General features: G+C 39.5%; 10 protein-coding genes across 15 annotated transcripts; 4 read left to right on the forward strand and 6 right to left on the reverse strand.

Moving 5' to 3' along the window:
• The first annotated feature begins 1148 nt into the window (after positions 1 to 1148).
• On the forward strand, positions 1149 to 30057 carry map3k20a (mitogen-activated protein kinase kinase kinase 20a). The gene is made up of 20 exons (XM_084361480.1): positions 1149 to 1329; positions 3677 to 3866; positions 5591 to 5678; positions 8806 to 8907; positions 10706 to 10771; positions 10863 to 10891; positions 11407 to 11544; positions 13104 to 13190; positions 14538 to 14612; positions 14711 to 14817; positions 18686 to 18821; positions 23965 to 24009; positions 24094 to 24124; positions 24220 to 24359; positions 24477 to 24539; positions 24626 to 24715; positions 27168 to 27284; positions 27404 to 27478; positions 27611 to 27761; positions 28140 to 30057. The coding sequence occupies exons 2-20, from the start codon at positions 3708 to 3710 to the stop codon at positions 28850 to 28852; spliced, it is 2412 nt and encodes an 803-aa protein (XP_084217606.1). The 5' UTR covers positions 1149 to 1329; positions 3677 to 3707; the 3' UTR covers positions 28853 to 30057.
• A 1074-nt stretch (positions 30058 to 31131) lies between these two features.
• On the forward strand, positions 31132 to 35342 carry cdca7a (cell division cycle associated 7a). Its single transcript, XM_084361481.1, has 10 exons — positions 31132 to 31240; positions 32090 to 32230; positions 32392 to 32514; positions 32610 to 32804; positions 32910 to 32987; positions 33082 to 33273; positions 33379 to 33507; positions 33602 to 33751; positions 33838 to 33974; positions 34066 to 35342. The coding sequence occupies exons 1-10, from the start codon at positions 31220 to 31222 to the stop codon at positions 34097 to 34099; spliced, it is 1200 nt and encodes a 399-aa protein (XP_084217607.1). The 5' UTR covers positions 31132 to 31219; the 3' UTR covers positions 34100 to 35342.
• A 44220-nt stretch (positions 35343 to 79562) lies between these two features.
• sp3a (sp3a transcription factor) lies at positions 79563 to 89179 on the reverse strand. 5 transcript variants are annotated; one of them, XM_084361177.1, is made up of 7 exons: positions 89022 to 89179; positions 88511 to 88608; positions 88080 to 88166; positions 85247 to 86492; positions 83188 to 83374; positions 82893 to 83089; positions 79563 to 81486 (listed from the first exon to the last, which is right to left on the reverse strand). In XM_084361177.1, exons 1-7 carry the CDS (start codon positions 89026 to 89028, stop codon positions 81194 to 81196), a joined length of 2115 nt encoding a protein of 704 aa, XP_084217303.1. In that variant the 5' UTR covers positions 89029 to 89179; the 3' UTR covers positions 79563 to 81193. The 5 variants fall into 5 exon arrangements, with proteins under 5 accessions (XP_084217303.1, XP_084217302.1, XP_084217304.1 ...); XM_084361176.1 differs by having other exon boundaries at positions 88080 to 88175; XM_084361178.1 differs by having other exon boundaries at positions 88080 to 88175; positions 88511 to 88630.
• A 7836-nt stretch (positions 89180 to 97015) lies between these two features.
• Positions 97016 to 149126, reverse strand: LOC311262420 (obg-like ATPase 1). Of its 2 annotated transcripts, none has more exons than XM_084361777.1 (11): positions 148980 to 149126; positions 148777 to 148868; positions 142504 to 142647; positions 140908 to 141035; positions 122371 to 122546; positions 118795 to 118875; positions 118318 to 118415; positions 105661 to 105801; positions 105016 to 105112; positions 99681 to 99803; positions 97016 to 97256 (listed from the first exon to the last, which is right to left on the reverse strand). In XM_084361777.1, exons 1-11 carry the CDS (start codon positions 148992 to 148994, stop codon positions 97155 to 97157), a joined length of 1197 nt encoding a protein of 398 aa, XP_084217903.1. In that variant the 5' UTR covers positions 148995 to 149126; the 3' UTR covers positions 97016 to 97154. The 2 variants fall into 2 exon arrangements, 1 of the variants encoding a protein (XP_084217903.1); XR_014623250.1 differs by lacking the exon at positions 97016 to 97256 and adding an exon at positions 103866 to 103997.
• Positions 149127 to 152300: 3174 nt separating this feature from the next.
• sp9 (sp9 transcription factor) lies at positions 152301 to 154996 on the forward strand. Its single transcript, XM_084361776.1, has 2 exons — positions 152301 to 152459; positions 152918 to 154996. Exons 1-2 carry the CDS (start codon positions 152439 to 152441, stop codon positions 154214 to 154216), a joined length of 1320 nt encoding a protein of 439 aa, XP_084217902.1. The 5' UTR covers positions 152301 to 152438; the 3' UTR covers positions 154217 to 154996.
• A 1447-nt stretch (positions 154997 to 156443) lies between these two features.
• On the reverse strand, positions 156444 to 162499 carry cirsr (corepressor of RBPJ and splicing regulator). Its single transcript, XM_084362516.1, has 10 exons — positions 162326 to 162499; positions 161058 to 161152; positions 160770 to 160843; positions 160627 to 160640; positions 160467 to 160519; positions 160324 to 160372; positions 159869 to 159989; positions 158567 to 158673; positions 158218 to 158303; positions 156444 to 157597 (listed from the first exon to the last, which is right to left on the reverse strand). Exons 1-10 carry the CDS (start codon positions 162395 to 162397, stop codon positions 156892 to 156894), a joined length of 1377 nt encoding a protein of 458 aa, XP_084218642.1. The 5' UTR covers positions 162398 to 162499; the 3' UTR covers positions 156444 to 156891.
• Positions 162500 to 163435: 936 nt separating this feature from the next.
• On the forward strand, positions 163436 to 165896 carry scrn3 (secernin 3). Its single transcript, XM_084361975.1, has 8 exons — positions 163436 to 163522; positions 163720 to 163882; positions 164010 to 164191; positions 164276 to 164475; positions 164653 to 164865; positions 164954 to 165116; positions 165193 to 165373; positions 165458 to 165896. The coding sequence occupies exons 2-8, from the start codon at positions 163727 to 163729 to the stop codon at positions 165617 to 165619; spliced, it is 1257 nt and encodes a 418-aa protein (XP_084218101.1). The 5' UTR covers positions 163436 to 163522; positions 163720 to 163726; the 3' UTR covers positions 165620 to 165896.
• A 112-nt stretch (positions 165897 to 166008) lies between these two features.
• Positions 166009 to 175534, reverse strand: gpr155a (G protein-coupled receptor 155a). Its single transcript, XM_084361974.1, has 16 exons — positions 175274 to 175534; positions 174587 to 175073; positions 172877 to 173276; positions 172384 to 172552; positions 172136 to 172291; positions 171487 to 171570; positions 171249 to 171369; positions 171060 to 171144; positions 170654 to 170744; positions 170361 to 170556; positions 168887 to 168976; positions 168604 to 168734; positions 168274 to 168369; positions 168121 to 168185; positions 167840 to 167977; positions 166009 to 167602 (listed from the first exon to the last, which is right to left on the reverse strand). Exons 2-16 carry the CDS (start codon positions 175011 to 175013, stop codon positions 167407 to 167409), a joined length of 2445 nt encoding a protein of 814 aa, XP_084218100.1. The 5' UTR covers positions 175014 to 175073; positions 175274 to 175534; the 3' UTR covers positions 166009 to 167406.
• A 1531-nt stretch (positions 175535 to 177065) lies between these two features.
• Positions 177066 to 186638, reverse strand: LOC311262700 (acetylcholine receptor subunit alpha-like). Its single transcript, XM_084362298.1, has 9 exons — positions 186461 to 186638; positions 184740 to 184882; positions 184606 to 184650; positions 183008 to 183117; positions 182384 to 182579; positions 181368 to 181605; positions 178168 to 178391; positions 177750 to 177986; positions 177066 to 177605 (listed from the first exon to the last, which is right to left on the reverse strand). Exons 1-9 carry the CDS (start codon positions 186501 to 186503, stop codon positions 177477 to 177479), a joined length of 1365 nt encoding a protein of 454 aa, XP_084218424.1. The 5' UTR covers positions 186504 to 186638; the 3' UTR covers positions 177066 to 177476.
• A 7342-nt stretch (positions 186639 to 193980) lies between these two features.
• On the reverse strand, positions 193981 to 205329 carry chn1 (chimerin 1). Its single transcript, XM_084361803.1, has 7 exons — positions 204637 to 205329; positions 202454 to 202538; positions 198776 to 198949; positions 197304 to 197381; positions 196454 to 196591; positions 195055 to 195160; positions 193981 to 194786 (listed from the first exon to the last, which is right to left on the reverse strand). Exons 1-7 carry the CDS (start codon positions 204886 to 204888, stop codon positions 194615 to 194617), a joined length of 1005 nt encoding a protein of 334 aa, XP_084217929.1. The 5' UTR covers positions 204889 to 205329; the 3' UTR covers positions 193981 to 194614.
• Between the last annotated feature and the right edge of the window lie 27951 nt (positions 205330 to 233280).

A 233280-nucleotide genomic window follows, 5' to 3' on the forward strand; every position in this document is an offset into this window, starting at 1 on the left:
TATTTGTCAGCCCATTTTGTACCAATAATTTACAGGAACACATGGGATCATTTGTATTGTTGACTTAGTCATAGTACCTTCTGTTAGAGTGAAACAGAAGCTCAGTTTATACAGTTCATTCTCCGTAACCTGATCAACAACTTTTAAACTGTTGTAAATGTTTTATATTTCCAATATTAAATCTGCATGACACAAGTTTGGTATCCAAAAAATGTAAAAATACAAGTATTCAGGTTATAAAAAAGTAGAACATATATAACTAAACAACTACAACTAAACTAAAATTGTGAAATTACTTACGTGGAGGCAGAATGGTGCAGGGTTAAATTTACATATTGTACTATTGCATTACTACTGATGTATATTATAAGATATTAGAACCAACTACAACACAATAATAAACATTTTGGTCAATTAACACTTGACTGTGTCAAAAGAACAAAAACTACTGAACATTATGATTTTCAATGTAGATTTAGTTGCACATCTGTTGCATTGGGTTACATCAATTGTACTGGTGTATCTAATAAAATGGCCAAGCAGCGAGTTGCAAGTCTTAAGCTACAAAATATGCATTCACAATGTGCTGTCAAATGATATGAAATGGAGTCAAAAGTACAATTCTTACCTTATCTTTGAGTATAAGTATACAGTAGAATAATGCCTCAAAATTACACTTGAGTACAGTATTTGAGCAAATGTAATTGATTACTTTCTACATCTGTACGGGTCGAGTGATGACTGAGCGAGATGTATTTGTGCATCACCTAAAACAGAGGCACGTGTGTGCAAAAAATGCTTTATACAACGCATATAAAAATGAATTCAACACATTTAAAGAAACATTTCATTTAAAACAAAAAGTTGACAAAAGAATATTTGCGAAAAGAATAAAAGCTACAGTGTTGTTGTTTTAGTGATACAGGAAGTATTTGTTTGTCTTTGTTTGTCTGGTGTGGTCCGAGGGTCACACATGGGGCCCCACCGTCCCAGGGGACGTGAAGAGGAAAGAAAAGGCCACCAGAACATCCAGAGGACCACAGAGCCCGTCCCTGTTTGCTCCAGCAGGGGGAGCTGTTGTTGTCAGGATGCTGCCTGTGTGTGAGCAGCTCAGTCCGGCTTACTGCTCTCTGCTCTCTGCTGCGGGAAGAAGTTGTGCAACCAGTGAAACAGCCGCGGAGTGAGTGGAGAAATCCTCAAACGTCACATGAGATTTCCCGGAACTCTGACTTCTCTAGAAATCATACTCCCCTTATTTCTTATCTTCTACCTGAAACCTGTGACCGACGACGAGCTGCTCTGAAGCCTCAAACTTCACACTAAATGCTGGTACGTAGCTGCTGCGGCGATATATGTCTGAAACTGAGAGTGAAAGTTAGATGTTCACATGGCAGCTGAGTGGCATCATGGAGATATGAAGAGTGTTTGCAGGCCGGAGAGTGCGAGTGTGTGTGTAGTACACAGGGTATTAGTACACGCTTACTGCTGTTTCAGAGGCAGTTTATAGGAAGGACTAATGTAGCAGTGTACAACTTTGCCCTTTGCTTTCTCAGCTTGAATACTGTTGAATGTTTTCAGTGCATCATGTCTTAATAAACAGCAGTGGTGGCCTCAGGATGTTTGAGGGGTAGGGGCGCAAAAACATATAGAGGGCACCACATGTAGGAGGGGGGCGGGGTGGGCATCCAAAATGAGACTTTAGTCCTTTTCAGACAGAGAATCCACAATAGCGCTGCAACGAAGGCGCGCCTTCACGCCGCCTTTGTTTGTTAACACTGAACCACTAAAGCCGCTCCAGTGTGTCATTTCATACAGCATGCCGGCATTGTGTGACCAGAATGGGCATCATAACGTTGTTGTTTTTTTAAAAGTGTTTCTGCCGTTTTCCACCTGTATATTTAAACATGTATCCGCCGACTGTTTGTGATCATGTGGAAGTGTCGTGACTTAGATCCTGACCCACCATGCATCATGGAAAGTGACAAAAATGTGATTTTGTGCTCTAAATTACATCACATAATCGCCATCAGTAAATAGCGGACCCTGTCTGGCTCTCAGTCCCGGAGAGGGATGCTGTTTTCCTGGGGGAAGTTCACTGAAGACTCCGTAGGGAGGGTGGCCATAGTCATGGTGACTGTTCCTCATTGAATCACTGCCAGTAAACAACAGATGAAGCATGGCTCTCGCTGTCGGCAAAAGACGCTGATTTTCGGGCGTAAGTGTGACAAAGAGCGGTGACAGCGACTTTTCAGTGTATAAATTCTGCATTTGTTTTCCCTCATATAAGTTGCGGAAGACACTACCTCCTACCACATTACTGTTGTTAGTCTGGAAAGTTGCACACAGAGGTCAGTTCGCCTCTTTTGTGGCTCTGTTCCTACCTCCACTGGAGGATCAGAGGCAGAACGAAACTGTCCCTGCATTTCACCTCTGTAACTTTCATGCAGACAGCGATGCGATCTTATATTAATAAGATTCCCACCTTGTGAAAAGGCAGTATGAATGGGGCTTTTGTTATGTTATATCTACCATAGGAGCATCCTGTGTTCTTTCGAACATGGGGGCACCAGTGCCATGCAGTCATGCAGATCTCCCCAAAAATCTCAGCCACACAGAGCATGATCAATATCTAGTCATGCACTGTCAGATCATTGATTATAGAACTGTGATATCAACATCTGGATGAGTAAATATCTCCATGCTGCTGACTGTTAGGATGTGAAATAGAAGCTATCTTATTTATCTTCCATTTAGTTTGATTACAGTAACTACCTGTGGTTTGATGTATGGCCACCAGACTGTTATTGTTTGCAATGAAGAGAGAGCTGGCAGGAGGCGAGAGCAAGAGTGCTGCCATATCCCAGTAACCCTGGCCTCTTGAGTGGCTGGACAATACTGTGGGCTGATCCGCTGAGCAGATTGCTGTGAGGCTAAGTATAGCATGAATACAAGTAAATCAGCAGAAAGCAATGGCTCCCCTTTGTGACAATGGAGGCATTTCCCGCTGGGACGGATAGCAATCCCAATGAAGACCCAGGTAACAGCCTTTTAAAAGCCGTAATTGCTCGGCTGTAAATGGGAAACCTACGAACAATAACAGAGCTACAATTTCCTGTAATGATGGGATTATTTCTTTACAAGATGCTTTTATGCTGTTACGGACAAACAAAAGGATATGATAATCAATCTGTGTGCACTCCAGCTTGGAAGCATTACATTTTTAACCCTGACTACAGGCAGGAAGAGCTTGTTTTTTATTTGTAAAGATGAAGAAAGTACGAGGGTTTCTCCATTTACAGACATGTTTATCATCACATTTATTTTTACTCTCCCTGCTTGTGGCCTTACTTGTACTGAAGACAGTGAACCAGGCTGGAAAAAGTCTGTGACTTTGGCTGCATGATCACAGCATACCAGGCATGCCATCGTCCTTATACAAGCAGAATCTGAGCTCATTGCTTACCGGTGCTGATGATGAGGACAGGAGCAGAGACAGAGGCTAAAACCAGGGATATCACACTGACACCACAATCAGCCAATGGCTCAGTGGCCTCTTTCGGGTCATGTGGGAGTCTCATCTAACCTCTCTCAAAGCAGGAGTCTGAAGTTTGTTTTACCATTAGAGGACTTTGTTGAGTGAACCAGACTTCCTTCCTTCCCCTGTGATCCTCCTCAGAAGCCGAGTTGTTGCTGAGTGTCATTATGAGATGTTGTCTCCAAGCGCCTCCTTCGTGCAAATCAAGTTTGATGACATCCACTTCTACGAGAACTGCGGCGGCGGCAGCTTCGGAAGTGTGTACCGAGCCAGGTGGATCTCCCAGGACAAAGAGGTGGCAGTGAAAAAGCTGCTCAAGATTGAAAACGAGGTAGGAGTCATAATTGCTCGGGCTTTTCATATACTTTTTAATTGTCAGTGTAGTAATCATTTTAATTGCTACCCCATTTAGGGGAGATGTGGTGACTTCTGTACCCATCACTCATGGTCATTATACTCCCCCTCTCTTAGAAAATGTGCAGCAAAAGAAAAACATTATTGCCAAGTGAAAGAATGTATTTGGCTCTTGAGATCTCTTTGAAAGCTCGGGCTCATTGTCTCAAAGACAAAAAAGAATTATCTTTGAAATCGTTTCAGGGAAATTGTATAACATTGGTTGGCCTGTGATAAGATGTTCAGAAAATTATTCATCATGTTTCTTTTATGAAATTGTAAAAGATCACAGATATCCATTCAACTTCACTCAAGTGTTGGAGAGGAGATTGTTCAGTGAAAATAATAATGTAATCCTTTCACACTGAAGCAATTGTTCATTTAATTATAGTGTTTGGCTACAATTAAATGGTTTTGTCAGGTTTTACAATTGTCTTCCTGAGCTGTATGTTATATTAAAATATATATTTATATATATACTCTTACACCTTAACAATGTATATGTAGCTAAGCCAGCTGCTGTGTCTGCCTGTCTGTCCAGACTGAATACATTAATCAAAATTAGTTAGGGATATTTTAGTGCTTCACTTGATTGTTTATTCTGATGAGATATTTGCATTTTTATTTTGTGTTTTGTGAATATTTTTGGTCCCCCCAAAAGGATGCGACACATTGCGTTTTACTTTTATTGCATATCCATGTACATGGATATATGCACCCATATCCCTTTATCCCTAACTAATTTCGAGTAGTATATGTCAGCAGCTGCTTCTTGGATTGCTATTAATATTTGATCACGTATACATGGGCCTGAGAGGATGAATACTGCTGACTTTGGTGATTACATGACATTTCTAGCACCATCGTGAGGTTGAAATTTTTGTTTTTTAGTGAAACGTGTAAATGGCAGAAGAGCCACACTGATACTTGATTGAACTCCATTGGCAAATTAATAATTATAATGACCCTGAGCACTGTTTTCTCTATTATATTCATTCACAACAGACAAAATATACACCGAAAATATAGCAATGTATCTGTGATAGGCCAATATATTGGTCCGGCTCTAAATGACTGTGGCAGTTTGCCATGGAATTTGATATAGATATTCCTGGTTCCCAGAGGATGAATCCTAAAGACTTTGATGAACATAATGACTTACTCTCTACCACCACCAGCAGGTCGAAGTTCCCACTTATCCTAAAATATTTCAGCATCTGGTGGTGGCACAAAATATTGCATGGCCATTCATGGTCCCCAGAAGATTGATGCAGACCTTGTTCATCTCTTGAGTTTTCCTCTGGTGCTGTCACAAGATGTGTGTGACAGTGTTTGGATGCATTACCTTGAAATTTGGCACAAACATTCACATCTGGTCCTTTACCTTTTCATCTAGTGCCATCTCCAGGTCTGAATTTCAATGTGTCCAACACTTGCTTGACATTCCCATCAGCCTCAGCTGTACTTCATGTAGAGCTCTGTGCTCGTTATCAAATGCTAACACGCTAAGCTTAGAGAGTGAACATGGTAAACTTTCTACCAGAGCCTGATCAATATATTGGTGGTCTATAAGTGGCCTATGACATCATATTATTTTTATTATATAACAAACACCATTATCAAGAAAAAGTCACGTTTTCTCTCTGTGTGTTCATTGCCTAGGCTGAAATCCTTAGTGTCCTCAGCCACCGAAACATCATCCAGTTTTATGGTGCGATTGTTGAAGCTCCCAACTATGGAATCGTCACTGGTAAGATTTTTCAAATAAATACCGACCGTACATACAATACGTTTAAATAATAATCAGTGTGCATCAGAGCCACCAGGCTACACCCTAATAGAAAGCGCAGCAGCTGAATCTGCTTGCACCAGTTGCATTTTGCTCAACACTGAATGGTGCAGAGGTTTCTATGGAAGCATTCGTGAATGCCAGAGGGTTCAGGAAGTGCACACATTGGTACAGTAGTTGTGTGCCCTGTTTGTTTTTGTGTCTAGGTTAGAGGCTGAGAAGAATAAAGCACATGTATTCAAGGGGCCCACGATGCCTCTGCACAAACTTTCATCAGGCAGGAATCTAGAGGTCGTCCTGTGGAGACGTCATTTCAGTTCTACTGTAGTTCAACTGTCTTGCTTTTACAATTACAGTTGATCTGTTAATTATTTTTTCACAATTAACGAGTTGTTTAGTCTGTAAGATGTCATAAATTAGTGGACAAATGGCCATCACATTTCCCAGAACCCAAGGTAACAAACTCAATTAATGTATATTTTTTCCAAAATCGCTGGCAATAATTTTCTAGTTATTTCACCACTAGTGACTTAATTTGCAGTTGCACAAATGAAGACCGTTCCCTCTTTCGGATAAGCAAAACAAAATACTCTTTTCGTTAAAGAACAGAGGACCAACGGGCAGCCTTAGAGTACAAACAGCTCAGTGTACACGGTGTAGATAGGAGGCTGTATTACAGGCTCTTAACATGTTTACTGACCCTACATCAAAGGCTGAACTGGACTAAGAATATAATTTATGTTTGACAGCGCTGTTATTGAAAGGTCTGTGACTTTGTTTGAGGTGACTCCCCACAGCTTATATACAGTAGATTTAACATCTTGTTCTTACTGCCACAGAGTTCGCTCCCCTTCTAGGAAAAACTACTAAAGACGCAGAAGCAGAAGCAGAAACTCACATCCTGAAGCGTGAGAATCACTTCCTTCTATCATGTGGACAATGCCCAACATCCCACAGTGTGACTTAAACACAAACAAGATGTTCTTTGTTCTGTTGGTCAGTGAAACTGATAAATACAAGCCCATAGTTCACATCTGTCCTCTCTGAATCTAATGTGTTTTGGACCGTGTTGTCCAATACAATACACTGACTTGTTTCTTTCCCACGAGCAGGGGTGCTGTTACATAACATTATAATCATTGATCAAAATAAGATAATTAAATTGGCCTCACTTACAAATAATTCAACAAGCCTAAAAGGGGCAATGACTTGAGGCTTTAATACAATAATAAACAATTGAACAATAAAACAGCTAAAACACTTTAAATGACAGTAAGAAGCATAAAAACTGGGATCGAATCAGAATTTCTGATGTGAAAGCAGCAGAATTGAATTTTGTAATGCAAGTGCATGCTTTAAATGTGTCGTGTTGTCAATATCAAACAAAATTAACAAAACTGTACGGACACTTAAGATCAGAAGAAACAAAATATTCTTTAACAGAAGCTCCAAAAAAGCATAATAGGTCTCCTTTAAAGGTTTTGTTTGTCAACATATTGTCACAGTGTCAATTAGCCAACACAACTGAAAGAGGTTTTTTCCTCACTAGGAAGAAGATTGAGATCATTGTGACCAGAAGACACTGATGTAAAATCTGTACTTGGTGTCTGCACTTATGTTTAACATTATACAAACATAATTTCTATGTAACAGCTGCGTGAAAGGTTTAAAAAGCTGTGGAAAAAGAAACAGAAATCATTAACAGTTAGGATGTTGCAGTTTTAGAGCATGTCCCGCAGAATTGGAGCTGAACAATAGAGGAAAAGTCACGGCACATGGCACCTTATCAGCCCCTGTAGTATTTTACAGCTGTGAAAGAGAAAGGTTTTGTTGTCAAGGTGCTGGTCTGTGTCCCTATTTATCAAAGTAGAATCTAATTAACACCAGATACAGGAAAAAGGTTTATTGCCAACCTGAGCATGCCGTGTCCACATTCATCAGCTCTGTTATAAATTTCCTCTTGTGTGTTGACACACCGTACAGCTTCAGGCTGGGGAGTTCCCTCTTTCTGACAGCCAGTATCTACACCTGTTAGTCTCATGGGTTTAACAATATCTGCTGTCAGTCAGCAGCATTATAAACCCAGCTAATTGAGCTTTGTTATTGTTTGGGGGTAAAGAAAGGTACATTTATGTGTGGGATACAAAAACTCATCTACATTAGACTAATTCTCTCTGATGAGGTGGATGGCACTCAAATGAAAGTAAAGTTTACAACAGGATCACATCCCGCCTTATTATCTATGGAATGTGGTTGGTGCAAAGTACAGAAGCAGACGAGTCTTCACTTGCACACACAGGTGAAGTAAGTTGAGCTTATTTGTAGCTGCGATTCATTTAAGACATGAGTTTATATGTTTGCTGTCAGCCAGTGATGCTACAAAAAAGGCACTCAAAATTCAGGCTCATACTAACAAAAAAAACATCGGTGTATTTTATGATTGTTAATTAGACTCCTGTCTTGGTGCCGGTGCATGTTTACATTGCTGTGTTGGAACATAATTGGGTTATTATGCACAAACAGAGGTTTCCTGCTGTCTTAGCTGGTATGATAGCGCTTGTTTATCTTTATTCATGCCCTTTATCTCACAAGTTAGCAGATAGAAAAATGTTGTTTTGCCTGTTCTACATGCTTTATCAAAGCTTTCTTTCCATGTTTTGGCCTGTTGTTTGAGGTGGACTTCCATAGAAACCTCTGCACCAAACGGCAACATGGTTAAGAAGTGTATGAAACTTTTGAAAGCAAAGCAAAAGGACTATTGGTTTCTGTTTTTGATAGATTTGATAAGATGTGGGCTCCTGAGGGAACAGGCAGGCTCATAATGTTCGGTTACACTGTGATAAATGGAGCTCGCCCACGGCCACAGTGACAGGAGCAATCTGTAAACAAGACGCTGTCAGTTGGCTTCCAGCAGTCCACTGGCAGAATTTCAATTTTCAATTGTTTTCACGTAATGCTCTCACATACTGCACTCATATGGACAATGTAACGCCTTGAGAGAACAGTTTTGTCACTGTAAGACATTTTACCATCACAACCTGTCAGTCAGCTCCCAATGATGCAAACTCAGACTCACTTTCCTCCACAGAGTATGCCAGCGGTGGATCGTTGTATGATTACCTGTCCAGTGATGAGAGTGAGGAAATGGACATGGGACAGATCATGACGTGGGCTGTAGAGATCGCCAGAGGTAAACGTGAAATGATTTATCTCTTTCATAATGTTATTGAATAACAGCGTCTCTATATTAATTAATTAGTTGAACCTTTATTTTTTGCTGGGGTAAGTCATTGAGAGGAAGTGATTTTTTGTCCTGTTTTGAGGAAGCCCAAATGCAAGACACAACGAGGCAGGCAGGTAAACAAACAAAAAGTGATCTTTATTAAATAAAGCCGGTAACCAAAGTCCACAAATTAAAAAAAAATCTTAAATACAAAGTCAAAGCACAAAAGCTGGCAACAAAAGGCAACAAAAGGGATGGAGCGGGCAGGGGCAAAACCGAGAACAGAGAAATATAAAAATGCTAAATTTCAATGAAAGCTCAAACCAAAGAAGCGCTGGATTAACAGACAGGAACACGAGGAACAACGGAGACACAAGACACAGACGAAGTGGCAAAATGTGGGGAACAATACAGGCCTAAATACAAACTAAACTAATGAGGGGATGCAGTGCTAACGAGAATGGTGTGAAACAGGGAGGGAAACAGAAACCTGAAAAAGGTAAGCAGGAAGTGACAAAAAGACACAAGATGATATATAACAACAAAATAAAACAGGAAATAACTAACCAATCAGCAAGCCATGACAAATACTTTTCAATTTTATAAACATTTTCCCCTCTGGGATCAATAAAGTAATTCTGATACAGATTCTAATTTCTAATTTGAAATAATATCAATAAAATGCCACCCTGGTGTGAGAACACAAAACTTGATAAAGAGTAAAAAGATCTTTATTTCAAATAACATTAATACATATTAGAATTCAGTACTGTAGATAAAGTTCACAGTGTGACAACCTTCTGTTTTCATTCCACTGTATACCTTTAAAATGGTATATAGCTGCAGCCCAATGAGAAATTTCAGTTTTGCAGGTCATATCTTAACTAGCCACAAGTAGTCCTATTAAAGCCAGTTTATCTTGAGAATCTCAACATATCATGATGAATCATATCAAAGGCCTAAGAGGGACGATTAATCAGCAGAACCACACTGATGTTGCTGTGCTGAGGTCTGAAAGCCAGATTGACAGCAGGTTAAATCAGAAATATTGGTACAGCAAACAGTCTTTGCTTTGGAAGTATAAACAGTTTTACAAAGGAAGACTGCCAGCCTGACTGCTGGTTTTGAGTCCTCATTTGTTGCTGTCTAAACACCCAAGCGCAGGTAGGTTGCAAAACAAAAAGCAAGCTTTAATAGGCTGATGTCCAAAATCTGATGTCCAAATGGCCAAAATGCAAACACAAAGGGCAGTCAACAAAAAGCAGCAAAAATAAAAGGAGCAGACAGGGGCAAATCTGAGAATAAAAGTACAAAAAAAACTAAAGAAGCACAGAGAGCAGAGACAGGAACACAAGGAACATATGAGACGTTTATATGACGTGAGGAAACAGAACAGGACTGACACCAGGACAGGAACAGACGAACCGACAAAGAGTGAGGGGACAGCACAGGCTTAAATACACAGGGAGTGATTAACTAATGAGACACAGGGTACAGGAAAAAAGGACAAAGGACAAAGAGAGGAAGTGAAAAGCAAAACATGACACTTGGAGAGAACTACAAAATAAAACACAAAACTAAAAATAATATAATTAATTAATAATATAATTCCTTATATTAACATGCAGTATTTCAAACATTATGGGGTTTCTCTTCACATTATCAGTTGGAAGATGCATTATTTTCTCATATTATAAATCAGAGCCGCCAGTTTATGTAGTAGTTTCCAGTGATCTCCCTCTAAAAATGTCTATTTCTGCTTCAGGAATGCACTATTTACACTCAGAGGCCCCCGTCAAGGTGATCCACAGAGACTTAAAGTCCAGGAATGGTAACAGATTTGATTTCTAGCATCATTTTTATGTGTCTAAAACATGATCATGAATATATTCTTAAAAGCGAATACTTATTTTCTCTTTCAGTTGTTTTGACAGCAGACAAGGTTCTCAAGGTAGGTTTTCATTATGACTTGTACCTCGTCGAGGTTTATCTCTTTACATGTTGCCGCACAGTGAGACTGCTCTGATGAGGTGATGCTGTCCGGTCACCTGAAAGTTTCAGCTTTTATTGCAGAATTTGAGAAGAATATGAGCACATACTGGTATCATATTTACCTACAGTTTGTGGACACAAGAGGGCAGTGACTAACTTAGCTTGTACAAGAAACCACCGACTGCATCACCGGTGTGCCTCACTGTAGGTGCTCTTGTAGATGAGGCTAGTCGAAAGAACAAGATTTAACACAAACTCATGAGAATATATTAATCTTTTAATTTCAAGAGATGAATATTGAATAACTCCAAATACATTTTAACACATTGTCTACATGTACCTGCTTTGATTAGTGCATTTTAAGTATTACATACATGTCAAGTACATTGTTTTATGGATGGTGGCCATGGGTACCAAAATAAACATTTTGATTGAGTTGCAGCACTTATCTCGGATCTCTTTTCATCACGTCAGATCTGTGATTTTGGAGCATCCAAGTTCCTGACCCACACAACACACATGTCCTTGGTGGGCACGTTTCCGTGGATGGCTCCGGAGGTGATCCAGAGCCTGCCTGTGTCTGAGACTTGTGACACTTTCTCATATGGTGTGGTGAGTAATGAGAAGGAATCTAATTTTGTCAATACAACATCATGAGGAAATATCTTACATAAAATCCTATATGTTTTAATATACTGAAGTATATAAAAAAAAATATACTTTTATTTTACAAGCGTTAATATAATATTGGGATATGGTACACATTTGCCAACACTCTTTCCTGAAAGACATTGTGCACTTCAGGTTGTACACTAAAAAGTGACCAGGAATAGTTTTGGTTTGAATGAAAAAAGAGATCCAGGCAGAGAAGTTCAATCCCTGGCTCCTTTCTCACCTCTGCACAGCAGGCCAATCACCGCAGGAAGTGGGTGTGAATGTCAGATCACCAGTTTCGTAAAGGTACAGAAATGGTCGGACACAGACCCCCCAAATCTGACATCAGAAAACGGGTTGGGGCTTGGAAGCTATTTCACCACCTGACAAGCAGCTCTGCTGGAGCATACAGGCCCTTGAGACTGCAAAAAGTTTGAACTTTCAGCTTCTTTATACAAAGTTTGACTCATTTGACTCATAAGTCAAAGTTTAGGGTTGTTCTTAAGACTATTTCTTAGTAGTTCTGTACATACTGGTTGATTTTAACAATTTATTTTTTCAATTATTCGACAAATACCGAACACTGAAGTCCCTTATGGCTTAACTGTTGGTCAGCCAGTCCCATTGATATTATTATTTCTACATTTCTTTCCCTGATTAAGTTTACAATATCAGTGATTTTGAACTTAGCAGAGGTACAGAATCAAGACACTTAAAGGGTCTTTCTTATTCTGTTGTTGAATGATCTTTGGAACCAGTTTTTAAATGGAAACTGTATCCAGTTACCCTTAATTGGCCAACTCAGTTTCAGTTCCTGGTATACATGGGTAAATTACTGATGACTTAACAAAGAATATGTAAAAATGATGTTTCCTCAGATATATGTAGGATATCATAAGATAAACAGACAATGTTTGTGATTGCAATGAGTGCTTTTCATGCCAGGTACTGCAAAATGATTGCAAATTTTAGTATGCAGTTTCCCCCTCAAACACTTTTCCATAGTAAAACACATACATGTAATGAGAGGCAGCTGGCAAGTGAGAAGTACGGTGCACACATGATATACAGTAGAGCCCTTGGGTGTATGAAAAATGGCTCTCCTCCACCTTTTCATGATCTAATTTTTTAAGATGTCGACGCAGGTTGTTATTTCTGACACTGCTGAATACGGCTGAAAAGAACCTAAATTATCAAGGGAGTACTGTTATAGTACTTCAGAAATAATAGCAGCCTTTAATCGTTGTATGAAATCCAAAATGAATCTTTTTGCCTATTTTATATGTTGCGTTTTGTCTCTGAGGCAGACAGAAAAGTGTTTTTAATGTTGATTTGTATATGAATGATGCTCAGCAGTGTTTTGTTTGTCAAAGCCACCTGGTGGGGCAAAACAAAAGATTCATAGATATTTTGTGGTGTATGTTGACAGAGCATGCACATACATGTATTGCATGTGTATCATTTAACAGCGTTATGAATATTTGTTTACTGACCTTGGCTCTTGACTTCTGTGACAGGTGCTTTGGGAAATGATCACCCGAGAGATACCCTTCAAAGGCCTGGAAGGTTTACAAGTGGCCTGGCTCGTGGTGGAGAAAAACGAGGTACTCTAGTGTGTGATTACATGTATTACAATCATTATTGTCCAGATAAATAAACCATCCTTATTTTAAATCTCATGCTGTTGCTTGGTGTCATAGGTGTGAAATTTGTTAAGGAAATAGCTTGATATTTTGGTAAATTAGGTTTAGGAGTTAGGTGAAAATATCAATACCACTTTCATGTCTGTACAGTAAATATAAAACTACAGCCAGCAGATGGCAATCTTAGCTTAACATAAAAACTGAAAAAAGCGAAACAGTGGTAGCGCAATTGTATTAAAGTCAAAGTAAAAGCCTTCATTAAATGCCAGGTTTCCTGTGTGCATTAACCCACATTGAAAAACGAGAGTCACAGGAGGAAAATAACACAAAGAACTGGAGTTCCTGGTGAGTTCTGAGTATAGTCAGAGGCTTAGCTGCCACACAAATACACAGGCACACAGCTAGGGATAGACCCAGAGGGGTTTTTTTTGGACAGATACTGATACCAATCATCAGTAATCAAGGAGACCAATAACAGAATTTTGGAAATGACACACAAAGTAAACATAAATAGTAAAAACAAAGATCTTAGCATCAGAATTTAGTCTAAACATTGTACTTTTTTTTTCATTTGATATATTTGATAACTTTAGTTTCTAGTTACTTTACAGATTCAGATTATTGATTTATTTTAATGGCATTCAGACAAATAAAACACTGATTTAGATGATTATAAAAATTTGTCGCATCCGATAGGCCAGTAATCGGTTGATTCCTAGTCTGAACACCTTTAATCTCACTAAATAACATGTTAGATCTCATTTCGTTAATCTGTACAAAAGTGTAAAAATGTAAAGTGGTACATTGTAACTGTGAATTTATGACAGCGGTATCGATCGTCTCATTTAGGGGCTTTGCAAGAAAGTGAACAAGTGTATATTTAGAAAATTTCACACTACTCCTTTAAAGGTACGATATGAAAATTAATGAATGAAAATATAGCGAAAACATAATGTGAAGAAATATCAATTTTGATGCCTTGTCAGTTGGAGGCTCCTGAGCCTGGATTTGTTGCCGACACATTGCTCCAAGGTCCCGGTCTGTGCAGACTTGAGTCAGGTTAGGGACACAAGTCACAAGACATGGTCAGGGGCACGGCTAACTAAGCTACAGTAACTAGCTAACAGCAGCTAGTAGCTACAGACATAGTCAGCAACAGAAAAATATTAAGAGAGCAGGAGTTAGTGATTCCTCTGGTGATGTGCTGCTCCCTATTTGTTTGGAGAGACCTCAATGAGTGGTCACCTTTAAGTAAGCACTCCTTCAGTTTAGATCACTCACTAACCTAACTAACTGTCTGTGTTTCAGAGGTTAACCATCCCTAGTGGCTGTCCTGCCAGTTTTGCTGAGCTCTTGAGGAACTGCTGGTCAACAGAGCCAAAAGTGAGCACTACGCCGAGTTACATTAGCATGCAAATTAACAACATACGTATGTTTTCATTTGAATCTCATACAGAGCAAATGTTTGTATGCTGATTCAGGAAAGGCCACAGTTCAAGCAGATTCTTTCAACTTTGGAGTCCATGTCGAACGACAGCCAACTTCCTCAACAGTGCAACTCTTTCCTTCACAACAAGGCTGAATGGAGGTAATGAGATCAGCCAAGCTCCAATGTATTTATAACTCTCCTTTTTTTTCACCAACATACTGCCTCAGCCTAAGGAAATGTGCAACTGTTTGCAAAGAATGATGTGGAAATGTAGCTGATGGGGGCCGTGAAACACAAAAAAAGACTTGAGATTGTGCATATAGATCTTTAATAATTACACTGATAGCTACATAAAGGCATGAAAACCTCCAAAGAATCATCCATCTGGATATACTTCCTCTCTTTACCCATAAGGCCCTAAAAATAATCACCATCTTTTTCAAGTAGAAGTGTTTAATTGGGTTGTATGAGCAGCTGGAGGTTTGGTGATGTTCAGCACAGCCTGAGTCTCAGCTGTTACTTTATTCTCTGTCTGCCTCTCTGCGGGGCTTGTCTGTGCTCTGAGGTTTTTCCTCAGAAGTTGTGCTGGTGGCATCATGTCCAGGCAGCCATCTGCAGGTGGAGCAGGTTGGAGCGAATCTCACTGCTGGAAAACAGAAACTGAGAATGTGTGACACAGCGAGACGCATTTGTTGTTGGTCAAGAGGTTTGATACTGTGAACTCAGCTGACTGAAAATCTAAAGAGAGGCTCTTCACCAGAAAGGGCTGAGAGATGTTTTGAGACCTGTTGGGCTTAATACTGTTTTTCTCTGTTAGCTGATTTGCATTATTCAGAAATTACAAAGGAATAAATACAGAGTACAGTGCAGACTGATGTTTTGGTGCAGAGGCTCTGTGTGATGCTGTAGTTCACTAGGTTTTCAAATAAAACACTTTCTGAATTAATGTGCAAAATGTAACATCTGGGTTGTGTGGATAGTGTAAGAATACAACCCTTTTTACCCTTTGGGGTATGAACAGTGTAACAAGACTTAGGCTGCGTTCCAAGTCATATGCTTTTTCTTTTAGTACGTTCTGCAGTGCCCCCCTACAAAGTATGTACTATGCCATGCAGTACTGTATGTATACAGTCTTGATAACATTGCAGTTTGAACTTTGACCCTCTTGCTCATAAATCCAGTCCATGGGACTTCCTATAAACTTGGTATTTTGCCCGGGGGCATAGAGAGTTGTGTGCCTGATGCATGTACTAGCTGGCTCACAGTGGGTTTTTCGTCACTTGTAACTTCAAACAGCGATGATTTAATTTTTTTGTGATCATTGCTGGTCTTGTCCCATGTGAAACCAAAAATGAACATTGACTTTTTATTTTAATGCAAACCATGATCTTTTCCCAAACTTAAACTGAAAATATTCTTTTGAATACCTTGAAACAATAAATTCACCAAGTAAAAGTTCATAAACCAAAATTCTGCTTAAATACAGGACGCAAACTCTTTCATTCATCCAGCACAATTTATGGAGAAACAAGTACTTTGCCATCTTTAACTAGATCACCTAAAAGCCTACTTATCCAAAAGGTTTTCTGGCAGAAAAACTTCTAATGCAAACCACCCAAATGGTCTAACAAGGCAGAGTTTCACTTAAAAACACAAATTATTGAAATTTGCGTTGCACTGCTGCGTCTCGCAAAACTACGCCCATCTGGGTGAAATACCAAGTTTTTAGTGAGACCCTCCAGTCCACAATGCGAAAGTTGAAGTTAAATGAAAAAGGACGTGATTTGCTCTCATTTGTTTGTGCTCTCTCGGTGGCTCAGTCGATTTGAAGAACCTACTGCTGCTCAGAGTATTGTGGGTCAGAAAAGCATGCTGGCTTGCATACTGTAAAATGTGACCAGTTGCAGAAGGACCTGGTATCTTTTTTAGCATACTGCATTTGACATACTATGTATTGGGACACACTAACGCTTGTTCTGGCATACAAAATAGCATAGCAGTGCGACAGACAGCCGCAGCTCAGTCCTCTCTTGCTCTCCCCCATCACTGCATTTTTTGTAAAAACTCAAAGTTTAGCTGCACATATTGAATCATTATTCTGTTGATGACAAAATGAGCATAAACAGTGAGTTTGGCTCAGAAATACAAAGTAAAGTTTACGTTTGTTCAAAATTGAGAACACAAATGCAGACAAAAGGACAGGCGGGTAGAAAAACAAAAGGCGAGCTTTAATAATGTGAAGCAGAAAAAGCAGAGGCAGGCAACAAAACAGACAAATAGCAGGCTGATGGGAATCAAAGACAAACTAAACAGAAATACAAAAACAAATACAAACCGAAAGTGACACAAGGACTAAATCAGACGAACTGACAAGTGAGAGAACACAAATTGACTAAATACACAAGGACTAATTAACTAACAAATTACAGGTGAATGGGAAAAAGGTGGGAAAAAGACAGACAGGAAGTGAAACCCAAAGCCATGACAAAAATAAGCAACCATAATTAATGTACTGTCAAGATGCTGGTTAAATGATGTTTTTTTTCCTAAGACATCTTTTCTTGTCTTATCAATCTGTTAATTAACACAAAAAGATGACATGAACATGGTTATTAAGGCACATTTGTGAACATGCTGACAAACTTCATGGTGAGATGATGTCATATTCTCCCTGATGGTTACAAGGATGTAGCCAAAGAAGACACACTTAACCAAAAACAAACATTTTTCTACACACGCCTGCTCTGTTAAAGTCCAGGTGCTTTCTGGCACCTTCAGCCTCCTCTGTGATCTCACAATACAGGTGTCAGCTGACTGTGTTGAAAACACTCATTTTTTCATGTCACATCCACAGTAGTGCCTCCAGCCTGCACTGTACATTTTGGATCAAATGTCAAGCACCAGCTGTGGTGGTGGTAAGACACAGGAACCACCGCAGCCAGTACTTGACATTGTATTGTGTCCAGTAATTATGTAGCTAAAAAGTCAATATAAACTGAGTCACTGGTTAAATATCAAACATGTAAAACTTAACAGATGTCTCCTGTTACCCTCTGTATCAGACCAGTTTGGATATAAGCTTGAAGAATAAAGAGAGACTTGTTTCACTGCTCGTGTTGCAACTGTAGAAAATTTGCCAATGTACGGGGGGAGAGAAGAAAGCAAATTATTAGGAAAGTTGAGCATGAGTAGAAACTGAGGTGGAGGCGTCAGGGTGGAGGAAGTGGAGGACTGGGAGCAGTGAGGATGGGCTTTCCTGCCTTGGCTACATGTGCTTTTGCGTGAGAACAGAGTTCTTTCAGGCTGAAGCTCAGCATGGATTTCCACGACACACTGTGCAGCCCCACCCGCTGGGCAAAACAAACTTCCCCAGTATGAGGTAAACATGAGACGTTGTCCTGTCCTTCGCATTCAAAGCCTCACACGCAGACTAATCACCTTGTGACTGCAGGGCATCATGGGTTGTTTACAGCGGAGTTTTTTGTTTTTGTTTTATTTTAATATGTGTCACTGCTTACTGTCCAAGCACTGAGATTAATTTCACTTCTCCTTGCACTGTGTTGTTTACATTATAAGGCTGGTGACATTTAATGTTTTGTTACTGTCAACACATTCAATGAAAAGAAACATGTGTGGGTTAGATATTACAAACAGATGCTGTGCAGCCAAACATTGTTCAAACCAACATAACTGCTTTTCAGTTTCTAGTGGAAATCCCAAAGTTTCTAAAACATTTACATTTAATGCAATGATGCAGCCATAAACAAACCTGGAATATTTAATTGATGTCTGTACAGAATATGATACATATGTGATGGGTTAGTAAGTCATACCCGTTTCTCCCCACATTTTCTGGCTGCCTCGTAACTGTCATACTGTCCAATAAAGGGGAAAAGGCAACCTCACAAATGTTTTTAAATCTTAAAGCTTATTAAATCTGCTTCAAGGGACTTTATATATGTATAATAAATCATACCATACTTTACTGTATCTATACCTCACATTGTTCTGTCGCTGTGTCCTGTAGGTGTGAGATTGAAGCCACACTTGAGAGACTTAAGAAGCTGGAGAGAGATCTGAGCACCAAGGAACAGGAGCTGAAGGAGCGAGAGCGGCGTCTAAAGATGTGGGAGCGCAAACTCATCGAACAGTCCAACACCCCGGTGAGTTCCTCATTATCCCTTCCACCACCTTGGTCCACCTTTGCCCTCAGGACAGACGCCACCTACTGTTGAGTGGTCACAGCACCTCGTGTTTACACTGCTGTTCACATGCGTGTTTCCTCAGTCCCATTACGAGAGGGATAGAATTCCTGTGATCTTCCTGTGGGGTGAAGTGGAAATGGGGAAGCAGTGAAATGAAAATAAACAGTGTGGAATGAGAAGTAAAGTAAAAGCACATTATGAGAACATTATGGGCTGTGTATATTATTGGCAGTGCTGCATTTATGTGCAGTGTAGTGCATGGGTGCCCAGCAAGTACATTTGCATCATGATGCACAGAGTGAAGGCTGCATTCCTCGTTAGAGTTCATGTTGAATTGTGAGTGTCCAGCATCTGACCTGCTGTTCATGGCTTTCTTTTGTTTGCCTGCATTATATGTTTTGCATGCAAAAGACACAACAGATTGTATGTTGGTATTTACTTGTTTTCGCTTGTGTTTCTGTACACAAAAAGCGGTTGTTATCTTAAAACTGTGTGTGGCTTGAGTGGCTGCAGTAGTCTACAGTATAGATATCTTGGAGGCTGTCACGCCACAAAACACACTTCCTATAATTGGAGCTGGAAACATTGACATAAATAAAGATGGACGACCAGTCTCCTCTTCCTGCCAATATACAAAAATGAAGCCAATGAGCGCTGCCATCCTTGCTGGTGACATAATTTGGAGCCGGAGTAGTGATCGGGCGATGGAGACGAGGTATTGAGTTCCTGTCAAACCTCCAGGAATAGACATTGGCATAGTGGCCAAACTGTGTAATTACAACATTGTGTGATGCGCTGTCGTCCAAAAATACTTTTTCTCATAAGCCTACATTGTGAAAGAGCGCTGGATGCATTTTTTTGAGCGTCACAACCCCCGCAAAATTTGGAAACTCTAGAGGAGCCACACCATTAAATTGTCTCATCTCCATTCAAGAAAGCGCAGGGCTAAGCTGAAAGTTAGCTGCTCGACTGGCGTAAGTCTCTAGTTGGCACCCGTGACTTCCATTTTACACCCAGGAAGTTGAACTTTTTTGGCCTCATGCACCACTGAGCAGCTTTCATTATAATGAACAATACTCCGCCTCTGACGTTATATCCAGATTTCCCTTATTAGATCCATGGTTCCCACCCATACACCAGCCTACTCAATCATGAGCATGGCTCTGATGTCAACCATGACATTTTACCCCCCTTTTTATAGCATCAAATAAGTAACTAGAATGGCACTCAGTAGAACGAAACCTCTGCCAAGGCACAACAGTACCGTTTAATTCAGTCAAGCCTAATCCAATATCAAACCTGAGTATCACCCAGTATCACTCTAAATTTCAAACCACCCATAACTGCTTAACCATAATTTAAGCTGATCAGCATCAAATTGTACTTATTTATACATACAAGCCATCTAAATACATCTGATGTACATCTTTTTTCGTCAACATCAATGCATTACTAAGAAATTAACAAAATTGTTGAAAAACGCCCTGTCTCACAATGTTAAAGAAAGTGAGAAAAAAGTTCCTGGCTCCCTATCTTTATCCGGATCTGCACCAGAAGTTAATGGGGTCTGTTCTGTGCCGACATAGATCATCCATCCAAGTTTTGTGGAAATCCGTTCCATGGTTTATGTGTAATCCTGGCCACAAACCAACCATCAAACTAACAAACACCAGCGTAAACATTACCTCACTGGCTGAGGTAATTAAAACAAAACCAATCACTAAGCAACACTTGAACATACATTAGTGTGATAAAAACTACCTAGAAATTATAGAAACCATATTCGGGAAAAATGTATTTGACTTTGAGTTTTTAACTTGGCCCATGTCTCATCTGCTAACGTGGTTTATGACCTATACTGCAGCCGGCCACCAGGGGGTGATCAAGATGTTTGGCCTCACTCTTGAAGAGCTGTCATGTCGTCCATCTTTGTATATGTCAATAGTAAAAAACAAAAGTTTAAATCAAGTAAAAGGATTTCTTGTGTTTCCTTTCTTTTCCTATCTGTCTCCATTGTTCTGCTCTGTTAACTTTCCTTCACAATCCAGTTTTCTAAATCACACCTTGGGTTTAAAATTGACAACCTTTCTTATTTACACTTATTTGGTGGTTTACTTGATTACTCACTTCCTTTTCTTTTCTATCCTCTCCTCTTTTCTTTTACCCCCTCCACCCTGCCCTCCACCTGTCTCTGCCTCTCAGCTCTTCTTACCTGTGGCACAAAAGATAAGTGCTAAGTCGTTCTATCAGTGTAAGACGGAGGAATCAAACAGTTCGCAGATGTCGTGTCAGATCACGACCTCTGGTAACGAGGAGGTGGATCTGCAGTCCATGATGAGAGGCTTTGAGGACGTGTTTTCCTTGGACTTTGGCCGGCCTGTCCTGCACTCGGGCATGCAGGTCAACATGCAGGCCAGGCAGGACTCCTCGGTGTCGAGCTGTGTCAGAGAAGGACACAAAATCAACATGACTGTTGGGATGGGACGCCTCGCTTGGTCTGATGACAGTGAATAAAGCTCTCCGGTGTTTGTGTCGCCACAGCAGCATCTGTTGAACACTGTGATCTCACTCAATGGAAGTGCTATTTCTTAATTAATTGCTTGTTAAGTCATGTTTCAATCATCTTTACTTTATCCCTGGAAACCACGTCTTAGTATACTATTTCCTCTCTTTCGTTCAAGTTACATGAATTGATTTGCTTTCAGAATTTACTCAATATAGCGCAGAAACATATTATAGAATATATTTGTAACCCTCCACCTATGGATATTATGGATGTCATTTACTGTATGCCTAATGTACCAGATGTATAGTGCCATGCTGTGAAGAAAAGAGCCACGTGAGCCACTTGCTTAGAGAAGGCCAGGCTTTTATGATGAAGTGACATTTTGCTGACATTAAGATTGGCCAATTTGTTCTGGATGTGGTGGAGTGCAGTTGTTGAGACGCAGTCTCTTACCAGGATGAGAAAGTACATGTTTTTTCCTCTGACTGACCCAGGTTCAAAACAGCAGGAGAGGGACTTTGGTGTGTGACTGTCGGCTTCATTCTGTCATTTTACCTTTTTTACTTTTCAAGGAGTCTGCGGCCCAGAAAGATGAGACAAAATCAGGAAATAATTAATAACAATAACAATGTTTCTGCACCAGAGGCTTTTCAGTTTTTAACAAAGATTTTAATAGAATGATTTCCCTCTGCAGACACATTTTACATACAGTATCACGCCATATGGTCTAACTGAGCCTCGAGTCCTGCACTTTACAGTGGAGAAAATCGTATTAGCATTAGTGTTCAGTTGGGTATTATGCTTCATCTGGGGGAAGGACATGCTTCCTTGAGCATAGCCCATTCAATTGTCCCCTTCGCTTGTTATCATCAGTCAGTCTCATGAGGATGTAATCCTCTGTATTCCTCTGTTGTTGCTTGTTAGCTTCCTGCCACAAGCTAATATTGCTATTCAGCGATGCCTTGTACTCCTGCGTCATCAAGCCGCTACACATGCTAGAGTGGACATAACAATTAACACAGACTCTCACTAATATTTACATTTTTCTTTGTGTGAAATACAGACACCGAAACATTCAGCTTCCACACTTGTTAGTCATCTCAAATCAGACGCCTTGCAGCTTCTTGATGTGACGTATTTTCTTCATCTTTCACTGTTCTGTCAATAAATCTTTCAACTCTCTGCCAATCTGCCTGTCTTAGATTGATTTTATTACTTCCATATGTAAACAAATAGTAGGAAAAGGACAATTGTTTTATTATGTTTTATTACTGCTATTATTACTAAAATGTTTGTCATATAACACAGGAAAGATAACAGGTTTAATAAGGTTATAAAATATCTTGCCTCAGGTGTTTTTGTGGAGCTGCTTCTTGTGATTTTAAAGGAGCACTATGTATTTTTTGGGGAAGAGATTTTAATCAGAAGAGAAAATCTTCATTGATTGATTTTACATGCTTTAACAAACTATAAAAGATTAACAAACTCTTTTTGAAGAAACACAATTTCATGTTGTTAGACTTTGTTTATATGTGGCGGACCCTGCCACCTTTCTAGCTTCAAACAGTGTTCTGGGGACCTTATTTTCCTCTGAGAACAGCTTGTTTATTCAGTGATGGAAAAAAAACAAGTCTGGGTTTGTTGTATTAGCTTGAAAATATTGTAAATATTACCTTTCTGAGTTTCTGAATTTCTTTTTCAAAACAACATCGTGCACCTTTAACTTTGCAACTGCCTGTGTTCATGCTTTAGTTGCCCATCATCCACTTCAGTCCACATGGGGGCAGAATTGTGTGAACTAAACCAAACTCAAAGTCTTTTCCTTTCTGCAGATTCCACACATAAACACAAAAACTCTGCCCCGCATTTTGAATTTCAGATTTAGGTATCTTTGTCAACAGCCGCTGTGGATCTTAATAAAAGAAGCATTTGTGAAACACAATACGCTGCTTGAAAAGTGATGCTAAGTCACTCCAGTGAGACTTTGGCAGTGTGGCAGAGTGTTTCTGAATCTGTTTACTTCCGAACGGCAGCGCTGCAGGAGGAGGCGGAAAAAGCTGCAGGGTTGAGTGGCTTTATGAGGCTGCACTGAAACGTATGGCAGCGACTGTCTATTGAGACCGGCATTCAGTTCATAATCTGAGCTGTTATCAGACGTCGTGGGAAGAAGACAGTGAATGGGGGGGGATTACTCATTCATTTAGTCATCTTTCCTCCAATTTTCCATTGCATTATTTCTGTCATTACACACCAGTCTCATGAGCACAATGATGAAATCTTTATTTTGGCTGGCAAGTTTCTGCCTGATTACATTTAATGAGCAATAAATGATTTATCATTCAAACAGATCACGTTAGATCAGTCAGATGGACATTTCGGTTTGATATAGACCATTAGAGGCAAGTCATATTAATCGCACAGCACAATAACCGGAAAAGTAATGGCTTTGGAAGACATGGAAAACATGCCTATTTTCCATTTTAATAACATTTACTTAAGTCTTGTGATTTTCTGTCTATCATGAATACACACATGTTAAATTCCCATCCAGATTCTGTTGCTGTTACTTCTATTTGTCTTTTGTTTTTCACACAGTTGCTGCCCACCCTTGACATCTATACATGGACAGAGGAGCATGTGGTCAGTGTCATTGTATTAACATCATAACTTCATGTATTCATTTAGATTTTCACAAACTAATTTATCACCATTTTATTCCCTCAGTATTTCTGGATGCAGCAGATATTTGGCGCAGGTTTGTTCATACCGCTCTCTGGATCATCTTCAGTCCGACTCTTTAGTTGTTGTTTGTGTGTTTTTACAAACTGGGTGTGTCCTCTTCTATCTCAGGGGAGGGGACATGTGGCATGCAGCTGTATGCTGACTTGTTTAAAGAAAATCACATCACAGGAAAGAGGTTACTGTTGCTCACAGAAACTGACATGCGGGACATGGGGGTCAAATCCAAAGGTCACGTCATGCACCTGAAGGCAAGGCACAGTTAACCATTGTCCACAACTGTTTTTGGTTTTTTTCTATACACACATAATTGACAGGATGAGATCTCTTTGATATTTGGAATTACAGTTTCTTTTTCCTTTTGGCAGGCTGGGATTGAAAAGCTAACAAATGATTACCTCGGGCACGTCCACTTCCCACCTTTGTTGAAGGTATAAAGTTTCTTCTTCATCTTCAGAAAGCGTTGTGTTTTTTGGTTTTCTGTGTATATTTGAGTCTATACTCTTTCTGTTCCCAGGATGAGCTGGAAAAGGAGGTGGAGAGGTGTAAAACTGTTAATTTGGAGCTGGTGTTTGGGTACCATTGGAAACCAGGAACTGGGAACTCTGTAAGTTTGTAGGGAACCACACACACATTTTTATTGTTGTTCATTTTGTTATTGTTGTTATTTAGTCCCCCTTTTTGTGCCATTGAAACAGAGATCTTTATTAAAAAAACAAAAAACTGTTTTAAAGTCATTCAGCCCTTCATTGGCATTACTAGAGCACAAATCTGATCATACAAATTAATGAAACAACCTTTAATAGAAGCTTTCACATGAAAAATATGCTTTTTTTGAAAATTCACAGCTTTAAATGTACAATATGTAAGAATTTTAAGTTAAAAAGTTCCATAATTTACAAAAATTATGTCAAAGATGTCAGATTGTGTTGAAGAGTAAACAAATAAACACCAACCTTTCCCTGGTAGTCCGGCTAGCTGCAGGGCTAACTGAGCTAACAAGCTAACAGTCACTACAGTCATAGATGTATAAAGAAAATACAGTTAGCAGTTACTCTGCCCCGTGATTACATTTTTTCAGTAGTTTTAACACAGCCTTACAAACTGATGGCAGGGATGTCACGAGCCAGTATGTCATGAATGCGCCAGTGCAAAAGTGATGTGACACATCAGGAAAGAAATCCACCGCTGCCATCAATGAATGTCATCTTATTTGCGTATCAGTAACACACACACTGAATGCATCAACAGCATCATTCGATCTGTGGGGACAATCGCAAATAAATGTTGTATCCACTTTGATCAGGGTTGTTATAAATTGTTCACATCTTTAATATGTTTGGTAATAATTGTAAATAGATGCACAGAATCATGTTTTTGCCATGACTGAATCAGCCTCCTTGTGCTGAAGCTGTTTGTTCTGAGGAAATCATGATGATGGCTGTTACTCTGACCATTGAAGGCATCACTAGACATGCATAAAACCAGACAAATAAACATTTCATTCTCCGCCATGTACCGCATCCACCTCGACTCGCTCTCAGCCCTTTGTTAGGGTCTCAAACTGTGGAGAAAGGGTGGCTCTTAACTTGCTGTTTGAATTTAATCAAAAATAGCCCATTTAGCCAGAAGTCATTTTCTTTTTAAAAGGCAAACGTTATTTAATCTTTCAGCTGTTCATTGTCCCATCATAAATAGTCCTCTTTCAGTGTGTTCGGCAGGGCTGAAACGAGCCTGCTAATTGCCTCCCATTTCTTCTGACATGTGGTGGTTTAGTGGGTAGAAAACACAGCAGGGAGAAGGAAACAGGAGGCTGAGAAAATGAGAGCTAATTATTTTCCCCTGCCTGGTGTCAGGTTCCGTGTCAGCCTTGTTTTTACAAACTGGAAGGTTTTTTTGCACTAAATAAAACAAACCCGCACTGCATTTTTTTTTTCTTCGCCCCTCTTTGCTGGCGATGTCATGGAAGCAGCTGCACTTCTCAAAGACAAAATGAGGGCCTGCGATTGTGCGGCCACCATCTGACAGCCACTGAGGGTCCCCTACTAATGAGGATATCACCGTGCAGCCAAGTGAAAGGTGCTGAATTATGTATGAGTTGTCATTAGACGCACTCGGGTCCTAGGCATCATTACCAGACATTGTTTCTGCTGGGGTGATTAGACTAGCATGGACCTGGGAGCCCCGGTGCGACCGTCCAGTGCCGACACCAGGCCAGCGCGGGGCCACTGGTGTGTTTCTGAGCCAGAGGCTTGCTGAAGCTTCCCCTTTGAGCCGTTTCCAGCCCCCGGGGACGATGCAGGAGAGGGCGAAGGCTCCTCAGACGAGTGTGTTAGTGCCACTCCTCTGATGTCTTTCTCTGTGATCACTACACAATGGATTGGCCCGTGCCATGAACCCTGTGTGGTTAAGCAGTGACCTGCGGTTTTGCGGCCGGCTTTTGGGGATCGGCAGAATCATTACTGCTTCGTCAGCATTCAGTATGCAAGAGAAGAGGGCTGGGGGATTGTTCAGATTTGTGCCTCCCAGAGAGGAATTAATGCAGCAACTCAAGAGGAAAAACCTTCACCCTTATCACCTAATATCAATCGTTTCAAGAATTTAATCCTGGATCCCGCAGAGAAATATAATACCAAATGTGTAACAGAGAGTCTCCTTAAAAATATTTGCTTTTACTGACATTTCTTTCCTTTTTGAAACGCGACAATTCTCACCGCAATGTTGAGGCATTCTTATAGTGTGTCCATTAAGATTTGTTATCTAAATGAGTTGTTTTAGATATTTTATACACAATACATTCAATATATTATCCCCTTTTCATCCCCTTGCAATTTATTTACAATATTTTCATGTTATAATCTCTGTCCTCCCCCACAATGTGAGGCTTTGTGGCCACTGCCGTTAAACCACCTCTAGGTTGTGCTGTTGGTTTATATACAACAGTCACCAAGTTCTCCACACAGAATATTGCAATTATAAACTTTTCCCTACAATCAGGTGCTCTTTCTGAGAGTATAGCAGACCTACATTATCTCACCATTAGCTCTTTTCTTTTCAAGGACTGCAAATGGAAAATGTACATTGAGCTAGATGGAGATGACGTCGCGGTAACCTACATCAAAGACGTCGTCTTCAACACCAACCGTCAGGATTTGGAAGTGCTGCGTATGACGAAGGTGTGGTCCGAAGCACATTTGTTTTAATCAGTGCTAAATGTTGCCTATAATATGCGTCTGGCCTTGTGTTGTGGTTGCCATAGTGTGATTGTTTATGAGCTAATGTCATTGCAATGCAGCCTCCTTTTGTGATGGACAAATGGATCGTTGGGATACAGCAGAACCAGCGAGTGGACTACACGGTCAATTATGAAGTGAGTCATTTCAGCAGCTGTGGGAGGCGCCCTCACAAAACAATGCAAATCTACACTGAAAATGAATCAAAGAAGTATAAATATTTTTTTAACGCCAAATATCCTGATATTGTCCTTATTTTCTCACTTCAGAATGATGTCAAATCACCAAGGTCGACCAGACACAGCTGTCCAGTGATGTGGAGTCTCAGTGGCGGACAAGATGAGATCAAGACTGTGGAGTTAGTCATCGAAACAACACCAAGCGACGTCGACTGGAACCCCAGAGACAAGTGTGACTATGGTAATTGTTTTATTCATAGTTTGTGCCAAAGTAAGAGTTTCACTGCTGGACAACACAGATTGTTATTGATATATTTCTATAATTATAAGATATCATAAATATATTTAACAGTATAAGAGGTGCACTATGTAGTTTTGGGAAATATATATATATATATATATATTTTTTCTTTATGCCTAAACAAACTAAATAAACAAACTCTTTGTTTTCATGATAACATTCAAACTGACCTTAAAGGACAACACAGTTTCATACTGTTCTACTTTGTTTATATTTGGCGGACCCTGCCACCTGTCTCTGTCATCTCCAAAACTACATAGTGCCTCTTTAAATACTGATTTTGCTCCTATTTTTATCAATGCATATCTCCTTTTTTAGATATTGATCCCACGTGGATGTACAACGTAAGACAGAAGCAGATGATGACCCAGAAATCCCTTCATTCGACTGCTGCCTTCACCAGCTCTGATGCCCGCACTCTGCCTCAGTTCCTGTCTGCACATGAAAGCCAGGAGTTTTCTTATGCTGCAGCTGTGCGTCGCTCTCCAAACCGCAGCCATGTATCTTCTTGGATCGACTCGCGCAGCTCCTCGCCAACTACCAGCCTGTCGGCCAAACTCTCCCCTCTCCATCTTGGGTCAAAGGGCAGCAGCCCCTCTAGCACTACGTCAGAGAGCGCCTCAGAGAGGGATAGAGAGCGCCCACTCAGTGCCGGAGCAGTGCTCGACCACCGCAGGAACAACTACTTTGGCAACACGTTAACTGTGGGAGGTAGGCAGGGTAGGGAGCACGCATGGACCAATACTAGAGGTAACTATATTCATAATAAAAGCAGCAAAACCTGGAGACAGCCAGGGAGGCCACGGTCCAACAGTTACAGCGTCACACCACAGAACCGCCCCCCTATGATACCAGGTATATTGTCTGTGACAGAAAACCCCAATGAGGAAAAAGAGGGGGCCAAAGCCAGCGATGGAGGGTGGATCAAAGTGGAGCGACAGAAGAGATTACCACGTCAGGACAATAAACAAGTCAGAGGTCGACAGAGGAGAGGGGGCAGGGGAGGGCGCGGCGCTGCTGGAAGAACTTAATGTGGGCCACACATGAACTGACAGCTTCATGCGCTGTAAAGGTTTTACATATCAATTATGTCTGCATACATGCTCGTTGTAAGAGAATCACACTGATGTATTTAAAATACACGTGAAGCTTATATTTTTTAAAAACAGGCTAATAAAGGGTTAATAAAATGAGCTGAAAATGAGCTGAGCATCTATTTATTATTATTATTATAAAAATGGACAATTCAGACTTTGTTATTCATCCATTACAGTTTTTTTAAAACCATTTCTAACTCACATTTCTCTGTAGTAAGTTCACTTTTTAAAAACTCTTCACACCGTCAGCACAACAGTGGATCACTTTGAATTACTTTGACGCAAAATGCATTCAATGACCACGTCATTAACTTTTCTCACATTTACATCCTGTTGTAAAAACGTTACATGACACATATTATATTTATGTTGAAAGCCCCTAATCAAACACAATATTACAGTAAATTACTCTGCAATTTTCTAAATTCTACTACATGTTATGAAAAATAGAAATGCATATATTCATAATTGGGACCTACAACACTGAGCGTTTTCATTCCTTGATGACCTCTATGAAGCATATACTAGAAGGTTTCGAAACTGTGTGAGACAATGTGGCGTTTCTTTCTCTCTGTTCCTGCATCTATCGAGGTTGAAAGCTTATGACCACTAGCCATATGATCAGATTCCCCTTTGGGAAGCAGTGAACGCTGGATGGTTGTATTGCAAGAGAGGACATTAGTGTCATTGAGAGCAAATGTAGGACGACAAGGCTGACTAGCACTTTTGTATTTTTATATCGGTATTTTGTGCGTTACTCATTGCAAAAATGGCAAAAACAAACAACCAAAAAAAAAAAAAAAACCCTATTGCTGCAAGTTTGAGCATTTCTGTGACATGGGCCTACTTAGGTTGTGCAATGCATGCAATAAAGGAATCTTGTTTTTGGTTAAAAAAAATGCACAAAAAATACTTCAAGACAACAGAAATATATATTTTACTGCATTGACATCAGATGTGTGTGACTTGGATAAATAAATGCATTTTGGATATGAGATTAACTGTTGTGCTGAGCTGTATGTTGGTAAAGATAACTGTGTGAAGAGTTTTGAAAAAAGCAAGATTAATTAGAGCAATAGCAAAAAAAGCTGTAAATGGTAGATGGCAACCAGCATTGTGGTTGCATAAAAGAAGAGATTGTATTTATTATCTCTGTTTCTCTCAAGTAACCGAATAAACTGTTTTAATGCCCTGAGATAAAATGTTCAGGGTCATTTCTTTAACTCCTTACTTCCTTAACTGCCTCTTTGGTGTGTTTCTCTCAGTAAAGTATTGTTCTCACTTCAAGATAACATGAGCTACTTATTCCATTGTTTTACAATGGCCATATACACCCACCAGTGCAAAGTTTGATTTGCTCTGGTGTGCCCCACCCTAACCCTCTTTGATGCTTCAATCACATCAGCTTCCTGTTGTTTACACAAAAGTGTCACCCTATTTTTGACTTCTCTCAGTTTTACTGCCAGCCTTATCTTTCCTCTATCTTTTCTCATCATTCCCCTTTATTCAGACTGTTAAATTAAAAGTTCTATCTCTTCCTTTTCATTTTGCCAGTAAATCTTAATCCTTTAAAGGTCCTGTTTGTAAGAAAAAATTATATTTGAGTCTCACTCCCAACTGTCAAAAACTGGCACTTTGGGATAGCGGCCAACCCGTCCTACACTCCTAAAGCTCCATGCTATTGTGTACTCGTCATTATTTGTTGAGGTGCGAATGAAATCAACTCAAAATCAAACTCGATGATCAACTTTTCTAACAAGTAGGACCTTTAATGCTTTTATCAGTTGTAACCCATATAAAGTGTGAGTGAAGTATTCACATTATGAAGTCTGAACAGACTTGCACAAATATGCATAACTTGAGTCTGAACACATAATTACCCTTTAAAACTTGACCTCTTTTCACTGTTGGAAAGAGTTCAACATTTTACCCGCGTTACATGCAAATCGTCAAATAAAAAATTCGCGCCACGCTGCAGTTCCTGGAAGAAACACCGCTCTAATTTCCTAAACGCCTCGTAAAGTCATGAGTTACATACGTTTAGTTATTCAAAGAAATACAGAACACATTTCAAAATGTTAACAACGAGCTGTGGCTTTATATTTAGCCTCTCATGTTGTCAGAAAGCTTAGTATTTATATACCTACCTGACTACATTTTATACAGCTTCCAGGACCTTCCAGTGGCGCGGGAAATGAACGAGTTTGGGCTCGTGCAGCTGCAGCAGCAGCTTTGTTCACCACAGATCTGCAGCACGGTGCGTTTGTGTCTCTCTGTTTGTCTGGACAGAAAGAAAGAAAAATGCCGGCCACACGTTCAATGGTAAGAAAAACAGCTTTACATGTTTCAAAAGTCAATCTCTTGTCATTAATAATGTATTTTCTAAAATCATGTTGATGTTAAAACATCCTGTTATGAGGACTTTGTTACAGTTAAGTAAGCTACCCTTTAAATGCCAACTTCCTGTAACGGTTAAACATGTTAATTTAACATTTAAGAGTTTACTAGCTAAACAACTTTGCATGAAAAGCTATTATTATGTATCAACTAGCAAAACGAATGATTCAAAGGATTTAAGTCATAATGCCACACCAAGTTAGTGTTACCAAAGTTAAGAGGGAGATGATATTAAAGTTAGCTTGTTCATTTACAGTAACTGAAACATCTGTCAGTTATATTGACATATTCGAGTATTTGTATTGAAATGTGCAGGACTCGGTTACCTCATCTGGCTGACTTTGCCAACAGGGGAGTGTCCCTGAGGCTCAGGTTAAACATGTGAGACATTAGCATGAAACATTAGCAGAAACACTTTGACTGATTATTTAATCATTTATCAAAAACTGATTTAAGGTTTTTAAACTATATACTTGCTGGTTTTAAGCCTCTATGAAAGAAGCTATAAACTAAATTGTTACTGGCTTTTAGACAAACCATGCAGTTAAAGTATTCCAGTTTGAGCTTCAGGTATAATTTGATGTTTGCAGACATTTTACTGCCTAAACAATTTATTGAAAGCAGGTGTAATCTGTAACCCTACTGTAAGCCTAGTAAGTAAGGTCGCTTAAATAAAACCATGTGTTTGTGATATGGAAATAGTAATTTTGTTTTGACTGTATTTGAAATGCAACCCTAAATTGATTGATTTAAATGAACATTTATCATTTACAGAAACTGGCAGCCCAGCCTCAACCCACCAAGATGAGTTTGAGGAGCTTCCGCAGCTCCCCGCTAGTTCCCATGGAGACCTCCTCTTCCTCTTCTGATGACAGCTGCGATAGCTTTGGCTCCGATGGAGGCTTTGCAAATACGGTAAAAATCTAATACTAAAAACTTACTATTCTTGTCAAATGGTGTTAAAAGTATAAGGAGACGTTGCAACTACGACAATGATAAAATACCAAGTCTTAGCATTCCCGTAAATTCCTATGTGTAGGGTATTTGCTGCAACTAATGATTCTGTCTGTGTTTAGAGGAGCAGCTTGAGATTGAGAAGGACGATGGCAGAGAAACCAAAGGTGTTTGAGGCTACATCAGAGGAGGATACTTGCAGCGGGTTTGAGGAGAACGTGATCAACAGTCAGATGCAAGCCATGGTAAGTTATAAGGAAAAATGCAATCGTAACATAGTTCAGAACTTCATCAGATGCCTTGGAAGTTTCTTCTAACCACAAGTTGTGTATTCTTTCAGAAAGTGGACTCTCCGAGACGAGGCCGCAGGTCCAACGGCCTCAAGGTTGCCATGACCTTCCCCACCAAGAAGACGGGCAAGAAAAGACCTGCGTCGGAGCCTCTCGCTCAGACTAAAGTAATGGACTCCGACGCTGAGGAAGAGGAGAACTTCATGGACAAGAGAGCCCTGAATATCAAGGAGAACAAAGCAATGGTACAATTTGCTGTATTTGGTTCAGATTGTTTGGTACTATGAACTGAACAGAACAGCCTCCACTGACATTGTGCAAAATCTCATTCATGTTTTTTCTAATTTTAGCTTGCAAAGCTCATGGCAGAGCTGAACAAAGTACCTGGACTCTTGCCAAGACGGAGGGCAAGGTCGGCATCCACCACGGTAATTTCACCTAAAAATAAATATTTCATTTCACCACATCACATTGTCCTTTTTCAGTTCTCTGCATTAACCGGTACCATTTGAACTTCTTCAGCCTCGACAGACAGCTTGGTGCCCCATGGGAAGTCCAAGAGCTCTTAGAAGAAACCAGCAGCGTTCGTCCCGTCCCCATACACGGTCCCGCACACTGGTGGACGGACCCCCCAGCCCGCCTCCAGAGGAGGATCCCGAGGACAAGTTCAGCCTGGTTCGCAAAAGCCGCTGCTATGAGGAATATGATGAGCCAGTAAGTCACATCATAAACAGTCTGCATGTTATGTCACCTTTTACATTCCATCAAATTCTGCTAATATGTAGTACAGTACATTAACTCACTTTATTTCATGTGCAGCCCCGTCGTCGTTCCTTCAACGGTACCAAGGCCCTCCCTCATGTAGTGCGGCCTGTGGATGAAATCACAGAATGCGAGCTGGAGAACATCTGCACCAACGTGCGGGAGAAAGTGTACAACAGCTCCACCGTAGGTTCCACAGTCACTGGAATGCTGAAAAGGTTTACTCCTTTTGATTGTCAGGCTCCTTTAGTTGAAGACACTAATTTTCCCTTGTTTTCAGGGATCCACTTGCCACCAGTGCCGCCAGAAAACCATCGACACCAAAACCAGCTGCCGCAACCCAGAGTGTGTCGGGGTGAGGGGTCAGTTCTGCGGCCCCTGTCTCCGTAACCGCTATGGAGAGGAGGTCAGAGATGCCCTGCTGAATCCGGTGAGTATCTAAACATACATGACCGTATTTGTATTTGATCACGTGTGTGCTGGGCAAGTCTGACTGATTTCATTGTCCCTGGTTAGGAGTGGCAGTGTCCGCCATGCAGAGGCATCTGTAACTGCAGCTTCTGTCGGGCCCGAGATGGTCGCTGCGCTACAGGAGTGTTGGTTTACCTGGCTAAATTTCATGGCTATGATAATGTGCACGCCTACCTGAAAAGGTGAGTGGAGAAATGAAGTGAATTTCGAAGTTTATGATTTTATTTATTAATTTAAATATCTGATGTTAACACACGTTTCTCTTAACTGCAGCCTGAAAAAGGAGTTGGAAGAAAACTCAGGCTGAAATTGGGAAAGCTGATCCAGGACCACACCGACACGTTTTATGACCGTTTCTACATGCACACAAAGTCCAAATGTTGTTCTTAGCATTTAAAGCATTATAACAGAATGCTATTTGTTTGTGTTTTTGTGAAAGCGCACATATTTGTTGAGCATTGACTGACATCTGGAGGTAGGCCAGTTCTGTGTTTTTGTTCTCCCATGTATTTTCCTGCCTGTTGTCATGAGCTGAGCCCTTGCATGATTTGTAAACAAAGGAAAAATGTTCCTTAAATTCTCAACAGCCCTCTGTGATCTTAAATATTTTAAGATGATTTTAAGATGTACATAGTCCCGTAACATGTAAAAAATCCCCTTTTTTATAGCTGAATATGCAAAGAAAAATTCATGCTTGTTTAGATGATTTACTGTTTACATTGTTTTAAATGTATATTTTTTTTTACACAGCCCATGTGGACCATCTTTGTGCCTTTTTTTTGTAGTTGCAAATGTATGCTTGTGTTTTTTACAAGTTCTGTCGCATTTTTGAATCTGCTGAAAAGTTAAAATGTTGAAAACAAACCACTAAACAGAATGTTTGCGTTAGTCAGGGTGTCCCGTAGAGCTGGCCGAATGATCTGCATGCTACTGAGGTGGTGCAGGTGGAAAGGGCAAAGACTGGGGTCCACTGCCTCTCACTTCTAAACCGAGAGGAGCTGTGTGATATACTACAGCGCCTGGTTAAATATCCTTCATTAGATAACTGTCACTAATGGTGTGGAAACAATTAGCACACTCTAATGGGAATCTCATACCTGTAAATCATTTTATCCTGTTAAAGCACATTCTCGCTCTGCTCCAGTCTCTTTGGCTCATTTTCTGCCTTACACTGTTAAGTAGGAATGGTTGAAGGTGCCACTGAAGTGGCTATAGAGTTATGGCCTGCATTTTCTGTTCAGAAGTGTAATACTCCACACGAAATGACATGGAATTAACCTTTGTGTCGTTCATCTTTGAAATGTACTTCATTCGACCTGCACCAGGACATGCTCTGATTATATGATACTGTTTCAAAATAATCAACGGTTGAGATTTCTTCTTCAAGGTAATGGCAGGTGGAGGTTATCTCACCGCTGCTTGTATTTATCAGCCGCTGCACTCCTAACAAGAGGAGTGATCCTGAACTGTTTATGTCTGTTATGGTGATGGTTGCTTTGCGCTCATTGAGTTAACTGTACATTTTCATTAAAGCGTTAATCACTGCAGAATCGTGTGATGAGTTTTCTCTGACTTGACCATCACTCTGTCCAGAACAGTGGCAGCTGTAATTACTGTTATTGAAACATGGAGGAGAAGTCCTGAATGCTGCTGGTGATTGAAGATCTGATTGAGTGTGAAGGCTGGAAGTTTATTAATGTTTCCATCACTATTAGCTAGCTGTGCTCAGTGTTTATTGTGTGTTTGCATTACTTTGGAGTAAGAATCTGACGATTGTTAATTGGCTAAAAGTTGACTTGGCTGGCCTAAGCTTGAATGTGACATACTGTTACAGCAGCGCTAACCTGCATATGAAAAATGTCAGCACAATTTTGATGTCAATTCAATAAATCCAAAATGATGACAAAATCAAGTTGTGCTGCAAATAACAACTCAACAAAAATGGATAAACACCATTGTTAAACTGAATAAATCAACACCAGTTTGATTTGTTTTCCATTGTATGCACCAAAAAGCCAACAAATAAAAAAACAACACCATGATTTAGGGAAATAAAATAAGGGAGAAGGGAGATATCTGTCATTGCAAATGAATCCTTGTTTCAAGATTTATTCATTTGTCCCTTAATGATATAACTTATAAAATATTAGGACTATAATTTTGAAAATTGCCCATTGCAATAGTCCAGAGGCCGAGGTGACGTCTGACCAACTGTCCAAAATCAATTTAAAGTGCTCTAAACTACAAACGGCATAAAATCCTCACATTTGAGAGTGTTTGGCATTTTTGCATGACAAAATACTAAAACAGTTATCAAATTCAACTTACTTGCTGCCATCAGTGCAGGACAGAGAGCACAGAGGCTGATATATGGATATCAGGGTCCTTTACAATCAGTAGAGAATGTCAAATGAGTGTCGACTTTGTGACCCTATGATCTTGGTGTCACAGTAATTTGCTCTGTTGTCACGCTAATAATGAGTAAAAGCACTGAAGTTCCTGTTTCTGATTTGGGGGACAGTCCTCGATCCATCTGGCCCCCCAAAAATGAAGGAACCTTCCATTTCAGCACACAGCCGCACTGCTGTGCATCCTGCCATTTGTTTAATAGAAATGTACTGAAGAGGGTTGAACTGAAGATGCCTAACATTAACCATAATCTTGTCTAATAGGATGTGATGATCCTTCATAGTCCAGTACTGTGGTGACTGAGGAAGATCTTATAACATCTGCTTTGCTCGAGACAGTAACTAGAAAAGGAAGAAAGCCACCCAGCGACACCAGCAACAACTGCTGCTGACAGATAGAGATTACCAGTCAGGATGTCCCACTGGAACACATGATTCAGCAATATACAACATGTAAATGGTAATTAATAATAATGCTTTTTTTTTCAAATGCATGATAACCTGTACAAATTCTCTCTTAAGTATGGCTTTTAATACCTGTGTTATAGATAAAAAGGTTACTAAAAACTTTCTCAGCTGTGGTGTCAGGGAGAAACAATAGGCCTACACTTATTCTCTTTCTTGTGGAGTGTTAGATGATTGATACCACACTCATGTATGTAATATGTATCTAGGGGAGTGTTTTCTATGTTCCCCAGACATTAACCCTATTGGGTTCAGGTCAAATAACCCTATTCCTAACCCAGGAGCTGGGGAACATAGGACAAACTCCAGCTAGAGTTTGCAAGTGGTTAGCTTAGCTTAGCATAAAGGCATGAAACAGGGGGAAACCATGGCTGTATTAACAGGGAAACAGCTCGTCTGTGTATTTCCATAGTTAACAAAATGCGCCTCACACTGATTTCCTGAAGTCTTCTGCGGTTGCTTGGCAACCTGTACCAGCACGTATATTTAGGCTCATAACGGTGCCCCATAAAGCGGTGAGTTGTCGTTTTCACATTTCATTTAAATCATGGATTTAACCAATGAATAATGTGTTTTAGAGGAGGCTGTAGGTGGATTTTGTTTCTTTTGACGTAGCCTGTTTCCAGTGCTAAGCTAAGCTAACTGTTTTTACCTCACATGTGAGTGGTATCAGTCTTCTCATCCAACTCTGTCAATGGACTAGTCAGGTTAAGTCTTTAATCGTTGCCTGGTTTACTAGTCAGGTCAAGAACAAAGTAACAGTGATTGAACTGTAATCCAACTAGAAACTCATTATGCATTTTGAGTAATGACATCAAAACCAAAAAATGTTAGTTGCCCCCGGTCTCCCCCAGCTCATAATATTTGCAGTCAAATAACTGCTTTGACTAACAAATCACACAAGTCGTCTATAGTCCTAATTAAATGTGTAAATCTAGTATTAATTGATCACAACAATGAAACAGAACAACAAAAACATTATTACTGACAGCAATATTGCAACCATGAATAACAATAAAATGAATCAGTTTATTGGATACGTATGTTGTATGTGTGAAACAGTGTTATATTCTGTCCAGTCCCAGTTAGATATGCATGAGCAGAACATTATAATTGGAACGTAATGTAATATGATTCATTAGAACACTAATATGGTAAATGGTTTAAAAAAAATTACCATGCAGTCGAATTGACACATCTCCGATGCAATTCTTGATTTTTTGCAGTTTTTTCTATTGTACTCTTTTATTAAAATGGTATATGAATAAAATCATCATCATATGCGTCTATAATACAACTTACAATAAGCTACTCCTCGTTTTTCCTTCTTTTTTTCTGACAAAAGGAACATTTCAAAAACTATTATTAGTATAATAAAGATGCACTTGAAAATACTAGTCCTGTATTAAATACCAATGATCACCCACTTTGGGGTGATGAATATTTAGGGAAGTAATTGTTTACAACGCTCAAGCATTGAGCTGATCTGGTAATCAGGCTATGAAATACAATATTTATTCATTAGAGCAGATTTAATGAGGCCTTGCGGCGCTAATTATGAAAACCAGTGTAGCAGTAAATGAGTAGCGCACGGTGGCGGGCTGCGGGGTACCTGTAAGGAGGGACTGGGGGTTGAAGTGCCCTGAATGCCATGGCACAGTGAGCAGCAACACACAGCCCCGATTGTGGCCGTCCAGCCCACAGCTATACATCACCGGACCTGCAGACAGGTCGCAGATGGGCCCCACTTCCTTGCATGCCCTGCTCTCTTACCTCTTGGATTTTGCCCAAAGCATCTTCATATAGAGATGATCTGTTTTATTGCACGCCAGACAGCATAGTAGAAAATCTCAGTGCTTCAGGTGGACGTGATCAGCGCAGAAATACCTTTTAAATATCATCTCACGGCCATAAAGCTGAAACAGCTTCGAGCGCTTATTCTGCAGTTTCTATTTGTATGCAGGTCTGGAGATATGTGGTAGGATTTCACAGCATAATATGGGTTTTGATTGACTGATATTTTCATTATGGCTGCAGGGTAGCGTGAAGACTGTTAATTTGCTTGGGAGTCCTGCAGGTCTACGGTGATTGTAGTAGAGCCAGAAGAAAAGCTGAATAAATGAAACTCACAGGGCACAATCACAATCTGTGGGTCAAAATCAACTGATTAATTATAATTTAGAATCAATCTGTCAGGCCTCTGTAATAAACACCCTTTCAGGCTTGCTGCTTAATAACCAGCTTTACATGGAACAATGTAACATGGTGGTAAAGTACAGCTTGTGAATGTAAGTTAGCACAGTGAACACAAAGAAGATAAATCTGATAATAAAATTAGATAAAACAATTGAAAAAAAGGAGCTGTTGTATCGACTGTTACTACTTTTTTTGATGCAGCTCAGCAAGACAACTTTCCACACAAGCATCTCCCTCCGGCTCTGACCTCTACATCCCGCAAAAGTGTAGTGAGGAGAGTGCTGTTAAATGCACAGTGAGTGACTCTGGGTGGCAGGAGGCTTATGACATGTTCCTTTCCCTCCTGTTCCTGCCTGCAAAGTGATGGAAACAGCAGTTTGGTCCAGGTGTCAGGGACATTATCAAAGAAAAGGGCTGCCTGCAGTTGCTCCATCTCGCAGGAAATTGCCAACTCACCCTAACAAAGAAAGGCATAAGTGCACTCGCCGCTGCCTTCAAGGGGAGCGTGATAAGATGACATTATAAATACAGAATTGTTCACGGAGGTGGAGGGGTAGGTACATCAGGCAGCTTAACTTGACAATTTTGTTTTTCGTGTGCACGTCCAAAGCCTGTATGGGTTTATCTAAAAACAAAATCAGCTCCTTATCCGCTTGGGATTCATATGATACTCACTTAAACTGTAAATGTGGATGTTTATGCCTTAAACTACCTGAAACGGCAGCTTTGTGTAGTTTACAACTTCAGTTCCAGAAGTTGATCGACAACTGATGACACAGCGCATATGGAAATTATACAAACACTGAAAAAACTAACAAAATGTTTTTTGCCTATTTTCCTGTCAAAATGTCGCTTACACTTAAAGGTGCACTGTATAGTTTTTGGGAAGACATTTGAATCTTTCATTGATTGAATTTCTTATGCTTAAACAAACTAAATCAACAAACTTTATTCATTTTCATGACTAAATAAACTAAATAAACAAACAGAGCTATTTCATACTGTTTCGCTTTGTTTACATTTGGCGGACCCTGCCACCTTTCTAGCTTCAAACAGTGTTCTGGGGACCTTATTTTCCTCTGATGAAGAGAGATGGAAATAATAAACAATTCTGAGTGTGTATTATTACCTTATCAATAGCAACATTTCAGTGAGATATAAGGGCTTGTTTTCAGACATCACATCTTGTTTCAAGAAATCTTATTTCAGTAAATGTACTGTCATCTTTTAAAATACAAGGGTTTGAAAAAATTAAACGATGTTTGAGTCCTTTGTGCTTCATCTATTTTATAAAATGGAGTGTAGATGACGAATTGAGGAGTCTCACAGCTATTTTTAAAATGCATTAACTCAAGTGGCACTTTTTGCAGTATGTCATGACCCGGCCCAGGAGGTCACGACAAAAAGGAAGATAAGACCATGTAAATGTTTAAAGAATGCTTTATCATACCAAAGTAGTTGATCAAATGCATATTTACGACATGGGATGTGGAAATCAGTAAAGTCGAGTGTGATGCAGGTGTTGTCAAATGCAATAATCAAAAATGCAACAATCTCTTGCACACTTTATATACAGAGTGTGTAGTATATACGGCAGTAGTAAGTTACAGTGAGCTGTGAATAATAAAGATGACTCAACATAAGAAGAATTTTTGTAAAGAGCTGAGGAGGGCTGCTCCACAAACACAGGTTTCAAAAAAGACATGACCTTTGCATCCAAGGGCATTTCATGACTCCAGTAAACAGAGGTTAAACTTGTACTTTGCTTTGTGATCAATAAATCACGGACAAAAAACAAACTAAAGTACAAGTTTAACTTCTGTTTTTTGGTTTAAGGAAGAATTTGTATGGGGACTTTATTTGCATTTTTATTGGACACAGTCTTTTCAGAATCAGAATCGGCTTTATTGGCCGAGTATGTGTACACATACAATGAATCTGACTCCGGTTTACATTGCTCTCAGTGTACTACACAGAAATAGACATACGGCTAGGAATGAACAATAAACTGACCAAATATGAAGAATGATAAAACAATGTGAATGAGGACTGTACTATACAAGAGCATGTGAAGAGAAAGGAGTGACGCTATGTGTGTATACAAGTCAACTGTAAACAGTACAAATAGTGCAAAGAAGCAGTAGAGGTACTGCGAAGAAACAAGAGAATAAACACTGGATAAATATGTGTACATAGTGTGAAAGTATTACGTACATTATAAGCATGTACACATGTCTATATACATCTACTGTATATATACGTCAACAAAAAATTTAAATGATACGGATGATAAATGTCCAAAATGGACGCTCCTGATCTACGAATGCTGATGACAATAATCTGTGCATTCAATCATGTAATGCTGCTGCTGCTGCTGCTCATAATGTGGACAGTTCGGTCTCTGTGACACCTGAAGGGGGAGCTCTAATACAGGCAACTTGCTGCACTTTTATCTTCCTTCAACTTTCAACAAGTCTTCAGGAGTGGAGGAGAAAGTTAGAGTGCTGCCAGAGCTTTTACCTCACTTGTCACATACATTTAATCTAATAAAAATGTACTATAAGAGCACAAATATGCGGCTCTGCAAACCAGGAGACACTCAAATATTCAGTAGATTTTGGTGTCTAGAAGAGTTGATGGTTTTGTAGCTGCAGCGTCAGAGCTGAATGTGACAGGAGGACGATGACATTGTCTGTGCACGGTGTTGTGAAACTTCACATTAAATCCTCTAAAGGAGTCCGGCAGCACACTCTGACTGTGGGAGGGGGGAGGGGAAGGTGAGGGGGTAATTATGACCAGGGGAACACAGGGCTGTAATCTGTAAATCTATTCTTACCCTAAGTGAGAACTGGTACATTGGATTGATTTTATTGAGATCATACATTATAAATGGGGCATGGAGGAGCTTACAGCCTTGAGATGGTGGTGCTCACGTGCTTCATTAATTTTTACTTCATTAACTCTCTCCTTCAGACCCTTCAACACACAATTCATTGCCGGCCATGAATCCGGGCTACAGGCAAATGGACAAGCCCGGGCAACGACTTTCAGCGGAGTGGATACACCGAGTAACGCTGTCAAAACAAATCAGTAACACATGAAATATACATAACCTCGGATCAAGTCGTATTCATGCGCGAGGTCACTTCTTTTTCGGACTCCTGGCTTTACATTCGTCCATAAAGGATGAAAGTGTTCATTCAAGTCACAATAAGATGAAGTGTTGCATCAATTTAGCTGTCAGAAAGTCATTACAGCCACAGAAATAAAAAGCATGGGAACAAAAACTCCTAGAAATCGTATACATACAGTGGTTCTTGTTAATTCTGCTGTTACAATATAAAATACTGCTATTAACAACAGGCCACTTTGGAACAATCTTGAGTGTCACTATCGTAGTTTTCAAAATCCATCAGTGATTAAAATCCAGCACGGTAATTACAGATTATAGACCTCCATCCTCAGATAGCTACTGTATTCCTGAAGTGTGTTTACTTACAAACGAATAGTTGCTGCAGCTTTGTGTCTCACAGCAAGGAATATCAAAAATTCCCATGTGGGCCCTTTGGATTGCACCGCTTGTTTAATATTATAGCCTTAACAATAGCCCAACAATATAAATCAGTCACTAATGCACCTATGCACGCCGTTCTGCCCTGCGTCACCACCAAGTGACGGCCCTCGCTGGTCTGCAAGGCGAAGGAAGGGAGGGGAAAAAGGGGAAAATGAATGGTGTGCTTTTGACTTCTGGTGATTGGCCTATTCACCAACGATGGGAGTGTGTGTGTAAACTGTAAAAATGCACAGAGGGTGCAGAACTCTTGAGAAAAGTTTGAGTGAGACTTGGTGAGAGTGGAGGTGAGAAACGAGCTACAACTGGACAGCTTCAGTCTGAAATGAAATATGCGCTTTGCTTCCAGACTTGTTTTAACACGTAAAAATACTCTTCTTGGAAAAGTAATTTGTGTCTGACTTTCTTAAACTTACGTCAAAGTCTACTCTTTTCAGAATTTATTAAGCAAACATGTTACATTTCAAAAGTTCGAAGGGCTTCCTTCTGCGCCGCAACACGGTTGACTGGTATAGTTTGGTAGAAAGAAAGTAGTTCATACATGACACTGCTCACAACAAGGCCTGTGGATTGTCTTGAATTACGGGGTAATGATTTCTGGAAAAAGGCACTGCTGTTGGTTACTGTTGAGTGCCACAAGCCCTGTGCCATTTTGTTCCATTATATTCAAGGGAAAGCCGATATCTTGAAAACTCGGCACCACACCAAAAAAATCTGGATGGATAAATAGTACAACAGGTAAGAGAGACAACGTGTATTTTGGATTTTGGGGTGGACTTTAAAAATACTCTTCTTCTCGGATTAATAATTCTAATATGTTTCCTCAGAATCTAAGAAGGAAATATGTTTAACTTCAGGAGAGATGTGTCAGGATGCAAGGGCGTCACTTTGTGTTGAAAAGTGGTGGGAAGATAAGGGACGTGATGGGGGATCGTTTGGGGTAGATAATTACTTCATAAGGGCACATCAAAATGCATAGCCTAGATTACTACAGAGTTAAATATCCAAACATTATCCAGGATAACGTGCACAACGACGACGACGACGACTGCATAAGTACTATTCATCAATATGCATCACATCCATACCTGCAACACCATGTCAGTTGAATAACGCCCCATATCACATCTACTGTGCATGTCGGGCAGCGCAGCACTCACAATATCCAATACCTCTGCCCTAAAATATGACAAAAAAGAAACATTGACAATGTTAGCTAAAGATAATAAATCAACCTTACCTTTAGGTGTTAAGATAAACTGCATCGTTGTTTCGTTGCTGCATACTTTTTTAACGCTAGAGTTCAAGTTTAAAGTTGCTTAGTAAGAAAAGTAGGAGGAGTTGATTTTTGAGTCTCATTGCCAACGTGTCAATTAATGATGCTTTGGGATTGTTGGACGGGTTGTCATTATTTGACAGCCTGGGAATGAGACTCAAAAATCCAGTTTTCTTACAAATAGCACCTTTAACCAGTCATGACACATTCTCAGCACAAGGTTTAAATATCTGCATGTGAGGAAATGAATGAGACTGGAGCAGGAATTAGATTTCTATCTATTTCCAGGGTTACAAGTTTGTTGCTGATGGCCCTTTAGCCACTAGGGGGCCCAGACAGAGGAGAAAAGAACAGCGTACTTTAAACAATGTTTAACATACATTTTAAAATATTTAAAAAATATATAAGAATCTAAAAGAATCTCCAGTCTAAAACCTTTTTTCAATGTTTATGTATTTATTTATTCATTTTTAAACACACACAACGTTAGCTATACTTTTTTAGGTACTTATTCCGTATGAATACAGAAATATAAAATGGTTTGGCTAAAATGATAAACCTACTTACTTAATGAGTGGAATGATAATCATGTGACATTTAAGTAATTTTTCTTTCCTCTTCCATGGCCTTGTCCGCCATTTTGCACACTGACCTTTTGAATTTTTCTGCATTTTTAGTGGCCTGGTTGAGTATTGGTCTTGATACTCAGAATTTTTTTTTGATGATCTGAATCAGTGTTTTTATTTATATGACTGCCCATCAAATACATTTAAAAAAAAAAACAAATGTGCTACTTAGGCTCTGATGCACCATGACCCAAAGTACCTAGTAACTAAAGTTCTCAAACAGTGTGTGTTTGTGAGTAAAAAGTACAGTATCTGCCTCCAAAATGTAGTGGACAGGAAGTATAAAGTATCAGAAAATGAAAATACTCAAGACCTCAAAATTGTACTGAAGTACAGTACTTGAGTAAATGTAATTAGTTACATTCCATCACTGCAAAAAATGCATGTTCCCAGCATCCCCAGGGTAAATAACACCTATGTTAAATGTTGCCTACTTCACTGAAAAGTCCTTTGTGTGCTTTAGGTTTCTGAACCATGATTAGCTGTCAAGCTAGTTGTGAAACATTAAAGTGAGGAAACAATAAGAAACACACATTATTGAGTGTTAATTTTATAGATAAAAGTGTCAAAATGCAGCGTTTGTATGTAGCTGAGTGCATCTGTGTTGAATCTGGCAGCTGTGAGTTTGTTCATGCTTCAGACCTGTTGTCAGACTCTTCCCTCACTGAGCATGAGAACAACACACACCAGTGAGCAGGCGCTAAGTGCTTTCCCTCTGAGGCAGCGTAAACTTCTTAACATTTCAAATTCTGTTATACAACAGCTGTCCCGGAGAACATTTGTAAGATCTGTTTCACCGCACATGTTGAAACGATGATTCCCTCATTACATTTGGCGTCAAACAATACCTCCAAAGCTAACAGTTGACAAAAATCCAGTTAAAACATTCGGGGGGGAAAAGCTCTTAAAAAGGAAGAATTAATGGGAGCAAAAGAAAAACAGCTCGGAGACAATTAGCACCAGAGACCACTCTATAATCTTAAGATTATTTTCACCACTTAAAAGCAGCACACATGGTTTGTATTGTGGCGGGGCGGAATGAACAACACTTGAGTGGATTTGATTTGGTCTCCCTAATCTGCATTTCCTTTAACATGTCTTTCTTCTGTTCCAAAATGTCAGCGTTGATCAAATCCAGCTGGAGTGAGAAAGTGTGTGTCATCGCAGTTGCAAAATCTTTCAGAAGATTTCCCCCAAGAGGATAGAAAAAAGGGTTTGGTGCGAGGCGTGCTTAGTTGTTGCCTGTTATATTATGCAGATTGAACATTTAGTTAATTTTCTTTGGTGTTTGTGTTTTTGTCATCAAGAAACATCTTATAATATCTAGTTTGTATAAATGTTGCAATGTTATTATTCTTCGTCTATCATTTGTATCGTGTAGTTTTTTGGGAAGAAATTTTAATCAGAAGAGAAAATCTTCATTGATTGATTTTCATGCTTAAACAAACTAAATAAACAAACTCTCTTTGTTTTCATGACTGAATAAACAAGTCGACCTTGAAGGACAAACTATTTTATACAGTTTTACTTTGTTTATATGTGGCGGACCCTGCCACGTCTCTAGCTTCAAACAGTGTTCTGGGGACCTTATTTTTTCTCTGATGAAGGCTTATTTATTCAGTTATGGAAATTATGAATATTTCTGAGATACAAAATATGACCGTTCTGAGTTTCTGAATTTCTTTTCCAAAACTACATCATGCACCTTTAAAGGACAACACAACTTCATTGAAAAAAAGCTGGCAGGGTCTGCCAAATATACACAAAGTAAAACATACTTTGTATATATTTGGTGGAGCCTGACAGCGTTCTAGCTTCAAACAGTGTTTGAAGAACAGCTTATTTGTACAGTTATGGAAATAATAAATATTTCGGAGTTCGTATTAATACCTTATCAATAATGTAAATATGACTTTTCTGAGTTTCTGAATTTCTTTTCCAAAATTACATAGTGCCCCTTTAAAATACTGTAGATTCTCAGTATATTCAGTAAAACATCTGTACAGTAAATATAGAGACGTCTCGTTGATGACCCAAAAACAGACGATCTATTCTCCCTGAGTTAAAATAGAGTGAAATTAATCTACAATTCATTTTTCTGGAGGAGCCCCAGGGCTCTCCACAGGGCCCACAGGGGTCCCCCACACCTCACTTTGAGAACCACTATATTGGATCTGGTTAACAGAAACATCCCAAAGCTATGTTCATTTAAATAACACGTTGTATTTTTGTGGATTAAAAAAAAAACTGTAATTGCTAAATGTGAAATTTAACCCTGGGGCTGGTTGCTTAACCAAACATGCTTTGGCTGGTTAGGCTTAGTCACAGAGGAAATGTCTGGCACACAGATTGAATTTGTTCTCTCTGAAGTCAAAGGCAGGAAAACAATTAAGTGTCTGCCTGCCGCACATTTCACTGTGTACCACTTGACACAGTTTTTCACATCACTGGGGCAATTGTCTGCAGAGAGCGACGACGAGACAAAGCCATTACTTCCAATGTCTCCGAAAGATGGCATTGTTATTTTCTGATTTTGAAACATTTCAATTAAGCCGCTGATGGAGATAATAAACATAATGGTGTGAGACTTGCTCTGTTGTCTTTTGTGCTGTCACGTCCATTTTCAGGACTGCTGTTAAACCTGAGGTGCATCAGAGGGAGCTTTGGTCCCAGAGGTAGATAGGTGTGTGTGTGTGTGTTCGTATATGTGTGTGTGACTATCCTCAGAGCCCCTTCCCCTCCTCAACCTTCGTCTTTCATTCAACGTCGAGTCCTTTCAAAACAAGGTGAAGTTCAGCAAAGTTTCTCTGCAGAGATGATCAAACAGTCACATCACTAATGGCGACGGGTGACAGGGCCAGTGAATACAGATCAGCTTTAATTGTGGTGGGTCTTACTGCCACTGTCTGTCAATCTGAGCCTTTGAATTGGCGAAAATTTGCTCTGTTCATTCTGTTAAATGACGTATCCAATTAAATGCTTTAGAATTCATGATCTTCAGTCAAGGTTAAATGAAAGCAGTTACTCCTGTCAGCGAGGTGATTAAAAGCTGACTACATCAGGCACATTTTGTGCAAAAAATTCAAATTTAGGAACTAAAGCATGAATCTTTATTCATTATGTGCAAGTCCTGCTACATAAATGTCCAGCACAGGCGCTCTTAATCACCTTGTTCATTTTAAATCTCACTTTAGTCCTTTTTTCATTAATAAAAGGCATCCCGGTATTCAAATTACAGTGTTTTACATATTCAGATTAAACTGAGGACAATTCAAAGAACTTTCTTCGCAGCAAATATGCCTTTTAAAAGCTGTTTGTTTTTGCTATTTTCTACACTGCAAATTAAAATTATGACAAACGTGAAAGTCTGATCCATTCCTTGATAGCCGGCCATTTTAATCGAATGCAAAATAATATTTTTGTCCCATTACCTTTTTAACCATGATTGAAGGGACACAGCAGCAAAACAAAGAAAAAAGCTTTCTGACAATTGCTTTCAATGGACAAGTGCACCACAGCAAGGAAATTAATTTTCTCTCCAGCAAGATGAATGTTGTACCAGGTTATTAATGAGCATATAATGTGCTTGTGCAAGTAAGTTTTCTGTGTCGTCGTGATAAATGTGACGATGGAGGTGAGGAGCACATTGACTAATGAGTGTTGTCCAGGGATCTGATCTCGGTGCCCGCCGGGGAGAAAGCCACCGTCTAGATTTCACACATCATATGATGTTAATACCCCGAGGTCCAGCAGTCAAGCTGCTTGTTAAAGAAAATCCTTTGTCATTTCTACTTTCCCTCTGACCCATCACAATCCAGGTTCAGTTTAAACTGTATGTAATTGAAAGTTGTGTAGCCTCTTATGATCTTATTTGCTTTGAACCAGCATTGACCAGTGACAACAGTCCTAACAACAGTGAACTGTTAACAAATAATGAGACAACTAATATTTGAACTTCTCAATGTTTTTTCATCAGTAATGATATTTAAAGATGCCATCGACACATGTATCAAGGCATATATAAAAAATCTCTTCTGTGACTGACATGTTTTTTGCTCAAAAATTGTCAAATTAAAATCCTTAAAATGTTCCTTTTCCCTCATTAAAAATGCCAGAATATGAATGAATACGCAAATATTTTTCATTTAACTACTGGACACAAGATGTCTCCTGCTTCGTTGTGAAGTCCTTATGTGCACCGAAGGGTCCAACTTTCCACATCACACTTGCGTGTGCTGAATATTGGACCAGGATTGGTTTCTAAACTATTTGTGATGTCACAAATCGTGCTCGTGGCCCCGCCTCTTAAAATCACATCTTCAATGAGCACAGAGACAATTTACGCTTTCAGCAGATGAATGTGAAAACAGCCTTGCAGTGTCAAACTGTGCACATACATCATTCTCCACAGTGAAGCTCAAACATTCAAACGTAGGAACAAGAAGAAAAACATGTTTTTAAATGTAGGGGAAGAGAAAAAACTGTATTTGGTGCACATAGAACAGATCTTAACATGTAAGTGAGAAGTTCTTTACATATATCCAAAGAAACAGGCCAAAGAAACAGAAAACAACTAAAACAAAAACTAAAATGTAAAAGTGAATATACAGCACAAATGTTTGTTTAAATATAAAAACCTGAATTTATTGTTTCCTGTGTGAAAATTCCATTTTTGCCTGGAGATGTCGCGATATACCGATATTGACGATAACTGTGATATCAAAAAAGTCAATAAGGTGTGAATAATCCAAAGCAGATGTTAAGCCTTGTGGATCTTTTCTTTATCAGTTCATTTCGTTGCCTTTGCACGATAATTAAAGCCACTACAAGGAGTTTTTAACTGATGATGACTCTATATGACCTATATGAGCAAACGAGACCATCAGAAGAGAAGATTAACTATTTCCATTTAGTTTTTCTAAACACCTGCCACCAGGTCTGCCTGCAGGAAAAGCAGCAGGAGATTTTTCTTTAGATAGGTTTATCTTTGACGCTTTATTTTGTGGTCTTGGCGTTGGAAACAATACCAATTTTGTCCACAGTGGTCTCCAAAATCCAGTAGCTTAAAGTGTGACTGTTCTTTTTGTATGCTTTTTTACAGTCATGGTTACAGACTCTCTCCCTACACTTGTATTTTGAATGTAATTTTTTCTTACAAAAAGGGATATTGCGATAAAATGGTTATCGTGAATTTGTTTCGACACAATGATCGCATCGTGAAGATCTGACATGGTGACAGCCCCATTTCAACCCATAGGTTGTTTCTTTGTCTAGTTAAGTTATTTAAGAGTAAGACAGTATTTAGGGTAGTAATGTGCAAATAAACAAAAACACAGAATCATGTCATGTAAAATGGCTGAAAATGAGCCACAGTTGCGAGATACCTTCATATGTCTTCAGTTGGTTTATAAATGAAAAGAGATCACATAAACAAGGTCAGTGCACTGCAGCTTGTCATAAAAGTTTCGAGGGAGAGCGACATTAAAAACATTAAAGGGAACAAAATGAGACCTTCGTAGGTTCCTGTGTATTGAGTCCTTTAGATACATAATGGGACACAGGCCTGAGGGCCAAGATGCACATTTGAATGGCTGCCAAATACATAAACTAGGCTCACTCAGGGGTTCATGGTGAATAAATAAGGCTGTGGATTACATCAAATCTCTTCTCAAACCACTACTCCTGCACACCACTCCCAGTGTAGAGACCATTTAAACTCTAGAAGGGGCCAAACATCAGCAGTTGGTCTCCTTTAAACAAGTCTGACTAAAGTAGAAAAATAAATAAAGCCTCCGGCGCTCTACTTTAATGTATTCAATTAACTGGGGTCCCTCTAGAGAACTCCAGCGCACACTTGGATAAAGAGAGAGCATATCGCCTGGAGATGAATACGCTGAATGCACTCATTCTGAAGACCATGATTGGAAATCTTCCTCAACAGGTTCTTACTTAATTAAACTTCCCTTCATCTGACTTTCTGTCGCTTTCGAGGGAAAATTGGGAGAGGCATATTGAAAGCCAGGGAAACTTTGTTCCCTATTGCATGTTGTTTACAGGGCAATTCGGGGGACTTGTAGGGCCCGTGATAACCTCCACCGTCACTGCTGTGGAAAGTCAACTCATGCCTGAAAGAACAGAGAAGTATATAAAATCTCCGATTCAATCATAGACAATTATGTGGTGAAATGAGAGAAATTCAGCAGCCGTCAAGTCTGAGTGGGAGGGATAATTATCTGGCAGTCATTACTGCTCCCATAATAGCATTTAACGACATTCATATACTGTATGAACATATTGCGCTCGCTGGAAACATGTAAGTCGAAAATAATCAGAGCAGCCGTTTCTTGGAAATATACGAAATCCTCTGTATGCTGAGAAATGTAACGTGTTCATAATAATGTCCTTGAGTGAGTGAGAGATGTATGTTAGTGTGAAATTTATCTAATTATCTCAAATATGTCTCGTGAGAATCCATTCAGCATCCCTTTGTACCTTCTTCTCCCCCCATTGTGCAGCAGAAGCCCCAACAGAGTCTCCTATCTATTAAAATCAATCTCTCGTCACGTCGTCGCCTACATCCACCGTTTGCTGCACTTTTTCCATAACAAATCAACTTAATCAAGCTCATTAAGTGTCATTATTAGCTATTTATTGTTATCTCCCTCAATGTAGCGCTGACAGGTCCACCCCGCCCACGCCTGTCCCCCCTGATACCGGGACCTTTTGCTTGTCACAGCGGCTCTGCACTCAGTTCTAATTGGCCTTTATTGTGTTGTTCGGGAAAGAGGAGACATGTGGCATCATTTTGCTGCACAAGTTTCACATCTCTTCACTGCAAAAACAACTCCCGTGAGGGGAAAATGTAGTGAAATGAAGTGATGTTCTCTTTAACAGGCAGGAATATGGTGGAAAATGAGCGTGGAGAAGGTGCCCCGGGTTCCTTTTGTGTTTAAGTGTGGTGTTAAACACTGTGGACGCTCCTTAATGCAGCATGGCGAATGTATTTCCACAGCTGTCAGGGTGATGGACAGAGGGGCGAGGCTCGCCACTGCAGCGGCATGCTTCTACCTGCACACAATAGACCTGACTGATGAGAGAGAGGGAGAAAGGAGGGAGGATATATATGTGTGTGTTGCAGCTGAGGAGGAGGAGGAGGAGGAGGAGGAGGAGGGGGTTGAAGGGTGCGGGGAAGTTTGTCCCATCGCAGGAGTTATTAAGTTTGTCTCTCGGACACACTTGGTTTCACCAGGGTGCTCGTCCCTCATTCATAATAGATGCTAATCTGTTCAGGGCTGACTGATGACAGAGCTTCCTGCCCTTCATAGAATTAGTCCTCAGCTTTATCAAAGGACCCAAACTGCCTGCTAATTAGACTCATTTCCTCCAGCATGAATTATTTATTTCCATTGTAACTGATCAGAGGCGATTGTGACGCATCATGCTGCCACCAGTTTTCACACAGATGCGCATGCCGCCACAAGTTCCCCAACTCTTTAGCGCTCTATATGAGTGCTGAATGGGATCAGGTTGAACTGCTTCCTCGCTGAAAGAAGGGTTTTCATTACAGGGCTGCAACTGACAGTCATTGTTGATTAATCTGTCGATTATTTTCTCTGTTAATTGATTAGTTGTTTGGTTATAAAATGTCAGAAAATGGTGAAAAATGTCCACAAATGTTTTGTTTTGTCCAAAACCCAAAGATGTTCAGTTCACTGTCACAGAGGAGGAAAGGAACCAGAAAATGTTCACATTTAAGAAGCTGGAATCAGAGAATTCAGAGAAAATCAAAATAGTTGGTGATTAGTTTAATAGTTAACAACTGATTAACTATTTGTTTATCGTTGCAGCTCTTTTTCACAATAGTTTAACTAACACAATAGAACGGGAGGACTTACTATAATAAGCAGTTCTAAGATACACTGTAGTATTTCAGATACTTCATTATGAAAACAATCCTCATACATCTTCATGCAAGGCTTGATCATTGTAATCACTGCTCCTGTTCATACTGACTGTGAAGAGATCTCTTACTTATGCCACTTCAGTGTAAGAAATGGAGGACAAAACCCAAAGTTTCATCTAAGTAAAAGAAAAAGGCTTCAGCAGCCACAATTTGTTCAAATCATGTGACTTTTAACCTCCACCAAGAAGGTTATGTTTTCACCTGTGTTTGTTGGTTGGTTTGTCAACAGGATTACACAAAAACTGCTAAACGGATTTCCACAAAACTCCATTAATTTTTGGGGTAGGATTTGGATGAAGGGACAGATACAGAAATTTCTTCATCACTTTTTTTTAACATTGCGAGATATGACATTTTTCAACATTTTTGTTAATTTCTTAAGGAATAATACATGAATCTTGCTGAAAAAAATTATGTTTAAGGTGTTATGGGTGGTGTAAAATTGAGAGTGATACAGGGCAGGAGTTTGATATTATGAATTATGCTTGACTGAATTGAAAGGGGACTGTGAGGCCTCTGTGGAGGTATGCGCTCTACTGAGCGCCATTGTAGTTTCCAAAGTTTCAGTCTTTTTAGTAGAAAAGTCACACTTACCTACATGTTAATGTGTCTTCCTGCAGCTCAGCAAGATAAGACTTGGTTAACACCAATGAGGAAACAAATCTACTTAACTAATGCTCTTGATGATTTAATGCTGTTTTCCAAAACCACCCTGCATGTTTTCAATGTCGTTGTCAGACTTCAGCAGAGCTTGATGACGAGTTGATCATTTGAACGACCAATTTGATTAAAAGAATATTTCTACGAGAACCGGTACTGAGAGGCTGAGCAAATAACCCAATCACCACAATAGATGTTGGCAATGTACATTTCTGCAAAACTACAGATAAGTTAGAACTTTACATTTCTTTTGGTTAATTTTCTATTTATCTCTTGTCAAAACGCTCGGCTTCAACTCTGGTTAGGTTCAGGCACAAAAAAACTCTTGGTTAGGGTTAGGGAAACATCATGGTTTGGGTTAAAATACCTGCTTTGGACACTGCAAACACGGCTGGAAAATATCCTTAACAGTATTTAGTGTTGTCACGCTTACAAATGTTGAAACGCCGTGGTCCCTCGTCAAAAATATCCAGTAGTTTCAATCTCACAAATGCGAAACGTAGACTCGAATTGTGGCCCTTGTGGCTTGTAACAATAGTAACTTGATCATTTGTTCATGGTGAGCAACAATCATGATACATCCGGCATTAATACAATCATTAAATAATACTGAGTCATGCATTAGTTAAGCATTACTTATATTTATAACCTTATTATAAAGACTTATCATGAATTTTGCACCAAAAGGACCAAAACTTTGCAACACACCTCTTTGAATTGATTGATCCTATTAGCTTCAGCTGATCTATAGTATGCAGTTTTCACACAGAACGAGGCTGTACAATTACAGCAACAATTAAGGTTTCTAATCTACCCGTGTGCATGTGAGTGCTGTATTAAAATAGTGTTTAAAAATGCAAACCTGGTCCTTTAAATGAGACACACAAAGTTACAAACACACACGTCCTTCCTATAGCTGCTGTCTGATGTTCCCGAGTGGAGGTTTATGGATGTATTCCATAAGTTCGGTTCTCCTCATCAAAACATTCGCTCCCTAATTACATCTACTTAAGCAATTTTGTCGAGGGAAAAAAAAAAATGTTGTGCTTAATTGCATTACTATCTGGAAGGCAGAAATATGCAGAGCGAAAAAACGTATAGCGACGTGAGGGAACTGCTAATTAGTAAGATATTTGGTTTTGCATTACCAAATAGCATATTACGCCCGGCGCTGATAGGAGGCTAAACAGAGTGAGGCTTCTGTTCTTGAAACTGTAATCAAACAAAGACAGATGTACGGATAAACACTAGAGGGAAAGTTTGGAATAATTGTTCATCTGCTCTCTCTGATGTCGCCTCTTCTGTGTGGGATCAGTTTATTACACGTACAGGCGCTTCCCCTCTGTGATTTCACATCTATAGGTGCCAGGTATCAGAGTAAAGTGCGTATGGCTGAGATGATGCATCTGCGACCACAATACCTGCTGATAAGGTTAATAAAAACAGTTCAAGTAATACAATAGCATTAAATGTGCAGCAGCAGAAATATTCATGATGGAGCATTGTGCTGCGTTTGAATAGCTTATATTTACAAATCAGCCCAATACAATGTGCACCAGACGCCTGCCATTTTCTCCCTCAGAGGGGTTCCGCAAACAATAAGGTTCAGTTTCATCTCACAATCTGAAAGTTTATTCAGACTTGGAAGCAGTCTTTAAAAGAAAGATGCCCTTCTCTCCACAGTAACACTTAAAACGCTCTCTTGGTTGCCATTTTCGCACGAACAATGGGAAATTATGTCGAGGCAAGGAAGAAAAAAAAATCTTTTATAATGAACACCACATTTAGTGATTGCAAATAATTGCGTTAAGTGGCTTATTTGCCTTAGGTCGGGGAGGGTGACTCCTGTATAACTAATATAAGGATCTGAACCCTCACCCTCACTGATGAGGCCTATTCACAGCTCAGCTGCCCTGTGGCCCCCTCCCAGCTCCTTATGCTCCAACGTGATGAGGAGTGTGTTGTTAAAGTTTCAAAGCAATGATTTCACACAATGATATTCATCCCTCTGTTGTGTAGCAGGGAGCAAAGGGCCGGTTCCGTTCCTCAGCCTTGGGGAGGACGGGAGACAGCATGAAACTGTACGAAAGCAAATTATGCATTTGAACGAAACATTTTAAGTTCTATAACGTCATTATCGGGTACAATAAACTAATGTGGACTCAAGGCGATGACATCAATTGAATGAGAGGTAATCTCAAATTTTAAAACACACTTCCTCCATTATCACATATCAATCATGCAATCACATATGTTCACATTTGTATGTGACATTTCTCCGAAACATGTTATATCACATGAAATGTTTATGACCAAACCTTCATGTCGTGAGCTGGAGGGGATGATGGTGGAGTTTCAGGCAAGAAAGCTGCCGAGCCAGTTCGAGACTGTGTTTTAACATGTATCTGGAAACCCTTTTCCAGATGTGTTTGTGGTGACAAAAACCCTAACCGGGTGCTTTTATTGCCTAAACTTAACCAGAACATAAGCACAGCATTTCCACAATAAAACTGAACCTAAAGAAATGTAAAGTACTGTACTTAAAGGTCTGGTGTGAAGGATTTAGTGGCACCCAGCGGTGAGGTTGCAGATTGCAACCAACTGAATACCTCTCAACTCATTGTCCCCTATGGTGGCAAAAGGCACTCTATAGAGCCAGGGTTTGGTTTGTCCTTTCTAGGCTACTGTAGAGACATGGTGGTGCAACATGGTGGACCTACTTCCTCTGTAGAAATAAAAGGCTAATTCTAAAGTACAGAAAACACAACATTTCTTAGTTTCAGGTGAGTATACACTAATGAAAACAAAATTATGGACACGATATTTCATTTCTGCCCCCTAAATCCTACACACTGGACCTTTATGTACAGACTGTACTTGTAGTAGTTGTATTCATTGGACGGGCAGAAGGTTGTTATTTAAAGTAAGAAATAGTTCTTAAATGCATATTACCACCGTTTTGTTCTTTATTTTGCATTACACATAATTCAGTCTCCCATTATGAATATGTATGACTGAAAATTAGACTTAAAATCTAAAAGTATTTCAGATTCTGAGAACTGAGAGAATAGTGAGCCATGTGGACAGGTCTGGCCTCCTACAGTTTTGAAGCAATTATACTTTTTTGATGCTACTTCATTACATTTCAGAAGGAAATCTTATCTTTTTTCTTTCTTTTAGCTGTAGTTACTTTGCAAATTATAGATATTACATACAAAACATATGACTAGCCTCTAAATATCATTATTTGTTATTCTCTCAAATTAAGGAAACCACCAGTATAAAAAATTTAGGTAGTTAAATTAGCTCCACCTAGACTGGCTTTATTATTAAAATGCTGCGGACATGTTGCATCTGTAATAATGATTTAATATAAAAAAAATAGTGTTTCTACAATAATATAGCACTTTGAAATGAGGCCAGTTTGCAGACTGAGTACTTCTTTTGATAATTTACCACGGAAACGTTCGGATTTGTACATATGATATCAACATTTCTACAATAGGCGCCATATCTCATTCACACTACATGTATATAAGCAAACTATCATGTTGGGAGGTAGACTGAATGGTGGTGGCCAGTGTTCGAGGCCGTGCTTCAACATGTGTAAACTTGAAACCACTGGATATTTTAGATGAGACATTTGGAAAGAGCCAGTCAAAAAGTGCTGACCCTAACCAAGTTTTTGTGCTTAAACCTAACCAGAGCATAAGCATAGTTATTGTTTTGTGCAGTTCATTCCATACCTCTTTCACTCTGGCCTGCAGCCCTCTTTAAAATATTGTGAGCTAATAAATTCCTCACTCCGACAGCCGGCGGATGCAGTTGTTTTCCAGCTTGTTGTACCTCTCACTGAGCTGTGTGCATCTCTTCACTAGTGAAAAGGAAACTTTGTAACCTAAACTTCAGAACATGAGGTAGTAAAAAAGACAAGGTTTTCCACATGTAGTAAACATCTGTTTATCTCATCCGAGCGCTTCAGCATGGTCTTGAAGCAATCTCTGGAAATAAATTGTGCTGTCTATTATTCATGGACACACGCCGCGCAACATGAAGCCCACTATAAACACAGTTTCAAAACAGAAAAACTTGATCTGTTTTGTTTCGGTGCTGACCCTTCCCATTTTGGCTGTGCTCGCTTACAGTTTACCTTCAGAAAAAAAAGCCTTCATGGATTATTAGCAGTATTCTGGCTGATGGTGGAAAACAAAAATATAGAAATGATTGCACACATTGTCCTCCATTTGAAAAGAGATACCCAGGGAAATCATCAAGAGAACAAAAAAACACAAAAATTCAGGATGCTGCAATAATTACTTTAGGGTATCCAGTACTCTCTCATGGAATATATCAGTGGCCACCATGTCTGGGCTTTGACCCACAGTTGCTGCAGAAATCTCAAGCAAGCAAGGGCCAAGAAATGAGCCTCCCATGATGGACGGCTAAAACAGTCCCAAGATGAAGTAAAAATAAAACCCTGCGCAAACTGACCACCTGGACAATGACCACAACGCTCACAGTCGACTGTATTCTGTGAAGTATTCAGTATTCATTGTTAAGAACGATTCTACATTTAACAAGGAACAGAAATAATGAATCAAAGTAAATCAAGTTTGGCTTCTTTTTCACAGAGACCAGACAACAGCAGCAATCTGGGGAAACCAGTATAAATCAATAAAATGTAAAATTTTGGTATTTGAGATAAATATCACATTTAGGTAGCACTGCAATCACATCACTAATAAACTGTACATTTAAAATTAATCAAACTTTAGTTCTTTTACTTTTAACAAACAGTTATAAACTATTTTTCAAGCTGACTGATGTTTATAATACTTTGTAAAAGGTTAATAAATGCTGTGCAGTTTGTCTTTAAACTTTATAAACTGATGTTTTTACATTTATAAATCATTTATTAAACATTTCATTGTTTGTTTACAGTGAAACACGTAACTAATAACAGTCGATATTAATTTACCATTTATTAATTATGTCTATTATAAAGTGTTTCCAGCTTGCAAAGGTTTTACTATTTTGCTGTCAAACACTAAATATCATTATCGACTGTTAGAGCAATGCAATGTAGTCTTTTTTTATATCTTTGCTAATAACAGTAACAGTTAAGCTGCTGTAAGCGTTGTGACAGCTAACTTTGTGTCCGTTTTGCAGTTAGCAATCCCCATCCTCCTCTCTACACCACCACACTTCCACGACTTCTTTCTTTCCTTTTCTTTTCTTTTCTTTTCTTTTCTTTTCTTTTCTTTTCTCTTCTTTTCTTTTCTTTTCTTTTCTCCAAGCGAGATTGTACATGAAAAAAAACTGTCATCTGTGACATATTCTACAGACACAGACTAAAACTGTAGAGAAATGCAGGTATGATGTCGATATGACTGTCTACAGGTCGTCTTCTTGTCTATTTTTGCGCACGTCGCAGTAAAAATAGGCGAGACTCCGAATCTCTAGATGATGAGCCGCTGCAGCCTCGCTTGACACACATGTGAGCAGCACTACTCACGCCAGCAATGTGTCTGCTCTAACCTGTTAACATTACCTCTCAATGCAGAACTTTTACATTTAATGGAGTATTTTTCCATTTATTACTTGTATTACTTGTTTTGTTAAAGTGAAAGGTCTGAATATTCCTTCCATCACTGCTCATGCATATATAATCAAGGTAACTCATTACCAAATTAATTCTTAATAAATCTTTTTATTAGTGTAAGAATAATCCTGAATAACCAAATTAAAATGCTTTTAAACTGACAGAATAAACTTGCCATATGTCTTTCACTCTGGCCTGCAGCCCACTTTAAAACACTGTGAGCAGTGACGCCGAAATGAAAAGCGAGACGTTTTGCCACACACGCCTGCCAATGTGTCCAGCCTGTACGTTTGCTGAAAGCTTTTCAGTTTGGACATGCTGATGCTTCCAGCACCTTAGGAAAGATTTAGCCTGGTGTAGCGGTGGTCATAATAAATACAGTAATTAAAAACAATTCAAAAGGTTCTTTAGGGTGATATGCCACCAGCTCTTCTATTTGATATCAGACTAACGTGCGGGAAGTGACTGCTAAGTATGGAAGTCTACCACATTGGATAGATGTTCTTAATTATCATAGAAAGGTAACAAACATCAAGGGCTGTAATGAGCAGCTGATCACTGGAAGTAGACTAGAAAGCAGAAAAAATGTCACACACTCTGGCTCCATATGGACTTTCCTTTTTAATTATATGATGTTTCGGCCTGATGCCTTTTTCAAGATCAACACATAGTGAAATACAACCACTGATATGTTATATGTGGTCTGCAGTCCAGTAACATATGTGAAAGTGATCAAACAATCATGGATGTTTCTAATTATAATTAGCTTTTTTTAATTTGAACAATGTTTTCATTGAACATCTGGATCATGTATGCATACAAGTGAAGGCCGTGACGTTTGTCCCAGTGTTGGAAAATCTGATTGTTCAGTATTTCCTGGCTAGCTATAACCTACTGTTTTATTTTGTCGTGACGGAGCTACTTTAGTCCTATAACCACCTTATTAACGGTTTGATAGAAAGAGTTCAACAGGATATACTTACAGTCGACATACTGCGCGTTGGGACAACTTTAAATGGTCTTTGTGAGTCTCCTTGATGAGTTCACTGGGATGTCTGACCTTTAAGGACATTTGGTGGAAACTTCAATCCAGAGCACAGTACATTACCACACGTCCTGTACATTTTAACACAAATGCACTCTGCAGGAAGTGAAGCACACATTTTGGCAGCAGAAGTGTCATACTGAGCTCACCAGGCCTGTAATCTACTGTAGAATATTTCTTTTTTATCGAGCAGTCGTCTTCAAATACACCTGAGTGCATTTCAGCTCGACGTGACAGCACTTTCAGTTCGAATACAGCTTGTTTCAAATTTCACAAATGCTAAACGTACCTGCCAATAGTTTCCCCAATGATTAGATTGTGCAGGAAGATTCTTTAATTTTAGATTGAACTGAAATTAAGTATTACTGATTTCTTGTGAACCATTAAAGGTGCACTATGTAGTTTTTGGCAAGAAATTTTAATTAGAAGAGAAAATCATCATTGATTTGAATGCATAAACAAACCTAATGTGCAAACTATCTTTGTCTTCTGAACTGAATATACAGTCTGACTTTAAAGGACAACACAATTTCATACTCTTTAACTTTGTTTATATTTGGTGGACCCCGCCACCTGTCTAGCTTCAAACAGTGTTCTGGGGACCTTATTTTCCTCTGAGAACAGATTGTTTATTCAGTAATAATAAATATTTCTGAGTTTGTATTATTACCTCATTGATATTGTAAATCTTACCTGACTTTCTGGATTTCTTTTCAGAACCACATAGTGCCCCTTTAAAGAACTCCTTATTTGAAATATTTCTGAATTGATCTAATGTGTATGTTCAGATCAGAAAATGTGATTTCTAAGATGATTAAAACAATGTGTTGTGGAGTAGAGTGGGGGATTGCAGGAAGGAGGAAAGTTTTGCAGTTCGCATACAGTGCATGTTGTCACCGTAGGAGCCAGCACTTAGCCTATTAGGACTAGTGCCTCAGCAGCACGCAATTAAATGTCTCCATGCAAAATGAGCACTCAGGTCATGTTTAATGGGCAGCGAGCTAATAAAGGTTGGGCTGAGTGGGGGGAGAGGTGACTCACCCTACAGCAGCAGCCCAAAAGTGTCGCCGTCACAAGAGCAGGGAGGGCCGCCGGTTGCCGCGTGGACTCCGGCAGGCACCCTATCGTCTCATCAGCAGCTAAAAGCCTGCGAGTGCACACGGACTGAAATATGAATCTCTTCTCACTGTGCAGGGATCACATCGACAAGCTGAGTGTTATGCAGAATAAACAGCACATAGAAGACATAAAAGACTTGCTTTTTCTTTTTTTTAGCTGTTCTGATGTTATGAATGTCATATTTGCTTTATAAGACACATATCATCATGTTGGATTTTCATAAGCTGCACACTCATGGATCTGTCGCTACATGGTGGTTAATATTTTCCCAGTAATAGTGTAGACAAAGAGACAACATGACACATAACATAAACCTTTGAGTCGATACTTTGCTTTTAATGGAGAAAGATGAAAATATCAATACCAGCTCATTTACAAACGTGTTTTGTTGCCCAGTTACTTATAGTTAATTGATTTTAACAACCGCATGGGAGACGTAGCGAGAAATCAATTGAAGGGCCAAGTTAAGTGACTGCGTGACAGCTCATATTGTGGCCAATTCCACATAGTCTAATCTGAAAAAAAGACAATAATCCAAAGGGGGACAGGCTGGAGGAGTGAATATTTCAGCTGAGCTTGACACCCCCACCTCCCTCCAATACCAAGCTGTCTGGCGAGAAAAACATGAGATGAAGTGGAATAAATTCTCCTGGTAAATGTTATTACAAACAATATGCCTTCATGAAAAAGAAAGAGGGGAAGAGCAATCTGCGCCGACTGACCATTTCTGCGAACCGTTTATCAGCTTGAAATGCTATTTCATGCATTAATACTCCACAAACTGCATTCCCCCCAACACTTTCAGTACAAAAGCCCTCCGATTTATGATTACCAGTCAACTAAGCAATAGCCTGTGGCCCCCGCCGACACACCACTTCCTTTTCCTTCGCTCACCGCAAGCTCGTCTCAGGGCCCCTGCAGGTTCAGAGACAAGGCTGTCAGGGTAATGTGATCAAGGTGGATGCAGGCTGAGAGAAGCTAAATCGTGGCTGGGGGATGACATTCTTTGATTTTTAACCATTACAGAGTTTTCATAGAGCTGCAGTCAATTTATTTTATTTATTCTAATGAAGAGCATTAGGAGTGCCATACTGTGCTGCACTGCACATTGATCGCCTCGTTAATCACACTTTGCAGACACTCGCAAATCAAGTTCTAACAGCAAGCACTGAATCAAGTGCAATGAAGCATAAGCTCCTTCACAATTTATGATCTTTCAAATTGCATCTTTTCAACCATTAAATTGCAAGATACCATAAATTTTTATCCTCTCTTCTTCAGTCCTGGTATTGATTCTGTCGTGTGAAAAATAGAAGAGTAGTAAATTCAAGGCAGTTAGACAAAATTTAAGGCTTGTCTTCAGAAGGGAAACTGAATGGCACGGGGAAGGCTGTTAATTTGCCATCGAGAACAAATATCAGGAGTGATAAAAATTTAAAAGTCCAACAGGGGGCTTCAAAGACGTGACTCAGATGGGTTTCAGTCCTCTGCAACCTTGAGCTCTTTTACTTCACTACCTCTGAAATGCCAGTGCACCTTCAGGGTCTTTTACCAACCATTTTTTAAGATTAGGTACCTGATGTGCTGCAGAATTAGAATTAAGTCCTCACCGTAGATGAAAATGACTGGATCCTCTATTCATGTGGCAGATTCTGCAGCTTATAAAGAAGAAGTAAGGACAAACCGCAAGAAGCGGTGAGGACACGAGTATCAGCAATCCGTATATTAAACTACATCTACGTATATAGATGTATATAATGCCAGTATTTCACTTTCTTTTCTCATCCTGAGCAAACGCAGTTACGAAAATAAATAGCCACAAACTCTTAAATGCAATGCTCAGAGTGGTCATTACACTTAACCTGTGGAAATCTAAAATGATTCTTACATGCCCCATACTGTTCTCAGAAAATGGCATAATTGTTCTCAAATTGCATCTTACTCACACCAAGCTGTAAGGAACACTTGTCAAACAATAGAGTCAAATTAGTTCTCCGTGATTGGGCATGTTGAGGATCTATCCAGTACATTATATACCTAGGAAAAGAAACAGAGGCGCCGTGAAAGAATTTCAATAACCGGGAAAAAGTAAAGGAGAGGTAACAAAACAGCTTCCAAAAGTGAGGGGTTAAAAACCTCTTCACATCTGTACAGGGACCAACTCTTAAGATATGATTGGAAAGAGGGCCTGCTGTTACATGTGGCATGAAAATAACAATGCCTGTGTTGCGACGCCTTGTCTCAGAAGTCAGACACATCTGTACGTCTTATGTCTGTGTGTTATTTTAAAAATGTGATTCATGTTAAAGGAGAAGAGCAGTTTGATGATTCAGGCACACAAATATCTTAATGTAAAGTGAGGGGAAACAGCAAAGGTTGATCCTTGCAAGTTTTAAAAAGCTAAGAGAATTCAAATGGTTTAGCAGATGTAAATGACATTTCCAAATGTCTAAATTAATTTTCCACTCTTTAGAACTGTGGAGAAGCGAGCCTTTACTAACCTCTGCACAGAGGAAAGCAGGGCAGCCTTAATCATATAGACACTCTGCCAGACAACCGCTCTGAAAAGGTGAACAGTAAAACTGCAGCGGCATGGCCGACAGGCGGGGAAGATAATGCTGCTCCAGTCATTTTCACGGGAGGTGCTGCCCAACTCAGACGGCGCACTTCACATCCTGAGAGAAGTAACGCTGGTCAGGCAGCTAAAGTGTTTTTGACACAGACCCTCCCCAAGGGAAGGCAAATCAGCAGAGGAAACAGCACGTAAGGAAAACAAACCATAATAAAAGGCATAAAAGCTCACAAACATTGGATTGATCAGACAATTACAACCCATCTGGCTTGTTAAACTCAATCTGCTATCACACACAGGCTGCCAGTTAGGCTTTTTGCAGTTGGTGGTGCAGTTAGATGGTTCCCGGATCTGCTAACAGCTGAAACTTAAAGGATAAAACTGGTGAGAAACCCATGTTTTTCTCATTATCAACAAATCCCATGAAAAGAGCAAAACAAACAATGACTTGATCGTGTTACAAAGACTGCCTTTTCTATGGAGGTTAAATGGTTTTAATGTTGACAGAGACGTTATTTTGTAGATTCATCAGTTGGCACATTCAGCAGACCGCTGTTTGTTTCCTGAGTGAAACCAAAAGTCGGCAGTGAGCTGTTTCAGCTTACAAATGTAGTCAAGTCACATTGAGTACATAACGGAACGTAAGTAGCTTAGTTAATGTAGGTATGTTTGTAATGGAACTTACAGAAGTAACTGTAATTGTTTTTAACCCCAACCACAATGTTTTCCTCAACCTAACCAAGTATATTTGGTGCCTAAACCTTAACAAGTATATTTGGTGTCTAAACTTAACCAAACTGCGGGTATAGGATAAAGGTAGTGTGCACTGGTATGCTCATCTTGTTGTTCTGGACATGGTGATATAGTATGTTGTTTTGGGAGACGCTGACGATCGACCTATTCAGTTGTTTAGGGAAAAGGATGTGTTGGCAAGTTATTCCTCTGTACCATAGACCTCCATTGATCTATACTTAGAACTTTTAAAAACACACCAGTGAGCAACACTGTTACACCGGTTGACATATTGCTTCATTACCATGAACATGGATCCTGTAGTTAGTTTTAAGTTTTACATACTCCATCCTGCAGGTGTACTGCATGTGTATTAATCCACAACTGAAAATAGTTCATCTAATATAAAGTAATTGCACCAGTTTGGGAAATAATTTAGCCTGTTTAAAAAATGAAACTATATATTTGTGACTCATCTTTAAATATTAATGTCATCAGTAGAGACAAGACACAAACAGTCTGCAGAAGTCAGAAAGTATTGCCACTAGAACTAACACCATGGTGGTTTTGGTCTGCTCCTATGATTTGTGGACAATAACAAAAATATATAGAATATCTCCAGCCTTATTGTTCGGATCATAATTTGATGATCCATGACTGAGGGATCTCCTGATGCTCTGTGCCGATCTGTAGTCGCAGCTGAACTCTGCACAACACAACATACCACGTTGCACACTCCTCTTGTGATGACTCAAATAGATAACTCGACCAAAACACAGTCTGACTCTATAGGCAAGCACATATCAACAAGCACACAATAGTGCACTCAAAAAGACACTTTCACCAGCCCAACAAAGGGAGATGCTACGGGGTATGACAACTTCTTGTGAACGACAAAATGCCGCCTGACAAGCTTTCAAGGGATGGTTGAGCTCTGGCAGATTACAGAGATCTTTATCTTTTCATAAAACGGAGTGCAGCATTTAAGTGCCAATGACTGAGAATACAATCTGAATTGTAAAGTGTGTCACAGCCATTACATGGAGATGTAGGGCCAGTAATGGTGAGAGTAATTGTGTGATGACAGTTTCACTGCACAGTGACATTCTCCAGGGCATTGTCATCATCCCTGACAGGTAATACGGGTCCACTGGGAATTGGGTATGTCTTACAGTTGGAGTTTCTTCTTCATAAACATGCACCAACCACCCCCACCCATCTTTACTTACAGCTTTGTCAAACCCCAGAACTCGCAGTGGCTTTTCAATATAGCTGCGGGTCTGAGTGAGGTAATTAGATGTTAATGTGAAATAATGGAATCATGGCGGGTTGTTACATAGGGAGAAATGCAGACCTTGGCGTGATCTCGGAGTGAAAAGCACAATTGCTTAAAAATCAAAACATGCTGTCAGCGGCTCACCTAAGCAGCAGAAAAATGCCCTGACTTTGGAATACATTACAATGGTAATTGCTCTGGCAAAATTACCTTGTCTAAGATGAGCTCGCACAGACATCTGAGACATGCATGTCGATTGGCTCAATTTCATGATCATTGGGAGGCTGAAATCAAGGCCTTTATGTGAGAGAAAATCAACGGGGAAATTGACATAAACATCTCATCGGAGACATTACACCGAATGGTAGAGAGAGCTTCATTTTATACACTGCATTGTTACAAATCCATTCAAAGTGAAGGTGCACTTTAAAGGAGCCATTCTTCAGGTGGAAACTGGTAAGCGTTTGACGCCAAAAGACACCAAGGCGGTGTACGGTACGTGAAAATGGAAATATGTTGCATAAATGATTAATTTGATACTCTTTTATATAAATCAGAGGTTGTTGCTCCCTCTAGTGGTTAATTCACCTTTAGATTGCTTATAACATTTCTTTAACGAAATGTTTACCTTGAACAGCTGGGTGTCTGTCGGGTGTAAGAGTCACAGCTCCGGCTCAGACAAGCTTCTCTTTTCACCACTGCCTTGGTTACCAAACCTGGGCTTTTGCATTTTTAAGAGTAACAAAGGGAACCGAACGACAGCCAAGACAGAGCGAAATGACTTATTAAACAAAAACATAGCATCATACACGGACTCCACCTTTGATTGTTAGTTGTGGCTCTTTCTGTCTGCGCTTCTCCTCACAAGTATCAGGACGGGGAGAGTTAAAATGCCTCTCGTGTCTGTGATCTGATGAGGATCACCTTCATCCATTTGAAAGGTGATTTCCGAGCAAAATTGTTTCTCCGAACACATGCTGCTTGAGCCGAGAGCACATTTTTCCAGCATGTTAACAAACATGTAATTTCCATAAACACGTCCAGTAATTGACAGCTTGATTTGGGCTCTGCCAGCAAGCTGACAGACAGTTCTTGGCTGCTTTAATGCAGGCAGCACAGGCTTAAGGCCTCACCAGGCTGTAATGAGCTTCTCAGGGCTTTGTCTGGATTAGACCAGCAAACACAGGCAAAATCTCACACAAATCCCATCCAGCATTCTTTATCTTGTTAGATTGTATACTACTGTAATTCAGAATTACATTCAAGTTAAAAGAACAGCACAGGTCAAATATCAGCAGTGACAATGTTTTATATTAAATCTAAATTAACTTTGATGGCAAGCCTTATACAAGGTGTATGGAGATATCGGAGAATGAAAACTTTTAAAATCCTTAAGACTAAATGTAAAGAACTTCAATGGTGATGAAAAAAGTCAAAATATGAACATGTGTAATTCACATGTGAAAATTCTTCTGTATTCATTTTTATTAATACATGACAAAGCCTATTCATGTGAACATGTGTAGTTCACATGTGACTTTATTCTATTTTTACATTTTACATGATTTCATATGATTTTGTAGCATGTTTTGTTTCCAGATGTGAAAAATTAAATGTGACATAAATAATTCATTTATACGGAAAATTTCATTCATATGTGAAAGAGCCAATCGCATGTGAGCATTGTGACATTAATTTCACGTTAAATGTTTAGTTCACAAGTGAGAACCAACAGTTAAATGTGAAAAGGTTTGACAATGTGAAATTCACATGTGAAGAAATGAGAAAAAAAGCTAATCACATACTGTATGAGCATATGAACATGTAAATTTCACATGGTGAAAATTTCATTCATTGGTGAAAAAGCCTACTTCACACTGGACATTATTTTCTTTTCACAAGTTAAAATTTTAGTTTACATGTGAGATAGCTAATCACATGCATTAATTGCATTAAAGGCAAATTTAACTTTTTGTAAGGGTAAAGAGAGTTTACAACAGAAGCATAGATGTAAAGCAGGTAAGAATATACAATGTTTATGTGAAGGTAGACACGTAAAGTTAAAAATGACTTGAATTAGCTCTATAAGATATAACCACTTCCAATTTTGAAGTGAAAATATCCAACATTTTTGACAAAAAGGAAATTACATGTATATAGTTTAAATATAAGAACATTTTTGATGCCTTTTTAGTCTGAAATTGGTATTTTTTTAAGGAACACCAATCATACAACCCATGGCCACACCATGATATGTTCCAATGTGGATACTACTGAGAAAAATATTGTAATATTACATAAAGCTAAAGATATATTGAATCAAAACATACTACATATATATTGTACTGCTCTCTCATAGTCCCATACATTACCTACTGTGTAGAGGTATGAGGAAAACACATACAAAACGAACACTAATCCAATTTAGCTGCTACAGAAGAAAGCTACAAGAATTGTAAATCTTTTCAAATATTATGAACCAACCAACACACTATTTATTAACTTACATGCTTTAAAATGTTGTGATCTAGTTGATCATAAAACTGCACAGATGATGTACAAAGCACAACACAACGTGCTTCATCACTGTATTCAGAGGTTGAAATAAGAGAGTCGGTATGAACAAATATAAAGAATAGATGTATATCTATCAAACTTGTGAAATAGTTGTGACAAGGAATCAAGGATTTTTTGTTCACTTAATTAAGAAAATGTTGTGTTAATGTATAGACTACTAAAATACGAACTCTTGAATGACCAAACCTTCAGCCTTCACCTCTTTGGTCAATATATTTTTTGTTGCCGTTGTTTTTTTGCTCATTATTTGTATTTGCATGCGTACAATGACGACCTAAATAAACTGAACTGAACTGAAAAATATTTTTAAAATGTGCACACGTGATTTAAATATATAAACTATAGTGGGTTTTGTCCCGTCAGTGTGCTGATGTTGCAGGAGAGTCTACATAGAAGCCTGCAGGATCTACAGGCAAAGGTTTGCTGCTTGAACATAAGCAGCACACTGAGGTCCATTCTCCAAATCAAAAGCTTGGGTTCAAGAGCAGCGGTGAGATGGTGCTGAGCACAAGGGGAAAAATCGAGTCTGATAAATCTGTATTGAACAGTGTGTGAGGGATGTTAATACATATTAATGGTGACAGGAATATTTGCAAGTGAATACGCTGGCAAAGGGGATTAAACATAACTCTCCATAGAAGGGGAGGTATCATCACTCCCATTCTGGCGTGGGACTCGGCCGTATCAGATTCATCCCCATGCACATTGCCAGCAAACACTAAGCCCTTATCTCTCCACTGGGCCTCTCCGGAGAGTTTACAATTTCTCGCTTCGTTGGAGCCTGAGCTGAGCTTGTTACTGGCACAAAGGCTGAGAGGTGGCCTGGTTGAGAGCACAAAGCCGCCCTCACCTCTGGACGGACACATTTCCCTCAGATAACGGACGACTTGTTGGACAGCGACACTAGAGTGTCCCTATACATTAGTATGACAGCCACACAGCCCCCCCGCACAGTGGGACTCAGAGCAAAGTTAAAGTTCAAAAAAATACATGACACACCGGCAGTAACAGATCCTCATTAATGAGCTGCGTTAGAGGTGGCGGAGGGCCGTGAACTCAGCAGATGTGTTCAGGTCCCTGGGAGACACTCTACCATCCCGCCATGGGTGCCACAGAGACAACGTCCCATTTGCTACGCCGCTGATCGCATTTACTCCCCAAGGGATTAATGGTAAAAACACAGTCATGATTTTAGGGTAAATGTGTTTTTAAAGGTGCATTATGTAGTACTGTTTTACTTTGTTTATATTTGGCGGACCCTGCCACCTTTCTAGCTTCAACCAGTGTTCTGGGGACCTTATTCCCCTCTGAGAACAGCTTGTTTATTCAATTACGGAAATAATAAATATTTCTGAGTTTGTGTTGTTACTTTGTCAGTGTTGTAAATATTATCTTTCTGAGTTTCTTTTCCAAAACTACGTAAACCCCATTTAACCACACCAAAATCTATATTAAATCATTTTTAAACTTATCCTATTGGAACATTTTAACCCACTCTTTATTCATCTGTGATATGAAAACCACATGCACTGCTATAATCACCCGTACTGAAACAAAGCACGAAAACAAGGTAATCATTTTCTGGGGTGACCCTTTTGGCAGTTCAGACACTGCATCTGAAAAATACTTCACGGATACTTCACAGTTATGAACCGTAAATTAATCAACTCTGGATTAAAACATAAAGTAGTAAATTACAATTTCACTTCATCAGCGGTAAAGACGCCACATAGCCTGATTTTTAGTGATGCAAATTGATGCAATTTAAAATAAAACAGGCCCCTGAGCTTAATCAGCGAACGATTTTACAAGAAAAAGCAACAAATCCTGGCATTAAGATGTGCTTTTGGTTTCTAAACGTGGCTTGTTTCTAATAAAATATGCTTGTATTCCTCTGAGAATAAGCTGTGTTTACATTAACTTCAATGGCAAATGTGAAAATAGTGAATTATTCATGTGTAGGTCACCCCCAGAACATAAAGGTGCACTTCACAGTTTGTGTCCGATTCATAATAAATAAATCTTTTATTCAGAAGTTGAGCTTTTGGGAGAGTTTCTTTATGTTTAGGATCACTCAGACCACAGATAACGTCTACATATGAGGGAGTTTTGTTGAATAAAGGCTTGCATGTGGCCTTGATTTGCTACAGAGAGGATGAATGACAACGAGAAAATTAAAGTTATTTCACCCAATTTTATAAAAGAGGAGAATGCCAATATGGCTTCAGCAGGTTTTAAGTTGACAAGTAATATTGGATTGCTGCTTGTCTTACAGTAGGTCTCCCAGTCACAGCAATTTGAGCAGACATGTTGCTGAGACAGCTCTGGCATTGTTTTCTGGGACACAGTGAAATTCTATTTTCAGTTTTACTTGGTGCAGTAATTATCTGCATTGTTGGTGAGAATAAAGAAAATAAAGTGCATGAATATGTGCCGGTCAATTGGATTCTGTCAGTTCAAGCAGAATTGGGTACACAAGCGAGCAGCTTGCCAGCTTGTAATAACGATGGTGTTTTGCGTGGAACAATTTCCCCTCTAAAACAGCTCATCAACAGCAGAGAGAGTCTGTCACCCAGGGTACGGAGTGACAAGTCTTCTGCATCTCCGTCTGTTATTAACATGTCTCTTACGACAAGCTCAATTATCTGACACTGCCCGTAATTTCCATTCCTTTTTCTGGCACAATGTAAAGTTCCTCTCCTTCATTTTCAAAGCTGGTCGTTTTGGATCCGGCAAATACTGATATAAGACATGTGTGGGAGGAGGAAGTGAAAAACTGAGGGAAAAACATCTGCAAGTCAGAGCGAAGTTGCTGCAGGCTGGCTACAGCTGAGGCCTTGATCATTTCTGGTGGTTTAAAAAGCCTGAAGGGTAAACATTTTTATCACAATAATGCTGTTTGTTTATTTCTATTTGAGACTGACTGACACATGTAGAGTGAAGGAGTACTTTCTAAATTAAATATATCATGTGTGAGAGCTACTACGGATTTCATTCTCCCTGTATTGCTTTTGACAACAGCTGATTTCAAATGTGATCACGTGCTCAGAGATAATGAACATTTGAAAACATACATTTCTATGACAACTAAGCAAACTCCATCTGCTGATGAAAATCATTTGACCTGATGGATAATAGGGCTGCAACTAATGATTATTTTAATTGCTGATTAATCGAGAAAAATTTGAAAAATGTTGATCAGTGTTTCCCAAAGCCCAAGATGACGTCCTTAAATGTCTTGTTTTGCCCACAACCCAAATAATATTCAGTTTACTGTCATAGAGGAGTAAAGAAACCAGAAAAAAGTTACATTTTAGAAGCTGGAATCAGAAATTTGTCTAAATAGTTGGCGATTAATGTAATAGTTGATGAAGCTACTAAACCTCCATGTGCATATCGCTCTTACTCTTTTTAACTATAGATCAAGATCTGATGTCTGAGATCTGATGTCTGTCGAAAATCACTGAATTAACACTGAGATTGGAAATGCTCCACAAATGTGGAACAACTTGCAGAGAGTACAAAATCAGACGAATAGATCAGTTTTGCTTAATTTAGGACCCTTCTGACTGTCTGTGCAGCGTGAATGTAGGTATTTTCTTTGACTGTTAGTTGTGTGGTTGGTTTGTATTGTATGTGTATTATGTATGTATGTATACAGTATATGTGCTGTAAATGTATTTTATTATATGTAATGTGCTGAGGTGACCTTGAAAAAATAACTCGCTCTCGAGGCCTTCCCCATTTTAAATAAAGCATGATCAGTGCTGGAAAAGCAACTCAGTACACTTTTACGTCACGTTTACTCCACTCTTACACTGTACTTAAGTTTGTGAGGTACAATTTTCAGGTACTTTTTACTTCTACTCCACCACAATTCAGAGGCAAATATTGTTGTTTAGTTACTAGTTACTTTGCAGATTTAGTTTAACAATACAAAATATAATCAACAGATAAATTATGATGCAATATTATAGATTATGATAAAACCTTTATGATCCCAAAGGGACATTTAGAAGCTGCCCAGTAGATAAACAAGATACAGTAAACTACATTTACTAGCATCAACAGTGTATTATAATCTCATGATGTTACATATTATTACTATAAAGTAACTCTTACTTTTGAACCTGTACATATATTTTGATGCTAATACTTTCATACTTTTACTTAAAGGGGCTCAATTTAACAATTTGTTGCAATCTACATGTATTTATCACTTTCTTATTGGCCATATGTGAGCAGATTGTAATTAAACCTTCTCCATCTCTCTCCGTTGAATATACCAGCCTGTGGATGATTTGTTTAAGTTGTTTAATGCTGCTGGACTGCGGATCTTTGAAGGACTTGGGTCGGATTTTCTGCGACAGTCCAAAGGATGTGACTTTATGCATGTTCTCAAGTGCCTCTCTCCGCTAACAGAGAGCAGCAGAATGCTTAAAAAATGAAGTCTGCTAACAAGTACTTCTTCCACCTCTGTGAATGATTCATATTTTTAATAACATTTCAAATATTTGTTGAAAATGTTCACCAGAGGAGATTTCGGATGGATTTGTAATCAGAGAGCTGTGTGTGTGTGTGTGTGTGTGTGACGTCCGTGACCTCCTGACCTGTATGTAATGTAGCTACACTCGTGGAAAAGAAAGAAAATAGAAAATGAAGTTGAAGGTGCCTCCTATCAGCAGGTCTCGATGAACTAATTAATGTCGAAGCTTGTTCTTTTTCTGATTCACTTTAATGAACCATTCAAACAGCTTCACAGAACGGCCTGATGATTATTTTCAGACTGTACAACCTTGCAATCATTTTGAATAACTCGACTAAAATAGAGGATAAATGCCATTCAAACGACTCACCTCATATTCTTCATACTTTGACACAGAGAGATTGTGGGTAGACACCTTTCACAACCTTTTATCTTCAAGATTTTTTTTCTTTCGGGCAGGTATGGTTCTCGATCTGAAAAGTTTAAGTCAGAATCATCACCGGCGATTGGGAGCTATTTTGGAAACATTATGTTTTAGTGTGCACCCCAAAGGCCCGTTGGAGGTTACCCGACTGCTTCAAATCTTAAAGCCAGACTGCCTCCACTCGTCTACAGAGGGACGTGTGATAAAAAAAAAGAAAAAAAGTGAAAATGTTCCACCAAAGTGAAATATCGCTCTAAGTGGGAGTGTCTGGGTTGCTGTGGGGGAACGTTAGAGGAAGTGGTAATGATGACAGCTCTAACTCAGTGCAGGTGCAGTAAAGCATGGCAGGTTGGTCAATTGCCCAGAACCCATTACTTCTCCCCCGAGACCAACCTTGTAATGTGCTAGGTAACTTCTGTAACGGATTGACCTATTGTCAACAGAGAAATCTCTTAGGTTTTTACATAAAGACACAAGTGTTCCTCACAAGGTTACACAGGCAGGTTGAGTGCGCTGTTTGCAATCATGACATTTTATGCATGAAATTTGCTTCATTATTAAACACCTTTGTGCGGAGAGAACAATAGAGTATCATAGCAGAGCAACATATTCTGTCCGCGGTTCATGGTTGGTGTTGTTGGACAGGTTTAGTTTCGGCCTGTTGAGCTGCAGGAGACACTTTGCATTTTGCTCACAATGTAAAATTCATGATATTGTTTCTCTCTTTGTGAGTGCCTTTACAGGAGCTGCTCTAAACATTTGTGACATTGCCGCAGATGGGAATAGGATGACCTTGGGTGCCAGATACATCTCTGTTCCCGTGTCATCTTCAGACAGGCACTGTTTGACCACTATCTACCAGATGCATTCTATCCGACACTTGTAACAATAGTGTAAATGGGACGAAAATTGAGCTCACCTTAAAGGCGGACTTCAGTCCTCTTGAAGGCTGAAAGCCCTGGATGAGTCCAGTGCCCAGTGGCAGCTCAGAGTCCTTGTTTTGCTCCCTGAGACGTGTGTAATCAGAGAGAAAGTCCAGCACAGATTACAGTCTTCAATCAGTCAGGGAGGAAAATGATATGTACATCATTGTCTCTGCCGCACATCCCAGGCACTGTCAGCCTGCATGCATATTACCTGTGTCAAAGCTGCCAGGGACATGACGAGAGAAACTGAGAGCCATCACGGAGCCGCCACTCAGGGGGGTGTCGAGTCTCTGAGCGCAGCAGCCAGATTCAGTCTCCATGGGGACTCCACTCTGACCTCCGGGATGTTGTTGACACCATTTAATGTACATTTTCAGATACAAAACGTCTCCTTTCTTATCTGAAATCGTTTTTCAATGGGCTGAATAACACCGAAGGCCGGCTCTTGTCAACAAAAGACAATATTGAGCGCACACTCGCAGTTTTTTCCCCGAGTCCGAGGAAGTTGAAGCCGTCATCACGTTTGACCTTGAGGTGCAGAATAAAGACAGAGTTATTTCGTACAAACTATGCGACTGCTGTGAGGAACGGCTAAAAAAATTATCCCACCTAATCTTCTCATAGATCCCATCATCATCTTATGCAATTGTCTCTTTGCTAAAAACAGACGCACACTGAGCACGAGCACAAAGAACAACACAATGTGCCAAATTTGATGGAGGTGTCATATTCAATTCAGATTCAATTTTCACAGTTGAGCTGGACAAAAAAAAACATACATACAGCAGGAGAGAGACATTTTACAATAAAGATGGCAAAGAGTGATCAAATCTGAATCTCCTGAAATTGAACATGGAGTCAGACCATAATTTCCCTGAAACAAGAGTGTTTAATTTGAAGCATCTCTGCATGTAAAAGGATGATGGAAGATGATTTTCAGCCACACCGATACTCGCACACACCATACTTTTCTACCCAGTGCACATCTTTAGATTCAAACATCCACCCTGACACCGTAAATAATTGCCAAAAATGCATGAAAAACTGAAGCCGTTGCTCTCAGGTTTGCATAATAGCCCCCCTGTTCCACACCAGGTATCTGTTCACCTTGAGAAGCCCACATCTAAACGCAATGTCAACACCAGCACTTTCAAGCTCAACCATTCTGTTTGTCTCTGCTGGTCCTGCTGGGGCTCCGGAGGGAGGTCACCAAATTGTCTCTGGAGTAAAAAAAAAAAGGCGCTGACCTTCTGCTAAATTGGCCACATTCAGTAGACAGGGAATATCAGGTTATTGAGTTGATCCATGCTGCGTTTCCCTGCCCGGGGAAAATGATCTGCAGCTATTGTCTGCCTTCTGCAGTTGATCAAGGGCACGAATGTGTCAGGAATGTAGAAACACGGGACACTTTTGTATGTCGTTTCAAATGTCCTAATGGCTCGTGTGAGAAAAACAGCATTAGTAGCGCGCTGTAAACAAAATATTAAAGCAGGATGGTGAGTGCTTTTCACTTATGAAGAGTTCATATCTAAGAGGAAATTAAATAAAGGCTTTAAATTCTGCGAGATGCTTCACAGAGGATTGTAAATACATGCAGCTGCACAACCCCAACAATTCATTTCACTGTACTTTTCAAGTTGTTGATTCCTTGAGAAAAGCAAATAATAGTCACTTTGCCAAATTGCAGGCCTCGCCTTCAACAAATCGGTGAAAACAGTTCAAATTGGGCAGAGATGGAGAAGAAGCAGCCCTCTCGCTGAAGCATTTTGTATATTTGGGACGGTATAATGAAATAAGTCATTTCTGCCAACAGTTCACATTACCTCCCAACAGTTAAGAACCATAATCCCAATAGCGTTTTGAATTCTATCACACATACAGTTGGAAACATTATTGCATGATTACAGTGTTTCTCTCCCTCTGCATGGTTATTGTATTTATGCATTTTGCACATGAATCGGAGGAGAAGTTGAGCACCGCGTACAATTACACAGCTATTCAAACTGAGCTGAGAAGAACCGAAAGCTATTCGCCGCGATAAAAACAGACAAACAACTTGTGGTGTAAGCACCGGTTGAAACCATACCTGTCTGTCACAAGAACACAATGTTGATTATTGAAAAAGCTTTTCCTTTAACTCTCCAAAATTGTCCTCTCATGCAAAATTTGCTTCACATAATTTTCAAACTACATCAGTAACAATGAGGAACTGAGTGTGTGCAGAAAATACATGTTTGCCTCAATAATCAAAGCCGCAAGAGGCTTCCTTTGCATCCTTTAATTTAAAGCAACCTTTTCAGATTAAATACACAATATGTAATTTCTGTCATTAGTCATCTCTTAATCATAACAAAAGATCTTAAGCAGCGTGGGATCATGGGCGTTGTTTTTAGTGTTGAACAACCACCGTTGTTGATGAAGATCTATCTGATGTGACTCAGGAACAAATTATTAGGTTATGTTTTAAATTTTAATTTACGTTACCTTTAACCTGTTCGCCCACTTCCTTCCACACTCTCTAAGTCTCCCGAAAGTTATATAGACAGGCGATCAAATGAAACACACCGTTACCTTGAACAAAATTATGGGATTGAACATTGTTGGGAACATTTGGGATAATGTCAGTACACAACTCAGCAAAATACATAACAAAGGTTTAGTCGTTTTGAGATATTTAAAAGCAGAAATGTTAGATATTTTACCTTTAACTGGCCAGAAAATGTTGAAAACTCTGAGGTGCCCATATATTAACTCAGTATCATGGGGAAAGTGACAAAATTTAATGGGCACCAATTACTCAGCACAAGTTTAAAATGGAAAATTGTGTCCATGTGAGGCTTGCAGTGATATATAGGTTTCAAGATACCATGCTATAAAAATTATAGCCATGTACCTTTGCCTATATACAGTACTGAATTCTAGAGTTATTAGAAAACATATATATTTCAAGTTTATATCAACTTTCATGTCTGTCAGGAGGTAATATTTTGTGAAATTGTGTTTAATCACATAAACCCTCGTCTGCTATCATTCCTTTAAAGAAACATTATGTAGAAATTGGCATTTTGTGCAATTTGGGGGCCCCCCACAGTTACTGAGTGCAACACCACTGTTGTAAATACAAATCCCAGGGCTGTCGTACGTAACGCAGGTAATAACTACAAACTAAACTCATTACATCATCACAATGTTATGTGTTGAAAAGTTGTATGTTGAAGTAAACATGTATGTAACGCTGTGATCCTACCCTCTCACTGAAGTTACATAGTGCAGAAACAAGTGATAGGGGGGTGAAGTGGCTGAGACAGAGACACCATTCACCCTGTTACAAGACACTGAACCATCAACATGATTTTGAAGCTGTTAATTTAAGGTAAATAAGTTACATAATGTTGCTTTAAAGGTGCACTATGTAGTTTTGGGGAAGACATTTTAATCAGAGGAAAAATATCTTCATTGACTGATTTTTTATGCCTAAACAAACTAAATAAACAAACTCTTCATTTTCATGACTGAATAAACAAAATGACCTTAAAGGACAACACAAATTCATACTGTTATACTTTGTTTACAAATAAACAATATTAATTAGTACAATAATAAGCAAATATTAAAATTACTACATAGTGCACCTTATAATTGAATCCTATAGATCAAATTTCGTAACAGTTTCAGGAACTGAAAATGTCTTTCCCTAATCCGAACCACAGACTTGATACGAACCCTGAATTCTGGTGTGACAGTCCAACACGACCACCTTTCTGCGACTCCAGCGTGGTTCATAAATGTTGTGATGCATTCAGCCAAAGAAACGTGCTGCATGCACAAAAGATAGTTGTGCTGAGAGTCACGAAAACAATCTAAAATTCCTGTCTATGTACACACATCCTGTAAATAATATTTCGAGACAATTTCACAAACTGTGATATCATGGTTTAAGTACAATAACAGAAGAGCTGGAACAGTTTGTTGACAAAGTTGGCCCCCAATCCAGGTGGTCAGCTGAAATGACAAGTGTGTGGACAGTGTCACGCTTAACTGCCCCGCGATCTCTTTTCTTCCCTTTAACCTGCCGGGAAAGATCGTCCCCACTGATGGCAGCTTTTATCTGCAGTGGCCGGGAGAGCCGCACCTCTTCCTGTTACAAGGCAATGGCACTTTGTCAAGCAAGACAAAGTTATCCGAGCTCTGTCACCGGACACTCCCTGTTCCTCCATATATTTCTATCAATGTGATTTGCATCGTAAAAGCTGATCGCAGACCATACATAAGTATGGTCCATACATACATACGAGCATATATCCCCCACAAAACGGAAAAATATTCCAGAATATCAGACCTAAAAAAAAATATTTCAGATGTGCCACAACGGGAAAATCCATGATTCTCTCCTCAGATTGTCCCAGAGGTCTGTGTATCATAGATTTCATTCCTGCAGGGGAGCAAAGATTATTACAATATTCAGATTACCGAGCAGGGGAAATTAATTGGACTAATTAACATACAAGTAAATGATGATACCGTTAACACATTTCATTAACTCAAACTGTCATTCTATGTTCCTGGTGCACTTGGTATTGCATTACAATGAATTGGATTCATTAAATTATGCAAATGAAAGGAACGACAAAACGGACGAGTCCCTTTTTAACGTTACCGACCACATCTTTCTGACTCGTTTTCAGCAAATTGACTAAGACTCAAAAAGCATGTGCTCTTCTCTGATTTACCAGATAAAGCTTTTCATAGACTACCGTTTTAATTATGTTCACAGGCACTAAAACCAGGTAGGCTATAATACATTTTTAACTCCCTTACGCCGCTGTCCTGAGCCTGAGATTAAAGAAAAAATAGCAACAGTACCTAATTAGTAAAATGTCCCATTTAGTGTGAGAAGTACAGGGTGATGCAGCATGTGTGGGCTGCTAATATCAGGTTGGTATGTCAAAATATTAAGAAATTATTATTATTTCTGGTAAATGATAGTGACAGGAAACTGTGTGCACACTTTACGGTCTGAAACAGGATAGAGCAGCTTTTTTAAAAGGCTTTTCGGATAATTTGCTAAAAAATACATGAATCCAGGTCATGAAGTCAGAAGTCGGGTTTGTTCAAAGTCATGAGACAGCAGCCGAATATGTTCCTGACATTTCTGTGTGACATTAACTTGTGGTTAATTGAGGGTCCACACCTCCCGTTGGCCTCTGCCTTCATGTTAGCGCCGCTACATGGGGAAGGTCAAGGGGTCAAACATACCTCTTGTCCTGCTCCCTTGGCTGTAGTGACATCTACTGGACTACTAACCCAGAGTGTGAGCATGAAGGGGGGAGAATGAACCTCCTGGCTGGATGTCAAGTCTTTGAAAAGACACAAAACAAAAGGTTTCAAGTGTAAGGAGAAATTCAAACTTGACTTTAGTATGAAATTTCACGCTGCCCACTGGAAGCAGATGTTGATACATTAGCGGTGCGCTATGTAGTTTTTGGGGAGAAATTTTAATCAGAAAAGAAAATCTGAACGGACTGATTTTTCATGTTATAACAAATTAAATAAACTTCCTTTCTTTTCATGAATAAACTGAATAAACAAACTGACCTTAAAGGACAACATAATTTAATACTGTTTAACTGTGTTTATATTTGCAAGACCCTGCCACCTTTTTAGCTTCAGTGTTCCTTTGAGGAAAGCTTATTTATTAAGTTACGGAAATAATAAATAATATAGTGTGTATTACTACCTTACTAATATTGTGCATATTACCTTTCTCAGTTTCGGAATTTCTTCTCCAAAACTACATAGTGCCCCTTTAAAACAATCAAATAAAATAAAGCAAAAATGAAAGGTAATTCAAGTGTAACAGAAAGGTTTATATTGATGTTATATTGACATATTTATACAGAAGATTTCTGAGTGAGAATAAACCTTTGTGTGTTTAGTACATAATATTAAGATGTTCTTCGAATGTTTCAACAGCATCTTGGTTTCTGACTCAGAGGTTAAAGCATAATCAAATCAAATATGCCACCATAATTCACTGTTCAGTGTGTATGTGTGTATTTATCAATTCAATTCAGATAAAATATAAAACACATTATAACGTGAAACAGGGAAATGCGACATACAGTAAAAGAAAAGGTATCGACACACAAAGACAGAAACATTGTACATTTACTGACAATGAATATAAAGGACAGTCTGTTGGGAAGTATACAAAACATTTTTATACAAAAGGATTAACAACAACGTGATGAGAACAGTGCTGTTAGAAAAGAGTACCGCTTTCAGTAATGCACTGATTTTTCAACTGCGTGAGGAATTCAGCCAAACTGTTTCTATAACATGAAGGGGGGCTGTCCTTATTGTATTAAAAAAAAAAAAAAACTGACACGGTAGGATTCAACAAGCATAGGTAACATGGTGACAGCTTAATTCACCTCAGCTTTTGGTCCATCAAACAACATTTCTTCACAACACCCCACCATGGCCCGAGAAGCTACAGGGGTGATTTTACTCTACCTATATCACACAGTCACAAGTCACCCTGAGTTTGTAGTCAAATTTGGCAATTACCTCCAAAAAATGGCTTTTTCTTCTCTTCATATCACAATGCATGTTTGTTTGTTTTGAAGTCCTCCAAAAAAGACTTTTAAAAAAACACACACTTTAATTACATATAATGAAGCCATTTGAAATATTTTGGACTTCTAATATCACAAATGCATTTTCTGTGTAAAGCCCAATATAAATAGCTGTTCAGTCAAAATATTTAATAAGCAAATAACGTGTATCATATCAACAGTACATGTTCAAGAGGATTTACAATACAAAAAATTTGATTGTTTTGATTTTCACCTGCAAAATGTAGTAGGTGTGAGCAAAGTTTTTAAAGAAAATGGAGGAAGGAGGACTTCCTAATTTGCAAGTAGACCGACTGCACTGAAAAAAAATGCATAATAATTAAAAGACACAAACACAAAACATGAATAAATTTGCATGGACGTAAGCAATAACATTACTTCAGCTGGATAAAATTAGCTCTGTTGTGAGATTTAGTCTCTGCTTAAAGGAATATGGAACAAACCTTGCTAACCAAGGACATCATAAGAATATACCATCAAAAGAAAAAGGCGAGGAGAAAATTGCTCAACTTACCAATAATGTTGTGTGAAAAACACATAGAAAAAATAAGTAGATTCAAAGCAAAATGGCATCCTACTTTTCCAATGACATAATATTGTACAAAATAAGGCATTTCCTTGTGTGTTTACTGCAATGTCTCTTTCCATCTTTATCTTGTTTTAGTCTCCACTACTAGTTTCTCCTCAGTAAAAACTGAGCACGGACATGGACTGACTACTTCTGTGTTAAAATATATATATATTTATAATTTCAGCTTTTCTTCAAAACTTGGAATAAAAATGCAGGTAGGAGTATACAGTATGAGAGAGGTTGTAGAAGTTCATAAGTGGAGTGTAAATCACTCCATGACTTCGCTGGCCGCTACCGTGGTGACGAGCTGCAGAGGGATCTCTGCGTTGGCCAGGATGTCCTGGGCGTTGCTGGAACCCTGCTGGATGTTGGTGAGGATGAGGGTGGTCCCGCCTGCCGTGGTGATGATACTGTCTGAGGACCCCGCGGATTCCATCGAGGCCACCACAGCGCCGCCCGAGTTCACGCCTTTTTTGTTCTGATGAGTTTTAATGTGCTTCGCCAGGTGGTCGCTCCGCATGAAGCGCTTGGAACATTCTGGGCAGACAAACTTCTTCTCTCCTGCCAGAGAGAAAATACAGTTTGTGAGATAAAGAGTTCGATGCTGAATACGTTTAGAGATGGTCGAACATGCCATCTATCTGGAGGATACGTTTCATACTGTGGGAGAGGAGATGAGTCGAGCTGCATTGACTAGTCAATTACTTTGATAATCAATTAATCGTTTCTTTTTTCAAGCAAAAATGTCAATTATTTGCTGGTTGCAGCTTCTTAAACGTAAGGATTTTCTGCTATTCTTTGTCATTCACGAAGGTAAACAAAGAGTTTTGGGGGTTTGGACTGTTATTTGGACAAATTAAGCAATCTGAAGACGTCACTTTGGGCTCTAAAAGCATTTTACACAGTTTCTTCAAGATTAACCCTGAAAATAATTAGATTAGATAAATCGATAATGAACATAATTGTTAGTTGCGGCTCTAATGATAAGTCTAAGAAAGTGGCACACAGGTCCAATTCTCATGCATCATGGATAAAATTAAAGCAAATTTTAAATGCAATAACAAAACAATTAACAGATTGTTAATAAAATTAAAAATCTCATCAAATAGATTTTTGTTGTGTTTTGTTGCTGAATGCCTCAAGGCCGCTGTTAAATCACTGAATTTCAACCTGTCACTGACACAAACGACAAATAAATCAATGACAAACTGATACTATATGACTGATTACAATTCTCACCAATTAGAAACAGAAAATTATTGAATATCAACTTGTAACTGTGAATACTAACCATCTATATTTGAGTTTGAAGCTGACAGCGTAATGGAACGTTACTTTAGCCCGTACTGTCAGAGGCCTCACTCAGCCAATGACAGGCTTTATAAATTCAACAACAGTACGAGCAAGTGGTCGTATATCTTTCAAAGGTCTATCCTGGTAGTAAATGTCATCACACACTGTATATCATTATGTTCTGCTGGTATATAGGACTGGATTTTTCATGAGCTGCTACTTCACGCATTTCTGCTCCCTTCCATATGCTCTTGAGCTGTGTTTCTCCCCATGACAACAGATGGGATATTCTACAAAATTAAAAACAGATTAGGTGAGCTGATACGAGAGTGTTCAGATTCAAAGGAGAATCTTGGGATAAAAATAAAAACAGCTCAAATCTCATCTCATGCTTTTGTTATATAATCAGATGTGAACAGGTCCTGGAAATTAGAGTGCAGAACTAACTGTTTCAAGCCCGTTCTAAACTGGAAAAATACCACCAAGATTGTGAAATCTTGATATGTTTATCACTTCAATTCCTAACCTGACATTTTACATGTAAATCCAGAGGGGTTGCAAACGCTGTCCTTTCTTATGTGACTCACGCTTTGCAGGGCACAAATTAACACATTTTACTGATTTTCCTGATGTTTTCCTGATGTGCAAACACTGAGGGAGCAGAAAAAGGGCACCTGTGTGTGTTCTCCTGTGTCTCTGCAGCTCGTCGCTGCGTGTGAACCTCTTCCCACAGAACATCCAGCTGCAAACAAAAGGTCGCTCCCCTGAATGCCAGCGCAGGTGTGCTCGCAGGTGCGATGTCTTTCCATATACTTTCCCACAGCCTGCGATGTGGCAGATGTGCTGCTTCTTCTTCCCCGTGCTGGATCCTCTGTGGAGTACAGGTAGGGTGAGTTAGGGCCCTGATATGTGTATTTCCTATGCAGAGCCGTACAGACATAGAGAAAAGCATCGGCCAGGCTTACTCACCTCCCACCTGACTCTTTACAGTTGGGGCAAGTACAGGCCACTCTGCGCAGCCTCTTGCCCTCCTGACCCAACTGTTCGTCCTCGTCCACCAGCCTGACGCGAAGGTGAGACAGATCGCTCGTGTTCAGGGTGGAGTCGGTGCTCAGCTGCCAGTCTCCGGAGTCTGGCTCTTCCTTTATCCGAACGTCTGGAAACAATGTGTATGTTAATATCAACACAAAGCTCTGCTACACTTCCCAAAAAAGCCCGCACAGTGAGAGCTGCTTTATTATTGCCTGTGATTGACAGCATGGCAGCAAATTTCACAAGTTAAACTTCATATTAGCACAGTGATAAAATAATTGTTTGATAGGCTCAAAATTTATCAATGACAATTTTGATAATTAATTAAATGTACCCTGTGGACTTTCTGGCCCACATGAGTGGCAGAAAATGGATGGAAGGACTTTGCTACAGCCGAAAACTTCATCACAATGTTTTGATGGCTGTAATTACAGTAAAAGTCAACACAAAGTGGCTACAAGGAAACACACAAGATGTTCTTTTGAAACACTGAATGTAAAGAAACTGTTTAGCAATAGCAAGCTTTTGCTGCATACAGCTTCTTAAATATGAGGGATTTTCCCTATGTCATATATTAAAAAATTCAGAAAATTTGTGTTTCTCTCCTGCTGGAAAGGCAAACTATGGTCTCCCGTAGCCAGACCACGGCGCTGTGTCAGTGCTGGAGAAAGGTCTGGCTGCACCTTTTATCATTCTGCTATAGAAGAAAAATCCTCTTGGGCAGTGCAAAGCCGAGGATCCAGTGAAGGTGCCCCAAAATAGTGTTGAGGGGTGGAACATTTGCATATAGGGAGGCGAGCCCTGGCATTCAAATAAATAGCCAAATTTCTGCTGAAGTAGAGTCAACAGCTGCTAGCTTGTTAAGGTTTGAACCATTAGCAAACAGGTTAGGGTTAGGGTAACTTGCAATTTTCAGTATGTAGGTTGCTAGCTCGGATGCTGTTTGTTTTGTTTCCTGTAGCAATAAGTTTTTTGAATACAGTAACACGTAGCCAGCAATTGGCCTCCTGAAATAGGCTTATACCCACAATCTACATCCAGGAGTCACGCGAGACAGAATAAAGTTTGCAACATTTTCGCAGCAGACATTTGATGACAGTAGGAGCAGTACAGGTGTTAACGTTTTTAAAGAGCCTTCAGCAAGTCTTTGACAGTGTTAGGGTGAGCAAGCATGCACAATAGCAGGACTCTGAAACTGGAGCAGCTAAATGGATTTCAGCCATCAATTCATTTGATGATTTACACAAGTGCTTTTCCTTCTGTAACATGTCAAAATGTCACCAGCGAATAAGTCAGTTACGTCCCTACAACACTACAGATGAGTTTACAAACTGCTTTGAGCACCACAAACAGACTTCCATTCACTTTTATTGCATTAGTGTAACAAATGTAATAAAAAAAATCAAAGTGAATTTGACTATAAACACTAATTTCACTCTGTTATGAGTTATTCTAGCTGACCAGTCCTCTGCCCAGGTAAAATGTAGGAGGTACTATGCTGAAATTAGTGAGATCACCAAAATCAATTTACTAGGTCTAATTAACCAACCTAACAGGAGAGTCATGGAGATATCCAACACTGTCTCTAGTTGCCCACAGAGTCCTGAGAAGAGGTTTAATCTGGCAACCAAGTGAAAACGCCTGTGTGGGTTTTACCATGGGTACATACAGTATTGCTTAAGGATATGCAAATCATAATGTGATTATTTTCACAGATTTTGCAATTGATATAAGAGTCAAAATTTTAGTAGGAATGATAATTTTAGTATTTAATTTTCACTGAAAAAAGATTATTTGATTTTTGCTGAGACCTCTACTGAAGAAGGATGTTCTCTTACATCTAGAGAATATGATTTGTAGGCTGGAGCAGCACTGTTGCACCATTATCCTTATACAAATTGGAGCTCCTGATTTGGATATTGCACTTGACAATATTGAGATTTTAATCAACTGCACAGCTCCCTACAGTATACTCCGTAAAAAAGAGTTACTCTACCTGCGGGGTTGTCTTCGTCTCCTTCATTTTGGGCCGAGTTGACCGTCACTGTCTGCAGGTTGGGGATGTGCCCCGTGCTGATGCTCACTGGATTGGAGCCCAGGGACAGGGTCTGGACTGGAGCCAGGGTTATCTGCTGGGGTGGTGTCGTGGGCAGCTGGAGGTTCTGCAGGTTCTGCACCCCCTGCACCTGAAAGGTCTGCCACTGTATCTGACCTGACGGCGTGACAGTCTGGGCTTGGATGATGAAGGTTCCCGGGTTGATCAGCTGCACGTTCTGCAGACCCTGGCCGCTGGTCGCCACTGACTGCACCACCTGCCCGTTGGTGGTCTGAATGGGCACCTGCTGCAGCTGGATGATGGACTGAGCTGAGGACACCTGGATGCTCTGCTCCTGATTCTGCTGGATGAAGCCCTCCTGCAGACCAGAACTCGAGTCGGCTTGCTCTGTAGCCACTGATGACAGTGAAGTGTCTTGTGTCAGCAGACCTGATTCACTTGCTGGAATGTGTAGCTGAGAGGAAGACGTTGGCACATATATCTCAGGATTTGCATGTGAGTCATTTATTGTTAGCGTCTGTGAGAGGTGATTATCTGTCTTCGCCAGACCCTCTGAGCCGTCCATGGGCTGACTCGCCATAATGAGCTGGCCATCAGCAGTGACCCCCGTTGCTATAGTCTGAGCACCAGACAGGCCGAGGGAATCCAAGTCCACGCTGTTAATGGGAACAAAAGTGATGTTCCCAGGCAAACCCACAGGCACATTAGTAACAACCTGACCCTGGTTATTGAAGGTGGAGCTGCCGATAGAAACCCCATGTATCTGCTGGACATTACCAGTCTGTGATATGAGGTTCTGGTTGTTATTAAGGATGTTTGCAGTTGATGTCACACTGAGACTCTGGCTACCATCAGGCAAGATTTGAATCTGCCCCGTGGCATCCTGAGCCAGAGTCGCTCCCTCCACGCCGGACGTGGAGAAGCTCAGCTGTCCATCTGCTGTCTGAATCTGAGGAATTACTTGGTACTGAATGTTAGGCACTGAATTGGCAGAGGAGGCGTCCGTTCCTGATGTCACAAAGATTGGCTGACTCTGTAAGTTTTGGAGAGGAAGAACATACTGTCCGTTCGACGTTAATATTCCTTGACTTTGGATCTGTATCATTCCGGATTCATCCTTCACTGAGGTGGGGGTTAACACCTCCCATTTATCAGTCCCAGTGAGCTGTGTAGATGGATCTGATGTCTGAGAAAGGAAATGATTGAGAATAAAAAAAAACTGATTAGCCACCTGTTGTTAATGAATTAGCTTAATTAGCACAATCAGCATCAAAAACATGGAGAGACAGAGAGCAAAATCAGCTAAATTCTTTGAGTTTGTAGAGGCGAGAATTTTTTTCGCAGGTTGTGTTCCCATTATTAGTTAGTGGTAATCTATGGCTGTGTTTACTCCTGTAATGTGGTTACCTTGGACCTGAACAAACACAATAACGATCATTGTTGCCTGTATGTTAGTTCTAATCTTTAACGTTGACACTGATTCATTACAAATCACGACAAAATGAGCTAAAAGGCAAACACACCAGAGTTTTGACCGACTGTATCAAACAGATGCTGTGTGTAGACACAGAAAGTTCACAGTTTTTTTATATCGTCTACTCTACGTTGCTACAACAGCTGTAATGGAGTGTTAATTTACTATAAATACAAACTTAGCTGTCCTTGCAGCTGCTTTAAAGTGAATGCCTTGGAGTGCTGTTCCTTGCGTCACGCCTTTTGTCAGATTCTCAGCAGTGTTTTGGTCTCATTTGATTAAGATGGAAAAATTGAGCAATATTTATGCCTAGAGTTTAAATACATTGATTAAATATAACAGAATGTCTCTTGAAAATGAAAAACAAAGCAGAATAAGTGGAACAATATATTTTTTCTTCCTCCAGAGTCTAAATGTCACCAGGCTGCAATCTTACTCTTCCAGAATGAAATACAAGTAACAAGAGGTACAATATGGGCTGTTTTATGATTTTCATCATTAAAAGCAAACACCTTATGTATTAAACTGTTATGATGCAAAATGGTACAAGGATCCCAAGGTCCCTTAATTGACTAACTTCCTGTGCGATGTGTCACTCTGCCTGTGCTGCTGTGCTCTGATTATGAAAAATAATAACTACAGATCTGACATATTTGAAAATAATTTTTACCTCACAAAGAAATCTCTAGAAACATCTGGCAGGCCTCATTTAACCTGATAGTGAGCCAGTTTGGGCCCATGGGCACCACTTTGGACAAACCTAAAACATAAACCCACCAGTCTTCTGTTAAATAATCTCACAAAAGAACCAGTCAAACTACTTCTTGACCTACATTAACTTATCTTGAGATGTTAACAAGCTTCATTTTCTTTGATGCGCTTGTGGTTTACGGTTGATATGGCTGTTTTATTAGAGCGCAAAACAGATTAAGCTTGAAGCATTGGATCGAGCTGCTAACTGCATAAACTACATCAAATATGGAAGGTCTTGTGACACTGCGATTCCAGTGATAACTGTATTCGCATTTAATTTTTCACATATAAAAACCGCTAAATTTATCGACAGTAAATGTAGATACTGACCAGACAGATATGGGTGCCCTTACTGATTCTGTAACTGATTAAAACATCCCAATTGTAGCAATGAGATATCCTCCTGTTTCGATGCCAAAATGCACCAGCTCTAATTTCATGAAACCAAGTGCAACCTTTGCTACACTGCCACCATTTTGCTCAGCTGTGACTGAAGGCTTCACTTCTGCTGTAGCTGTGTCGGATCTAGCAGAGGTGCTGACTTACCACATCAGCTGCAGCACCTCTGTCCACCTCTGACGACGGTGAGCCAACCTTAGTGCAGGTGGTCGCTAGCAGGTCGAGGGGGGATGGCTGAGTGTCCTACCCACAACAGGCCAGTTTAGAAGGAAGAAAGTGGGTGGCCATTAGTCTGGGCCACATAGAAAAAGTGTGACTCATTGCCAAGTTTGGAGGTTTAAGGACGTTTTGTCCTGTATTGAGCCCCCCAGGCAGCATCCAGGATAACTCCCAGGTAATATTTAAATCTAGCTTGAATTTACAGTCTGTCACTTCAATCCTAGTTAAGGAGGCGGGATTTGTAAGCAGCCTGAGAGGTTCAAATCAGGGTACATACCCCCCTCCAAGTTTGAAATATGTGAACTTCAGTAAGCACCACTCAACGCTGCAACGACGTATAATCAAAGTTAAACTCCTACCTGATTGCCACTGGTCTCCTCCTGCTGCAGGAAGCCGCTCTGACTGCTGTCCACGTCCAGTGCAGCCATATCCTCTGGTTTCATCGGCTGTTCAGGCGCTGTGCAGTAAAAAACGTATAGCTGAGAGAGGGAACAGCCGAAGCTAGCGTTAGCTAAACAAACCTGATATTCACACAGATGACTAACATCTGTAACGTTACTGTAACGTCTGTAGACTAGCTAACGATAAGATCACAAGCACCGCTACCAAGTGCATTAAACACCACAAAGACAAAAACGGCGTAGCGGTGATTATTTTAAGCAGAGCTGACTACTTTTAACTCCCCAGCAAGCTAACCTAGTTAGCTAAGCTAACGAGCGCAGCGTTAGCTACTAGCGCTAACTCAGCCTGCGCTGATTAGCAATATCACCATCAAGCATCCCTGCTAGCCTGCTAGCGAGCTAATTTAGCCAGAGGATGCCTGTGGTAGCCTGCTAGCTTACGTGGGGGGAAAAGACAGATATTACATACCAGTCATTGGCGTGACTTGTCGTGAAACGGAGAGTCCTGATGGTCACAAGCCACCGGACATGTTCAGCACATTAAATTGATTGTACACGCGTAGAAATGGATGATAACTGTCAGAATTTTTTTATATTTTGATTGACGGGCGGTAGGTAACACAAAGGGTGGGGCCTCCAGTGTTGACTGGGAGTGTTTGCGTCACATACAGGAAATCCCGCCGTCCTTCATAAAGCTGATTGGTTATTCATTCTGCACACCGTGTTCTTATTTGTCAGGCGGCATGTCAATCATCCTTTGTTGGACTCTTTTCCTGTTTATTATGCCTCTTCAGTTGTACTGTGTTGGGGTTGATGTGCAGTGAGGACTGTAGTTATATTATTCACTTTCTATTACATTGTTGTTACTGGTGAGACAGCTGCTTGTATAATCAAGCTTGTTGCTTTGTGCAAAATAGCAAGTATAGGCTATATAAATAATAATATTAATAATAATAAATAATAAATAAGATAGACACAGAAGTGCATTCACATTGTTTGCCAAATACATTAAATTCATCTTCATGCCTTTAACTCATGCTAACTCAAGTCAAAGAGCATTTTGTGATCAACACCAGTCACATACGGACTTTTTCCGGGAAAAACAACTTTACTGGTCCCACAGGTCACACTACCTCCGGCATCATCAATAAACCTTGAACCCGATTCTTTAAACATCATTCCCATTTATAAAACATATTGCAATTTATATATGTTGGTAAAATACTCTTTTGAAAAGTGTGAGATATTGATAAATAAAATGTTGCACACAGCGACAAATGGTCCCAAAATGCTTATGACTTATAAGACAGCATTAACAGCGATACTCATCCTTATATTACTCCTCTCTGCAGGTGGGATTGAGGTGTTGTGATTGGACATTAAAACAAAACAAACGTCCTAGTTCCAGGCAGATAAATTATTTCACATTTAATGTACTAATCCACCTTTTTTTCTCCCTGTTCAGATACTCAATGCTCACTTTTTCCATAAGTTAATATCTGTCACCCTCACTGCGTAGTGCTTATTGTGAGCTTGTGAGTGATCTTACATACTGTAAAAATGATAACAATTCTTTTTATTTATTTTAATAAAATTAAAATAGGATTGTGATGATTTTGACATAAGAAAAAAATATTTACAGTAATGCTATAGGTTGAGTCATGGCAGATCAGATCAGGTAAATGAATACCTACTTTAAAGTTTACAAAGCAGATTTACTCTGCTTATGGCTCTGAGACATAAAATTGTGACTCTACCGTGAATTTGAATTCTACCATGATTCAATTCATCATGAGCGGTTGGCTCTCATGGGGTTTGTGCAAACTAATAGTGACACTTTCTCACTCGTGAATAAGAAAATGATCAACAGTTGAGTTTTAAGATGTCGATTGTGTTGATTACTTGGCGGAGAAAAAGAAAGACACAATCTGAGATTGTATTTGAGCAGATTTCTTCCCCTCCATCTGATTGTGCACAGTACAACATTGTGAAAGTGCATTGAAATGAGAGCCTGCATGCTATTGTACCTGCTCTGTGCCTGTGATGCTATCAGGAGCCCACTTCTGAGTATTATTTGTGGTGTGTCAGTTCCTCACAGTGCGCGACCGCAGTGAGGCTATTTCTCTCAACCTTCAATTCAAACTTGGCCCATTACAGCCAGACTACAAAAGCACTTTCCGTGCACTCAGGAGCTCACGGCAGTGAATGGTGGATATTTCCAATCACTCTGCTGTCAATCCAAGTGTCAGGTAAACACAGGCCAATGGAAACAGCTTTAGAAAAACCTTGCAGCTATGTCTGTCTTACTCCAGGAGTCCTTGGAAACGTATCAACAATTTCTACAAAGACCTCCAAGTTAAAGGGAAAAGTCAAATATCCTAAAAGCAGCACAAATGCAACACCCTGGCGGCCTACATGAGACATATAACTGCCATGGTGTCTGTCTTCAGACTTTTGAGTGTCGTCTCCAGCTCGAGCTGCAAACAAAGGACATGAGAATGTATTGGCAGGCCTTGAGAGGAATCTGTGAAGTTTGTGGAGTAATTACCCAGTGGGAGTTTCAGTAGATCTATAATGATCCAGTGTGATATGTATAACTGTAAATATGGGCATTAATGATCTTCTCACAGCATGTGCACTGTCTTCTAACTGGGGCTGTAATTATAATGTATAATAGGGAAACACATGCTCCATATATTCAAGAATGCTGAACATGCCCCTCCCCCAACATTTTGATATAAAAAGTATTTAAATGTGTGTGGTTTGTCCAAGTGGTGTTGCTGTGTCCAAGTAGAAGCTGTGTAGGTGCAATCAACACCAAAAATGTTTCTCTATTTCATTAGTTTCAAACGTATTCAAAAGTGGATTATTAGAATGTAATATCAATGTTACGTCACTGTCGATTGTGAAAGCTTTTGTGCATTGTTCTGAAAATGTTATGACTTTCCCCCTGCATCCTGGGAAAAATACGATTTGTCCCCCTCCGAATGTATCACTGGAAACACAACTGTGTTACTTCAATAATACTAATAAAAAAACATGCAATAGAGTTTTATAATTATCACCGGTCTTTATTTTCTCTGCACCAAATTACAGCGCACTCTTTATGTCAGCCAGTGGTTAGATGATGTTTGCTAGTGTGCCATTGTAAGATTAGCCAGTGTTTGAAGTAGCAAATGTAGCAATGCAATGCTAAGTTAAAGCTGGCAGGGTGTCAGTTGCAGGGCGTTCGTTAGCAGAGTTACAGCTACAGGTACTTTTGCCGTCACCCCTCTGGAATTTCTTGAAAATTTCACGCAGTTGTCCTTTCATATTATATTTTCGCCCCTGTTGCAATGTTATGCTAAATTCCTGTAAGAGTGTTAGCTAGCTAGCATATGGATCATTCCACACTATCCCACCTAGATTTTTGAAGTTTTCCCAGCTCATGTGATGGATTTTATTGAAAAAAATAAAATAAATCATGTTAAAACTTCTGTTAAATTAATGGGAACTTGCAAAACCCTAAAGCTGTACTCCAAATACCATTTACATTATGAGTTTTTGAAGTTTGGCTGTCGGAGCTAAATTTCACCACTTTGCGATTCTTTAAATGTGTACTTTATGCCTCACCAATTGCTTCCTTGAAAATTATTTATGACTTTTTAATGCAACAGCTATTTAAATGAATATATGTTGCTCAGGATTTCTTGGACGTTCAGTACAAATTTCAACCCAATCCAGTATAAAATAAGCCCTAGGTGAGTTGATATGGCATGACTCATACATTGTCTGCTTTAGCTCGCAAATAAATTAAACATTTTTTTTTCCATGTGTTGAATTTTACAGTATTTTAGACCGGCATCAAATGAGTTTTAAAATGTCATTTTTTTTCACAGAGGTGCCCCCAGTATATTTGTCCCCTCCAGTGTTGACTCCATGACTATGGCCCTGCTTCTTTTAGCTCTGTTCTGAGTAAATATGATACAAATATTATTGCATCCATTTTTAAACAAATCTTCTTCCAAAAGCCGCCTCGCCGTCCTCAAGGAGTGGACATTGTTGTCGTGGCACAGTGCAGAACTGTGAAGGATAAGAGGAGTAACTGAGTGAGTCCACAATGGCCCTGAGTGTTTCATATTAACATATTGACAGTTGTTTTCATGAAAGGCCAGTCCAAGAGAGAGTGACCCCACAGAGAGAAACTGCCCTGCTGGAGGCACCTCATGGGACACTGTAAATGGGACCTGAGAGAGAGAATTGAAACTGGTGCAGCATGGAGACATGTGAATGGAATATCAAATATGTGTTATAGACAACTCTGAAGCATCTGAGATGGGAACAATCATCCTGTTCTTTGTTTCAGGAACTGAGAATTAACTCTCAAAAGGCAATTGTTTTACCGTGGAAGTTCAGCATTTTTTAAACATACTATATATAGATGCACTTCCCATGTGCATTTAGTATCAAAATCAGCTTTAGTGACACATACTAGAAGTATAACTAAATTTTTCAGTTGCTCAACAACAAGACAAGTTAAACAAAGATAAACAAACAGAGCTTTTATGAACAGGTAAGAGGTGTGAAAACAAAAGTATAAATGAGAGTTAGACAGTAAACATGAAGTATTTTTGAATATAGAATAATGTGTTAACAGGTGTTGAGGTCTGGTTGGTGGTGTGCTTTACAAAAACATGGAATAGATATGATATAGGTCTTTAGATTCTCTAAGCACGGATGTGGATAAAGGGTGTCTGAGACACCTGTACAATCCAGTGTAACTGTTCTGCCATAAAGTCGATGTGAATGATGTCTTTAATGTTTTTTTCCACCCTGTCATGAATGAGTTAATTCAATTATATGTGGTGTTGTACTGGGTGTTATATTCGAAAGTGTTTCTATTAAGTATATAAAAATGGTGGACAAAAGAAACACATCTCAACATAATGTAGTCTAGCACAACAACACCTTAACTATGACCGTAGTAATAAATGTATAATTGTATGAACACATTTCTAACAAAGTCAACAAAAACTGACCATTATAAACTTTGTAAAGTTACTATTCATGACAAAGCTGTTGTATCAAATTGCAGGAAGTCGCCAATGGACGTATAGTATATGTACTGATTTACAAGTGACAATTAAAATGTACTACTGTACATATACGTTCATATACATGTGCAGTATGTACAATACAATTAGTTGTTATCACAGAGTTGCTTTTTGCTTTTTTTTTTTTAGCAATTTGACACCAAAGAGAAATGTGAGAAATCCAAACCTTAAAATCTAAAGTAGTAACGACACAACTTCAGCGTTCTCATGATCTTCAAACAATCAGGGATGGAATTAACCTAAATACAGTTTTCTGTTCTCTCCATCGCATTTATTTGATTCATTTAGTTACCTTGCAGATTCAGATTATTTAGAGTTTATGGGGTATTAATTGTGACGTGTTACATCACATCAGATATTGTTGTTGTGGTCGGGACATTGTTTGAGAGCATGCTGCATTGAAGCCAAAGTAGCACATTTTTAAAGTAGTTTATTTTATCGGCAATCTGACTGAATCACAGATACCAATAAAATTGGAAAATGCTGAATATCGGCCCTGATAAGCGTCCAGAGCCAATAATCTGTCTACCTCTAGAGTGGTCATCAGGAGCCCCTTTCCCAAGCTTCTTTTGGGGGCCTCATACGTTTGCCTGGTTTGCCTCTCCTGTAGGTGCGCCTCTGGCCTCTGGCTGATTTAACTGTTCATGACTGTAATGGCATGTGGGAAGAAGCATTTTTGCCTAAATCATATTTTGCTACATTTGTTTGTGGAAAAAAATGTCTCTGGTAACCATTAAAAATAGTGTTTGTAGTTCAGACACATGCAATAATCACAGCAGATGCAAACTAAATTTGTCAGCCTCATGATTTAAACGCTCCTTTTTGAGACTGAGCTGTTTGTGACATTCTTTTCTCTCCACGCTTTATCACTCTGACAGAGCGAAAGTAATAAATCAAACCACCAAGTTGTGTCATGATAGCATAACATGAGTGAGAGGAAACTGTTGCATTAACTCTCATAAAAGAACATGAAATGTAATTTTAGTCAAATCCTGAATCTATATTGATTTCACGTCTGTTCTGTGATCAGTATATAATGCGTGTGCCAGACAGAGAAGTCACACAATAGCAATAATTACAACATGGCAACTCTTTTATTGTCGTCCAAAATAGAGATCATTTCCTCACTGTAATGACATGATACAATAGGTTCATAATGACCATTAAATTTACCAACACAATCCCTTGTGCATAGTAACTGCTCCAAAAAATGCCATAGTTATTTATATGTTTATTTGTTATAAGTCATACATTCCCTTTTTGAATTCTTCAAAGGTCTTTGGTGTGCATGTGATTTACAACAGCAGGCCGTGGTCTGTTTTCTTGGGTGTGTGTTTTAAAGCGAGCTCTCCGCTCCGTGCCCCTCCGTGGTTTGATCCCAGTGCGGTTCGCCTCGGGGCAGAGTGGCACCGCTTGATTGATGGTGCTGACAGAACATTTGTACCAACAGAGAATCTGTCACATTTCTGGACTTGTTTTTCTTTCTTCGAGGTTATACCAGTTAGACTGCTTTTACAAGCCGCCTCCATCACCTGAAAATGTTTATTAATAACTGGTGGTTATGCATGCATGAACACTTTGAAATCTGCTCTGTGGTGTCAGGAAAGAAAGTCCACCCAATGAGTTTATAATTCATTAATTCCTGCTTCTCCTGTGACAGCAAAATTGTTGGTATCAAACCCAGAAACAGCCCATTGGGGACGTACTTTCAGAACAAGAGACTTTGTTATGGTGTTTTGTTGCTATACAACATCTGCATGATTCTAAATAGCTTTATTACTCGCTCTGAAAAGATTTACTGTCACTTTATGAAAAACAAAATACTCCTCTACCCAGACCACTGGGAACAACTCATCAATCCCAGAGCCTCAAAACTACAGCAGATGAATTATCTTCTATGTGGGGTTTAGGTTGGCCAACACCACCACCACTCCGAGAGGAATGCAAAAACAGTTTTGTCTCAAGCCCCCATTGTGCTCTCCAGAGGATTTGTATGGTTTCACTTAGAAAACAGTGAGCCGAAAACAGCCTGTTGTTGTATGGAAGACAGTATATGAAAGCTGTAAATGCTGGTGGCTACGACTTGCTCTGCAGCGTGAAATATCTTGGAGTGATTAAAATCAGTGGTTATTGCTAAAGCTGCTAGCAAAGCTTAATGCTATTTTATACACATGTTGTCATCTGTCTTTCATCCCATCTAACCACAATAAACACTATCCTATATTTTGCCACTGATCTTAAACCTTAAAGACTATAATCCACCTTATTTCCATGACAAACACTGTGCTTTGTAGTGCTAGCGTTGGCTCGGCTCCGTCAAAAACATCCTATCCAAAACTTGGATATGCAATACTATCTCTTCAAAATGACCATTTTTATTCAATCTTTTTGTTCCCATCAAAAGGCCATTTTGTTCTCTGCAGTCTTAATGGTTACAAGATATTCAGCAAAGCACTGCTGATCTACAGCTCTTTGTTCGGACTCCCACGGAGAATACAATCTTACTTTGGAGCACTGCGGCTGCAGCCATACAATTCCATCAGCATAAACGCTTCACAAACACTTACACACAAAGTATAGGGGCGAGAAAAACACTACTTCAGACAAAAGGAATCGTTTTCTGGTTGTGCTTTGTGGATTGTGTCAACCTCTATTTTCATACTATACAGAATATCATAAAATGTGGACTTTTTGGTGAAAATATGGTTCAAATGAATATTTCTTTTATTTTGTAGGTGTATATTTGCCCTCATTGTCCTGGAAAAGGAGAGAGAAACTGTAAACATAACAAATATACTATTTTTTTTGTCAATAGTAAAGGAGGGACTCACATATTCATCAATCATAAATGAAATAAAAATTGTAAATGAAAGGTTAACTCAATCACTTTACAAATAATCCTTTAAACTGACCAGCTCTTTTTGGCCAGAACACCTGCATCCTGCCTGTGCCCTTCTAAAATCAGCATCACTTAACAGATTTAATTATAATTGTCGCCTCTCTGCTACAGTCAATGTCAGCTGTGTCTTTTAATTCTCTAATCAGTGGTCGGCAGGACCGCTATCACCATCCCCATGCAGCTTCCCACTCAATACAGACATCCCAAAACACACACAGACTGGTTTTTTGTCAAATGTTTTATTGAGTGTAGACATCTGGGCTACTGTAAAACATGCATTATCTGCTGAAGGGGGAGAGGAGCAGGTGGCATTGTCCCCGCTGTCAGCTGTGTCAGTGCTGGCACCCGTGATGGAGATTAATGAAGTATCTGGAGAGTAATATGCTCCTTCAAATGCTGCTACAATTTGGAGTGGGGGCCGATCCTGATCTTAAATAGCAAAGCTGTCAGAGTTTACTGAACCTGTGCTTTGGCACAGAGGGGGGATTCGATTCTACAGGACTGGGGAACAGAGAGTGAGAGTGCGGCAGTGGGTGTCAGGCCAAAGAGAGACAAAAAAAAAGGGGTAACAAGCACAGTCAGTAATGTAAACAAACAGATTGTTCTTGTGTCACTTTTTCTTTGGTGCATTCGGTGCGTTAAATTTGAAAAAGATGATGTCTCCGTCTTCAACGATGTAGTTTCTTCCCTGTTGTCTGTATTTCCCCGCTGCCTGTAAGATAACAAAAAGAAGAAAAAACAATATAACGTTAAAACAAATGAACAAAATACTGCATCATGTACAGGTTATAGACTGATATATAATTTAGCTATTAATTCATTGGTATAATGGACTATATAGAGCACATAATAACAAGGTGCACTGTAAATACAACTCAGTTTCCAAGCAGTTTGTGAAATAGAGAAGAAATGTAATGTATCTCAGTAAAAGTTTAAAACTGAAAATTCCTGTCTATGCCATGAATCCTAAGGGTTACATTTCGTAACTCAAGAATTGATTTTAACATATAACCAATATCACGACCTTTGCCTAGCTTAACCAAAGTGAATCTGACAGATTCAATGTCGTCGTCGTTAAAATGTTGTTGCCTAAACCTGACCAAAGAACAAAACCCTGGATTCTGAACAAGAACAGTCTGGTAGGTTGAGAAAATGACATCACTTTACTGTAATGCAGCCTTTAAAACCAGAAAAAAACACTAAGGCCATATCATGATATAATGATATCCACAGTCTAAGTCTATTTAGTCTCATATCACCATAGCGATATAATCTCGCTGTATTGACACATACAATAACTTTACTTCATTTCTAAGTGACATATTCTACCCCTCCCCCCTATCTCTTTAACAGGCACACACACAGGCACACACACTTGCATCCATGTTTTGTCCAGGGGGTGCCTGAATTCCCACTGAGTGAATAATCCTCTCTTCTGCCCATTTCAGTTTCATGTGCACAAGCACAAAATGTTAATAAGTCTTTGATTACAGCACTATCAAACTTCTCAAGGAAACAAAATAAGTTCTAACATTTCTTTTGTGTACAGTAAGTGTTTGTTCTCCTTCCCGGCAAACTCCAAAATAATTGACTTGAAGTGCTAATACGGACAGGTTTATGCATTCTGGTTCTGCACAGCGCACAATTAATTAGAAGAATCAATGTCCCTTTAAAGGCTCAGGAGACCATTTAATCCAAGCTCAATACCACCAGAAACACTGGATGGAGAGGGAGACAGGAAAAAAAAATCAATGGCTATTTGTGATTCCTGAGTATGTATTAAACCAGACACGTCTAACTGGTTCATTTGCACTTGAAAGCAGCCATCTGGAGCAGCAAGCTTGGCTTAAGCAGATATGATTACTAATAATGTGATATCCCCGTACACTGGCCCTATTCAGGCAGCCTATTCCCACAACTGGCATTAAATAGCATGGACCTTAATGCCACAGTCAGAAACGCTCCATGTTCTTATGAGGCCCGAAAAGGGATTAGTAAGAGAGCATGCAGTAAGGACCTGACACTCAGATCTCAACCCCGGATAACAATGGCGAAACTCCCCAGAGAGCCGCACATTTCACCCTCTGTTTGCAGCTTATGGAGGGTGTGGACAATACACTGGCGCTGCATTAAATACTTATTAAAAAAGGCTTGAATAGTAAAGAGATTTAAATGTTTTCATAGTGCTACCTTTCCACGCTGGTCCCCGCAGGTCCCTGTGTGTCAGCGTAATTACATTAGTTGAGTCTGTAAGTGGGCACATAGAGTTGATGGTGACGATGGTGGGATTGTAACAGCATGGCTTACAGCTGCGGCTCACAAATGTCACACACATGGCAAGGTTAGAATCACTTTAATTTAATTAGCCGAGAATTGAATTTAAAAATGTTCCCGTGCAGAAATTAAATTATGAAAAAAAAGAGCATCTTTGATATGAAAGGCATCCTACAGCTTTGATTAACTGATTATTAACTCTGTACCTTCAATTACTAAATTACAGTTTGCCCATATGAAAGTAAATGCCAAACCTTAAAAAACACTTGCGGCGAGCGCTCTGAGGCTTTTTGCTGCTTCACAAATTCACCATGAAATCAGTTATTACATCTGACAGGAGCGTGCACATGGACAACCCACATGCCAGTTAATAAAAGGTCAAAACAAACACTGGCCATCATAAAAACAAGATATGTAAGTCACATTTCTGCGCTACCCACCCATGAAACACTCCTTATTTGATGAATTTCACACTTTATTTAACTTGCCGCCTTATATCACTGTCACATGCCTGCTACAGAGGCTCGGGGATTTGGCAACAGAGAGCTCTAAGCTAACAGCGCACTCTATAGATCTGATAAATGCCTGGTGAGGTGAAGAAGTGCTACCTCTGAGCGACGGAGCAAGAGCTACCATCAGCCAGTTAAGACACATTGTGATAAAGATATGCACAGCTGGAGCAGAATGGCAGTGTTTAGAGCCAGAATCAGTTGGCTTGTCAGGAGTGGTGCTGGAGTGTGTGCAGTAATTTCTTCCCCTGAGTAAAGGTGAAGAGCAGTTTGCAGTTGGAGCTGTGTGGTGACTGTCAGCTCCACTGATCACAGGAGACTTCCCCTCATCCTCTGGCACCCTGACTGCTCACCTTGACAGCGGTCTCGCTGCCTTCCTCTTTAAAATCCTGGAATTTCATTACTTCCGCCATAATGAAGCCCTTCTCAAAGTCTGTGTGGATCTTCCCCGCAGCCTGTGGAGCCTTAGTTCCTTTCTGTCACAGGGAAGGAAAAAGAGAGGACAAATGAATTGTTTTGGAGAAGATGGATTACAGCATGCGAGCGACATGGTGTTTGATAGGGCGATAGCGTCGTGAGCATCACTCGGGGGTGTTTTCAGTCGGGGGTATTCTCGCCTCAGGCCTGATTTCTGGATAGCTTTCCACTCGGCTGTGCCCTGCTAGGGCAGCCTGGACACCGATAAGGACCCAGCACTGCTATCAATGCCTTCTGATTCCCATTCCGTGGTGGTATTGATTTCTGTCCAAGCAATCTTGCCTCATTGTGGGTCGCTGCTCGGCTCTCTGGTCATGACAGCAAGAAGACCCAGTGTTGCAGTGAGAGGCCATGGTGGTACAGACCTCACTGCATTAGGCCTTGCTATTTTGGCACAGCAGAGTCATTGAAATTCATTTTAAACAAGAGCTACAATGATTTATCTATTAATGGCCTACCATTTTAATAGTCCATTAATGGATCTGAGTCATTTTTCGAGAGAAAAAAAGGCAAGGTTCCCAATTCCAGCATCTTAAATGTGAATATTTTCTGTTTTTTTCCCTCTTTTATGACTCCTTTGTTTATATAACTGGAGCATTTCCTGATTATTTGTAAATTAATGTGGAAACTGAAGTAATTCACATTCAGGATACAACACCTTAATGATCTGCTTAGTCATAAGTTATTGGGCAAGATGTCATTGTCTAAAAATTTCAATCCTTTATGAAAATGGTCACTTAAGTTATGTTAAGGTGATTTAAAGCATCCTGCATTGTGGAAGTTGGAACTGAAATTTTAAACCCTTGAAATATCCGATGGGATGGATACAGGATACAAACGTTAATGAAAAAGTAGTTTTGCTGTATTTTGAAACCACCTCCATGAACTTATCATATGTAACTCCTGGCAGCTCTCTGGCCATGACAGCAAGAAGACCCAGTGTTGCAGTGAGAAAATAAATCTGAACTCAGAAAGGTCACATTTACAATATTAATTTGGATTATAATACAATATACAGTATTTCCTTAACTAAACGAACAAGCTGTCCTCAGATGGTAATTAGGTCCCCAGAAGGCTGCAGAATGTCTTTGGGTTAACCCTTTCCCTTTATTTGCATATGTTTGGTATTGAGATAATCCAAAAATAACAGAAAGTGACATTACTTTAATACTGTGATGCTTGGATTAGTTTACTGACATTTTTAACAGGTTATTAGCAACTGTAATGGAAGAGGGTGTATTCCAGTACAGTTGCTAAGAACCTGTTAAAACCCAACCCTGCTAACAGATTAATCGACAATGAAAATAATCATGATTTGCAGCCCTTTTTCAAACCTTTCAATAATATTTCCCTGTGGTAGATGCAGGGCTGCTAGAGTCTGTTATTGCTGTATTTAAATTGACTTTGACATTAATGATTGAATCTTCAAAACATACATTTAAATGCGACCTGAAAGTTATTTCAGATGCCAATTTGCAAAACACAAAATAGCAATTTCATAGTTTTATGAATTCTTTGTGCCTCGAATCCTCCATAAAACTCTAAGACACAACTGGTGACTGATAAAATGTGCAATTTATATGCGCTGAAATAATGCAGGGCGGAAATGACAAATGACCCAAATAAGTGACGTGGCTGCTGTGTATCATTATGACTCCTGCCTGTCGACCTGCTCTCTCTCTCTCTCTGCTCTGCAGCTCTGTGCTCAGGAACTGTTGAGCAGTTTTAATTATGTATATAATCAGGTTGGGGTCAACATATTTCATGCCAAAAGAATGATGCGTATTTAATGACTCTAATACATTACCATCTCTTTGCAATCTCATTGACGGAGTGCTTGTGAGTTTAACTACCATTAATCAGCATCAAGGTTTGTCTATCTGGAGAAAAATAGATTAAGGGAGGGATTTTTTTCATATGGAGCACTACAAGAGATCCACATTGTCCTAGTTAAGAGCTATGCAGAGCAGGCTGATAGATAATGGTCACCTCGAGGCTGCCTAATAAAGCATGTTAAAGGGCTTGGGAACACGACATTACTGAGTGTAGTTTTTACAATGCAAGATGTATTGGCTTAATATAGTTACTCACTGATGCTTACCTGACTAAATGCCCCTCACACACAATCAAGGCTGGCTGTAATCAGTTATGTCGAGGAGGACGAGCACGCTTTTGAGGATGCCTTTGAAGTGTTTTGGGAGTTTTTTTGTAAATAGAGCGGACATCAGTCATGCTGAGACGAGTGTGCGCTTAAACACGGTGATGTCATCTTACTGAAATGTTATGTGTCTCGTGTTTAAAAAAATAAGGAAGTGAGATCACCTAACCCTCTGGCCTGACTGAGAAGAAGCCATCATGGAAATATTTACAGAAAGTTCCTGTTTACAAACTGCTTGTGCGGACATCTTTTATATGATCAGCAACAATACATGCTTTATTAATATTAAATAATATCTCAACTAGTGGCTTTCTACTTTACAGTACTTCTGATTCAGTCAGTGTAAAAAAAAAAAATCAGGCTGATTATTTCTGATCATTTGCTGCATAGAAGTAAAATTTGCATTTCTGATCAAAACTGAATATTTGCCTCAAGTCAGCATGGGGGCGTCCTGTTGGCAGGCAGTCTGAGGATCATACTGTATAACTGTGGCATCCTGTGTTCATATCTGACCAGGGGGGTTTGTTGCATGTTACCCTCTCTACTTCTCTCGCTTTCTTAACTTCCTTTTTCTTTTCTTGGTGCAATTTAAATATGTACTTTTTGTGGTTGTTATGTTAATTCAGACTCCAGCAAGACTAGCAACCACTATGTGAAAGCTAATGGGGATCCTAATAAATAATTGGAATTACAATTACAATCCAATTAAAGCTAGCTGTTGTGACTTTAAAGGCACATTTGATGTGATATTTTTGCATTACAGGTTCAGCGTCCAACACAACAGGACTGTAGATGTCTTCCTATGAGGTAACTGGTTAAGATGGTTTTCCACATGGGTTTATAGGGAAAAATAACATTTTTGACTAGTGCTTTGTTTTTGGGAGAAATCCATAGATCTACAGTTGGTGTTCACACTCTGAGCTCATATTCCAGCTAGAGCTGCCACATTCACCTCAGCAGTGGGGTTACTTCATATACCAATTTATATTTATATTTATGAAATTTTCTAGCACAAGGGCGCCCAAACTTTTTCCATTGGGGGGCCAAAACTGAAACTTAATGGTGGGCCATGCAAAGCCATACCTGTATTGTATTCTTACGATGCAAAAATGCTTCTAAGATCAAAGTGTCACTTTGCCGGCTGGGCATGTAAATGGCATAAAAAGTTATTTATATTATACATCTTCAAAATCTAAACCTTATGGGAGGCCAAATTTGGCCCGCGGGCCCCACTTTGAAGAGCCCTGATTTAGCATGTTTGTTTTGGTGGTGGATTGTCAACTGTTTTTGGCTGCATACAAGATCTGATGCTGGATACTCACTATCCTAATGCCATTTTTATACACTGCAAAAACTCAAGATCACAATGAGTATTTGTGAAACTTCTAGTCAAAAGATCCCATTAAACTTATTATAAGGCACGGTCATCTTATTTCATTTAATCTTAACTAGCCGCCCATGTTTTACTTGTTCCATTGGTATATATTTTACTGATTACAAGAACAAAAACCCTTGTATCTATCCTTTTTAACTTATTTTTAGAGTGCCGTTCTTTCCAGTGTACTTAATTACCCCAGCTAAGCTCAGCATGTAAAGAACATCATGACAACATCATGAAATGTTTTGAAGATGTGATTACATTTGAACTTGACTGGCCATCTTGATTTTTCCTCGCATCTTAATGTTGTGCAGGAAGACTGATATGAAACACAGTCTCAGGTCAAATGTTATCGTTGATCTTTAGTTATTTGTTATAGAATATGATTTGAAATCTAGTCGTCATCTAGTTTGAAATATCAGCTGTAATGATGTTTAACCATAACGCACATTGATTAAGCAAACTAAGAACACTCAAATTCATACATCGGTCGATATTTTATAACATGCTTGCGTATTTCCTTACTTTTGAAGAGAACAACAAGAAAACAGGTTGAAACTTTTAAAAGATCTAAAAGCTTTTTCTTGAACTTCTAGAAGAACCTGTTCAGTCAAAGATATGTGATCCACAACACGAACACATCTCCTCATGTATGACCTGTAAATGAAAAGGTCAATGTCAATTTTGAAGAGTTTTAAAGAAGCATCTGCAATAATGGTCATAATTGTATTAATGCTTCCAAATAATCACAATTTATAACAGCCTATTCAACAAAGATAACTGGAGAATTTCCTGATTATTTGTGAATAAATGTGGAAAATGAAGACGTTCACATTCAGGGAACATCTCCTTAATCATCATCTCAGCTATATTTAGGGGATGTAAAGCATTCTGCATCTTGGAAGTTTGATTTTAAACCCCCCTTAAATTTTTTTTAAATGTCCCTTGAAATATTCTGATGAGATGGGAAAATATAGGTATGATTAAGTTTGACAGGATACAACAGTTTCTCAAAAAGTTCACAAAATCCACCTATGACCTTATAATATGTAACTCCTGACTCCTCAAATACTTTATTATATCTGCGCTCAATCCTTCTATTTGCTCAAGAAAAAAAACAAGAATTTCTACACAATACCAGCATGCAAAGCCAACATCTGTATTGATGTAAATCCTGCGATCCTGTTACACAAAGCTCTCAGCGGCCCGGGCTCAGTAAACTGAGACACACAGGGAGGAGGAGCCCCCAGCAAGGCCCACAAACAGTCGAATGAAAAGCGACATCAATTTTGGCACAGACAACCTCCGTCACACAGATTAGGCAGGCACAATGCACCGGCTCCTTATCTCCAGCGGCAGGAGGAGGGCAGGCAGATCTGCACAGGATGGAAACATTCTCATGGACGTAATGGGCAAAATCAATTGTTGCCCTCCTCAATCAATGTAGCCCCCACTTTCACTGTTCAGCAGCTCACCAGTAATTGAAGTTATCCTTGGCCTGTAATGACTGGCTAAAGCACAACCATGACAAAGTTGAAAGTGTTTGATATCAGTGAGGGTGCCAGCAGGGTGGAACGTGGGAGACTGCGTGTATTCGTTTGTGTATGTGTGTGTGTGTATGTGGCACACACCCTCACACTCGCATGCACTTGCGCAGCAGGAAGCTGGCTCTTACCCGAACGGTCCATGCGCGGACCTCGTCTGGTCCGGCAGTGAAGAAGTACTCCAGCTGCAGGGCTGCGTAGCCGAACTTGATGATCTTGCTCAAGGCACTGGCGGAGAGAAATTTCAGTTTGAATCGAGGGGTCTGAACTGTTTGAGTATCATTTATTGCCACTGATGCCCAGACAAAGTTCACTCCAGTGGCAAGGCCCCATTCATTCCAATATAAACTCATTTAGTGAATAAGATGGGTCACTTCGTTTCACACAAGACATTCAACTCTCCAATGGTTTCTTTGATTAATTGCAAAGCTTGTGGACTCATTTAGCATTTTTAAGAATTCAACCCGATGCCTCGCTCTGCACTGAGAGGGAAAAAAAAATCTGCTGTCACAATTTTTCTCTCCATAGAGGTTTTCACATGAGAACAATAAACCCAAAATGCCCAAGTTATAATTATACCTACAGATGACAGATGACAGTTAAAAACTTAATTTAGAGGAAAACCCTTTGACTGAGTTGTTCAGTAAGAAGAGGGATCCTTTGCTTTATAATGGTAATTACTCTGCCATTTATTATTCTATCAGCACATGCAATTAAAGGAGTGCATGGAGGACACAGCTGATAATAAAGTGTGGGGAGACTGAATGCTAATTAACCTCTGCGTCTTGTGCTCCGTGCAGTACGCCTGCCTCTCGTCTTCGCATATGTCCTGGAGCTGGCTCTCCAGGCCGCCGCTGAACGGGATGACCAAGGCTCCGGGGTCGTGACTGTCCACCCACTCCTTGATTTTCACCAACCTGGTAGAAAGCAGCATCCACAGAACTAGTTGGATGAATTGATTAACATGAGAGTGTTTGTTATCTGCCGGCGCATGCATATTCATGACAGCAGCTGAACGAACATATGAGTGTTTGCAGGAGACTACGCTCCAAAGGTGGCCGTTTGTCTCAGAGAGTCTGACTTTGTTTTCATTGAAAACTTTCAACTAAAGGTTTGACTCATACGAACATATAAGGCATAGATTCACAAAGATTTTAAAAGCAACAGCAGCAATACTGTAGCATACTGTAAAAATACTTGAATAGTTGAATGATATTTGATACCTATTTTAATACCACAGCAAAAAGAAAACACAACACATTTGCTATAATGTTAATGTGTGTGCAGCAATGAAAATTGGACTGTAGATCAGTTTTTTTCAGTTCTCTCTTTGATACTTCAATACATCAAAAGTGGATTTCAGATTGCTTTAAACACGCGGTATCCAAAAAGTATCCAAGTATCGACACACCTGATCACCTTATTCTAGACAAATGCTTCAAAGTTCGAAAGTAAAAGTACATAAGTATTACCAGCTACATATACTTGCAGAATGGACCATCTTAGTTCTATATATTCATTCATATTATAGGGTCATTATTACTGGTACATTGTGTTGTAGTAGCATTTTACTGTTGGACAGTTTAATCTACAAAATCCCCAAGACCAAGACCAAAACAGTTTCTGTCTATAAACGAGTCTTAAAAACCTTATTTCTTTCTTTCTGTGCACTAAGAATATATTTCAAATGTTTTTTAAAGGTACACTATGCAACTTTTTTACAGGCCTATACACAAAAAATAAAGACGGCTTTTGATACGTGGAGGAGCTAACGTGAGCTTTAGATGTAGGCCTTCCATTAAGCCATATGTTTACATTTGTATTTGTCAACATTAGAGTAATACAGGTCTTTGAGTTAGTTGAGAAGAAAGAAGTCCTACAGTGCAAAAATACAGGACTGTATATATAGTCTGTTCTCAGTGTTCGTGCACTGGAGGCTTCAAGTTTCCACATCACTCTTGTTGTATGCTGAATAGTGGACCAGGATTGGTCTTTAAACTATTTGTGATATCACAAATCATGCTCATAGGCTCATTAAGTCAGATTTTCAATGAGCACATTCTGAGCAGTGAATGTGAAAACTGCCTTTTAGTGTCAAACTCTGCACAAATCATTCTACATAGTGAAGCTCAAACATTCAACTGTAGGAACAAGAGGAAAGACACATTTTTGACCGGAGGTGGACTTTAAGCACTTAGCTACTTTCGATTGAGATCATAAAACACACAAGCTTTTGGTCTGTTGCCTATTTTTTACCACAATAAACAAGCTAAACATATGCCATAAAGCGAGGAAGAAGCAGAACTAACTCCAGTTTTCCCTCACGAACGTCTTTGTCATTCTCTTTACCACCTGAGCTTTCTTTTTTTTCTCTCTGTCTTCCAGTGCAGCAGGACACCTGACATTGCAGGACAAAGATATCCTCGCACTTAATGGTAACTCTCAGTCAGAACAATATAAGGGGGTCGGGGCAATTATGAGATTAGCCCCACACGCTCTCAGGCTGGGATTGGACAGGTCTCAAAGAACAGCATCACACAAATCCATTTTCACACGGCGGCCCCGACAGAGCTCCTAGGCTGGATTGATTCTGAGGGGTCCCTGTCATTATCTGTAATCCTAGTTTCCTGTTTAAAGCCCATAAGAATCAAAGACTGGGAGGGACCCAACCACCTCAATACCACATCTATTTCAATAACAATGTCACCGCTTTATCACCTACAGCACCATAACGCTGCTCCTACCTAATGATTATCAATATACAATATATGACAGGGTAACGGGCACGGGAAGAGCACACTTTTGCTTTGATTGGATGTTTTTCCCAACAAGCTAGAATAACACTGCAGGGTAAATTTGAAATGAATCTTGTGCCAGTTTGTCTGTCTGTTCAGATGCACATCTATTAGGAGCCGTAACCTAATATTTCCCTTTCTGTTCGCACTATGGATGCTGAGCTGACGTCTGACTGCCACCGCAATAAGGTAGTCGCCAATGTCTCACCAATAAAAGACAGAAAAATAAACACCTTTAGTCAAAAGCCCCAAAAAAACTGAAAACACAGGAGATGGCAGGCGCTCCAAGAGGGGAAAAAATCCAATCTGAGATAATAACAGCTGTAGTTTCTCACTTTTAGCAGCACAGCTGTCTATTTGGTGGCACGTTATTTGCATTCCTCAGGTATTGCGTACTCTACAGGCGGCTGAATAATGATTCACAAATCACTCTCTCCACACCAGTCAAGGGCTGTGATCCTTTGAATAGACCATTGTACCTGAGACTGTAATTGGTGAAGACTTGACAGAGCTGAGCCAAGCCAGCCAAGTAACAAAGAGGCTCTTGGTAGAAGGCTGAGGGATGATTTTAATAATGTGGAGCCGAGACGGAGAACGTGAGCTGCAAATGAGCGCGGGGGTCTCTGGGTCCTTGCACTGAGTGACACAGGACCAGACAAACACCTTGCCACAGGAACATGAAACACCCCCTTCCCTCAACTCCAGAAACAAAGCACTGTCAATTAAGAGCTTTGATGCTCCGTCAACACGACTCCCAAAACCAATTCTGTCAACTTCGCCGCTGTCTACGCACGCCACTTTGCAATTTGTACTTATGTCCATTCCAATTATTTGCACAAAATTTTACGTGGGTCTGTAAATTGGGGGAAAATATTTATGTAAAAACATGCCGCAGATTTCTTTTGGTCTTTGTTCTCATCCTTCAGTCATTCATGAAATTCTAAAATATAAAAGGTATTCATGGAAATTGAAAGTATTGATAAGTATTATGTTTTCGTTTGTGATGCATGATATTGGATTTTTGCTCATATTTGATATGAGGATACTATGATATTTGTTACTCTGATTGTTGATGCTGATACCGACAAGGGGCACTATGTAGTTTTGGAAAAGAAATTCAGAAACTCAGAAAGGTAATATTCACAGTATTAATGAGGTAATAATACAAACTCAGAAATATTTATTATTTCCATAAATAAATAAATAAATAAATACATAAATAAGCCGTCCCCAGAACACTGTTTGAAGCTTGAAAGGTGGCAGGGTCCGCCAAATATAAACAAAGTAAAATAGTAAGAAATTGTGTTGTCCTTTATTGTTTATTTAGTCATGAAAACAAAGATAGTTTGTTTATTAAGTTTGTTTAGAAACGATAAGTCAATAGATCTTTCTCTTCTGATTAAAATTTCTTTCCAAAAAATGCATAGTGCACCTTTAAAGCCTCATCTCCTGAAATGCTCATGTCGAGCAGATGCTGATATGCAATTTTAAAGCCTTTATCGATATTATTGCGCATCCCTTGTTTTCTGTACATCATGACTATCAGTATCTCTTCTCTTTCTTTGACATAAGAAACTGTTTTATTCTTTAATGCAGAATTTATCGGCTAATTAATTCTCTGCATATCGTCCACATATTTTAAGAGAAAACCCAAAATATTCTATGTGGATTTTTGAGCTTCCACACTAGAAATAATACATAAAATATTGGTTCACGTCAGTCCTTTTTAAAAAAGGTCCAAGCTACACACATAAAAAATTCACTGAGAAAGACTGTGTGTGTGTGTGTGTGTCTGTGCCTTGTCAGTCTCCCATTATGTCCCAGCACTGAGTGCCATCTCTCACTGCTCGCTTAATAGAAAGATTCAGCACTTTCTGCTCTTGATATCCCTCTCTGAACAAATGACGCCTGAAATTTTTATTCTTTTTATAATGGAATTCCAATGGCCTTTGCTGCAAATCAAGTGGAAATTTTTGCATATCAAGTGGGAAAAATTAAATGTTAACCACGTTTTAATGTGATTAAGGGTGACAGGGACATTATTTCTGCTAATCATTCACCGGCTTGAAGGCTCAAACAAAGCTGAGGAACGAGCCGTGTTTGTGCTTTTCCTGCTGCTCTCGATTCGGGGAGGAAAATAGGTGTCTCATATGTGCTCGTATCAAACTTTACAAACCCAAAACATGATATCATTTTATGTTTTTGTTTGCTTGTTCACGCTAAAAACAAGGTAATATGAATCAGTATCTGTTTATCTCACATCTAGATGTCATGTTATCTGTCCTGAGCTTAAGATTCGATGCCAGTTGTATTTACAATAGATCTAATTTAAAGCACAATATATTGTGAAATCACAAAAACAATTGGAGCTTCCACAACAGGCCAGCTCTGAAAGGAGACGTCCCACAGGGGGCCACCCTCTGGGGCTAGTCTATTTGTCTTTTTGTGTGGGAATCCTGAGGGGAGGGGGGGGGGATAATTCCTGTGTTTCCGCATGCCTGGGGCTTCCCTGGGCTTTGTCAGAGCTTTGATCTGCTTAAATGGCTCAGGAGGGAAAAAACAATGGGAGCTCCGAGAGTACAGAGGCAGGCTACCTGAGACAATGACCTGGGCCTGTGTCTGACATACATTCATACAGGTTGGCTTTATTAGGAGTGCTTAAAGCCGGTTAAGCCTCTAAAAGGTGGGCCATCACCTCCAGATTGAGTGCTCCTTTCAGATGCAATTGAATGCTGACAGACCTGAAGAGTAATCCACTACCTGCATCCACTTCACTGACACACCCACAGGTGCAGCAGGTAACTGAACATGGGTATGACCAGCTATAGCACAGACTCATCAAGTAATAAACCCCTCCGTTCTGCCTGTCCCTGGTTGCATGGACGAGCATCCGAAAGGGTTTGGATGCTGCGGCACACAGCGTACACTCACCCCCCCCTCCTCTTCCCTTCCTCTGTGAAGGGAGACAGAAATGAGAGGTATGAGCTCATGGTGGCTTTTTGAGGCTGGGAAGTCGGGGGCTCTGTGGGAAGCTTTTCATCCTCCCAGTGGTGAGCTCCTGAGCGACTAGAGTGCAGACGCTCTCTGCTCCCTGTGGCCAGGGCCGGATGGAAAGGCATTACACATCAGCCTCTGAGAAGGAAGGAGATCTGACACACACACACACACACTATCTCCAATATTGTCAACTTCTTTCAGGCTTCAAAGCAATCACGGGCTGGAGGAAACAGAACCCAGCACAGGCACAATGGGAGCAGCTTTAATTAAGAGCATCATCTCACATCGTACCTCGAGGGTGTGCTAGTAACAAGCTTTTTTTTTTTTTCTTGAACAACTTTGTTTTCTGTGATAACTATACCCATTAAAATTTTAAAAGACAAATCTTGCCACTTTAAATGTTTGCACATGATAGATAAAACCCCCCTAACAAACCATCGTCCCCGGTGCCGTCCTCATAATGCTCGTTGAGGACACATTATCAAAGCCACGTCCTTGTTTAAGGCTATTTGTGAGGAGGCAAACATCAGAAATTCAAACCGTAACCCAGAGGAGTACATTGTACATCACCCAAAATAATTCTCTATATGGGGTATCCATGCTGTCATTCACGGCAGTTGACTGGGGGAGAGAAAATAAGGGGGCTGGGAGGGGGGAGAGAGAGAGGGGGGAGTCATCAAGATGTGACAATTGTGACAAGAGCAGGCAAAGTGTAGCGCCGAAGAACACCACACGGATTTCTCCATCTCTTCTCTTTTTTTCCCCCCAGGATGACAGCTTAATGTCTACCACATGCAATATTTATTCTCATCGTGTGTCAGACTGTCTAGCTGTCCCAGGGAGTACAAAGAATGCCACTTATTAGAATAAAAGCAGAAGGAAGGTAATCAAGGACATATGTAACATCAGCCAATCATGCCCCCTTTTTCCAATCTCTTTCTCCCCTCCATTCATAACAGTTCAACAATAATCCTGATAATAAGGGTTCAGGAGCTGTATGTGGAAACACTAAATTCATTTATTTGTCTCATTAGAGCTGCCAAGGCTGCGGGCTGCTCACTGTGGCACGTCCGTTCGGCCTTAACCTGATCACAAACATAATAAAAAAGAGCGGCTTGACAAAGCCAAAGCTATCAAATGTATTATTAGACAGGCTTGAAACTCGCAGACATTTCTTTTTTTTTATGTCGGTGATGCCAGAGCTTTACAGGGGAACAATTCCCAGGGTGCCTTCAGAAGAACACAGGAGGTGTCTACATACATTATGAACCGCAGGAGCGTCACTCAGCATTACGTCCTTGGGTTATGAGGTCTGATAAACGAGAGAGAAGTGACAAGCTGTAGTGGATTTTGGAGAGCAAACTGATTCAACACAGGGTCATTAAAGAACAAACAAGAAGAGGAAAAAGTCTGTGTTAGTCTCAAGTTTAGGGTCTGTCTCATTAGTTCGAACAACAGCGCTGTGTCTTCACCGCCAGGACACAACAAAGACAACGGGGTGACATGTGACATGTCCTTTCATTACCTGGACCGGGGACAGTCAATAACCAGGCTAACTGGAACGACAGGACTTTATTAGCACCATCTGTTTCAGTTTTACTATACAGCCTCTCCTGTTGTTTTCTCTCATTGAAAGCTAGCTAAAGGCATCCATTAGGACTGACTGTGGGCAGTGGGGTACACATCTTACCATGGGAAAGTGTTTCTCAGGATCCCACACTGCACAAGGAGAGAGTGGACGACTGTGCAGAAAATAAAGAGGAGCAAGTGGTCGTATATCTTCCTCATGGCTTTGAAAAGTGAACTCTTAACTCCCCAGATAGTAGTTCCTAAAAACTTGGATGGAGCCAGTGGTTTTGCACTCAATAAAGTTTCGGTTGTGTTTATGGGAATTATGGTTTGGAGTAGCTGAAGTGGGCTGCAGTGACTGCTTTCATGGAGTGGCTTTTTCAGTGAATCATAATAGTCTACCCCCCCCCCCCCCCTCAGTTTTTCTTCTGTCTATGAATCTTGACGGGTACTCCTCAGAAATGGTTTGTCAAAATGATCACACAAAGTGAAAATACATGTTTAACTTATTAGTGGGATTCTTCAAAACCAAAAAAATGCATATAACAAAAATAAAGTCGACAGATGAAGGATCCATTTGCAACACTATGTGTATGCAGGCTCGGGGAAAATAGGTATAAGCTCTGTGGACAGAAGGTCCACAGCTGACATGCTGCAACTCTTGTCAGGGCTTCCTTTACTTTAATTGTCAAAGCTCCTCCTACAGGCCAACTAGAGCATCAGACTCTGCTAAGACATTTTCCTGCCTTTCTGTTCCTTCTTAAACTGTGGTTGGATTTCTTTAAACTTAGCGCTAAAGCTGCTCTAAAATCTGACAAGTTGGTCTTACCTCTAGGAATTGTTATATTTACTTACCTTTTTCTAGGATTGATTGATTGCCTTGAAAAAGGAAAGTGAATATAACAATTATTCCTAAGTTTTGCTTTCTTTATATCTACTTGTTAAGTAAACTTGAAATTGAGTCATGTTACTTATAAATGAAATAAATTTGTTTTGGTAACACTTTATAATAACCATCATTAATAAAAGATTACATTAAACTTTAGTTAATAGTTAATTCACTGTCAACAAATAATAACATGCTTTTACAAACCATTTAGCAATTGTTCATCATTAAGTAACTTGTTCTGGTCACACTACATAATAATCATGCTTAAAAAATATGGTAAGTTAATAGTAAATTTAGTTAAAAGTTAATTGGCTGTTAACAAAGAAATGAAATGCTTTATTAACCATTTATAAAGCAAATGTTTTTTTAATGTTAAGTTACAACTGATGTATAAAACTGTGTAAATGGTAAATTATGATAATATATTATTGGTGTAAATTAAAAAATACTGCATAGTTCATTTATTAACATTACTTGAAAGACCATTATAAAGTTGCAACTGATGTTTAGAAACGTGTACAATTGCTTAGCAAATGTTTTATAAAGCATTTCATTGTTTGTTACAGTGAAATAACTATTGAATAAAGTTTTATTAACTGTAAATTTACCATTTATTAATGACGGTGCTAAATAGTGTTACCTAACGTTCTTATTGACAGAAAATCACATTTTTCAGCTGTGGATTCAAACACATTCTGTCTGTGAGTGAGTAGGATGGTGTATGTGGGGTTGACTGAAAATAAACTACATGTTGTTGTAATGAAGAAACATGTCATTCCAGTGAAACAATGTGGCTTATTTATGTGTTTTTAATAGTACTTGGACAACAATGGAGATCTATTGTATACAGGAATAAGTAATAGCAGGTTTAGGCAACACAGACAAGATTAAATGGTTGAATCATTGTTGGTTTTGATCTTTTTCTGAGATGTGTTGACAATAAGCAAAATATATAATAAATCCAACTTCATCCTTTAACTTCTAATGAGTAAAGTATAATGAGTGGAATAGACTGACACCTTAACATGAAACAAGGCCTTTTACAGAGATCAAACCAAGTCTCCTGAGTTTCTGAGACACACTGACGCTGTCTTTTTTTCAACATCACACTTATCAGAAATGGCTCATGAGAGTACAAGCATGGCATACTTCTTTTTGAAGTACACCATGCCAGACAAATATGGAGGGAATTAATGATGAAAGATCAATTTATGCCTTTGTGGGAAGGAAAACGGAAAATTAAAATGGTCGACTGGAAGAGCAGCTGTGGTATGTACTTATTTCAGCTGTGGTTTCCCAGCATAAAGCACAAAGACAGAGGTACCTAATGTAACACACATTAGGAGCAAATAATGTTCAAATAAGTTTGAATGAGTGTAATAATAAGACTCAAGGAACATCTATACTGTCTGCAGAGGGAAGTACACCTGCCCATACCTATGCACACACACTTTCATACAGGCAGGCAGACAAAGACACACACACACATACACACACACATATATATATATACACACAGTTAATAAAAGCTCCAAGCAATGGTACCCTGCAGTTCTTACACTCACCAGGAAAACCCACACTGCAGAGGCACTCACAGACAGGTCACGCTTGCTAGTTTCCTTAAAGGTCAACTCATCTACTTAAGAGGCACCAATTTACTTTAATGCACATTGTCCAAAAGAAGAAAAAAAAAAAATAAGAGAAACAGAAATGACAAGAAAGAAGAAAAAAAAAACAACACAGCATATGTGCCGTATTCTCAGCTGTGTCTTTTCGCAGCGCAAAATGTGACTGCTCTCGGTTCTCTGAGGAGGATTAAATAAATATCTGATATCAAAACTATTAAAAGACTGATGAAGACAGAGAGGCCACAAGCCCATAAAATAAACAATAACTTAACTGACAAGTGAAAACACGCCAAGGCTGGGCCGGCTGCAGCCCCCACATCATCAACAGTGCTCTAATGACCCTCTCTAACACACAAACTACGGTATGTGGCAGCACAGAGGAAAAGTCTTCCAGGCAGCCCGCTGACGCCGAGGGAAGAGGAGAAAGCCTCTTGATAGACTCTTGTAGATGCCATTCCCTATCACGCAATGCCTCTCAGTCATAAACACATGACAAATGCGGCCTTAATCATTTTTTACGAGCGGGGATGTGCAGGGGGCAGTGCATGGTTAGAGGGGAGAGGGGAGCGGTGAGCAGCAGGCGGCCCCCTCTGCACAGAGGAGAGGGCTGTGTGGTAAAGTCTCCTCTGGAACATCACTCGGCCGGCGATCCTTTGATCTCCACACCGCAATTACGCCAGCATCCAAATGAGCATGGAGTCGCCTCTGAAACAGACTTCAAACATGCACATGTACGCATTCTCATACACGTACACATACACTGTATAGGATTGGAGCCATGTGCTCCTCTCAACAGTAAATGATGTACTGTCTCCAGCAGAGAACCTGGGGATGAAAGGAGGCCTTGCTCCTCGTCTGATCCCTCCATTAATGATGGCTTGCTAAAGCTAATACTGTGTATTCTTGTCTAAACAAGGGCAGCTTGGTATGTGGTTCACATACTCCAAACAGGATGATCTTGGTTAACAATGGACTGTTTTTGGAGGCTGAGAAAGTCTGATGAAACTACTTGCTGCAACAATAATCGACTGTGTTCTATAACTGTCTCTACCACGTACATGTGAGTGGACTGTAATACTGAAGTTAATGCACTTACATATCCTAAAGATAAAGTAAAATTAGTAACATTAACTGAAAGCCTGAACGTGCTGAAAGAAAACAGCAAAAATCTGAAATGAAAACACCCAGGAAACCTGTGAAACGCTCTGAATGGGTGTCCAGAAAGACACAGATAAGATTGGCTTATTTGCCTCATTCGAGGATTCGCCTGCTTTTCCTCCTCACATTAAAGCTGAGATTGCAATTTGTCTAGCTGTTTGCTTTGAATAGTCCTTAACCGTATCATCATCTCAACTGTGCTGGTGGAAAAACACGGGGGCATGGCGACAGCCAAATGGCAGTCTGGCGTCTCTGCTGCAGACTAGCTGCCATTAGGGCTGAGAGCAGCATTTATTGTACAATTAGGGCCAGCTAGATCTACCTGTAATCATCTCCATACAGGTGTGAGCTCCTCTCTGGACAAGGGAAGTGACTCATCACTTGTCAAACATCAACACTTTGATGTCGGCATTGTTCATCGCGGAGCCCCTCGGGACATCTGAGCACTACTGTTTGCCTGTTTAAAACGCTCAGAGATTTATTGCATTTCACACAGTTAAAGAAACACACACACACGCAACATGAAGAAAAAAAACTCTCTTCCTACTGATGACGGATGTTCCACATGCCATGAATCATTTGATTTACGAGCTCCCCCCGTCCTCCCTCCAGTCTGACAGTCATACTTTCGTGTCAGGAACATTTTAACAAACAGTCATAGGTAAACAACTTCCCTTGTAATACAATGCTGCCAAGCAAAGCACTAAAACAAATTTTGTAAGAACTGACACCACAAGCCTAGAGGGCAATTGGAAAAGTGCGATAACAATCCACAAGTTGGTGTTATTGACGAAACGGCTGTAGTGTGGAAAAGTAGCCCTTTCAGATATAATGGATGTCTAACACCAGCCTTTTGGATCCGCTCTCACTGTGGCCAGATGACAACATTACTATGAAAAGTGTGTTTTTTTTGACAGAACAGAGGATCATACAGCTGGAAATACAGCAAGGACGAAGAAGTTTATTTAATGCATTAAAGGTGCACTGTGTAGTTTTGGGAAAGACTTTTTAATCAGAAGAGAAAGAGAATCTTCATTGACTGATTGTTTTATGCCTAAACAAACTAAATAAACAAACTCTTCATTTTCATGACTGAATAAATTGAATAAACAAACTGACCTTAAAGGACAACACAATTTCATACTGTTTTACTTTGTTTATATGTGGCGGACCCTGCCACCTTTCTAGCTTCAGACAGTGTTGTGGGGACCTTATTTTCCTCTGAGAACAGCTTGTTTATTCACTTATGGAAATGAATAATATTTCTGTGTTTGCATCATTACCTCATTAGTATTGTAAATATTAAAATTCAGAGTTTGAACTACATACCCTTTAAAAGTTGACCTCAGTCAGTTCACATTATGAATAGTGTTGCACCTGCAAAGTTAAAAGTACCAGTCAGAATATTAGCATTTTTCCCCTCAAGCCTCAGTTGTAAATAAGATCGGTGGGAATTTCCTGGCTGTGATTAAGCAACAACATTTGAGGACAATGCCAAATATTTAGAGCAAAACAATTTAAGATATTATAACATTTACTTATGATTTACAGCCACTCTCCAGATGATATTAATGACTTGTTTGGCTTTGAATGTAGGTATGTTTGTTTTGGTTTTTTTTGCAATTTAAAGCCTTCACTCTCTTTGATATCATATGGAAATGACACATAATTTCGATGTCAAATGAGGACCATATGCTGGTGCGCTCTTAATGAAGTGCAGAGTCTGGAGGCTGGAGCTGGATGTTGTGTTCGAGCTTACTTAGTGCCACCTCCAGGCAGATCCTCTCACAAAGATATGACCGTTTTCTGTCAGCAGGAGACCACAGTCAGAAGATCAACAAGGCTAACTCACACACACACTTCTGGCACATGCTGTACAGACACATGCACGTAGACGTTTTATAGCTGACATGCAGATTCAATGAAAGTTAGTGGTTAGAAATTAATGTGGAAGTAGAAGGAAAGCTCCTTGGTGATGATTAAAGGAGCACTGTGTAGTTTTGGAGATGAAATTCACACTCAGAATTGTAATATTTACAATATTAATGAGGTAATAATACAAACTCAGACATAGTTATTTTGTCCATAACTGAATAAACAAGCTGTTCTCAGAGGAAAATAAGGTCCCCAGAACACTTTTTGAAGCTAGGAAGGTGGCAGGGTCCGCCAAATATAAACAAAGTAAACAGTATGAAATTGTGTTGTCCTTTAAGTTCAGTTTGTTTAATCGGTTTATTCAGTCATGAAAACGAAGAAAGTTTGTTTATAGTTTGTTTAGGTATATCAACAAAACAGTCTATGATCTTCTCTTCTGATTAAAATGTCTTCCCCAAAACTACGTAGTGCCCCTTTAATGAGTGCAATGAGACGGTCTCCGCCTTTCTTCCAAGCACTTACCATTTGTTCTTTCTCCTGATGTAGTCTTTCTCGGAGAGGTTAACGAGGTAAATCATTGGTTTGGATGTCAAAAACAAGTATTTGTTCAACACTTCGATCTGTGACAAAGACACACAAGGCAAGAGGCACTGAGAATCAGAACTTTTTCCAAAGTAGCCTTTGATGACAGCACAAACATAGATGAGTGAAGCGAAATCAAATTAGGGTCTGGTGTATAGCCTCGGTGGGGTGCGACTATAAAGCCTCTAAATCAAAATCAGCACGGCCAGATGTCATTAGCTTGTACAAAAGTAATGTCAAAATACAACCAACAAAAGGCTGTGCATAATATTAACTTGTGATTTGCACAAAAGACGTGTTTCCTTGAGAAAAAAAAGAGAGAGAGAGGAGGAAACAGCAGTTGTACTTTTAGGTCAGATGAAAAGATGAGCGAGATAAATCACATTAATAAATGTGACTGTGACATCAAAGGCTTACCTCCTTGTCGTTCCAATCGGGATAGTAGCGGACGTTTTTCTTTTCATCCACTACCCAGCTCTTGATTTTGCACATAACGTCCTGTTTGGGGTTAAAAGAGAATGAACAAGAAGCCATTAAAGGAGATGAAAAAGAATATAAACCCAGCAGGGTATGGGGTAATTATTTCCTAAATGCATGGCATCCTGATGCCAAAATGAACAATGGCTGTGCTCGCATTCAAGCAGGAGTGGCCTGGCTTTGACAAGGGATGGCATGCACAAGACCCCCTTCCCTCCTTTAAATCATGACAAAATGCCTTCTGGGGTGTCTCGCTCGGAGCCGCAGTTTTGAACATCAATATTCCATTGGGACTGTTTAATGAAAAGGATGGAAAGAGGAGACAAAATTGGAAAAGAGCAGGGAACTAATTGGAAGTTGGTTAGTTAGGTGTAAATTATTGGTCCTTCCTCAGGCACTTTGCAGAATGTAGTCATACTGAATAAGCACTAGTGAGGTACAGAACTAATTATTCAGTGTTTCTTCTGGAGAAAATATTGAGCATTTCCAGCTATGTATGCCACATTCATTACTGAGGTACTTGTGGCTTGAGACCACAGGCAAGACTGGGTCTTGACAGGATCTGGAAGCGGAAAAGGGTGGGAAAATGGGAGGGAGGTAGTTATAAAATTTGTAATAAAGAAATTGAGCCTATTATTGTTGATCCAGCCCCACAGAAATTAGCGGAACACATTCTTTTTGTTCCTGTCAACTTGACCTCCCCCTTCATATAAAAACTCCTCCACCCCCTGCAACACTCCCCCTACCTCCTTTTCCCTCCCCAAACCCTTGCAGCACTTCACAATCATACTCCCTTTTGAAAGAACTGAGGAAAAAATCCTGCCAGAGCCTCAATTACACAATGGCAGAAAAAGCTCCACACACTGACCCCCAGCCAGCTGCATTCACTCTCTGCACATCTCTCTCCACAGGAATTCTAAAGGCCTTTTAGTCAGGCAGCCAGAGTGCAGCCAGCGGGAGAGAGCGCAGGAAGAGCTGCATACACTCCGCCCGCGCCGTCCCAAGTCTTCACAGAGAGATTAATCATCTGTGAAATGGAAACAGCAAACGGCCAGTGACACAGGCTGAACCCGCTCCAGGTTTCCCTCATCAGCTCGCAGCCGCCGTGCAGCGCTCCTCTAACAGGCAGGTGTTAATAAAAGGCATATAGGTCCCACAAGGGTCAAACACATATGCCTGCCACCATGAAGCGCCGCTGGTGGGCCGGCTTCTTATTATTGTTTTTTAAGGATAGGGATTTTGAGGATTCATACGGACAAAAGCAATGAAACATTGTCTTTGTAAACAGAGCAACAGCGAAATGGACTTAAATCTTTACAACAATGCATACATATGAGCCCTGTGTGTGCATACGTTCAGCTTCAACTCACAGTGAAATATTAAGTGACCTTTTTCATTGTGACAGCAATTTTAACCATAAAATGCTATTTTATAATAAATAACACATTTCTGATTTTTTTCCCCCCTCGTTTTTTATTAAACAGCAAATGTTAGCGTTAGTTTTTTTCTCAATTATTTTGCCCCCCAACCTTTCAGATGCATTTTTAGTTTACAGTAATAATCATCTCCTTATGTGCATTTCCTACAGAACAGGAAGTACATTAAAGAAAGAGGAAAGATGCCTTCAAAACAATCTTTTTTGTGTCACAATCGGCAAATATTTAATATCATTCTTTATGGAGTGCATGCACAGTGTATTACACTTTATGGTATATATTAATAAATAGAGTAGTTCTCTCTCACAGTAATATCGTGAGGCATAATGTTTCCATACCTTGTGCAGAGGTAACAACGTACAGGAAATGAATGAATTTCTCATTAGACATATTTTGAGTTTTGCACTATTAAGATTTGTGTGGTTTTGTCATAATTACTCATAATTTTAACACATTGTTTTCATATTGTTGGTATAATTTCAGTCTTAAAGACAGCATATAAAAATGTGAGAAAGTGTGCGAGAAAAACAAATTTAGCATTTGTGTGAATGGTGCATCATCTTGAATCACATAAGGGTTTACAATGTAATTTTTAAAAGTATGAATATCTAGATGGTAAAATAAGTTGACATTAAAATAATCATCGAACTCCACCATAAACAGGATAAAAGTGTTTTTTGCTCTTGGAAAGAATTTCCAGCCACTTAAAGACCTGTAGCGCTTATAGGAAACTGAGTGCAACAATGGAAATTAGGTTTTTTTTCAAAGGTCTTGCAAATGACTCTGTAAAGTGGAAAATCTAAGGCAGTAATCACCATCAGCATTTCCTTTTTATTTCATTGCATCCTGTGGTTCTGCAGAAGAAAGAAATAGCACTTTTTTTTCTTTAAAACTGTATATTTTTAGGCTTGATGCACATGTTCCTGCATATAAATGCTGACATAAACATGTGTATATGTGTCTGTGCACAGCTGAGCGTGTCAAACGCCAGGCTCAGCCTGTGAGACAATCACACAATCCCTCCCATCTAAAAGCTTGGTGCAGCCTTTGATAAGCACCATTCTTTGCCATCTAAAGAGGTCTTCTATAGATTTCACTTGCCGACGTGTGCACAACCTTTGACAAGTAATGTATCATTTTTATTCATTGCCTAAAATTGTTAGCAATTATGTGCGTAAGCGGCCACCTGCCTGGCCTGAATGGCTCCTGTCTGTGGGGCTACAGGGGTGTGGGGAAGTGCTGTAGGCTGTAAAAAGAGAGGGTGGGGGGGTTGGGGTGTCGGGGGGGTGGTTTCGTCTGAGGGGAACCAACCAAACTCTGCAGCAGGTGAAAAAGCCCCTCTCGTTAGTGTAATGAGTGGTCAGAGCCTCGGTGTCTCGGGGCCTGAAATTGGGCATGCCGCTCCGAGTGAAAGGCCGGGTCCCCTCGCCCATCCGAGCCTGCTCCTCCGCCGTCAGAGCATCATGAGACATTTACAACCAAATCATCGCTAATGTTTGCGACTCAGCCTCATTACCTTAACAATATGACCATCTGAATGCGTTTGCATCCACATACGTCGTGATCCGACACCCAGGATGTGGATTTTTTTTTTTTCTGATCTTACCCTGTGTTTTGCCCTGCACCTTGCTGCAGGATCCTCAGTCAAAGAATATTCTAAACATTTACGGTATTCATAGCGAGGTATAGGCATATGTGTCACCCACTGTATGGCCTCACACAATTTCCTAAGCTGCTGTAGGTGTATAACCATGAGCAAGAGCTGTGCCATGATTTGAGTATTACTTTAGATGAAAAGAGCTGTGTGGAAACACTTTCATTAGCCCAGTGCTGTGACCCAGGGTCAGCAGCTGAATAAGTAACTCTCTATTAATGATTTCTACAGCAGAAAACCCCTGACCCCTGATCACTTTCAATCTCGGAAAGGGAAAAAAAAAATAGGGCAGGGGGAGGGGTGAGACCTATTGGAGGGAGATTAAAAAAAACATACTTTTTTTCTCCTTGGCCATGTGTGTGGGAGGGTTATTATTTGTGCCGTGCTGTGAGGGGGAGCAAAGGGCCTGCTGGGACATTGACTCACGTATTCTGGTTTGAGTTTCTTGTCACCGCCTCTAATGGCTGTCTTCTCCAGCTTGTCAATAATAGGGCCGATCATCTCCTCATCCTTCAGCCGCAGCTCCTCGTGGATGATCTCCATATCCCTCACCGGGTCCACCGTCCCCTCAACATGGATGATATCCTCATCCTCAAAAGCACCTGCAGCGCCAGGACACAAACACACAGAGAGTGCATCGGTATAGAATTTTTTTTTTTTTCCTGCAGCAACAACGTGCACACATGTAGTACAAGCAACAGAATCAATGGCATTGACTTCTTGAGATCGAATGTGAAGCAGTGATTAGATTTAGCCCCCCAAAAATCATTAGCTTTTTTGCAGAGAATGTGGGAAAAATAAACATCCAGATGAAAAAGCACAGTGGGAGTCACAGGAAAGTCATAACAAATATAATAAAAATACTCAGGAATACATTAAATATTTCTTTTCAGTGAGCAAGTGTCAGAACTGCGAGAAACCAGCTTACTGTGTCAAAGTAAGTTCCACTAAAATTGGCTTTAAGTGCAACAGAACAGGCTTGTCTGTCAATCTGCATGAAAAGTGTGTGGTCATGCTTTTTCTACCCCTCTGTCTTAAAACTATCAGCCATTAAGATAAAAAATATGAGAAATAAACAAAACTGAGTGTGATTTAAGAGGAAAATGTCAACATTCGTAGATGATAGACGACAGTCTTCCCCCTCATCATTTGCGTCTTAGCCGTGGCTATGCTGGTGATTAGGTAATGAGGCTCTGAAGCAGACCATTTAGCCAGCAGCTGCTCTAAGGACTCCTTCTGATTCTCCAGCAGAGCTCAGGGGTGAGGGAGGGGAGGGAGAGGGGCGAGACGGGTGTACATCTGTCACATGAGAGTGACAGCCTTTAACAGTACTAGTGGCGACTGTAGTGGACTCCAATATGTTCTTTAATTTATGTACAGTCTGTTTTATATTATCACAATAAACCTCAAAAACACTTAATAAACATAAATACCACGACTGAGCAACCAGATCACATGCTATGATATTTTTGTCCAAATACCTCAATATCAATATTGGGACAATATTGTAGGGATGACTTTTGGTACTTTTACAAAATATTCTAATAAGATTTGTTTTTATAAATAAACATCAGTAATGTGAATATAATAGCTAAGCTAGTAAAGGCAAAACAAGTATAATAAGTAGAACAGTCTGGTGGTTCAGAAATGTACATATTTTTACTGCAATGGAGCTTTTAAAACCAGGAAAAGACAACATGAGACAAAAGACAAATGTAAGTACTATTAGCAAAATGTGTTCTAAGTATCAAAGGTAAAAGTACTCATGACTCAAATAAATGTCCACTGTGCCTGTTAAAAAAATATTGTATTATTATTTGACTATTATTATTATATTATTGTATTATTATTATTACCAACCCAATCGCCAGAATAAATGTTGGCAAAGTGCGTTTATGCAAAACCACAGATAAGTTTAACTTTACATTTCTTTTGTTTCTTTGGTCGCCTCAAAGAGTCCTTAGTTCTTGTTAAAAACACCTGGTTTGTCACCACATACATGGCTGGAAATTCTCCCAAGGTCTCCTTAAAAACAACCACTGGTGTCATGCATACAAATGTTAAAATGCAGACTCGAACTGTAGTCACTGCTGGCCACCAGCTGGGCTGCCTTGTCGCATGTAACCTCACCATTGTCTCCCTAACCTCTTGATATAGAAGTCAGGTAATAAACATGTAATGTGAAGGTGATATATGACATGTTTTGTACAAATGTCAATATGGTACGTAGCCTATGACATGAACATGTAACCTGCTAACATTTTATCCTGGCGACTGGGCTGATTATTACTGATGCAGGTAAATATAAGTAGCATTTTGCTGTTGTAGCTTGAATTTATTCATATACTGTTGGCACAACATATGTTTCGCATAAAGTAGCATAGAATGTAAATACTCAAGTAAAGTAAAAGCACCTAATATTTGTACAAAAGTAAAGTTCTTGAGTGAAGTTATATTCCACCGTTGGAGCACCTTCATGCTATATTTACATAAGTACAGTATATGAAATATGCCTGCACACGTTTTCATAAATCAGTCAGTAACAGTGACTCATGAAGTTTCACACTGTGCCTTAATGGGAATGCCATCTCACTCAACGGGTAAGGGAATGTCAGGTGGTTGATGACTTGGCTTTAAGTATTGCCGTGTTGAGGGACACTATGTTTGGAATGTTCATTGTGGAGTTTCTTATTGTTTTTAACAATCCATATTCACACGTACACACCTGAGCAGTGACGGTATGTTGACAGGTGAGGCCCTGCGAGAATAACGTCACCACGGTGATGCGCACGACTCATCCCAAGGCTGTCACTTCCATCTCTCAACAAGTTGGAACAGTGATACATGAAGAAGATATTGATGATTCAGAGCTGTGCGTGGTTGTCATGATGGGAAGCAGCATACCGGAAGAGTCAAGTTAACCCCGTCATTCCACTAATCAGATCAAGTCAGATGAATGTCTACACAGTACAGTGTCTACACATGAAAACAGATCCTCCACTAACAAGGAAAAAATGCCTCTGAGACCGTCTCTGATCCGAAGGTATTTTAGCTGTGTGGCTCATGGGATGTCTGTCAGTCTGTCAGTCACTTGGTTGTCGGTCCAAACTGAAATAACTCAGGAACTTTTTGATGGATTGCCATGAAATGTTGTACAGATATTTGTGGCCCCAATAGACTGTATGCTATGTATAGCAAGAGGAGGGTGACTGGTTGCAAGAAGAAATCTGATTGTATGTAAGCTTATGAGAAAATTACCCTACTTCTCACTTGATTTACAAACTCAGTAAACAGTTCCCTAATGAGTTTATGGTTTCAATTTCTAGTTTCAAGTCTTCTTCAATATAGCATGATGTTCAGTTTTTTAGATTGTGGTCCCATTTTAGAGTAAAATACATGATTAATCAGTTTATGCTTTGGGACGTGGCTACCACTGAGTGTCGCTGGGTTCTCACTCAGATCCAATCTGCATATCCTCCCCAGCTCCACCCTCTTGTCCTAATTTTTAGTTACTTCCGGCTCCAAAAAACCAAGATGGCAACAGCCGTAATGCCAACCTCCGTTACGGTAGTCCACAAACAAATGGGTGACGTCACCGTGGGTTTACACGTGGTGCTCCGCATGTAATGACTTTGTTGATCCACTGACTTTTAATCTAGCGCCACCATGAGGTTAACATTTGTGGTTTTGAGTGAAATGTCTCAACATCTAGTGGATGGCTTGCTATATATTTCTGGAGACATTCATGTTCCCCTTGGGTTAAACTGTAATAACTAGCATGCTAACATGCTACACTGTGAAACATAAGCTCCTAAATATTAGCATGTTAGCATTGTCATTGTGAGCATGTTAGCATTACAATGTAGGCACTTAGCTCAAAGCAACGCTGCGCTTAAAGCAGTGAGGTTGCAGATGGCAACCAACAAAACACCCCTCGCTCAACCCAATCACCAGAATATGTTATATATTTTACATTTCTTTATGTTGCTATTTAACATTTCTTCAGGTTCAATTTTTCGGTTTATCTGTGACAATGCTGTGCTTATGGTCTGGTTAAGTTTAGGCACAAAAACCACCACAAAAGATCACGTTTTGACTTAAAGTACCTGTTTTGTTTGCAAAAAACACAGGTGGAAATTGTCTGAAGGTCTCCTTAAAAATATCCAGTGGTGCCAGCTTAAAAATGTTGGAACTTAGCCTTGAACTGTAGTCACTGGCTGTAAGCCTTCTTCCCTGCAGGTCATAAACTTGTAATGTGAACATGATGACACATTTTGTCAAAATGTCAGTATGTTATGTCACCTACTACACATACAAATGTTTGCAAAAACATTAATGGCATTTGATCCTGGTGATTGGGCTGCCTGCCCTCACCCTCCCCTTGTGGTTGCTTAAAGCGTGAAAGGCCCTGTGGTGTCTCGTTTGTCCATTCTGGGCTACTGTAGAAACATGGTGGACTCCTTGGAAGATGACCTGCTGCCTCTTAGATAATGAAAACACAATGATTCTTACCCTCAGGTGCTTACCCTCATGAATGAAAACATATTTCTGAATATTATATTCCATTTCTGCCAATCAATCCTCTGCAGTAGACTATTTTTCCTTTTCAAGAATAGGTGCCTGTAAGACTGTTAGGGAACAGGAGTGGGAGTGTTTTATTAAACCGTAAGAGACGCTAAACTGTAAACTGAACAAATAGGAAACCCCCTCCACTGATCTTCCACATGCACAGAATATCATATCTTGTTGTTCTACTGGGTTAAGGAGAGATAAGTACCTGATTTTCCCTGATACTAAACTACAGGGCTTTTACAATCTAGCACCACTCATCAGTCGAATCTGAACAGCAAAGCTCAACTACAAAATGACAGACACCGAAAAATACTACACCGGTGGTCTTATTACACATGCAAGCCAACAGAAGCTGTAGACTTTTGTGCAAGCTGTCATCCTGTGCGTTGTCCTCATGGTGAAATGAACTTATCCAATTACTCTTTGCCTAATCAGGCTGTTTTGGTTCCTCTCCTCTTGCAGAGGTACTCCACAGTATAAACAGTTCACTTACGCCACACAGAAAGGGGCTAATCAGTGGAATTATTGTTTTGCTGCGCCAATTTACCAGCTCCCTGTTCAGCACTGATTGGAATGAAAATTTGCTATTGTCTCTGCATGAACTCAGAAAATATAATGCAATGTAATCATTTTGTTAGCTGCAAGAATATACATACATTACAAACAATTATGATGTACAGTTTTGATACACTGTGTTACAAATGGAAAACGCATACGAGTCTGTTGTTCAATTTAATACATATTAATTAGGAGTGAGGAGTTTTAAACAGGTTCACATGGTGAATAAACCACTCACGATTGTTAATAATCACTGTTTATGAGAGCATTCGGAATGATTAAAATTTTTTTAAAACACTAAAGCAAGCACAATCATTTCAAAACACATTTCTTTTTAAATAAATCGAACTATTGTTATTCATCCTTCATAAAAAAGCTGATAAATCAACATTTGAAAGAGGCTTTCAAAGCACCGGAGCAGCTGATCACTCACTATTTAGTCATCAGCTGACACTCTCCTCTGACTACCACATATTCCAAAGTAATTTGCTTTAATTAATTTCGCCTAATTTAACATTCACATCTACTTTACCGCCATCCCATTCACGGCTCAGAGCTGGAGAACAAATGAACGAGGTGAAAGAGAGAGAGAGAGAGGGAGAGAAAGAAATCTGAGGGGGCAATCTCCACAATTAGTCCTTTAACAACTGGGTCTGGGTAGGGCTCTGTGAAGACAGCTCTTACGAGGCCGCGGCGCCACACAAAGCCACATGCAAGACAGTGAAAACACACACTGACAGAAAAAAAGAGAAGAAGACAGAGGTTGGAGAGGCCCAGTTTCAGGAGTCAGGTCGGTCTCACAATTTAGATTTTACTGCTTTATTTCAAATGGCGTGTGTTTTGAAGACACTATTAACAGGTGCTCCTTTATTAACAGAACAAAAGGATTAGTCTCCAGAGGGTGAGTGGTGTTCAATGGCCTGATTACAGATCAGGCTAATCTCTGTAAAATTATGGACTTACAGCGGCACTGCAGGCCAGTTAAGTATGAAAGGATAAAACTCCCTGAAGTCATATTTACAAGAGAAAATAGAAGAAAAACAAATATATTTCAGTGACTTTGTTAATTTTTTTTTTTTACATTAACCACACATTGCAAAATTGAACACATATAGTATATCATTTCTGCTGCTAAGGGTCCCTCAATCAAAAGAAAACAAAAGACATATGTAGCGTGGGACAATGGGAGATGTTGTCCTCTATTATTAAATAGCTTCCATTGCTGATGAGAATCTACATGACCAAGGCATAAATATTCACAGACAAACCAGCGTTTGAAAGTTTTATTTGCATGACGGTTAGTCAAGTTCACACTCTTCCTTTCTCAGTCTGACTCTCTCGGAAGTTATAGCAACAGGCGACCAAATGAAACGCACCTTTACATGTATTAAAATTACAGATTTTTTTATATTGTCAAAAACATTTTGGATAATTTAAGTACAAAACTCGAGGAAACATAACAAAAGTCAAGTCGTGTGCAAACACTTTAAAGGGGCACTATGTAGTTTTGGAGAAGAAATTCAAACTCAGAATTTTAATATTTACAATATTAATGAGGAAAAAATACAAACTATTTTTTTCCATAACTGAATAAACAAGCTGTTCTCAGAGGAAAATAAGGTCCCCAGAACACTGTTTGAAGCTGAAAAAGGTGGCAGGGTCCGCCAAATATAAACAAAGTAAAACAGTGTGAATTGTGTGGACCACAGTGAGTTTTGTTGTTTATTTAGTCTGTTTATTTAGTTTGTTAGGGCATAAAATTCAGTCAGTGAAGATCTTTCTCTACTGATTAAAATATCTTCCCCAAAACTACATAGTGCACCTTTAATGCAGAAATGTTACATGTGTCTTTAAAAGTTAGAGTATAACACCTAAATACACCAAACAAGCTCGATCCCACTGTATATCATCACTTTCCTGTCAGCTACACAGACAAGGCAGCTGTCTGAGTCATGTCGAGATCAATACTGATTGAGCTGCTTCCTCTCAAGTTGCTACCTGGGAGGATATGTGGTCAACATAATTCAGTTAAATTACAGTATTCATTGACTTTTAACTTCCTGTGCATGTTTTCACATGCAAGATGGGTAAGAGCACATCTAAAGAACTTGCATTCCTCGCAGTGCTTTTAAAATGTTCATGCAAACTCACTGCCGCAATTCTCCTGGTATTCAGAGCAGTAAAAGCTATTTTACGAGTCTGTCAGGAAAAGCACATTATGTATGTCTTCCCGGCATAAAAAAACACTGGCAATGCACACACTTTCATTCAGGAAATATCGTCTCGACATTCATTTTCGGATACATGGAATTGACAGCTGCTTCTGTAACAGAGTTTGTGGCATATTCAGCCTTGTTTCTTATGTCAATTATTGGCTGCTAAGCAGCAGTTTGACACCAGAAAGTGGTGGGTTTGAGCCCTTCAGGGATACAACTCATGTTTTCTTCATGATCCCATCTTTCAAAATAGATCACGGTGAAATCACAGAGCTCGATAGTATGAATATCAGCACCTTGCGAGGTGTCTCCACTTCCTATGTAATCTACTGTCAACTGCAGAGTTTTAAAGGTGCATCTTTCCACCATGTTTCATATGACTGCCTGTAAAATAAAAAAACTACATGTAGGGGCAAAGCTGTTCAGATGAGCCTGATCTGTGTGCTGTTGAAAGGTGGATGTACTGGGGAGGTTCCAGTTTCCATGAACTCTGACAGAAAACAACAGTGTTAATTCCCTTATCATTAGCTTAACCTCTGTCATTCAATTTACTTTGTTAAACCACGGAGCCTGAGAGCGTCTTGATTGAAAGGGACCGACATATGCACACCACTGTTGTCCCACATCATTCAGAGAACAAACCTTTTTAGATCCTTAACTACTATAGTGCCGCTGATTGCACAGGCACCAGCAATTTTCTAACCAACCGCCACCTGAACAATGATGTGTTCAGCCTTCAGGCCCTCCAGCCTTTCAAAGGTGAATCATTTCACAGTTTGGAGCGAGATCTCCATAGCAACTCCTCTTTGAAGGGTTTAGAATCACCATCCAATAATTCTATGATCATCGGGCCTTGCCATTCCCAGTGGTTCTTTTCACAGCGGACAGGCGAGGGGGGCACGAGGAGGAAGCAGGAAGATTCTACAGTCTATTTCAGGCAATTCATCTTGCAGCCCCATTAGAATTCAAAATATTGCGACCTTCAATCACCGAGCATGTTATCTGGAGCTGTGGCGATCTCCAGTCAAGATGGGTAGACATTTTGCTCTAATCATCCAAGATGAGTGGAGGCTGACAAAAACTCTTCATTCTCGCCCGAAGCAAAATGCTCATTTAAATGCTGTGACAGCTCCTCGACACGGCCCGGAAACACACAAAAGGAGGCTGATCCTCGCAGCTGAACGATGCAGATGTAGAATTGCAGTATGGGTTAAAACAATAACTAACATAAACAAGGAAGCACATATAGCATGGGGCCGCCATGTTTTTATTTTGTTCAAGTACGGTGTAGGAAGTGGGCCGCTTGTTCGTTATAAACCAGTTGCCTTTGCTGCAACAGTACAGAATATGTAGTAAACAGACTATTTAGACTAATTTCAAACCTAAAGGTGCTTTATATAACATATGTGAGCGGATTGTAACATGACATAAAAAAATGAGACCTTCTCCATCTCTCTCGGTTGCCTATAGAAGCCTGTGGATGATTTTTTTAAGTTGTCAAAATAACCTCGTCTCAGTGCCTCTCTCCACAGAGAGCAACAGTAGCTAAAGTTAGTTTAGAAATGGAGTCTGCTAACAAAAAACGCTGGCTTCCAGCCCAACACAGAAGTGCCACAGAGCTCCTTTAATGTTTGTTTGTCTGCCGCACTGGGTCCACCACATTAACACCAACCACACAAGTAAATACTTGTCCAAATCAATCTTAGAATAAGACGTAACTGGTGATTAGGCCTGTATGATACAACAAAAATGTAACATTGTTCAATATTGTGATGACGATATAAGCTCTACTCTCCTTTCTCAGCCATCGTGCTGGCTAATCTCACAGTCGCCAAAAAATTGATGCCAATTCATCTGAGGGTAGCTGACGGCCAGATGTTTGCATGCTGAGTGTGAACGCATGGTACCTGTAGATAAAAAGATTTTTTTCTCATTCATCGCATTTCTTTTGCAATGTGTTATTGTGCATGTTCATATCGCAAAGACGACAAAATTCAATATGCAAATATACAATGTTATACTAAATGATGTGCTTCTTCACTGCGACATAACCTGTGGTTCATTGTGAGGCAATCCCATGTACAACATTCTGGTTTAGAAAATATACACAAAGCACTGAATGTGTGTTAATCTGCGGTTAAAAATAGTCTCCAACAAATGCACTTTCTACCCCTGCTAAAAACTACACTGTCCTGCTGTTTAAGGACTATATGCTGTATGATAGCATGTATTTGTACGTCTGAAAGTATTCCTCAGTGAAAGTATTAAATTGACACAAGTGAATAAAAGGACATATCAACACTGGACAAGGTAGCACCAAATAGTTTTAGTGAATAGGTTTATAATCTGTGAAAACCACTAAATCACTGAAGGTCATTTCTGTGTGTAACTGTATTTACTCTAGTATACTTTTATCTCCCGTTGGAGGATTTCTCCCTTTTAAATAATCAATGAGTAGAATATTTTCCGAAAACATAAAAATCACACTTGTTTGTGTTGTTTGTCAATTAATGCATCAACTCAACAAGTGAATCAGCAGCTGAATTGTTGATAACTTCACTCATTGCTGAAGCCGCTTGGCTGGGATGACGTGTTCTGGATGTTTGTCAAGTTTGAGAATTTGTGAGTTGATGAGTGACGAGGCAGAATTGCTGGAGAGCAGCCATTACTGGCGTCAGTGGGGAGGCAGGTTGGCCGTAAATCATCTCTGTCTGAATAGTCAATCCAGTTTGTTCTTAAAGCCTGCAGCTAAACAATCAGTTTGATTTGCTCAGTATAAGCGATTAGTGGAGTGTGGGCTGAAGTCTGAGTGATGCAACAACCAAACAGAAATACAGTTTCCTTCCAGATTGAGCAAAGTGAAGGCCAACTTATTTAACTCACTCTTTATCATCAGATTCAGACATTCATCAGACAATGATGAGTCTGATATTTAAACTTTTTAAAAGGTTATATTTTTTAGAGGTGAATGAATTGGACCTGGAGAGGGATAACTGTTGTCAATTTGTTGTTGATTGACACTTTGATTCGATCACATTAGCCACAATCAAAAATCTGACATAGATTGAGACACACAGCCAATAAATTTCGGCTTACAGACGCAGTTAATAGACTGGACGTTTGTTATCATGAATAATCATTGTGCACAGGGGGCATCGAACAGGCCTCTATCTTCATTAAAACATGTGTTTCTGTAGGATAATCTTGTCAATTATATGCTGTATGTGAATATATGTTATTTTTAATGTTCAACTACAAGATGGCCTTGGGGTTGTATGCCTCTGTGCACCAGACAAGTTGCAGTTTAGTGCATCTGTTGGTGAAATGGAAGTGAGCGCTTTATTGGCATGTATGATTCCAGTGAATGTTTCCAGCGATAGACATGCTGCCTACACCTAGAGACTATTTTTACAGAGGCGCACAAAGGAGCTTCGTCACATGGTGCATTGACAATCACCTGAAGCTCAAAATCAGCAAAACCTATGGGCTTATGGTGGACTGCTGCTGTATGTCTATAAGAGAAGACAAAAGTGGGAAAAAAATCTAAGATGTGGATGCTTCACACACATCTTCAACCTGGCAGCACAAAAGAGTGACACAATCACCACAGTTTCAAAGTGGGCGCCTAGTTAGAGTCACCAATTCAGTCCAAAATGTGAAATATGGTCACAATTGCCCTTCTGTTCCTGAGTTATGGTGTTAAAGGATGGCCAGAAGAGTTTTTGTAGAACACTATGATGTCACAGTGAAGTTGACCTTAACTTAATCTCATCAGTTGATCCTATTAGATATTTGTGAGAAATTTGACATAATTAGTTATTCAAATTATTGAGTTATGATTGACCTTTGACCTCCAATTTATATTAGTTCATTCTTGAGGCTAAGTGGACGTTTGTGTGTCAGATTTGACAAAATCTAAAAAAAAGTCATTCCTGAGATATCACGTTCACGAGAATGGGACCGACGCACAGACGGACGGACATCCCGCAAACATGATGCCACGGGCCGCTGCTTTCACCGGTGTGGAGGCATAGAAATACCATGTCTGTGACTTTTGACCAAGGATTTCATAACTAAATTGTACACTCATGAATACTGATGCAGTATTCATTTGTTTCAGTTGGGGAACAGTCCATCAACCATGGCGTTTTATGAAGGTGTTTTTCCAGCTCATCGGTTATTGGTCTGTTAAATGTTGTATAAACTAATTGTACCACAGCTACAGTAGCTGTAAACACAAGCACAGGTTTACAATTACAGCAAATTCTGTGATTTCAAAAGTATTTTTATCATGTTTGTAAAGATGTATGCATTATTATTTTAAGGACTAGGGATGACATTAGTTTTGGTACCCACCGGAAAACAAAAGGTAATAGTTTATGGTACTGTAATAAGCATAAAGTTGCATGACGATAGCATACCAAGACCTCTGGTGTTGTTTTAACATTCACTGCTAAGGTAATGTTGTAGACCCATGATGGTAATCAATGCACAACATAAGAAAAATAACATAAAGGTTAAAGGTTGTACCAAACAATAGCAATATTCATTTTAATGCAATTGTTCGTTACAACCTTTAACTTTTATGTATGTACAGTACAGTAGCTGTAGATCAATTTTATGCTGAATACAGTATGACATACTAGTACTATTCATTTTTTTTCAATCAATTCAGTTAACTTTTTTGTCAATGAAACATTGGCAAATACTGAAAAATTACCATTACAATTTCCAAGAGACCAATGTAACATCTTGTTTTGTCCAACAATCGGTCTAAAACTCACAGATAAGTGGTTTGCTGCAATATAAGACAAGAAAAGACAAGCAAGTCCTCACATTTGAGAAGCTTTAACCACTGAAAGTTTGGGCTTTCTGCTTTAAAAGATGCCTTAATCAATGAATTTATTATTGATGATCAATGTTCAGCTCTATTAAGGACACAACAAAGTGACATCTCCTCTATAGCTAAAATCTTATTAAGTTTATCTCTTTAATACCTGCAACCATTGTTTAATGAAATGGGCGACCCTGCCTGTAGTGAACCTCAGGCAGTAGAGGAGGAGAGGGAAGAGTCATAACTTAACCAGGAGTTCAGGTGCTGAAAGCATGAATCTCACAGTGAGAGAAGAGTCTGCCAAAAATAACAGCTCCTTTCCAGCCGGCTGCCCACAACCACAGCCCGTCCCTGCAGATACACCACAGTATCTTAAGGCTAGACTCTTACTGAGTGTCGCGCAACCGTAAATAAGTCTTCATTAGGAGTGAACCAGAGCATTTCTACAGTGACGGGAGGACACTGTGTGAGCATTCAAACATCTAATTGCTGGAAACCAAACATCTGGGAATAAGGCCAGGTGAGCTGGCAGAGTAGCTTGCAGGGAACAGAAGAGCAGATGAAGTAGAACATGTCTGTGTCTTGTCTCAGACAGCGAGGATCCAGCCTTGTTCCAGTCACCGCAGAAGCACTGGGAACACTCAGCCTGCAAACCACTTTGTTATGAGACTGGGGAGCACCAGTCATTCAACAGAATCAGCTTTCAGGATGTCATCACGCGCCTTAATAGTTTTTGGAAGGTATTGTTGAAAGCAAATCCACTGTTTACGCAGCACTTTTCAAGGTCATTAGGGGTTGAAAAATATTCTTAACGTGCACGCTACTGGGGGAATTCTGAGGCCTCAGGAGGAAAATCCCTGGAAAAAGATGAATCCTTTCAAAATATGTAAATATATAAAATACAATGTGGTAACCCGTTCCACCTTCACACCTTTGTAAAACCCCTGTAACTTTGTATAAGCTAACTATTTCTAAAGTTTCACAACTTCTTCACAAAGAACTGTAACCCAATATAGGGAATCAAACTAGAACAGTACATTCAGTGAGTGCAGATCTCCACCAGGCTTAAAGTCAAAATGGAAGCAAACGTAACATAAAATGGAGATTTATTCATTTTGTATCATGCCTAACTTTTGTGGATCATAACGTGTCTGGTATGTAAGTATTCTGCACATGCTCCAAGGGAAGATGCAACCAAACTTTTCTACGAATGTATTAGGCTTTCAACAGACCCTACTGCGTTGTGATTGGCTAGTACTTGTTGTCTCGACTCATCTTTTTGACTGCCAGAGAAAAAGGGTGTATTTTAAACCAAACCATGATGTTTGCCTAAACCTAACCAAGTAGTTTTGGTGCCCAAATCTAACCAAACTGCTACTGAAAACAACAACAACAACAAAATAACAACATGTCAACTAAAAATTATAAATCAAAACTGACTGTTGTCTTTCCACAGGACACACACACAGGCCTCCTGGGTGAACAGCTAGGTCACATCACTGAGAACTAGCTAATCACAACTAAGTTGGGAGATAGAAGATTTTAACACAGATTGGGATAAATACACAACAAAATTTCCATAATTGGAATAACCATGAATTGGGACAATCATGGCTATCCTCACGAGTGACTTAAAAAACCAAAATCTTCGAATGGGCTTGACTTGCCCAGTGCATCCCCACAAAAACAGTCAAATCAGATGTGTGAGAATATTATTGATTCCAAACTAAAGAACAACAGTGAGGTGTTCACCATTTATTTGTCCTTTTGATTTATGCAGGGGGACCTTATGATTTATGATAACTGAATTTAAGATTGTTCATGTGATGAACAATCAAACATGTTCACTAAAAAAAGGTGTGTGTCCTATGTGTGATGCAATAAGAATATTTGCTTCTTACCAAACTGTAGAGGGATTTCAGTAATTTTTTTAGTGCCATTATAAGAGTTTTCAGCATATTTTGATGATTGATGTTCATATTATCCCATCCCTAATTCCTACGCCTGGCATAGATAAATATTTCACAGACAGAACTGGCAGAGAACGAAGGCTGATCTCTTCAAGCTGTTTCATGTCACTACCACTGAGCATCTGGCTGTAGTATCTTTATAAAGCCTTCTAGTAATTCAAAGACAAAAAAAGAAACATACCATTCCAGACATGAAAAAGTGAGATCCACCACAACCATATAATCAAGATATATAAAAGTAGTGGCTGCAACATTGCAGTCTGCCTGACACTAGATAGATATAATTACAAAACAAAACCAGCTATTTTTAATGGTTAACTTGTGAAACATACCACATTGTTTCCAAGGACTCTCCGACAGTGGAAACAATGGCATGCCAAAGCAGATAGATGTAAACACACAGAGAGCAGAAGCTGTCGATCGGACTATTTCCGATTGTTGAGGATGTTTGTCGTCTTTGTGTGAGTAGAAACAAAAGAGTTGGTTTCGGGTAAGGATCTGGCATATACATTTAGTTCATATAAAAAGGAACTGTGGGTGTTTTAACCATGTACATAATGATGTATATGAGATACATACGGTGTCAGACACATTAAGTATAATTTAAAGAATAAGGTTGATGATATTTTGTATTTTTTTTTATTCTCTACTTTCATGATATGGTTTATTGTATACAACCATTTTGGGAAGTGCAAGTCTCTTGACTTCCTTTGCCTCCAAACTACAGTGCTTTTTCGTCCTTATGTCAGTAACACTTTTCAAGATGATGAACATTCGTAATCATTTTTAATAATAAATAACAAGGTTTCATGCTCGCAGAGCAGTGTCAGTTTTGGCAGGTCTTCCACGTAACGTAACGTTAGTTGAGCTCTGAAAATCCAGTTAATGTCGGTGCTAAAGCAAGTGACAAGCTAACATGGCTAATGGTTTTCTAAGACACTGTGATTATTGAAATGATTTAAAATAATAAAAAAAACACTGTGGTAAATACTATTAACAATATATATGAGGCTAACACTGGAAAGTGAATTAACTGTCTTGACTATCATGAGTTGATGTAACAGTAATGTTTCTTCACTTTTCACACATAGCTTTGTACATAGCTAATAGCATTTTCTGTTTGTTTTTGTGTTTCGAGCTATATTGACTATTTTTCTAATTGAGAGCAAAGTCAGCCACTCAGCTAGCTTTAGCTGGCTACCATAAGGAATAGTGCCTTAAATTTAAACAAAACAAAACAGTCTACTTCAGTTTTGGCATCTTTTCCACGTAACGTAACTTTAGCTGAGCTCTGACAATCCGGCTCATGTTGGCGCAACAGCGAATGACGCTTTGGTGATTATCAAAATGATCAAAAACACTGTACAAACAATATTAACATTATTAACAGTACAAACGAAGCTATCTGTGAAAAGTGATTGAACTCAATAGCGAGGTTAGCCAGTCAGCTACTAAAAAGACAGATAGCACCTTCAAGTTTAACAAAACAAAACAGTGTGCATCAGTTTTGGCAGCTCTTCTACTATGTAACATAACGTTAATTGAGTCCAGAAAATATGGCTAATGTTGGTGCTACCTGACTAGCTAATATAGCTGACAGTTATCAAAGACACTGGTGATTTTTAAAAATGAGTAAAAAAATTTAAAAACACTGTGGAAAATATTGTGTACAATATATAGACTAACTTAACTATCTTAGAGTTGACTCCAAAGTAATGTTACCTTTGCTTCTAACCTTAGTTAGTTCACTTTTCACACTTAGCTTTGTATTGTTAATAGAAGGCTACTGACTGTGTTTTTAATCATTTTTATAATAGCCTCGGTGTCTTAGATAACCAAAACCTTGATCAAGAGCCACGCTATACGAAAGTATTAAGAGGTGAACTAACACATTCTTGACTGAATTGTATTATTACTTGAAACAAAGTCCTTAAAAACTGAACAGACAAAATCTCATTTGTCTCACCTTACATGCCTTGTCCACTCGGTAAATCATTACTTAAGTCTGGGTGGTCTTCTAGCTCCTCTTCTCACAAACTACACAGAGTTAAAGGCTATTTGAAAACTGTGCTGAAACAGAAGTAATACATTTGTCAGTGATACACAGAGACAACTCAGGAAACAATATAGGAAAATGGCCTCAATCTAAACCTTTCTATCCGGCCGTTCCATGCCTGCCACCGCTGACTCTCTAATCAGAGCTCCTTTCACACAGTGGCAAAGTCAATAACAGCATACAATCAGTAAACAAATTCAGCTATTTCTAAAAAGGCCCTCTGCATTCATTTCAGTTGCCGTAATTTGAATTATTCTAGCGTGAAACACTTAAATTGTGTAAGACAAAGACCGTGTCAGAGGCACAGAGGAACTTGAGACAAAGGGAGACCTGAAAAGTGAAGCCTGACTCACGGAGGGACGGGCTGTGAATAATCTGTTGAGGTAATCACATCTGTACTGTCATCGAGTAACAGAAGGCAGAATTTCCAATCAGTCTGGATATATTTTATAATTATTTCCACTTTTTTTGTTGTCAACAGTATTATAAGCAGTGGCAATAGAACAAATCTATCTTTCATTATACTATACATTTTAGAGATATGCAGGGTGTAAAAAATAAAAATAAAAATAAAATAAACCTGTTACTCTCATAATATGTTGAGTCAATACCAATACCAGTATTGGAAATGCCTCCAATGCTGCCACAAAAGTGTAATTTGTAGGAAATGGACAGAATTTGAAAAGTACCTTCAAAACAATACGGGGCAGCATGAATCCGCTTAGGCCTACTGCTTCTCACTATATTAGACTCTCTACTCTTTGCTGTAGCTATCTTTAGCTGTAGTGGCGAGCTAGCATTAGCAAATAGACCATTAAACCATGGAGCAGCAGAGAAGGGGGAGATTTTATCTGGACATCAGCAGTGGGCAAAAAACGGCGTGAAGACTTGGAGTATGTTCACATCTTATGCTTTGAATTGAGGCTTTATTTCGACCAACCAGAGGCGACTGTGGAAAGACAAACCAAATGCATCTTTGTTCAGTAAAAGAGAGAAACTTGAATTCAAAAGGTGTAGATTTAAATTTTTCTGTTTAGTAAGAAAAATAGGTGTAAAGTACGGAAGCCCTAAAGGGCCATGCATTCATACATTTTATTTCCTCTGTTTTCTCGTGATAACGAGATAATTTCATTTGTTTTCTCGAGATCTCGAGTCATTATCTCGAAATAACAACTGCCGTTTTCCCGAGATAACGATATAATTAATTCGAGATCTCGAGATAATGACTGTGATATGATAGGCCTGAGATTATGGAGACTCCCGGGACCTCGTAGCTGGTCAGCTATGTAGTTAACGACGACATCAGGCTCACTTAGATTGTGCTGCCGATATAGCTGAAGCCTTGCTAACTGTCTTTTTAGATTACACACACTAATGTGTATATTATCTGTAATAGCAAGGCATAATGCTATTTCAGCCTGTGTCAGGCCTTGATTGAAAGGATATGTGACGCAGTGATCGATATGCTCCTGCTCCTCTGACACTGCTACACTGAATGATGTTTCCTGCAATGATTTAATATACTACACTATTGTTTTGTTATCTCAAGATCTCGTATTAATTATACCGTTATCTCGAGTAAACAAAGTTTCGTTATCTCGAGATCTCAAGAAAATTTTCCTGTTATCTGGGGAAAATGGCAGTTGTTATTTTGAGATAATAAATCGAGATCTCGAGAAAACAAATGAAATTAACTCGTTATCACAGGAAAATGGAGGAAATAAAATGTATGAATGCATGGCCCTTTAGGGCTTCAGTAGTAAAGATATTTCCTTACATAACATTCACTGAGTTTATTTTGCTTACTCATTAGGCTTAGTAGTGAACTCAATGCTTTTACATCTTCCAGCTGAAACTACAGTGGCTATCAGGCTCTTGCTGGTACAAAGGGCTATTATGAAGCAGGACAGGCCGGGGCTAGCTGGCTAGCATGCAAACTTCAGTGGACATCTCTGCAACACAGTACAAAGACGTCTTTGACATAAGGTCAGCAGTGTTGTTTCTTCACACTGCTGAAGAAGTTCATTTTTGAATGTTTCGAACTAAAAATTCTGGCCATATCTTACAAAATGCTTCTGTAAATGCTAGATCGCGTATCGGCGAGTCTTTGCATGATCCGATATTACGTAGGCTATAGGTAATTTATTTATGAGAAACAGGCTCTTGCCTCTTCTCAGCAGCGTCTTTTACACCTGTGCACTGCAACTTGACACATTTTTTAGCCCACAAATTGTCAATACCCATAAACAGCAAGTAACTTTTGAGACTGCATTGGGAAGGAAAAACTGTTATCGGAACATCTCTATTAATATCTTACTTACCTCTGCTCACTGTACCCAAACTTAATCAAAAGTGGCATTGGGAATCGTGTTACAATATCATGTGGTGCTTCTCCTGTGATGTTTCCAAACCTCAGAATATGTTCGTGATTGTGTGAAGCCTAAACCAGGCGCAGACTCTTTCCCTTCCCACTTCTGTGACTCTCATTTAGAGAGCCTCCCAGTAGGAATGTGAGGTTTGGTCTGACTTCATAATTCCTGACTGTGATGTTGATCTTGGCACCCACAACACAAGATGCCCTACGAGCAAAGCTTTCAAAAAGCTGGTACTGGAACTATTTAGTACGACCAAATGTTGCCAGTGAGATTGCTTTAGCCGCAGTGTAAAATATACAGCATAAGATAAACTTGCAGGTGTATGTTTGTTAATGGAACGAAATCCTGTGAGGGAAAGAAAAAACGTCAACCTGTGACTCACGTGTCATGTGGAAGATGCTGTCGCAGGCGCTGATATGGGACAGGAAGGCATTTCCCAGGCCTTGACCAGCATGAGCACCTTTCACCAGGCCAGCAATGTCAACGACATTAAGGAATGCTGGGACTTTGCTGGAAGTAAAAGGATAAAGGGTAATTCATTGAAGACTTTAAACATCATCAGTATTATCTTAACACAAACTGAAATTGCTTGTATTATCCTACAATGAAATGGTCAAATCAAACCGTTCCTATAAAACGTTTTCAGATAAATCCTGATAACTCCATTATTTACTGAGTTTCATTGTGTACAAGTGGTGTCAGAAGCATCGGACAATGAATTCCCGACGGGAAATTCATGTGAATGCCACCTACAGCGGACAGGGGAAATGTTGGTATTCGACTTACCGACTCAACATCGTACATGCAGAGACACAACCAAGTGGTTTTGTGCATAAACCTAACCAGACCATAAGCACAAAATTGGAATTGGAAAATTGGACCTAAAGAAACGCAAAGTTTGCCAACATTTATTCTGGCGATTGGGTTGAAAAATAAAGCTTCAAACTTCAAACAGCTATCGACAAGTTTAAAAGCTCTGAGCAATAAAATATAACACATCTTCGTCATATGGTCCATCTTGTGTCCGCATTACCACTTAAAAGCTCATTAACACACCAAAGTCCGAGGAACAACTTCCCAACACGGGAAATGGGACCAAGCGCTTGTTGCATGTTGTTGCATTAAATGGTAGGGAGTTAGGTTTGTTGAACAGATTGCTCCCAAATATATATATATAACATGTATACATAAAGAAGTGGAGAAAAACAGATATTCTAATGCAAAACTATCTCAAATTATAGCCTCAAAACATAACATAGACTTTAATCGACACAAAAAAATAACTTAAGTGGACATCTTAAAAGATATGCATGGTGTTATTATATATTATAGTAAATAGCGCATTTGTTGGGGACTGTTTTCAGTCACGCACAAAACACATTTCAAAATAACTACAATGTCCATGTTGATGGTAAGTAAGGAACATGTCACCCTGCCTCAGGTAGTTATTGTAGAAAATTGCATTTTCTTGCACAAATATGTTTTGTTTTGATGGTTACTGGTGTATTTATTTATTAATAGCAGTCGCATCTGTTTTTTATTAGTTTAAGTTGCAGTAAAAGACATAAGAAGGACAGAACAAGTGTGTTCCTGAGATTCATGCTGCTCTTTAAAAAGCAGGAGATCAGCTCTTGTGCAAAGAATTCATGCACTGAAATGCTGTGTGCTATTCAACATACCAATTCATGTCAGTCAGAATTTCCCTATTAATTTGTCAGTATAGCACAGCAAATCTGAATTCAACCTGCTTTAACAGCCTATACAAATGTGTATGATAACCAGGTGTTTGAGGTTCAGACGTTTCAGCTTTTTCCTCGACAGAAAACCTCGGAGTAGAGCAGCAATCATACACCATACAGAATACTGGCAGCTACATGTCAACAACATTGTTATATGTTTTCTCATACCAATAGCAAGAAGAGCGTCAGAGACTACAGATCTGAAGTGTGAATAATAGGTGAACGGTGTGACCCCATACCTGGCAGGTTTGTGGAATTGGCAGAGGAAATCATAGCGTTCATCTGGAATGGGCACTCTGCTTTCATTTGGGTCAATGGTGCAGAAGGGGAAATTTTCAGCTGCAGCCTGACTCTTTGTCAGCACGTTGAAAAAGGTTGACTTCCTGAAAATAAAAACAGCATTGAGGCCAAGCCGTCTGAAACGGCTGGTGTGCAGAGCGCGACTGTTTGGTGGTATGATCCTGAAACACTAGTAAACTATGCAAGATTGTCTTTTTTTCTGCACTAAAAGGAAAAGGCTTATTCTAATAGATTGATTATTTGAATCAAAAAATACTATGTCCAATTACAAGGTCAGATAATCCCATAATAGATCAATTGCACATGGAATCGAGGGGCAAATTACATTTTCTGATAGATCTCAGCTGTCGAACGGGATCAGCCAAACGCCGCCCCATGTTGTGACCAGAGAGAGATTTATTTTCTATGGCACAAGCAGCTCAAGTGTACTTCAAAATCTACAGACAATGGCAAGTCTCTAAGAGTAATAATGGCATGGCAGTTAACTATAATCCAGGACTTTCCATCTTTATCCCCTCACTCGGTGCTTCACATTGAAATGATTGTTTGCTAAGTCCTATAGGCATGAAATTGCTCAAGATTGCTAAAGAGCAGGCATTAATTCCTTGTATGAAGCTGGGTTGTTTCTCTAACGTGTACTTGAAGGCTGTTGTTGGGTCACCTTGGAGGAAAAAAGAAAGATAATCCACAGTAACACTTCAACCGTCATCAGGTGTAAAAATGCTCTTAATGGTAAGAACAATTACACAGCCAATCACTTAGTAAAATGCTAATTACAGTGTAACATCCTGGTCAGTAACAGTAAAAGGTGACATATATTGAGGCTACAGGTGAGACTTTCACTGGTGGCTGGTGGAAACTCATTCTTATAGGGAGACAAGACATAGACGAGATATGTGTTGTGAAATAATTACAAATCTATAGACCTGTCATGTAACCGTGGTTCCATACTCGATTAAGACTGAACAACAGGTAAAAGCTCCAAAAAGAGCTAATAAGTGGAGCTAAATTTATTTCACAAATTATTTTTTTTAATTGAAAATCAAATTGATCAGTGTCGACTCAAAAGTTAGAAATATGCATTAATTCAATTTCCAACTTTAGATACTGCAAGCTAAGAAATAACAAATTATATAAAACTATTATATAAAGCAAATATGTCATTTTATAATAAGTGTATTATAAGAAATACATTGTGCGTTTCAAAATACAAGTGATGATCCTTTATGCAGGTGCGTATTTGGCAGTTTGTCATAAAACTGTTGAAGTATGTCTAGGTACGTAATTAGAAAGACTACACGTCCAACATAAATGACGTCTCGTTTAATGTTCACCAAAACAACTGAAACCTTGTTATAGGGGAGTTGCAGGCTTTTAAACTCTGTGTGGTTTATAGCACTCCCACACAGAGTTTAAAAGCCTGCAACTCCCCTCCAGTTAGTTAGAACTGAAGAAGCCTCTTGGATGAGAGGTGAGACGTCTTCAAGAAACTGAAACACGTCCAGTTGCCTACGATACAGCAGTTAGAACAAAAATAAATGAGAGTTGGCGATAAAGGGATTTTCTTTCCTTTGTTGAATTAAGAGCAGAGTACAAAGTTAAAACTTTTAACTGGTTATGAAACAATCTCAGTTTAATATGATGATGCCTCAAAGAGACCTACATAAGAAAACTAGACAATCAGTGAGAAGATTGGTGATTTCTATAAAGTTATTACAGTTATTCTTAATGCCTGTTGATACCTGGGTCAGATATGTTGGAAAATTAAAAAAAAAAAAATATGGTGGAGTGCTGAGGATGAATTCAGGAGTTTCACAGCCTGAGGAAAGAAGCTGCTGTGTAGTCTGGTGGTACAGTTCTTAAACAAAGTTTAAAAAAAAGTATCAAACATAAGTTGCATCTTTCTTTCAAAACAAATGCATGTGATAGTCAGATCAAGAGCTTCAGGAGGGGGAGAAGAGAACTGTCCAGTCAATGCACACATAATTTAAATGTGTGATTTTGCAAATCACTCTGTTATCACACATTTTCCTGCACATATTAATTTCATCAAATGGGGTCAGAGTGCAGAGTCGGCTCCCAACAGTCATATTACATGACTCCTGTGATGGTTGATATTTGTATTATTACAATATCGGAAGATTCTCGATTCTTTGTTTTCCTGGCTGAATGGCTCATTAATCCTAATCATCTTGGTTCATGCAAGCTGCCTAGTTTCATAAAGACACTGTCAGATTGTTTCCCACACTCTATCCACTCCAAATAACTGAAAAGTAAAAATAAATGGAGAGTTTTGTATGTCTGTGGAAAATATATATATATACTCACACACATTTGGGACATATATCGTCCCAGATATGAAGAAATTGGGATACATTTTATGCATTTTGACTTATCAAGCATATTAAATGGGGCTTTTGGGACCTTGAGATTAATAGAGATTCACAAGATACAAGAAGTAATTATCTTGAGATTGATTGTTCACTTTGGCCTCTTAATTCACGACTGCTACATAAACACAGAGCGAGTTTCATGAAGCAGAGCTGAGCTGATGGCAAAAGGAAGGTACCTTTGTTTTCATATCGAGTTTTAAGAGTGACTTGTGGCATTTAGGTTATATACTGTATAGTCCCAGTAAGGGGTTAAATGGACAAGACTAAACTTTATCGTGCCTTTGAGCAGAGAGCACAGCAGTAAATACAACATGTGCTCTGGTGTAAATAGCTGCAAGGTTGGCTGAATCACGCTCTTAGGTTTCCCATGTGTGTCAGTTATGCCCAACTAACAGCAGGCTGGCATCTGAACATGGTTCAGTCATGAAGAAACCATAGGAGGTTGGACAAGTTGTACTTTGACACAAATGTGGTGTGGCAGGCCACAACCTCAGTGAGTTCTACTGCTTACACCAGGAAGAAATTGTGGTTTTTCGCTGGGGTAAGAAATGAAAACACTGCTCAGTCGAGAGTTGGAGCTCCAAAATCAGAGAAAAAACTGAATCTTTACAGAGTGTTTGTTCTCCATTATCAATATCGTGTATCTAAAATATAATCAAATTAGTAAAAATAACCTCAGCATGTGCACAGTTAAACCAACAATATCTGTGGTTTCAGCTGTGCTAATTCAGTACAGTAACCTGTCCCATCAAAACCTGCATTTTTTAAGTCTTACAAAACTTTCTTGGCTGCTTGAAAACAACAGTTGTGTTGAAAAGTGTTTTAGGGAGCTGCAAACAGAGGAGAACCTGTCAGCTGAGTGGAAGAAACGCTGTTCAGATCACTGCAGCTCACAGGGGGCTACAGGAGAGTCATGCCGGGTCTGCCCTGTGATTAGACTCTGTCACTGATGTTGCTGTAGGGTTTTGTAAGATGCTGACAAAGTGGATTTGTCTGACCAGGTTTGACATGTAGACAGTGTGTCAGCCACCTAACACACAGCATGTAGCACAGATTTCTGTCAAGTTATTCGCCTTTCTGATAAAAATCTCACAGTCTGAGTAACTGTCTCTTAATTTGTCATAAAGCAGGTTAATATTTGAGAGAAATTTTGCATATTTTCCACATCTGTGTCTTCAGGATAATGTCTTCAAGGTATGATTTCTTTAATTTTACTGTTAGGTGCTAAGCCTAACCTCTATCATCATATATTAAAAAAACCTTTGATAAAAAAGCTAGAGACGAGATTTCGGACTCCATTTTGCATCCTGCAACTTGACAAAATGATGAGGCAAATATGACAACAAATACAAGAATCTCATTGGGCTTTAGTTTACATTACTTCAGCTCATTGTGCTGAAGGGTTTTGAGTTAGCTACAAAAGATTAAATCCAACACACCAAAGCATCTCTTGCACATTAGAGCTATTCTCGTTTAAAATGACAAGATGAGCTCAATCAGAAAGAATACATAATGATACGACGGAGTACTTTTATGATGCTGGACCTTTCTTCCGTGACATCCAATTCTAAAGCTATGTATGTTTTTTCTTTTCCCTGTACCGTGAAATACAGTTAATCTGAACCTGCAGAAAGGTTTCCCACTTGATTATTTCAATGGAAGTGCTACAGGCACCGATTGTACCTGAAGAATGGGAGCTCTTTCAAACAACAAATAACCGTGTTGAAATCCTAAAGGTGAAGTAATCGTGTCAGAGTGACATGGTGCAAAGCGGAAGTTTCCTCAAACGTGTATTTTATGTGGTGGTTTAAGTCCTGTGTTTGTGTGTTTGACTTTGGGATTGTGGGTTACCTCCATACTTCTCAGCGAGACTCCCATTGTTTGTTTTGTTTGCTCCTTTTTGTGGGTAAAACCTTTTTCTTGCACTGTACAGTGTTGAATATGATGTTCTGTATACAGACAGAGACGTAGAGAAGAGAAAGAAATACTGTGAATTTCAGACGTGGAAAGAAGAATTCCCCTTTCTTATGGAAAGTATTATAGGAGCAGGGCATGTATTTTGTAAAATCTTCAAGTTCAGGCCAAAGGGCAAATTATTCTGCTGTCTTTCCTGAGAATTAGAAGTAAAATTAAAAGTATTTAACATTAAATGCTGCTGCAGAACATAGGAAACAACATTTTACTGGGGGAGGAACCTCAGAGCTCCGCTTTGCTTTCAAAATCCCCAAGGGTGGCCAGATTCTCTCTGGATGTTCGCCCACACTTCAGAGGCGTGTAGGCTATTTGCACTGGGGGGGGGACTATGTTTTAGTTTTCTGACCTTTATTTCATTAAAATGAACTTTTTTAGTTGCTTCCCCTTCATGGTTAATGGTTGTATAAATTGCGGGGTGGCTGGCATGAACTTTTTAGGCATTTTAATGGGAGAGTCCAGAGAAAGTTTGAGAAAGACTGATCTACGATATATTTTGTTTTATTGATATCTGTATACATTCTGATATTTTTAGCTTATTATCTTGTGTGGCCCGTCCTCTTCCAGGTCACCATGGTAAAGAGGAGGTCATATGGCTCGGCGATGCCTCGGCCTGCTCAGTCGTAATCCTGGATCCACTCTCTTCCCTTATATTTTATACTCTGCTTGTATTGGATAATTTGTCGGTGTAATTTTGCATCTATTGCATCTTCTCCTCTTCCTGAGATTTCTTCCCTCTTTTCCCCGCTTTAAGGGTTTTTTGAGGAGTTTTTCCCCCGACACAAATCAAGGGTCTAGGGACACTGAACAGCTTGTAAAGCCCACTGAGGCAATGTGATTTGTGACTTTGGACAATATAAATAAAATTGACTTGACTTGTTGTCTCACTGTTATTAACTGGAGAGCTGTCTGGGATGTACCGTGACCTTTGACCTGTGCGTGCCATGATGAATGATAAGTGGGTATTTAAAACAAATGGACTACAGGGATTGTTAAAGATTTCAGTCTTTCGACATTCTTGTCTGCATAATAATAGTGCGGTAGGTTCATATTTGCTTGCTGTCATTCAGTTTTATTCAAATACAAATGGATCATGACACATTCTCATCAATAACATGAACTGTTTGCTCTCATTTAAAACACGCTACTGCAATGATAAAAACCACATTCATAAATTCAAGGACACATTCACACTCGTTGTATATATTGTAAAATTATCAGAACTTTAACTATGTCATTAAAACTATGGCTTCTGATGTACTACAACTATCTGATGCCCCCAATCATGAAATGCTCTAAAAAAAAGAAGAAGTTGTAAGTAGTGTTTGAAGCATTTTGTAAAAGCTTGAGCAGCTCTCACATTTTTATTTAGACAGAAAGTTAAGACGTGGGATGAAAAGCTCTCTAGTAGGATTTGATCTTTGCCTGGTGGGGGCACACATGGTTACAGACACTTAACACCCTCAGGGACACTCCTTGGGTTGTAAAGGAACACTCAAATACTTTCCACCAACGTCTTTCTCATTTAAGAAGGCTTTTTTGGGCTTTCTTGCTTAAATCCTGCACATCATGCTACGTTTTGTTTGTTTCATTATGAGGAGTAGGTGCTGAAGGTGTAAAACTGGACAAAAATTTGACTTAAGTCCGAAGTTGTCTGTACGGTACATCTAAATTCACAGTGCTTTATATCTAAGTCCTCTCTTTGGTCGTGCATTCTGCTGTTCTCAGCTTACATCCTGCCTTAAATGCATTTATATTTATGGTATCATGGAAGGCAGACAGTTCAGATGTGAGCAGAGCACATGTTGGTGTGAATGGCGAGAAGACAAAAAAAAACCTTTAACTTACCCAACGTTGGGAAGGCCAACAATTCCTATTTTCAACGAGGTGCCAAACCTTCCAATCAGCGGTGGCGGCTTCAGTGCATCACCTCCCTTTCCCTGATAAAGACAATGTGGAAATGTCTGCAGTCACAACCAGCACTTGTGCCATTACATAATCTACAACACATGCCAATTATTGAATGTGGAGCCGTTCCTCATGAAGTGCACCTTCTTTGGAGCCATTTCCCACGCTTAACTTTTTTTTGCCGACTTCCACAACAAACTCAGAGGGGAAAACACACATTCATTGACAGAAAATGTGCTACGCTACTGTAAAGTCCTCGAATGAAACCAGTCGACTGCACTCGGACTGGCTCGCTCGCCGCGCTCAAAATAGAACATGCAGCCTCTGGAAATGAAAGTTGACACTGTGGAGCGGGCAGGATGACCCGCGCTTCCAAATTTAGCTGTCGATACTATTGATGCAGGTTGATGAGCTGCCGTGAGATCAATCTTAGACATGACCTGTTGGATTTATCAGAGGGTTGACTGTGTTGTCAGCAGCTGCCTGCTTTCTATTAACATTTGAATCATCCGTCTTGACAGAAACTGAAGACATCCACAAGTTGTGTCTCTATACTGACAGGTCCCAGCAATCTGGCCACTTGCCCTTGTTTTTATAGCTTATCGACTTCCTACGGCAATAAATTCTTATTGTTGAGCAGTTTATTTCACAGTGCACTTAAATGTACTGTTCCATTTACCTGGCAACAAAATGAACAATGACCTAAAGTGCAAGTTATAAAATGGCAGAAGAGACACAGGCATTGTCATTTAAAGCCAAGCATGACAAAATAAAGAAGAATAAATGCAGTTTTCTATCATAATGTATGCATTTTTACAAGAGAGCAAAACAAATGTCACGACCCAAAAACATCTGTAAAACAAAGACGATATCCATCTGGAGAAAATCTTCATAAGCTTCCTCTGATCTACGGTGATATAAGTGTATAATCGTCAGACAACAATGTGCAGCTTCAGCACCACAGAAATAAAGTGTAACATCCTTGCACTCATAGTTTTCCTCCAGCCCCCTTTGGGAGAAACAGGTGTAGCCACACGAGCACACAAAATTACAACAATTAGCTAAATGTCCTCAAATAAACTTCCCTCAGCAGAAATACAAATTAAAGCACACAGGGGCACAACCGAAAAACACCATCGCCCCAATCCAGCAGCCTGTCTGGTTTAACACGCAGAAAATGAGGCTCTAATAATCTGGATTTGAGGCAAGTGGGGCCGGCTTTTGTCGAAAGAATTCAAATGAATAGGTCTGAATTAATCATTTATCTTTTGTTGATGGATGCACCCCCACTTAGACTCATCACAATAGACGCAGAGCGTTTTGTTCGACCAAATAAATCATTCCCATTGTTTAAGGTACATTGATCAATCTAATGGCTTGTAATAGGCTCCTAATTGCCACAGAGAAGTGCACCCGAATGGAGTCCAGAATTACAGATTCAACTCAAAAAAATTCTCACTTGAATGACAAGGCAGGATCATGTTCTCGCTTCCTTTTGTCCCAAGCAAACATCTGAAAAATCACTTTATTTTATTATTGCTGGGACAAATACATTTCCTTCCATTTAAATTCATGGCAAGATAAATAAAAAAGGAGCAGTGTATTTACTGGAGCGTGAAGATTCTTATGTAGATTTCTTTGTTAGGACTCCAGCATCATTATTCCAGTGTGAACGGCCACACTGCTCCTTATGAAGACACACACATAATCATGTGCACAATAATATTAACTATTTGACAAACGGACAGAGGAGTGTGATATATATTTATTATTAATATTAAAATGAAAAATTAAAAGCTGAATCTATTTTTTTCCTTATTTTTTCTGTTATCAGAATATAATGGAAAGAAACGTCCTCAGCACTCTGCGCTCATTTATTTCATTTAACGCTCGAATTAATTCGACTTCTATGGCGACAATCAACTTTGTTTACGCGGAGTAGAGATTTAATACTGTTAACAGCACTCTGATAAATTGTCATGATTGCAGAAATGATTCCATTTTCTCGGCGGCGCTCAGTATTTGATGAGACTGATTTTTATTCATCCATCCAAAGGTGGGGTCTAAACGCAACAAAAAGAAAAAAGAAAGGAGTATTTGAACAAATTGACTGGCAGCATTCACACTCTATAATGGAGCATTATTTGCCCATTTTGAATACTGTAATGCACATCTTTCGGTCGAGCCTTTCTCTCGGGGAAAATTGCTTTAACTTTTAAAAGGGATGATGATTCACGTCAGAGCAGGTCAATTTTACATTGTGCCATTAAAACCCCCCGGGCGTTTTTAACAAGCTGTGGACTGGACTGAATTGTGATATTAACAGGAAAAATAATAAGAAGAAGAAGAAAGAGTCGCAAGTTTTGGAAGAATTGTTGAAACCTACATCATCTTAATTGTGCACGGTTTTAATGAAACGAGTGATCAGGCTGGCGTCACGTTTTAGTCCAGCGTGGCTCCTGTTGGAGCTGACTGGCGGCCTCACAGCAGCCAGGTATCCCGCGGATGCTCAAACTTTTTGTCCGCCTATAAAATACTTGTCTATTTAAAACACCTCCAAAGCAAGCTGTCATTATTAATTAACCCCTCACCTGCACTCCCCCAACAAGTAAGGGGAGGGGGGGGTGTAGGGTGGAGGGCGGTGGGTGGGTATGTAGGAGACGGCCGCGCGCGAGCACGGGCGCAGGACGCGTGTGGATCTTTTGGCTGGAGGTAAACAAAGTGTCCGTTAATTGATCGATTACGAGTCCCGATCTGGTTTTCTTTATGTATCAAGGCAGCTCATGCATGCCCCTAAACTTCTCCATCTCTGATTTTCACAAATGAGCACCAGCACTTTAAAAAATGTAAGATAAAGCACACATTATATAGATATGTATAAATATATATATACATAACATCGGCTGGTTCCCTCAGTGCCATAACGCACAGCAGCGCGCACCGGCTGGCTACACACACGCACTTTTAATAAAGCCATCAGCAGCAGCAGCAGCAGCGTCCCTCACATTGTTCAGGAGACTCTGTGCTTAACTATTTCTCAATGACGTGTTGCGCATGATCTGGATACTGAAAAATCAGAAGGGAAACCGGGAAGCACACACTTTCACCACAATCCACAAACGCTTTAAAAACGACCGAAACGGCTTACCTCTCGGAGAACTGACGTGTGAACTCAATTCTGCAATGAAAAGGAGACATTGAGCCTTCGTGTGAGAATACATAAAAATAACTGTATGCATTAAAAAAAAAAAAGGAAAAAAAAAAAAAAGAAAATACCAAATCGTGTCTTGTATGACAGTCTGAGGCAGAGGCTGCACAACACATGATTGACGGCGGGGTTTTTGGTGTTTCTGTCTGCGGTCGGGGCTCTCATTGGCTGACTTAATCCCCGGCCACCAATGCGGCCACGAGATTGGCTGCGCGTCCTCGCCAGCTGTACTTCAAAGAACACGCTCTTCTACAACTAGGTAGTGTTGGGAGCTGCGAGCCAAGAAAGAAACCGTGTGACCCGAGTCAGACACGGTGAGTCTGAGTCAAAAAAATTGGAGCGGCCGCGCAGCACTGACATCGCGAACAGTCTCCTCACAGCACAGACCCTGGATATGGCTACGTCTATACTTGGGGTGAGTCTCGCTTTGGATGTATGCGCCAAAGTTGTGCGTAAAAGTTGTTGCGGGCTGCTTTTCTGTGCGACATCAAAGTGTTTCCTGCCCTCATGAACACGCTTGCTTTCAAGTTTTGTAGTGGAGGTTTGTCGCTGTGTTATTCAGCTTTACTGTCCTTGTTTCGGCTGGTATTTATTATGAAAAATGAACAGTCAAATGCCGATAAAGCAGAGCCGGTCAAACTTCTAATTCTTCTCAACAGAAGATATCTGACGCATTTATCTGCTGATAAAGTTTGTAAAACAATTATTATTATTACTTTTACGTTATTTGTATGTGTATGAATGCCATCTCTCCAAACACACTAAGCTCAGCTCGAATTATACTTTAATCATTACAGTTGTCAGAATTTACTTGTTGTTCCTCACAATCTGTTGCTGCTTGTTTTAAGTCCAACTCCTGTGTGTGTTTTACAGGAAGAGCCACGGTTTGGAACTACACCTCTAGCAATGCTGGCTGCAACATGCAACAAAATTGGTAACACCAGTCCTCTTACAACTCTACCTGACTCCAGCGCTTTCTCCAAAGGTGGATTTCACCCGTGGAAGAGATCCTCCTCCAGCTGCAACTTGGGATCCAGTCTGCCCGGCTTCACAGTAGCAACGAGCCGCGCGTCGACAGGACTAACACCGACCAGTGGCACCTCCAACAGCGCCTTTTGCTTAGCCTCCACCTCCCCGACCTCGTCCGCCTTTTCCACAGAGTACAGCGGTCTGTTCTCCAACTCTGCCAGCGTCACGTCCCAAGAGGCTGGACAGTCGGCTTTTATCTCCAAAGTCCACACATCAGCAGAGACTCTGTACCCGCGGGTGGGCATGGCGCATCCGTACGAGTCGTGGTACAAGTCCGGTTTCCACTCGACCATCTCTGGAGACGTCGCCAACGGCGCGTCCTCGTGGTGGGACGTCCACACTAACCCCGGCTCGTGGCTCGACGTCCAGAACCCCGCGGGCACCCTCCAGACCTCACTGCACTCCGGGACGCCTCAAGCCATCCACTCCCAGCTGAGTGGCTACAACCCGGACTTCTCCTCGCTGACGCACTCGGCGTTCAGCTCCACTGGCATCAGCCCGTCCGCGTCTCATCTACTGTCCACCAGCCAGCACCTGTTAACGCAGGACGGCTTCAAAACGGTCATCCCCACGTACACAGACGCTTCTGCCGCCAACGCCATGATTTCTGGGGGCAGTTCAGGAATAAGTAGCTCCTCGAGGTCGTCCAGGCGGTACTCCGGCAGAGCAACATGTGACTGCCCGAACTGTCAGGAGGCTGAGCGGCTGGGACCCGCCGGGGCCAGCCTGCGGAGAAAGGGACTGCACAGCTGCCACATTCCCGGCTGCGGTAAAGTGTACGGGAAGACGTCTCACCTCAAAGCGCACTTGAGGTGGCACACCGGCGAGCGGCCTTTTGTCTGCAACTGGCTTTTCTGTGGCAAAAGGTTCACTCGGTCCGATGAGCTCCAGAGACACCTGCGCACCCACACCGGCGAGAAAAGGTTTGCTTGCCCGGTGTGCAACAAGCGCTTTATGCGGAGTGACCATTTGAGCAAGCACATCAAAACGCACACGGCCGGCGGGGGAGGCAAAAAGGGCAGCGACAGCGACACCGACACCAGTAACCTGGAGACCCCGAGGTCCGAGTCCCCAGAACTTATTTTGGAGGGGGTAAACCCCAGAATCGCTGTAAAGGATCCGTCTCCTCACGACGAGCCCTGAAATCACACCAGAATCAAAACTGCACAGCAACGAAAACGGGTCTTATCTGACAGACAATAAAAAGGAGAACATATTTCAAGAAGCGATTGCAAAGTCTAACAACTTAAAAAAATATATTCTCCACATGCAGGCGTAGCGAGTATCTCATGCGTAAATCCATCTAAAGCGAGCAGACTGGGTTACTGTGGGCCTTCGGGGGATTTTTAGGGGCGACTTGAAAATGAAATGTTTGCTATAAAAAGGTGCGCGAAAAAAACCTGTTGAACTTTGGTTGGACAATGTGAGTCACATCTTGTATATTGACGACTAAACTATGTGTTATTTTCATGTAAATGTTAGGCTATGATTGTTTTATTCGTGTTGGTATCCTGGAAATCAGGGAGTTTACTTTCGACGCACTTTGTGGATATGTATGTACACAGCTTTTTTCAACTCTTTGGTTAACCATTTTATTTCTTTGCTAAAAAAAAAAATATCTATATATAAATGTTTACCTGTATAAAGTCACACGTATAAGACTTTCATTTTATCGTAATTAAAACATCATGAAAAAAAGGCTGTGACTGTGTGATGAGGAGTTTATATTTTCTCGCTTTTTTAAAAAAAAAGAAAAAAAAATGTGTTAGATTTTAATTTGAAAATTGTTTTATTTGATTTTAGATTTTTATTTTAAAAAGCGTGGCTATTTCTTCTTTAAAAAAAAAAAATCACCTACAACACCTTGACTATTTCCTCCACGGAATAAATCAATGTTTAATGCCCCGGAAAAAAACATTTCATGCCCAAATGAAAATCTTGTTAAATGCTATTAATTATGACTTGGAGCACATCGCAGCCCCATGTGTCTTGTATTTGCGATTAGGGATTCGTGTCTTATCAAATATCTAATTAATCTCCGAGACATCTTTTGTTCAGTTTCACTTTATCGGGGGGCTTTCCGAGGGGGTTTGACGACAAAGGTCCCTGGATATTTATTCTAATTGTCCAAATTAACTGCTTTCATTTGCATACCAATCGATGGAGCGAGAATAAGGATGTGGCTTCTTCTTTTCTCTTCCTCCTCCTCCTCTTCTTCTTTTTTTTTTGGGCCAGAAAACCACATAGATGTTATGGGAACAGTTTTTTAAACTTTAGAGAAAGAAAGGGGCAAAGAGTCACATGCAAATGCCGAATTTGAAATGCTCTCTGCTCGGCGCAGTCAAACGGTGTCTGCATGTTATTTGAATATCAGTGGGCCTCGCATTGAAAGGGTTCAAGGATGCTCTCTGACTTCTTTGTGCGTACCCAGTGCAGCGTCCGACTCTCAAAAGAGAGAGCCGGGGAATAATTACAGCGTGAGTCCGGGACTGGGAATACGTCAGGGAAAAGCATCTCATCCAGACACCCCTCTCCTTTTTTTTTTTTTTTTTTTTTTATTTGAAGAGGATGTTAAATTGACCAGAAGGCAATAGAGGGAAATTATTTTCATTTCCTTTTGTGCAACAGCGGCTTCGAGGAAACGGCCAGAGAGTGAAAACTAGCAAATTAGATCGCCAATTTGACTTTTCATCTAAATATAAAACCAGAAGCAACACTTGACAGCAGAAATGTGGAAATTTATGCTTGGAGAGGAGAGAGAAGGAAATGTGCTTTTAGATTAGAAAATAAATAAAAAATGATTTGACGTTTTTTTTTTTAATTTAGAGCAAAAATGTTTTTCGAGTTTACAGAAATACGTGATTTCAGGTTTAAAAATTAATTAAAAAGAAGAAAGAAATGTCCAATTTAGTCTGATGGTTTAAAATATGATAATTCAAATTATACATATTCTTCCCGTTTAAAATATAAATACTTGCATTACTACAAAAAATAAATATATTTTTATTTCCTCCTGTTGGCGCCTGTGGTTGCTTTTGTTTGGATTCTAGTATTGGCTGCGTTTACTCGCCGTATATTTGGACAGGAATCATATTTGTTTTGTGTGAATTTGACGCCCGTAAAAACCCAGCAGGTCGTATTTCACAGCTTCGAGGAAACATGCACATTATGTCTAATCATTAAGGGAAAATTTATGACCTGAGAATTGCATAAATATTATTTAAAAAACAGATTAGCTCATGCAAAAGTGGCCAGAGCTTAAAGACAATTGACGGTAATCACTCAACAGACAAATCCAACATCTCCATTTCCATCTGATTTCTGACGCCGTCTTTCATTTGTTTCATTTCAGCAATAAAAACACAATAAATTGAGGTGGTTAAAAATTTAATCAGAAAAATAAAAGTCCTGATTTTTCTCAGGAATCAACAAGCATTACAGCAAACAATGTCATTTTCAAAAAGACACAATAATGAAAGATTGAAAAAAAACAAAAAAACAAAAAAACCTGCAGCGACAGAAATCGTCTTTCTTGTGGCCAAGTGACCATTAAAACGAGTCCAACATTTTCCCATCAACGGATCACAGCTGCAAATTGCTTCTAATGGTAATCAATTAATTTAGAGCCTTTCATACAGTCGCACAGGACAACACGAGAGAGCAGGGAGCTGCAGCCACACATTTTCTGGGCACTGCTTCCCTCTGCTGGAGGAAAAGGAGATCAGCGCACAACATATGCAGTTTTACATATTGTGACTACAGAGGATACATGACAGAAAACATTCGAAACATTTCACACGTTTTGTCAATATTTTCTGTCAGTGTCTTCTCTTTGCTCCGTCTTGACTCCTCTCTCCTCTCTCTCTGCTCCTGCTCCGTCCCCTGCCCTCTCTTTCCTTCCTCCGTTCCCTGCTTCTGCTCCTCCCATCTGCTGCTCTGCCTCTCTTTCCATCTGTGCTGCTTCTGTTCCTCTCCCCATCTCTGCTGTGACGCCTGTCTTTACCTCTGTCCTCCCTGCCTCTCTCGCGGCTCCTACTTCTGTCCACGGCAGACTTGGAGCTGCTAGGTCTCTGCCTGTCCCTGCTGTTGCGTCTCCTTCTCTCTTGACCTCCCTCCGGCTCGTTCTTGTTCTCCGGGCTGCGATGTCGACTCCTGCTCCTTCCCCTCTCTGTCCTTGTTTGCTTGTAATCTCCGGACTCCTCTTCAGGCCGCTTGTGTCTGGTGTGAGGGCTCCGTGACCTGCTTCTATGAGAGGAGGCCTTTTGACTCTTGACTCGCCGCTCGCTCTTAGAGCTGTTATCCCGACAGGGATCTTTTTTCTTGTTCTTCCTTCTCTTTTGGCTCTTGAACTTCCCATGGCTGTCTGAATCAGAACCACTATCACTGCTACTGCTGCTGCTGCTGGAGGAGTCACTCGAGCTGTCACTACTCTCCTGCTTTTTCTTGTGCTTTCTTTTGCTTTTCTTCTTTTGTTTTTTGCTCTTCTTCTTCTTGGCCTTCTGTTTTTCCAGGCGGTCGAGTTTTCTGTATAACACAAACATTTAATTAACATCCTCCAACGCGACATTAGCATAATAACATTTATGAATCACAGCAGAGTTTAAGGAAAGTACTTAAGCATGTTTAAGGTAACAAGCTGATAAAAAAAAACAATCACCTGATTCAAAATGAATTAATAAGAAAACATCAATAATTCATCAGATCATTTGAGATGTCCGCTCTGATTTCTTTATTGATATGAGGCTAAAAAATATTCAAACAATGTTAGAAAAAAGATTTAATTTGGGTGCAACAACCAAATCTACTCCTTGAAGCTTTTATTTATTTAAATGGGCACTCTGTAGTTTTCGAGAAAGAATTTAAATATTTACAATATTAATGAAGTAACAACACAAACTCAGAAATATTTTTTTTCCCCATAACTGAATAAACAAGCTGTTCTCAGAGGAAAATAAGGATAGAAATGTGGCAGGGTCCGCCAAATATAAACAAAGTAGAGAAGTATGAAATTGTGTCGTCCTTCAAGGTCAGTTTGTTTATTCAGTCATGAAAACAAAGAGTTTGTTTATTTAGTTTGTTTGGGCTTATAAAAAAATCAGTTTATGAAGATCTTGAAGAATTTGTAATGGATCTACACTGTTTACCTGAGGAGCTTCTGTTTTTGCTTGGTCGTTAAGGACTTCAGAAATTCCACCTCGGGATCGTCCTCTTCATCACTGGCAACATAGTCCTGTAAAAGTGCACAGCTCATTGAATCAGCATTAAAATATAAAGAAAAATACGACTCTTGAAGGCAAATTTGAGCAAATCTATGTGCAAGTACATCACTAAAGCGCCTTTAAAAAAATAAAATAAAAATCTGTTCACTCAAGTTACCCATTTGCAGTATTTATATATTCTACAGACATAGCTAGTCTTTTCTCTCTGAAGGTGTTTGTGTTCGTATACATCGTCCTATTTGTGCAAAGATGGGAGTGCGAGACAGACAATTACCTGCGATGGATCGCAAACCGTAGAATTCCTACCAAGGACACATTTTTTCAAGGCAAACCCACTGTTTCGCATCTCCGCCATTAACTCCGAGGGGTGCATCGACGGACCTGTTAGCACAAATCACAGCCTCAGAGTCCCATTGATGTCAAACCATTGCCAACCACTATCTCCACAGTGGGAATTTCAGGGGGCGGCTTTGTTAACAGAATGGGACATCAAATCAACTCACTCCACTTCCGGCTGAGCAAATCATACAATATCATTCTCTGCCAAAGCAGCAGTTAGGGGAATCAGAATACACAATAATTACATTTTTTCTGTCGGCGCAGGAGGGGGACCATTACAGCACTCCACCATCAACACCACCATGCACTGACTGGACTCTCCCAGGGTAAACATTATTACTTTACAACTCTACTCGCTGATTGCAGAAGTCAGAATCAGCTCAAGCCCGGGAGCTCCAGCTGAAACCGGGAGGAAAGATACAGTAGGTGTGGCTGCTGCGAAGAGTGTGTCAGACTGCAGCTAACTCACTGGTCACAAAAATCAAGCAGCACAGATACTCTGGGTGCCTGTTTCTTCTTTTATATATAGTTATTTTTCAGTTCTTCCTTTACAACAACTCATATTGAATATATATATATATTTTGGGGGGGAGAACCAATATCAGCAGGTAAAATGTCTACATATAAATATTTAGCTATATATTCATTAAAGTTTTAATACTCCAACTAATAATTATTTTCATTTCATTGATCCGTTCATAATTTCTTGATTAATCGAATAGTTGTTTGGTCAATAAAATGCCAGAAAATGGTGAAAAATGCCAGAAATCAGTGTTTCCCAGAGCCCCAAGATGACTTCTTCAAAATATCTTGTTCTGTTCACAACTCATAGATATTCAGTTTACTGTCATAGAGGAGCAAAGAATCCAGAAAATATTCACATTTACGAAGCTGGAATCAGACAGTTTCAACTTTTTTTTCCCCCTCAAAGAAATCTAAAACAATCTATCTAAATTAATTTAATAGTTGACAACTAAGCTTATAATGAATTAATTGTTGCTGCTCTAATTGTGAGTGATTAAAATATCTGTATGATAAAGTTGACAGGTGCTTGTCTTCTGATGCTTACATTCATTCATTAATTATCCATGTGTAACATGGACATTCAATAACATCAAAATATCATTTAAATATAAAATAGTTGTGGTCTGTTCACATGTATTACAATGAAATGTAATCACTTTGATAAAACTGCCACACAGAAAACTGCAGGGGAACATGTTTAAACTGATGTTACCTGCTGCCTCCTCCGGGTCCACCGAGCTGGCATTGATACCCGACAGTCCGTACAGAGGACACTCTCTGTCTGTGTTCACGTGGCCCCATTTGTGACATTTGATGCATCTCACGTTGCGCACCTGGGAAGTTAACAGCAGACATTACTCTGAATCATGGGAGCATAATGATTCAAACAAAACAACACTGTCTGTATCGTTAAATAATTGCATCACCTAATTACGAAGGAAAAATATATTCCATTAAAGTGTTTGATTCTAGTTTTATTTTTGAGAACTTGTAATAAATGATTTATTTTAAATGTATTTTTTTAACCACGTCACTGTCCACCAAAGCATGACTTTTCCTTTTACGTTTTATTTCAACAATTCCAGGGACCCAGACAGATGAGAGTAGTCAGTATTTCACAAGAAAATATGCAATATACAGTTTATGTCAATAAAAATAATCACACACCTGGATTCCAAATGGCTGATCTCTGATATTCATGTCATCCTTTGCATACCTACATGAAAAAAATGTGGATAAAAAGAGTGAAAATTGTGGAAGAGCATGGGACAGTATGCTTGGAAAATGTCATTGTGAATAAAATCAACTACTTCTCTCGAGGAGCCACCTTCTGCCACTCAAATTTGTACTCGTCTTCTCCCTCCTGAAAAACAAACATTCTCTATATGACTTCTAGTGTGTAAACCTTTCTTGTTCTCAATGCATACTTAGTGTGGAATTATAAAGGTTTGTTTTTTTTCACTACCATACCTCTTTCTTCTCCTCTTCAGTGCAGAAGATAATTATGAGGAAAAAAGAAACAAATAAACACATATTAAACCGTTATCTGAGATTGGTAATAAACATAAAGTCAGCAGGGATCACAATCAGATCGGATGACTGATATAATTTACCTTTGGATGCTCCAGGTGGAGCCTCGTACATGAAATTGAGGCCATTTTTAACACGATCATCCCCCATCAACAACCTAGGAGTAGAAAACAATACGTTGAACTATCAAGTGGGAAGAGCTCTTCAGAAAATGTCCATTAGTCTCTAATAAAAATGTAAGAATTATTCTATCCATGTGTGGATTATTATTACACTAAAAACACTACAAATCAAATCTGTTATTCAGAAAGCAGTTTTGTAGGGGGCGCATGGTTTCATTGTGTAGCAGTGCTCCGCAGTATTTATCTAACCTGTTGTTGTAGGTGTCCTGCTCTTTCAGATAAGCCTGCATGAGCTCCTCTTGCTTGGTCTTCTCGAAAGTCAGTTTCTGTTCTGCTATCCATACCTGTGAGGTAAAGAGAAACGGTGATTACAGCACAAATTCTGCTTGACTTTGCATTTCCTTACTATCCTGACAGACGGACACATATATTATGTGTTAGCTTGATACAAGTCTGATCAATACCTGTGCAGCCCTACATGCAATCACTGACATCTATTTCAGCATCATCATCATGATTTTTCAAAAACCCCAAACAATAATTAGTTTCAGCTTCCCATTGTTAAGATTTGTTGCTTTTCTTTGACTTTCATCAAGGCTTGGACTTTAGTTAGTAATAATAATGTGATAGTGAAGTGAATCTGAGGACATCAGCTTGGGTTCTTGGACATTGTGATGGCAATTTGACAAATACCTGGTAATTTGTAGAATAGTACTTAGTAGTTAAAATCATAGTCAGTTGCAGCAATAGAGCAAAACAATGATCCAAACATGAAAAAATGTATTTTATCTTTTAAAATGAATTTGTGAGTTGTAAACAGATAATACTGAGAGCTACTATGCTGTACTAGGAGCTAGTCCCTTGGTGCACATTTAAACACACTCAGGAGGACATTCAACAGTGCAGCATCTACAAACAACACTGACACCCACATTACATCCCATAATCCACATTAAATCAATTGGTAAATATGAACAGCAGGCAAAAGTTAACATAGTATAAAAAAATATGAATACGCCGAGCAATTTTATGAGTCTCTTTGATTATTCTTCCCCCACAGAAACTTAATTATGGGGTGTCGTTTCTCACTCTTAGCGCAGGGCCATGGTTGGTCAACTATTGCTTTGACATGTAGAGATTTCAATCAAACAAATCCCGATCGATAAACTATCAAGTCTTGCTCAGAATATTTAACTTCACTATCCATCTAATGCCCATTACACAGAAGTGTGCAAATAAAAGCTCGTTAACACTGTAGGTTACCTTTGGATTAGCTAGGATTATCTGTAGCAATACCTTTGCTCAAAATCTAACTACATATATTAATAGACAACTTAACGGTGCAAACAACCAATGTAGTTTAGATGTGCTGTCAACAATCGTGATTCATGTACATTAGGCCGTATCCTCTGGGGTCTAAAGAAGCTAACTATCAAAGTAGATCGCGGTAGCTCTTGCTAAGGCTAACTAGCGGCTAGTCTGATGTCCTCTAGTCTCAAACTGTAGCTAGCGCTCACCTTTTTGATGTTTGACTTCGACGCAGGATGAAAATCCTTCTTACACATGAAATTTGCAAATGACTTCCCCATGGCTGTAAGCCTATAACGCCAACTGAGTTGGCACCGTAGCGTTAATGTATGCTAACAGGGTCGCTAGCGTAGCTTCCTCCTCGCATGTAAACAAATTCTTCTTCGCTTGTTGTTGTTGTTGGCGAACAGCGCGCGGGCGAACTACCGCCACCTTCTGGACTAAACAAACCCGTCTGCATGAAGTCGGTTCTATGTTGGTGTTGAGAGTGAGCCGCTGCACTGTGTCAAAATCATTAAAGAAAAAAATGAGATGAAAACTGAGCTTGATAAAAAATAATATTCCCATGATAAGTAATGTTTATAGTTATGTCTAAAAAGTCGACATAACGGGGTAAAAAACATTGAAATTATGGGATACAAAGTAGATTAAAAGTCAATATTGTTATGTTTTTTTTAATCTCATATTTTCGACTATTTAACTCATAATATTGTGACTTTTTATCTCATGATTATGACTTTTTATCACCTAATTTCGTCTTGTATATCCTAATTATTACTTTGATCCATTATTTTTGACTTTGTATCTAATAAATATGACTTATTATGGACTAAGTTTTCAATATTTTTTTTTTTCTTTAACTTTGGCAGAAATGGGCTTCCACGCCCCTCATCTGTGTTATTACATTTTTTGGACATAAGCAAAAAGCATCATTTGATGTTTTTTCCCCCTTCATGTAGTTAAAGGGCTATAAATTGGCATTTCCTTCAAGAAATACTAAAATAAATTAAGATTAAATTAAAAAGATGAGCTTAAATAGTAACCATTGGTCTGAAACTGTTTCCTATTTCATGATAACATTCTGGTGAAAAAAGCCCCTTTAATATTAAAATAAAAATGCACGAGATAAAATACAATAAAATAAAGTACTATCAGCTTTAACTATTGTAATAATCTAGATTGAGGAGTGCTGATTAAATAAATAAATAATGTAAAAATGTTAATGTGTGAAAATCCACATTATATGTTCCGCTGGTTTAACTACGAATATGAAACTGACTTCCGCTCGGTCACGTGACTGCCCTGCTCAGCGTCACAGGACGTGAACTGTCACTGTGATCCACAGAGCTGGAAACAGAAATGAAACTAGAAACTTAGACTGTGCTCGAAACGACTGGAAGGCACAGGTAAGGCTATCCTGTTGTAAAGATGAAACGGTCACAGCACATTTAGCTTTAAACTGCACACTTAATGTAAACATGTAGTCAGCTCTGAACTTTGTGCATTGATTACTCATGCTAAGATAACTATGCTCTTTAAATCTGTTGAGTAAATATGACTTATGCCTCCTGCCTAATCAAGTCTTTCCTTCTGTAAATCTGAGGTTGAAAATGCTCCCCTCCTCTTGTGACACCTTCGTGGCTCTGCCCCCCTCCACTGAGGGACAACGCATCATTTTTGGGAAAAACTCTGACAGGCCCTGTGATGAAGTCCAGGAGGTGGTGTATTTTCCTGCCACAGACTACAATGCAGGAGAGAAGGTGGAGGTGGGTGACACAGACAGCATGTTATTGCCCTCCAACCTTCAATTTCCCCACACTGCTCCCTGGTGAAGGTGCCATTGGATAACCATTAACACTTTGTCCCCGTGTGTCTGGTCCCTCCTGTCAACAGTGCACATACATAGAGATTGAGCAGGTCCCACACACTTATGCAGTCGTGTTGAGCAAACCGGCCTGGCTGTGGGGGGCAGAAATGGGTGCCAATGAGCATCAAGTGTGTGTTGGGAATGAAGCGGTGTGGGGCAGAGAGAGTGCTGATGGTGACGAGGCTCTTCTCGGCATGGATCTCGTCAGGTAAGAGCAAAGTGTTTGTAGTGCCAAGCCTCTGTTGAGCCAGATGAAGGTAAAACATTAACCTGTGACTCTACAATTTTCCAGGCTTGCACTTGAGAGAGCCGACACAGCTGAGAGAGCCGTGGATGTCATTACCGAGCTGCTGGAGAAATACGGCCAGGGAGGATCTTGCATGGAGGATGAGTCCGGCTTCACCTACCACAACAGCTTCCTCATCTCAGACAGGACCGAGGCCTGGCTGCTGGAAACATCGGGGAAGTACTGGGCAGCAGAGAGAGTGGAAGGTAATCAGAGAAAGAATACTGATGACAGGTGCTCATTTGAAATCAGTCAATGAAATCCACAAAGACATCTGTGTGCTCATAGTTACAGTCAGCTTAAAATACCTAAGAATCTGAAGTAGATGAATAATGTCATTACATGTGATGCATCTACAATCATCTTGTTTCACACTTCTCTAGATGGATATCGCAACATCTCCAACCAGTACGGCATAACGACCAAGATAGACAAGGAACATCCTGGAATGAGGGAATATGCACGAAGCAAGGGCTGGTGGGATGGAGAGACCCAGTTCAACTTTGCCACAGTCTTCTCCTTCATGACTACAGCCAGGATAGAAGAAGCTGGGAACCGATACTGCGAGGGGAAGAGGTTGCTGGAAAAGAGCAACGGTTAGTAAAGCTCACCCCATTGTGCATTGTTGACACACAAGAGGAAAAAGTTAAATGACTTCTTCCACTGTTAATGTATTTACTGAAGGTCACATCACTGCTGAGGTCATGATGGATATCCTGAGAGATAAAGACAGTGGCATCAACATGGAGGGCATGTTCATGACAACAGGAAGCATGGTGTCAGTGATACCCAAGGATCCCTCTCTGCCAGGGGTTCACTATTTCACAGCAACTCCAGACCCTGAACGGTAACACAGCCTTCTTCATTTATTTATTTTCACAGCAGTTGCTGATGATTTAATAACTTATTCTTTGGTACAACAGGTCCGTATTCAAACCTTTCATCTTTGTGAAATACCTCAAACCGCTGAAGGAGACGACTTCTCCCAGTTATGGTGCAGATGACCCTGTGAAGAAGAAACCGCGCTTCCAGAGCAAACCTGACCGCAAACATGAGCTGTTTGTCAAACACGAGCTGGTGGCTGCCATCATTGACTCCAAAAAGGTCTGAAAAATTTAACTGACGCCCCAAATTTGTGATTTGGCTTATCTTGTTTACTGTACTGAAAATGTTCTTTTGTTTCTATAGGAGAGAGGGAAGAAGATCACGGAGAGTATGAGGCAGCTAGAGAAGGAAAAGATGACAGAGATGGAGGAGCATCTTTCAGTCGGTGTTGAAGAACCTGACCTTCTGGTGAATCTGTTCTCAGAGTCTGTTAAAGAGGAAATAGCTGTGTACGGTAAATGCTGAGAGGAAGCACCAAACAGTCCTCAAGAGTGACAGTAGCACTACATGTCTCTGCAGTTTACCTTTTAGTCAAGTATGAGTAGAGTAAATTGAATTTAGCAGCCCAGGATACTAATGAATGGAGAGTTGATGTATTGAATCATTGACCATCATCATTGAATACAGAACAAATTCATTGTGAGAAACGTGACTTGAGGGTTTGAAAATAAGATTTATTTCAAAACAAATTCATACTATAAATATGCAGCCTTTGTCAGAATAAAAAGATTGTTTTTACACACCGTTTCTCATCACGATTGATTTAAATAACAAACACAAACTTTTTGCACACAAAAATGATTAATTTAGCTGAGTTAGTTCTCTATATACCTGAGAGACAAAAAATGAATTACAGCAGCTCGCATTTTAGCAACTTAAAGTTCAGTGGAGTTTTTGTGGAGGAGGATAAAATGTTTTCAAAGTCGAGTTGAACACTCAAATAAGCACATTACATCACCCTTCGAGTTCTGAGACTCGTATACATTTTTATTTATTATGGCTTTTTGAAATTTTCAGATGGCAGTTTGCTTTTGTCCCTTTAAAAAATAAATAATAAAACAATGTAAACATGGCCAGAGACACATGCAAAATGTCTATATTAACTGGCAGGTTGTTTGTTGAAATGGTGTATTGAGAGACAGCTAACATAGCCCCGTGTAACTACTGTTCACTATTGATGCCAAGTCATGTTAAACTGCAGGTTATCGAAGGTACAATACTGGTCCAGCCAGTTAATTAACTTGTGAAAGTGTTGAAATCAAACCTTAAACTGACAGCAAACAAACTCTAAAAAATGGATTGAGATTTAACCACATCTTCCCTTTTTTTTCTTTGGCAAGTTGCTTTTGCAGACACTCAAGTGTCCCAGTGAAGGAAACAATACATTCAGAAAAGGAGTGGGATTTTTTTTGCCTGCACCTATAAAGTGGTTTATAAGGCAACCCTTTGTGCATTATTGCTTATACAACAAAAATAAAACAGTGCAAATATTGACTGAAAGAAAAATGTCTGCAAAAAAGCCTTTAAAAAGTCAACAAAGTCTTGTTTTGCCCTTTAAAAGTAGTAATACCTGTTAGTTATGTTATTCTTGAAAATGCATAAAAAACATCTTGGCTCTTATTTTTGGAGTTTTGTCCATCAAACCTATCAAGTTAATATTTTATTCACCAGAACACAATCAGACTGTCTGACAAGTAAATAAACTAAAAGTGTTAAATATTAAAATTCTTGTCCAATCTGTCTGTTGTAGACATCATTTACAATTTGACTTCCTGATAAAACTCTAGTCGACAGTTCTAAGTTAGAGAGTGTAGTTTTTTTCACACAATCTGCCAATCTACTCCCACTTTGGGTTTTATCTCAGTGTTACTGTATATATCTGATCATCTGACAGCTCATGTTCCTGTCCAGATTGACGGTTGTAGCAATATCGCCACAATTCAAGATCTCATTTAACCTGCCGAATAAAATGTTAATTTTAAACTGCAAAAATAAGACACAGTCGGTTAAAAAATGATTTAACCTATACTCTGTTAATTCCCTTTACACCAGCTCCACACAATGCATTATGCACTGGCCCATGCATCAGTCAGCTGTGGTTTGTTCCAGCACCTGATACATTATACTACATACTGCATTGTGCTGAACTGACCAGGATGTCAGGTTTCAGTTAGGTACTCTTCAGAGGTCAGTGTTTTTAACTAAAATGCCATTTAACTTTGGTGAGAAGAAAAGTATTAGTCCCTTGTGTCTCATGCAATAAAGATGAAATAAAGGCGACCGTCTTGAAAGTCGTATTCCTGGTTGATGTGTTGAAGCACACCACCCTGCTGTAACCGGGTTCCGTACAGCACCGCCTCGCCGAGGTCCTGAGCTAAGCCCACCTGCTGCAGCCACTCCACCAGTTCACAGCCAAGGAAACAGTCCACCATAGTCTTCCTCCCACACCTGAAAGTCAAAAAAAGCATTCACCCAAAGGTCTGTTCGCTCTTTAAGGATAGCCACGAGTCAAAGAAGAAGACAAGAGCCCACATGCACTAAAACTATAAGAAATCCTTTGTGGTATTATTGTGGTATGTGAATGGTTATTACGGTTTGTTTTTCTACACATCAGGGAACATGTTTATTCAAGACAGTTTCTCATCAACCGCTGACCAGAGCAGCAGTAAGACTCTGTGCTCTCACCTTCTTTTTTTAACAATGTCTTGACAACACTGGTCTTTGTGGTATTTGGTGAACTGGATGCAGGTCATCCTGACATCCTCGGGTAGATCAGTCTGCGGCTGCTCTTGTTGCTTCTTTCCGTACCACAGTTTGTGTAACCTAAACACCATTCACAAAAACATATTATTGCATGGTCACTGTTTAGTATAGTGAAAACATGGATTATATACTCAGTACAAACAGTATGGTGTGTTTATAAAAAAAGAACGTCAAATTTCTTTTAGCGTCTAAATGTTCTTTACCTTTTCTTAAATGGCAGTATAATCAAATGCTTGTCCAGCCCAAACAGAGCAAAGGAGATAAAACCCTGGAAACAGAACACATGTCATGACACACTGGTATCGTGTAACAATTAATGCTCACATTCTTGGTATTATAGTATCTGGGACACCAACCTGTCCAAAGTTGGCCACAGCACAGAAGAACTGCAGCTCCAAGTAGAGTCGACCAGGAACACTGTTAAAGAGCAGCCACAAGCAGCTGGCCAAGTTCTGCCGTGACAGGAATTAAGACCAATTCATTTTATGTTTGAGATATACAGTATATAATTAGGGATGCAACTATTGATTATTTTCATTGTTGATAACTTGTAGATTATTTTCTTTGTTTATCGATAAACTGTTATGTTTATGTCAGAAAATGCCGAAAAATGTCTATCAGTGTTTCCCACAGCCAAATTTAATTCATTTAGTAGCCAACAACGAACTGATTAATAGTTTACTCACAGCAAGCAAGCTGATTGTCAGAAGCAGACTTAAGAGCAAATGACGGGCCACTTGTCTATCCGCGACCTGTTGGAGCTCCTCCACTTGGAGCAGCAGGCAGTCTGTGGACTCACACCTGTTCTCACACTGACCTGCAGGTGGCAGCAGAACACAGATTGTGAAACACTGAATTTTTTTTACTTGTGGAGATAAACTGTACATTCTACAAACACAGGTTATATGATGATGGATATTCTGTGCTGATAGCTTTTACATTAAGGTTTAATTAAAATGAACACAATACCTGGTATGGTGGTTGGTGTGTTGTTCATATTTGTGCTGATAATCATGTCAGGCATCGGTTGGGGTGGTACACAGTCACATATGAGGCACTCTGATAACAATGTGATAAAAGTTAGAGGGATTCTCTAACATATAACTATAATATCCTCCCAGTTCACACTAGGAGCAAAGAGCAAGTAATACAATACAGGATGTAATACCATAATAAAGCTAAAAGTATTCTGTAGTTTGACATTTAATTAAACATAAAAAATATCTTGATTTAACAGTGATGTTTTCATGCAACTTCAATAAACTTTCCCTTTGTGAAATATTCAGCAACTCCTACTATATTGTATTTACCACTGATTAAACCACTGGGCTTGTTGCAATAGATGTTAGAATCATGTTTTACAGTAAATAACTAGTATCATACAAACGGCATCAATATTATTAATAAGCATTTCCATTCAACACTTGCAGTACTGGTTTGCATCATGACTGTGACCATGATATTTTACCAACAGGAATCTCAAGCGAACCACTATTCAGTTGCCACATGCAGCTAATAGAACGGCAGTTAATCTAACAAATCATTTCTTGACATCTCACCAATCAAAGTGACACAAACTTTAGCCAAGGAGGCTCAAGAGTCTTTATATTCGGGTACACATATTAACCATTAACTAGTTACTCTATAAAGCACAAATTAGGTTTTGCTCATAAGTAATTCACTAGTTTGAGTAGAGTTAGAAAGACTTAATTTAGAGTTATTTAGACACAGTTAACACTTGTTGTTTTGTGTTTTGTTACATGACATGTGGTGCTACCACTTTATAAGGCCCACACAGCGCAGAGCATGTTAATATCTTATATCAATAAGCCGTGATTACTTTGAGGGAAAACTCTTAGTTAATGCCTAGTAGTTGTAGAATATGGTCATGCAGAACAAGGCATTAATCAGTGCTCTTTAATGACTTATACAGAGCTAATATGCTGCTAATAAGCAACTAGTTAATGGCTAATATGTGTACCCTAATAGAGAGTGTTACCAAGTGATGTGTTTTGACAGCATCTTTTGAGAGAGATGATGTGTTCAGTGTTGCCTTGTTTTAAATAAGGAACCAACATTATCAGTAACTTGTTTCCTCCAAATAAGGACATCAATTACTTTTGACTAGTCATTGTTTATTTCATAATTGCAGAAGTGTTTTCCTGCTCATGTAATTCTAAGTTATCTGTGGGGGGATGTACATTAAGCAGAAGTTGCATTGCCTGCATGGCAGTTTTCTGTAGACAACTTGTAGATAAGGGTTAGTACTGACTTTGGATCATTGATAGTTCTGACAAACCATTTTCATATGTGAGAAATGCCTCTCTGTGCTCCAGTGAATATCATGTGCTGTGATTTAATGACCAAACTGTTGTGCTTGGCAGCCTGGTCATCATTCAGTGTTATTAAACAGACAACAAATAGTCTGCATGAGAGAAAGTACCTCTGTTGGGGCCTCCTGATGTGCTGACTGGCTCAAACAGACTCTGGTTTTCTGGTTCAACTTCAGTCACAAGATTCTCTGCAGAGTTTCCCTCATGGACTTGGTCATTTTCAGCCCAACTTCCTCTACTGAGAAACACCAAAGAGCCACCTCCGAGGACTATACTGAGGGCAAGTACAACTGCGGTGCAGATTAACTGTCGAAGAAGGCAAATGCAGACTTTTAAGTAATTATCTGCTGGTAAAAAAAAAACAGTTCTTAACTGACAGAAAACTGTAAAATTATGTTGTTACCTGTTGTTTGCCATAAAAGAATGTTGAGTCAATCGTGTCAGACATTTTTTCCCCAGAAAGGAGCAACACAGCAGTTACAAAAGTTGGAATCCTGTAAATATAAAGACAAATTGCACAACAAAATCACCAACAGTATAATATAAACCAGCTCCAAGACACTGAATTGCAGATTAACATTTTCAATAGCTTTGTTGGATAATTTACATTTTTAAAGTGAGGCATCATTGCACTTGTAAAATCACCTGATCTTAGTTTTGGATGGAACCCGTTCACGTGTCATGAAAAAGTAATTTAAGCTAAACTGTTTAACACAAGAATAAACCTTTAGGGCACATACTCCAACTATGAATAGACCAGACAAACCAGCCTAGTTTGGTTTCTATACTCCTCTCTTATGGCGACTCACCCCCAGCCTGCAATGACGAACACGCCTGGGGAAACTTTTAGATCCTCAAATCTTTTCAGGAGCACAAGAGAGAGTGCTATCAAGCCTAAAAGGACAAAATACGCCATTATAATGAGCAATTAAACTTCAGAGTTTACAGCTCAGCGAGACAAATGACATGACAGTTTATTGTGTGAATACTCAGCATACCTGGCCATAGATAACTGCTGTAGAGTGAGGTGCATAACAATGTGAAAGTCAGGACCTGCCCGACGAAGTTGTCTTCTTTCACCACGAAGTTCCACACGATCATCCCAATACAAGTCAGAAACTAGAGACCGCACCGTAACAAAAATACAGGCATTTACTAACAGCAAGTTAAATCCACAGGGAGATTTCATTCATGGCTAATAAAATCAATTTAGAGAGTATGTGCAAGTGTGCTCACCTGTGCCAAGAACAGGTTGATTGTGAACATGTGAGGTAGCCTCTTGAATTTTTTACTCAAAAACATGACAACAATTGTCCACACCTGTCAGAGAAAACACATGGTTACCAACACAAAGACTTTAGCACAGATGATTAATACAAGAATTTTAACATTGCTGGCTGCTTATTCAACAGACTGAAACAAACAGTGAAGAAGACAACTAAATAATAAGATAATGTTGAATACAAACACAAATGTTATATCACTGCAAAAACTTTCTTAGCAACAAGTTCAAGGTTCCTTAAAAAAAGGCTGAAAGTAAGAATAAATGAGGAAGTCAGTCTGCCAGTATAGCAGCTGTTTGCTCACACATCCTCTAAATGACTGAGCCTTCTAAAATTAACCTTCCACAGTTGTTTCAACATTGAGCAAGAAGTCATGTATTTGCATTTCACTACACTGTAACATGCTTTCTTAAATCATGGCAACTCTAATAAATTTCAGCTATGAAGTGGAACACGCTATAACAAATATTTATGAAGCTATTTTGATTTTAGTTTGACCTCTGTCAGTTTCCACATACTGAGATAATAAAACAAACTTAACAACCAGCTGATAAGAGGGCAGTTAAAGATTAGCCAACAACATGCTTACATACTGTACTTACCAGTGCCACTAAGCTCACTATGCTTATGTTAAAGCTGACATTCTGCAATGAGTTCATCAAATGCTGAGGATCCGTCCAAGGGATTGAGAGTAACCAGGCAGAAACATACATGATGGGAGCTGAGAGGAAAGTGCTGATCACCATCCCAGAGGTGACCTGTTAGGAAGAAGAATTAAAAAGTGAGGAAAAAAGGAAAAAATGGTACAGTATTTGAATGGCAAGTTGGATGGTAGATGTAAACAACTCACAACTTCTAGCTCTACGTTGTAATAGACAGCATAGATGCCCACGCTTGGTGCAGTGGGAAACACTCCATAAAGAAAGGCATAGTTGGAGAGGCTTGAGTGGTTCAAAGCGCTGGTGTTGCTGTTGTCCAGCAGATCCACCATGTCCTTACAAATAAGGGGCATTAGCAACCTGAAAGTCAAACCAAAAGATCATTAGGTAACTAGATGCTGAGAAATGCTTTTAAAATATTTATATACTCTAATTATTATCATGCTACGCAGTCCTCAGACCTCTTAACATGTAATCTGTTTGGGAAGAGGCTTGTGGTCTGAGAAAGGCCTGAGTCACCAAAACAATCAGCACAAAACAACTTCTTGAGAACACTTTAGAAACCTTTAACCCACTGACTCTTTATACTCTATTTAAAAGAGAAGCTGTGTGATAACATTAAATCATCTATTGTACAAAATTAACATTAAGTGCAGTATAGGCTAGTTAGATTTTTCCACTCACAGTTTTGCTGTAGTCAGTAATATCAGCGTCACGACCGTGGATCTGGTTAGTTTCCCCAACTGGCCCACCATGGACAGGCCAAGGTAGAACAGAGCTGCGCCTCCGAAAGAGTTGGCCAAGCCATCCACAAATTCAGCCAAGATGGGAGGGATTGTCTGGTGCAGGACAAAGTGGGCGATGATGCCGATGACAACCATGAATACTATAGGGTTCTTCAGGACCTGAAGAACTACAACTCCCATGATTCGGAATTTGCTCTGCTGGCGGTTTTCCTGATTCTTCCACTTCTGGATCTCGCAGAAGGCAAAGCCAATCGGATTCAGAATCATCAGGGACACAGGTGCAACCAGGTAGATGTACATGAGGTACTCTGGGTATGTGTTCTGGTACAGGGCTTCAACTGTGGAGAGAGAAGAAGCAGCTCAATATTGACAAAGCATACTTATATATGACATATCTGACTTGTAGGGCAAATGCAGTTAAGAGTTCAAGACCAAATGCTTCACTTAAATTTCACACTAAAATGTTACAAAGACACAAAACTGCACAACGTAATGAAATATTATGGTTTATGCAGTTTTTTGTGTGTGAGAAACATATACACACAAGGATCCTGGGCTGTAGTGTTACCCAGAGTTCCTCTGTGTCCTCATGTCTCATATCTGCCTTGATAAACCCCTCCATAAAAATGTTAGTCTCACTTAAAGAAATGGCCCTAAATAAATTTTTGATTTAGAAACTTCTCTGTAAGAAATGGTTCTCTCGTCCTCTTCTGACTTTTAAAACAAATCAGAACAATGATGGACTTGTGGAAAAGGAACAAATACTGGCAGTGCGGTTTTAGTCGCTAAACTGAAAGCAAATACAGGATACTTTTAGGAAATGTCACTACTGCATTATCAAATGTGAGAAAAAAATGGACCAGGTCACTTTAACTTCTGGCTCACTGGAACTGCAGAACAACTGATGAAATAAATGCTCATTCTGTTTGAAATTTGCATAACTGTCAAGTTTTTAATCAACTGTTTGTTGATGTTGATGTTTAGTCTGTAAACTAAACATGTAATCAGAATATCAATGCGCAGTAACATTACTTTTTTCTTTGGGATTTGACAATTGGGCCAGGTAATGTACACCAGGGGAGGGAAAAAATACTGATACGGCAATATATCATATCTTATCTATATCATATATTGCCTCCTCTTGTAACACTATGTACTCTGTAGTGTTGACCTCTATGTACTTAAATACATTGTTTCGTCTCATTTCATGTCACATTTTGTGAAAATGACACCACAATGCAGTGAATCAATACATACAATGCAATGTAATCCTGCACGGGGGATTTTCTATTCTTCACTTTGACAGATATCATGATGTATTGCTGTGTCGTGACACTATCGTTATCGTAGGAAATGTATTGTGAATCATATCGTTTCACAAGTTGATCTGTGATGTGTTTATATCTCTGCAAATCCTTGTGTGTGAGTACAAAACAATGAATCCATCTGGGCACAGAAATGATTACGCTCTCAGTGTGGGAACATTTTCAGCACAAACACAATGTTGACTGTGGATGTTTGTGGTGTAACAGATGGATAATAATCATGCTTCTGTTTTGATGGATTGGCAAACATCAGGAGCACATGACATGCAGCAGTGAATGAAAAGCATGGTGGGTGGCAGGCTTAAAGGCATTATCATACTCACCAATGGGATACCCCAAAGCAAAATCATTGCTTTGGGTGGCAAATATGGAGAAGATCCCAGCCTTGCTGTAGCGGCTATCAGGGCTGGAAACTATCAGCGTGAGGACGCACACAATGACAAACACACACACTTTGGCGATGAGGATGCTCCACAGAAATGGCCAGATGACATTACCAAAGTCTAACAGTACCATGTTCTTGAACAGCAGAGCTGGGAGGGCAAACTTGGACACAAAATTCCCCAATCCTTTGGCCTGGGTAGATGTGATGATGTTTGCCCTCCCTGCGATGTAGCCGCATAGTATTATCCCAAAGCACTCCAGCAGAGCAGGGAACAGCTTGTCGAGGGACATGCTGCTGGATGAGAGGGCGGAGAAGACCGGGTCCCCCTCATGGGAAAAGTTGGTGTTTCTGCCCGGTGCCTCCATCTTATCCTCCCTCTTGTGTCAGCTCTTATGCGGTCATATTTATGTCTTTACAGTGGCTGCCTGATAAGAGACACAGTGAAGGGAGGAGTTAGGAGCAATTGGCCGTTAAACATGCTGGTGCAAAGGTGACAGCTCTGACTACGTTACATTAGCTAACCAACACAACATTATAAAACTGAAACGACTCACTTACGAGAGGGTTAAAGTTGTTACCATGTTACCAAACAAGCGTATCAATTTCGTATAAAAGTTACTCTCACCTCTGAGTGCAGTTGTGCCCCCTCACGCACCATGTGTCAGTCAAATGTCAGTAGGAGTAGCCGTTGATGTTAGCCGGCTAGCTAACTCAGGAAATGAAAGCAGACCAACGGCGTCGCTGATAAACCCTACATTAACCGACCTTATCCACACGACACACCTTTAACATAAGCTAGGTTCCCTGTTACTTAACTGCTGATGTAACTCTGTACTGTTTGTGTTTTGTCTTATGTAGTATTACCGTAGTTCCCACCCAGCAACTTTCATAATCACTGATTTGACAACAGCGTTTCAACCAATCACATTTTGCATAGCGGCGGAGGGGCGGGGCTTATCCGTCCTTGCCACAACGAGCATGTTTACAGGCAGCTCCAGTCAACATGCAAATACCTGTTTGTGCTCACCTAAGAGCTTAAGTGGACCTCTGCACAGTCAGAGCTGCTACAATCATTTGATTTAAGGTGCATTACGTTGTTTTGGAGAAGAAATTCTAAACTCGGAATCTTAATATTTGCAATATTAATGAGGTAATAATACAAACTCTTGGAAAATGGAGGAAAATCCGGAGGAAATGAGGTCCCCAGAACACTGTTTGAAGCTAGAAAGGTGGCAGGGTCTGCCAAATGTAAACAAAGTGAAACAGCATGAAACCGTGTTGTCCTTTAAGGTCAGTCTGTTTATTCAGTTTAGAGTATCAAGAGTATGAGTGCTCACTATGCAGGAAAAAATGGTCCCTTTCAGTGTTTCACTCATATATTTGATGTTTTAGGACAGGAATATTACTGCTACAGTAATGTGTCTGTTGCATTTTGCTGCTGTGGATGTTTATGGCTGAGCTTATTTCAACTATGTACTTCTAGAAAGTGTAATCTACAACAATGCATCATATTCTATAAGGTCATCATATGTTTGTAGAGTAGCTCAGAAAAACAGCACTGTGTCAAATATGTGTTCAAGCATTTGACACAGTTCTGTTTTTCTTGTGTAAACACCCTTATCTCCTCAACCACTGTCTAAGCCAATGATGTACAACTGATCCCTTGTGTCCTTACATCCTTAAGTGTACAAGCCTCTTCAAGAAAATATTATTGAAAACTCCACATCACTGTGTATGTACGATTGTATTGAACGTATTCCAAGTTACAGTTTCCAAAAACATAACATAACTGGTCAGTTTGCCAAAGTCACAGTCTTAAGGAAACTGAGCAATTCTGCACTTCAAAATCAGTCACCCTGAAAACTGACAAATCCCCTTTTTTTCAAAACCGTTTCATGACTGAATAAACAATTTATTCAGTCATGAAAAGAAAGAGTTTGTTTGTTTACTTTGTTGAGGTATAAAAAAAATAATCAGTCAATGAAGATCTTTCTCTTCTGATTAAAATGTCTTCCCCAAACCTGCATAGTGCACCTTTAAGGTATTTTTGTCAAAATGTATTTCTAACTGACCAAACCTCCACAGTCCTGACATCATTGTTTGAAAAATAAAAGTCTAAAACATATAACGCCACCCAAATCAAGTTCCTCCACCCATGAGCGTTTAAAGGTGCGATATGTCAGAATTTTAGTCGAAAACTTTATGAACAGAATGTGAAGAAGTTTCCTTTATGATGTCTTTGTATTGTGTTTCAGAGATATCTACCAATGACGTACAACTGACCCCTTGTGTCCTCACAAATCAGGGGCAAGTGTAAAAGCCTCTTAAAGAAAATATCATCGAAAAGTCCATATCAGTGTGTATGTACGATTGTATTGAACGTATTCCAAGTTACAGTTTCCAAAAACATAACATAACTGGTCAGTTTGCCAAAGTCACAGTTATAAGAAGACAGTCAGTCTTAAGGAAACTGAGCAATTCTGCACTTCAAAATCAGTCACCCTGAAAACTGACAAATCCCCTTTTTTCAGTTGTTCCCAAATATGCCAAGCAACTGTTTAATTGGACATTTTAAATTGCACACATACAGTATATTCCTTAAAAAATGAAAAACAACAGTGCTCTGTCACAAAATGAGCTGAAGACAGACTGTATACAACATGATCATTCTGCAAACACCAAAAAGCAAACAACAGGAAACAGAGATGCAGTACACAGTTTAAATGCTGCAGATCATACAAAAGCTTCAACAACAGAGGTGACAGGCTTCACATCGAACAACAAACTGGTCCTCTGAGAGGTTAAAGCGGTAAAATGGCCTTAGGCCTTTAGAGCATGCTCAGCTCAATGAGTCGGCCTGCGAACACACCTAACGTGCCGATGAGACACACAGCCATGAACACACACAGCAGAATATGATCCAACACCATGGCCACGAACTTCCACTCTTCAGCAGCCTGCGAAGAGAAGAGAAGAGAAGAGAAGAGAAGAGAAGAGAAGAGAAGAGAAGAGAAGAGAAGAGAAGAGAAGAGGGACAATGTGTCACATACACAAACTCATCAAAGAATCATATTAGAGACACTCAGTGTGAGAATGATTACATTGTTGGACTCCTCATCTGATTTCATGGTTTCTGCGATGTACTTGACTCCTTCAATGGCACTGCGGACATCAGGGTTCTTGGTGATGGGGGACTGGTAGGGAACAGCTGAGGTTGGGTTGCCAGAGATGTCTGAGATGTCAAAATCAGCACCGTAGATACTTTTAGTCTGCTTCTCCTTTCCGGGGCGCTTCATCGTTGAGAAGAACATGATGTTTGGAATGGTTTCAATAAAAACCTGTCAAACAGGACAGCAGATATGCATTATGGCAAGGAGTATACAACATCAGAGATGTTGGATTAAATAGAAAACTATGATATTCTGTTTGCTACCACTAGATGACAGTGTAATGCAGAGAGAAAAGATTAAGGCTCGTTCAGGGAAGCTTGGAAAATCAAAATGATACAAGTCAACTCACCTTGCGGACCCAGTCTGGCATTGTGTGAGTGCTCGGGGAGCGGTGGTGGGTGTTAATGACAATGACAGTGATGATGATGGAGGCAATGACGAAGACCATTGTGAAGAGCATGTACTTCCCAATGAGCGGTACAGCGCTGGAGGTGGAGGGGATCAGCTCCACGATGACCAGCAGGAACACAGTCAGAGACAGCAGGACGGAGATGCTGAGAGTCATTTTCTCACCTGGGAGTCATAAACAAACCATAATCAGTTATCATGCTTACAGGACGGCTATGCAATATACAGCTGCTGTACAAAAAAAGTCTGTGATCAATCAACGTTTAGACCACTGAGTCATCCTCGAGGTCCGGACCTGGATAAATGAGATTAGGGTTGGATAAATCTGAAGGGTGACAGGATAAAAAAGGATAAAGAAAAACATGTGACATAACAATCTCATCTAATGGTTTATTTAGTAGAACACATGATCTTCATCAGCAGATGGATTCTTCTGAACAAAAGCGTTAAAGGTCCCATATTTTAGTAAGGGAGATTTGAATTTCCTTTTCACTAATAAAACAGGTCTAGTTGCTCTAAATACGTATCGAGAGAGATGCAAACAGCCCATATTTAGAAACTGTACCTTTAAACGAGCCATCAGCACTTCAGAACTGTTGTGATGTCACAATGTCAGCTAATAGTACAAAGCCATTGGTATCATGCGGTATCTGTGTTTTGAAAGTGATCAGCATTCCTGGTAGTAAAGTAACGTAAGAGTGGACTTGATGTTATGAGTAAAATAATGTGTATTGTGAACATTAAAGCAAGTTAACACTTTATAGTAGACAACAAAAATAAATGTATGTACCTGAAAAAGAGCATAGTATGGGTCCTTTAAAACAGCAACTAAAAGGAGCCCGAGAGGAGATTGTTGGTTCTGTTTCTGAGATCACAAATTAAGTAATGAACTCAGAAAAAACACATAGGACTCAAAAACTCATTGAAATTATCATCAAAACTCTTTAAAAAGCAGTAGCACCTCAGCTCAAGTGGGTGCTTCACAAGTTGATCTTGTTTAATTTTAAGGGGTCACAAGGAAAAAAGGTTGGAAACCCCTGAAAATGTAGAGATGCAACAATAAACAGTATGTTGGCTCATGATATCCATAACATGCAATCTTATTACATTGCCACAAGGGAGAGCTATTTCTATGAGCCCAATATTTCCATACCACATAGTCATCCAATCAGAGTCCACCTCCATTATGTTCACAACAACACAATAACTGCTCTCTTCAACCACACAGGAAAATCACATCCAAAGAGTAAGAGGCATTTCTTTTGTCTCCTGTTGTGTCTAAGCCCAACAGTTGCACACGTAAACAGATTCTGACACCACTTCCCAAATAAAATGCAAGACATGTTGTTTTTGTTCCTCGGTAAGAGCAGTTATCCCAGAGAGAGCGTCTTTTTGGCACAAGCTTCTTCTTCACACCATCCTGTCAGCAACCATATCAGAAACAGGGATCAAGTGATGTATTATACATTAAAGCAAAGGCCTGCTTTCAGACATGACAGCACAGAGGGACCCTGGGTAATGAGGCAGACCTACACACTGGGAACACGGCCAGATGTGCACACAAGCAGTGCAGCTCCTGTAGCAGTCGATGTTGAGACACTTCCGACTGACAGGCAGAATTAGGAACAAGGGTTTGTCCAACATGTTGTCAGTTACATATTATGTCAGTGTTTTCATATCATATCACAAAAAACATGTATATTAAAGAAAATGTAGCGAGTACAGTAGATATTAGCTCTTTTTGACAATTTGCACATGACTACTTCAGAGGCTTTGTTTAGGTTTTTTTTCATATCCTTTATAATACACACAGTGTGCATTTATATACTTGTATACATTATATACATTTATATACAGGTGAGAGTGTCTTAGTACATATCACCTGGACTACATAATTTCAGGAGAGATTAACATGACTCCAGAAATTTGGGAAAAAATCTTATTTTTTGTTTTGCTGAAAGTGATATGAGAAGATCATTACCACTTGTATCTTTTTGGGCTCAACATGAAATTAAAGCAAGGAGACGGTTAGCTTAGCTTAGCTTAGCTTGGCACAAAGAGTTGAAATAGGGGGAAACAGCTAGTCTGGCTCTGCCCAAAGACCATGCACCTATACAGCACATCTGGTTGGTGCAATGAACATGTTAGCCTATATATAATTTGCTTAATTCATTACAAAAAAAATCAACATTTTGCAGTTTTATGGAGGATTCTGAGTGGACTTGAGTCTCGCAGTTACTATTTATTACCTTCAGACAGAGTCAGGCTAGCTATTTCCCTTTTTTCCCAGTCTTTGTGCTAAGCTAAGCTAACTGGTTGTAACCTTATATATAAAGGTCCTGTGTGTAGGATTTAGGAGGATCTCTTGGCAGAGATTTGAATACAATAATAATAATATGTTTTCATTACCTGAAACTAAAAATGAGTGTGTTCTTGTTACGTCAAAATTAGCCTTTTATATCTACAGAGGGAGCAGGTCATCTTCCACAGAGTCTGCCATGTTGCGGCCCAGAATGGACAAATCAAACACTGGCACTAGAAGGGCCTTTCGCATTTTCAGCTGCCACTATAGGTTCATCTAGGGATATTCAGTTGGTTGCAATTTGCAACCTCATTAATGCCACTAAATGGTGGTAGAGTGGTATCTACCTTCTCATCTATCTCTCGACACCACAGCAAATATTTCTCAAAATGTTAAATGCTTCCTTCACATGTACTGATTTCCTTCAGTTCAGCCAGATGTTTATTCAGAAAAAATCTTTACATAATACAAACTCAACGCCTTGTTACAGTAAAGCTGACAGTCTTAATGAACTGGAAAATACAAAAAAGGACTGTTCAGGCATTCCTGTATATGAACTCAGTGTAGCAAGCAGCCTGTGCCCTCCAGCAAATTATAATGGTGGGCACATATAAACACCAATACTGTAATCAACAATGAGAAAGAGCTAGGGCAACGAGCATATAGAATATATGATTTATTCTGAGAGTTATTGCATATATATCATGCATGATGAATGTTAAAGCATATTATGTTCTCTGGTACATGCTATATTTTATTGCTTTTTGTCTGTGATTATCAGGAATACTTAGCATCACATCCCAGTGAAATGAAACAATGTGTAATCAGTATCAACATACCAGAGTCTGTAGGAAGGTAGAAGACCAGGCCGGTCAGGAAGGAGAAGAGCATGCAGGGGATGATGACGTTGACGATGAAGTACAGCGGGAGCCGTAGCATGAGGAAGTGGTAGGTGATGTCCAGGTAAGGGGTGTCCGGACAGCAAGCGTAGTACACCCAGTGCTTCCAACCGCGGAAATCCTTCATCACCCACTCTCCACTCTCCATGAAGTTACTCAGATCAGGGCGGTCACTGTCCTGGTGTGGGGGAGCAGCAAACAGGGTCATTAAAGGGTGATTTTACTTTATAGATTTGTATGATTTCATTTTCACCATTTCTCACATATTTTTCATGTGCGCTGGTCTGAAATTGCTTTGACTGCTTATACAATTGTATTATTAGCTTGTCTGTCACCTGTTAGGCACTTTGAATTGCACTAACCTGTCCTAAAGGTTATCTCTCACTTATTTTGGGGTTCCAAAGTGATTGTGAAATAAGGCCTTACACTGTGTTTACGTTGTATGACTTCATCTGAACTCTATTGTCATGTATTATTTTAAACCTTATATTCGACCAAAGTCACTGAACTTTTTAAGTGTTTTTTTAAAATCGAATTTGACAGGTGATTCTATACATGAAGTTTTTATGTCCCAGTGACCATTAAAAGTTCTGGCACTCTACCCTCTTCATTTGGATAGGGGCCTCGTCTTGTTAGCCCAAAATAACTGCCAAGGGGAATTGCCAAGATGGCTGCCAAGTGGCGAGACTTGCCACTTGACACGATATAACATGTTAATTAGTGAGATTTAAAGGTGTTGGTAGGCAGATTTTTACAGAGCCAGTTTTACAGAGCCCTGTTTCTAGGCCTTGTGTTGAGCTAAGCTAAGCAGCTGCTAGCTTTAGATTGGAATTGTTATTATTCTTGTAATTACTCAGCAAGAAACTGATGAGAAGAACATGTATTTCCCATTTTTTTAGGTGCATTTCCCAAAATGCAGAACTTTTCCTTTAAAGAAATGGTCTGAATGGAATTACAGGATTGACGACGACCAAGTTTCCGTCGTACGTCCAGGTACCCAGCTTCATACTGCAGTTCTGGAGGTCAAAGGGGAAATGCAGGACAATAATTTCACAGTAGCTCTTGAAGATGGCAGGTGGGTTCCACGTGATCATCCCTGTGTACTCCAGCAGCACTTTGGTCTCATGAACGATGGCAAAGTCACCGTCAGCACTGTGGGTACAGAGAAACACAGGCAGCATCAACATGAGGTGTAATAAGTTAAATATTAACGCAGGGGGACATCAGTGCCCGAGGCTTGGTCAGTGCTGCTGTCGCACAGCCCAGCCAACCAGCGCTCAGCTTGGCACAGGTTGTTGTGGCAGCGGAGCTGGTTGTCGGGGAAAAACAGCAGTGTGTCAGATGCAGCATATGGTGGGGGGAGGGGGGACCCGCAACACGGAGTCCAGATTTAGCCTGATGAAATCTGAGCTTTCACACGCTGCATAGTAGAGTAAAGGAAAGTGTGATTCAAAACATCACTGACAGGTGGGATGATTGTTTCTAGAGGTTTGGATGCTTTAGGTTGCCTAAAGCTTCCTCTAATGAAAAAAAGAAAAAAGAGGGATGTGACCCGGATCAAATATAGCCTCATAACATACTTGTTGTAGAGAACCAGATCAGGCCGCCAAATGTCAGTGGAGGGAACTCTGATCTTTTTGATGCCACCATAATCCTCCGGGTCCCACTGCAGGTTCACATCTTTCCATTGCTGAAAAAACACCCAGAACAATGGAAAGGACTTCAGAAATGACAGCTGTTATTAATGCTTTATTTTGAGAATAAAAAAGCAGAAAACATCATTTGATATTACATTTATATTTATATTACATGTTATATTTTAAAGTGATGACATATTTTGTACAGATTCACATTTAAAGTTGCACTGTGTAGTTTTAGGAAGGAAATATTAATCAGAAGAGAAAGATCTTCATTGACTGATTTAATGCCTAAACAAACTAAAAAACCAAACTCTCTTTGTTTTCATGACTGAATAAACAAACTAACCTTAAAGGACAACACAGTTTCATACTGTTTTACTTTGTTTACATTTGGCTGACCTTATTTTCCTCTGAGAACAGCTTGTTTATTTAGTTATGAAAAAGATAAATATTTCTGAGTTTGTATTATTACCTCATTAATATTGTACATATTAAAATTCAGAGCTTAAATTTTATTCTCCAAAACTAAATAGTGTCCCTTTAAAGTAACATTTTACAAAGCACATTGTGATACAAAGAGTTTCATTCCCAGTTACTGAACAACTCTCTTTCCTCAATTTCGTCAGTGAATTTTCCAAAATCAGAATAATAATGTACCTCATATCATTTACAGTGAGCGTACTGGATTTTAATGTCTGTCTATCTGTAATTTTGTTTGTAAAGGTGTTGCTGTGTTCAGATGTCTCTTTGGAACAAGACTTGTCATATGTAGGGCAACATGCGTGGATTGAATCAAACATGAAATCTCCCTGGTACGGAAATACGAGAATAATATTTGTGCACTCTAAAAATATACTGACATCAAAATACATCAAAATAAAATGAAATAACTTTAATGTATGTGGTTTACGTTCCAGTTCAGGTTTTTATTTTGGATGCCAAATGTTAATGTTCTAGCCCCATAATTATTGTGATCAATCCTGAGGTTTGTCTTTATCTTTTTCTTGTAGAGATGAATCGGTAGGAGGAGGATATTTGTGACAGGTGTCATGTTATAGATGTAAGCTGACTTAAAGTTGACTTAAACTGACCCACTTTTACAATTTGTGTAAAGTGTGTATGGAGGAAGGCTTTGGGGTAAGTACATACAAACAATTTGTTGATTTAAAAATGTTTTAATTTATTCATTAATTTATTTATTATTTTTCAAATGTTTTTTCAATATTTTATTATAGGCCTACTGTATCAGGGCCATATTAGTAATAGTAATATGTTAAAAAAATATGACCCCCATATATTCATGTGAAAAATCTAAATATATTATTTATATCTCTAAATGTTGTGTGTATTTTCATCCTTTCCTTAATCAGATATTTGTATGTTTTTATTGAATTGAAAAACACATTTGAGTTGGAAGCATGATGGTGTATTTATTCAACTCATTTTAATACATTTTATTGAGTGTCTCTGTAATATGGTATTGAAGTGTTACTGTTGTTTGATGTCACTACATAAACAAATCAATGCATGTACCAAACCTGTTTCAGTCGCACGTTGCTGCTGACAATCTGGTTGACCTCATCCTGTGAATGCAGATAAATGTGTTTAGACAGCTGATGACAGTGAATCTTAATACAGACGGGCTGATATTGCGTGCGACATGAGACCTCACCACGCTGATGAGCTGGATGAGCTGAAGGCCCACAGTAACAACCACCGGGTCCTTGAAGTGAGTGACAGGACGGACGACCTTATTGTAGCCAGTGAAGAGGGTTTTGACCAGACGTGTTTCATCAGTGGAGGCCCAGGCAGCACCTAAAATATAAACAACACCATGCAGAGTACAGGCTCATTTTTGTGTCAGATGGGTTACGTAGCCTACATGTAAGGCATTTAGACATTGAAATATGACTGTCTTTACGCCTCAAGGTGCCTCTTGAGTGTGCTGGAAAATCATTATGATGTGCCAAGGCAGAATATTGCTTTACGAACATTTGATACTTGAGTTGAGTTCTTTTACTATGAGTTGAAAATAGATGTGACAGGTGTCATGTTATAGATGTAAGCTGACTTAAAGTTGACTTAAACTGACCCACTTTTACAATTTGTGTAAAGTGTGTATGGAGGAAGGCTTTGGGGTAAGTACATACAAACAATTTGTTGATTTAAAAATGTTTTAATTTATTCATTAATTTATTTATTATTTTTCAAATGTTTTTTCAATATTTTATTATAGGCCTACTGTATCAGGGCCATATTAGTAATAGTAATATGTTAAAAAAATATGACCCCCATATATTCATGTGAAAAATTCTAAATATATTATCATATGTAAGATGTATATTCCAACAGTAATCAATGTTACAGTGTTTGGTCAGTATCACTCGTGTCTTCTCCCCTGCCCATATAGTAAAATAGAATAAAACATTTCTAGTACCCCTGCCCACTTTATCCAATCAGGACAGAAAACGCCCTGTCTGCTCATGAACACGCAGCTGCCCGTTCATGTGGTGATGTAGAGAAGATTGCTAACTGCAAAATAGACAGGAAGTGAGCTAAAACAGCTGTTACAGCAGCTTATTTGGAGACTGGGTTGTGTTTCCCATTTGGGACACATTATCATGTTGTTCACTTTTTATTATTTCTACTAACTTCACTTTTTATTTTCTGTTACTTTCAGTTTTCTGTCGCTGTTTGGTTAGGTTTAGGATAACATGGTTTGTATATATAACAGGAAGACATTGGATTCGGGCACATGTTCTCAAACCCGGTGAGTCTGTAGTGTAAATACATGTGTTTTAATGTACTCGCTGTGTTTGATTCGGGGTCTAACTTTGGCAAAGAACATTCAAACGTGACTACTCTCTTGTAAGGTTTTTAATAGAGATGTTTCTTCAGCTCTTTCAACTACATATCTGTCACCAGCCGGAGCAGGATCCCCTTTCATTTTTCAGCTGACCTTGAAACGAAGGTCGTTTTACAGCAACATGCTGCTTGAATGGTTGAATGATTCTCCAGACATTCAGCTCAGCAAAGTAAGGAATCATCCTGAACGTAATTATGCAGGTGACTTGATGTAGTGACAGACGGACGAAAGGTTGAAAAGCAAAATGAAAACAGCACACATGCCCTTGTCAATCAAAGAGCCGTTTCACGCTGAAATTTGCTCATTAGTTTTGTTGTTTGAGTAGGATCAGCTTACACTGACCTGAGAGCAGTTTAATTAAACATAGTCAATGAAATGAGGGATTAGTAATTGCTTTTTTAAACTCCAACTTTCTCCTATTCATTATAAACTCTAAAAGTAATTAAAGTAAAGTCATAAAGACACTCATTTCCACAGGTGACCAACACATTTGCTTTAGTTAATACCATACCTAAATAAGTACTTACCTGCTAGAATGACCAGATGGAAAATGAAAAATCCAGTATTCATTCTTGCCAATAAACCTCAGCATCTAAAACCAAGATCCGACTTCAACACGTTGCCCGTTGACCACTTGAGAATTGAAAAGGTTTGACCCACCTAAAGCATTCTTTCAGCACTGGCAAATGGCTCGCTGTACAACCTCCAAACTCTTGTTGTTATTGTCTGACAGCGGATGTGAGTGACTGGCTGCCAATGCTTGTCATTTGAGAGGGCCGCATTCTTTGTCATCTGTTATAAGATCAACATGCCGGAGTAATCCTCCACTGAAATATCCCATCGTGAACTTGGCCACACATAACCTGGAGGTGCAAAGACATGACACGTGATAGCTGCTGCTCCAAGTTTCTCTTGTGTCAGTGATTCACTATTAGTACTGCCATGAAATCTGTGTATAGATCCATGTAAAGGACATGTACAGCACCTTGAAAAATCTAAAAGATGTTCATATTGAATAATGGTTCAATTCAATCTTCCATGGTGGAAATCTACATATGTGATGGACTGTTTTATAGGTGAAATATAATTTTTAAAGCTTAAGTTCTTAACTAGATGTGGCAGGGTGAAGAGGGCCCGGGCGGGGATTGAACCCACACCTCCCGGGTAAGAGTCATGCGCGCTTGCCAGTCAGCCAAAGGGACATCCCTTTGGCCAAGTAGCCAGGGCACATGATCAATTGGAGGCATAGTGACTGGAACCTTAACTGTCACATAGAGCTCAAATTATTTATACTTTATCAAGTCAGTTTCTGACCTTGGGAACAGTTATTCACAAAACATTCATTTTAGTAGCTGTTTCATTATTTTAATTATTTTTCTTTATTATGTTATTATGTGAAAATTGTCCTTTTACTGTTTATGCATTATTATTATCATATTATAATTATTATATTAGATCTCTGCCTAAGGTTAGAATGATAGAGCGTTTTTCAGCATTTTTGTTACATTCTCTGGGAACAATGCATGGATCTAGATGAAAAAAATAGCCGTCTTTAAGTGAAAGTCATTTTTTTCAACCGCTATAAGATAACAAATAAGATATTGCATTAATCTTGATTGAATTACAGGTGACTGTTGGGCCTTGGCGGAGGTTTGCACTCTACTGAGTGCCATTCTAGTTCGGTATTATCCCCCCTACTCAGTAGACATGCCTCAGGTAATCTCACATGTCATGTCACTAATATTAGCCAAACTCAACTTCCTAGTTCAATGTTAACTGTTGTATTGTACTGTGTTTTTGTGTGTTTTAACACTATCCATGTATCCTATATCTTCTTGTGAATTATATTGCATCAACAAGAAATCTTTTGAACTGTCTTATTATCAACTTGCCAGTCATCTGTAAAGCACCTTGAATTGGACTAACCTGTATGAAAGTTGCTATAAAAAATAAACTCTGTACTGGCACTGTAGATGTTTACATGACTTTTTACTGAACACTTTAAGACAGAAAAAGAAATGGACACGCAATCATCTACAAATGTCAAGAGCTCCAGAAGCAGCTACTGAATGAACCGTCTTGTGAGACTAGTTCAGTAAAAACCTCTGTTAGTTTGAGGAGCGTATGATAGGGCAACATTTGCACGAGGTCAAGATTACGCAGAATTGTGAATTGTCCATATTGCGTAAGAATTTATTTTATAATGAATGTTGTAGCTGTTTAGTATATATTGCACTTGAGATACTGCACAATGAGCATTCCTGTGCAAGATTAAAAGCAATAAAACCCCAGAAAATCACTTGTTTGGTAGAGGTATATTTTCTCAGAATATACTGAATGAAATACGTCTACTGTAAGTAAATGTTTGTATATGTTCATCTGTGATATATCAATGAACAGTTAGCTTGAATGTTAATCTCTAAACCTTGAAATTAGACCTGAGGCAAAAAGGGATTAAATAACTTTAATTAACCTCAAGTGGAGCTTTACTGACGGCAAATGGTTATCTAGATAATATGAGATAAGATAAAATATATCAGCGAGAGGGAACGTGTGTTTTGTTTGCCTTTGTTTTGAGTTTAATTTTGAATGATGCTATGTAAAATATGGTTTCTGTCATATTTTGGATTATTTATTAGTTTTTTTTCTTTTTGTTCACTGTGTTTGTTTAAAAATGCAATAAACAATTGATTAAAATGCTTATATAGAAAATCAATACTTTAAGCCCCATTTAGCATTTATGAGCAGTAGACCTATGCTAACATTTAATAAATGATTTATAACCAACAGTAATGTGTAGTTGTAAGTAGATAAAAGGACATGTGTTTATTAATGTTCAGCATTTGGCAATTATTATTATAACTTCTCCTATAAAGATGTATTTAATATGATCACAGTAATAACACATTACATTATTACCTTGTGTTTTACCTTATTGTCATTCATTATCTGTCTCCCCTTATGGATGCCCACAGCGGGAGTTGTTGACAAATACATTTATAAAACACTCATATCTGCATAAAACTATATTGCATTATTTCATAAACCATAGGATACTAAAAGGCTACAGTCACAGTCTGTTCACCTTGCAGTCGTTGTACCAGCAGATTATGGAGCAGCTTCTTTCCTCGGGCTGTGAGACTACTGAACTCGTCCTCAACAATCCTTCATTAATAGTTTATTCTTATGACTTGATTACTATTTGCTCATTGGTTTGTGTATTTTTTTTTCTGTTTGTGTATTTATCTTAGGGAACTGCAAGTGAACTGTCATTACACAATCGTGAGTTGCATACTGACAATTATAATAATCTTGAGTCTTAAATACGTGTAAACATATTAAAGGCTGAAATCTTAGCGATGCAGTTAGTAGTTGTTCAATGTGGATGATATTTAATTCATTTTGAAAGTATTCTCACAATTTCTCTCATGTCCAGTTCCACCTTAAAATAAATAATTTTGTACTCTTAGATAATTCAGATGTTGTGTTTCCTGAAGGCCAGGTGTTACACCCATATCTCCCTCTTTTATTCTACACTAGCCCACCCTGTCGAGGCCTGTGATGGGTCGGGCAACTCAATTTCCTCACATCCCCAGTCCGTTCAATCAGCCAGTCACTCAACCACAGACCTCATTCATCTCACTTAGGGACAAATGACCATTTTGGCAATGTCTGAATTAAAAGAGATTTGTCCCAACCAACCCCCATCGCTCCCTCCTATCACTCAGGCCACCTGAGTTCACACCATGTGAGCAACGCTTTGCTTTTCTCCAAGCCCATCATGTAAGACCAGACAAGCCAGCATTGTATCTGCTCAGTCGTCCTGTAGTCCTGGGAGGACACTTTTGAAGCTCTGTCCAATGTTAATTACAGAGCTTGATTCCATTCCCTAAAGGACAACAAGCTGTGTGTTTATATCTGCTCTGTAAGTGATTAAATGTTCATTGAATCTGAATGAAAGTGTTGATGTAATATCTGCAGGGGGTGGATAAAAACTGGACAACATACTGGGTGTTTCTGCCTCGACGAAGATTAGGATTAGAGGTAGAAGAGATTATGATGTGCGTTGATATATTTTACTTTACATGATGTTCCAACATAAATATAGAAAAGAATTGCTGCAAAGAGAAACATCTATATTTTCATTATTCCACACCTTTAATATCTTAATATAATCCTATAATGAATATTGAACAATTGACAAAATCATTGGTAAATCACCTAGTGTATAATTAAAACTAAAGTGGAGAAACACCAATCAAGAATTGTACGTAACAAATAATAATCCTTTAAGGATACAGATTGCACTCATTTTCAGATTCATCATTTTATTTTGGGTTACTACTAGAATATGTTTACATGCTTTAATGCTCAAAAACCACATCAGTTTTCTGACACTGCCCAGTGCTGCAGCGCTGTTTCCCCCCTCTGTCTGAAACGCTCTGTTTTAGCTCCTGTCTCTTTAGACCTCCTGAATGCCCAGTCTCCTCTGATCGGTCAGCTCACACACGCCTGAGCCAGCACCGCTAACAACAACAGAGAGTAAATTTTTATGTGCCAAACTAGCCTTTAGTCATAAATTGTGCAAATGTATGACATGATGACGTAGTGTGATGTCACAAAGTCACAGAATTAAAGGCAGGTATATTGACGAGGCATTTCAGGAGCAGTGTTTTCTGTAGGAAAGAGGAGCTTCTGTTGTTGCTGACTGACCATTTTAACTCTCAAAATCTTTTATGCACAAGAACCTATATAAAACCCTGAAGGAAAGGAAAAAAAAGGAAAAGCATAATATGCCTCCTTTAAATCTCCAAAGCAGTATTCATTCATGATCAAATTCACCCTTTAATATGCTTTTCTAATACTTTCTTTTTTGTGGGAAACAAACAGTAGGAAATTAAACAGGATGAACATTTCCATTTCACATACTTCACATGGGTGAACTGAATATTTCTTTATATTTCCAATGCTTGAAAATGTATTCAGGTCAGCTGTTTGCAGGGAGGAAAGCATCATCACCCAGTCAACAGAGAAAGGTCAGCTATCTCATGGATCACAGCCTTTCAAATTTAGTCTCATTACTGTGAATGAGGCACATGCACCACACAATACATCTGCAGACATTACTCCAGCATGGTGTTATCACAGCATCTGACCGAGAGATAGAGAGCTCGATAGCTTTATTGGTGTGGTTTACCTCCTTTCACAGTCAATGCCTAATGTAGATGAAGGTATGATACATTTAAAATGGCTGATGATGGCGGGGGAGGCTAAACGGTTGGATGAAAATCCAATTTTGCCACACAATCGCCGGAGACAAGTCTGAATTTGGCTTACGTTAACTCAATGTGATGTGGTCACGAAACCCAAGCCATTAAATGTCAAGCAGTGATTGCCTCTCAGATGCTTTGTGGAGAAATTTAAAGCACAAAAACCTACACGCTGGGAAGGGCTGAATGTGAAGCTCCAGGGTCAAAAGCACTGCAGCTGCATCAAATTTTATGTCTGTCAACAATAATTCCACATAAAAGCTCACGTGTTTACAATCTGAGAAAAAAACAAAACAACATTTTGTTTCCCTGAGCCTAAGCAGTGTGAAACAGTGATCATGTAATGAGCAACCGATGGCTGTGCATGGCTAGTTCAAATAAATTGCTTGGAAAGACATAACCTGTGGGTAATTAAACCTAAAAATGCATAAATTTAATGTGACATTGTTTGCACATATATCCAGTAATTAACAGTCTCCCTGGTGCAAGGGTGGTGTTGCCTTAGGTACTGTGTGTTTGGTTTTAATCTCACAGTGAATCAGTGTGACTGATGGGTAGTTAGAGGGCTTTATGGAAAGTCACGTGACGGCTGGCTTTTAGGCACGACATGTCATTTTGTATACTCAGAATAGAGGACCATCAGTCCTATCTGCCAGGCTCATCTTGCAGCCATGAGCAATATATTATGCATGCTAATTTTTTTAAGCAGCATTTCATATATATTATATGTATTTTAAATCCCATAAAATGACTGCAAAGGTCCTGGTCGATTCCTGGCTGGAGCAGGGTCTTTCTGTGACAAGCATGCATGTACTCCCTGTGTTTAAGTGGGTTTCCTCCGGGTACTCTGGTTTCTCCCACCATCAAAAACAGTCCTCGGGTGCTGCAAAGTGGATGCCAACTGCTCCTAATACTTAGGATGGGTGAAGAGAGAATTTTACTATATGTTGTACTGTGTATGATTGTGTACGTACAAGTGATTTGATTTGGCTTGACTGATTTAATAGTTTCTGACGTCCTTACCGTGTATATGGCACACAGCCCCGGGCCTATTAGTTGCTACCTAAGGCAAAGACATGCACAAATATGTACGTAACTTTTACAGACAGAATTATTTCTTAAAAGAGGTGCGCAATGTAGTTTGTAGCAAACGTTCCTCAAGCAAGAGAAACTAGTGCAGCTGTTGGGGACTATTGTCAGTGGTGGATTAATACACATTTGGTGCTCTAGATAGTATTCATGGCGGCAGGATACTGTAAGTGGGACTGACCCAAATAATCTACATTGTCCATGTTCATGGTAATGATGGAACATGTCAGCCATAGTACTGAGGTATTTTAATAGTTTGGCACAAAAAAAATGTACAAAAATAAAAGGAATATAAAATATTACCAGCCAGAAGAAAAATCACAACATTTTGACACTCAAGAGCTAAAATAAAGCTTCCATAATAACTATTTTCTATATTACCAATTGATTTAATGACTATTTTAACTGTGAGGGGGCTGCTTGTAGTAATGAAATCACAGATAATTATTACCCTACTCTGTGGTTCATAAGCTAACAGAGCTTTTAAGGGTTCTTTAGCAGTTTTTTTTGTTGTTTGGTTACCTCTCGCTGCTCTCTTTGTGTTGTTTCCAGATGCAGCAGGAAGCTGTTTACAAGAAAAAGCTCTGATATAACCACAACCTCCCCCACACAAATTGGCACAGTCACAGACTTGCTGCTAAACATGGTGGAGCATTTAGCTGCTTAAGAGCCATATATTTCCCCTCGGAGACCAAAAGCAGAAACAGGGTGAATATTTGACTTACAATCACCAGGTGACCAGAGATATGAGTCCAAATCAAGTGTTCATCAACTGTGACACATCCATTGGTTTATGGACTACTGTTGTGAACCCTTGAGTTTGGCATTATCATCTTAGTATTCTGGAGCCAGACAAGAGGGTGGAGCTGGGGAGCTTATGTATGGCTATGCCTCTATCCTGACTGACGGTTGCTGTGGTACCGACTTGTCAATCACAAGGTAGCTACGGCCTGAAGCATACCCAGCTTTATTATCTAGTTTACCATAATTCATTAAATGAGCATCATGTGGTATTGAAGAAAACCTGAAATTAGTGATTGAGACCATTAAAGGGGTAATATGCAAGAACTTTTGTTGAAAATGTAAAAAAAAATAACAAAGATTATTAAGAATGTGAAGAAAAAGCAGTTTTGATGTTATGATTAGCATGTCTAAAGCTCCTGTGCTTCAGTGTAAACACAAACACTCCTCTGGTCCCTGAGCTCCCAGTCCAATCCACCAGCTGCATGGCTAACTGAGCTAACTAGCTAATGACAGCTACAGTTAGCACCAGTAGGTGGTTGTGCTGGTGATATACTGCCCCCTACTTGTTTTGAGTATGAATTTGACAGGCAGCCAATTCTTGCATGTTGCACCTTTAACTCATTAAGAAACTGTTTACTGAGGTAATAAATCAGGTGAGAAGAAGGGTCATTTTCAGCTGTCTGTTAGAAAGAATGCACTTCCACGTTGGCTTCACTTTTCAGACCCGAAAGACCCGTCCATATTTTACACAGTTGATGCTCAAAATGAAAGACAATGTTGCTCCGTATCTGCAAAATCTATAAAATAGCAGATGTTTGCGAACATGCTGTGTGTACAGCTTGTTTCTGCTGCCCCCAAGTGACCCAAAAAAAATGTCAATGCAGCTTTAACGCACAATTTGATGTAATTATTTATTATGGCAATTCAGATGACTCATTAAGCACTTAATTTCTCAGAGTAAGGTTTAATAAATTAAACTGATCATGCACAATTTTTGTACAAAAACATTACAATAAAAAATTAAATCCACAAATAATGCTGTTTGTAACACAATAAAAATGTTAAGGTCAGGCAAATGCACCAGTGTGTACGCATTAACAGGAAAGGCTCATTCAACTACGTCAGGTTACATAAAAACAGTTGAGGAGATAAAAAAATACAGCATCATAAAAATTACCCCAGAAAAATCAGTAGCTTATTTTTACATCCAGCTATACAATGTTTCACAGAAAAAAAAAACTGCGCAGCAAGCAGCTGGGAATGTGGACTATTACTAGCACAGTACAGACAAAAGCAAAATCACAGCGCTACACGATCTGAACACATGCTGGGTTACGACTACAAAGCAACAAAGACCTCGCACCATGCATGCTGGTCTGTCAGCTTCTGGAAATCCCCCGACAAAAATGGGGAGACATGGAGTAAAGTTTCACCATCCACACCCGAAACAGGGGAGGATAGAGGTTAGGTCAGTACTAGTCCATACAAAATGTATCAGTCATTGTAATACAAACAATCATTCAAGTCTTTACACAAATAATGATTAGATAGCTGTTCTATAAAAGTCCTGATCTGTGTTTAGAAGAGCACATCCTCATTTTTAATGAGCACCTCCACCACCTGTCTCTGGTAGCGGATGTCATTGAGTGCTGTTACGGCATCCAGGTCCGGTGCGCGCATGAGGGTGGGCCCGAAAACGATGGCCAGGTTCTCTGCGTTCATCAGGTTGAATTTCTCATTCTGTGTCACCCTGAAAATATACAGTAAAGTTAGAAAAATAGACTGACTTTGGACAAAAACAGAAATTTAGGGACTGTATGAAAATTACTAGGGTGGGAAGTGGGCCTGAACATGATCCTCAAACATCTTATTTCTCTACAGTTCTCTATTCTGCCGCTGAGTGAAGTGAAGGTGGGAGTTACGATGACGTTCTCTCTGGAAAGATAACATGAATCACTAAAAGTTCCCCTTTTCTGAAACCCCTCCTGATAATTTAACTCATGCAGAGTTCGACTCACCTTTTTAAGTGCGCCATTAGGTAACTCAGAGTTTCACTGTGTGATGGCGGCAGCAGAGCGAGAGCCTCGCGGAAAGCTTCCAGCTTCTTCTCTGGGTCTGTGAGCTCTGAACAGAAAGAGAGAGGAGTGCTGCTGTTAGAGTGACCACAATACACTCTCTGACCTCAGAGGACACAATCAGCGTTTCCTGTGGGGCAATAAAAGCCATTTGTCTCTGAGAGGATGTTCGAGGTTGCTTGAGATGGCAAGAAACATTGTGAATGTGTTCTAGACTGTATTGTTTGGGTTTTCAAATGATATGTTTACAATTCAATTGAGGACTTATTGGACATAGGGCCAGTGAAAGTCATTAGCCATTCAAGCTGCATCAGGCTGCATTTGTATTGTTCTGTTTTAACTATAACAGAGGAAAATTAGCAAGGAATGTCTTCCTCTATCCCCCAATAACAACCTTAACATTAGTTTAACAGTAACAGACACAATAACAACCTCACAAACTACAGACTCAAGAATGTATACATATTTATATTTATGAGCCCAGCCACCCAACCATTAGCATTTGTTGGAGGTTATTGGTAACTGGATTCCATTAAATGCAGGTGGTCCCTCTTTAGGCCAATATACTACAGCTGACAACTCTTACGTGCCCCCAGAAAATATTTTTTCAAATCAACCAAAGTGACCACATGAAGCAAAAGACATAAAGGGTAACTTCATGATTAATATAAAGTAATGGTAAGGCAACCATGTGGTAATCAGGTAGTACACCTAATATACTCAGTGTGATGTATCACTTTGGATGGCCGCAGGCTCAAAAAGAGTAACTAATGATTAAGTAATGAGTAATGAATGAATTGTTGCTAGTTTAACAATTAATCAGGAAGAAAGTAGTTGTTATTTTGATTCACAGTTACTTATGAACTAATCATCACCTAATTACGGTGGCCCTGAGGTTCAAAACACAACAATACTTCAGAAAACACAACTTTTCTGAACTCATGACATTGAACTGCCGCGAGGTACTTGGGTTCTGTCCAATCACAAGCACAAAGTGCTGTCCCAACTCTTCTGTGATCTGAAAAGTTGTTGTGTTTTCTGAAACGTCGTTACCTTTTCTGAAACGTTGTTGTATTTTGACAATCATGGCCATCGTACCTAATGATTCATTAATAGAGCATCTCCAGGTTTGTTCTTGACTAGTTTTTAAGTATCTGTGAACTGTTCATCAAGGAGTCATTAATTATTACATCGCTCTTCACTTGTTCCTTGGTAACTACTCACATTTTTGTGCTCTGAATTGTAAAGTGTTACCACATGGAGCTCAGTAGCGGATGCTGACTCCAGCAAAATGGAACTGAAACAGGTGTGTTTGTGACTAATTTGTCTAGCTGTGACTTACTTGCAGCCTCGATGAACCTTGGGTAAGCATCGTATGAGATGATGGGAACAGGCAAATCCCTTAGGTACAGTTTCAGTGCACCCGTAATGATATTGATGTCTTCATAGGCATTCCCTGAGATGTCTGTCTTCTCGCCATCTGTGAGGATGTGTGATGGAATAAGAGAGACAAGAAGAAGACGAGAAGGAGAGTTTTCACACTGTAGAAATGGCAGACATCAGCACTTGCACATCACCGTGTGAACTGAGGAATAAAGAGATGGTGTTACTTCTCCCGCTCTGTATTTCGCAAAGTAGCTGCTATCATCCGCCTGGCCTGTTTTATTCTGACTTTCCTTCAGTTATGCATGCTTTCCAGAGAGGCCATGGCCTACTTGTGCTGGCAGACTGAACATCACAGTGCTGTGAGCTGGAATGACACTCTGTCATGGATGATCTCCCACATGCGGATCTAGCTAAGAGTTTAGCCCACCACTGCAGGCTTTTTCTTATAGTTAAAATTCACACTGCACTGGGCCAAGACAGGCTCATTCTCACTAAGTCTACTACTGAATCCCAACACAGTGGAGGAGTCTTTTTTTAAGGCTATGTTTAAGGCAGTGAGAGTACATCCATGGTTTGTATCCCCTGAGGTCCCCCCCTGTCTGTCCACACTGTGAAACCCTGCGTGTGAGGGACATGTCAGGATCTGCGCTCCCAGATGGACAGTAATCCTTCACAAATGTGTCACTTTCTCATTAATCTGAAATGTTCTAGGGGTCTTATGTAAACGTATGTAAGCCTGCAATGTCAATAGTCATTTTGTTAGCTGACAGAAAGCTAGAACACAGTTAAACCAAAGAAACACACACCTTTGTCAAACGCCATCTTGACTTCTTCCACTGAATCACTGAATCCAGATATTCTGTAGAGGCCCTCAGACTTGAGTCCTTGAGGAACAAACATGAAATAAACATCCTTTCAGACACTGTCAAGGCTGTCATCGGTAATGTAGAAAAATTCACCTGCATGGTTCGCCTTGGGTAATTTAGGAAATGCCATTAAGCACTCTTAAATATGCATAAGAAATTAAGGATAAAATGTCCACAATGTCACACAATGGAACAACATGGGCAGATGCGAATAGTTTTCTGCATCACTGGGCAAAATAATAAAGACATAAATCAAACTTAGCTTCAGACATATATTAGAGGGCAGACAAAGAGGGAGCAATGAGTTTCCTACATAGCTGAATGATTTAACTGAAATGCAATCAAGTAAGGCAGCAGGAAACGAAGTAATGTATTCCTCATTACACGTTTACAATTACCAGCACACTCATCACTCCTCTCAGTCATCCCCCCGCCCAAAAAACATTAACTCAGTTAGTAATGTAATCAGACTTTTAACACTTCAGACTGAAGAGAATTGGTTGTTGATAGCTTTCCATAAAATTAAAAGGAAAGCTGTTTAACAACAAGCATCAGAAATACAGAAGAGGATCCATGAACTCAATTTCAAATGACATTTTAAAGGGATATCGACTAAAAATGTTAAAAATTAATTTTGTTAATGTCATAAAATTTTAAGTTACTGCATTTTCTAAATATACTTAATAATACATCATTTCAGAATAACTGTCATGATGTGACAGGACATGAGTTGTCCTAAATAATTAATAAATGTCTTTATGGAAGCAAAGCAAGCATTAAGGATTTGGAAATGTATCTATTCATGAAATGTAATCATTACTGAATATTAAGTATTTAGTGCTTTGAAACACTTAATTTGAAAAGTGAAAACAATCCATCTAAATGTGGGTTCGATTCTCCCTTATTGACATTTCCAGAGGGTTGTTTACGCAATTTCTAACCTTGATATTAATCCTTATTTTTTTAGGTTTCACGGCAAGATTCAAGTGCCGATTATCCAAGTAGCTCATCTTTGGAAATAACATTTAAGTTGGGTAAAAAAAATCAAGTTCCTGTAATTGGATTGATTAAATAAATTCAGGCCACAAATGTAAGATAATAATTAAAACTGGAACATTCGGAGCAACATAGATTATTAAATTAATTATTAAATGACCCTCTGGATTGTTAAAAATAGATTGATATACCAAACAATTTAACAAAAAACAATTAAAAACAATTATACATTTTGGTCGCTCTTTGCTTCCATAATTCGTCCTCTTCAGTTTGCAGCATTTCAATTAAAATCCTTCAGCTGAAAGCATCTTTACAGCAAATTATGTCAGCATCAGTCTAGTTTTATAGCTGTTAGGGCTTTAGATTAAATCAATTAGTATGGAAACTAAACTGCATTTATCACATTTCCAACTGACCTCTTGACTCGATCTCTCGTATGCACATGTCCACCACCATGGGTCGCGCTGTATTATAAGCGTTCACCAGGGTCGTGAGGTCACAGCTGTAGACTTTACGGATGTGTCTCATGTCTGGCTTGCAGTCGTTGGGTACCAGAGACGAGCACTGTTTGTGGACGTTCAGACCACAATCTACAGAGAGAGAGAGAGAGAGAGAGAGAGAGAGAGAGAGAGACATACAGCAGGTTTAGTTTTTATTTGCGCTGTAAAATTTATCAACCAGAAAACAAAGACTGAATTATTTCTTGTATTTCAGTTATTCTGAGGTTTTTTATGTAAATTCACATCAACATCATGTCCATTTGGCTTTGGTTGGCTGGTTTCATGTGTGTGTTTTGGCTTGCAGAACAGTGTTAATTCCCTTGATCAATATTTACCCCCTAAATGTCACGAGACCACTGGAGAGCTCCTCTCTCCCTCTCTCCCTCTCTACCACACATGGCATTGGAGTCACCTTGAGCATTGGATAAATCCAAAGTCACCTCTAAAGGCCCATTTATTAATTAAAAAAAAAAAACAGCAATAAACCACAAGACAGGACATTAATCTATGAAATGTTTGTATCTTTCTAAATACTTGTATGAAAAGACTTCACAGCGCGGGTGGGTTGTAGTTGATTCTTGGTAAATGTGAGGAAATTCTCTTTTTGATGTTTTTTCTAATATCCTGTAGCCTCAATGGGGGTCCAAATAGCATATTAGTCATGATGTCAGTGTAAGTATCCCACATAGCGTTCAGGATGTGGGCCTGAGGCACAGCTGTTTAGGGCAGGATTCACCTTGTCGGGAGCAGAGGAGCCCGTGGAGAGCAGCTGCAGAGAGAGAGACTGCAGCTCTGCTTTGTAACAGAGACGCATGGAGGGAATAAGAGGAACACTGGAAACGCTGTGGCCTGGAGGAGGGATAGCCAGCGCTGCTGCTGCGCGCTCTATTCTTCTCCAAATCCAAGCTCTCACACAATGGCTGTGGAAGCAGCGATTGAGGCGCTGCGGGCTACACTAGACCTAGTTTCCCAGACTAAAATGGGGCAGCTCTTCAAGCTCTTAGATCTTTTGAGCCGTCTCCAAGTTCTGAAAGGGTTTTTTTTTTGGCAAATGCCGCGTGCTTTTTGATTCCAAAAACATAAAAAAATAACCGTATGATCCCTCTGAAGAATTACTTTTTAATTTTGAATACAATAACCCTCTGAAAGCTAAGAATCGACGCTTCTGCAGGACCTCAGACAATATTTAGATTAATATGGGTCCCTGGAGAAATTCACCCAGCCTGCATTTATAAGCATTGGTGCAGAAATGTAATTACCTTAAGAGATGATTCTCTTAAGGATATGAGACAGGCAGTATAAAAGAGGAGGGCCTGTCATCAGACACAAATCTGCACAGCTCCTGTTGTCCATGTTAGCACACTGATGGCCCTGACTCCTATAGGTGGGGCGGGTAAAGGCTGAGGCAGGGGCCCGAGGGACACCAGGAGACAGGAGGTGCTGCTTTACTGCACCGTCAGCTCTGTCTCTGTTGCTATGGTGGGGAGGCTGCAGCTCAGTGGTGGCTAAAGGGCTCTGAGAAGAGGTTTAATGGAGGCTGGATGCTAATTTCTAATCAGCACATTATCAGCGTGTCTACCAGCACCAAAAGCAGAGTTATGACCAGATGAAACCGGTCCCTTTCTAAAAGAGCTAAAACTCAAAAAACACCACTTGTATTTGTCAGATTCTTTGGTTTTTCTACCAACTATTTAAGCTAAATAGGGGTTGAGCTGCTTGACCCAGCTCTTTGGTTGAAGCCGCTGAATTTTAATGTGTGTGGAAAAGGGAGCTCCTTCCCCACGCTCCAAGCTCTGCTCCTCATTAAAGAGACATGCCAGCTTTGTTTTCCTTCATGGGCATGATGGGATGAGGCTGGGGGGGCGTACTCTGATGAGGAAATGTGGCACAACAAGCACAAGCAAGGGGCTGGCTTCCTGGCACTCAGCCAAAACCAGTTCACACATAGAAAAAGAAAAAAAAGGGGGTGGGAGAACATTTTTTTTGGTATGCAAATTCGAGCATCATGTGAGACTTTGCTGCCCTAGATTCTGGTGGCTGTGGTCGAGTCTGAAGGAATGGCGATAAACTTGTGCGCTTTCCTTTAGATTGTTGTCAGCTTTTCCAAATCAAGACATTAATAATTTACGTGCGAGCTCCCACAGATTTGTGTGACATACTTTGTTGCATCAATAAAATATCAAAGAGACACATCAGACTATATTATGGCACTACTCTGGGATGTGAAACGAAACCTAACAACAGTTGCAGTGAAATAGAAATCTCGGTATTTGACAAGCAAAGGGGCAAAAATAACAGAAACATTTACCTCAATAACAGGTCTGAATGTGAGTGTGTTACAGCTCTCACACACAGTAAATTAATATTCATAAAGGACTGAAAATGATTACAGATTGCAGGTGAATATCTTGAAAAAATGTTCATGCTAGAAACAAAATCAACTGAGAAAAATACTAAGAATTGAGCTTTAAATATGATATCTGTCAGCTGCAGTAGTGAGCCTACTGTTGTGTGTTTACTAGGTTATGATGCAGCAAATGTTTATCCAATAAAATCATGGGAGTGGAAACACAGATAGCCTTTGTTACTGTAATGATGTCAACAGGAAATGAAGAACAACCAAGCCCTGAGCAAAACAATTCTGGTCGTTATCTCCAAAAAGAGAACAATAAAATAAATACTTTTAGATTTTATTAAAGGTGCACTATGTAGTTTTTGGCAAGCAATTCTTACCAGAAGAGAAAGAGCTTCATTGATGGATTTTTTTTTATGCCTAAACAAACTAAATAAACAAACTCTTTGTTTTCATGACTGAATAAATTGAGTAAACAAACTGACCTTAAAGGACAACAAGTTATTTTTGGCGGACCCTGCCACCTTTCTAGCTGAGTGTTTTGGGGACCTTATTTTCCTCTACAAACATCTTATTTATTCAGTTGTGGGAAAAAATAAATATTTCAGAGTTTGTCTTATTACCTCATCAATATTGTAAATACAAAACTACATAGTGCCCCTTCAGACATGATATTTGTCTGCTGCGTGAAGTGAGCCCATTGTTGTATGTTTACTTGGTTATAATGCAGCAAATGTTTATCATATAGGAATAAGTAGAAACACAGATAGCCTTTGTTACTGTAATGATGTCAACAGGAAGTGAGGAACGACCAAGCCCTGAGCGATTTATTCATTTAAAAAAAGAATAAAAAAATAAATATCTTTGGATTGTATTCATAATCTGTCATCATGATTGGGTCTGAAAAGCATTCTTCTGCTCGTTTGAACTGATTCCCCCATTCAGTGAGAAGAAAGTAGGTCAAAAACAAGGTTTAACATAGTGTAAAGTCTAAAGTATCCGTTACATCATAGATATACAGCCCTCGATCCAATCTATTATACAACCCCTAATCCATAAACCACTGTTGGGACTTTAGATTAAAACTCGATAATCCAGCCCCAGATGTACTAAAAACCAAGTAACCCATATACAGTAATGCTCACTTTGTACAGCATGAACATAACGAGAGGATTCTGTGAAGTGATAGAGCAGTTTATGTAAGGCTGACTAAGACGTAATGAGAACAAGATGTACGGTACCTGCACATTTGACCCCCTGAGCCATCAGTCCCCACATGAAGCTGGCACAGTGTTCACACCAGTGAGGCCCTCGGAAGGTGTGGACCTACGACAGAGAGGAAGACAGTGACACATATTAGTGATGAGGTGCAATGGCAGGACATAGAGGGAACAGCGGGAAGTTTCACTCCATAGACACCCCATCTCCTTCTTTTACCAGCCGGGCTGTAGGGGCTGCCATCCTGAATGAGGCAGAGGAGGAGGATTATCTGTGGGTGGAGGAGGATTGTTGTTCAAACAGACCCTCAAACTGACAATACTGGGGTGGGTGCAGCGGTGACATGGAGCAGGGGAGGCTTTGGCACAGCAGGATGTGTCACTTCACCACAGTGAAGGTGCAAGTTGTCAGGGAAATTTGCTATGGAAACAGCAGAAGGCCACCTTGCTCGTGCAGGAAAATAGAGCCCCCCATGCTCCACCAGGTAACAACAGCCCAGCCAATCAGAGAGGCCTCTGGGAGAGAGAGGAAGTCACAACTCTCCCTGGTTTCATTAAGTCAGTGGCAGATACAGCGGGGATGCTGTTATCCCATCACCTGGAGTGATGTTGTTCCTTTCGATTTATTTTAATGTTTACATATATTTTTTACAATTGAACACGTGTCTTATCAATTTGTGCTGTTATAGACTCATATGTTCATTCTTTGTTTTGTCTGTGATAAAAACAGTGTCATGCCTGTTTAAGGAAAAAATCTAAATGCAGATAACAGATGTATTTACTTGGACTAATATGAAAATTTCCCATGTGAATTAAATACATTCATATAAGCCGGGTTGGGAGGGTTACTTTAAAAATGTATTCCGATACAGTTACTAATAACCTTTTCAAAATGTAATCAGTAAAGTAATCCAAATATCACAATATTGCTTCTTCACATAAGAATCCTGTATTCATATATGTGATTTGCTATTTTCACATGTGAATTACACACATTCATATATGATTGGCTTCACATGTGGATTAGAATTTTCCACATGTAGAAACAAAACAAGCCACAGGAAATTAGGTGAAATTTGAGTCATATCATGTGAAATACAATTTTAATATGTCAAAAAGACAATAATGTCACATGTGAACTGGAACATTTTCACAAGCAATTTACGTGTTTGCCTTTGAATTCATATGTGATGGCTATTTTTCACATGTGGATCAAAATTTCTAAATGTGAAAACAAAACAAGCCACATGAAATTAGGTGGGATTTGCTTCTTCTCATGAGAATTTAACGTTGCTACACATTTTCACATGTGGCTGGCTGGTTTCACATGTGAACTAGACACTTTCACATGTGAATTACATACATTCATATGTGATTGTCTTTTTTAAATGTGGATTAAAATGTCCACATGTGAAAACAAAACATGGCACATGAAAAAATGTTCCTCTCCACGTGTAATTCTCCATTTTCACATGTTTCCTTCATGTTTACATGTAATTGGCTTTTGTTGCACATGTGGATCAGAATTTCCACACGTTAAAGAGGCTGTGGTCTGAAAACGTGGAGTCAAACTGTAGTTTAACTTGTTAAATGTTGTGTTTAACTGTCAGAGTGCTTCATTTGGACAGTTTGAAAATGATGGCCCGGATGAATCATATGTTTTGTGCACTCATACACCAAAATACTCTCAAATTCTACAAGATCCTTGAGTTGTCAGAGCTTTCAACACATGAACTCTACAGTAATAAAATGCACAACACAACACTCAGCAGTACAAAAGAACAAAGCAGCAGAAAGAGATCAGTAAGCATCAGCACTTTGAAAGCCTTGAAGGTAATATTTCACCTGCAGCGCTTCATCCCATTAACCAGCCAAAGTGGGAGAGTGAGCCTGAGCCAAACAGGGTTACACTCCTCCACTGTTTCCCCTCTCCATCGGCCTAATCTCTCCATCTGGTGTTCAAACTAACAGCAGTGCTCCACAGACCACCCAACAGATTTTCTTTTGATAAAGGCTCTCTGGACAGACCAAAACAGCTCTGTTTTTCATCCCCTCTCTCTCACTCCCCCCCTCCTCCTCTTCCTCTTCCCATCTCCCACAAGGGAGGCATGAGAAGCAGCCCTCTGGCCACACATGATGAAATTAAAGCAACGTTTTGGGAGGTGAAACAGCTGAGAAGAGTTTCTTTAAGTCGATTCGAGTCTCACCTTGAAGTTGTGGACTTTCTCAGATCTGGGTGTCCGCTCGTTCTCCTTCAGCGTGGCTCTGCGGACCAGTGAGGTGAGCTGTGAATAGGCGAACAGTTTAAGTGGCTGCCAGAAAGTGGCTGGAGGTTTCTGTGGCCCCATCCTCATCCCAAGAGCTGCCGCCAGAATATCCTCCTGATTGGCCTCCCGCTTGGCCTTTTGCACCAGGGACTTCTCTTCCTTGTGAACATCGTAGGACTCTCTAGATGGCATTCTGGTGCTGCAGACGAAGGAGCAAACCCAGTGGAAAAAGTCCCAAAAAATGAAGGGAAAACTCTTTGATGCTCAGAGCAAGTCTGTATCAAATGATATTACTTGCATTGTCACAATTAGACAGAGACATCACAAAAAAGAAATTGCAATTTTAAATTATGTTGAAAAAAAGTCTGGAAGTCACTGAATAGAGTCCACAAGAGAAAAAAAAAACAGTGGTCCTTTAAATCCTCTCACAGCAGTGACAGTAGATCAAGTGGAGCCTCTGTGATAGGAGTGCCAGGTTTTATATAAAAGAGGTGCAGCCCTGGGTGCTCATGTGCTTCTCTGGGAACGTGTATGCAGATGAGCAGAGTGGTTTCACTAATCCTTTCCTCCCTGCGCAGAGCTGATATTCTCCCTGGAACAGAGACAGCACACTGTTGTGTACGGATGCTGTCGGGGCGGGCATAGTGAGGGGGGAGGAGTACAGGGGCGGACCCTGTAGTAGTCACAGCGGATTAAATGGATCCCACCAGCCAATCACAGCACGTATACACCAGCTTTATAGTAGCCAGCCACCCCGCCCCCCACACAACCATCTCCATCAGATATCCAAGCAGAGGGAGCCTGGGTAGGATGAAATGAGAGTGGGATGATAATGAGCAATGAATGAGTCATGCATCAAGAGTGGGCTGCTGCTGCTGCTGCTGCCTGCACAACGTGCGACAGCAGTGGGCCGTTAGAGAGGAGCTATTTTCAAAATCAGGTTGCCACAGAAACTGATCATGACTGGGAGATCGGAAAAAACACACACACACACACACAAAAGCACAGAGCAAAGTATGAGACTATTCATATTCAATACAAAGTTTTTTACATTCAACATTTAGCACTTGGACTCAAAATTGAGAGAAAAACAAAACATAAACATGAATGAATAAAGATGAAACAGAACTATAAAGCAACCCCTGCGGAAATAATTCAGTTTTTATTTTTAAAAAATCAACCCGCCAGTCCTTCCACACAGCCACGACACAGCTTTGAAATTCCCTCTTTGATATATTTACACAGCAAAAACAGATTAAAATCACACATCAGTGTTCTGCTTGAGGACACTCACCTATTTTGTGTTTATTATGCCTTTTAATCATATATCTTCATCTGAATTCATATGACATAGATATGTTGGGTTTTAGTTTGTTTCTGTATGCGTCTCCCACTGACTTCAGTACAGTCGGCACCACAGAAAGATTCAGTGACCCTTCCTTCTTTTTTCGGCTCCTTTCCTTTGGTAAGGAAATATGTTACATACACAAGCAACAAATAAACAATGTAAACATCAGTATCGGAATCAGAATCAGCTTTATTGGCAAAGTGTGTGTACAGATACAAGAACATTCGGTTTACATTGCTCTCAGTGTACGACACAAAAATACAGCTAGAAGACAAAGACAACAAAAATAAGGTAAAGACTGATGAAAAATAAAGAATGGTGATTGGTCAGGATTGTACTATGCAATAGCATGTGAAAAGAAAGTATATAGTATCATAAATTACATTTTCAAATTGTGATCCAGTTAAATAATTTGTATAAAAACAATCAATATTACATCTTGTTACATTATGATGAAATATACAATAAAGAATTCAACAAAATCCGTCTGGAAGCTGCGTCCTTTGTCTGAATGTTCATTTCCTTGAGGTTTACACTGATGCAACCATCGTTCTGTTGCATGTATGCAAATGAAGTATCAAATATAGCATCATGATCGTGATGTGGGAGACAGAAAGAAAAGGAACCTGCTCCTGTAATTCACACAGCGAGTCAAATGTGATTATAGCTCCCACGCCTCAGACGCTGGTAAAGTGCAACGCTCTCACCTCTCGCAGAGGACGGCTGGAGAGGAAGTGACTGTACAGACTCTCCTCCAGAAATCAATGAGGACTGTTATAGCCCTTACTGCCCCCCACCTCTGCAGAGAGGGTATCAAAATGAGAGCATGAACAGCAGAGGGGCTTTGAAGATCAGTGTACTTATGTAGAATGGCATCCCAAACTGTGGTGTCTGGCAGGGTTCGGATCATAACATGAAAGACGTGAAACAGAGGGCTGCCAGAGCAGCGCTCCTCTCTCATGCTAAGGGAAAAGTCTCTGCTCGGGAGGGTACCTGAGAGTGGTGTAGATAAAAGACAGTAAGAGCCTTTTATATGCACCGGTTCATCCTCTCAGACCTGGAGCACTTTAGAGGGTTTTGCAGCGTAATTGCATTGCCTGCTGTTAAGTGCAGAATGAGTGTCTGACTCCCAGGATGTGGTTTACTTTGAACGCAGCTCTAATTGACACTGATTGATTTGCTTGTTTCCCAAACATGGGACTCTTGAGGATGGATATACAGTCCATCTGTGTCCAGCCCGGACATTTGAGCTCATCTGATTGTTTGATTCCAGCCACGGTTTTAAACAAAGATTCAATTTTGCTGTAAGGAAAAGTTCACCCAAATGAAATTGTAATTTTTAAACTAATCTGCTCACTGTTTCGTCGACCACAAAACATTTCTGGAGCTTCAAAGGCAAAGCAACACTGCAGCATTCACCTAAACAACTAAAATGTTAAAGAAACAACCAAAAAACAAAACATAAAATGGGTCCATGCAGCTTGTCCAGCATAATCCAAGTCTGTAGAAGCTCTGAAATCCAAAATAGTTTTGAAAAATACTTTATTTACACCCGTTTGAAAGTCAAATCTTCACTGTAGCAGCTAGAGCCCACATCCCATCTGAAGTTAGTACAACCATGAGTCCTGGGTGTAAATAATGTCTTTTCAAAAACAATTTTGGATCTTAGGCCTTCTAGAGGCTTGGATTACACTGAACGAGCTGTATTGAGCCATTTTATGTTTTGTTTCGATTATTTTTTTAATGTTTTAAAACAAGTCCCCATCTACATCAGTTGTTCAGGAGAATGCTGCAACTCCTTTTAGCTGTGAAGCTCCAGAAATGTTTTGTGGGCTACGAAACTTCATCTGACTCATCTGGTGAACTGTTACTATTACTAATACTAAACTATTTGTTTCTGAATTGACCCAGAAACCAGCTGAAAACTTCAAATTCTTTGTTTAAACTTTATTCCCTCCCTCCCTCCCATTCTCTCTTAAGCCATTAAGCTCTTGAAGATATGCTGACGATTTCTGCGGGGTAGGGAGGTTGTTACATAAGGAAATGTTTCTCTAATGCACTGCTGACCCAGCGGCAGCATAAAGACCCATTACGAGGACAGTGGCGCTTGCTCTCATGATCTGATTGTGAACTCTCAAGGCTTTGATTTATATCTCACTCTCTCACATAACACTCTTTGTTCATGATAAATAAACAAATAACAGTTGTCATAAGCCAAATCTATCACAATTTCACAATTCATAGCCAAAATGAAGTGATGCACAACAATTTAAGACTTTAAATTAATATAAGTCGGCTGAACCTCATCTTTGAGGGAAAGCTGCAAATCGAGCAGTTACATAATGTTATATAACCGGACACTACAGCATGATGACGAGAGTGAGAGCAAGGACGTCATTATTAGTGTCCAAGAATATCGAGGACTAATGTCAGAACTAGTGTGTCGGCACACTGAAAGCTTTCAGCAGAGCTACATGCCATTAAACGTGTGAAAATGACCACAATAAATTTGAATCTTGTCACGCATTGCAGCTCATCACGGGCTTTCACATTTTGAAGCAAATGACACCTTAAGTACGTGTAATAACGGTAACACATTCATTATACAATCGGTCACCAGAAGAAAAGAGGACAAAGTGAATCACAGACAGAGAGAGAAAGGCCTGAATGCTTTCAGCCACCACTACCGGGGAAAATACCACATATGCATAAGATGCAGCTCAAATCGTTTGCTCTTTCTGCAGGGCTTGCAAGAAACCCAGAACAAATTACACCATATTTTACCGGGACAAATAGATTACCAGGATGTGGCTGGAACAGTCTGTGCTCTGACAGTGATGTATGGTCGGCCGCCATCACGGTCTGCTATTCACACACAGCAAGGTCAGAACATGCGTGGGGCACACTCTTTACAATGCATAGGCACAATGTAGCGTGAGGTTATATAGTCACAGCTGCATTTTCAACTATGGATTTATCCTAGTTTATATGGTGCCATGGCTGGTCTGTTTCTAAAAAAAAATCCATTTAGATAGAGGAATCTTTGCTCACTGAGCCAGCCCAGATAGATGAATGCATTGTGTAACAGCAACAGCACTGTCTGAAAATGTCAGAAACACAGTGCAGAACATCACAGTGACTCAGTGCTTCAATGACGTGGAAGCAAATGAGTGATCACATTACTGCTGTCATGCTTCACGTGCACAGTGAACAACACAACTGAGACAAAAAAAGAAGAGAAATAGTTAAAGTCATCCCCTATTGCGACTTAACCGTCCTGGTGATAACAATCTTATGTATAGGTACAGTATGACTTCATATTTTTTTATTATGAATTAGCGTAGGTCCCACCACCGATACTAACCATGCAGTCAAGTCCAAGTGCTGCCATTAATCCTTCCTTGAGAAACAATTTGGCTACCACAAAGCCATCTGCTTTGGGATCACCTACTTTTATAAAGAACGACTGTATTATATGGCATGACAAATGGTTGTGAGGAATAATTAAAAGGCCTGAGTGGCCCTTTATCTCTGTGTGGTGCTGCAGAGAGCAGTTTCCCCCAACAACAGTCTGAATGCCAGCGCTTAGAGTCTGATGAATGACTCATTGTGCAGAGGCTATTTTGGCAACAAGGTGATGATAACAGGATAGGATGATTTAGTTAATGCCTGAGATATTCAGTCAGTCTTTGGGTGTTTTAAACAGAAAAGCAAAGGAATGCTGTAGGAGAATATAAAGAAATTGGGTGTGTTTGCTTTTCCAGCAGCAAAGCAGTACACTCTTAAAAGAATAGTCAATAGTAAAATAGCATTTAAAAAAATTCTCTTTCTTCCCAAGACTGAATCTATCGCAGCTTCATGCCTGTGGGTTATGCTGTGTTCGCGTCATATGAGATGGATGAAAGAGATGTAAAGATAACCGTGTTAACAACTTCAAGCATGCATGACGTCGAACAACTCAAGATGGTTGCATGATGTAGTTTAAGAGTTAGTCATGTAAGGGTTATGCAATGTCAATATAGCACAAATTTAGGTATAATTACCCTCAACAGACACTTCCATACTATTAGATAACAAGTCAGATAAATATCCAAATTTTCATTTTCTGAATTGTAATTTTGACTTAAATTTTATTTACAAGATTCTTATTACATTATAAACACACCCTCGATCATAATTACTGATCTTGATATTGCCCCAACATTTTATTCAACAGGATCCCAGAATACACAGCAGGATTTTCTACCGTTATAGGACTTGGTTGCAGCTCGATCGCACTCTGTGTTGGAGTTTCACTGTGGGTGGGGCTCAGGCAGCTCTTACACACACAGACACAAAAGTACATACAAGGCGGAGGCTAATAGGTGTTTTTCCCGACAATTGCTTTACTGCACAGCTCCAGTGGGAACATATTGGATTTAACAGACAGACATGGTGCAGTGTCTTGGAATTTGTATTTACAACAGTGGTGTTGAACTCAGAGGGGGCGCCAAATCATACGAAATGCCAGTTTCTACGTAATGTTGCTTTCTTAAATGAGAGTGGAGATCTTATTGGCATTAGGGAGTATGCCACCTTTGTTTGAAAACAGTGGCATAAAAAGTGACATTAAAACTAACCTAAAAGTTCATCTAAAACATGACTATGATGGATATTTTTTAATACTTTTTTTCATTTTCCAATTTCAATGTCTGAATTCTTAATTCTTAAGAATTAACAATTCATTACTCTTTCAAAGGGAGTACTGAAATTACTATGCTGTTATATTATTATCATTATATCAGTGGCATAAATGGTCTTAAAATGACCATTATATCGTTTTTCATAATTATTTATTGGGCAATATATTGTCTAAAAAAGTAGTTATCATGACAGGCCTATTCTCTACTCACTCTTCAAAGCAAAGTGAATGAGACAATTTCTAAAAATATTAAACTGTTCCTTAATCATTAAGATTTTAGGGAATCATAAAAAACTAACTATGGTCATCCCATCATGTGCCTGAGACTTTTTTTAAAAAACTCAAACACAGCTTAAATGTCATCGTGCCTGATGATCCTTGTATATTGCCATTAAATACTATGATCAACAAAACGACTATTACATAAAACGTAATCAACATGTTATTCAATGCTTCATGTGCTGTTCTTAACAAATCAAGATATCTGCATAAGCCTGTAAATGTACTAATGCTTCATAAATGCTTGAAAAGCTCCCAGTGTGAGCGTCCAGCGTGAATTATCTGAGTCCAGAACATCACGCGCTGCTCTCATAATCATGGAGGGATAGAGCAGCTATATCAGTAATGTACTTTTTTTTTCACTCTTATGTAACTGTACCTTCCTCCTCCGCATCCCCGGAGAGAACAAGGCTAGAAGTCCCTGCAGCTTCCTGGAGGACAGCGAGGTTTCATGATCAGCTCTTACACAATCAATGTTGGCTCGAGGTCAGAGGTCCTTGATGAAGGAACTGAATGTCCAGCAGGCATCTCGTCCACACACATTTTGTGTACTTTTGTTCGGGTAACACTTTACTTTTTCTTATATATTCTCAGTCATTTCCTTCATGCAAGTCCCTTGAAATTTCATTTGACGTTGCTCGTATCTCATACAGATAAAGTAGAGACCAAGTAATTCATTCCAATCAGTATTTAACTGTTTGAAGAATGAAGATTCAATAATAAATCAAAGAAGAAAAAGTATTTACTTGTCTTTTCTTCGAAGGAAATTCTTTTGGAAATCATCTTGTTTTATAATAATATACAAATATAATGATAAACAAAAATACCAGTCACAAGCTAAGTCTCTATTTGCCCCTAGTTTTTATAGACCTTCCAGATAATAACCATGAAATTGTTGGATAAGAAAAGGAAATAACTGAGTCAGGGGCAGCTGTAGCTCAGGAGGCAGAGCGGGTCATCTACTGATCACAGGGTTGATGGTTTGATGCGTCCATGTGTCCACACTGGTTTGCTCCCCAGCTACTGCAGACGCACAAGTCAGTGCATTCCACATTGAAGGTAAATGGGGACGGTTGCAGATGGGATTTGTATAAAAAAGCCTACGCCAAATCGCATATGCAGGTCATCCATGATGGGTTGGGAAAGGCCCAGTTTACAAGCAAGATGGAAACAAATGATCTGTTGAAAGAAGAATAACCTACTGATAAATTAAAACATTAGGCCTAAGGCAAAATTTGGAATATAGGTAGAAAAGCGTTATGTAAAGGCAGTTAATTTACCATTTATCATAATCATTTGGGAACAATTAGGAAAACCATTTGTATTTCACTCAGGAGGGACTTCATTCTCAGTTAATAAATCATATTTTCTTTGCCATGTGCACCATTAGATGAGAAAGTCTTTGACAATGTGACAAAAATCAGATGTAAGAATGTACGTATAATTAATTATAGTGAAAGGTACCTGCCTAAGTATTATGTAAACCTCCCATCTATGTTCATATTAATTTGTGATTACAATCAGATAAGCCATAAGTTGTTTGTAAATTAGGCACTAGTGGTGGTGATGGGATGAAGATGAATGGCTGAGGATCTGTATGTGATGATGAGTGCACTCTGATGAGCTGAGCCTCGGTGCTGGACATGTTGAATTGGAGGTGAATGGGGAGGAGGAGGGTCGCAATGATATGACTCTGAAATGACAGCTGATGACAGCTGACAACAGCTGAGAGGGGAACAGATTTAAAGTTTGACAGCAACGACATGATTGGTTGATTTAAATCATAGCAAAATTTGGTTGGTGTAAGGATGGTCTGGTAAGCTATTCTAAAAGCATTTTTATTATATTTGTAGAAATACCTGAAACATCCCGACAAAAAGAAAATGCAGCCAGAATTTCTCAACACTAACCTACTAGCTTGACAACAGTGAGTAATAACAATAGCCATGTTTGTTGTTTTTTGTTCATTATGATTATATTAATGTCTTCTTACATGTGAGGGAGACATAACATGACAGGACAATGCCCCTAAACCTGCTGTTCAGCAGCTAGCTAACTCTGCAGCACCAAGCACATACCCCCTGAGCCAAAGAACGAGTGAACAGCAGCAGCAGTCATTCAGCTGCTAACCAAGTAGCACAAAGCACACTGCCCCTGACCCAAAGAACAGAGCACACACGTACCTAGTAACAAGCGACTGTTGTGCCAGGTCGCCCTTCTGGACTGAGGTACGTTTGTGGCAGTTATTTTGCATGTGTTTATATAATTGTGGCATTAACAGTTGATTATATCGATATGTATGTATTTATTGGATTGAAAAAGATAAGCTTTTTTGAACATAGCTAACTAGCCGCTAACAGCTTCCTTTTGCTGGTTTCTACAATCTTACAGACCCCGGCATTAACTGAGTCCCATAGTCAGCTGATTGAGAAGCTGCGATAGAGTAAGGTGGAGGGAGAACTGCGAAAGAACGAGCATTAAGACAGTCCTCCGGTTATGTTCACAGAATCAAAGCATACTTGAAGCTAAATGATACAGTACCTTTAATGAACGTAGGGATGCATGTTTCAGTGGAAAAATGTAGCTGCTGTGCCAGTAGATTTCCCAGCCTTTGTGGACAGGTGGCCCAGTGTCACTTCTTGGCAGCAGGGCTCGACTCTCTGATCAGTAATCTGCTCGGTGTCTGCTCCGGCTGAAGAGGACACAAACCTGTGGAGTGCCACCATATTGTATCTTATTATATTTCAGTCGCTGTAGAAGAACAGCATCTGTTTAGTGTGCCATGTTCCCATGAGAACAGTGTTTCTGAGCCGGTGGACTTCTTTTATACACTGCTGGTTATCTTACCAGCTCAAATTAGCTGACTGGTCCCATGAGGAGGTAGTGTTAATAGATATTTTAGAGGTGCTGATGTATGAATAATTTGATTATCGCGCTTTATACTACACTGCATTGCAAACATATTGCTTTCTGAGTAGCAGAGTGAGTTCTTTGTGTTAAACGAAAATGCTTCTTATATTTGTAAATAACAGCAGGAGGAAAGAATAAAAGCCGTCACTGAGAGAGCAAAATTAAACATAATAATGTAACACTGTGAGAGTTGTATCTGTCAGTACAGAGCTCTCCAAAACTGTGGCAAGGCAGCCTGAAGCTCCAATCATCCCTAGAAATATTCTGGGCTCAGCTCATGATAAAGCGTGACAGTTTTAGACACAGCAGCGTGAACACTTCTGCACTGAATGAGAGTAAGTTGAGCACAGAGGTAAAAAGAAATTCAACATTCTTCTATCCTAACAGACAATACTACCCCCAAAGTACTAATGACTCACATCCTGTCTGCCTAAAATTTGGTAGTTTTGTTCTTCATGGAGAGACGAGGCTTTGGTCAGCTTGAATTCATTACAGTGAATGTCAGTGGTGAAAAGTCTGCTTCGTTTTACTGGTTGTGAAAGAGCAGTTAAGGCTGACGGAAATGTCATTAAACGTATAGATACCTGTATTGGACAAATTTTGACCTTATGATGGTGCTTGATAATCGTCAGAGGGTTACCAAATTTGACATTAAGGTTGCAATATGTAAGAATTGTAGTTAAAAACATGAAAAAAATGAAAAAACAGAATGTGAGGAAATAAGAGCTTTGACGTTATGTTAAAGACATCTATGGTTTGAAGTTAGCATGCTAACCAGCTAGTCCCGGCCGGTTCTTTCTCATAATACCACTCCTAGCTCCCAGTCCGGGCCACTACCTGCACTGCTCACTGAGCTAACTAGCTAACGTTAGCTGTAGTTAACAGCAGTAAGCAGTTACTCTAGAGATATGCTGCCCCATCTCTGTTGGTGAGTGAATTCGAGAGGTGGCCAATTGTTACATATTGCACCTTTAATATTAATTGTGAGGGGAACATGAATGTCCGTACAAAATGTCAATGCATCCAATACTTGATGAGACATTTCACTCAGCACTTAAATAGTTGCTTGTGGCAGCTGAGGAAAGGTCGGGAGATCGTAAAGTCATTTGGATAAATTTCCTGTTTACTGCTGAACTCGGTGCTGCTGAACTACTTCTGCTGTTCAGTTGAATGCCCTCTCTTGAGACGCAGACAGCTTCACTGTGCTGTGTTCACACATAAATCGAGCAGATTGAGCTCACAACAGTCACCTTTCTTGGCTATATTTAACTCTCAAACGAAGGCTGTATGTGCGATCCTTTGCGTGATCATTTGTCATTTTTCTCGCTATCACACTTTTCACATGAGCACAGACTGAAAAAGTTGTGAAAATCAATTAATTTAAGGATTTTTATAGCAAATCCTTTTCAAAGCAGCATGTGTCTTCACACACAGACTGTCAAAATGGTTCTGTGCCTCAATTCAAGATCAGCTTTCAGTGCAGTACTTTGTAATACTTCCAATTACAATACTATTAAAGTTTATCACAGCTTTGATCTTATTTTCGTTATTCGAAATTCGATATTTGGACCATTGTTTTTATCTGTAATAATTACGCTGTACTCACTTACTTACCCGAGTTTGGACATTGCTAAGGCAGGGCAGCAAAAACAAGCAGTTAGACAATCAACCCCAAGGTCAACCTCGCTCCTGCCTCCTGGTCAAACTTCGACCGACCGCATGTGCCGTAGTTTTGCACACACACAGTTTTTGCACAATGAAGGATTATTATTGATAATATGTGTGCACTCAATTCTGGTTTAACCGCCAAATAAAGGATTATCCGGCTTAACTGTTGAAAAAACCTGTCTGATTGTGTTTCTTGCCTCATTGGACTTTCAACCCAGTCGGCAGAATAAAATGTTGGCAGTGTACTGGAAACCACAGATTCATTAAACTTATACACACGATCTGATATTGTTGTGTATTGTTACTGGAACATCATAATTAATGTTGCTCCAGGGCCATCTTGAAACTGACAAATCCAGTTTTTGTGGTATCATATCTTGGTGAAAAAGGCCGGAAAAATACACACATGGGAGAAGTTATCCTTTCAAACATGTGTTTAACATTGTAAAAGGGTCTATTTCAACCCAAACCATGTTATCCTAAACCTAACCAAGTGTTTTGTTGCCAGTACGACGTAGCTGTGACATTTGGTACATTGTGCAGCCGACTTCGTAGCAACAAAATCTGGCATTTTAAGCCAGAAAATAATCTTTTCCTCAACATAACGAAGAGGTTTCTGTGCCTAAACCTAATCAGACCTTAAGCACAGCAACATACAATTTTAAGCTGAATAATAATGAAATGTTAGGTTTCAACATATCTGTGGTTTGCAGAAACGTACAATGCCAACATTGCACTGGGGATTTGGGACTTTTAATTGTACACAGTTAATTGTAGGGCATTTCAACAATGTTACCATGTTCACAGATCTCAGCACATAACTTTGAGTGCACAATGTTTTCATGACCAATTAAAACAATGGCATGAACGTATATGCATTAAAGTAAGACCCAATTTGTAATAACCTTGAATTATCCTTAATGAAAACTTATTTAGTTTAACAGAGGCACCTGTATCAGTCATCTGTATTTCTTCTTATTGCAGTATTGTGGTTTCATGGCAGCTGGTAAAGGCAGAATGATTGGCACTGATTGTTGCATAAACAGCAAACCGGCAGTCAGAAATGAATGTATTTCTGTCTGTCCAATCCAATGTATTTGGCTTGAGGCAGTTTTCAAATCAGCAGCCCATGAATATCAAATCATTCAACATTACCCAGAAGAGAGCGACTGGTGGACATCTGTTAAACTGGTGTGTGTGGATGAAACTCTCCCCCTGCAGCTTGCTGGTTAGCATATCAAAGACAGGAATGTATCTGTCAGACAGAAAGAGACAGAGAAACAGAAAATAAACATTTGAGCTGGGGTATTGTCATAAGTATTGTTGTGTCTGGACATTTTAGTCCACACAAAAGCACCCTCACCTTACATAATATCCGGGATAAGACATTACACAAGCAGCAGGCTAATGACTGTAATCTGCCAAGATTTGACAACAGAGTTGCTCTTTGTTTACAAGCACTGAGGTAGAACCCCCCCACCACTAACCCTATTATCCAACCTCATTTATGAGTCCTCTACACTGTGAGAATACATAACACACACAGCGGAGAAGAAAGGGGAAGTTTGCTGCCGAGGTAATTCAGCAGCGAAGAACGCCCAGAACTGTTCTCCATTCTCTGGATGTATTTCAAAGCGATGTGAGATTGTCAGTTTGTACGTAATCTCTTCCTGCGCCGTTAAGCAAGGACAATCTCACTCATTGTCGACACGCTGCCTCGCTCGCCTCTGGCTGGTTGTCGGCTCTCAGAGAGCTGCATGCTCCTCCAGAGGCCTGAGAATCAGGGATCATTTAACATCCTTTGTATCATCGGATGAGTAAACAACGTGCGCTCAAACTCATGATGGATCAGAGTTAACGTTGAACATAAATAAGCAAAGGTCCTGAACCCAGCTATCTGTAACATCAAAACGATTGTGCAATAACTTTCTCAGTTGGATAAATGGTTACCCTGTGGCTATTGTTAAATAAATTACAAAAATAAAATAATAATAACTTTATTTATACTTTAAGAGCTCTTCTGTAGTGACCTCACTGGACTGTACATTCCTGAAGCAGCCCCAGTTCACAGATGAAGACACAAACACCATAGTTAATACAATGCATGTACAGTTGTACAGCAAAGGGCAAATAAAAGCACTTTTCTAAACGTTTATATCATGTGCTAACGCTAGCTTGCTAACACTAGCTAGCAAACTTTGATGTTACTAAAGCCAGCTAGCTCAAGTAAATGTTGCTTACGCTAGAAAACATTATGTTGCTAATGCTAGTTAATGTTAATGTTGCTAATTCGAGCTATGTAAAGTCAGGGCAGTACAGTATGTTGGGTGCATACTGTGGAACTCAACCTTTTTTACTTTTGTTTCCACAAACTGGCAACTACAGAGATTGTTGATCTGTGATGAAACACAGATATCAGGTGATACCAACGGCGTTATATACTATTGACAAACCTTGTTAGAAGCTGGAGCAAACCGTCATAAGCTATTAAGCTATTATTAATACTATTATTATTATTAGAGATTCCTATGGCATTACAGTTTGAGGCTTACGGCCACTGACCGAAGGCGCCGTATTGTCGAGTTGGGAATGAGAGCATGGTGGATGTGACATGTAAATAGCTATCGACTCGAGCATTGAACTCAAGAGCAGTGATGTGGAAACCATTTTTCATTTTGATTATCGGGGCCTCCTCTCTCTGATTGCTCAGCCCCCTCCTCGTGACAAACACAACAGACTGTCACTGATCGCTCTCTGATTATTTACCAATCAGCTGTCATTGAGAGAGCTCCAGTGTTTAATTGAAAATAGTGGATCAGGAATGCAGTAGATGAAGAAGATGTTATGAATGCAAAAACAAAGATAAAAACTTTGAAACCTTTTCCTGTTGAGTGTACTGTTCAGGCTGTACTCTAACATGTTATGTCGAGGAGAGCTGTGGCATACAATGCACAGTTGACTGAACATTCAGTCTTTACCTGGCTTATGAGGTGGACAGAGTGGTTGAGGATAAAGTCGCCCTAATTCCCCATTATTGCTTTCCTGACCAGGGGATTGTGGAAAGCTGCAATTTTAGATTTGACCCACTATGGAAGGCATTAGGTTTGTTTGCAGAGAGACATAAATGTAATAAAAAGGTGAAAATATCAGCACATGGCGCGATCAATATCTGTCACGGCTTACGTGTTCCAGAGCTGCAGGTTTACACAAGGACAGTCCAGTGTGTGTCAGGACAACAGGAGCAGTTGCTAACAGTGATACTATAAATGGTAACACATTGTTGTCAAAAAATCACAATATCGAGGGTTTTGTTGTTTTTGTTTTTTTGGTTATTTACTGACTGCAAAAATAATTAACTCAAAATGTGACAAACATATTTTCATAAAAAACATATTTTCTCTTTTGCCTCTGGTGGAAAAAGATTTCTGGATTGGTCAGAGATATCACTCAATGATTTCTGCCTCCACATAAAGTATGAAGCAGATGGATAGAATATCTATTGTGGTGCTCAGGGGTTGAAGATTATATTTAAAAAATGATAGTAATGTTTCATTTCAGGTTACATTGTCTGCATAATCGATTAAAATACACTATTTTTAGTTATATTATTAATTTTTAGAAGATATTTTTAATCAAAACTGCTTATTAAAATGGTAAAAGGAAATGTAATTTGGGTGAAATAAACCTTTAACAATGAATATTCAAGACTAGACAAAATATTTTTCATGCGCTGGTCGATGTCTTCTTTCAGACTAGTTGAAATAAAAATTTAAAAGTATCATTAGCATTTAGGTGTTTATTTTAGTTCAGATCTCTCTTTGGAAATGTTTGCATATTGGCATATTTCATTACATTACACCTCATTTTCATATTTAAACATAAAATGTCATCATATAAGTAATCAACTGTTTCATGGTGACATCTACTATTTTAATTCTTTACTTTATTCACCTGAACTGTTTTGCCTTAAACAAAACTCCTATGTTATTTATACCAGATTAAAGGTTTACCCAAATTACCAAACAAAACAAATACTAATTTTCTCTCTTACCTCTAACAGTAACTTTAAAAAGACATCTTGAAAAATCTGTAATGTATTACTTGTAGCTCAGAAGAGAAGAGAAGCTTATGTTTGACCTTGGAAACACAGCTTACAAAACAATCTCACTACAGTATCATGCTTCACGAGGTAGGCTTTCTGGTATTACTCTTGTATTACATGGACTTCCCAATTCTCAGGAATTTGTAGATGTTGCAGAATTGAGGTGAAAGTTAATTCTTGAATATCTTGTTTCTTATGAGTGAACAAACAACTGTTACAGAGTAACTGGGTCACTTCCTCTGGAAAGAAAAACACAACATAATTCTTTGATGCTGTGAATGCTCTCATACATTTCCATTCACCTCCATAAATCTTCGAGACAAATATATCTAAACTTGTACAAAATTAAGTATTTATGGTATCATTTTGTTGTATAAAAACTTGTATCACACACATAGATGAAATAAGGTCTGTGCACATAAACATAAAAAAGATGCTAACATCAGTGTGAGGTTAGAATCACAGTTTTTTTTTAGAAATCAATCAGAGACGATATCTGACTTCAAAGCAATTTTAAAAAATCCTGAAAGCCCGTCTTAAAGCACAAACAGTAATTAGCCGTCACTTCATTTAATGGGCGAATGTTAAAACAGTGATTAGCTTGTCTTTGTTGTTGATTAATTCATTCGCTGGAGTGAAAGCAAGCAGCTGCAAGTCTGCTAATCAGTGGCAACAATCATCACAACAAGGCAATCCTCACCGCTGTCTGCTGTGGAGGAAAGATATTATAGAGCAAATTAAAAATCCAAACTATCGATCACGATTTCAGGACAAAAACACGTCTGAAAACCTCGAGAATCTGAGCTTGTTACAGAAAAAATATGATATGTTCAATGTGCCAGACATTTTGCCTTTGTTCAAATTTTAATCTTTTGCTTTCTGCCAAGAATTGTAACGTGCTCTGCGTGTGCCACACAGAGGGACACGAGATCAGATATTCAAAATTTACATCCCATTCAACATGAAATATTTATGTGAAAGAAATGAAAATGAAATGAAAATAGAGGAAGCGAAAGAAGTAAGAATAAGGAACAAGATGACTCATGCTTAATCTAACAAACAGATTTCTTTACTAAATTTTGTAGAGATGTAATCCGAATGTCCTAATGTCATTTAAAACAAAAGATCCAGTCATGTACAGGTCTGCGAGCTACTGGATGGTCATACTGTATGTGTGCACATTTTGGGTTTCTGCGACTGCCAGCATCTACAGACATGTTCAGTAATCACCTATAAACAGTGTCTTTCTTGAAGGTTACTTTGAATGTAAAATGTTTGTAAACAGATGCAAATGGTGCATGATTACCTGTTAATGTCTGTGGATAACAAGCTCTCATTCCTCTTTACTCTGGAAGATCTAATTAGTCAAGCCGAGACAACAGACACAGTCGCTCTCATCGGCATGACAATATCATGACAGTGGATCAATAAAGACAATTTCTACATTCCCCTTGTCCAAAATAATGTCAAGCAGATCAGTTGAAAGGTGCACTGTGTAGTTTTGGGGAATACATTTTAATCCGAAGAGAACGATCTTCATTGATCTATTTTTATGGCTAAACAAACTAAATTAACCTGGACCTGGACCCTGCCACCTTTCTAGCTTCAAACAGTGTTCTGGGGACCTTATTTTCCTCTGAGAACAGCTTGTTTATTCAGTTATGGACAAATAAATACTTCTTAGTTTGGATTTTTACCTCATTAATTTCCTCTCCAAAACTACACAATGCCCCTTTAAGACCATACATGTTTATATATATAAATAAAAAACAAGAATTAGGAAAAAAAAACCCATAGCAACGGGAGTGCTTTTCATGATTTCTTTTAAATCACCTCAGAGCTTTCCTGTTGAAGTCGACATTTTGACATGTCATTGCAGTAAAAACCACAGGTGTAATTAATTGCACCTTGATAATGACTATTGTACCTGCTGACACAGCGGCACTTGAATAAATGGAGCCACTGTTGGTGTTATTAGGAACACCTTCCTATAGTGACAAGTCCAAATGTCTGCTGTGAACAAATCCATTATTTACAATGGCTGTATGAAACCACTTCATCTTAAGTATATATAGATCACTAAATAATGTATATTTTATTGGAGCGTCAGATTTCTGTGTGCAGTGTACACACTGTATGCACTATAGTGCCCTCAAATATTCCCATGAAACAAATAAAAAGCTTGTACACCACTTGCTGCTAACAATCCCACAATGCAATGTGTCTCATATTAAAGATAAGAAAATAAGAGTTCAAATCTCACTTTACTGTCGACTGTATTGTAAACTACGGAGTGTCTGTCAGGAGTCATCAGTGAGTAAACAAGGTTTTTGAACAGGATCAAAGACTTATGTGATGACAGGTAGTGGTGTGCAGATCGATACGGAAACACAGATACTTCCAATCCCAAGCTTTTCTTTTCTTGGGTTGATTTTCATATTAAAAGATCAGTGTTTGAAGTCCGTAATTTGGGGGAAATGTGTATTATCAACAGGGGCACGCCAGAAAAAGTAACTAGGCTGTCACCATCTTGATCTAGTGTAGATAATACTCAGTTGATGGGAACCATTCCTCCTTCCGCCCATCAGGTACTGTGGCAACATCACATATGTTTTGAGTAACTGATATTTAATCACAATACAGAATGTGATGAGGTTTTGCAGTGGTGGTCTGAAGCTGAGGAGGAGAAAGGTGCTCAATCACTGAGCCCTTCAGCACTGGCAGGTATTATCCAGGTACAGAGAAAGAGAGAGTCTAGCTACTGATGTTTATCACTGTCACTGATCATGAGTGATTTACGTCTGTCTAGGCTTCAGTTTGTGTGTTAATGTTCAAACAATGGGAATTCCTGCATTCCTAAGTCGTTCATCATGTTCGTGATAGTATAACGCTTGGTTAGTGACCTTTGGTGGCACACTACTTTTCACAATGCATTGTGGGATACTTTGAGTTGACTAAGTATAGTAGCAGTAGTATAATTATTCCCACTATACATTCGGATGACACTACAAAATGGCAAAGTTACTATATAATCCACTATATAGTTGGTAGTAAGTGATTTGGGACATTACTACATTCATTTTAAAGGATAGACCAACACTAACAACCATGTGTGAGTCATCTGTCAGTATTTTCTTACTTCCTGGCACTGTTTTTATTTTTTTATTTTAAAGTCTCTGTCATATCCATTTTTTTTGGGGGGGGGGGGACTGTTTTCAGCTGCAGATTAAAGAATAAGTCATTTATTTACACCCTTGTAACAGGTGAGCTTGTGCACCCACATGGTGCACACTGATGCCTTTAGCTTAGCAGCTACAGCGAAGATTTCAACTTAAAAGCAGTCTAAACAAAGTATTTTCAAATCAGATCTCGGGGCTTCCGGAGACTTGGATGACACTGGACAAGTTGTATGAAGCCATTTAATGTTTGTTTTTGTTTTTTCGTGCTTTTACATTTTAAAACTAGCTCCCATCTACTTCAGTTGTTTGGGAGAATGAGAAATGTTTTGTGGACTAGGAGACTTCACCTGATCTACCATCGGCATGGTGGTGAAGAGATAATGAGTGAATTTTCAAAACTTGGTGAAATTATCCTTTAATACATATTCGGTGCTTTTGTGATTATTTACAGCAGCAGGATGCTGTGTCTAGCAATGATACAACTAGTATGTGTGTTCAGTGAAGGAACGTTGAGCTTCATTTACATGTTTTATTGTTTTTGGACAACAGTGGAGCTCTATGGATGAAATGAGCTATATTAGACTTTAGCGACACAGAGAAAACTAAGTGGGTCCAAGTTGTTGGCTTCGGTCTTTTCATGGGATTTGCTGAAAATGAGAAAAATATTAAATATCGTCAGATTCAATCAGTGGATGCTCATTCAATGAAAATTGAAGACAAAACATCCCGAGCGCCTCTCTCTCAGCTCTGTTTGGAGTCTCAGCAGCTTTGTCTCTGCAGACCCGTCAGACAGACACGGTCCTCGTTACACCTCTCTAACACAGTTTATGAGCATGAGAATCATAAGACAGACTTTAATACCGCCAATAAAAGCGGTGACCTCACAGTCCCTGGTGTCATCTGATAAACCAGAATAATCCCGCTCTCCTTCATGTGTGATGAGAAGATGCCCTCATTAGCTCGGCGCTGCTCTTAAACATCGGATAGTTAAATTGTGGGTTAGCAGCCTCTTCTGTAATCCCATTAACTTCATCAAGCTCAGCCCCGACTTAACTGCCGGGGCTGAGTCTCGCTCAGACAGAACTAATTCTGTCAAATTGTGTGCATCTTGAACACATTTTCAAAGTCCACATAAGGATTTCTGAAATCCACATCAGGGCGAGGCTGTTTTTAAACCCATTTAGTAGATTTATGGAAATCCCATTAAAGGGTGACTGCCTTGAGTTAGTGCTGTAGAAATTGGAAGATACAGCTGTTGTGACAAAAATGGACTTGGCTCATTTTTTATGGCTCATGATGAATATAAAAATGCAGTAGCACAATCGGGGACGGAGATAGATGCCCGTTCATCTGACTCATTATGGTCATTGATGGAAAGAAAAAGATTCATCGACATCATAAAATACAATTCAGGGGAAAATAGAACAGCACGGAGTGTCTTGATTGATTTAATTCAGAGTGACAGTAGAAAATGGGCGCTTTGCATACTGTATTTCTTACATTCTCATCCGTATTCTGCAAGGTCATTTCAGCATAACGGTGAGTCAAACCTCAGACAGTCGCTTCACACATTTAGAGAAAATGGAGCCGAGCATCATTTAGAAGTCAATGAGTTTCACATGCAAAACAGTGTTTAACCTTGAGTGGAGCAGCAGCAGCAGCAGGGTTATGTGCAGATGTTGTTAAAGCTGCTTACTTTGTGCATCACATCAAATTAGAAACTAAAACCTCCCCCTACTCCATAGGATGCCCAAATAATTAGTTGAATGAATATTTAGCAGGATTTATTACACACCTCCTGATGTAGTGATATAAAAAGCTGCTCTGTAGTCTGGTGGTACAGCAGCAAATACTTCTGTATTGTCAGACAGCAGCAGAACAACTGGCATATAACACAACATTTAGAGTCGGCCTTGCTACCGAGCTATATCATGCTGTTGTCTTATTATTATGAACACATCACACTGATAGCTTTAGCTTTAGCTCAACAAAGTGACTGTTACCAAGCAATCGACTCTGTAAGCTATAGGATTACCTGTGCTGTGTTTTACTTCCTTTTGTTGTTTCTTCCTGACTTTTTGGATTGCCCTATTAGTTTCACCTGTCTCTCATTAGTCTTCCCTCCTTTGTGTATTTAAGTCTGTGTCTTTCCCTCTCTCTTTGTCAGTTCATCGTTTTTTGTCCTCACGTCAGTCCTGTGTTTCTCATCTGTTCCCTGGTCCTGTTTTCTTCCTGGTGTTATTTGCCTGTATTTTTGTTTTTGTTCCCAGCCACTTTCTGGTTTGTGTCTTTGTTTATGCATTCCTGGTATTGTCTTGGATTCTCTTTTGTTGCCTTTTTGTCGCCATCCATTTATTGCCAGCAATTAGTTTGTCTTTCTTTTCTTTTCTTTTTTTTTTTTTTGGACACCGGCTTTGTAAAAAGCTCGCTTTGTGTTTCCAACCTTCTTCACTGTGTCTGCATTTGGGTCCTCACATCTTGCAAACCGGAAGAGTAAACGCGATGTGTTAACGGTAAAGTTGATAAAACAAATTGCAAAAACAAGATGCTTAACATCATTATATTACTGTTATTAATCTTAACACAACCACAAATAGATACATTACCTCTTTGCTACGCATCCTGCAAACAGCTGTGTTTAAAAAAATGAAAAATAGCATCAAAATTATTATTATTATTTTTTTTTAACTTACTTCAAAAACAAATGCACGCACGCTTGACAGATCAGGATCGCTTCAACCTGAGGTGGTGGTGGTCATACCGCTTTTGACCACAGAGGCCGCCAGAATCAACTTAATGAAAATTCCTTGTAGTTGCTTTAAGATGATAATAAACTTTATTGATCACATGCAGGGGAAACAGCTGCTCAATATAGATTAGTAACTGAGAAAAACTGAAATACTACATTTGGTATACAAATTGAAGCATAAAAACTAGAAAACAAAAATAGCAGCTATAAAGTTTATTGAGAGAAATCTGTGTCAGGTTGTAAATGGTGTGTTTCATGAAGCATGAGGTTGACAGTTGAGTATTGTTTTTCTCTTACAGTCTAATTTTTTTAAATTTTTCGTCCAATTTATCAAAAAAATCTCTTTTTTTTTTTTTTACATTAAGCCAACTTAGAGAATGAAATATCACAAAATGTTAGTGGTAGAAAATCTTCTGCTGCTCGAACTGTTATGCTCTGACAACAAAGTGAATAAAAAAGCTCAAATGTAAGAAAAAAAGAGGAATCCATCATGATAACCACCGACCATTAAGAATGTTCCTGGAGCCGGCTCAATAAAACCCAGTGTACAATATGGCCCACCATGAAATGATCGACGGCGTAATGAAGGAGCTAATGAGGGGGATCAAGATCGCTGCAGAGCCAATAAATCAGCACAACTGTGCCTACAATGATACAGGAGCAATAAGTAACACTGGTCAGTGAGCGGCGTAGCGGATGGGGGAGGGGTGGGGGACTCCAGGGGGGAGGGGGACAGACATGGGTGTCGACAATGCGAGTCAATGTCAAGAGCACATTGATGATGTTTTACGGCTTCTCAAAGAGCACGGCTTCATTTTTAAATGCAGAGAACGAAGTGAGGATTTATTCTAAAACATGATCATAAAACCCTTCAGTGAAAACTTTCGGATTAAAGCATATAAATATGGTAATTATTGCAATTAATAAGAATTCCTGTTGACACCTCTGTAGATGAAATCAATCCTCAGATCCCGCCTGAAGTGTCTGACAATCAATACGGCTTTGCGCCGATCAGCAGTTAGTGAGGAAGATTCCCTCATGTAAGCATGTCGAAGCGAAAGGTCAATCAACACTTCAGCGCAGAGACACCTTAGGAGGCACCTTCGACAGCACATTCTGAAATCACTTAAAAGTAAATTGTCCTCACGCTGAGATCAGAAGACGATCCCACAACTGTTGTCATCAGTGAATCGATGTTTATGAATAATGAAACAGAGACAAACATCAAGACAGTTTTTGCACGTACTGTCATGAAAACAAAGAGAGTGAAATGCCAGTGGAGGAGACAGACAGCAGCTTTGGTGATTAACTGGAGCAAGAGAAAAGAAGCGAGAGCAACGAACATGTGAATAATTGAAGTGAAAAGATGAGGCTGGAGATATTCTTCACTTTTCTTATTGTCAACAAATCTTATCATAACACCAAACTCAAATGTGTCAGTCTTTCTCTCAATGCTCAACCCACTGCACGTTTCTGCAAACCACAGATGTTGAATCTTTTATTTTAAAATTTTACCTTTTAATATTCCATTTTATGACGTGGCAATGCTGTACTTATAGTCTGGTTTGGTTTCGGCACAAAACCACGTGGTTGGGAAAAGATAATTTTTCTGTTTAAAATTTTGTTGCTGGTAACACGGTCGGAAAATGTTAATGCAGGCCCGTTGTCATGGGGTCAAAGGGCAGAGATGACCCTGGCCCAAGGCCCAGGGGAGAGCCACACAAATGATAACAATTTACATACTGATCTATATTGCTGGAAATTCAATTTATATGCATTAACATGATACATAAATTCAGAATTAATTTAGTGTTATCATTAATATCATTGTCACTGGCGAGAACAAGGGAATGACAGGAGCAGAGAGCGTTAGAGTTGGCCTAATTTCTGGTTAAAAAAAGCAAAAAAAAAAAAAGCACCAGGCATGACGGGCAAAGCTGGACATTTCAACGGCGAGAAGCTAAGCACACTACCACATGAAACTTTAGCCTGCTTAACATTTAAGCACGTTCACTTAACTAGATTAAAAAATAGTGCTCCAATGCCCTTATGAGGGTATAATGCAATGTGCTTACAAATGAGTGCAATTAGCAAATTGTTCCAAAGTCAGCAACAAAATACTCAGACTGTTCGAATGATATGTCCCTCTATTAGAAACTGAGTGCGAGCCGAGGGTCACCACACAGTGCTGAGGGAGAGAAGAGTAGGCCTCTCTTTATATCATTATTATCAACATTTCAGGCAACAACCATGTAGGATTTCAGCGGATGAAGGGCCCAATTTGGAAAATGTTATCCCAAATCTCTAATTCCTCACAGCTAGCCTTAAAGATGGCTGAAAAATGTCCAAACATCTCGCTGCCGCAGAGTTGACAAGAACATTTTCTGACGGTTGCTAAAATCCCCCAGCTTGTCGGTTGACGCTGGTTTCAAATGAAACCTTTTGAGAATGGGAAATCAATCCTCAGTTCAAGTGTGTACTAGAATGACTGCGCTTGTACAGTGACAGCATGATGGTGTATGTGCTGCAGGTAATGATCATGATCAATATAATGAAGGAACATGTCTAATCAATATCTTTAAATTGATTTTGAACAATGGTGCTCTACAACACAGAGGAATAAGATTTATGAGACTTTGGCCACACGGGCAATACGTAGAATCAGTTCATCGTTGGATTGAACTCATCATTTAAGCCATGACTGTATTTACTCACAAAAATAACATCTTTTAACCTTCCTTATAAAAAATAGTAAAAGAGTTCCCATCAAACGGCTCACAAAGAGCTGTAACAGAGCGACCAGCAGACATGAACGGTCCAGGATCTGACATCTAGCACATAAAGGAAGAACTCAACACGTCTGAAATGTCAGCGGGGGGTCAGGACATGTCATGTTCTGGAAGATGTCAATCACTTTTAAAGTCACTTACCCAGAAGCCACTGTAAGGGTCGACGACAGGGACTATAACATGATCTCTTACTTGAGTTATAACAATTTGCAGACAACAAACAGTAAAGTCGAGGTGGCAGCTGAAGCAGAGTGAATGGACCAATTTATTTGGGTCAGAGATGGAAAAACAGGATCTTGAAGCTGTTTTAACATAATTACAGCATCAATTTGAGTCACAGAAGATGTGTTAGAAGAGCTGAAAATAAAAACTTAAGATGTAAGAATGTTGCGTTTCAGACCTTTATAGACACGTCTAACAATCAGTTATGGAAAGTGACAAAGGACATGTTGTCAAGTAACGAACTTGCATCATTTGTTTTTTATTTTGCCTCACTCTATACTTCCACTGCACTACATTTAGAAGGGAAGTTATGGAGTCATAGGGGTGCTATCAAAAAAATAGGGGGAAAAAAGAGAAATGACAGAATAAATGAAGAAATGTCTTGTTTTTTTATTTCCACATTTGTTTTCTCATTCTTTTACACATTTATTATTTTTATGGCACTCCCGTGACTCTATTGTTATTTTTACTCCACTACATTTATCCAACAACAGTTACTTTAAAATGGCTTTCCATATATCCATATATCCATATATTTCCAAAATACCTGCCCTGCCGCTTTGTATCATCAGCAGCTTACATAGATGGTTCAGGCTGCAAAGAGAGACACACAAATGTATTTGTGTCTGCTCTATGTTTCCTGTTTGTACAATATTTGTTATTGTTTATTTCACCCCTAACTCCACCTTAATTTGTAAATGTTTAAATTCTTTGTATGTTTTTTTATTTTTTTTATTTTCTATTTTTTGTATTATGTTTTTATCTAAGTTAATACATGTATATGCTAACACCATGGTCCTCCACGTGTTCTGTAGATGTGGCAGAATTGATAATAAAGTTGACTAAGAAACTTGCCACAAAGATCCAAACAACCACAAAGAGAAACTTGAAGATAACAAGGAAAAGCCTCAAAACGACCACAATGAGACGCAAAAAGATAGATTAAAAAAATAAAATTTCAAAAAACCACAAAGGTAGACAGCTGGAATGATGTAAAACGATTACAAACAATGTAAACATTTAAAAAACAACACATTTCTATATCAGACTGGGTGTCTTGCTTTTATATTTTTCTGGGGGCCTTTTTGTTTCATAATCAGTCTATGTACGCATGGAGAGTGAACACAATCAATTATTAATAACAGAATAAGCAAATTCACGTGGGAAACATATGCGAGTAATAGAGTAAGACCTGCTCATACAGTAACAGACCTCCTGCCATGAATAGACCTTCATGAATGCTAATGTCAGCAGAGACGACCGGAGGAGACGTCCTGGAGCCTCCAGACACACCAGAGAGCGGTGCCGGCGCCCAGGGGAGGGATTGGCAGTGTCGAGCTCTCCCGGTGCACGTGCACGTACCCACTGGGGATTTGCCTCCACCCGTGCAGTGCACACTGAGATAGCTGAGCTGATACACCCCTATAATACTATTAAATAGATTCACATCCCTGGTGGCAGAGCCAGATGCCATGCCCAGTCGCCCTCCAATCAAGAGCGAAAGCAAACAGACTCAGTATGAGAGTATGTGGAGGTTGCCAAGTGAAAATAATGAGTGGTTATCAGTATTTGTAGAGAGAACATATTATATCTCATCAGGAGTTCAATTAAATGCCCGGACCATGTGTGAAAAACATATTTGATTCCTCACATTTGAATAACAATGGAGGCCATCTTTGCTGGGTGCTGCAGGCAGCTTTGCATTGTGTCCCATGTTGGGTTTGGGACACGACCAGTGTATTTACATAATCTGAATTAAATGTAAATCAAGCTGTTTGATCTCTGTCTCCCTGGATTGGAGGGGTTAAAGCGTGTGCTTAAAAACAGCACCCCTCAGCAGGGGGGGAGACCTCATTGTTGAAGAGATCTGGAGTTTGAGGCCCGGAGCGTCTTCTTTTCAGCAAACCTCAGCATTTTAAAAATTTACCCCTGATGCCCCCTGAAGGAAAAGGGTAGCCAGTTTGTGTTTATGATACAATCCACGTAAATGAGGCTGTTTGGCCTTAATCCTTGCCTAATTAAGTGGCAGTCTGCTGAGGCAGGCTGCTAAGGGCCAAAGCGTAATACCTGTCGAATTATGGGAACAGCTGGAGCAGGCTGCCTGTCAGCAGATCAGCTCCACATTATCATCCTGCTCATTTATCGAGGGGCTAAAACAGAGAGACTCCCAATCAGCACGCTGGCCATCTTTATTTCTGTTGCCATTCTTTCCCAATTAGTCTCAGCCGTATGTGACGACTAGGCATCCGCACGTGTGCCTCATGATTTGGTGGAGACTGTTCCTGTGTGTTGGGAGAGGGAAAAGCAACTTAATTGATGGATTTTATTTCACAAACAACGTGTGGATCATCTTCACCACAGCTCCTCTTCCTCCTGGAGAAGACGGTGATACCTCTCAACGCCTTCATTAATGAAAGCTCCTCAAATTAACATTGAAATCATCATGGAGTGAATAATGAATAACGCAGAGCTGTTTGCCAGGGGGAATTTAATTAATCAAACAATCAGAATTAATAGTCTGCATGTGGAGGTGAAGAAGAACAGAGAAATCTGACTGTGGTGATGCTCCGCTTTCTTCCTTTCTTTCTTACTTTCTCCCCCTTTGATTCCACTTCAAAGATGCAGAGCCTCTCTGTAGCATCTTTCAGCTCCAGCTTTGTAAATATGCAGCACAAAGCCAAAAGTGTTGTTATTCGCGAATGCTGTGACCTACATAGTAACATTTACAATTCTCCCCTCTCTGTGATCAGCAGCTAATCAAGGCTGCCCTAGTTAAACACTGCGAGGGAGCGGCGGTGTCGTGGCAGACAAAATCCAGTCTCTTGAAACATAAAAGACGCAGAAGAGAAAAGAGATTATTTTCTCTCCTTAACTCCATGTGATGATGACATCTTTCTACAGAAAACACTGTATATTCTCAAATTGAAATTATATGAGTTGAATTAGTGAAATATTGAATCCGCTTTGTGTTTTTTAGTTGAACACGTCTTCAGTTTGAACAGCTTGTTTGTTTTCTTCAATCAACAAAGATGTGCTCCGTCTCGGTGAGCCGTCATAATAATTATCTGGATAATGTTATGAAAAGCAGATACATGCATTAAGTCAGTCACATCCATCTGAGGCATGTGTTTGGATGTGACTCCGCCTGCTGGACACTCAGTGCCGGTGCCGGTGGATTCATCAGAGATGCTCAGTTGTGACTTAAGTGTATCATCTTCTGCTCTGCTTTCATGTTTTCTTACAAAATGTGTGAGGCTGTCGTACAGTATTCGTGTTATATAAATGCTGTGTGTGCAAACATCTGATCAAGTTTGAGCTCTCTTTATTTTATCATTGACAAAAACTTGGAGCAGTTTGTCCCTCTGAGTCAAAGAATCTTTCTTATTCTTGTAGTTTATCTTGTCCATGCACACAGTTCTTATACTGGTATGACATGACATACAGTGAAGCCATATTTTCTTTGATATACAAAACATACTGTAACACTAAAATGAAAGAAGTGAAGATTAGAAATCTTTCACTCTTTTAAAGCAGACAGACAGTTGTAATGAACACACAGGAGTCTAACTTGTTAATACATTTTAATAGTTACCTGTACAGTGACTATTTGCAGCAGGGGCAATAGTTGATAATGGCCAATTTATGGAGTGCCTCTTTCTTTTTCAGTAAACTGTATGTGTTGTCTCCCTATTTCCTGCCTCGGTGTACAGTCTGAGGAGTGTATTTATATCCTGACCACGTCAGCATCACCTTGGTGACTCCATTTCAGCTGTGTTTTGTGTTCAGTACAAAAGTCAGTTCAGTGTTGACTCAGCGAAACAAGTTTATTTGTATGGTGCCTTTCAACAGAAAGACATTTACATAAGTGATTTACATGAGGAAGAGAAAAGCCAAAAGACAAGATATAAAAGATGCAGGAGACAGTATAAAAAATACACACATGTTACATGCAAACTGTATATATGATGAAGTAAAAATGAAACAGAAGAATAAAAAATGCATTGCCATTAAACAGCAGTGCAAGACAAGAATGAACTATTATATAGGCATTAATCTCCAGGCACACCTGTATTCATATCCATGCAAAATAGCCTGTGTGTGTGTTGTCTAATCACTCTCTACATGTTTATTTTTGGTTACCTTTAAGGTTTTTAAAGGATTTTTTTAGCGTACAGAAATTGCCCTTGTATATGGAAATGAATGTGTACAGAGGGCCGACATTAAAAACTCACAAAGTGTTGTATAGTTGTACTGTGCTCTAACAACCCATCATATTTCATCATCTGTTCATATATTCTCATATTCAAGTCTTATTCTGCAAACTTAGTGGAGAAAAAGTAATATCAAATGAAAATATTCAAGTGAAGTACAAGGACGTCACAGTAGTATTTGAGTGCTGTGCTTAACTAAATGTGTGTAATAACTTTTCATTGGCTGTTTCAAATAATTGCATCAATTGTAATCAGTAATTTCCTTAATATCAGGTGTGGAAAGTAACTAATTACATTTACTCAAGTACTGTACTTAATACCAGTTGCGAGGTTCTTTATCTGAATATTTATATCGTGTAATACATTGTGGAGAGTCATGCTTTTTTCTCCACATTTATCTGACAGCTGTATTTACTAATTTCTAAAATTAAAGATTTTACACAAAA

This window comes from Pagrus pagrus, assembly GCF_965226575.1.
Source record: "Pagrus pagrus genome assembly, chromosome: 9".
Taxonomy (NCBI): Eukaryota; Metazoa; Chordata; class Actinopteri; order Spariformes; family Sparidae; genus Pagrus; species Pagrus pagrus.

Excerpts from the sequence above, each read along its gene's own strand:
- map3k20a (XM_084361480.1), top strand. The coding sequence starts at position 3,708 with ATGTTGTCTCCAAGCGCCTCCTTCGTGCAAATCAAGTTTGATGACATC. Across the intron at positions 14,613-14,710 it reads GCTGGTCAACAGAGCCAAAA|GAAAGGCCACAGTTCAAGCA; the intron begins GTGAGCACTACG and ends ATGCTGATTCAG. Across the intron at positions 24,010-24,093 it reads CATGGACAGAGGAGCATGTG|TATTTCTGGATGCAGCAGAT; the intron begins GTCAGTGTCATT and ends TTATTCCCTCAG.
- cdca7a (XM_084361481.1), top strand. The coding sequence starts at position 31,220 with ATGCCGGCCACACGTTCAATG. Across the intron at positions 33,752-33,837 it reads GAGATGCCCTGCTGAATCCG|GAGTGGCAGTGTCCGCCATG; the intron begins GTGAGTATCTAA and ends GTCCCTGGTTAG. Across the intron at positions 33,975-34,065 it reads GTGCACGCCTACCTGAAAAG|CCTGAAAAAGGAGTTGGAAG; the intron begins GTGAGTGGAGAA and ends TCTTAACTGCAG.
- sp3a (XM_084361176.1), bottom strand. Across the intron at positions 83,375-85,246 it reads AGACGAAGACAACCCCGCAG|ACGTTCGGATAAAGGAAGAG; the intron begins GTAGAGTAACTC and ends CATTGTTTCCAG. Across the intron at positions 83,090-83,187 it reads TGTAAAGAGTCAGGTGGGAG|AGGATCCAGCACGGGGAAGA; the intron begins GTGAGTAAGCCT and ends TGTACTCCACAG.
- LOC311262420 (XM_084361777.1), bottom strand. Across the intron at positions 141,036-142,503 it reads CAATTCCACAAACCTGCCAG|CAAAGTCCCAGCATTCCTTA; the intron begins GTATGGGGTCAC and ends TTTTACTTCCAG. Across the intron at positions 99,804-105,015 it reads TCCGCGCATGGACCGTTCGG|AAAGGAACTAAGGCTCCACA; the intron begins GTAAGAGCCAGC and ends TCCCTGTGACAG.
- sp9 (XM_084361776.1), top strand. The coding sequence starts at position 152,439 with ATGGCTACGTCTATACTTGGG. Across the intron at positions 152,460-152,917 it reads TGGCTACGTCTATACTTGGG|GAAGAGCCACGGTTTGGAAC; the intron begins GTGAGTCTCGCT and ends TGTGTTTTACAG.
- cirsr (XM_084362516.1), bottom strand. The coding sequence starts at position 162,397 with ATGGGGAAGTCATTTGCAAATTTCATGTGTAAGAAGGATTTTCATCCT. Across the intron at positions 161,153-162,325 it reads CGAAGTCAAACATCAAAAAG|GTATGGATAGCAGAACAGAA; the intron begins GTGAGCGCTAGC and ends TTTACCTCACAG. Across the intron at positions 158,674-159,868 it reads GGACCCGGAGGAGGCAGCAG|GTCCGTCGATGCACCCCTCG; the intron begins GTAACATCAGTT and ends TTGTGCTAACAG.
- scrn3 (XM_084361975.1), top strand. The coding sequence starts at position 163,727 with ATGCTCCCCTCCTCTTGTGACACCTTCGTGGCTCTGCCCCCCTCCACT. Across the intron at positions 164,866-164,953 it reads GTTGCTGGAAAAGAGCAACG|GTCACATCACTGCTGAGGTC; the intron begins GTTAGTAAAGCT and ends TATTTACTGAAG. Across the intron at positions 165,117-165,192 it reads GCAACTCCAGACCCTGAACG|GTCCGTATTCAAACCTTTCA; the intron begins GTAACACAGCCT and ends TTGGTACAACAG.
- gpr155a (XM_084361974.1), bottom strand. The coding sequence starts at position 175,013 with ATGGAGGCACCGGGCAGAAACACCAACTTTTCCCATGAGGGGGACCCG. Across the intron at positions 172,553-172,876 it reads TTACTGACTACAGCAAAACT|GTTGCTAATGCCCCTTATTT; the intron begins GTGAGTGGAAAA and ends TTTGACTTTCAG. Across the intron at positions 168,977-170,360 it reads ATCAGGAGGCCCCAACAGAG|AGTGCCTCATATGTGACTGT; the intron begins GTACTTTCTCTC and ends CATTGTTATCAG.
- LOC311262700 (XM_084362298.1), bottom strand. The coding sequence starts at position 186,503 with ATGAATACTGGATTTTTCATTTTCCATCTGGTCATTCTAGCAG. Across the intron at positions 184,883-186,460 it reads CCATCTGGTCATTCTAGCAG|GTGCTGCCTGGGCCTCCACT; the intron begins GTAAGTACTTAT and ends TTTATATTTTAG. Across the intron at positions 178,392-181,367 it reads CTACCTTCCTACAGACTCTG|GTGAGAAAATGACTCTCAGC; the intron begins GTATGTTGATAC and ends TATGACTCCCAG.
- chn1 (XM_084361803.1), bottom strand. The coding sequence starts at position 204,888 with ATGCCATCTAGAGAGTCCTACGATGTTCACAAGGAAGAGAAGTCCCTG. Across the intron at positions 202,539-204,636 it reads AGAAAGTCCACAACTTCAAG|GTCCACACCTTCCGAGGGCC; the intron begins GTGAGACTCGAA and ends TCTCTGTCGTAG. Across the intron at positions 194,787-195,054 it reads CTAATGGCGCACTTAAAAAG|GGTGACACAGAATGAGAAAT; the intron begins GTGAGTCGAACT and ends GTATATTTTCAG.